A 288,358-nucleotide genomic window follows, 5' to 3' on the forward strand; every position below is an offset into this window, starting at 1 on the left:
TTTCAGCATAGGTGTCACTGCTGTGAGACACCACAGAGCTGAAGACACAGTTTAGCCAGAGACACAGTGAGTAACACTACCTGTGATTGTAGTTGCCATTTAAAGTCCCCACTACAGTTCTCAGATCAGCAGATGACCTGGATCAAGAGCACCTAAGTTGGCTGATCAGAACCCTCCCCAGCATTGCCACTCATCCCACCCCTCACCACCAGCACTACCACTTATCTCAACTCCCCGCCAGCACTGCCACCCATCCCATCCCCCCCCCCCCCCCCCACCAAGGAGTAAGAGAAGGAATAAAAATAGAGAATACATGGAAGGGAGAGGAAAAGAGGGGGAGGAACAAAGAATAAGGGAGAGAAAGAATAAGAGGAAGAACAAAAAAAAAAAAAACGGCTAGAGAGAAGAATGGGGAAAAAAACAAGAAATTAGGATAGAGAGAGATAAAAAGGAAAGAAAAGAGAACAAAGAGAAAGAGTAGTACATCCCAAAATGTACCATAAGGGGTTTTAATACAGTACGAGTGGAAGGAACACAAAGAGTGCTAAATGTCCATGGGTTAGGGGCGCACATTACTTGTCTTGCCTTGGGTGCTGACAACCCACGCTACGAAAATCATTTTACTGTTAGGGGTCCCCACAACTTGGGAAATTTTATCATGGGGTCATGGCACTAGAAAGGTTGAGAGCCACTGGTCTAGAGAATGGGTCATAATGGGTACAGAAGCTTTCAAATTACTGTTCTTGTGCAAAGAAAAATGCTAACCCTTAAGGCACGGTCAGAAAATCTGAAGATAAACTTCGTCCGATGAACGAACTGCCGATTTTCTGATCGTTAGTATGCTGCTTTTGACAGCCGATTACAAATTTTCAGGAGACAAAAACTGGATGTGCAGGCTTGAAAATTTTTGTCTGATGTGACCACAACGTCCAATTTTATTTTCATTAGTACTGTTTTCTGACAAAAACAAATCTGAAGAGCAAGACTAGGCATGCTCAGAAATGAAAGAACACATACAAAACAATTCAACACATTACGTCACTTCTGACGTTGAATTCTGTCGTCAGAAAATTTTCTGATGGTGAGAACGCTCTTCACTTTCGAATTGAGACTAGCATCAAACAAAAAACTTTTGTCCAATAATCTGACTGTGTGTGTACAAGGCTTAACAGTAACCTAAGGCCCCATACACACTATTAGATTTCCTGCAGATTTTTGTCTTCAGATTTACCAAAAACCATGTAGTGCAAGGGCCTGCCTGATTGCATACAAATTGAAACTCTTATGCCCCGTACACACGGTCGGCTTTTCCGATGGAAAATGTCCGATCGGAGAGTGTTGTCGGAAATTCGGACCGTGTGTGGGCTCCATCGGACATTTTCCATCGGATTTTCCAACACACAAAGTTTGAGAGCAGGCTATAAAATTTTCCGACAACAAAATCCGATCGCGTCAATTCCGACCGTGTGTGGCCTGTTCCGACGCACAAAGTGCCACGCATGCTCAGAAGAAATTCCGAGACGGAACAGCTCGGTCTGGTAAACTTAGCGTTCGCAATGGATACAGCACTTTCGTCACGGTGCAATGTAAAAAATGGTTTAATACAGCGCACTCTCTTCTTCTTTATAATGTGAGAAGAATTAAGTCGTTTTGCTGCTCATATTCACACAGACTTCTCACAAACGTATTTCTTTATTATTTATCGGGATTCCCTTAATATATTTTGATTTGTCACATCTGACAAAAATATGTTTGTGTTGTTTTTTTTGTTTTTTTGTTTTTAAAGGCAGATTTATTTTTTATTTTAGGTTTGTATTTTTTCAAAGGCTGATCTTTGTTGTATTTTAGTTTTAGTTTTACTCCAGAATATTTTTGTGTGTGTTTTGTGTGTCAAGTTACCACAACACCATTATTATCTTGTATTTAATCTCAAGGAGATTGTTTGGTGTTGGTGTCCCTTGTTAATTTCACATTGTATTTTTGAAATGTACCTGAATCCTCACAAACAAACTGTCCTTTTAGAAGGAAAACACACATAGGCAAGTATAATTGAAACCAAAAATCCTTTATTAAGGGATCAGAACCAAACAAAGAGGGAGGCAGCGCTGGATAAACAGGAGAAATTAGCGAAGCCTTGGACCCCCAGGGCAGACATCAATTCTTGAACATCAAAATTGGTGGCCTGAGGAGTCCATATGTAAGGGAGTGCAGTCTGGTCCAGAAGTCCCAGAGATCCGGAAAGCAGCAGATGAAATCTGTGTCCCCAGGCTGTGGTACCACAAGAGGCTGCATCTTCTGGCCGACCAGACTGAACCCAGGGCCATCACTTTCTGGTCTTCCTTCCACGCTTCCTTCCTGGCTGTGGCTCTGCTGTTGGAGATGTGGCAGGAGGAGGAGTAGGACCTGGAGGAGGAGGAGGACTAGTAGGACCTGGAGGAGAAGGAGGAGGAGAAGGAGGACCATGTGTGAGGTCACAAAGGTGGGTATCAGATGTTATTTGGGCCCTCAACCCCTTTTGAGAGCCTCCAAAATTAATGACTCACACATGAGTTGTTGGCCCTCCTCCATCCGCTGCATTTTACAGGCAATTATGCCAGCAAAGTCCTCCTCCACAGTGTGTGGTGCTCCCAGGGCCTCTGTAGCCTTCCAAAAGAGGCCTATGGCAGCCTCCTCTAGGGTACTCCTCCTCCTGCCACTTTCTCTTTGCAGGTGTAGGGGAGGGACCTGCATATCAGGCAGCCTGCTCGGCCCGGCCACCTCCTGGCTGAGACTTCCCTGTGTATGAAAAAGGGACATGGTTGTAATGTTTTGCATCATCACTCACAATCATAAATTAGGACTCCAAACTAACATCTAGTTAACATCATTGATTGGACAACCTGAAATATTTAGAGGAATGCTATACCTGGCTCAATCTGGGCTCCTCCACATGTTGTTGCCTGGAAGGCCCAGGTTGGGCGTCAGAAGCCTCAGCTGGAGGGGAAGGAAGCATGGAAGGAAGACTGGAGAGTGATGACCTGGGTTCACTCTGACCTGCAAGAAAATGCAGCCTGTCATAGTACCACATCCTGGGGACATAGATGTCATCTGCTGCTCCGGATCTCTGCGAATCCTGGACTTTCTGGCGCTCCCTTACATATGTGCTCCTCAGGCCACCAATTAGGATCTTCAAATATGTGATGTCTGCCGTGGGGATCACCTGCTTCACAACAATTTCCAACAATTGATCCAGCTCTGCCTTCCTCTTTGTTTGGTTCCTATAATGTGGGTGGTTGATCTCCCACAGACAAGGCAGCTCCCTGAACATGTCAATGAATATTGCCATGAAGTCTGTATCATTCAAGATATCCATTTTAACTGCAAGACACAACACAAGACAAACCCTAATGTCAGCCAAAACTCTCCTAATCTTGTTACAATATAGGCCTCAATATAGAAGCAGTATAGGCCCAAGTTTGTCTCTTACCTTCGTTATTACGATCGGCGCCTCCAATGCTCCTTCCTCCGCTCACAGATCGTACGTAATATGCACGCGTGTTACGCTTTATACACACTGCGCATGCGTGTAACTCCGCCCGATCCCCTGATGTTCTTTCTAGTCTATTCCCCGCCCCTTTTCGTTCGGCGCAGTGGGTGAAGAGCACATGGCGGAGTCAGAGCAGGTGCGTGCTGATTATAGCAACGAGGAGGAGGAAAGCCCGGATCCGGAAACGTCCCGATCCAGAAGGAGACAATTTAAGGCCACAAATATGTCCTTTGGGGAGATGTTGGAGATGGTCGACATCCTGAAGAAGGCCGACTATGACGGGAAATATGGACCTTACCCCAACCCCAATATCAGGAAGGCCAAGATCATGGCGAAAGTGGTCAAAAGTCTGCACCGGAATTTCGAGGTACGACGATCGAAAGATCAGCTCAGGAAGCGGTGGTTGGACCTGAAATTAAGAGAGCCCGAACAGTACAGAAAGATCCGGAGACTGCTGCAAAAAAGTAAGTAGTTGTGCTGTGTTCCTATTCTTTTTGTCTTTATTACGTTCGTGCTGCTCCATATGCTTTTCTTAAGTGTTGTACAGTTTAAAATGGCAACTTTAATGTTCATGGGCCCATTATTCGTTCGTATCAAACATTTTTCTTTCGGCCTATAAAACACCATTGTTTAGGCCATATGCATTTGCCAACATTTTTTAGGGCCTACTTGTATGAAAAATATTTGGTTGTGTAGATGGGTTTGTTACTAGAATGAAATGCAAACTAGATTCTGTGTAAGAAGAGGACACTCAGCAGCAGTTTAGACATCTGGACGCTGGAGCACTAGTGTGGGACACAAGAACACCCTTTTTATTAGGGGGCCCACACAGGTGCTCCAGTGTATACTATAGGAGGGTCTTCATCTGTGAAGCTTGTACAAAACAGGTAAAGTATTGAAGCTTGACAAAGGACAATAAAAATGCTACATCTTGGAACTCTGCCCAAATAGACAATTGTACCCCACTTCCAAGCAATGTTTCATCTTTAGATTTCGGCCATCAAATATCTGTGTGCTAATTATACCATTTTTGTTTTACATAGGGGAGAAAAGACTTGGAGGACACCCCTCATCCGAGGAGACCACAGACCCCCCACCTCTGGAAGAAGGGGAAATACCCCTAACCCAAGCTGAGCAGGAGGAGGAAGAAGACGTGGTGGAAATTGACACCACAACAGGTGAGTGTCTGCGACCACAGGCTCAGGTAAGAGATGGATGCCGGCAGATTTTTGATACCTGTTTTTGTTTGGTTTCTCTCTTTTTAGGTGATCGTGATGTTGTGGATCGAGATCCTTTCACATCAGAAAGTGCCCAGATCCTGATCGGGGAGATCATGGGGTGTAATTTAGAATTGGAAAACCTCAAGAAAAAAATCAATGATGTTATTCAAAAAAATAATAACATCATTGATGTTTTGGGGTGAATTTAAAACCCCTCAAAATCACTGTGCTACAATCTTAAAAATGTTTTAGCGATGTTTAGAAAAGCCAAATTTGGAGGATGCACACAGTGTGCCAACATGTGCTATCTGCCATCACGGGAGATCAATGGACGCGTTTTGGGGGTGCAACCCCTTCCTCAATAATAAAGTAGCTGTGAGGAAGGGGTTGCTCCCCCAAAACACATCCCTTGATCCCCCGTGATGGCAGCTAGCACATGTTGACATTCGTAAATTGGTGTGCATCTTCCAAATTTGGCTTTTCAAGGGGTGACTTCACCCCATCTGAACGCAATATCAAACACAGTTCCTAAATACTCATGTCTGATATTGCCTTCAAGTTTTACCATATGTGAACTTTGTAAGTTCAAGATTTTTGTCTTTCTTGTTGGTTTTACACATGCCTGTTTTATCTTAAATGGACATTTCTATTCTTGATAATGCCACCCCAAAAATTGTTATACAACAAACACATTGGTTTGTTTTAAAAACCTTTTCTAAATGCACATGTGATTGTGCAGGTATTAAAAAGATTGTTATCAAGAATGTGTGGATTATTGTCTCAACGCTCCAACACTTTTGTGGTGATGTAATTGCTGTTTTCTGTGAAAATGGGGGTTATTTCCTAAGGGCAAATCCTCTTTGCACTACAAGTGCAGTTTCAGTGCAGTTTCAAGTGCACTTGTAGTGCAAAGTGTCTACGCCTTTAGTAAATAACACCCAACAGTGCTTTGTATAAGGTTACACAATCACGCCATTTTCAGGACTCCCCACATTGCTGTCAGGGTCAGCTAAAACAAACACAAGCAGTAAATGTCACCAAAGATTAGCTTTTTTTTTTTTATTTGATAAAGGCTTCACAAATTGTCTGGCATATTGATGGCCCCCCTACCCGCAAAGAACTCAAGGTATCTTAACCGGACATTACGGGCACTCAGGGAGGGCAAGCCAGGACGGCCGCTTTCAAGCGCCGTCAGGGTTGTTTCATGTAGAATTCCGGCCTCAGGCCCAACTGAGCCAGCATAGTTGGCAGAATGTTGGCGTAAAAAGTTATGTAGAACACAGCATGCCAGGATTAGATGATTAAGTTTATACTCCGCCATATGGATGGGTGTCAGAAATAGGCGGAACCGGCTGGCCATGATTCCAAATGTGTTCTCCACCACTTTTCTGGCTCTGGCCAGCTGGTAATTAAAAACCCTCTGTTCCGGGGTGAGGGTCCTCATCGGGAATGGCCGCATAATATGGTCCCCCAGCGCAAATGCTTCATCCACAACGAAGACGAATGGGAGTCCTTCCACATTGTCTTCTGGAGGTGGCAAGTCCAAGCTGCCATTCTGGAGACGCCTTTAAAACTCCGTCTGGGCGATGACTCCACCATCGGACATCTAGCCATTCTTCCCCACGTCCACATACAGGAAGTCGTAATTAGCCGACACCACCGCCAACATCACAATACTATTGAACCCCTTGTAATTATAATAGTACGACCCCGAGTTGGGTGGTGGGACGATGTGGACGTGTTTCCCATCAATTGCCCCTCCGCAGTTAGGAAAGTCCCACCGCTGGGCAAAGTGGGAGGCCACAGTCTGCCATTCCTGTGGCATGGAAGGAAACTGTTGAGGAAAACAAAAAAAATTTGTATTTTTGCACATAAACATGGCAAGCAGATTAGACACAAACATTCTTGGCCAACCTCCAGATAACATTTATTAAGGGGAATTTTACAACACTAAAGTATAAGGTACACCTATCAGATTCCCCCTCCCCCCCCTCATGGGCCATTTCTAACATTATGGGGGGGGGGGGAATCTTGGACAGGTAACCCTCTCCACTTCATTGAGAGATGAATGCCTAAATACAGGGTATTACTTGGAACAGCCCCTCCTTAGTTACACTATTGGCAGCCCACTGGACAGGTAAGAAGTGTCATAATACAAAGATATAAATACACACTGTACACATTTGAGCACATTTGGACATTCTGCTATTACCTATCAAGATAATAATAGGATACAAAAACTTTAAACAGTACCATTTGAAAGTATACAGGCAGGCCCTTGCACTACATGCTTTGGATAATTCATCTATAAATCTGACCACAAAAGAGGTGGGTATAGTGTGTATGGGTTTGGCAAAGTCAGCAGATAGATGATTGAGGATAGATAGAGAATTGGGATCAGCTGACTTAGCAGTTGGGGGGAGGGAGGGTTAATAAAAATGATTTGGGGACAGCACAAAAAAAAGTCTCTGGCACTCTGCCTGAATTTAAAGCACAAATCACATTTCAAAACATTTTAGGGGGTGTTTGGGGTAAAGCACTACTATGGAGCTGACAAAATACATTGTTAAGTGACTACATGAGGTGAATATAGGGCAGGAGAGCATGCTGGGGAGGTAAGTGAAGGCAAATATGTATGAAGGACTAAAAAAATAATTACATAAAAATCCAGCATGCATTAGGACAAAGGGGACATTCACAGCATATTACAATCATGGTAATTTGGGAATGAGGAGAGAAATACAATATATTAGCAAACATTATATACAATAAAATGTGATATTGAAGGATAAAAATCTTACCTTAATATACTCCTTCTGCAGGACCAGTATGATGGCAGAAGAGGTCTCTGGGATAATGATCCCCAGAGCCTGGGGGGAGATGCCTGTCGAGAACTTCAAGTCCTGCAGACTTCTCCCTGTCGCCAAGTACCGCAGGGTAGCGATGAGCCTCTGCTCCGGAGTGATGGCTTGCCTTATGCAGGTATCCTGCCTGCTCATATAGGGGGTCAGCGAAGCCAACAAACGGTGAAATGCGGGGTCCGTCATCCTGAGAAAGTTCCTGAAATCTTCAGGATTATTCTCACGGATCTCACGGAGCAAAGGCATATGACAGAACTGGTCACGCTGAAGCAACCAATTCTTGGTCCATGAACTCCTCCCCACCCTGTTCATGGACTGGACTTGTGTCAAGGTCAGGACCCCAACACCAAGCCCCCGCACAGCACGAACTCTACAAGGAGTACGTATATGCAACATGGCTAGAAAACGGTCGGCAGCTCAGAACGAAGTAACAGAACGCACTGAAGAACAGCAAGGCCTGTGAAGAGCGACCTAAAAACAGTAACGAACGAACAAGAACACAATGACTAAGTCACGCGGAACTTGCTTGCACGCACTGAAGAGCAGATACAAACCCACAAGCACAAACTGAACCGCAGAAAACGATCTGAAAGCCACGAGTCTGAAAAAGCGCGAATCGTCTCTCACCAAACTTTTACTAACACGAGATTAGCAAAAGGAGCCCAAAGGGTGCCGCGCTTGGTTCTGAACTGGCCTTTTCTAGTCTCGTCATACGTGGTTGACGTCACCGCGTTGTTGGCGATCGGAAATTCCGACAACTTTGTGCGACCGTGTGTACGCAAAACAAGTTTGAGCCAACATCCGTCGGAAAAAATCCTAGGATTTTGTTGTCGGAATGTCCGATCAATGTCCGACCGTGTGTACGGGGCATTAAGGTTTGGCCTCCTATTATATGGTTTTGGTAAATCTGAAAACAAAAATCTGCAGAAAACCTAATAGTGTGTATGGGGTCTTACTCTAGCTCTAAACTTTATGCATACCTCCCAACTTTTTGAGATGGGAATGAGGGACACCTATCAGCAAAAGTATGCAGGCATAAGACACACCCCTTGCCACACCCCCTTAAAGGAGAATTGTACAAAAAAAATAGATTGGTTAAACCCGCAAGTGCTTTTTTTACCACTACTATTCCTTTATATTGGCTTTTGGAATTTACAAATGCAGCAATTAAGAAATCAGATGAAAAGTTTAGCACTGGAAAACCCTTTTTGATTGATAAAAAGTGCATTTTATATACATCTATATGGATCAGACCAAAATGAGGGACGAATGTGGAGGAATGAGGGACAGAGGGACATTGCTCCAAATCAGGGACAGTCCCTCGAAATCAGGGACAGTTGGGAGCTATGCGTATGGTAGGCCTAACCCTTTGTTTATAAGCAAAGCCATGTGATTGCTAAGTAAGCACTAACACATGGCATTGTTGATGAACAGTCCTATCATACAGCGCTGTGGTGTCACAGGTAGACCTACCTTGTTCCTAGCCTTAAAGGAGAAATGTTTTAACTAAGCTTGTTTAGCATTTTCATGTGACAAAATTAGAAGATTATTTTGATGACATTTGTGGTTAAAGGAAAAGTGCCGTATTTATGTCATGAGCAAAGTTCTAGGATCCTTATCCTGCATCTTCTGGAGAGTGATAGACACACAGATGAAACACGGCTAAGTCAGTCCGTCTATTTTTAAGCCCACAACAAGGGATTACCATTATCTGTGCGTCTCCATAGTTGACAGCAATTTAGCTAATTACAAGCGCGGTATGGTACAGTCACAAAACCTTGGTGAGTTATTTCACCTGATACATGATGTAATGTTTAATGACTCTCTTTGTGGAGTTTGTCTAATCTTCTGCCTTAAAATGTATGTGAAAAACAAGAAGATGATGCTGGGCACGGTCTACAGAGATAAGACAGGACATGTTCTGCCCTAGAATGGCGTCTGCTAAGGGTTTAAAGAGCCGTTTGGGGAAAGTTTTTTTCTGTTGTTCAGCGTGAGCGAGTAAAAAAATAATTTAAAGTAGATATACAGCCAATCACTCATATGTGAATGTCATTTAAAAAGTTATTTTCAAACTTTTTAAATCTGCAGATTTTATTAAGGGACGTTCACATAAGAACACAGTGTGGGGAAAGGTGCGTTCCATGCGCGTTTCCTGCACCACACTCAAAACACACTGCCTTTGCAATCTGCTGCGGGTGCCAATATACTGTATTCATAACATCACCCCAAATGCAGATCACAAATGCAGTGGGTTTGCGGTCACATGCAATTTGGTGCAGTACATTTTTAAAAGTAGTGCATGCACTACTTTTTGTGTGGTCCAGTGGGATTTGAAGCCTATTCAAATGAATGGACTGCAAAATCACACCGCAAAGGAATGTGCAGGATTCGCACAGGAATGCAGACTGTGTTCCTGTGTCATTTAGATGTGAACTGGCTCTAAAAGAAAACTTTAAGATAATGTCATGAGGATCCATGTTTAGGCACTTTGTTTTAGGCAAACCAATGTGGAGGGGGGGGGGGGGATGCAGGGTCAGCAAAACTGACAATTCATCATCATTTAAAGGGAACCAAGTGCAAAATTATAAACTTTGCAAGCAATCAGCCTATTTATAGCAATTTCTGCAATATTAGAAACCTACTGGCCTGCTCACACTGTGTGAACCAGAAAAGTGCAAGTGAACACGCAAAAATGTGCACAGGGTGCATCACTTCTCCCCTTCCAAAGCGGAAGGACCTCCCTTCCTCCTAGGGGTGGAAGACTCCTGATAGAGGCAAGGCCTGGTGGATCCCTCTCCTCATGGCCAGCTGAAGCAGTTCGCTGAGTTTTAGGTTAGAGACTCTTGTGAAGAGAGAATCCCAGAAAGAAACCTAAGGGTCTTACCTCCTCCCCATAGACTTCAGGGCAGGCCCAAAGACCCACATCCCACCATCCTGCTATGTGAAAAATGAACACATAAAAAAGGTGAAGTGACACACCTTAAGAGAAAAATTAAATAAGTGCTAATGTGCGATACAATGGTTAGGCCATGTGACCTGGTAGCAAAAATTGCCCCAGGCTCGGCCAAAAGGCACAGAAAAAAGTTGGTGGTGTCATGGCCTAGTACTCATTCTCAGTCCCAAACCAAAAGTGATACTAAAAGCACACCCTGGGTCACCACTCCCAGGGGATGCTTGACACTGGGGGCTCTCTGCCTTCCAAGCCCTCAGCCAGACCATTTAGCACCCCTCAAATCAGAAGGCACTGGGCCCCTCGGGTCCCTCCACACTAAGAAAGTTCTTGCGAACCCCACTTTACCCAGTGGGTGCTTAATTTGGATTCCTTCCCACGAGAAAGATCCCTCAGGACTAGGGATGAGCCGAACACCCCCTGTTCGGTTCGCACCAGAACATGCGAACAGGCAAAAAATTAGTTCAAACACCCGAACACCGTTAAAGTCTATGGGACACGAACATGAATAATCAAAAGTGCTAATTTTAAAGGCTTATATGCAAGTTATTGTCATAAAAAGTGTTTGGGGACCTGGGTCCTGCCCCAGGGGACATGGATCAATGCAAAAAACAGTTTTAAAAATGGCTGTTTTTTTGGGAGCAGTGATTTTAATAATGCTTAAAGTGAAACAATAAAAGTGTAATATCCCTTTAAATTTCGTACCTGGGGGGTGTCTATAGTATGCCTGTAAAGGGGCGCATGTTTCCCGTGTTTAGAACAGTCTGACAGCAAAATGACATTTCAAAGGAAAAAAAGTCATTTAAACTACTTGCGGCTATTAATGAATTGCCGGTCCAACAATACACATAGAAGTTCATTGATAAAAACGGCATGGGAATTTCCCACAAAATTAAAAAATAAAAATGACGTGGGGGGGTCCCCCTAAATTCCATACCAGGCCCTTCAGGTCTGGTATGGATATTAAGGGGAACCCCGGCCAAAATGAAAAAAAAAAAAATGGCATGGGGTCCCCCTCAAAATCCACACCAGACCCTTCAGGTCTGGTGTGGATTTTAAAATTTTAAAATTAAAAAAAAAAAATGGCGTGGGGTCCCCCCAAAAATCCATACCAGACCCTTATTCGAGCATGCAACCTGGTAGGCCGCAGGAAAAAAGGGGGGGATGAGAGAGCCCCCCAAAACACCTTGTCCCCATGTTGATGAGGACAAGGGCCTCATCCCCACAACCCTGGCCGGTGGTTGTGGGGGTCTGCGGGCGAGGGGCTTATCGGAATCTGGAAGCCCCCTTTAACAAGGGGACCCCCAGATCCCGGCCCTCCCCCCTGTGAAATGGTAAGGGGGTACCCCTACCATTTCACTAAAAAAACTGTCAAAAATGTTAAAAATGACAAGAGACAGTTTTTGACAATTCCTTTTCCAATTCCAATTTCTTCTATCTTCCTTCAGTTTCTTCCTCCATCTTCTTCTTCTGGTTCTTCTGGTTCTTCTGGTTCTTCCTCCGGGGTGTTCTTGTCCAGCATCTCCTCCGCGGCGTTGGTGTCTTCTTCCCTTCTTCTCCTCGGGCCGCTCCGCATCCATGATGGCATGGAGGGAGGCTCCCGCTCTTCTCTTTATCTTCTTCTCTTCATCTTCTTCTCTTCCTCTTCATCTTCTTTTCGGGCCGCTCCGCATCCATGATGGCATGGAGGGAGGCTCCCGCTGTGTGACGCTTCTCCTCTTCTGATGGTTCTTAAATAACGGGGGCGGGGCCACCCGGTGAACCCGCCCCCCTCTGACGCACGGTGACTTGACGGGACTTCCCTGTGGCATTCCCCGTGACGCCACAGGGAAGTCCCTTCAAGTCACCGTGCGTCAGAGGGGGCGGGGTCACCGAGTGGCCCCGCCCCAGTTATTTAAGAACTGTCAGAAGAGGAGAAGCATCACACAGCGGGAGCCTCCCTCCATGCCATCATGGATGTGGAGCGGCCCGAGGAGAAGAAGGGAAGAAGACGCTGACGAGGAGATGCCGGACGAGAAACAGAAGAACCAGAAGAACCAGAAGAAGAAGAAGATGGAGGAAGAAACCGAAGGACGATAGAAGATAGAAGAAAGAAGAAGCATTTAAATAAAGGAATTGTCTCATTTTTAACATTTTTGACAGTTTTTTAGTGAAATGGTAGGGGTAGTACCCCCTCCCATTTAACACAGGGGGAAGGGCTGGGATCTGGGGGTCCCCTTGTTAAAGGGGGCTTCCAGATTCCGATAAGCTACCCGCCCGCAGACCCCCACAACCACCGGCCAGGGTTGTGGGGATGAGGCCCTTGTCCTCATCAACATGGGGACAAGGTGTTTTGGGGGGCTACCCCAAAGCACCCTCCCAATGTTGAGGGCATGTGACCTGGTACGGTTCAGGAGGGGGGGCCACTCTCTCATCCCCCCTTCTTTTCCTGCGGCCTGTCAGGTTGTGTGCTTGGATAAGGGTCTGGTATGGATTTTTGGGGGGACCCCACGCCGTTTTTCTTTTAAATTTTGGCGCTGGGTTCCCCTTAAAATCCAAACCAGACCTGAAGGGTCTGGTATAGATTTTGAGGGGGACCCCGCGCCATTTTTTTTTTTTATTTTGGCCGGGGTTCCCCTTAATATCCATACCAGACCTGAAGGGCCTGGTATGGAATTTAGGGGGACTCCCACGTCATTTTTTTTTTACATTTTGGCCGGGGTTCCCCTGTGGGGAATTCCCATGCTGTTTTTATCAATGAACTTCTATGTGCAATTCATTAATTGCCGCGAGTAGTTTAAATGACTTTTTTTCCTTTGAAATGTCATTTTGCTGTCAGACTGTTCTAAACACGGGAAACATGCGCCCCTTTACAGGCATACTATAGACACCCCCCAGGTACGAAATTTAAAGGGATATTACACTTTTATTGTTTCACTTTAAGCATTATTAAAATCACTGCTCCCAAAAAAACAGCCATTTTTAAAACTGTTTTTTGCATTGATCCATGTCCCCTGGGGCAGGACCCAGGTCCCCAAACACTTTTTATGACAATACCATGAATATAAGCCTTTAAAATTAGCACTTTTGATTTCTCCCATAGACTTTTAAAGGGTGTTTTGCGGCATTCAAATTTGCCGCGAACACCCCAAATTGTTCGCTGTTCGGCGAACTTGCGAACAGCCGATGTTTGAGTCGAACATGAGTTCGGCTCGAACTCGAAGCTCATCCCTACTCAGGACCTCCTTCATACCAGCACTTATACTATTCAGCCAGCCATTCCAGCCAAAAGGCCAAAATGACAGCCAAGCAACCCTACTGAACACAGGGGCGGATCCAGGGGGGGGGCAATTGCCCCCTCCGAGAAATTTGTGACAGACCAGTCATCGGATGAGTGAGCAGGCGGGAGGCCGAGTGTGCCGGTTAACGAGCAGGCGGGCCAGGTGAGAGAGAGCCTGAGCGGACAGGTTGGCGGAGGAGTGAGGAGGGGTCGCCAGCTGAGTGTGCATATTAACGAGCAGGCAGGTCGGCGCTGGTGGACGAGTGAGGGGGGGGTCGCCAGTTGAGTGTGCGGGCGTGCAGGGCAGACATTGGGTGAGGGGGTGGGCCGGTCCACAGGTGAGCGGAGAGACTGGCCAGTCAGTGAGCCGGCGGGTGGGGAGCAGAGAGATGACATCATCTCTCACCGCCCGCCCTGCATCACTGCAGTTCCGCCCTCACTGTACAGCCGTGGGCAGCAGAGAGATTACATCATCTCTCTGCTGCCTGCCTTCGCTCTGACAATCTGCACCTTAGCAGGCCAACGACAATGAGCAACATGTGGCAGGTGACATGGCAAGTGTAATCCGCAATGTGTGGCAGGTGACGTGGCATAACAATCAGCAACATGTGGCAGGTGACGTGGCAAGTGTAATCCGCAATGTGTGGCAGGTGACGTGGCAAGTAACAATCAGCAACATGTGGCAGGTGACGTGGCAAGTAACAATCAGCAACATGTGGCAGGTGACGTGGCAAGTAACAATCAGCAACATGTGGCAGGTGACATGGCAAGTGTAATCCGCAATGTGTGGCAGGTGACGTGGCAAGTAACAATCAGCAACATGTGGCAGGTGATGTGGCAAGTGTAATCCGCAATGTGTGGCAGGTGACGTGGCAAGTAACAATCAGCAACATGTGTCAACATGTGCAACATGTGGCAGGTGGCGTGGCAATTAACAATTAGCAACATTAGCACACAGCTGGATTTTGCAAACCCAGATGGAAGACCGGGTGAAGATGGAAGCGCCTTCAGCGGAGGGCTTCATTCTAAGGTAAGTTTGACATAATGTGCTAGTATGCGATGCATACTAGCACATTGTGACATTGCTTTGCAGGTTTAAAAAAAAAAAGCTAGTGGTTTACTACCACTTTAAGATACACAGTGCTTTAACAAAATGTCTTATATTTAAGGATTGCATCCACTTTAAAGAGAAAAATCCAACTTTTCTGAACAGAAAAACAAAATAGTTTTTTAGATATATTTTTGACTTTTTCTTGTGTCTTTTTTTTTCCTAGTATGTGTTTATATTTCGATGTATTATATAACGTATTTTTACAAGGTCAAGTACATATTTGGGGGGCACACCCTACAATGCGTTTAAATTCAAGATGGTGCTGCTATAAGACCTACAAACAGTACAAAATATTTTACAGCGCACACATTGAAGAATTACATTTCCTGCAAGGCTAGTTAAAAACACCTGAACATATTCAAAAAATACGGGGGTTTGGTCACACTATATGGTCATATAGTGCTAAGCCCACTTACTGCGACAAAGTACCCCGAATTAGTGGGTCCTACTCTAGTAATAGAATGGAAGATCCTTTGTCTCAACCATGGGAGCTGAACTCCTCTATGTGGGAGAACTGAAGGGGATACATCCTATACACTGGTGGCCACTAAATAAGAGGTAATGAGGAGGGGGTGGGGTGCTCCAGCCCAAAAAAACCTGGTCAGGGTCTATTCCAATATACAAGTACATATTTGGGGGGCACACCCTACAATGCGTTTAAATTCAAGATTGTGCTGTATGTGTGCGCTGTAAAATATTTTGTACTGTTTGTAGGTCTTATAGCAGCACCATCTTGAATTTAAACGCATTGTAGGGTGTGCCCCCCAAATATGTACTTGTATATTGGAATAGACCCTGACCAGTTTTTTTTGGGCTGGAGCACCCCTCCCCCTCCTCATTACCTCTTATTTAGTGGCCACCAGTGTATAGGATGTATCCCCTTCAGTTCTCCCACATAGAGGAGTTTAGCTCCCATGGTTGAGACAAAGGATCTTCCAGGAAATGTCATTCTTGTATGTGTGCGTTGTAAAATATTTTGTACTTTTTACAAGGTCAGATGTGTAATTTTTATTCCTTACATGACCCTTTGTCTACAATACTCTTTTGAGTCTGGTTGGCTTAACATTCAAATATAGTTTTCAGTTGTGACCATGTACTTCTTTTTTCCTGAGGCTACAGAAAACTGCACTGTGCATAGCTAGAGTACACACTGAGATTAGCATAATCTCCAGGCATATTGCTGTGGACATACAGTAAAGCTTGCCGGATATCCCATAGCAGTGCATGCATATGACAGATACTTTTTTCTTATTCCCTTGTCTGGGGGGCAGTTACTGTGAAGCTTAGCAGTTCTTTGGCATCTGACACCCAATCCACACATTATACCAGTATACAGCACAGCTCAAACAAAAACTGGGAAAGGAAAGCGCCTGGTGCATTATGGGAGCCGAAATTTTCTTTCCTGCTTTAAACTTTCTCTTCAATTAAAAGCAGAAGTGACAGATTTTAGCCAGTATTTAGGTAACTCTCCATACCCCTAAGATTACTATCAATACTAGTTGGGCCTCTTCACATTTAACAAGACCTCTTTTACTTACATGTATGTAGATCAGGGGTCTCAACTGGTGGTCCTCCAGCTGTTGCGAAACTACAAGTCCCATCATGCCTCTGCCTGTGGGAGTCATGCTTGTAACTGTCATGCCGCGTACACACAAGCAGACTTTCCGGCAGACTTGGTCCGACGGTCTTTCCGCCGGATTTTCTGGCGGACTACCTGAACGGACGGACTGTGACGTTTTAGGGGGGCATGGTCAACAAAAAATTTTTTAAAAATGCAAAGCGCCACAAAAACGCGGTAAAAACGCTGCACTTGCGTTTTTGATGCTGGTCCATTGAATTCTATTACAAGCAAAATGCTGCATTTTGCATGAAAAAAAGTCCCTGACCCTTTCCAAAAGGCAGAGGTACAAAAATGCATTGATGTGAACATGTTCCATAGGAACCCATGTTAAAAAATGCCCATGCATTTCTGCAAAATGCAAAATGCATCAAAAAACATGCTAGTGTGAATGGAGCCTTAAGCAGGGTTAGGCTATAAAAAAATATTCCAACATCTCATGGAGCACTGTTCAATCCATCATCCAAAAATGAAAAGAGTATGGCACAACAGCAAACCTACCAAGACATGGCTGTCCACCTAAACTGACAGGACAGGCAAGGAGAGCATTAATTAGAGAAGCAGCCAAGAGGCCCATGGTAACTCTGGAGAAGCTGCAGAGATCCACAGCTCAGGTGGGAGAATCTGTCCACAGGACAACTATTAGTCGTGCACTCCACAAATCTGGTCTTTATGGAAGAGTGGCAAGAAGAAAGCCATTGTTGAAAGAAAGCCATAAGAAGTCCCGTTTGCAGTTTGCGAGAAGCCACGTTGGGGACACAGCAAACATGTGGAAGAAGATGCTCTGGTCAGATGAGACCAAAATGTAACTGTTTGGCCTAAAAGCAAAACGCTATGTGTGGCAGAAAACTAATGCCGCGTACACACGACTGGACATTCCGACAACAAATGTTCGATGCGAGCTTGTTGTCAGAAATTCTGACCGTGTGTATGCTCCATCGGACAATTTCTGTCTGAATTTCCAACAGCAAATGTTTGAGAGCAGGTTCTCGATTTTTCCCACAAAAAACTTTGTTGTCGGAAATTCTGATCGTGTGTACACAAGTCCGCGCACAAATTTCCACACATGCTCTGAATCAAGTACGAGACAGAATCGCTCAGTCTTGTAAAACTAGCGTTCGTAATGGAGATAGCACATTCGTCATGCTGCAAATTTTTAAATGTTTCAATGCAGCGCATTCTCTTCTTCTTTATAATGCTAGAATAATGAAGTTGCTTTGCTGCTGATATTCACACAGAGTTCTGACAAACAGATTTCTTATTATTTCTCGTGATCTCATGAATAATCTTTGTTTTTGTTTTTTTTCGCAAGATCTCCAGAATAATCTTTTTTTTTTTATAGTGATCTACTTTTTTTTTTTTTTCTGAATATCTCCTAAAAAACATTTTTTATTTTTTTATAGCGATCTCCATAATATTTTTTTTCGTTTTGTTCGTGTCAAGTTACCACAACACCATTATTATCTTGTATTTATTAACCTCAAAGAGGTTGGTTGGTGTTGGTGTCCCTTGTTAATTTGACATTGTATTTTTGAAATGTACCTGCCTACTCACAAACAAACTGTCGTTTTTTAAGTAAAACACATAGCCAAGTATTTGCCCAAACAAAAATTTAAAATTTATTAGGGGTCCGAACAAAATAAAGAGGAAGGCAACGCTGGAGAAACAGTTGGAATTGGTGAAGCTTTTGTATCCCAGGGCAGACATCAATTATTTGACCGACAAAATTGGTATTCTGAGGAGTCCATTTAATAGGGAGCACAATACGGTCCAGGACTCCGAGAGATCGGGAGCAGCAGCAGATGACATATATGTCCCTTTTGCCAGACCACACCAAACCCAGGCCATCACTCTCAACACTTCCTTGCACGCTTCCTTCCAGGCTGTGGCTGTGATGTTGGAGGTGCTGCTGGAGATGGTGGAGGAATCATATGGTCCAACTCACAGACGTGGCTTTTATTGGTGAGTTGACCCCTCACCCCCTTATTTAGGGCCTGATATATGACCTCCTCACAGATGAGGCGTTGGCCCTCCTCCATTACTTGCATTTTACTGGCCATCATACATGCAAAGGACTCCTGGACACTAGGGGTGGTTGTGAGGACCGCAGTAGCTTGCCAATTCAAATTAGTCGCTGACTCCTCCAGGTTCCTCGCCCTCCTAGTCCTTTTTGTTGGAAGGTGGAGGAGAGGAACCTGGGATTCGGTCAGGCTACTGGGCACGGCCACCTCCTGCCTGCCACTTTCCACGGCCACCTCCTGGCTGCCACTTTCCATGGCCACCTCCTGGCTGCCACTTTCCATGGCCTCCTCCTGGCTGGGACTTTCCTGTGTATGAAAATGAGACATAGTTTTAGATTTTTGGTCATCAATAACACACAATTTTGAGCTCAGGACTGCTGCAAATAGAATGATAACAAATAGAAAAGACTATCATTCTGACCCCAGCATTTTTCATTCTTGTCCCAATCATTTTTGGCTACTACTGTCTATTGATATGTAAACCACTTTGTTAAATCAGAAATTAGTGATTAATAATAACATCTAGTTATCATCATTCATTTTTTGAAAAAGAAATATGTTGAACAATGCTATACCTGGCTCAAGCTGGGCTCCTCCACATCTTCCTGGGTGGAAGGCCCAGGTTGTACGTCAGAAGCCTCATCTGAGGTGGAAGGAAGAGTGGAAGGAAGGGTTGAGAGTGATGGCCTGGGTTCACTCTGGTCTGACAAAAAACGCAGTCTGTCATAGGTACCAGAGCCTGGGGACATATATGTCATCTGCTGCTGCTCCGGATCTCATGGAATCCTGGACCTTTTTGCGCTCCCTATTAAATCTGCTCCTCAGGCTACCAATTTTGCAAATAGTTAATGTCTGCCACGGGAATCACCGGCTTCACCAATTCCAACAGTTGATTCAGCTTTGCCTTCCTCTTTAGTTTGTTGTTAGAAAATTGGTGTTTCACTTGCCATAGACAGGGCAGCTCCCTGTACTTATCAATAAAGTTTGGGAGGAAGTCATGGTCATTAAATTTATCCATTTTCTCTGCAAGACACAACACAAGACAAACCATAATGTCAGGCTAAACTCTCTTAATCTTGTCCAAATATAGGCCTCAATCTAAAGGCAGTATAGGCCACTAACCACTGATGCCCCAAGTTAAAATTGTACCTTTGTTTGCACGATCAGCGCTTACGCTACTCTGTCCTTCGCTCACAGATTGTACGTACAACGCATGCGTGTTATACTTTATCTACACTGCGCATGCGTGAAACTCCGCCCCTGACCTTCTTTCTAGTGTATTCCCCACCCCTTCTCTTTCGGTGCAGATGGAGAGCACATGGCGGACAGTAAACAGGTGCGTGATAATAGCAGCAACGACGATGAAAGCCCAGAGCCAGAAACATCCCCATTCAGGAGGAGATTTAAGGCCTCAAATATGTCCTTTGTGGAGATGGTGGACATCTTGAAGAGGGCCGACTATGATGGGAAGCATGGACTGTATAGCAACCCAAATGTGAGAAAGGCCAAGATCATGACTAAAGTTGTGAGAAGTCTGCAGAAGAATTTTGGGGTACAACGATCCAAGGAGCAATTGAGGAAACGTGGTCAAACCTCAAATTGAGGTAGCAGGATCAGTACAGAAGGATCAAGAGAGTGCTGCAAAAAAGTAAGTATTTTGTCGTGTGTTCCTATTATTATTATTACTTCCATGCTGGTGCATGTGCTTTTCTTTACTGTTGTACAGTTTAAAATGGCAAGTTTCAGGTTCGTGGGCACAATAATCGTTCGTATTAAACATCGTTCGTTCTACCACTAATACAATGTTTTTGGCAGATGCAAGTTAACTACATTTGTTCATGCCTATTTGTATTAACAAAGGTGCTCCAGTGGATACTAGGGGTCTCTCCATGTGTGAAACTTTAAAAAAAAGGTAAGTATTCCAGCTTTAAGAAAGGGAAAAAAATCATGTCTTCAGCTTGAAACTCTGCCAAAACAGACAATTGTAGGACACTTCCAAGCAATGTTTTATATTCCTATTTTTTGCCTCAAATATCTGTGTGCTAAGTATACCTTATTTTTTATTCACATAGGGGAGAAAGAATCTGGACATCTGAGGACACCAGGAACCCCACACCTCCTAAACAAGGGGAAATCCACACACACCCTGAAGAAGATGTGGAGGGAGGAGAGGTTCAGGAATTGGGCAAAATTTGCCCCAATCAGGCCATTTTAGGGACTCAAAGCAATTAATTCATGCAGCTGAAAAGGATGATTATTTTTATCATTAATGCATTACATACATTAACAACAAAAACAATGTGTGTGTGTAGCAGACCCACAACATAATAGTTAGCTGAAGAAGAGATTGTCACCTCATGTATCACATAAATTACATTTGCACTATTGAAGACAATGGCCTAAAATAAAAGGACATTGGAGAACCGAGGAGACAGCTAGAAGAAACACAAGCAGTAAATCAAATGAAATATGAGTTCAGTTTATAAAAAAAAAAAAAAAAATTAAAACATGTTTTAGACATTGTCTGGTACCCACAACATGGCTTGAAAACGAACTGCTGGTCAGAACGAACTGACAGAAAGCACTGAAAATCAGAAAGTACCTGAGAAGAAGGATCTGAAAATCAGAAACGAGCGGAAAAGAACACACTGGAAAACAGCATGCTAAACATGCTTTAATTCAGCAAGGACAGCAAAGCTGGTCAGAGTTGATGGGAAGATGGATGGAGCCAAATGCAGGGCAATCTTAGAAGAAAACCTGTTAGAGTCTGCAAAAAATGGCAGCATCATGTTGTGGGGATGTTTTTCTTCACCAGGGACAGGAAAGCTGGTCCAAGTTGATGTCAAGATGTATGGAGCCAAATACAGGGCAATCTTAGAAGATACAAATACAGGGCAATCTTAGAAGATACAAATACAGGGCAATCTTAGAAGAAAACCTGTTAGTCTGCAAAACACTGGGGCGGAGGTTCACCTTCCAGGAGGATAACGACCCTAAACATACAGCCAGAGCTACAATGGAATGGGTTACATCAAAGCATATTCATGTGTTAGAATGGCCCAGTCAAAGTCCAGACATAAATCCAATTGAGAATCTGTGGCAAGACTTGAAAATTGCTGTTGAGCCCCCTGCATATTTGTGCCCCCATCAGAGCCCCCCTGTATATTTGTGTCCCCATCAGAGCCCCCCTGCATATTTGTGTCCCCATGGGAGCCCCCCTGCATATTTATGTCCCCATTGAAGCCCCCCTGCATATTTGTTTCCCCATAAGAACCCCCTGCATATTTGTATCCCTATCGGAGCCCCCCCTGCATATTTGTGCCCCCAACAAAGCCCCCTGCATATTTGTGTCCCCATCGGAGCCCCCCTGCATATTTGTGCCCCCAACAGAGCCCCCCTGCATATTTGTGTCCCCAACAGACCCCCCCGTACACACTGTGTCCCCATCAGATCCCCACTGCACATTTGTGCCCCTATCAGCCCCCTTCCAAATTTATACCACCATCAGAGACCCCTGCACAATTGTGTCCCCCTTAGAGCCCCCTTTCACATTTATACCCCCATGAGAGACCCCTGCACAATTGTGTCCCCCTTAGAGCCCCCTTCCACATTTGTGTTCCTCAAAAGAGCACCGCACATTTGTGTCCCCATCACCACCAGCAGTCACATTTGTGTCCCTCTTATGTCTGTGTCCGTCTTCAGTGCTCTTCTGCTGCACCTCCCGGCTCCCGCTGGCTGTTACACAGACACATTGTAGCCAACAGCACAACTGTAAAGGACACTGATGCTAACAGAGGGGCGTGACCGGGGAGGTGCAGTAGATCCTAGCAATCAACAACTTGTGAGGTTCTGGGTTGGACAGGCTCCGTCGGGCTGTGGGACCTGAGCTGCATACTGTCAGGGATGATAATGCAGCGCAGTTCCTGCTACCTGACATAGCTTGAGCAGGAATCAAACATGCAGTGAGTCTAACGACTCAACCTGTGGGCTGGAAAAAACATCCCAGTGGGCCAGTTGTGGCCCGAGGGCCGTACTTTGGAGACCTCTGGTCTATCACATAAAATCCCAATAAAATACATTTAAGTTTTTGGTTGTAACATGACAAAATGTGGAAAATTTCAAGGGGTATAAATACTTTTTCAAGGCACTGTAGGTGTGAACCAGGCTTTTTTTACTTTTGTGAGATGCTACTTGTCTTGTATTGCACTGCTTTGTTGGATGCTTTATTACTATAAATAAAGAATTTGAAAAACAAAAAGCAAACATGGGTCTTTGGGTAGGTGGTTGAAATTCAGATTATACCAAATAACCATCTCTTCCAACTATGAACTGGACAAACCGTACATCAAAATGGTGTGCCAGTAGTAAGTTTCAAGAGGTGGTGGACAGTAGCTGGGACTCACAGAAGCTCGACTCTCTTTATATATCTGGTAGTATTTTAAATTTGGGCTCTGTAGGTTCTTGCAGTTCTGAGCATGTGCTCCTGGCTCAGTTCCCTTATTAAAACCACCAACAGAAAATGTGTTTTCCAGCATTTATTTTGATGGCAGTTGAGAATCGCCCATCCCATAAAAACCCTACACTGAGCTTTGTTAATTCCTATTCTAAGCCTCAGGGATCCTCATTATATGAAGCAGAAAATTACCCAGTATAGCCAGTTGTCAGCACATTATAAGCCAGAGCATTGTGCACAGGGCGAGGGGAGACACCCTATAACCTGAAGATATATTTACACCACAGCTGAGAAACACCGCAGACCGCCAACCTTACCGAGCAGATTATCACTATACTTAATGCAGTCTACAATGTACAGATAAAGGACTTCTATAAATGGACAAACAGAGCTCCAAAGGGTCCTTGATAACTGTGTACTATCTTGGTATATCAAGATCAAAAGTTTCCTATACCGTGAATTACTTGTTTTCAATAGGTTGGGGAATTATTTGAGTCCCTGGCAACTTTTTACTGCTATCTGGAGATCCTTCAGAGAAATTTCCCCTCACTTCCTATCACAGTGACAATTTACCAGACAGGCAGGCAACAGTTTGGCTTAACGTCTAACAGCAACTCAGAAATGAAACAGAAATTAAAACACTATACTTTGGTAGAGGAGAGCTGGAATCCATATCTGCTTTTTAATGCACCCTGTGTACCTGATGCAAATTTCCCCTCTCTGTCTGGTTAAACCTGTGTCATCAGGACAGTAATTGAGAGATTACCTCTTTAGTGCAGCCCGGGATTGCAGTAAAACCCAACAAGGGTTCTAGCCCTTCCTTAAAGTGTTACTAAACCCACAACAGTAAAATCAGTCTGTATATGCAGCAAAGCATGTTTGTTATACTCACTGTGGAACCTAAGAGGTTAATCCTCTGAATTGTGTAAAAAGGCTGTTTAATCCTGTCTTCTCCTATCCTCCCCTTCTTCCACTGTCCCCAATCCATCTCGCCTCGGGGGGAACTCTGCACATGCTCAGTTTAGTGTGAATTGCTAGAGCGTTTTTTTTTTCTTGGGAGGGTGCTTGTGATCAGCATAGGGCCAATCAGCACTGTCCAGACAGAGGGTCAGGAGTCCTGCAGCCTTATAGGACAGTCAGTGTAGAATGAAAATTCCTCCTACAAGCTTTAACCAGACACTCATAGAGGTCATAAGTCTGCTATATACTGCTGATGAGAAAATGTATTTAGCAGTTTATATTTACTAAAATGATTGCATTTCCATGTTTTGTGTATTGTGGGAGACCAGATATAGTGAATGCTTGGTCTTGGGTTTAGTAATACTTTAATCTATCAGAAAAAAAAAAACTATTTTGGACATAGACTATTACTTTAAAACTTCAGCCAGAACATTTTTATTTTTTCTAATTTTGAATACAGTGGGGCAGCCTTTTTTAACCAGGGTGCCTTCAGGTTTCTTCAGGGGTGCCTTGGCAAAATGCCTACAATTCCTCAAAAATTGTATACAAGCCAGTGGGTGGCTCAGGCCTGCCTTTTAGTTACATAAAGCCACTAGTTTTCATTTTGCACCATTACAACCTTTTAGCCCCTGGTGTCCTAACAACCAATAACATAATTGGTTGATAAGAAAAACATTGGGCGCCTGCACTGCACTTTCCTCCCCTGCCCCTTTCTGTCAACATTGGGTTCACATTAGCTGACTAAGGGAGGGAAACTGAGGGAGAAGAGAAACATTAGAACACTAATCAGTACCAGTGTGCAAAGGTGTATTTGCTTTGGAAGAATAAATCATCTCTAACGTGGGCTGTCCTACATGTGTGAATGTTCCTACATTATGTAAAACTATTAGTTTAGTTTTTTACATTTTAGGATGGGGTGCCCCAAGATTGTGCATAATTGTAAAGGGTGCCTTGATCGAAAAAAGGTTGGGAAACACTGGAGTATGGAAAGGTTGTGTTCTCAATCATTGTGTCCCCAAGAGGACACTTTGCCACACTTTTGAAAATAAACTTCTAATGCCGCGTACACACGACCGGTTTTGCTGTCGGAATAAACTCCGAAGGTTTCTCAGACGGAACTCCGACGGAATTTCATTCAAGCGGTCTTGCCTACACACGGTCCTACCAAAGTCTGACCTCCACAACGTGGTGACGTACAATACGTACAGTGGGACTAGAAAAAGGAAGTTCAATAGCCAGTAGCCAATAGCTTCCGTCTCATACTTGCTTCAGAGCCTGCATCGTTTTTGGTCCATCGAAACAGCATACAGACGATCGGTTTTCCCGATAGGAATTGGCTCCATCGGAAATATTTAGAACATGTTCCATTTCTAGGTCCGTCAGAATTTTTGAAAAAAAAAGTCCGGCCTACACAGGATCGGAATAGACGATGAAAAGCTTCCATCTGACTTTTTCTGTCGGACATTTCGCTCGTGTGTACGCGGCTTTAGAAGTCAGGAGAATTCTTACTACTAAGAATGCTGTTACAAGTATCCCCACTTAGAGGTTTCCATTCCACTCTTGTTCTGGTGACAACTGTAAAATGAATAATTTCCCTAATTTTCTGTTCCAGTGGGAACAGTTCACCAGCTTGAAATTTAGAGTTAAAGTATAACTAAAGGCAAGAGACAGAGATTATAATGGTTGTCAGATTGTATTGCTGTTTGTGCCCCCATTAAGGAGATTCACCCTCTCTATTTGTCCATTATTATTGAAGGTGGAAGTAAAAGAAAATCCCAAATCTTGGGTTGTCCCCAGAAAAATAATACAGTGGAAATCTTTTAATGGGGACAGTGGTTCTGGTGACCTGGGGGTCCCCAAGGAATTCCCTTAATTTGCAAGGGTTTCCTCTCATTTCCTGTTTGGCTATGGGACAGGAAATTAAGGGAATCTCCACAATGGGACAAAGATGGAGGAAAGAAATCTCACAGAGGTTATAACCCTCCCTTACTGTATCCGGAATGAAAAAAAAAAAGTTTTGCCTATGTTTTAGTTCGCCTACTTTAATCTTCCCAACAGGATCACAGACAGAAAGTATAACCCTAACATTAGCCCTAACTTTTCCCCATTCTGCCCAAAACTCAAAACAAATCAGTAAAAAACATGAGAGATTTTTGAGTGGCAAGAATATCACGTTTAGGATGATTCTATATTTTGATTTAGGCAAATTTCAAGTGGCACGGCTATGAACTATAGGCTCATTCTTAGTCATGGGACATTGGCTGTCTTGTTCCTATGCTAATTTTCCCTCATGTGTTAAAGTGCACACATGACTGCATTTAGCCTTTATTACGCAATGTAGATACAAACAGTATGCTGTATCTCCAGGGAAGAAATGTGTTACTACAACAATCAAAAGTGCCATAAAATCGAGAATACAAGCAATAAGGCCAAAAGTTTCACACCTACTCTACTGTTTATGGCCGAAAGGATATAGCCATCCCTCCAAATTGTTGATTTTGGCATAAATAGATAGTTTAGAAAATTGTGCACTTCCAAACTTGTGGCAACAGTTTTGAGGAAGGCCCTTTTCTGTTTCAGCTCTACAAAGACATGGTTTAACCGCTTGCCGACCGTATACTTCATATATACATATATGTGATATATATGTGATTGGATGCAGCGGGAGCCAATCAGCAGGATCCACAAATAGTTCGGGACACAGGCAGAATGGCAGTCTGCCTATGTAAACAAGGCAGATTGCCTTTCTGTGAGAAGGTAAGGTTGTGATCCTGTGTTCCTGCAAAGCAGGAACACAGATCTCTGCCTTCCCATAATACAAGCACCCTCACAGTTAGTAAGCACTCCCTAGGCACACATTTAACCCTTTGATCGCCCCTGATGTTAACCCCTTCCCTGTCAGTGTTATTAGTACAGCGACAGTGCATATTTTTAGCACTGATCACTGTATTAGTGTCACTGGTCCCCAAAAAGTGTCACTTATTGTCCAATTTGTCCGCCGCAGTGTTGCAGTCCCGCTATAAGTCGCTGATGGGCAGCCATTACTAGTAAAAAATAAATAAATGAATAATCCATAAATCTATCCCATAGTTTGTAGACTCTGCACTATAACCTTTGCGCAAACCAATCAATATATGCTTTTTGGGATTTTTTTTACCAAAAACATGTAGCAGATTACATATTGTCCTAAATTGGTGAAGAAGTTTGATTTCTTCAGTTTTTTTTATTGAATATGTTTTATAACAGAAAGTAAGAAATATTGTTTGTTTTTCCAAATTGTGTTGTTTAAAGGGCAAAAAATAAGACCCGCAGAGGTGATTAAATACCACCAAAAGAAAGCTCTATTTGTGGGAAAAAAGGACATACATTTTATTTAGGTACAGCGCTGCATGACGCAATTGTTAGTTAAATTAACGCAGTGCCGTATTGCAAAAAATGGCCTGGTCATGAAGGGGATAAACCTTCCAGAGGGCAAATGGTTGATGACCATAGTGTGGGAAAACTTGAGTGACTTGAGCACCGCACACGTTCATCTTCCCCCTGACATCCTGACTTGTGGGCAGTCCTTCTGCATTCTCACATACAACGTAAGGCTCTCACCTGTGCATCCCATCCAGCATCCTGCCCTGATGCCTGCAGCCTATCAAAGTCTATAGTAGCCTGCCGCAGGAAAGGACCTTACAGTGGGTGGTACTTGCATTTAGAGATCTATGTGTTCAGGGACGAATGCCCAGAGCACAGCTATTCTAGATGTTCTGTGTGCAAGGGGCCTTAAAGGACCACTCCAGTCCAACATAAATCAGTAAATCAATTGTGCACATTATTGAGTAGAAGAATTCTGGTAATAAGAACTTATTTAACACAAAAGTTGTACTTTAATGTTAAGTGCCGACCGCACTGTGAAAGTAATCAGCGGCTATACAGCCAACAGATCACTTTCACTTTAAGGCTTGGTTCACACCTAATGCTGATGTGGCTCCCAGCAGGGGTCCTGTGCGTCCTGGTTCACTGTTTCAGGTCTGAATTCACCCCGAATTTTGGGCTGAATTCGAACCTGAAAAGGACCAAAAGACGCATGTGAACAGGCTCCATAGAGAGCCAGTCACAATCTCCTGCTGTTGCGAGTTGGATGCAGAGATTCAGCATCCAATTTGCAATAGTGTGAGCCTGGCCTGAAGCCAGAAGAAACGGAGCACAAGCTGATGGATTGGCTGCTATTGCAACTATCAGTTAATGCTTAACCCTTCACTCTTATTCCCCGTACATCCATGGATTTTTTCTGACGGATGCTGGCTCAAACTTGTCTTGCATACACACGGTCACATAAATCTTGTCGGAAATTCCGAACGTGAAGAACGCGGTGACGTACAACGCGTACGACGAGCCGAGAACAAGTAAGTTCAATAGCCAGTGCGGCTCTTCTGCTTGATTCCGAGCATGCGTGGAACTTTGTGCGTCAGAATAGTGTACACACGTTCGGAATTTACGACAACGGATTTTGTTGTCGGAAAATTTGAGATCCAGATCTCAAATTTTGTGTGTGATGGAAATTCCGATGGAAAATGTCCGATGGAGCCTGTTGTCGGAATTCCCGACAACAAGCTCCCATCGAACATCATGTGTACGGGCATTTGAATGTACTACGTATGTCCAAAGAGCTGAACAAGTTGAGTAGGATAGACAGCCTCCATCATTAGTGAGGAGAGTGTAGCCAGCCAGGAACAGGAAATGTGTTATTTGCAGGATTTGCAGCTAAAAATAAAGGAAAGTAAGCCTGAAAATTTTAAACTAATGTGCAATTACAGCTAAGGACTGGTAAACTGCTTTTGGGGCTTAAATATACATTAAATTTGCTTGGGTTTAGGAATGGTTTAAATGTACACACATTTCTTTCTGTACGCATCTTTCCCTCTTAAAAACACAGTTTGTCATTGGCACTGTTTAAATCTGTTGAGAGAAACACATAAAAGTATACACACAGTAAATGGATTGTTGCCTGTTACTATACATAATAATAGCCCTGGAAACACATGCCAATGCTGGAAAAAGTTCAACAGAACCCTGGAACGCATTTCACAATATACATTGCTGTTGAGAACTTTCGGATTTCCCAGATTGTTGCAAGCTCCATGTGATGGAAAGGTGTTGTTTGTGGATGAACTCCACAGAGGGCCTTGTCTGAAATACAACAGAAAGTCCAAATACTGGTGTAGCAGTCACTCCCGGAAGTGGCCACTGGAAGTAACCCAGGTTACCTGTTGAGAGGCTGCCAGCACAGGTACCAATTCAACAGCACACTCACAAACTTGGGCTCAGTCTAGTGGCGACATTTGAAGATTTATTGCAGGACTTGAACATAAACAGGAAAGAGGGATTAGGGGCATGATATTCAAAAAAACACATACAGAACTCAAACCAAGGACAGATTCTCAAACCAAGTGTTTTTTCAGTAGTATTTGGCCCTTCGGTAGCAACCTCAAAGTAAATGCTGTTAACCTTGGACTCTATATGAGCAGTCACAGTCTTCGCAGCAACCTCTGGTGTCTAACCCTCAAAACACTTGCACACCTGGAGCTATAGGTGAAGGGTCCAGTGCCAGCTCCCACGCAACACCTCTGCAGCCCAACTTCTATAGGTGATATCTTCCAGTAGGTTTCCAGAAATCCAGCTTATAGGCAGGTTGGTTTGGTTTTTATTCAGGCTGTGCATACCTTCCCAAAGGAGAGAGTTCATTAGAGGTAGAGTCCTAGATCAGGAAGTATTTCCTAAGGTGCATTCCAGATGTTAGTAATAAAAAAGAAACTGGGTCTAGTTGGTGAGGAATTAACTATATTGAGTTGCTATACTGTATTGTTGAATGACAGGTTATTGAAAGGGGTACATGTAGGTACATGGCGTATCTAGACGAACAAGGCCTGTAAAGCACATATGTGGTGAAGAGGAAGAAACGGAAGGCCATTACTAAGGGTTAACTCAGCAGAGGAGTTGTCAAGAAGAGTAGTTGCTACAGGTAACCATGAACTGGTGGGAATTAAATAGCAGCCAGACAGAGAAGAGTGGTACCAGGCATGGGTAACAGGTCCTCCAATAGCAAGGGGGTGGCGCTTTGGCTTCCTTCCTAGTGGTTGGTTCCCCAAAAAGCAATCAGGACCAAATCTGTGGTATGGAAACCTCATGGACCTAGCCACATGGTACAGAAGGGGTGAAGGAGTTAAATTAAGTGCACGCATAAAGGTCAGAATTTAGTTCACGGTGGGACCCTATTCTGTCACTGGGAGTGAGGTGGCAGAGGAAAGCTGGACAGGACAATGTTAAATTCACATGAACGCAGTCCCGCCTGGTCCCAGGTATTAGTGAACATGTACCCTAAAGGGAGACGAGGCCCCATGTTCAGGGCGAGTAGGACCCACCCACAAACCTCCTTCAGGCCGTCAGCCATAGTACCTGCTGAGGCCTAACAGCAGTGGCTCTTCTGCATCACACACATGTTGCCTCCCAGGGAGGACCCCAGGATGGAATTGAGTGTGTTGGTGCAGAGGTGGAGAGTGGGGTTGTGCATATCAGTGCAGTGACAAAGAGTTATATTGTGCACATTGGTGCAGTGGCAGCAAGTGAATTTGTGCACATTGGTGCAGTGGTGGAGAGTGGGATTATGCACATCACTACAGTGGCAGACAGTGGGGTTTTCCATTAGTGCAGTGGCAAAGAGTGAGATTGTGCATGTAGATGCAGTGGCAGAGAGCAGGATTCTGCAAATCAGTAAAGCGGCAGAGAGGGAAGTTTTGCCAACCATGCAGTGGGGACGAAAGGCATTGTGCATGTTGATGCAATGGTGGAGAGTGGATTTTTGCCATCTCCACAGTGATGGACAGCAGGGGTGTGCATGTTGGTGCAGTGGTGCAGAGTAGGTTGCACATGTCAGTGCAGTGGCGGAGAGTGGGGTTGTGCATGTTGGTGCAGTGGTGCAGAGTAGGTTGCACATGTCAGTGCAGTGGCGGAGAGTGGGGTTGTGCATGTTGGTGCAGTGGCAGAGAGTGAGATTGTGCAAATTGGTGAAGTCCCAATTCTTTATCTCTTCACTCAAGAGGGCATCCCATATATTCCCTTACCCCATCCAAGTTTTATTACCCCAAAAAAAACAAAAAACTACGTACAAGGACTGCTTCTTGACTCCTGAGTGTCTGAAGATGCTGTGCCTGATTGCGCAGGGTGAGAGACAGAACACAACAACCAGCAGCCCCTACGGGGATACCGTTACACTTACAGTGGCAGAGAGTGGGGTTGTGCATGTCGGTGCTATGGTGAAGAGTGAGGTTGTAAATGTCAGTGCAATGGTAGAGAGTGGAGTTGTGCATGTCAGTGCAGTGTTAGAGAGTGGGGTTGTGCATTTCTGTGCAGTAGCAGACAGTGAGATGTTCATATTGGTGCAGTGGTGAAGAGTGGAGTTGTCCCATCCCTGCAGACTGCAGTGGTGGGCAGTGGGGTTGTGCATGTCGGTGCAGAGGCAAAAGTGGAGCTGTGCAGTCAGTACAGTTGTGGTGAGTGGGGTTGTGCACCTCAGTACATTGGTGGAGTGTGGGGTTGTGCACGTTAGTACATTGGTGGAGAGAGGGGTTGTGTATTTAGGTGAAGGGGCACAAAGCTAATGAATATTCAGTGTCCTGCTTTGATGGGGTTTAATTCTATTTTAATAGCTGATAATTAGGACGCTGTGTTAAGGGAGCTCTGGGGTTGATTTTATAAAGGCAAAATCCCCTTTGCACTGCAAGTGCACTTGGAAGTGCAGGCGCTGTAGATCTGAGGGGAAGATCTGAAATAAGGGGAAGTGCACTTGCAGTGCAAAGTGGATTTGCCTTTAGTAAATAAACCCCTATGTGTAATAAACTTAGTTTGTCAAAATTTAGCAACAAACATATTTTTGAAGAAGTGTAGCATTATACTAACAAATCACTGCAAAATAAAATCACAAAAAGAACAGCTACAAAACCAGCTTCATCACCAAATAAAATTGAAATCTTAGCATTATTAGGTTTCATTTCTTGCAATAGCTGGTGAGACAATCCTTACTTAGGCGTTGAAGTGGGATGCTGGCCAATGTCCAGCAAGTGATTCGATTTGCTGGACAGACAGCTGGATGGTTCATTTGCAAATCATCAAGTCATAGCGACATGCAAGCCAGTGTGGGAAGGAAAAGTGTTGTATGGCAAGTGTAAAGAGCCAGCATCAGCACTCAGGTGACAGGAGGTGCTGCAGACACAAAGCAGACCAGGACACTTCATGTTATGAGAATGTATGGAAGAACAGCTGTCTGTACTGCCCAATAGCAGCCAATCATATTTATCACTTAACTTGCACTAGAATGTTATACTGAGTTTTGTGTGCTGTATAATCCTTTGGGACTTTGTATAAAAGGCATCAAATCACTAGTCCTGGACATTATTTAAAGTGGACCTTTTCTTGGAAGGGGGCATTCATTCAATGCTAGCTCTCTGGCTGTTATGATGACCCTCTAGTTTCAAAACTTATGAAGTTACTGATCAGAAGCATGTATGCAGATCAAGAGATTTGGAGAAAGGTGAGGAGCCCTTACCTGTATGTGTGCTCCATGTAAGTGACCCAAAGTATTGAAGCCAGAGGGTCAGCCAGGCAAGGAGCATATACAGAGTGACAATTCAGCAATGGCAGACTCAATGCTTTTCTTAGCAAACATTTTCATTACAGGTATCCCAGTGACAGGTAATGTTTTAGATGGAGATAACAAAAAAAAGGACATTATTTTCCAAAGAAGGATGAATGTGAAATGTCATCATCTGGTGGTCCAGAGAGAAGAAAAATTCCAGACCTTGCCTGGCTAGTGGAAAAAACAATGGCATTCCCTCAAGGACCAACACAAAGTATACCACTATTCTTAGTGGACCTGTGTATAGAACAAAGCCAGTCCCTAGTGACCATTGGAAAGAAAAATGCAATTTCCCAATGGAATTATCGGCCAATGGAAAGTACGACACAGTCCCTAGTGGGTCAGTGAAAGAAACAATGCCATTCCATGATGGACCAATGGGAAGTACATTGCTAAACCCTAGTGAGCCAATGTAAAGAATAAGCCAATTACTGGCTGGCCAGTGGAAAGTACATTACCATACTCGCTTGGGCCAGTGGAAAGTACAAAAATGATTCTTGATTGCCTAGTTGAAAAGTACAATAATATTGTGCCAGGGGAAAAACAATGCATGACTTTGATTGGCCAGTGGAAAGAATAAAGCCGATCCCTGAGTGGCCAGTGGAAAGAATATTGTTATCCCATGAAGGGCCAGCAGAAAGTACACAGCTATTCCTAGTGGGCCTGTGTATGGAACAAAGCCAGTCCCTATGGGCCATTGGAAAGAAAATGCCATTTCCTGATGGACTGGTAAAAATATATTGGCAGTAGTTGGTGGGTCAATTGAAAAAACAACACAATCCTTAGTGGGCCAGTGAAAGAAACAATGCCATTCCCCGATGGACCAATGGGAAGTACAATGCTAATCCTTAGTGAGACTGTGTAAAAGAACAAAACCAGCTCCTGTCTGACCAGCAAAAAGTACTCTGACAGACTGTCTTTGGCCAGTGGAAAGTACAACAGTAGTCCTTGATTGTTTTGTTGAAAGTACAATGCCGTCCCCTGTTGGGCAAGTGAAAAAACAATGCATGACCCTGATCGGCCAAAGGAAAAAACAAAGCTGATCTCTGACTGGCCAGTGAAAACCACAATACCATTCTTTAATGGGCCAGTGAAAACCCTAATCCCTGCTGGGTCAATGAAGATCATAATGAAACTCACTAGTGAACAAGGAGAAAAGCAAAATTCAATGGCAATTGTAGGATAAACAACAATTCTTAGAAATCCAATGTTTTTACCACAAACAAACCAATAACAAATGCTGCATTACACTTTAGGTCAGGGAATTATGTTTTGTCACATTCATGTCTTGTCTTGTAAAGTGGAGGAAATAGACTCTCTAAAGAGCAGGCTATAAAATGCTTACCTCTATGAATGGCTTGGCTTGTTCTTGTCACTTTTTTTTTATCACAACTGAAATCATCGGAGCAACAAAGACAAACACAACTTTACAGTCCTGCAAACACTCATGGCATGGAGGCTTTGGGTTCAATAGAGGGCAGAACAGCAAGTGATTTCTGATTACACAGAAAAAAAAAAAATGCACAAACTTTTGAACGTGCAGTTTTTGCAAGATTTTTCACAATTTTGTTCAGATGATCAGTTGCTTCAGTAGAGAGGAGTGTAGGGTTCAAAAGATATTCCTGTATGCAACATGTAAGATTACATATATAAGCAACTTTGCACTATGTATCGCTCATACATACAGAAAATGTGAAAAAAAAAAAAATTTCTTCTACTATCCACAATGAGACGTTGAGTTGACATTTGTGGCCATCACTATGATGATGCGACTAAAAATCACCAAAGGAACAGTTCGTCCCGCCGGACCTTAATCCCTGAACACACAAGACCCTAACTGCGTGTACCTCTTGGTACAGCGATCAGCCCCTCCAGCCACCATAGACTGACAGGCTGCCTGCTGCAGTGCTGGATGCTGCACTTGTCCTTCCTGGATGCACCAAAGTGCAAGGAGGGAAGCTCTGTTTCTAGACAACCCTGTGTGCATTTTTCTTTGATTTGTTAGAAACATTCATCTAAATTCCTATTACGGAAAGTTGCCCTTACCGCCTGCCTTTTTAGACTCATTGTAAAAAAGAAAACTTTTCCATTCTCCTTTATATTCTGCAGTATTACTCAATACCACAACCTGCATTTTGTGGCTCATTGATAAAATGCAGGCCGCAGTATTGAGCCTGTGGTCCTTTAGAGAATTCCTCAGTGATTGGAGAAGAGCCTTTCATGTGACTTTGATAGATTACCTGATCAGGCTTTGGAGCGCAATGAACATTTATTAAGCATATTGCTATGCATTAATAATATATATATATTTTTTCTAAGCAATGGTATGGTTGCTGCATGGTCACTCCAAAATGTATCCATAACAGTTTTCCAAGAGATGCCTAACTGTTCCTCCATCCTGCCCGTTCAGTGAAATAGAAAGTATTAGGTATTTTCAGCAATCACATTTTGAGTTTTGAAAAAAAAAAATAAACACTTGCAATGCGGCTCCCCCCATGCTGCAAGGCTTAAATGCTTGTTTTTTTGCCTAGGGTACCAGTATTAGCACCCCAAAGCCTCTTTTCTTGAGAGCTCAGTCTGGCGGTCACAGCTGTGACATCATCAAGTATATAACCAAATAATTCTGCGCTGCTCGCAAAGTTAGCAGCTAACACACCACATTGAATAAATGGTATATAAACATAAAAACCTCAAAGTGTAGCGCTAAAAAGTGATGTGCCCAGGGCAGTGTATACAGTGAGTCTCGATAACACTGAATTCAAGAAATGCAATGAATAAATAAATCAAACAATATATGTGCAAAACAATCTAAATAAAGTCCGTATGAATAGTAGTGCAAAAGTGAACAATGAAAATATGTTCTTAGTCCATGGAGTTAAATGAATGAGATACACTCATTAAGGGCCTCAATGGAAGGAGAACTTGCAAATGATGAATTGATATACAGGGGGTCCCCTACTTACAAACATCCGACTTACAAACGACTCCTACTTACAAACGGAGGGAGACAACAGGAAGTGAGAGGAAATCTACCACTAGGAAGGGAAATTCACTCCTGTAAGAGTTAATATGGGTAAAAGGTGTCTCCACTGATGCTTTATCACCTATCCTTATTTCCCTATTAACCCCAAATTTTCAAAATCCAATTGTCATTGGGACAGAAAGTGAGGTGAAATCTTCTGAACAGGGGTACAGACAGCAAAACAAATGTTACAGGGGTGATAACCCTTCCCTATGCTATCTACAAAACTTAAAAATAGATTTTTTGGCTGGAGCTACACTTAAAAAATTTACCTGTTCCGACTTACAAACAGATTCAACTTAAGAACAAACCTACAGTCCCTATCTTGTTTGTAACCCGGGGACCCCCTGTAATGTGCAGAAAACCACCACCATATGAAGAGGAGGCTTACCGGATTGTTTGAACACGTCAGAGCATACGCTCAGCGTGTCAAACAGGCTTAGGTAAAAATGGATGGACTCTGGATCGGTGTCCTCAGGTGGGTATTCACAAATGACAGCCAGATGGAAACATGAGGGACGTAGTATCGCATGCAGGCCGAAACTCTGGGGTGAAGATGTCCTTGGAGATGAAACGCGTCGGAACGGTCCCCACTGCTGCCTAACAGATTTTATATCAGCGCTGTTTTACTTTCATTCATGTGAGTGTTTTTACTTCATAAAATTTTTCTTGATTTACGGAATTACACTATGTGGTCCCCTTTTGCTTTCTTCTTTGGCATCCTCTACATGCTTGTGGATTTCTGAGTTTCGGCCTGCACGTGATACTGCGTCCCTCATGTTTCCATCTGGCTGTCATTTGTGAATACCCACCTGAGGACACCGATCCAGAGTCCACCCATTTTTACCTAAGCCTGTTTGACACGCTGAGCGTATACTCTGACGTGTTCAAACAATCCCGTAAGCCTCCTCTTCATATGGTGGTGGTTTTCTGCACATTATATCAATTCATCATTTGCAAGTTCTCCTTCCATCAAGGCCCTTAATGAGTGTATCTCATTCATTTAACTCCATGGACTAAGAACATATTTTCATTGTTCACTTTTGCACTACTATTCATACGGACATTATTTCAATTGTTTTGCACATATATTGTTTGATTTATTTATTCATTGTATTTTTTGAATTCAGTGTTATTGAGACTCACTGTATACACTGCCCTGGGCACATCACTTTTTAGCGCTACACTTTGAGGTTTTTATGACATCATCAAGTACAATGCAGAACTAGCAGTTCTGCACTGAATGTGAGGACCACAACCCAAAGCATCAGGACAGGTAAATGCTGGCTGCTGGGGGAGCAAGGCATAAAACTAGTTTTACGAGCATACAAATACGAGCATTTAATTTTTGCAGCGGGGAGGAATCCCTACTGCAAGGATTTGTTTTTTTTTTGTATTCTTGGGGTGCAGCTTTAAAGCGGAGCTCCACTCAAAAGGGGAAGCTCCTCTTGTCTGCCTCCTCCCCACCTCCGCTGCCACATTTGGCTTTTTTTTTTTTTGGGGGGGGGGGGGGAGTGGAAAGCGGGTACCTGGTTCGGCCCCTCCCTCCTTCCCCTGCAGCCTTCTGCGACACTCCACAGGTCTCAGAAGACTGCGGCCCATTTACAAAGCACAGCGTGCTTCGCATATGTGCAGTAGAAAGACCGGCTGCAAAGCTACGAGGCTTCGCTGTCAGTTTCCCATAGTCAAGATGGCGGCGCCAGCACCTTATAGCGATTGAAAATCAGCTCGGGTGAGGACACCACTGGATGCCTGGACAGGTAAGTGCTTATTTGTATTTGTAGCTGTTGACTTTTCATTTTTTGGGGGGGAGCCTGTGGAGCTCCTCTTTAAAATAATAATTTTTAATGTAATTTTCACAGTTTTACCTGCTTGCAAATTCATAAATTTGCTGTAATATTACAGTGAATATTAGATTAGTAATTAGCGGCCATTATTAGATTAGCCAGTAGAGGCTGACAATTGTGCGGTCGGGCGACTCTGTACCCAGACAAAATGTATGTCCTTTTTTCCCGCAAATAGAGCTTTCTTTTGGAGGTATTTGATCACCTCTGCATTTTTTATTTTTTGAGCTATAAACAGAAAAAATATATATATTTTTTACTTTCTGCTATAAAACTTATTAAAAAAAAAATGTTAAAAAATCAAACTTCTTCATCACTTAAGGCTAATATGTATTCTGCTACATATATTTGGTTAAAAAAATCCCAATAAGCGTATATTGATTGGTTTGCGCAAAAGTTATAGCGTATTCAAATTATGGGATTATGGAATTTTTATTTATTTTTATTTTTTTACTAGTAAAGGCGGCGATCAGTGACTTATAGCGAGACTGCGATATTGATGAGGACAAATGAGACATCTAACTGACACTTTTCACATTTTTTTGGGAACCAGTGACACTAATACAGTGATCAGTGCTAAAAATATGCACTGTCACTGTACTAATGACACTGGCTGGGAAGGGGTTAACATCAGGGGCGATCAAAGGGTTCACTGTGTGCCTAAAATGTGTTTAACTGTGGGGGGGGGTGCTTTTACCAGTGGAAGGCATGGATCAGTGTTACTGCTTTACAGGAACACAGGATCCATGCCTTCTGTACTGACAGAATGGCAATCTGTCTTGTTTACATAGGCAGACTGCCGTTCTTCCTGTGTACAGAATGATCAGTGGGGGCCAGCAGACATTGGGTGTAGAATCACAGCGAGAGCGAGCTGCCACCGGCGTGCACCTATGCCCAATACCCAGAAGTGCAGGATCACGTATATTTATATGATCCTGCGCAGCGCAGCCACCCTGTACAAGTAAATGTGCTTTTGGGCGGTCGGCAAGTGGTTAAAGCGGATTTCTGCTGATTTTACTTTCTTTTAAATCAGCAGCTACAAATACTGCAGCTGCTGACTTTTAAAATATGGACACTCACCTGTCCAGGGTGCCCGCGTTCTCGGATGGAGGCGCCGCCATCTCCGGTAAGGGAATCAGGAAATTAAGCCTTGCAGCTTCACAGCCTGGTTCCCTACTGCGCATGCGCGAGTCGCGCTGCGCAATCCCACTGGTCCCTGCTGTCTTCTTGGACCTGTGTGTCTCCCAGAAGACAGCGGGGGGGGGGGGACGGAGGAGGCGCCGGACATGGCGTAGATATCCACGGATACTGCAGCTATCTATGCCCGGAAGTGGGAGCAAATACCTGGATTAGACAGGTATCTGCTCCCCCTTCCCCCCTGAAAGGTGCCAAATGGGACACTGGAGGGGGGGAGGATTCCGAAAAGCGGAAGTTCCATATTTGGGTGGAACTCCGCTTTAAACAAACTCTAAATTTTAAAAAACCACTAACACATAGAGTTTTAATAACAGAGGAGACTCTAGTCCCCTAGTGACCCTTCTGTTATAAATGCTTCTCCCTGCCTGTCAGCAGTAGTGTACACTGAGTCACGCATGCGCAACTCAGAGAACATTTACAGCACTGCTCTATGCTATTTGATATCATCGAGGACAAGCCATTCAAGTGGCCAAACAGAGCAAACCTAGAAGGAAGACCAGGCAAAGATGGAAGTGCCTGGGAACAGCTGGAGCGCTGACACTGCAGGACTGCTGGAGGACTTCATTTGATAGGTAAGTCTGCCATAATGTTATAATATGCATTATTACTTTATAGCATAAACCACCTGGGGGCTCAAAAAAAAAAAAAGCGGAGTTTAATACTGCTTTAACAACTTTTGAGAGAAGATATCAGCCACACAGGGAGTACATTGTTTTATGAGAGTCAGCCAACCCATAGACTTGCACTGTGAGAAGAAGCAATAAAGCAAAACCACTGTGTAGTGCTGCAGAATAGGGAGTGAAGCCTGTGTGTGTGATAGCTGAATACAGTTGCTCCAGTGTACATATATAATCACAAACTGTACAAAGGAACACAATTTTGAAAAGATATTGATAGGATCATTTATATCAATCTGTTCCATTTACCTATACCTCCTGCAGTGTCACCTCTGTTTTCTCGGCAGTTTGTCTGCGTCCCTGTGAACAGGATAACAAGAGGTGCTGAGACTGACACTCCCTGCCGCTCAGAAATAAATATATTTACCAAAGGCAGGGGCCTTGATTGTGGTATTTACAGGCTTCCAGATTTACTCTGTGGAGGCGAGGCAGAGTTGCAGAGTACCTGGTTTAGTTCAAAGTGGTTGTAAACCCCAGACATGAAATATGAACAAAGCATATCCCTTTATATTGTGTACTTGTCCAAATTAAGAACACTTGTCAAGGAATCAACAGCAGGAGAAGGGCTCTAGGACCCAGCATCTCTACCAGCACTTATGGCAGGAGAAGGACTTTAGGACCCAACATCTCTGGCAGGAGAAGGACTTTAGGACCCAGTATCTCTACCAGCAGGTCACATGGGCCTATATAAGGAAGTCTGCTGGTGTCTGCAATTGCTGGTTTGTCTTCGGCTCCCCCTGTGTTCCTGTGCCCTATATTATTTGCTGATCTGATCTCCTGTGTACCGACCCGGCTTGTTTTGACCTGCTCTTCCTGATCCTCTGGCTTGACCCTTTGGCTTGCACCTGACTTCCTCCTGCCTGCTCCCAGCATCTGACCCCGGCCTGGCTTTTGGACTCTGCTTATCTTGCTCCCTGTACTAAGATGTAGCTGATCTTAGGTCATTCTGATCCTGGACTGTCTCTCTGTGAATGACCCCGGCCTGGCTCCTGGCTCCGCTATTCAGTTATTCCACTGTACTCTGTCTCTGGACCTTTCAAGCACGCCTGTCCCCAGCAATCCGGCACCTTTGCTTCTGTGGGCACCACACCTGCTGTTCCACCTTCAGTGGTGTGCTGCGCTCGGCCGCAAGGGGAGCCCTCCCAGCATCTCGGCCTCCTACCAAGTTACTGACAGTACAAACCAGCCATGTCAGAGACCGATGGAGGTGTCTCCCCGCTGGAAGCCACAAGTCTACAGATCACGGCCCTCACTCAGGTCATCCAAAAACTCCAGGAAGGGTACTCTCAGTTAGAGGACCGCCTGAAGCACCTGTCTGCGACACCTACCGCCACAGATCAAGGGCTGTCTTCCGCCAACCCTCCGGTAGTTACTCCTACTGTGGTGATGCCCCCTCCGGAACCACGAGTACCAACACCAGAACGCTTCTCCGGTGATCGGAAGAAATTCAGATCCTTTAAGAACGCCTGTTACCTATACTTGGCACTGCAACCACGGACTTTTTCCACTGAAAGAGTGAAGGTGGGATTCATTATTTCTTTGTTGACTTATGAACCCCAAGTATGGGCTCATGGCTAATTGGAGCAGGAGTCCTCTCATCAACTCTGTGGACCAGTTCTTCGAAACCATGGGCCAATTATACGATGACCCCCTGCGGGTGGCCACTGCTGAAGCTGCTCTGCATACCCTACGGCAGGGTCAGCGCCCTGTGGAAGATTACACGGTGGAATTCTGTACCTGGTCCTCAGACTCAGGTTGGAACGAGGCAGCGTTAAGTTATTAGTATCTGCTGGGGCTGTCCGAATCCCTCAAGGATGAACTGTCCAGAATTGAGACCCCGTCAACACTAGAAGGTCTCATCCTACTGTCCATTCAAATCGATAGACGCTTACGGGAACGCCGGTCTGAACGTATCCAAACCCTTCGGCAGCCCGAAGTCCCGCCTACATCCAAGCCCATGCAGCTTGGCCTGGACCATCCAACATTAACTTCAGAGGAGTGACTTCATTGCCGACAGGCGAACCTTTGCTTCTACTGTGGGGGAACAGGACATTACATAACCTTTTGCCCTGTAAGACCCAGGAAATCAGTTCCCCGCACTCCGGTCAATTTCCAGGTATCCAGGTCTTCTCCAACCCATATCAGTCTTCCTATCATGTTACTGGTGGCAGGAGAGGAAGTTCATCTCCAAGCAATAGTGGATTCTGGGGCATGCAGCTGTTTCTTGGATCTGACCTTGTCAAAGAGACCCGCTATCCCTCTTCACCACAAAAGGCAAAGACTGACCGTCCATCTGCCGATGGCTCAATGCCTAGTTCCGGGCATGTCACCCAAGAAATGGCACCTATATTTACCTCCATCAATTCTAGTCACCAGGAATTTCTACGTTTTGATGTCCTGAGCTCCCCTATAAGTCCTGTGATCCTGGGAATTCCATGGCTACAGGCGCACAATCCTCAGATTGACTGGTCCAAGAGGGAAGTTCTCTTCACTTGCTCCTGAATCCAAGGACTTTTCTAGTTGTCTGTCTGTCCTACCCACACCCAGTGTGGATTCCAATATACCAGCGGCCTACCATGAATTCCAAGATGTTTTTGACAAGAAGAAGGCAGATACTCTACCCCCACACCGTCCCTATGATTGTCCCATTGACTTGCTACCGGGGGCTGAGATTCCTTTTGGTCGTATTTTTCCCCTTTCCGAGACTGAACTTGAAACTTTGAGGCATTATTTTGATGAAAACCTTGAAAAGGGATTTATCCGCCCTTCCCCCTCTCCCGCCGGTGCCGGCATTTTCTTTGTTGAGAAAAAAGATAAAACCTTGAGGCCATGTGTGGACTACAGGGACTTAAACAAAATTACTCTCAAAAATCGCTATCCGCTCCCCCTCATCCCCGAACTCTTCCAGAGGTTTCGTACAGCCCACATTTTCACCAAATTAGACCTACGTGGAGCTTACAATCTTGTCCGTATCCGAGAGGGGGGTGAGTGGAAAACAGCATTCAGAACAATATTCGGGCACTTTGAATACTTAGTAATGCCATTTGGACTATGGAGCGCCCCGGCCACATTCCAACATTTCATAAATGATATTTTTCGGCAGTACTTAGACCACTTCGTTATCGTCTACCTCGATGATATTCTCATATTCTCAGCTACTCTGGAGCTTCACAGAACGCATGTAAAAAAGGTACTGGGCATCCTCAGAACACATGGATTGTATGTAAAAACAGAGAAATGCGACTTTGAGAAGACAACAATCCAATTCCTCGGACTCATCATCACCATTAATGGGGTAGCTATGGATCCTCAAAAGGTGAAGGCTATCCTTGAGTGGCCGGCTCCATCTGATAAGAAGGGTGTTCAGAGGTTCATCGGCTTTGCAAATTTCTACAGGAGATTTATAAAGAACTTCTCTAGCATTGTAGTGCCTATCACCCAGATAACCCGCCAACATACCAGATTCCAGTGGTCAGTGACAGCAAAAAATTGCCTTCGATCAACTGAAGTTCCTCTTTACCTCCGCACCTATCTTACCAGGGGGGCAGTTCTTTCCCAATGTCAGGGGCCCAAAGCCCTACTTCATCCCATGGCCTTCTCTTCACGGAAGATGAGTCAGCCGGAGAAGAACTATGACGTGGGGGATCGGGAGCTCTTGGCGATTAAGACTGCTCTGGAGGAATGGAGATATCTCCTGGAGGGTGCTGTCCATCCTATCTTAATCTTTACAGACCATAAGAACCTAGAATATCTCCGCACGGCCAAGCAATTGAGACCCCGGCAGGCTCGATGGGCTCTATTCTTTTCTAGGTTTAAATTCCATATCACTTTCCACCCAGGGTCTAAAAATGGAAAAGCCGACGCCTTGTCCCGAATGTTCCCTGACACCCCGGAAGAGGTCACACCCAGTTCAATTCTGTCCCCTCAAAATTTCCTCTTGATCCAGCCTGATTTAAGGATTTCAATTGAGCAGGCATCCACCCAGTGCACGGAGGCAGAAATCTCCTCTCTAAGAAGCCAGGAGGGGCTCCTTTGGCATCAAAACAAGATTTTTGTCCCACATCAAGCCAGGCTTCAGGTTTTAAGAACTTTTCACGACCACCAATTGGCTGGCCACTTTGGGGTCCAAAAAATGACCAAACTGGTCCAACGGTCTTTATGGTGGCCCACTCTGAGATCCGATTGTAAGGAGTATGTCAATTCTTGCACAACATGTCAGCGGAATAAGGGGTCCAACGCTAAATCCTGGGGCCTGTTAAGACCTCTGCCAGTCCCGGAACAGCCCTGGAAAAACATTTCATTAGACTTTATCATGAATTTACCCCCTTCGGAAGAATTCACAACCATCTTGGTAGTAGTAGACCAGCTATCCAAGATGGCACACTTCTTGCCAATGATGGGCACACCTTCCGCCATGGACACAGCAAAAACTTTCATCAAAGAAATAGTCAGATTGCATGGTGTACCAGACAACCTTGTGTCAGATAGAAGTGTTCAATTCACCTCTGGGTTCTGGAGGAACCTTTGCAAATTGCTGTCAATTGAAACATGTTTTTCCACAGCCTACCATCCCCAGAGCAATGGTCAAACAGAAAGGACTAACCAAACGCTAGAACAGTATCTAAGATGTTTTTGTTCCTTTTCTCAGGATGATTGGATTTCATTATTGCCCTGTGCGGAATTCGCATACAATAACTCTGTGCATGCTGCTACCAACCAGTCACCCTTCTGGGCAAATTATGGCTACCATCCCTCATTTCTACCCAATATCATCCCCGAACCTTCAGTTCCGGCAGTTCAAGACAGAATGAATTTTAATTTAAACCAATTATCAAATTCTCCAGGACACAATGCAGAAAGCCCAAGAAGGGTATAAGAAACAATATGACAAGAAAAGAAGAGGAAACCCTGCCTTTAAAGTGGGGGACAAAGTTTGGCTCTCATCTGCAAACCTCAATCTGCCATGTCCATCCCGAAAGTTGGGGCCAAAGTTTGTTGGTCCTTTTGAAATTTAACGCAAAATAAATCCAGTAGCCTTCGAACTTGCCTTACCTGAATCTTATAAGATCCACCCTGTATTTCATGTTGTACTTCTTAAACATGCCATTTCTAGTTCTTTTCCAGGGAGAGAAGAAGTACCCCCACCTCCGGTCCTGGTAGGAGACGAGACTTTGAATTTGAAGTTGAATCCATCCTTGACTGTCGACGGAGAGGTAGGACAATTCAGTTCTTAATTAAATGTAAAGGGTATCCACCTGAGGAGAGCTCCTGGGAACCTGAGGCCAATATTCAAGCCCCTAGATTCGTCCGAGAGTTTTGGGCCAAATACCCTGAGAAAATGGCCCAAATGGGCATCCGGAGGCTGCCCGTCGGGGGGGGGCACTGTCAGGGAATCAACAGCAGGAGAAGGGCTCTAGGACTCAGCATCTCTACCAGCACTTATGGCAGGAGAAGGACTTTGGGACCCAACATCTCTGGCAGGAGAAGGACTTTAGGACCCAGTATCTCTACCAGCAGGTCACATGGGCCTATATAAGGAAGTCTGCTGGTGTCTGCAATTGCTGGTTTGTCTTCAGCTCCCCCTGTGTTCCTGTGCCCTGTATTATCTGCTAATCTGATCTCCTGTGTACCGACCCGGCTTGTTTTTACCTGCTCTTCCTGATCCTCTGGCTTGACCCTTTGGCTTGCACCTGACTTCCTCCTGCCTGCTCCCAGCATCTGACCCCGGCCTGGCTTTTGGACTCTGCTTATCTTGCTCCCTGTACTAAGACGCAGCTGATCTTAGGTGATTCTGATCCTGGACTGTCTCTCTGTGAATGACCCCTGGCCTGGCTCCTGGCTCCGCTATTCAGTTATTCCATTGGACTCTGTCTCTGGACCTTTCAAGCACGCCTGTCCCCAGCAACCCGGCACCCGTGCTTCTGTGGGCACCACACCTGCTGTTCCACCTTTAGTGGTGTGCTTCGCTCAGCTGCAAGGGGAGCCCTCCCAGCATCTCGGTCTTCTACTAAATTACTGACAACACTAAAGAGGTTGATTTACTAAAACTGCTAAATCTGGTGCAGCTGTGCATGTTAGCCAATCAGCTTCTAGGGGAAATAGGAAAGGGTACTGATACAGTAACCAAAGGTCGGACTTTAAAGGCATGAAAACAATGGAGAAGTAACAAAAATGATATACATAATATTTATTGAAAAAAGTTCATCGTATAAACACAGTGTACAAAAAAGGATAAAAGGATAAAAAAACATGAAATTGATACAATTTATACAATGAGCCTTTGTGCGTATACGCGTTTCGCAGTTAGGCTTCTTCAGGACTCGACCAAGGTTCAGAGACGTAACAGAAAAAGAAGAAAAGAGAGCGAATCTCACTGTCTTCAAGTGGTTAGGCCTCATGTACAAATTCCCAGTAGCCGGAGAATTTCCAAAAGTGTGGAATGCTTATAGCAAATGGTGTATATACTTCAGGTATTGCTACAACAGGGGCAGATGTGTGTCTTGTATCCAAGCAACTGAATGACCACCAGAACAGTAATACTGGAAGGTCCAAAACCCTAATACATTAAGCAGAGCTAGCGACGTGTAATACAGCCCAAACTAGCATGCAATGCACGAGACATCAGACACATGAGTATGCCCCTGGGAGACAGCCTGGTGCTGTACGCTATTTGTTACTCTATCAGTACCCTTTCCTATTTCCCCTTAATTATGGATGTGGCATTATGAGTGCTCCCCTCTTTTATTCTCCAATCTTCTAAATTCAGCTTGTTCAATTAAGTTTTGACAACAAAAAAAAACTGGAAGCTGATTGGTTTCTATGCAGAGCTGCACCAGATTTTATGCTCTCTAGTTTCAGTAAATCAACCCCTAAGTGCCATTTCTGTCTGCTGCTTTGTTCCTCTGCTATCAGCACAAATCACTTCTAAAACGTTTTCCTGACACCAAGAGAAAAATGGTGACAGGGGAGGGAGCTCCAGCTTATTGACAGCCTCAGATCTGTTCCTGTGTGCTGTGTGAAAGGAGGTGTGTTCCTTCCCTCCAATTGGCTCTCAGACCTCTCCTCACTGAGCTCTGCTGAGTGTGACTTCAGCTCTCCGCCCCCTTTTTTTCCAACCTCTTAAACAAGCTTTATAATTCTGTACTTTGAACAGACATAGAGAAGAGAAGACTGCAGATAAACAGGTACAACTTATAGAGGAGGATTTGTTTCATCTCAGTGTATCACCTGAGGCCAGTCACTTTATTTGGTAAATGTAATATTTTAATGCCACTTTTCGTTTTGATTTACAAATATAATCATATAAAAGCTAACCCCTTTTCTTTATTATTATTGAGACTGATGTCAAACTCACATGTAATCAAAACCCAAGATGCAGCCCTGACAGTACATTCCATATTAAATTAGCATTGTTGGTCCAAAAATTAATTCCAGGCAAACAGCTAAATACACCGATGAAATACATACTGTATATGAAAGTTGTTTGACCTGCAAGACATACAGTGCCTTGAAAAGGTATTCATACCCCTTGAAATTTTCCACATTTTGTCATGTAAATGTATTTTATTGGGATTTTATGTGATAGACCAACACAAAGTGGCACATAATTGTGAAGTGGAAGGAAAATTATCATTTTTTTTCAAATGCTTTTTCACATAAATAAGTGAAAAGTGTGGCGTGCATTTGTATTCAGCCCCCTGAGTCAATACTTTGTAGAACCACCTTTCACTGCAATTACAGCTGCAAGTCTTTTTGGGGATGTCTCTACCAGCTTTGCACATCTACAGAGTGACATTTTTCCCATTCTTCTTTGCAAAATAGCTCAAGCTCTGTCAGATTGGATGGAGAGTGTCTGTGAACAGCAATTTTCAAGTCTTGTCACAGATTCTCAATTGGATTTAGGTCTGGACTTTGACTGGGCCATTCTAACACATGAATATGCTTTGATCTAAACCATTCCATTGTAGCTCTGGCTGTATGTTTAGGGACGTTGTCCTGCTGGAAGGTGAACCTCCGCCCCAGTCTCAAGTGTTTTGCAGACTAACAGGTTTTCTTCTAAGATTGCCTTGTATTTGGCTCCATCCATCTTGACATCAACTCGGACCAGCTTCCCTGTCCCTGCTGAAGAAAATCATCCCCACAACATGATGCTGCCACCACCATGTTTTTTCTGCCACACACAGCGCTTTGCTTTTAGGCCAAAAAGTTCAATTTTGGTCTCACCTGACCAGAGCACCTTCTTCCACATGTTTTCTGATGTTTTCTGTGTCCCCCACATGGCTTCTCACAAACTGCAAATGGACTTCTTATGGCTTTCTTTCAACAATGGCTTTTTTCTTGCCACTCTTCCATAAAGGCCAGATTTGTGGAGTGAACAACTAATAGTTGCTCTGTGGACAGATTCTCCCACCTGAGCTGTGGATCTCTGCAGCTCCTCCAGAGTTACAATGGGCCTCTTGGCTGCTTCTCTGATTAATGCTCTCCTTGCCCGGCCTGTCAGTTTAGGTGGACGGCCATGTCTTGGTAGGTTTCAAGTTGTGCAATACTCTTTCCATTTTCGGATGATGGATTGAACAGTGCTCTGTGAGATGTTCAAAGCTTAGGATATTTTTTTATAACCTAACCCTGCTTTAAACTTCTCCACAACTTTATCCCTGACCTGTCTGGTGTGTTCCTTGGCCTTCATGATGCTGTTTGTTCACTAATGTTCTCTAACAAACCTCTGAGGACTTCACAGAACAGTTGTATTTATACTGAGATTAAACACAGGTGGACTCTATTTACTAATTAGGTGACTTCTGAAGGCATTTTTTTCCACTCAATTTTAGTTAGGGGTATCAGAGTAAGGGGGGGCTGAATATAAATGCACGCCACACTTTTCAGATATTTATTTGCAAAAACATTTAAAAAAACATTTATTTTTTTTTCTTTCCACTTCACAATTATGTGTCACTTTGTGTTGGTCACAAGAAATCCCAATAAAATACATTTACGTTTTGGGTTGTAACATGACAAAATGTAGAAAGTTTCAAGGGGCATGAATACTTTTTCAAGGCACTGTATCTATATCTGTCCATCCAGCCCTAAGATTTACACAGCTCTTTCTCACATGGCAGAAGACCTGTTTTTTTTCTCTTCTGCAGTTGCTCTTTAACAGGTCCTGTCCCTACCCAGACTATGGCTGGACAGTGAAAGGAAAAGCAGCAGACCGATGAGCTCATCTCTCTGTCACTCTGGTCTCTATTGCAATCAATACATTCCGTTTTAGCACTTGAACACTGCAGAACAACTGATTGGCTCTTTGTGCTGCTTCTCGCTTCTCCATGCTGAGCTCTGTTGTACATGGATTGCAAGAGGTAAAAAGTTAAGTTCAGGTACCAATATTTCATATCGTAAAGGCACTGTCCGGAATACAAGAATTCTGCTAGCAGCTCAATCTGAGTGTGAGTTATCAGTGCCGAGGTCAGGCAGGAGATGGGTCAGCCTCCACGTTGGCCTTATAGCCTGACACTGGTCTGACAGTTCTGTTCAGGCAGGGAGAGAATACAAATAAAGAACAGTAACCACACCTATCCTAGAAATGTGGCAATGTCTTGCAAAGCTGTAACATTTAAATGTCATTTTTAAAAGACACTTTCAACATTTTTAAAGCTTAGACTGACAGATTAGTAACTACTGTGTATCTTTAACCACTTCAGCCCTGGAAGGTTCACCCCCCTTCCTGACCAGGCCATTTTTTGATATACAGCACTGTGTTATTTTAACTGACAACTGCGTGGTCGTGCGATGCTGTACCCAAATAAAATGTATGTACTTTTTTTCCCACAAATAGAGCTTTCTTTTAGTGGTTTTTATTTTTTGCGCTATAAATATAAAAAGACCAACAATTTAAAAAAAAAAAAACAATATTTTTTACTTTCTGCTATAAAACATACCCAATAAAAAAGGTAAAAAAATCAAATTTCTTCATCAATTTAGGCCAATATATAAAAAAATAAATAAATCCCAATAAGCTTATATTGATTGGTTTGCGCAAAAGTTATAGCGTCTACAAGCCATGGGATATTTTTATGAAATTTTTATTTGTTAGCTTTTTTTATTTTTAGTGATGGCGGCGATAAGTGATTTTTAGCGGGACTACGACATTACGTCGGACAAATCGGACACCTAACTGACACATTTTGGGGACCATTGACAATATTACAGTGATCAGTGCTAAAATAAATACACTGTCACTGTACTAATGACACTGGCAGGGAAGGGGTTAACATCAGGGGAAATCAAAGGATTAAGTGTGCCCCTAGGGTGGTGCTTTCTAACCTGCATAGCAGAAACACAAGATCTCCATTTTCCCCTCTGGCAGAACAGCAACCTGCCTTGTTTACATAGGCAGACCGCCGTTCTGCTTCTCCTAAGAACGATAGGCGTCTTTGGCTCCCGCTGTGCCCCTAGACCCCGTGCACAGAATCATGCACAAGTAGGGCTGGGGAAAAATCGATTTAAATCTTGAATCAAGTTGAGAGGTCAAATCGATTCAAGATTTAAGCAAATCGATTTTTATCATTTTTTTTTTTTTCACCGCGCAGGTCCTGAGGAGCTGCAGGCAGGAGTTTTTAGGCGAGGCCGCGGCTTCGGCCTAGTCCGCTGCTTCGGCCTAGTCTGCGAGGCCAGACACCGTGGACTAGGCCGAAGCCGCGGCCTCGCCTAAAAACTCCTGCCTGCAGCTTCCCAGGACCAGCGCTGACACCGCACCGGTCCTGAGGAGCTGCGGGCAGGACTTTTTAGGTGAGGCTGTGGCTTCGGCCTAGTCCGCAAGGCCGAAAGCCGCAGACTAGGCCGAAGCCGCGGCCTCGCCTAAAGACTCCTGCCCGCAGCTCCTTAGGACCGGCGCGGTGAAAAAAAAAAAAAAAAACTTGATTCAAATCGTGAATCGAGTTTTTTTTAAGAAAATCTCCGATTTTTTTTTTTTTTTCAGAAAATCTCCTAGCCCTATGTACAAGTACGTAATTTTGCGCAGGAGGGCCGCCCTGCCACAGTATATCTGCGTGGGGCAGTCTTAAAGTGGTTAATACAGCTTCAGTAGTGAACATTACAGAAATTATGGTTTAGATTAGAAGAACTATGAGAAAAGAGAGAAAGTTGGAACAAATGACAGTAGTGGTTGGGTTGGATGCTTTGTTGTGCTGACTTATCAACTTTTGCTTATCCAGCATTTGAGTCACAAAAAAAAAAAAAAGCTGCATTGTTTTTGCATTTTACAAGTTTTCTGCAAATGGTATATCCATTATGTTTCTCCAAGTTCAGTGTAAGTTAAAGCATCTTATATTACAAACACCTCATTCAAATAAAAGTGTATTTTGCTATTTTATAACATTCACAAATTTTGATGCATTTTATGGACACAATTTAACCATTTCCTTCCACATTCACACAGACAGCTACTGTGCTCTCTATAAAGTGGAAATACACTGCATCTGAGTGCCAAAAACACTATTTAATTCATTTATTATTTTAAAAGCAAACATACTCATCCATCCATATCTCCATGCTTTGCTGTGAAATCACTTTGAAAAACACCCCAGCATTTCTGGATGGGGCCATCTAAATGATTCATGTGGCATATAGTTCCTGGAATCCAGTTAGGGTGGCCATACATAGATCGAAATTCAGCTGGTTATGGAGGGGCTGATCAACTTCTGTTCAACTGCCCTATTTGTATTTTTACGCTCGATCAGTGCTGCAGGTTATAGACTGAAGTCTCCCCACAGTCAGAATACAATGACACAACAGCATACCTCTCAACATTTTGCTCAACATTTTGAGATGGGAATGAGGGACATCTACTAACAAATGTATGTAGGCATAGGACACGCCCCCTGCCACACCCCCTTAACCCTTTCATGACTAAGCCTATTTTGGTGTTTACAAGTTAAAATCCATATTTTTTGCTAGAAAATTACTTAGAACCCCCAAACATTATATATATTTTTTAGCAGAGAATCTAGAGAATAAAATGGAGATTGTTGCAATATTTTATATCACACGGTATTTGTGCAGCGGTGTTTTAAACGCAAATTTTTGGAAAAGGGACACTTCCATGAATTTTAAAAAATCCAAACAGTAAAGTTACCCCAATTTTTTTGTATAATGTGAAAGATGATGTTACGCCGAGTAAATAGATTCCAAACATGTCACGCTTTATAATTGCACGCACTCGTGGAATGGCGACAAACTATGGTAGCTATGAATTTCCATAGGCGACGCTTTAAATTTTTTTTACGGTTACCAGGTTAGAGTTACAGAGGAGGTCTAGGGCTAGAATTATTGCTCTCGCTCTGACGATCACGGCGATACCTCACATGTGTGATGTGAACACCTTTTACATATGCGGGCGCGACTTCCGTATGCGTTTTCTTCGCTGCGCAAACTCGCGGAGACGGGGGCGCTTTAAAAAAAATTATTATTTTTTTTTATTTATTTTATTTATTTTTATACTAATAAATGGTGTTTTAAAAAAAAAATGTTTTTTTTTTTACTTTTATTGCTGTCACAAGGAATGTAAACATCCCTTGTGACAGTAATAGGTGGTGACAGGTACTCTTTATGGAGGGATGGGGGGTCTAAAAGACCCCCCATCCCTCCTTTACACTTAAAAGTATTCAGATCACCAAAAACGGCGAGTCTGAATACTGTGTATTTTTTTAAGTTCGGCGCCATTGGCAGCCGAGTAAACGGGAAGTGACGTCATAACGTCGCTTCCGCGTTTACATTGAGAAGGCTGGAACGAAGCCGCCCACAGCTTTGTTCCAGCCCGCCCCCAGCCGCCGAAGGTACCCGATTGGACACCGGGCCTCCCAATCGCACGGGAGGCCCGGTAAGAGCGGCGCACGGGAGGCCCGGTAAGAGCGGCGGGAGGGGGGGATGTCCCCTCCCGCTCCTCCGGAATAACAGCCGAGCGGCTTTTAGCCGCATCGGTTGTTATATACGGATAGCCGATCGCCCGCTCTAAACAACGGTACCGGGATGATGCCTGCAGCTGCGGGCATCATCCCGGTATAACCCCCGAAAGCCGAGTACGCACATATGCGTACGGTCGGCGGGAAGGGGTTAAAGGAGAATTAACCCAAAAAAAAGTTAATTAAATCCACAAGGACTTTTTTTTTACCACTACTATTCCTTTATATTGGCTTTTAAAATGTACAAATGCAGCATTTTAGAAATTAGATGAAAGGTTTAGCACTGGGAAACACTTTTTGAAACATAAAAAGTGCATTTTATATACAACTATATACAATCAGGTCCATAAATATTGGGACATCAACAAAATTCTAATATTTTTGGCTCTATACACCACCACAATGGAATGGGAATGAAACGAAAAAGATGTGCTTTAACTGCAGACTTTCAGCTTTAATTTGAGGGTATTTACATCCAAATAGAACATGAAATCGCTCTTCAAACAGGCATGTGGGAGGCGGCATACTACCTCCTGATTGCCTGCTAACCACGGGCCAGCTGCTGCTGACAAATCGATCCACCATGGATCACGAGTCACCAGCATTGTCCACGTGAAAATGGCCAACTATACTTTTGAATTCACTTGTCACTATGGTCAAGAAAATCTCCCAATTGGGACACAAAAGACAACAACAACAACCTCCTCCTCCTAGCAGCCAATCTGAACGGATCTTCTTTCGGCCAATCAGGTCCTTCCTGATTGGCTGGGAGGAGGATCAGTGGTTACAATAGCGAATATTCATTCGCTATGTCATACAACTGGGTGGGCTTCGGGCGCAGTGCTGTGCGCCTCGAGTGCACCCTTTTTTGAAGCCTATTAGAGCCTCTGCCTCTAATCACGTGCTTCAAAAAAACAAAAAACCCTGATTGGAATCCATGCGTCCGGTGCCCAGCATGTAGATCAGGGGGCCGGATGCTTGGATGGGGGGCGGCGCCCACTGGTTTACACCCATCCCTACTATATCTTAGCTACTTAAAATAACACAGTTGCCTCTAGATACACTTTAAAATGTACACTGTATGTACTATAAGCCCCAAATCTATTTTTCAGTATAGTTGGCATCATGTCTTACTGTATACAGTGTTTTACTGAAAATCATTTCGCTGTTTCGGCAGCCAAAAGCTGGATGTGTAGACTATAACATTTTTGTCAGATGTGAACTCAACGTCCGATTTTCGTTTCATCAGTATGGTTTTCGTCTGAAAAAAATTGTAAGAGCAAGACTACGCATGCTCAGAAAGGAAAGAATACATACAAAACTATTCAACATATTACGTCACTTCTGACATCGTATGAAAATTTTCGTATTGTAAGTAACCTCTTCACTGTCGACATGAGACTAACAAGCCACAAAAAACGGACGTTCGGTCGTCTGAAAATCTAAGCGTGTGTACGAGGCTATAGAGAGGCAGCACAACAACCAACTAAGAAGAGCACACAGCAGGCTGACAACTTATCTGATAACTTTAAAGCAGCGGCTTAGCGTTGACACCCTGCAACAGGAAGTGCTGTTACTGGTACGATGTCTAGGTATGTAAATTTTACAACAGATTCACAGAAAAGTGCATACAGTGAGGCACAATATCAAACATTCTGAAATATAGATTTTGGTATACTTATACTTTACAGAAAACAACTATGACCGGAGGACCTACGGCATAAGCACCGCTGTTACCGCATCGCTCATGAATGTGTGCATATCCTTATAAATGAGCTCCCTTGTCTCTTCATTTTGATCAATGAGGAAAAAATAACCATGTCTCATCTTTTAACATTCTTTGTGCTGAGCTATTCCTGGATTGGAGATGCCATATGGAAGAGATCAGAGCTGAAACAGGCCTCTTGAGTCAGAGGTGAGGATACAGTGCAGCATATATTCTGGTCTTCAGAGCCGCCTCACATACTTCTCACTGGAGTATCCGTGTAAATGTAAAGTCATCAGCATCGGTGACTTATGACTGGCCACTAATGAAATAACCACCGCCGCTCACTTCAATAGCCCCATTATACACAGAGGGTGAATCACTGTCTGTAGCAGCAGAGACCTGGTTTCCTCTGGACCATGTGAGACATTCTGATGCAGAAAAAAATAACTGGGAACCCCCATACCTTGAATTCAGAGATGCTAAGAGTATTCTTGTAGGACAAAGTCCTTTATAGGAATGAGCTTGGGTTTGATCCGAACTCATAAAATTAGTTGTCATTACTGGGCCAATGAGCTGTGGGTAGAAGATTCCCAGACCCACAGCTGTATATATACAAAGAGATGGGGATGCTTGTGACATCATTGACCTAATATGGCCACATGATGTCATGAGTATCCCCACCCCTTCGGATACATCACTGCAGTGCAGGGAATCTCCAGTCCACAGCTCATTGGTTCAGCAATGACAGCCAGCATCTGAGTTTGGACTGAACCAAAGCTCATCAAAAGTCATTTAGAACCCAAGGTGAAAAGGCAAAGTGCCCCCCTTGAGCTGTGAGCTATTTCAGTGGCATAGGTTGCAGGTCCTGCCTTTCGTGCCCCCCTCTTCTCCTGAGGCATCCATATTGACTGCGTCTTGTTTATACCCTTCAACATGATCCTATGATCTTTATGCCGCGTACACACAAGCGCACTTTCCGGCAGACTTGGTCCGGCGGACCGGACTCCGGCAGACAATTCGATCGTGTGGGGGCTCCAGCTGACTTTTTTCCCCCAAAAGTCCGACGGACCTAGAAATAAAACATGTTTCAAATCTTTCCGACGGACTCGAGTCCGGTCAAAATGTCTGCTCGTCTGTATGCTAGTCCGACGGACTAAAATCAACGCTAGGGCAGCTATTGGCTACTGGCTATCAACTTCCTTATTTTAGTCTGGTCGTACGTCATCACGTACGAATCCGTTGGACTTTGGTGTGATTGTGTGTAGGCATACCGTTCGTTAGGAAAGTCTGTCGGAAGTCCGCCGAAAGTCCGTCCGATAGACCGTCGGACCAGTCCGGTCGAAAAGTCTGCTTGTGTGTGTACGCGGCATAAGAGGTTGAGTTTTTTAGCAGAACAATTCTTTGCATTTCCAAAAAAAACCTTTCTTTGCACCTAGAATTGCTGTTTTTTCCTAGTGCAGGGGGTCTCCAAACTTTCTAAACAAGGGCCAGTTTACCATCCTTTAGGGTCGGTTTGCACCTGAATGCAGTGTGAGAAAGATGCATTTTGTGTACGTTTTCTGCATCGTGCTCAGAATGCACTGCCTTTACAATCCGCTGTGGGTACCAATGTAATGTTAACAGCACCCCAAATGCAGATCGCAAATGCAGATTTGGTGTGGTGAAGTTTTAAAAGTTTTGCATGCACTACTTTCTCTGCATTCTGCAAATTTGCACCTTGCAAGAACGCCCAGGAACGTGTGCCTCATTCCTGTGTGATCCCAGTATACATTAGTGATCAGTGGAAGTAAAAAAAAATGACAGCATCTGAGGTCAGTAGGAGGAGGAATAGTGCCCAATGATTAGTATTAGTGGGAAGAATAGTTTCCCATTGCTAGTATCATTGAAAGAATAGCGCTCCATCCTAGGTGTCACTGGAAAGAATTATGCCCGATAGTTGGTGTCAGTGTGAGGAATAGCCCCTTGTACCGGTTGGAGTAATAGTGCTCCAAGGGCTAGATTAAAAGAAGCAAAGGGCCGCATGCAACCCACAGGCTGCAGTTTGAAGACCACTGCTCTAATTCAACAACTGTGCAGTGAACTAATGTATACACTACTTGCACATTACGGCAAGTGCTATCTAACGTTGGCCATCCTACAGTTCTGCTTTAAATGCAACCTGCTAAATTTAGAGAACTCTAAAAACATTTAGGTAAAAAAAAAAATCTGATTTAAAATGTATTTAAAGCCCAACTTTCGACTCCGATTGCTCAGTGGGGATCACTCCGCTGATCCTCGCTGAGCAATCGGATGACAGATCCGTCTCCGCTCACTGTGCAGAGACGGACCTGTCAGAGTCCCGCTCTCCTCTATGGGGAGATAGAGATCGGATGTATATGTCCGCTGACATCCGCCTCCCCATAGAGGATAATGGGTGGCCTGATTGGGTCCGTTTTTAAGGTTTTTCCTCTACTTTTTTTCTTCTACTTTGGAGCGATCTCCTCTCACTACCTGTTGAGTCTCTGGGACAGGAAATGGAAGAAAATCTCCCCAATAGGACCCAGACAAAAAAAAAACTTGTTTTAACCCTTCTGTACTCCTTGAACCCTACTTTTTAAAAAATGGCTTTAGATGTACTTTAAAAACACAAATTTCACCTGTAAACCAACCATATCTGGACAAGGCTCATGTCACTTATATTTTTTAGTGTTGGGTGCAGTAAATAGTCATGCTCCTTATAAATGATAGCAGCACAGGGCACACCTAGGCTCATGCCATAGTCAGCATGATTTCCTGTTTCTTTTCCTATTTCTTAATGGGTGTGAAGGTGCTGGTTCAGGTCACAGCTTTGCCTACTTCCCCAATTATACTTCCCTCTTTATATAGTTGAACTTTACCTTGAGGAGCTGCTGATTTTCCTTCAGTAAGCAATTGCCAAACTTCAAAATTTACAGGAACAGATTGTTACTATTTGTAAAATGAAATTCACTGACTTTTTGGTCTTATAAAAATTGCATGGGTTTCTTCTTGCCCTCAGATGCCCCAACTGCCAGGCATGAGATGATGATGTATGATTGTATGGTATGCAAGAATAAAGAGTCACCCTAGAGAACAATAAAACCATTCGGTGACCTTACTGTTAATGAACTAATTGCAGACTTTGGGTGTGCTACACACACCCCAAAAAAATCATTATTGTACATGTACACAGAGCGTGTGTAGTACATCCAGTCTCTCTGCCCTGCTTTTGGGACCCCCCTCCAAGTATACCGTAATTTGTGATTAATTAAAAACTGGGATTACAGTATACTCAAAGAAGAAGAGCAGCCTGAATCAGTGTTTATTGTTCCACACTGTGCTTGTACAAAGTAACATATTGTTACATATGTGTCTTTCTGTTCATTCATCTGCAAATCAAAGGGATGGACTTAGATCTGCAGATGATGTCAGCAACTTGACAAGTAAAAAAAGGTGTTTTTTTTTTAATTTTTAAATAAAATGTTCCTCTGTAACTCCTTATTAACACTTAGTTTACTTTAATCAACCCTAATTACCTCCTTAGTCTCCTTCTCTCCACCGCTATTATTTTCCTGCTGATTTTTTGTGTTTGTTTCTATTTCATTAACTATTAGTATTTTTTTGTTTTTGTTTGTTAATATCTTTACATAGTTAACATATATTTACACATTTCCCATTTTAAAAAAGCGCAAAATTAAAAAACAAAAAACTTCCAGTTTTTATTATCAGTTTTTTATTTCTGAAAACTAGTTTTATGTATATATTTTTCTAATTTTACTTCACCAACTAATGCCGCGTACACACGATCGGACTTTCTGGCATACTTGGTCCGGCACACTTTCTGACGGACTTTGTCCGCCAGGTGCGCCGGACTTTAAAACGGACGGACTTGCCCACACACGACCGGACTTTCCGGCGGGCTAAGTCCGCCCGTCTTTCCGAAGGACTTTCGCCGGAGTTACGGCGGACTTTCAGAATGAACGGACTTGCCCACACATGGACAAGTCCGTTCATTTTGAACGTGACTCAGGTGCGACGGGACTAGAAAAGGAAGTCAATCTTGCCGCTTTTATCGGCGAGATTGACACCTTGCGAGCCCCATCACAGGTCATACCAGGCCCTTAGGTCTAGTATGGATTTTAAAGGGAAGCCCCCTATGCCGAAAAAACGGCGTGGGGTCCCCCCTGAAATCCATACCAAACCCCGATCCGAGCACGCAGCCTGGCCAGTCAGGAAAGGGGGTGGGGACAAGCGAGCGCCCCCCCTCCTGAACCGTACCAGGCCGCATGCCCTCAGCATGGGGGGGTGGGTGCTTTGGGGGAGGGGCGCCCTGCGGGGCCCCCCCACCCCAAAGCACCTTGTCCCCATGTTGATGAGGACAAGGGCCTCTTCCCGACAACCCTGGCCGTTGGTTGTTGGGGTCTGCGGGCGGGGGGCTTATCAGAATCTGGGAGCCCCCTATAATAAGAGGGCCCCCAGATCCTGGCCCCCCACCCTATGTGAATGAGTATGGGGTACATGGTACCCCTACCCATTCACCTAGGGAAAAAGTGTCAATAATAGAACACACTACACAGGTTTTTAAAATAATTTATTAAACAGCTCCGGGGGGAGGTCTTCCTCCGGCTTCGGGGGTCTTCTTCCAGCTTCGGGGGTCCCTCCGGTTCCTCTTCTCTGGGCATGCTGGGACTGTGACGTTTTAGGGGGCGTGGTCACCGGGTGATGTTGACCACGCCCCCAAAAACGTCACAGTCCCAGCATGCCCAGGGACTGTAACATCATAAGGGGGCAGGGTCTCCGCCTATATAAGTCACAACGGAGCCCTCAGAGAGCAGTCCAGCCGGAGAGAGCGTCGTGTCAACATCTGGAGAAGAGAAGAGGGAAGAAGACAAGGAGCCAAGAAGCCCAGAAGTCCGGACCTCCGCTGGCAAGAGAGCGGCCTGAAGACAGCGGAGGAGCCGGCCGAAGAACTGGAACACTGGGAGAAGAGGAACTGGAGGGACCCCCGAAGCCGGAGGAAGACCCCCCCAGAGCTCTTTAATAAATTATTTTAAAAACCTGTGTAGTGTGTTCTATTATTGACACTTTTTCCCTAGGTGATTGGGTAGGGGTACCATACCCCATATGGGGTACCCCATACTCATTCACATTGGGTGGGGGGCCGGGATCTGGGGGCCCTCTTATTATAGGGGGCTCCCGGATTCCGATAAGCCCCCCGCCCGCACCAACGGCCAGGGTTGTCGGGAAGAGGCCCTTGTCCTCATCAACATGGGGACAAGGTGCTTTGGGGTGGGGGGGCCCCGCAGGGCGCCCCCTCCCCCAAAGCACCCACCCCCCATGTTGAGGGCATGCAGCCTGGTACGGTTCAGGAGGGGGGGTGATCGCTCATCCCCACCCCCTTTCCTGACCGACCGGGCTGCATGCTCGGATCAGGGTCTGGTATGGATTCTAGGGGGGACCCCACGCCATTTTTTCGGCGTAGGGGCTTCCCTTTATAATCCATACCAGACCTAAGGGCCTGGTATGCCCCGCACTCGCCGCACTAGGAAAATTTGTTCTTCCTATTGCAGCAAGCGCGAAATGCAATACCCTGCCCTCGCGTTGTATCTGGTCCGTTGGACCAGCATACACACGAGCGGGCCTTCCGTCGGACCAGCACACAGACGAGCGGACTTTCCGCCAGAAACTGAGTCCGACAGAAAGATTTAAAACTTGTTTCAAATCTAGGTCTGGTGAGCTTTTGGGAAAAAGACCGGAGCCTACACATGGTCGGATTGTTCGGCGGACTCTGGTCCGCCGGACCAAGTATGCTGTAAAGTCCGACCGTGTGTACGCGGCATTAGACTATTGTGTTCTGATCCATCACATATAATTCAGATTTAAAAAACATTGAACTAAAGGTTGTAATGTAACAAAGTAGGTAAAAAGCCAAGGGGGGGGGGATACTTTTGCAAGGCACTGTACATGTAGAAGCTATTGGGAATTGAGTACAGGCTTATCATACTTCTATTGCATATTCACCCTTTCACAAGTACCTTTGGTGGAGACTACAAACAGCTGTGCCAACACAAATTGCTCAGGTATGACCCGCCACTGTCACCTTCAGGAAGCTGTTTAGCAGCAGTGATGTGCAGGCAGTGCAGGAGCAAGTGTATGTGTAGAGAAGAAGTGGCTGAAGGGATATCAGTAACACTGAAATATGAAAAATAAAAGGTGAAAGCAGTATGCTATAAAAAAAAAAAATTGGCAATAGGTTTTATATCTGCTACCAAGTTGGCTATCAGAGTTTTCAATTAAAATTTGTATGAAAATTCTTAGCACATTCAAGGCTTGATGAATGTTGTTTGAAAGTAATTCAAAGTTTCATTTGCTTTTAATATTTGATATTGGAGCAAATGGACTTTACTGAACAAAAACCATGCACAGATTTAGATTTACTAAAACTGGTGCACACAAAATCTGGCGCAGCTGTGCTTAGTAACAATCAGCTCAGCTTACTTCAGCTTGTTCAATTAAGGGTTGACAATAAGCCCTCATTCATACTAAACACGGCTTTGAAATAGTGTGAGTTCATCTGAACTCGCATGATTTCAAAGATGCATTTCAGTCTGACCTTGGGGGTGACTTGAAAGACATCTGTGTGGGTTCATACACAGATGTCTATTAAAATCGCCCCCGATGTCGCCAAAAGTAGTGCAGGCACTACTTTTGGCAATCGATGCGGCGCCGGGGACGCCCCTATTGCTGGCATTAGGCTCCGATTTGACATGCCATTTGACCTGTCAAATCGCCCTGATGTGAACAGGGGATGAGGCCGGGTTCACACAGGTACGACACGACAGTCGTACCACTTTGGATCCGACTTTGCCCTTGACTTTACCGACATTCATCCGACTTCAATAAACAGGGATCCGACTTTAATCCCCGACAATACCAGGCACTGTGTCTGGTATGAGTCTTTAGGGGAAACTCCATGCCAAATAAAAAAAAAAACAGCATGAGTTCCCCCTCCAAGAGCATACCAGGCCCTTCAGTCTGGTATATATTTTAAGGGGAACCCCATGCTAAAAAAACAGCGTGGGGGTCCCCCCGTAATACATACCAGACCCTTATCCGAGCACACAGCCCGGCAGGTCAGGACAGGGGGTGGGGACGAGCGAGCGCCCCCCCTCCTGAACCGTACCAGGTCGCATGCCCTCAACATTGGGGGGTGGGTGCTTTGAGGCAGGGGGGGCCCTGCGCCCCCCCACCCCAAAGCACCTTGTCCCCATGTTGATGAGGACAAGGGCCTCTTCCCGACAACCCTGGCCGTTGGTTGTCGGGGTCTGCGGGCAGGGAGATTATCGGAATCTGGAGGCCCCCTTTAACAAGGGGGCCCCCCAGATCCCAGCCCCCCACCCTATGTGAATGAGTATGGGGTACATAGTACCCCTACCCATTCACCTAAAAAAATGTCAAAAATAAAACACATTACACAGGTTTTTAAAGTAATTTATTAAGGCAGCTCTGTCGTCTCTTCTGATCTCTTCTCCCCTCTCCGGCTCTTCTGTGTCCTCCGCTGATGTCTTCTGCCTCTGTCAGTTCTTCTCCGCTCTCTCTCCGGTTTCCTGACCTGTAAGGCTGTGTGCTCGGATAAGGGTCTGGTATGGAATTTGGGGGGACCCCACTCCGTTTTTTCAGCATGGGGATCCCTCTTAAAATCCACACCAGACCGAAGGGCCTAGGGTTAAAAAAAATTTGTCGTGGAGTTCCCCTTCAAGATCATCAGAGCACAAGTCGCATGCCAGAGTCGGATCGGTCAAGACAGTGAACCGACTTTGATCCAACTTCAGTGATATTCAATGGGCTGAAGTAGGATCAAAGTCGGACCAAAGTAGTGCAGGGAGCATTTTTAAAGTCAGACCGTCTTGTGTCGGACCAGTTAAGACGGCTCTCTGTCATGGGACATGAGCTCCCAATGTCGAAGCGTTTGTCATACCAGTGTGAACCGGCCTAAAACATGGAAGCTGATTACTATGCACAACTGCACCAGATTAAAAATGAATGTCGATTTGACCTAACTAACAATTAGTGAATTAAACAAACATTCTTAAAACAAAAGATTTTGACATTTTGATTTTGCTAGTTTTTTGACAGCTCAAAAAAAAAAAAATGAACGGACTTCCCCATCCACACAGTTGAGGATGATAGAGGAATCCTCCCAGCAGCGCAATTGTATTCTGACAGCAGGGAGTCTGGCATGTAATCGTGCATGCAGCAGTCACATGTGTGTGATCATCCCTGGACGCAGACTGCCTGTGTCCTGGGCCTATCACTCACGTGTGATCACTGCATAGGACATTACATGCAAGTGGTTGCAATTAGGTGCAGGAGCCGGCAGCCTTCCATTGCTTTTAATGGGGCTGCCTCCTGCAGCTAATCATGGGAAACTCTGCTTGGCTTCTCGCATTTAATTGGAGTGTGGGTGCATTTGCAGTGTGTGAATGCACCCTAAGGCTAGCCATACATTACACAATTTTCTTGTACAGTTGTCCCTGGCCACCTCTTTTATTCATTCATTGGATTTCAGTTCTTTAATGCCGCGTACACATGATTGCGCATTCCGACAACAAAATCCATGTGTTTTTTCTAACGGATGTTGGCTCAAACTTGTCTTGCATACACACGGTCACACAAAGTTGGTCGGAAATTCCAAACAACGGATTATGTTGCCGGAAAATTTGAGATCCAGATCTCAAATTTTGTGTGACGGAAATTCCGATGGAAAATGTGTGATGGAGCCTACACACGGTCCGACAACAAGGTCCCATTGAACATTTTCTGTAGGAAAATCAGACCGTGTGTACGGGGCATTAGTCACAAAGGTTCAGGATCACATTTGGGTACCTGCATGCAACTGCTGTCTGCTTAGGAACGCCTACTCCTCCTGACTGACACCCGTGAAGGCATTTTAATTTTTAAATAACGTCTTAAAAGATTCTTCCCACCGCTTGCATCAAGACTGAGGCCCCATTCACACCTGAGCGTTTTGTAGCTTGAAGCCTGAAGCTGTAAAACACTGGAGGGAAAAAAATAAACTATTCTCTATGGAGATGGTTCACATCTCCACTCCAAAATGCCTGAAACTAGAAGCTCCAAAACGCCTGTAGCTCAAACAAGTTCTGGAACTTTTCTGGAACTTTTTTTTAGGCAGATTACAGGTGTTTTTCTGCTTTTTACATTGGTGACCTTTTGACCTGTACAAAATTGCGGCAAAAATGCATCAAAATCGCGGTAAAATCATGCTACTTTCTGCCTGAAAGCTCTACACTCAGATGTGAATGGGGCCTGAGGGCTCTTAAAGGGAGTACTGAGCTATGTCCAGCACCTTGCTGGCCCCTCTCACCAGCCACAATCTGCTGTATTGCATAGAGAAACACAAAAACCCAGTGATGATATTCCTTCCCGCCTTCCCCCAGCATCCTTTTAACTGGACTTTTTTTGCCCCGGGGTGGGAAGGTTTGCCTAACCATGTGAGTGGCTGTCACTGCAGTCACATGATCAGGAGCTGGTCCTGCCTGTTCACAATCATTAGTACAGACTGAAAGCTGTCTTTGACAGCTCAGTCTCTGTACTAGGAGTGCGCTCTTAACACAGAAACCTAAGATGCCTATAGTTCCATGTGTGCGGCATTTGGGCATGAAAGACAGCCCTCTTTGGCATCGCACATATGCATTATGTGGGCAGCAAGCAGCTAAAAATTAGTTTGTGTGTTGATCAGGAAGAAAGGAGGAACCAGGTAGGGCAAAATATAAGTAGATTAAAGTGTTTGTTACCACAGCATTTCATATTCCTGGTATGTGCCTGCTGTACCATATACTGGTATGAGAAAGTATCCTGCTCTCTTTGCATTGCTTCCTTTGTGTGAAATCCCTGGTCTTCCTGCCAGTCCCTCTGCTTTCCCATTAGAAACTGACCACACTAAACAGGAGAGCACAGTGTGGTCAGTTCTCTAGCTATGTTGGGAACTCTGTCTGCTCTCCTCCACCAATGATCAGATATGTCCTGACAACCCTCCCCCCCCCCCCAGGGCCGATCCTCGGGTCACAGACGCCTGGGTGCAGAAATATTTCTGCGCCCCCACGTGGGCATGGTCATCTTACCAACTCCTCCCCTTTACAAATGTTTCTATGGCAACGACAAACACAGAGATGTTCCCCTAAGAACTCTTCGTTACCCTGGGATCCTCCCATGATCTTTTAACAATAAAGAAAATACAGGAAGAGCGTACACTAATGAGACCTGGAGGGGAGTCTCTCTGATGCACACAGAGAGGGCTTCTGTTAGAGAATCTGTTAGAAAGAGCCCCCAGACATATTACAGGAGATGGTCAGAGACTGCAGACATGGTACAGGAGATGGTCAGAGACTGCAGACATAATACAGGAGATGGTCAGAGACTGCAGACATGGTACAGGAGATGGTCAGAGACTGCAGACATGGTACAGGAGATGGTCAGAGACTGCAGACATAATACAAGAGATGGTCAAAGACTGCAGACATGATACAAGAGATGGTCAGAGACTGCAGACATGATACAAGAGATGGTCAGAGACTGCAGACATACTACAGGAGATGGTCAGAGACTGCAGACATAATACAAGAGATGGTCAAACTGCAGACATGATACAAGAGATGGTCAAACTGCAGACATGTTCCAAGAGATGGTCAGAGACTGCGGACATATTACAGGAGATGGTCAGAGACTGGAAATATAATACAGGAGATGGTCAGAGACTGCAGACATAGTACAGGAGATGGTCAGAGACTGGAGATATAATATAGGAGACGGTCAGAGACTGCAGACATGCTACAGGAGACAGTCAGAGACAGCAGACATACTACAGGAGACGGTCAGAGACTGCAGACATGCTACAGGAGATAGTTAGAGACTGCAGGTATGATACAAGAGATGGTCAGAGACTACAGACATGATACAAGAGATGGTCAGAGAATGCAGACATAATACAAGAGATGGTTAGACTGCAGACATGATACAAGAGATGGTCAGAGACTGCAGACATGTTACAAGAGATGGTCAGAGACTGCAGACATGTTACAAGAGATGGTCAGAGACTACAGACATGTTACAAGAGATGGTCAGAGACTGCAGACATGTTACAAGAGATGGTCAGAGACTGCGGACATATTACAGGAGATGGTCAAAGACTGGAGATATAATACAGGAGATAGTCAGAGACTGCAGACATAGTACAGGAGATGGTCAGAGACTGGAGATATAATATAGGAGACGGTCAGAGACTGCAGACATGCTACAGGAGATGGTCAGAGACTGCAGACATACTACATGAGATGGTCAGAGACTGCAGACATAGTACAGAAGATGGTCAGAGACTGCAGACTACAGACATGATACAAGAGATGGTCAGAGAATGCAGACATAATACAAGAGATGGTCAGACTGCAGACATGATACAAGAGATGGTCAGAGACTGCAAACATGTTACAAGAGATGGTCAGAGACTGCAGACATGTTACAAGAGATGGTCAGAGACTGCAGACATGTTACAAGAGATGGTCAGAGACTGCAGGAATGTTACAAGAGATGGTCAGAGACTGCAGACATACTACAGGAGACGGTCAGAGACTGCAGACATAGTACAGAAGATGGTCAGAGACTGCAGACATACTACAGGAGATAGTCAGAGACTGCAGATATGATACAAGAGATGGTCAGAGACTACAGACATGATACAAGAGATGGTCAGAGAATGCAGACATGTTACAAGAGATGGTCTGAGAATGCAGACAAGTTACAAGAGATGGTCAGAGAATGCAGACATGTTACAAGAGATGGTCAGAGACTGCAGACATGTTACAAGAGATGGTCAGAGAATGCGGACATATTACAGGAGATGGTCAGAGAATGCGGACATATTACAGGAGATGGTCAGAGACTGGAAATATAATATAGGAGACGGTCAGAGACTGCAGACATGCTACAGAAGATGGTCAGAAACTGCAGACATACTACAGGAGACAGTCAGAGACTGCAGACATAGTACAGAAGATGGTCAGAGACTGCAGACATACTACAGGAGATAGTCAGAGACTGCAGACATGATACAAGAGATGGTCAGAGACTGCAGACATGATATAAGAGATGGTCAGAGACTGCAGACATATTACAAGAGATGGTCAGAGACTGCAGTTCCTATCAATGTTAGTAAATAATGGCCGATCGGCCCTCTCACCTGACCCAGCGATACAGCAACAACGGTTCCTCTGATCAGGAGTCAGCTCACTCTGAATTGCCCGTGGTGACTCCGCTGGGTAGAGCCCAGATCTATATTCTGGCAATGACTCCATTCCTTTCTCCACCAGGGATGGCGCCAGGCTGTGTGGCTTTCCCTCATGTGGCGCAGGGCAGCGGGGGTTCTATCTCTGGTGGTGTTCCCTCAGCACTGTCCTCTCCCTCTTGAGTCCTAGGTGTACTTCCCTGAAAGCTTTCCCGGGCTCCTGGCTCTCTCTCTCCCATTCAGATGAACATGCTGTGTGGGCTGCAGTTTCTGTGTGACAGTGGGGCTGCCAGTCCTTGGGACTACATGTCCCACAATCCTCTTCTTTGCTCCTTTTTTTTTTCTTCCCCGGCCGAGATGAAGGCGGGGGAAGAAACATAGTGCGCCGCTCACTAGTACAGCAGCGCGCACGAGGAGGAGAGGGAGAGGGGAAACAAGAGCCCGCGGCTGCAGTGGCGTCACTAGGGTTGGTGTCACCCGGTGCGGCAAAACATGGTATCACCCCCTCCACCAACTATAGTCACCCCTCAGTACAGACCCCCCTCCACTAAGTATAGACCCCCACCGTCAGTGCATACCCCCCACTAAGTATAAACACCTCCCTCAGTTTAGACCCCCCCAGGACAAAACACCCCCTTTATCAGAATAGACCCCCCTCAGGACAAACCACCCCCCTCTATTAGTACAGACCCCCCTCAGGAAAAGCCACCCCCCCTCCATTAGTACAGAACCACCCAGAACAAACCACCCCCCCCTCCATTAGTACAGAACCCCCAGAACAAACCACCTCCCTCCATTAGTACAGACTCCCCCAGGACAAACCGCCCCCTCCATTAGTACAGACCCCCCTCAGGACAAACTACCCCCCTCCATTAGTACAGACCCCCCAGGACAAACCACCCCCTATATTAGTACAGATCCCCCTCAGGACAAACCACCCCCCCACATTAGTACAGACCCCCCTCAGGACAAACCACCCCCTCCATTAGTACAGACCCCCCAGAACAAACCACCCCCCCTACAATAGTACAGACCCCCCAGAACAAACCCCCCCTCCATTAGTACAGACCCCCCCAGGACAAACCACCCCCCTCCATTAGTACAGACCCCGCGACAAACCACCTGCCCCCTTCCATTAGTACAGACCCCCCAGGCAAACCACACCCCCTACATTAGTACATACCCCCCAGGACAAATCACCCCTCTACATTAGTTTAGACCCCCCAGGACAAACCACCCCCCCTACATTAGTACAGCCTCCCCAGGGCAAATCACCCCCGCCCCTACATTAGTTTAGACCCCCCGGACAAATCACCCCCCCACATTAGTATAGACCTCCCCAGGATAAACCACCTCCTCTACATTAGTACAGACCCCCCAGGACAAATCACCCCCCTACATTAGTTTAGACCCCCCCAGGACAAACCACCTCCTCTACATTAGTACAGACCCGCCAGGACAAATCACCCCCCCTACATTAGTATAGACCCCCCAGGACAAACCACCCCCCCTACATTAGTACAGACCCCCAGGACAAATCACGCCCCCTACATTAGTACAGACCCCCAGGACAAATCACCCCCCCTACATTATTATAGACCCCCCAGGACAAACCACCCCACCTACATTAGTACAGACCCCCCAGGGCAAATCACCCTCCCGCTACATTAGTTTAGACCCCCGGACAAACCACCCCCCCTACATTAGTACAGACCCCCCCAGGACAAACCACCCACCCTACATTAGTACAGACCCCCAGGACAAATCACCCCCCCTACATTAGTACAGACCCCCCAGGACAAACCACCCCCCCTACATTAGTACAGACGCCCCCAGGACAAACCACCCCCACTACATTAGTACAGACCCCCCCAGGACAAACCACCCCCCCTACATTAGTACAGACCCCCCCCAGGACAAACCACCCCCCTCCACATTAGTACAGACCCCCCAGGACAAATTACCCCCCCATACATTAGGCTAATTAAACAGAACAGAGCTCAGGCTTGGGCAGCAGGTAGGACTCGGAGTTACACACAGGAGAAGTGGAAAACGTCGGGCTCAGGCGCCCCCCCCCTGACGTCACTGCGCGGCCGTGGCTGGTCTCTCTCTGAACACAGAGACGGCCTCTCCGGTCTCCGGCTGTCTCGCTCTCCTCCTCTGACAGGAGGAGAGAGGGGGGATGGTGGGCACAGCGGCGGCAGTGGCAGTGACCGGCGGAGAGAGCCGCCTACAGACAAGGAGAGGAGGAGGGAGGGGAGTACTCTGGTGCTTCAGCGACAGCGCCCCCATCTCTGTGGCGCCTGGGTGCACTGCACCCCGTGCACCCCGGCCAGGATCGGCCCTGCCCCCCCCACCGGCCACACAGCCATTCACTTGAAAGTTCAGTGTGCTGTTGCTTCTCTACCCTCAGCTCTTATTCAGCTGAGAACTGAGGGAATATATCACTTATGAAAATAGGGGAAAAAAGTACTTATAATGTTTCTTTTTATATATTTATACACAAAAAAAATTAATAATTGTGCCCCAAACTACTGAATGAATTGGCTTGCTTCTCCCCTTTTCCCCACGAACTGTAAAAAGTATTTTATTGAACCTCGTTCCAGTTCACTTCTTCATCATTTATTGGGTTTAAGTCCAAGAGTGCTGCCTCCCTTTCCTAGCAATAGTAATATAATGTAAGTGACTAATGAGAATGAAGGACTGCACTTACAAGCAAACTTTTAGCAAAAAAAAAAGAAAAAGTTAAAGGAATTTTTCCAAACGTGGTAGGTAGATCAGTCATATCATTCCAGTGAATTGTTGTTGCAGTTGATTTTCAGTTGTTCGATCATCTCTTCTCACCACAGCTTAGACATTGGGCCGGACGCTGTGACGCCACTTTCCATGACAGGGCAGGAATCCTATATTGTGTTTTGAATTAAAGCTCCATCCTTCTAGACTTCTGATGAAGTGTCAGAGAATCACTGTATACTGCTTACATCCCCCTGACAGCATCTACACTGCGAACCGAGCCGTCGCCATGGGGATTGTGTACAACACTGAAGATGGGGCAGATGATGTCTTCCAAATGTCCAGCAAGAGGATAACCCCCTCACTACCAGTCCAACTTATTAATGGAGCTTTTTTTTTAATCAGACTGACTTATGGCATACAATTTATGTTGCCCAGAGCAACAAAGCACATTTTCTTTTTCTTTTCCTATACAGTAGCTGAAAGAGAAAGAAAATGTGACCATCTATTTCCTCAGGACTTCTGAGGAAATTCTTTGTCTGCAAATGATACATACATTTCTGTGTTATAGAATTTCTATTCTATAATATAGAACAAAGTACTACAGTACATCCCTCCCTCCAATTAAAGGGCTTGTAAACCCACCAAAAAAACCTGTAAGACAAAGGCATAATGAGCTAGTATGTATCGCAAACTCATTATTAAACGAAGTTATTATTATTATTTCAGGTACTTATATACCGCCGTCAATTTACACAGCGCTTTACATATATATATGTAGCGCTGGCCCCGCGGGGTTGCTACGTGTTACAGCATCCACACATTTCACCCTGCTGCCAGACCTCCATTATGTCATGTACACACGACCGGACTTTTCGACCGAATTGGTCCGACGGAACGAATCGTCTGACGATTTGATCGTGTGTGGGCTTCATCGGACCTTTTCTGTTGAGAAATCTGTCGGACTTTAGAAATAGAACATGTTTCAAATCTTTCAGACGGACTCGAGTCCGAATGAAAAATCCGTTCGTCTGTATGCTAGTCCGACGGACAAAAAAGGACACAAGGGCAGCAATTGGCTACTAGCTATGAACTTCCTTATTCTAGCCCGGTCGTACGTCATCACGTTCAAAACGATCGGACTTTGGTGTGATCGTGTGTAGGCAAGTCCGTTTAGTTGGAACTCCGTTGGAACTCCATTGGAACTCTGTCAAAGATTCCTTCGGAGTTCAGTCCGACAAAAAGTCCGGTCGTGTGTACACGGCATGAGACACACTTCTCAGTCAATGAACAGTCTCTTCCTTGTTTTTTTTTTTTGTTGTTTTTATTAGGGGATTGAACTTGGTTGGGGAAAAAGGACATGGAATGCCCATATGATAAATTGTACTTTGTAGAATAAAAGTAACTGCGTCACACTTCTCAGCAGAACAAGATGGCTGCCCCTAAAGTTGACAGACTTTTACCTCAGAACACTTCCTCCAGTACACTACTTCTCTCTTCAATTTTAGTAATCCTGTCACACCATTAGAACATAACTAGGCCTCACTCTGAATAAGTCCCAGTGTCTTTAATTGATGGCCCTTTGAAGGCCGGGGCCTGCAGTACCCTTCTGTGGTAGCAACCGATTTACTTGAGAAGAATAAATGTAGATGGACTACTGATCCCAGTAAATCCGACTTGCAAATCCTGCCCGCCCTCCTGGCTGCAGCGACTTGACACAAACTCCCACAGTCTCTCCCTCTGGCTCTACATCCAGCTCCCCCTGGCATGCCTCTTCCAGAGCTTTCCATTGTGCTTTCCATTCACCGACACCTGCCCTAGATCCTTCCTGAATTACTTTACTCTGGACGTGCTGACCAATTGTTTCCTCCAGCTCCTGTTGCAGGACACCTCTCCATGACCAAGTAAGAAGAAGCTCCCTCCCAGGTCCCCGCCTCAGGTAACCCCCCCAGAAACGGGGTTCCCTCAGACACGACAGTCTAACACTCCATCATCCAGTTGACCCAGCCGACAACTCCTCCTCCAGCAGGCTGACCATGGGTATATGTAGGAGGCCTGCCGCCCTGCCAATCCTAGTTGGGGATTGGTCAGAGCTCCTCACATATGCCATGTCACTCCAGCTCTCTGCCCTGGACCTTTTCTAGAACATTCTCCCTGGAAACAGAGGAGGCACCCAAGAGCTGAAGTACATGTCAGTCACCTACTGCTATACGAAACCACTCCCCTGCCCCTAGACCAAAAACAAACAGGCCTAGCTCACAGCATAGGCCTGCTTAAATGTACCTGCGCTGGCAGCTTACACAAAAAAAACTATGCTAGCACCTACCTATCTAAGGTAGAGGGTGCTACATATATTATACATTCAAATCAGTCCCTACCCTCAAAGAGCTTACAATCTAAGGTCCTTAACTCACATTCATACATACAAATACTAGGGCCATTTTAGACAGGATCCAATTAACCTACCAGCATGTCTTTGGAGTGTGGGAGGAAAGCCACGCAGGCACAGGGAGAACATAAACTCCAAACTCCAGGCAGGTGGTGTCGTGGTTTGAATTTGAACCAACAAACCTTTTTACTGCTAGGCGAAAGTGCTAACCACTACACCACTGTGCATTATGAAGTACTTACCTTAGAACGAAGCTCTCTCAGCGATGTCCGCACACCACTGAGACGACTGAAATTATCCCCAGAGTTTCTTCCGGGTTCACAGGCTCCGGCGCTGTGTTTGCCTGGAGCCGCGATGACGTCACTCCCGCTGGTCATGGCACAGTGCTCTGAAGAAATGGTACCGGCGGCCATTTCTTCAGAATGCATGATGCACGATGACGTCGGGGTATATTGTAAATATCTCCTAAACAGTGCAAGTTTAGGACATATTTACAGTACTTACAGGTAAGACTTTACTTCCTCTTTAATTGCTCCAGTAGATTAAACTCTGAATTCCAGTCACAAAAATATGCTTCTCAACAGCCAGCGACAGTTGATATATATTCTTTCTGTAAGCACCAAACACCTTTGCAAACCAAGATATTACTATATCAAAGTAGCATTGACAACATCAATGTGCGGTACATAGCCTGTGCAGAGAGTAGAGCTGTGGGAGGGACTCAGTGGGCCCCACCGACTTATAGGCTACCTGCAAAAAATTACAGGATAGGGCAGGGACAAGACCAGTCAGTGCCTGTCTTTATTACAGGAATCTCCTGCACAAAGTTTTACACTGCATAGATCTGGAAGAAATGCACAAAGCACACCAAGATTCAAGTAAGAATACATATGCCTTCAATACTTTGACAATATTTGCTCATCGTGGTGCAAAAAACAAAAAACACAAATCGATATGCCTTAATATTTTCTGAATCTGTGGTCACATGACACCCCAGGAGGATCCCAGTCTTATCTCTTCGGGACTGCAGAGTTGGAGGATATATCTTCAGGTGCACACATTGCTATCTGGTGACACTTCCCATGAGCTTGAGATCCTCACAGAATCCTAAAGACACCAACAGAGTAAAGATGTCATCATGATGGGTAGCCAACAGGACCAGACAGTGGAGGGCCTGGATTGCAGTTGTGGATCACTGATCTTCACTCCTGGAAGAGGCACTAAGGAGGATCATGTGATGACAGCCAGGGCCGATCCCAGACGGGGTGCATGGGGTGCAGTGCACCCGGGCGCCAGAGAGGTGGGGGCGCTGAAGCGCCAGAGTGCTCCCCTCCCTCCTCCTCCTCTCTGTGTCCAGAGGCGGCTCCCTCCGCAGTTCACAGCCGCCGCTGTAGTTTTCGAGGCTCAAGCGGCAGCCCTGTCAGAGCAGGAGAGCAGCACCGGAGATCGTAGCGGCTGGTCTCTGTGTGGAGAGGAACCAGCCACTGCCACGCAGTAACATCGCTGGGGGGGGGGCGGTCCGTGCCTGACGTGTTCTCCTCCTCTGTCTTACCCTCCCGCCCAAGTCTGTCTCCATCTGCTCTCCACCCGGGCGGCGCAGCTGCACACTATCCTCTCCTCTCCAGCTGCCGCCTGGGTGTTTTTATGTATGCTAATGGAAGGGGGGGGTCTCTACTAATAGAGGGGGGTCTGTCCTAAGGGGGTCTGTACTAATGGAGGGGGAGTTTCCTGGGGGGGTGTACTAATGGAGGGGGGGTTTGTCTTGGGGGGGTCTATACTAATAGAGGGGGGATTTGTCCTGGGGGGGTGTACTAATGGAGGGGGGGTTTGTCTTGGGGGGGTCTATACTAATAGAGGGGGGATTTGTCCTGGGGGGGTCTGTACTAATGGAGAGGGGGGGCGGTTTGTCCTGGGGGACTGTACTAATAGAGGGGGTTTGTCCTGGGGGGGGTCTGTACTAATGGAGAGGGGGCGGTTTGTCCTGGGGGGTCTGTACTAATGGAGGGGGGGTTGTCCTGGGGGGGTCTGTACTAATGGAGGGGGTTTGTCCTGGGGGGGTCTGTAGTAATATAGAGGGGTTTGTCCTGGGGGTCTGTATTAATGGAGTGGGTTTGTCCTGGGGGGTCTGTACTAATGGAGGGGGTTTGTCCTGGGGGGTCTGTACTAATGGAGGGGGTTTGTCCTGGGGGGTCTGTACTAATGGAGGGGGGTTTTGTCCTGGGGGGGTCTGTACTAATGGAGGGAGGTTTTGTCCTGGGGGGGTCTGTACTAATGGAGGGGGGTTTGTCCTGGTGGGGGTCTGTACTAATGGAGGGGGGGTGGTTTGTCCTGGGGGGTCTACACCCAGGAAAGTACACCCAGGACTCCAGAGGGAGAGGGCAGTGCTGAGAGAACACCATCAGAGAGAGAACACCGCTGCCCTGCGCCAGCAGAGGGAAAGCCACACAGCCTAGCGCCATCCCTGGCGGAGAAAAGAATGGAGTCATTGCAGGAATACAGATCTGGGTGCTACCCAGCGGAGTCGCCACGGGCAATACAGAGTGAGCTGACTCCTGATCAGAGGAACCATTGCTGTATCGCTGGGTCAGGTGAGAGGTCATTATCTACTAAGGTCCATAGGAACTGCAGTCTCTGACCATTTCCTGTATTATATCTGCAGTCTCTGACCATCTCCCGTACCATGTCTGCAGTCTCTGACCATCTCCTGTACCATGTCTGCAGTCTCTGACCATCTCCTGTATTATGTCTGCAGTCTCTGACCATCTCCTGTACCATGATTGCAGTCTCTGACCGTCTCTTGTATCATCTTGTATCATGTCTGCATTCTCTGACCATCTCCTGTATTATGTCTGCAGTCTCTGACCATCTCCTGTATCATGTCTACAGTCTCTGACCATCTCTTGTATCATGTCTACAGTCTCTGACCTTCTCCTATATTATGTCTGCAGTCTCTGACCATCTCCTGTACCATGTCTGCAGTCTCTGACCATCTCCTGTACTATTATTGCAGTCTCTGACCATCTCCTGTACTATGATTGCAGTCTCTGACCATCTCCTGTATCATGTCTACAGTCTCTGACCATCTCCTTTACTATGATTGCAGTCTCTGACCATCTCTTATATCATGTCTGCATTCTCTGACCATCTCCTGTATTATGTCTGCAGTCTCTGATCATCTCCTGTATCATGTCTACAGTCTCTGACTGTCTCTTGTATCATGTCTACAGTCTCTGACCTTCTCCTATATTATGTCTGCAGTCTCTGACCGTCTCTTGTATCATGTCTGCATTCTCTGACCATCTCCATTATTGTCTGCAGTCTCTGACCATTTCCTGTATTATGTCTGCAGTCTCTGACTGTTTCTTGTATCATCTTGTATCATGTCTGCATTCTCTGATGATCTCCTGTATTATGTCTGCAGTCTCTGACCATCTCCTGTATCATGTCTACAGTCTCTGACCATCTCTTGTATCATGTCTACAGTCTCTGACCTTCTCCTATATTATGTCTGCAGTCTCTGACCATCTCCTGTACCATGTCTGCAGTCTCTGACCATCTCCTGTACTATTATTGCAGTCTCTGACCATCTCCTGTACTATGATTGCAGTCTCTGACCATCTCCTGTATCATGTCTACAGTCTCTGACCATCTCCTTTACTATGATTGCAGTCTCTGACCATCTCTTATATCATGTCTGCATTCTCTGACCATCTCCTGTATTATGTCTGCAGTCTCTGATCATCTCCTGTATCATGTCTACAGTCTCTGACTGTCTCTTGTATCATGTCTACAGTCTCTGACCTTCTCCTATATTATGTCTGCAGTCTCTGACCGTCTCTTGTATCATGTCTGCATTCTCTGACCATCTCCATTATTGTCTGCAGTCTCTGACCATTTCCTGTATTATGTCTGCAGTCTCTGACTGTCTCTTGTATCATGTCTACAGTCTCTGACCTTCTCCTATATTATGTCTGCAGTGTCTGACCATCTCCTGTATTATGTCTGCAGTCTCTGACCATCTCCTGTACTATGATTGCAGTCTCTGACCGTCTCTTGTATCATGTCTGCAGCCTCTGACCATCTCATGTATTATGTCTGCAGTCTCTGACCATCTCTTGTATCATGTCTGCAGTCTTTGACTGTATTATGTCTAGGGGCTTTTTCTAACAGACAGCCCTCTGTGTGTGCATCAGAGAGATTCCCCTCCAGGTCTCAGGAGTGTACTCTCTTTCTGTATTTTCTTTATTGTTAAGAGATCATGGGAGGATCCCAAGGTAATGAAGACTTCTAAGGGGAGCATCTCTGTGTTTGAGTCGTTGACGTAGAAACATTTGTAAAGGGGAGGAGTTGGTAAGATGACCACGCCCCTTTTGTGGGGGCGCCAGAAATATTTCTGCACCCAGGCGTCTGTGACCCTAGGATCGGCCCTGATGACAACATTGTCTACCAATTAATGTACAGTGAAATATGAAGGTATACTGAGATTAAGAAAGATGAACGAAAAGGTTGCTTGTCAAGATCTTGCTGTTTATGTGTGATTTTGGTCCCTGTATAAAGCTGGGAAGTGGAAACTGTTATTCACTGGACAAACCAGTGTTAAGCTGGCCATAGATATGTAGAATTTCCAATGAAAATTCTTAGGAGAATTAATGTTCTAGGTTCATTCATTTTTTGGTTCATTCATTTTTGACTGCATTGATGAGAAAATTCAAAAAAGCAGGGCAGAAAACTTTTTTCGAATGAACAAATTTCTACCAATGTAAGTGGTATTGGTTCATTAATGTCCATTCATTCCAAAATCAAATGTTAAAAGCGGGGTGGATAAAAATCGATGATTTAAAAAAAAAAATCTAAAAAATTAGATTTTTTTTATTTAAATCTGATTTTTTTTATTTTTATTCAATTTATTTTAATAAAATGCTTTTAGAGTAAAAATTTATAGAAAGATAATTTTCTATTTAAGATACATTAATAATTTAGTTTATTCAGCATGAAATGGAGCTTAGTTATGTAGCAGGAGCCTGTATAGTCTACAATATTTACATTTTTGGTAAACTCATTCAATGAATCCAAGCTCTGCAAGCTGAGATAACAAGCACTGCATTGATGCATTCACACAAGTTCACCGTAACTGTTAGATAAAACAAAGTTCAGGAATATTCCTTTATCCCATTGTTTTGAAAATCTATGTACACTACAAACTGTATGATTGAATTGGTTCTGATATCGCTGTTTTACTAACCTGACAGTGTATTACTCTAAATAGGAAACCTTCATGTGTTTGCAAATATTAAAGATTCTAACTACCAGCAAGAAGTCCTTACATTTAAAGAGCACCTGTCATTTCAGATCCATCATGGCAGCGCCTGTTAGCAGGCATCCACTCACCTGCTGCTGTCACGTCCCTCACCTTGTTGTGTCACTGCCGCATCACCAGCTAACCCAATTAAAGTGAATGAGACTGTGGGTGAGTAAACAGCAGGTCAGATCAGGAGCCACTGCAGGACAGAGATGACAGTTGTTCTTTAAAAATGATGTTTTAAATCAAGCCTTTTTACTAGTGATTTAAATCATGATTTAAATTGTGATTTCAATCGACTTGATCAAAATCAAATCCACCCTGGTTATAAGCAAACAAATACTTTCAAATGGCATTTAAATGTTCTGAGAATTTTTTTACACATTTTCCTAAGAATTTTCCTAGGAATTTTAGTTGGAAATACTATCCATCTGTGGCCAGTTGTACATCACTCATTGCCAAAATTTTTCATCCCATTCATAAAATGAAGGCCATGGTGTGGAGCCTGCAGTGTTTGGTACATTCATTCTTAAGGTTAGGTTCACACCAGGGGCGGCCCATCTATTAAGGGCGCACAGGCGCCACCTTCCCTGTCCATCGCCGCTACCACCCCCTATCCATGCATCCGGCCCCTTTCAGGACGCATGGATTCCAATGCGGGGGGGTGTTTTCTTGAAGCACCTGATTAGAGCCAAAGGCACTAATAGGCTTCAAAATAAGGTGGGCTCAGGGAGAAGAGCATTACACTACTAGCCCACCCAGGTCTGTGACACTAGCAAATGAATATTCGCTATTCTTCCTCATTCACCTCCCGGCCAGTCAGGAAGCCCCTATTGGCTGGGGAGTCTCAGGACACACTTCCTGTATCTATTTGGCCGGAGGGAGAATGTCTCCTGTGTGTTCGCTGGAGCGACCCGGCTCTTCTTTCTCCCTGCCTCCAGGTAAGGCAGCCTCTCGGATGACCGCCGCTGGGGGGGTTTACATGATCGCTGCCATCTGTGTCTCCCACGGTGGGGGGGGGTGGGTGTTGCTGTTTTGGATGACCTGCCATCCGTCTCCTACGGGGGGGTGTATTTACATGATCACCGCCGTCTGTGTCTCCTAAAAGGGTTGGTTGCTGTTTTGGATGACCCGCCGTCCGTTTCCCACAGGGGGGGAGTGTAAGTGAGTAAGCCGCCATTGGTTCACACTAGTGCAAATTGGATGTGGATTTCCCCCGCATCCAATTTGGATGACAGGAGAGTGTGAGAATGGAGCCGGTTCACACATCTCTGGGGCAGCCATGGAGCGGATTGCTCAGGGATCCTGTGCGTCTTTGGCTGTGTTTCAGGTCCAAATTCAGGCAAAAATTCAGACCTGATTCCTGCCTGAAATGGAGAACAGGAACGCACCGGACCCCTGCTGTTAGACTTGTTCACACTAAGAGCCCTTTCACACCGAGCCGCCCATAGCATCGGCGGTAAAACGCCGATATTTTTAGCGGCGTTTTACCGTCGGATTAGCGGCGCAATTCGGCCGCTAGCGAGAAAGGGTTAAAACCACCCGCAATGCACCGCAATAGCGGCGTTTTGCTGGCGGTATCCCAGCGCTGCCCCATTGATTTCAATGGGGAGCAGCGGTGGAGGAGCGGTAAACACACCGCTCCTTCACCGCTCCAAAGAAGCTGCTGACAGGACTTTTCCTGACGTCCTGCCAGCGCAGCGCTCCAGTGTGAAAGCCCTCGAGCTTCCACACTGGAGACAATGCTGCAGCTGTTTGAGGGCGGATTGCAGGCGCTATTTTTAACGCTATAGCGCCTGCAAAACGCCCTCGGTGTGAAAGGGGTCTTAGTGTGAACCCAGTCTAAAGCAGAGCTAAACCATCCTGTCCTTTATAGACAAGGAGGCTGCCATCTCAGGCTCTGTTTGATTTGCAGTTGCCATGGTGCTGCACATGTAATCAGTTATGACGCCAGCCACTTGATGGGTTGACAGTTTGGTTAACAACCAATCATCTGTCACAGTTATCATTCATGGAATACCTTGAATGTAAGAGCCGGTTCACACTGGAAGGACTTGTTAGCCGCCTGACAAGTCCCGTCCCTTTCTGTACAATGGAACTGTTCTAATAAGAGCGACAGAAGTCACTCCGACTTAGAAAAAGGTTCCTGTACGACTTTGGGGGCAACTTGAGGCGACTTGCATTGACTTCTATATAGAAGTCGTTTTGCAAGTCGCCGCTGCTGTCGTGTCCAGGTCGCCTGAGGCAGTCGCGCTGCAAGTCGTGCTGCCTCAGTGTGAACCGACTCTAATGCCGCGTACACACGGTCGGACTTTTCGTCTACAAAAGTCCGACAGCCTGTCCGACAGACTTCCGGCGGACTTTCGGCGGACTTGCAGCAGACTTTCTAACGAACGGACTTGCCTACACACGACCACACAAAAGTCCGACGGATTCGTACGTGATGACGTACACCGGACTAAAATAAGGAAGTTCATAGCCAGTAGCCAATAGCTGCCCTAGCATGGGTTTTTGTCCGTCGGACTAGCACACAGACGAGCGGATTTCGGGGTCCGTCGTAGTTACGAGGTAAAGATTTGAAGCATGTTTCAAATCTAAAGTCCGTCGGATTTGAGGCTGAAAAAGTCTGCTGAAAGTCCGGAGAAGCCCACACACGATCGGATTACCAGCCAGCTTTAGTCCGTCGGCGTCCGTTGGACTTTTGTAGATGAAAAGTCCGACCGTGTGTACGCGGCATAACTGTTTTGTGAAACAGTCAAAATGATGGGTTTAGTTTCACTTTAACACTGCAGAGAGAACTCTGAGTTTGGAGGAGGGGAAAGCCACATAATTTCCAATAACCGGGCTCTCCTACTCCTGACACTTTTTATGTTCCCTCTTATCAATGGTGCTCTGCTTGCTTAGAAGTCCCAAAACAAGCAGGACACAATGTACATATTTTTAAAGCACAGTGCTGCCCTCTATAAAGGAGCATTAAGGTGCAGTAAGAAATGGAGTATAGTATAGCTACAGCCAAAACATTTTTATTTTTTAGAAAATTCTAAATTTTGAGTTCTCACCAAAACAGTAGAGACATCTTCCATGTGTTAAAAAAAATAATAAAATATAAACAGTCCAGCACCCCCAAGTGCAATAAGTGACCGGCTTTCTTCACTTATACACCGCGACCTGTGCACCTCCACCAACCAAGTGAAAAACCTATTCACCTCAAGCAACCTCAAAACAAGCTCATCTGCATCATCCAAATGGCAATAATTCATTGTTCGTGCATTATAATTGTCCTTTGGACCTTGAGTTGACACTGCACTGTTGAATTGAGCAAATGTGCTTGTACCTGACTGCAGCAGTCTCTTTGTACCTGTTAAAACTTCAATAAAAAACCATTGAACAAGAAAGATTTTTATGGACTCCATTTGACCCAGGGCCGAATATCTAAACCATGCAGGAATCTAACGAAACAGTCATATGACCAAGTCATACACAACGTACTGACCAACATAATAATCATACTGATCGTCAGCAAGAGTCATTTCCTGCAGTGGTCCTATGAATCCCTATTCCACACAGGCAAACTGATGTGAAAGGCTTTTAGAGTTGTTGGAGGTTAGAGTTGTTGTGTTCCAAGAAGAGTACCATATTATTGTATGTCCTAATGCATCCACTTTTACTGCCCTAGGTTTACAAAGAAGTCCCAAATGACAGGAACAAAATATATGACTTATATCAAATCCTTCCTGATACTTTGCTTCTTCTACAGCCAAATAGCCATTAGAGGAGCACTCTCAATTCAGGTGCGTCATGGAAATTTTAAGCCTGCTGTTGGAAGAAGAAAAGTTTCAAGTTTAAAGTTTTTTTTCTTACACAAACAACAGATCTGTCCTGCAGCAATACGACTACAGCCTTAGCCACAGTAAAATCTGCAATGCCATGATAAAAGTTTCCCTCATCAATTTACGATTAACCCAGAACTGCTGATTTATTCTGTAATGCCGTGTAAACACGACCGGTTTCGCCATCGGAATAAACTCCGAAAGTTTCTCCGACGGAAGTCCGACAGAGGTCTTGCCTACACAAGGTCACACCAAAGTCCAACCGTCCAGAACGCGGTGATGTACAGCACATACGACGGGACTACAAAAAGGAAGTTCAATAGCCAGTAGCCAAAAGCTCCCGTCTCCTACTTGCTTCAGAGCATCATGTGTCATTTTTGGTCCGTCGGAACAGCATACGAGCAGTTTTCCCCATAGGAATTGGTTCAGTCGGAAATATATAGAACATGTTCCATTTCTAGGTCCGTCAGAATTTTCAAAAAAAAAAAAAGTCCGATGAGGCACACACACGATCGGAATAGACGATGAAAAGCTTCCATCTGACTTTTTCTGTCGGACATTCTGCTTGTGTGTACGCGGCTTTAGAAGGAACAAACTTCCTTGTAGAACAAATAGAATTTTTTTTTTTCTTTTAAATACTGCTTTTATTAAAACGGAGCCATAGGCAAGCACCTAAATATATACAACTGAGATATATCTATGTGAAACGTTTTACATGCCTAAGGATTTGTAAATTCTGTCTAGCTGGCCTTTTAATCTGGGAACCTCTTCTTGATACCAAAGCCAGGTACTGCTTTAAAGCAATTAAGGACCTTCCCCAGTTTGTAATTAGACAGAAGAGAAGTACACTGAGGTCATCTTTGTGTTTTACTCTCCAGTAAGCATGTTCTCAGTTTTAGACTGAAAGCAATAGGACCATTATTGGCTAACAGTACTGTCCTATCATTGAAAAAAGAGGAGGTAAAACTGCGCTATGGTGAAATACACAAACAATACCAGTACAGCTGCGATTCATCTATGCAACACAAACACAGTGAAATATTGAAAAAAGGGGGGGTTTGAATCGCGCTAAGAAAGATTAGCAATCATATACATCATTGCTAAACCAAATCAATGAGTAAGAGAATCCCCATTCGTGCAATGAACATAAAATTCAAAAACACATTAACACATTAATAATCACTCAAAAATAATAATAAACCAAAAAAATCATACAAGAGTCCATATGCTAAATATGAATCACCCAAGTGGTATAAATGGTATAAAGCTCAAAAGAGTTCCAAGAGACATGGATTCTTGCTGTGAGGAGAAAAACAGTGCTTGTTCCACCACCATAAAAAGAGACTGGCCGCTTACCAGAAACTCATGATCCCCCATTACAGAGGATCAGAGAAAGCTGTTTTCAATATTTGAATCGAACCACGACCAATGGACCAGAAGTTTTACACTGGGATAAAGCATCAGAGACCTGGGTATCTTACTGGGGATGTTCACACTGACAGGTACTCAGACATCAGCCCATAGCGTTATGGATGCGGCATGAAAGAAAAAAATGCTCCATATAGTGTAAAAACGTTGACTTTATTAAAATAAATAAAGGAATAACACTCACATGATAGTAGACAAAAGTAGGCGTATAGTGTAGTCTATAGCTCCGGCCGAGAGCTCACAGACAGCCCGTCCTACTGGAAGCAACAGTGGCAATGGGAGGTGATGAGAACACGTCGCTCTGCCCTACGCGGAGTTTCGTGATAGAGTCACGTCATCCAGGGGCATCAACATCAATACAGACTATTCATCAACATTCAGACTGTCCTATCATCGGCCAGTCTGAATGTTGATGTATAGGGTTTAAGCCCTCGTTCATACTGAACTAGGGTTGCCATCTGTTCGGGATTCACCCGGACAGTTCGGGTTTGGAATCATGCGTCCGGGTTTAAACTCTCTTTCACACTGCCCAAAGCCAGCAACAACCTAGAAACCCCCTCAAACACACACATACGGGAGAGAAGAGAGGGCTCGATCTGCACCTCTTTCTCCTGCCCCTACCCCTCTGTGTCTGCCCACACTCCAATCCCTGGCGCTGTGCCTCAGAAAAGGAACATGGTGGCCAGAAATTTGAAGTCCAGCAGCCTCAGGTACATCTAGATGAGAGGTGCTGACTGCCAAGGGGTGAGTGACCTCACCATCCATCCCGGTCTGTGATTGAAGTCTCCCCCCTTCTCTCTCCTGCCTCTGAGTAAGTACACTAAGGTAAATCAGGGTTCTCAGAGCACCCTTTACATCAGAGTTCCCCTTTACACCGGAGGCCACAGTGTTTCCCCTTACATCAGAGTCTTCTCCATACATCAGAGTTCTCAGTGTTCCTCCTTAAGTCAGGGTTCCCAGAGCATCCCTTATGTTAGAGTCCCCAGTATTCTCCTTTACATCAGAGTCTGCAGAGTCCCCCCCCCCCCCCCCCCTTACAGTGAAAGGCAACTCTGCTAGTTCAGATGTAAAAGGGGAACTCCGTGGACTCTGATGTAAAGGGGGACTCTTGTTATTAACTTCATATGATTAAAAATGTTATTTAATAGCAAAATATATGTATAGTTTATACTATATAAAAAAAAAATTGCTGTGTGCCGTTAAAGTGTTCGGGTTTGACTTAAAGAAAAGGTGGCAAACCTATACTGAACATGGCTTTGAAATCTCGCGAGTTCATCTGAAATTGCACGATTTCAAAGCAGCATTTCAGTCCGACTTTGGGGGGCAACTTGAAAGATATCTGTGCAGGTTCATGCACAAATGTCTATGGAAATCGCCTCCGAAGTCGCCAAAAGTAGTGCAGAAACTACGCTGCAAAGTCGGCGTTGCACGCATTGGGAAGCTCCTATTGCCGGCAATAGGCTCTGATTTGACATGCAATTTGACCAAATCACGCCGATGTGAATGGCGGCTTATTGGGGCTGATAGCAATCCTATATAATGACTCTCCCTTTCACACCTGTTCACTCCCTCTGGATCACAGCAATTTTTTACATCTCTGCTATGTACCTGTTTGTTTGCTTACTATGGGTAACAAGGCAATACATACTGTATATTATTTTGTTTTAAAGTAGAACCATGGGCAATTTTCTTTTCATTTTGGGTAGAGCAAGTGAGGGTTAAAATCTATTAGATTTTTTTTTTTTTGCCACCTGTGTCCCATTGTGGAGATTTCCCTTCACTTCCTGTCCCATAGCCAAACAGGAAATGAGAGGAAATCCCTCCAAATTAATTAAATTCCTTGGAGACCCCCAGGTTACCAGAACTAGTGTCCCCATTGGAAGAGTTCCTCTCTATTACTTTTGTGGGGACAACCCAAAATTTGGGATTTTCTTTTACATTCACTTTCAATGATAATGGTAAACAAGACAAACAGAGAGGGTGAATCTCTCTAACGGGGGCACAGACAGCAATAAAAACTGACAGGGGCTCTAATCCCTCTCCACTCTATTGAAAACTAAAAAAAAAAAATGTTTGCCTTTTATTTATGGTTAATTGGATCCTGTCTAAATTGTCCCTAGTATGTATGAATGTGAGTTAGGGACCTTAGATTGTAAGCTCCTTGAGGGTAGGGACTGATGTGAATGTACAATGTATATGTAAAGTGCTGCGTAAATTGACAGCGCTATATAAGTACCTGAAATAAATAAAATAAAAATAAATTTATAATTTAAAGTGATTGTAATGGCACTATGTCCCGTAGCTTTGTCCTGCTCCATTCCTGATAATTTTGACAATCTCCCTGAGACGGGAGCCTGAAGTGTGTGTCGAGGAGGTTGCTACTAATAGATTAGCGCACAGCTAAACTATTCACAGGCAACCTCTGCATGTGCGGGGAGGGGGTGTGTGCCTTTCCTCCAATCAGCTGTCTCACAGTGTCTACAATAATCCACTCCTACAGGGGAATCAGGAAAAGAAAAATCTAACAGGACTTGCACTTTCTAAACAGTATATAAAGGAGAAGACAGCAGATATACAGGTAAAACTTATGTAGGGAGATTTGTTTTATCTCTGTGTATCATCTGAGGCTGTTCACTTCACTGGTTATATGTGAGGGTTTTCATCCACTTTAATGCATTCTATGCATAAGGATAAAAAGCCTTCTGTGTGCAGCAGCTCCCCTCAGCCCCCTAATACTTACCTGAGCGCCATCTCTGTCCAGTGATGTCCACGAGTGCCTGGGCTGTCCCAGACTCTTCCTCCTGATTGGCTGAGACACAACAGCGGCACTATCAGCTCCCGCTGCTGTCAATCAAATTCAGTTAACCAATCAGGAGAGAGAGGGGCCGAACCGCAGCCTTGTGTATGGATACACGGAGCTGCAGCTCGGCTCGGATGCCCCCATAGCAAGCTCCATGGGAGCACTCAACAGGAGGGACAAGGAGCTCCAGCTAGGGACCCGAGAAGAGGAAGATCCGGGCTGCTCTGTGCAAAACCACTGCAATAGAGCAGGTAAGTATAACATGTTTATTATTATTATTATTATTAAAGAAACAAGACTTTACAATCACTTTAAGGACTTTTTATGATATTGTCTTGCAAAAATATTTTTTTTTCCCCGCAATGCTTAGACAATACAACACACTTTTTCTTTTCTTTTTTTGAGCAGTGTTAGTTTAAAAATAAATAGTGTTACTGCACATAAAAAGTACACATTTAATTCTGTAATTTGTCCCGTTCAAAATGACACTAACATTATGATTCTGGTACAAACTATTGCAAAGATATTTACAAATGAAATAGTGTTGAAATGAAAGTGTTTTTTTTTTTTTTTTCTGCTTTTTGGAAATGTGTAAATGTGTTAAAAGATTAACAAACAAAGCAAAAAAGTTTAAATATGACTAGTTAAAAAAATAGAAAAAAAAATTAGCAGGAAAATAATAGTAGTAGAGAGAAGAAGAGTAAGCAGTTAAAATAGAACTATAGGCAAAACATATTTTTTCATTTTGGATAGTGTAAGTGAGGGTTAAAACCCCTGTCAGATTATTTTTTTTCCCTCTGTGTCCTATTGTGGAGATTTACCTTCACTTCCTGTCCCATAGCCAAAACACAAAGTGACATATAATCCCCACAAATTAAGGGAATTCCTCACCAAAACTAGTGTCCCCATTGGAAGATTTCCCCTGTATTACATTTCTGGGGACAACCCAAAATTTCCGATTTTCTTTACTTCCGCTTTCAATGATAATAGTAAACAGGACAAATAGAGAGGGTGAATCTTCGTAATGGGGGGCACAGATTGCAATACAAAATGTATAGGTGTTCTAATCCCTCTCCACTATATCCAAAAAAAAAAAAGAGTTTTGCCTTTAGTTATACTTTAATTAGGACTGATTATAGTAAACTAAGGATTAATAAGGGGTTAAAAAGTGGAACATTTTATTAAAAAACAAAACCTTTTTTTTTTACTTGTCACACTGCTTTAATCTCTGCAGATCCAAATTCATCCCTTTGATCTGTAGACAAATGAACAGAAAGATACAAAAGTAGTAATATGTTACATTGCATCTTTGTATGCAGTCTGGAGCACTGTTGTTTATAAAGACTGATTCAGATTGCTTTTTTGACAGCTAAGCTCCCAACTTCTTCTCTGAGTATATTGCAAATGTAATATGTGTGTATGGGTGCCATTCATTGTTATTAGCACCCCAAATGCTTGGAGATTTTGCCATAATTGTCACATGTTAAATGCACGTGACAAAATCTTGCAAAGCTCGTCGCCCAATAGGTGCATGAGCTTCTTTTGCACGACATGCGGAAATGTGTATAAACCGAGCTAAAAAAGAGCAAACGGAAAGTGAATGGGGCTCAATCCTTGCCTGTGTTCCAGGTTAGGCTGCTGCCCCAGATTTCCTGTCTCAGGGTGGCTTCTTTCAGTGACTCGTGGCACAAAGCATTGCGCTACGAGCCCACCCAGATGTGTTAGAAAAGCGAATGAATATTCACTTTCCTTACACTTAACCGCCTCTCCGCCAATCAGGTGCGTGGGTCTGTTACCCGTCACCTGATTGGCTGAAAGGACAGGCACTGTGACTGGACGCCTATCAAGAAGAGGGGAGGAGACGCATGGAGGACACAGGAGTCACTGTCTGACCCGCTGCAAGGTCTCACAGCTTGCCGCCATCACCCGCATGCCTGACCCGCTACCGAGACAGGGTAAGTGGCGGGCAGCCGGCGAGCGGGCAGGGGAGCACAGTGTCAGCATTTGATGGGCACAGTGGCAGAATTTGATGAGGACAGTGGCACAATTTGATAGGCACAGTGGCAGCATTTGATGGGCACAGTGGCTGCATTTGATGGGGCACAGTGGCACTATTTGATGGGGCACAGTGGCACTATTTGATGGGGCACAGTGGCACTATTTGATGGGCACAGTGGCAGCATTTGACGGGCACAGTGGCAGCATTTGATGGGCACAGTGGCTGCATTTGATGGCACAGTGGCTGCGTTTGATGGGCAAAGTGGCTGTGTTTGATAGCACAGTGGCTGCGTTTGATGGCACAGTGGCTGCATTTGATGGGCACAGTGGCTGCAATTGATGGGCACAGTGGATGCCTTTGATGGGCACAGTGGCTGCATTTGATGGCACAGTGGCTGCGTTTGATGGGCACAGTGGCTGCATTTGATGGGCACAGTGGCTGCATTTGATGGGCACAGTGGCTGCGTTTGATGGCACAGTGGCTGTGTGTGATGAGCACAGTGAGTCTTTAATTGATGTTCTTTTTTCAGAATATTTCAGTTTGTTTGCGCCCCCTAAAAATTTTGAGCACCAGCTGCCACTGCTATGATGTCATCCTTGCATGCAATTCCCAGAGCTGTGTCTTACTATGCTGTGGGCATCAATAGAAACGCACATCCTCGTAGCCTGGGATGACAAGGCACTGCCCTGCTCCTTCCTCCTCCTCCCTACTCCAAGCAGGCAGATCAAGACTGCATCATCCACGGTAAAAGTGGTTAAAGTTGAGTTGTAAAGGCAGAAGGTTTTTTATCTTAATGCATTCTATGTATTAAGATAAAAAAACTTCTGTGTGTAGCACCCCCCCAGCACCCCCCAATTACCTACCTGAGCTCCTTCTCTCTCCAACGATGTCCATGATCCCCTCAACCATCTAGTACACTCCTCCTGATTGGCTGAGACAGAGCACTGATGCTATTGGCTCCCGTGGCTGTCAATCGAAGTCAGTCAGCCAATCAGGGGAGAGAGGGGACAGATCCAGGTCGGGGGTCTGTGTCTGAATGGATACACGGAGCTCTGATTGCTTGGGTGACCCCTTTAGCAAGCTGCTGGCTGAGGGCAGGAGCAGCAAAGAGGGACCCAGAGAAGAGGGGAAAACCATCTGTACAAAGGAGATAAGTATAACATGTTTGTTATTTTTTTTACATTTTTTTAAACAAGCCTTTACAATCACTTTAACCCACATTTCTTACTTTATCGAATCCTCCTTGTCTTCTGATGCCCCGTACACACACGAGCGGAATGTCCGACAGGGAGCTTTTCATCGTCTATTCCGATTGTGTGTATGCCTCATCTAACTTTTTACGTTGAAAATTCTGATGGACCTAGAAAGAGAACATGTTCTAATTGTTTCTGATGGAACCAATTCCTATCGGGAATCTGTATGCTGTTCCGACGTACCAAAAACGATGCATGCTCTGAAGCAAGTATGAGACGGAAGCTATTGGCTACTGGCTATTGAACTTCCTTTTTCTAGTCCACTCAAATGTGTTGTATGTCACCGCGTTCTTGACGGTCGGACTTTGGTGTGATCATGTGTACGCAAGACAGTTTCAGGGGAACTCCGTCAGAGTTTATTCCGACGGGAAAACCGGTCGTGTGTACAGGGCATAAGGATTTTTCCCCGTGTGTGTGTTTTATTAAAAAAAAAATGCTGTATATACCTTATTTCTTTTTTTATTTAATTGTATTTTTATTGAAAATTTTCCATAGAAATACAGAAATATATGGAAAAGATATAAAAAAGAGTATGATGTAACATTCAAGACATAAATCACATATGTGTTACAGTAAAAACAAAGTCATGAATAGCATAAAACCGGCAATCCATTAGAGCAAGCTTAAAAAGAAGAACGGAATTACCAACACAGGATGATAATGGTAGCTCCATGGATTGACAGCTAGTAAAGCTTCCCAGTGGGAAGGTTTGAAAAAACAAAGGGGATTTACCTCGGAGGGGGCATGTAACCTGAAATAAAAGGTGGATGAGAGGCACACCATGGGGGATGAGAATGGAAGAACCAGAAACATTTCAGTAAGACATGTAAAGGGGGGGGGGGGAGACAAAATTATTCAGACATTAGAGGTATTGAATCAGGGTTAAGTACAGAATTATCCTACAGCTCCCAAATTTTAGAAAATTGAGGTAGAGAGTCATGTATTACGGCGGTGAGATGGTCCATTCTGCTTATGTGAGCTAGGGCCTGTAATAGTTGGCTTAGTGTGGGCGGGGAATCGGACAACCATCCCAAGGGGATTACCCACTTCGCCACCAAAAGTACAAATGCAAGCAGTTTTCAGGCAGGTCTGGAGATGCCAGGGATAGGCAGGCCTAGGAGGTAGTGAATTGGGTCCATGGGATTAGAATAGTTATATGAAAGAGGTTTTGTAGGAAGGTTTGGACTGAGGACCAAAATGGTTGGATAATGGGGCATTCCCAGAAGATGTAGTAGTGGGAGCCTACGGCACCATGGCATCTCCAGCAGACCTGAGGGGTCTTAGAGTCATACCTGTGAAGGACCTCTGGAGTTCTATACTAGAAAAGCAGTAATCTGTTGTTGGATGAGTTGGGACCATTTTTGCATATAGAGATGATTTGAGTCAGTTAGCAAAGAAGCATCATGGATAAATTTATAAATAGATGATATATGATGAGGTTGGTAAGGGCCTTGGGCACATAGGAGTTCAAATGGGGTAGGTTTGTCTAAGGTTAGGGTCGTGGGTCAACCATATTACGAAGTTGGAAAATGCCAGCTTGTGACCAAGGGAACATTTGACTATAGGATAGGCTGTCGGGAATGTCTGGGTTAAATAGTACATTTAACAGAGGTGGGCATGGAGAAGTGAGGGAAAACCGTTGGGAGCATTTTTTCCATATACCAAGGGGGAACAGCATAGGATGTAAACATAAGCTTCTTAGTTGGGTAATAGACGTGCCTAGAGCTGACCATAACATGGCACATGGGTGTAGCTGCCAACCTGTGTGACCAAGACATGGCCACCCTGAGGTGAGTTGCATAATAGTATTTAAGGAGGTCTGGGGCACTCAGGCCTCCTCTAGAACGGGGAGCAAACACCACTGAGCTAGCAATGCAGTGGGCCTTGTTATGCCAGATAAAATTGAGGAGCCACTGCGTGGCCTTAAGTTGTTTCATTGGGATAGGGATTGGCAATGTTTTGAATAGGTATAGGAGTCTCGGTAAAATAGACATCTTAAGTACATTAATCCGCCACAAAAGAGAGAGGGGGTATGGATCCCACTGGTGCAAGAGACGATCAATATCCCTAAAGAGTGGGGGGGATAGGTAGCCTGATAAAGGGTATGGTATGTGGAAGTCAAATGGATCCCTAGGTATTTGAGAGAACGTGAACATATTGTACCAACTCATCAAATTTGGTTTCTAGTGTGTCAGTACTTTCCCCTTGATGGTCAATTTCCCCTCTCAGTTCTTGGGCAATCTTCCCCCACGTCTAGTGAAATGTTGTCGGTGATATTTTCAAGCAGGTTCAAAGAGTTCAATTTGGCATCCAGGACTTCTGCAGTTAGTGGGGTGAGTGACCTTGGTGGGTTGTGTGGTACATATAAAGGGTTACCTCCACCGGTGACAAGCGGGTCCGTGGGGTCCAGGGGGTCGTCCTGTGCACTTGAGGCTGGGGATGCAGGCCTAAGCATAGTGAGTGTAGGCAGCGGCTCGGGGAATGAAGAGTAGACGAGCTTTTGATCCCCAGTTTTCACCATGGAATGCACTGTGGTAGCGAGAATTCTGTCAGGTGGCTCATGGAGCTGTGGATTATGCAGCGGGAGTCCTGGAAGAACAGCATGGACCGGAGCCAAAGGCTCACATGTTCAGAAGATCGCTGATCGGCCCTCAGAATTAAGGTATATAAAGCATTTTTTTTACAAAACAAACATACAGGGGGACATATCCTCAGCAGCAGGAGAAAGGGGGGCCTGACACAGAAGCCGACAGGCAGAGATGGAGGGGGGAGAGGAGGACAGGAAAGCTGTGGATGACGGAGGCATGTAAACTGACCAGGGTGTCAGGGTCTAGCAGCCATGATATACCGAGGTCAGTTTACAGGGAGGAGGGCAGAAACTGGCAGGATCAGCCAGGTTTTTTAGGTTATACAGGGGGCCAAATGACACAGCACAACTACTGTGCTGTATAACATGCTTTAAGGAAACAGGATCTTTTTTTTTTTTTTAGGTTAACAAACACTTTAATCCCTTCATGTGAAGACTAGACGTTCAGGGAAACGGCAGTGACAGAGTCCGAGTCAGCAGCATTGAAAGTTGTAAACTGCAAGTGCTAAGGGTAAGGATTTTAAGAAATAGTTTAGTGGGAAAAGTTTATTTTATTGTGCTCAACGTGTTAAACTAAAAAACACTAAGGCTTAGTGCACACTAGCTGTGGCTGCGGCTCAAAGCAGGGGGTCCAGTGCCTCCCTTTACACCGATTCAGGTGCAAATCAGGTCCAAATTTTTGTAAGAATTCGCACCTGAAACTGAGCCAAAGACGCACAGGACCCTTTTCCAGTGCACTCCACGGCCACCCCAGAGGTTTGTGAACCAGCTCCACTGAGAGCCGGTCGCAGTCTCCTGTCATGTGAATTGGATGCGGTGAAACTAGAATCCAATTTGCATCATTGTGAACCCAGCCTAAGTGTTGAGGGCATGCGGCCTGGTATGGTTCAGGAGGGGGGTGGGCGCTCGCTTGTCCCCTCCCTTTCCTGACCTACCGGGCAGCATGTTCGGATAAGGGTCTGGTATGGATTTTGGGGGGGACCCCACGCCATTTAAAAAAAAAAATTTGGCATGGGGGGTCCCCTCCGAATCCATACCAGACCCGAAGGGAAACCCCATGCCGTTTTTTTTTGCATTCAGCTTTCAGCATGGAAGCCCGCTGACAGCTGATGACTCATCGGTTGTTAAGGATGCGGCGGCTGGCTTCCCAGCCCCCTCCTTAGCAACCATCTATATACAGTGTTTTAAACGGAAAAATAAAAACTGCAAAACATTAAAAATCGCATCACAAACACAACACTTGCGTTTCTGGTGTGATTCAACTAAAGTCTATTACACGTGGAAAAAAGTCCCTGACCCTTTCCAAAAATGCATCAGCCGCAAAACGCATAGATGTAAACCTGTACCATAGGAAACCATGTTAATTGGACTGTAGTGCATTTCTGCAAACTGCAAAATGCACTAAAAAATGCATAGGTGTGAACCTAGGGTAAGTCCACAGTCAGCTGATGTCACTCAGCCAGTCAAGGCTCTGAATCGATCCCGGGCAGCCACTTGGCACAGGACATAGAAGAGATCAGTGATCACTGTAGTATTCCAGGCAGCAAAATGGTGTAGTGGTTAGCACTTTCACCTAGCAGCGAAACGGTTACTGGTTCAAATCCGACCACAACACCATCTGCCACCATCTTGCATGTTGCCCCTGTGCCTGTGTGGGCTTCCTCTGGTTACTCTGCTTTTCTCCCACACTCTAAAGACATGCTGGTAAGTCAATTGGCTCCTGTCTAAATTGGCCCTAGTATATAGATGAATGTGTGTTAGGGACCTTAGGTTGTAAGCTCCTTGAGGGTAGGGACTGATGTCACTGTACAATGTACATGTAAAGCTCTGCATAAATTGATGGCGCTATATAAGTACCTGACATAGATAAATATTCTCCATTTCCACAGGGATCAGCCAGGTATGGAATATGTATGCTTAAACTGGAAACAATGTAAATATGCTATAAAGCTATACCAGCTTTAATGTTGGACCCTGTGATAAGCACATATTAACCACATACAAATCCTGTGTATTATCCCTTGAATCTTGGTGCAATTTGTGTATTTCTTCCAGATCTGTACAATAATCTGATACGACACTTTGACTTCCTCTATAAAGACCAGTCACTGCTGCTCTCTCTCCTTTTTCAGGATGACTGGTCTTTGTCTCCGCCCCCTCCTGTAGTTGTCTGCAGGCAGCCTGTAGTGGGTGGAGCCTGCTGGGTCCCTTCCACAGCTCTGCTCTCAGTACAGACTATGTACAGCACAGTGATGAGGTCACAGCTACCTTTAAAAGGTAATACCTGAGTTTGCAAAGGCATTTGGTGCACAAAAAGTGGATTTAAAGTGTTTTTTCAGTCTGACATAAAAAATGTAAAGTCAGCAGCTACAAATCCTGTAGCTGCTGACTTTTAATAACAGGACACTTACCTGTTCAGGGATCGCACGCGGTCCTCACCTGAGCCAGCTCTTCAGCAGTCTTTGAGTTCAGGCAACAGCATGTTTACTTTGTTAAGCCAGATGTGACTGCTTGTGGCCAAACAGCCATCTTCTAACTGCGCATGCATGAGCCGCACTGCGCTTTGTGAATGGTTCTGTAGCTTTCTGGGACCTGTGATGTATCCCAGAAGGCTGCTGGGCCAGGAGGGGGGTCGAACTGCTGATCACCGTGGTGATCCGACTGGAAGTGGGAGCGTGTAGCTGCCAAAACCAGGTACCTGCCCCCCCCCCAAAAAAAAAAAATTAAAGTGCCAAAAATAATGGGGTGGCAGACATGTGGAACTCCCACTTTTGGGTGAAGTTCCACTTTAAATCCTTTGTGGCTAAGTGTGGCGTGCATTTGTATTCAGCCCCCCTGAGTCAATGCTTTTTAGAACCACCTTTCACTGCAATTACAGCTGCAAGTCTTTTTGGGGATGTCTCTACCAGCTTTGCACATCTAGAGAGTGACATTTTTTCCCATTCTTTTTTGCAAAATAGCTCAAGCTCTATCAGATTGGATGGAAAGCGTCTGTGAACAGCAATTTTCAAGTCTTGCTACAGATTCTCAGTTGGATTTAGGTCTGGATGTTGACATTCTAACACATGAATATGCTTTGATCTAAACCATTCCATTGTAGCTCTGGCTGTATGTTTAGGGACTTTGTCCTGCTGGAAGGTGAACCTCCATCCCAATCTCAAGTCTTTTGCAGATTTTCTTCTGAGATTGCCCTGTATTTGGCTCCATCCATCTTCCCATCAACTCTGACCAGCTTCCCTGTCCCTGCTAAAGAAAAGCATCCTCACAACATAATGCTGCCACCACCATGTTTCACGGTGGGGATGGTGTGTTCAGGGTAATGTGCAGAGTTAGTTTTCCGCCACACATAGCGTTTTGCTTTTAGGCCAAAAAGTTAAATTTTGGTCTCATCTGACCAGAGCACCTTCTTCCACATGTTTGCTGTGTCCCCCTCATGGCTTCTCGCAAACTGCAAACAGGATTTCTTATGGCTGTCTTTCAACAATGGCTTTCTTCTTGCCACTCTTCCATAAAGGCCAGATTTGTGGAGTGCACAACTAATAGTTGTCCTGTGGACAGATTCTCCCACCTGAGCTGTGGATCTCTGCAGCTCCTCCAGAGTTACCATGGGTCTCTTGGCTGCTTCTCTGATTAATGCTCTCCTTGCACTGGCCTGTCAGTTTAGGTGGACGGCCATGTCTTGGTAGGTTTGCAGTTGTGCCATACTCTTCCCATTTTCGGATGATGGATTGAACAGTGCTCCGTGAGATGTTCAAAGCTTGGGATATTTTTTTTATAACCTAACCCTGCTTTAAACTCTCCAACTTTATCCCTGACCTGCCTGGTGTGTTCCGTGGCCTTCATGATGCTGTTTGTTCACTAAAATCCTCTAACAAACCTCTGAGGGCTTCACAAAACAGCTGTGTTTATACTGAGAATAAATTACACACAGGTGGACTCTATTTACTAATTAGGTGACTTCTGAAGGCAATTGGTTCCACTAGATTTTAGTTAGGGGTATCGGAGTAAAGGGGGCTGAATACAAATGCACATCACACTTTTCACATATTTATTTGAAAACCATTTATAATTTTCCTTCCACTTCACAATTATGTGCCACTTTGGTTGGTCTATCACATAAAATCCCAATAAAATATATTTATGTTTTTGGTTGTAACGTGACAAGGTGTGGAAAATTTCAGGGGTATGAATACTTTTTCAGGACACTGTAATACGTTTAGTGTTGAATGGTGCAAGCTATGGGTACCTGAAGCTCTTCTTTGGGGCTCTAATAAAATAAATTCAGACAGAATGACCCCTATCATTGGGATTTCCCTGGAGATAATTCTCACATGTCTGTATTAGGAGAAGAGCTCCTCCTGGGCAGGGACTGACATCATAGTTCTCAGCCTCCATACAATACTGCGGAAAGGAACACATGGACGTTTATTGGCTGCCAACCCAGCCTGCTGTGCGCACCGTCATCCTGACCCTCAATGAAATACTAAACCCCCCCAAGTGCGGCGCTCCATGTGCTCTGCGGTGCGGGCAGAGGAGGAGTTCCCCGGGTTCCATCCATGATGACGTCACCCCCCTCGGCAGACGCAGGTTTCCCTTTCTCCCGCACAGCTGAGCATGGCATGGTGGGCGCGGCCTGTGGAGCCGGGGGGCGTGGCTCGCGGCCGTCGGGAATGCGCGGAATAAATCCCCTCTGCAGCTCGAGCCTTTTCTTGTCCCCTCGGTCAGCGCGAGACGTCACACGGCCTCGGGAGCGCGCAGTGCCTGCTCTGGGTGTCTGGGGCCGCGCATGCGCGCTGTGGGAGGTTGGTCGCGGGATAGACGGGCGGTGCGTAGCGGCTGCAGCGGCGGCGGAGGGGAGAAGAGCTGCACCGGGGCGGACCTGGGAGCTGTATTGTGGTTATTGGCCGGTAAAAGGAAGATTGCTGCGGCCCGTACGGAGTGCCGGGGAGTCTCGGTATCGCGTTCGGATGCCACTCCCTGTCTGCGCACCGGGAACCGGGGAGAGGAGCGCCTCCATTCACTAGCAGCAGAGGGAGAGGAGAGCGGACACCATGAGGTGAGGAGAGAGGACGGGCTCTGCACTGCCCGGCATTGTCTGTGCCACTGCCCATTCATTTCTACTGACAGCTCGGCACCGGAGAGATCGGTGTCCCCCCTGACCGGCACCGGAGAGATCGGTGTCCCCCCTGACCGGCACCGGAGAGATCGGTGTCCCCCCTGTCCGGTACCGAGCCTCCATTATCTGTACACCGCTCATTGTTCACTACTCAGCCTGCAACCCTCCGATCGTCTGTGTGCATTCCCAGTATAGAGCCACCAACATAGCCTGCAACCCTCTGATCATCAGTCTACATTAACCATTCATAGCACTGAGCCTGAGACCCCCCGATCATTGCTTTATGTCCCTATTCACAGCACTGATGAGATACTAACCTATACCCTTCACCCCAACACCTACCTCATCCCCCAATATTTACCCTCCACCCCCCCCCCCCCCCCATCATCTGTCTACATTACTTGTACAGAGCCACCAACCTATACCCTGCAACCCATCACCTACCTCATCCCCCGATATTTACCCCCCCATCATCTGTCTACTTTCCCATTCATAGTATTGAGCCTGCAAACCCCCCCCCAATCATTGCTTTATGTCCCTATTCACAGCACTGAGCCACTAACCAATACCCTTCACCCCAACACCTACCTCACCCCTCAATATTTACCCTGCACCCCCCCCCCCAATCATCCGTCTACATTGTCTGTACAGAGCGACCAACCTATACCCTGCAACCCAACGCCTCCCCCGATCATCTGTCTACATGACCTGTACAGAGCCACCAAACTATACCCTGCAACCCAACACCTACCCCCATCCCCCAATATTTACCCTGCAACCCCCGTGATCATCTGTGTACAGAGCTTCCAACCTATATCCTGCACCCCAACACCTACCCCATAACCCAGCCCCCCAATAGTTACAATGCAACCCTCCGATTGTCTGTGTACATTCCTAGTACAGAACCACCAACCTATATCCTGCAACCCTCTGATCATCAGTGTACATTAACCATTCATAGCATTGAGCCTGCAACCCCCTGATCATTGCTTTACATCCCTATTCACAGCACTGAGCCACTAACCAATACCCTTCACCCTCAACACCTATCCCATCACCGGGCCCCCAATATTTACCCTGTACCCACCCCCCAAAGCTTGGTGACCATTCTCAGTGCTGAGCCTGCGGCCAATACACTGCGAACCAAGACCTACCCTATGCCCAGAACTTGCCCCCCCTAATTCACCTTGCAACTCTCAAATCATCGCTCTACATTCCCATCCCTTTCACTGAGCCACTGACCTGGCCCATGCTTAGTACTGAGCCTGAAACCCCTGTACATCTTGATTCACAGCACTGAGCCGCTAAACTATACTCTGCAGCCAAACACCTACTTATCCCCAGCACTGATCCCCCAAAATCCACCCTGCAACCCCCCGATCATTGGTGACCATTCCCAGTGTTGATAGGAATGTATACCAACATCGGGAGCTCAACAGCCTATACCTTGCACTCTCCCGATTGTTGGTGTACATGCCTATCAACAGCCTATACCCCGCACTCTCCTGATCATCAGTGTACATGCCCGTTTGCAGCACTGAGCCTAGAACTTATACCCTCCAACCTCCCAATCATCTGTGCAACCCCCCTGATCATAGTGTACAACCCTATCCACAGCTGTGAGCCAGGAACTCCTATACCACACAACCTAACACATGCACCATTCCTGGCACCTATATCCTACAACCCCCTGCTTGTCAATGTGCAGTCCCATCCTCTGTAATGAACCTGGAACCTATATCCTGCAACTCCCCAATCATCGGTGTACATCTCCATCTTCAGTACTGAATCTGGAATGTATACCCTGCAACTCTCAAACTATAACCTGCAACCCAACACTTACCCCATTCCCAGTACTGAGTCCCCAATAGTTATCCTGCACCCCCCTGATCATCCGTGTACCCTGGGGCTGAGCCTGCACCCTCCTAAATATCCATGTACAACTGCTACCCCAATTCCCATTATTGAGCCTGCAACCCAATGCCTACCCAATACTGAGCTCCAAACTTTTGCCCTGCTACCCCCTGATCATCAGGCTGCAACCCCTAACTGATTCCCAGCACTAAGCCTAAGCATTGAACCTCCCAACAACTTGCCCTACAACCCCAACCAATCAGTGTACAGCACCTACCTTCTTCCCAGCACTGAACCTGCAACCTCTACCCTAAACCCTCCCCTCCTTCTGATTATCAGTCTGTAATCCCTACCCCATTCTTAGCACCGAGCCTGGAGCCCATACCCTGCACCCTCCTGATCCTCAATGTACAGCACATACACCATTCTTAGCACTGAGCCTCTGACATTTAGCCTGCAACCCAATCATCAGTCTGCAACACCTTCCCTATTCCCAGCTTTCTAGTACCACTATTGTGCCTATTGCGAGACCTGAGCTTTTAGAACCCCTGTTGTCATGGGGCATCCCTCAACCCTATTGTCCCCTTTGTCAGTACTGAACTTAAAGTACATATAATGCAGCTACTGCCAGCACTGGGCCTATAGTGTACTTATTGCTTCTTTTGCAAGCATTGAGCTTCTATTTTCGCTTTTGATCCCATTCAACTTTCTTTACGCTTGTTGCCTCCATTGCCAGCATTAAGCTTTCAGCCCCTCATTTGCCCCCATTTCAAGCTTTCAGCTTCCTATATCTTTGTTCTCCTATTTGCCAGAACTTCCTGTACACCCATTACCCCTGTTGCAAGCATTGATTTGCCTTTAACCCTATTGCACCCATTGCCAGCATTGTTTCCTATGCCCTTGTTATGTACCCCTGTTACCAGCAGTCTGTTTCCAGTACTGCTGATGCGGGCATTGAGCTTCTAGTACACCACCTTGCCCAGCACTGAGCCTTCATTTTATTTACTGCACCCTCTTCCTGACACAGAGCTTTTTTAAATCCTAAATAAGCTAGTTAACATTTACCCTACAAACCCTGCATGCCCACTATTCTGTCTTCAGAACCTCTATTTCCATTCCTGTTTAACATTGAGCTCCTAGTACCCCATTGCACTCCCTGATCCGTTCTGCCAGGATTAGCCCCAAGAATTGTATATATTTTTGCTCTTCTTTTACAGTACCGTGCCTTATGTACTTATTCTGCATTCCTTGTATTCCTGTTTGTGTTACCTGTCTTCTGCTACTGCCTTCTGACCAGCTCTGACCTTCCACAATTCTTCCTGCACCAGAGACCGAGGTTAAGGATCCAGTTTGCCGCCTTAATAGTCACCCTTTGCCGAGCCCGTTCCCCAGTACTTAATTCCTTACTCAAATATTTCCACTCTTTCAGAGTCTCTGCCTTTCAGACTGCTCAGTGTGTACCTACTCTTCCTCTTTACGGCACAGTGCCTTGCAAAAGTATTCACCCCCTTGGCATTTTTCGTGTTTTGTTGCCTCACAACCTGGAATTAACACGGATTGTTTGAGGATTTGCTTCATTTAATTTACAGAACTTGCCCACAACTTTGAAGATTTTTTTTGTATTTTGAAGCAAACAAATAGGACAACATAACAGAAAAGTAAAATGTGCATAACTATTCAACCCCCTAAAGTCAATACTTTGTAGAGCCACCTTTTGCGGCTATCACAGCTCCAAGTCGCTTTGGATAAGTCTCTATGAGCTTGCCACTGGGATTTTTGCCCATTCCTCCTTGCAAAACTGCTCCAGCTCCTTCAAGTTGGATGGTTTGCGCTTGTGAACAGCAATCTTTAAGTTTGACCACAGATTTTCTATTGGATTGAGGTCTGGGCTTTGACTAGGCCATTCCAACACATTTACATGTTTCCCGTTAACCGATTCAGCCCTGGAAAATTTTACCCCCTTCCTGACCAGAGAAATTTTTGCGATTCGGCACTGCGCCGCTTTAACTGACAATTGCGTGGCTGTGTGACATTACACCAAAACAAAATTGACGTCCTTTTATCCCCCACAAATAGAGCTTTCTTTTGGTGGTATTTGATCACCTCTGTAATTTTTATTTTTTACGCTATGAACAAAAAAAGCGAAAATTAAAAAAAAAAAAAAGCAATATATTTAACTTTTTTTGCTATAATATCCCCAAAAATATATAAAAAAACATTTTTTTTTTCCACAGTTTAGGCCGATATGTATTCTTCTGTATATTTTTAGTAACAAAAATCGCAATAAGCGTATATTGATTGGTTTACGCAAAAGTTATAGCGTCTACAAAATAGGGGATAGATTTATGGCATTTTTATTATACATTTATTTTTATTAGTAATGGTGGAGATCTGTGATATTTATTGTGACTGCGACATTATGGTGGACACATCGGACACTTTTGACACTATTTTGGGACCATTGTCATTTATACAGCGATCAGTGCTATAAAAATGCACGGATTACTGTGTAAATGACACTGGCAGGGAAGGGGGTTAAACACTAGGGGGCGATCAAGGGGTTAAGTGTGTCCTAGGGAGTGATTCTAAATGGGGGGGGAGGGATGGGCTACCACTGACATGACAGCGATCACTGCTCCCGATGACAGGGAGTACATCTCTGTCATGTCACTAGGCAGAACGCTTTGTTCTGCGGCTCCATGACACGATCGCGGGCCCCTGGTGGACATCGAGTCCACGGGTGCCCACTAGCCCTGCCAGTTAAAGGGGACGTACAGGTACGCCCATTTGCCCACCGCTGCTATTGTGCCGACGTATATCGGCGTGCAGCGTTCGCCAAGTGGTTAAACCACTAAAGTGTTGCTTTAGCAGTGTGTTTGGGGTCATTGTCCTGCTGGAAGGTGAACCTCCGTCCTAGCCTCAAATCACACACAGAATGGTACAGGTTTTGCTCAAGAATATCCCTGTATTTAGAACCATCCATCTTTCCCTCAACTCTGACCGGTTTCCCAGTTCCGACTGCTGAAAAACATCCCCACAGCATGATGCTGCCACCACCATGTTTCACTGTTGGGATGGTGTTCTTTGGGTGATGTGATGTGTTGGGTTTGCTCCAGACATAGCGTTTTCTTTGATGGCCAAAAAGTTCAATTTTAGTCTCATCAGACCAGAGCACCTTCCTCCATACATTTTGGGAGTCTCCCACATGCCTTTACGCAAACTCAGAACGTGCCATTTTGTTTTTGATTAAAGTAATGTCTTTCTTCTGGCCACTCTGCCATAAAGCCCAACTCTATGGACGTACGGCTTATTGTCGTCCTATGTACAGATACTCCAGTCTCTGCTGCTCCTCCAGGGTTACCTTAGGTCTCTGTGCTGCCTCTCTGATTAATGCCCTCCTTGCCCGGTCCGTGAGTTTTGGTGTGTGGCCGTCTCTTGGCAGGTTTGCTGTTGTGCCATGTTCTTTCTAATTGGTTATGATGGATTTGATGGTGCTCCTAGGGATCATCAAAGATTTGGAATTTTTTTTTATAACCTAACCCTGACTTGTACTTCTCAACAACATTGTCCCTTACTTGTTTGGAGAGTTCCTTGGTCTTCATGGCAGTGTTTGGTTAGTGATGCCTCTTGCTTAGGTGTTGCAGCCTCTGGGACCTTTCAAAAAGGTGTGAATATGTAATAACAGATCATGTGACACTTAGATTGCACACAGGTGGACATCATTTCACTAATTATGTGACTTCTGAAGGTAATTGGTTGCACCAGAACTTTTTATGGGCTTCATAACAAAGGGGGTGAATACATACGCACATGCCAATTATCATTTTTTTATTTCTGAAAAATCGTTTCATGTATATATTTTTCTAGTTTTACTTCACCAACTTAGACTATTGTGTTCTTATCCATCACGTATAATTCAGATTAAAAAAACATTGAACTAAAGGCTATAATGTAACAAAATGGGTAAAAAGCCAAGGGGGGTGAATGGTTTTTCAAGGCACTGTATATAGTTTGCCTCTTTTTCAGCAATCCGCCTTCAGTATTTTTATTGCTATTTATAGCCAGCACTTCTGTACCCTAGCTCAGCACTGGTCCTATAGTATTTTTGCTTTACCTGCCCTATGATGAGTCTCCGGTACTTCTGCTGTACCCCAGCACTGCGTATTCCTGTATTCTTCTTGTCCAGCAGTGAGCCTCCAGAATTTCTACTGTGCCCTTGCCCAATACTGAACCCCCAGTACCCCTTCTGTTCCCTTTCCCAGTGCTTGGCCTCCAGCATCCCTTCTGTACCTCTGTCTAGCTCCTGAGCCTCTAGAAACTATACTGTTTTCTATGCCACTGTTGAGCTTCCAGAGACCCAACTCCACCCTTGCCCAGTGCTCAGCCTTTAGCTACTCAAATGTACCCATGTCCAGTGCTGAAGCCTCCATCACTGTTTCTAATGCACCCCTACTTTACCCTTCCCAATGCTGGGTTGCAGACCCTTTGCTGTACTCGGCACCAAGCCTTGAGTACTCCTATTGAACGCATTCCCTACACTGGGCCTCCAGCCTTACTGAACCCCTACTCTACATTGAGCCTCCAACTTCCCTGATTTGCTCCTGTCCCAAACTGAGATTCCTCCTTCCCTCTTCTATATCCTTGCCGTACATAGCTTCTTCAGTACCCCTGTCCAACACTGATCCTCCAGCATTTATCCTCCCCCTGCTGGTTGTCTCATAGTATTTTTCCCTCACCGGTGCTCATGGCTCTTCTGTGTATTTATCTCTGTTCTCAATATTTGCTTTTTAGTATTTTAGTTGCACTCTTTTCCCAACACTCCAGGGTTTTTCCAAGCTTTGGGTTCCTAATATCTCGGCCTCACCCACTTATTTTCAGCAGGCTAATGCCTAGTCTCCAATATGTCCTTTCACTTTTTGCCTGGTGCCCATGGACATTAAATTATTGTTGGCCAATTATGGTTAGAATGTAAAGCAAATCATATGTGTATCCTACGCTTACTGTATTTCTCCTATCACCTTTGCTGTGCAGTCTTCTCCAAGCATACCTATCTCAACGTCCACCAGTAGACAGTTGGCATCCAGAACCTACATGCTTCCTTGCCCAGGAATTATTTCTCCCTATACTTGCTGATCTCCCTGACTGTCAGGCCTTTTCTCTCTTCCAGCTCCATGCAAAGCCCTCGCTATCCTACCTACCCAGTGCCAGGCCTGCTAGTTGGCCTTTTCCAAGTGCCTGGCCTGTAGTTGGGTTGCACTTACTGCTTGGCCTAGTATTTGTCCCATGCACCAGGTCTGCTGCATTCTTTTGTCAACACTTGTGTCTTAGCATTCCCCATTATCCTTTTCTAGAGATGAACACTGTACCATTCCTGCTCTAGTTTCCCACATTCCTCAGCCTACCCTGTAGTGTGTTTTGGGGTCCCCATTGTGCCTTCACCAGTATGTTTTATGCAGATGATTCCCACACACCGATGATGGACTTTATCTTGGCTCGCCTAAATTAATGCTGAACAGTCCACAGTATCTGTAGTTTGTAGATATCTTCCCTGTAAAAGTTCTCCCCAACTCTACTCTTTTTTTTATACTCGTAGCAGGTGCTGACTTTATGAACAGTCTTTGTACAGCATCTAGCTCCCAAAGTACACACAATATATGCAAACACTTGGCCTGTTCCACTTCCTGCTGGTGACCAGGTCGCTCAAAAAAAAAGGAAAAGGCCATCCAATTCATTGTGCATTTTAACAAGGTGCTTTTTGTCCCAATCCTTCAAGATTACACATGGTGTTGAAACACTAAATGCAATTCATGTGCTGCCTTATTGTCTTTAACAATGAAGATGTGTATTGTCACACGGCCTATTCTAAGAGAAGGCAGGTACCTGGGGAATAATAGTTTTTTGTTATTCTCCCCACCCCCCTCCCCCCCTTTGAATGTTTGCATTTAGATGAAGCAGATTGGTTTTATGGTTGCATTTTATATAAAGTGAGGGCTAGGTGCTGAAACCATGTACAAATACAACATACCGTACTTACTTTCAGCCTAAAGGGGAGTCGGGCAGCATGATGTGTAGCTGAGAAGTGAGTGGGCTCCACATATGTTGGTGTTTTCTAAATGCAGGGTAATAATTGACTCACGCAGTGTGTGGAATTTGCTCTGAATGGGTGAAGCAGCTGTGCTGGTCTCAGTCTATCTCCAGCCTTACAGTGAGGAATGTGCTAGGAGATGGCTCTTGTATCCCATGTGTAGCTCTGCCTGATAAGGCCTTGTAGTAGTCTGGACCTTTCTTGTAGGGGACCGTAAAGCCCCTAAACCACTATTTTGAATAAGGAGATGGGAACAGAAACAACTGACAAATGTTTTGTTAGTGCTCAAGAACATGGATCAGAGATGCATTTTGTGAACTGGAACATTTAAAGTGTTAAACCCAGGACTCTGCATTCACTATATCTGGTCTCCCACTGTACACAGAAATGCATTATTTTAGTAAATCCGGTTTTGTCTTCAGCAGTATATAGCAGTCTTGTGACTAATATCAGTGTCTGGTTAAAGCTTGTAGGAGGAGTTTTCATTCTGCTCTGACTGTCCCATGAGGCTGCATGACCCCTGACCCTCTGTCTGGACAGTGCTGATTGGCCCTTTGCCAATCACATGCAACTTCCCAAGAAAAGAAAAAAACTCTAGCAATATTCACCAAACTGGGCATGTGCAGAGTAACTCCAAAGGCTCGGTCTTATAAGGAGATGAATTGGGGACAGTGGAAGAAGGGGAGGATCTGTGCATACAGGATCAAACAGCCTTTTTACATGTATAGATGGAACCAGCTTTTCAGGTGATTGTAAAGGCTCTTGTTTGTTATTTAAAAAAAAAAAAAAAAGTCTATACTTGCTCTGTGCAAGGGTTTTACATAGTGTGGCCCGATCCTCCTTTTCTGGGGTCCCCAGGCGGTGCTCCTGGCTCCTCGAGTGCCCCCACGGAGAGCCGAATTCCGTGGGGGCGCGCTCCCGAGTCCTGCTGTATCCATTGACACAGACAGAAAGACTGTGCCCTGCCCCCCAGCTTCTGTGTCACAGGATTTGGTTGACAGCAGCGGGAGCCAATGGCTCCTGCTGCTATGTCTATCCAGTGAGGACCAGAGACAGCGGCTGGAACTGCTCTGCTTGTCCCCGACGCTGGAAGAATTGGGCTCATGTAAGAAATGGGGGGAGGGGCAGATTTTTCACCTTAATGCATAGAATTCATTAAAAGAGCAGTATGGGTTTGACACCCCGCCCCCCCCCCCCCCCCAGCATGCTTGCTGAGGTGGATGCAGCATCTGTCGTCTCTGCACTGAGAACTGAGCGATCAAACATCGCCGATGGCTCGGTTCTCACAGCTCTGCCTGTCAATCAGCTGCTCTGCCCCTCCATGATCACTGGAGCGCTGAGCTGTGGAGGGGCGGGGAGCTGTTGTCTCTGCGGCTCGCTGAGAGGCTGAGACGGCTATCAGTCCGATCCAGACTCCGAGAGTCGGAATGACGCGGTACCTGGACTGATAGCCGTCTCAGCTTCTGTTTTTATGATTGGCTTGGATCTGCTCTGGAACGGGTGTGTAAGCCTCCATTACTAATACCTGGGCGCTGGAGCTGTTTTGGCTGCCATCCTGAAAGGAATCTTCCTGCCTGCCTGGGATGCTGGATAGGTTTTGCAAAAAAAAGAGCACATGATGACCAGTCTAACTAGGGGGTCACATTGTGTCCAGTGAGAGGTGTCATCTGGTTTTCTTATAGACTCTTACTACTGAGATTACTGAATTTGATGTTTTCTTATGTTTTTTCTGGACTGTGATAACTTCTCATATTTCAATGAGTGTTTTTGTATCCGGACACCGTGCACAGCGGCTGCATATTCTTATACATTGTTACCTTGGCGCACATTCATACTGAATTTTGTATCCTTCCAGTGAATATTCCTGGACCAAGAATGTAATTTATGTCCATTGAATATTCAAAGAATATCCATCAAATCTTCCAGAATTGTTCACCTGTGGCCTGCCATACACACATTTCAAACAGGCTTCCATAAAGATTCTGGTGCTGACAGTTTTCTGCTTTATCTTAAAGAGATATTCAACCCAAAAGCAAACATTTATTGTATTGCATTTTACTAACTCTTAGATGTGCCGGCTGCATTAGTCCCCCCCCCCCCCCAATTTTTTTTGTTACTTTTTCTTCCTTTCTTTCCTTCATTTTCACCTGGTAATCTGGCCAGTAAGTCTGTTGTTTTTCAACAGAACAAGCTGTCCTGCAGATATGCAGTTACAGGGTTGAGACCATCCATTTACTACTGACAGGGGTGCTTACAACGCTCAGCTTTTATTTTACATTATTTACTGAGTGGGAGCACTCTAATGCGGGAGGTGTGTTAGTATCGAATGATTGGTAATTCAGCGGGATCTTTTTTTTTTGGGGGGGGGGGGGTTAATTCCACTTAATATTAGAGCTGCTATTGTTTGATTTATGAAAATGCTAGTTGCCTGGTTGTTTGGTTTTGCAAGGACAAGCAAGCAGCAAAGGAAAGTCTGAGAAAAGCCAGCTGTTCTGGGCTGCCAGGCAACTAGAATTTTCAAGGGAAGTCGGCAATGGTTACCCACATGTCTTTTAATGGCAGTTGAACTCCAGGCAGATAAAAACATCACACATGAGAGGAATTGTGTATTTATTTAAAAATGAATTTTAAACACTGCTAGTATAAATACCTGTTTGGACCTTGTTTTCCCTGTACAGCATCACTCAGACTGGGATAGGGAAAGGCAGGTGTCTGGTGCTGCAAAGGAGCAGATAGGTGAATCGCTGCAACTCCACTGTCCGATCGCAGGTTGTGGGCAGGAACCTGACCTAGCGTTATTCCTTAACTCCAGCAGAGAAAATTCAGGTCACAGGCCTGGCTGTACAGTTGGGCAGGAGTAGATAGGCAGAAACAAAAATCCTTTGGCAAGTTAAACGAGCCTCCCTGTCTGTATCATATGTGTTTTTAGCATTCTTTTATTGCAGTTCAACATTAAGGCTGGGTTCACACTGCTGCGGTGCGGGAACGCAGCGAATTTACTGCGGGTTCCCGCATCGCACCAACTCGCACGGCAGTTCACACTGCCATATGCGAACTGCTGGGGAGTGTCATACAATGTTAATGACACCCCCAGTTCAGCCCGCATATCGCACTGCGAACTGACAATTCGGACATTTTCGGATTGCATAGGTGTGAACACCCATGCGATCCGATTCTGGTCCGAACAAAAAAAAGGGTCCTGTGCGAGTTTGGACCGAATGCGGTGCGATATCAGCCATGCTATCTGTATGGCTGATATCGCACAGCACAGACATCGCATGTGATGTGAACAGCAGTGCGCTGCGAATCACATACGATGTCTGCCACCGCAGCAGTGTGAACCCAGCCTAAAGTGGAATAAATTCTAACAATTTAAGTTTCAGAAAATCATTACATTCCCGGCATGTTCCAGGAATGTAACTGTCACATTGGTTGTGCTCTCAACCAAACTCAAACCATCCAATGACTGGAGTCATAACTGATCACATGTGCAGCATCATGGCAGTTGAGGATTAAACAGAGGCCAAGATGGCAGCTTCCTTGGCTGAAAACGATAGGAGGATTTACTTCCGCCTTAAACCCGGGTTCACACCGGTGCGCAATTTCAAAGCTGCACATTGGTGTGATTTTATACTGCCAATTTCATTGCGACTTCCTTTAAAGTGATCCTAAGACAGGCTTTTACAATGGAGACAATGGAGCAGCTGTTTGAGGGCGGATTGCAGGCGCTATTTTTAACGCTGTAGTGCCTGCAAAACGTCCTCGGTGTGAAAGGGGTTTAAAGGTTAGTTTTTTTTATTTGTTTAAAATAACAAACATGTCATACTTCCACTGTGCAGCTCGTTTTGCACAGAGTGGCCCCGAACATCCTCTTCTGGGGTCCCTCAGTGGTTCTCACGGCTCCTCCCTGCATCGTATAACCTCCTAGGAGAAGCGCTCTCCCAGGGTGTTACCTTGCGGGTGTGCTCCCCAAGTCCAGCATTTGCGTCCATAGACACGAATGCCAGACTCGGCCTGCCCCCCGAGGCCCGTGTCCCTGAATTTGATTGACAGCAGCGACAATGGCTCCGCTGCTATCAATCCATCCAATCAGGACCCGAGACACCGGCTTTTGCTGGTGTGCTCGTCCCCGGGACAAGATAGAGAGGGTACAGGTAAGTAAAATGGGGGCTCTATGCATTGAGGTTTTTCACCTCAATGCATAGATTGCTGATCATCACCTGGCCACACCTTGTCCTACCCACAGCTTTCTGGATGGACCGCAGTGGCTCTGTTGATGAAACGCCCCACTGTGAGCTGCAGTGTCTGGGATGGGGGAGCGTGTGAGACACAAATGAAGGAGGATCTAGCTTGGTCATGGAAGTTTTTTTATTTTTCCTTTATTACTATAAAATGCTTGTGTGCATCGCATAGTAGCTGGATTATTGTTTAGATTTTCATACTTCTCATACAGGAGCCTTTATTTGTACCTTAATTCAATCTGATGAGCACTCGCAATGTAGAAGTACATTTCTTGCAACTGGATACATTGTTGTAATATCTGCTGTAGCAAAAGTTATTTCATGTTTATTAAATAAGTTTATATGTAGCTTTGTAGAACTGAGGACTCCGTCAAAAGTCTCAAATATTAAATGCTTGCGGACCACCCACCATACATTTACTGGGGCAGGGTGGCCGCTCTGTACCAAATCACGTACCTAGTACTTGATCTGACACATTTGGGGCACGTGCGCCGACGGCAACCTGCAACCACTGAGATCACACACCGCGGGAGCCCAGAGGTAGGCACCCGCCAATTAGGCAGGACACAGGCAAAGTGACAATCTGCCTATGTAAACGCAAATTGTCGTTCTGTCAGAAGGGAAGGCATTGATGATCCTTTGTTTCTGCAAAGCAGGAACATGGATCTTTACCTTCCCCTAGTCAAAGTACCTCTTCCACAGTGAGTAAGCACAACCTAGGCACACAGTTAACCCTTTGATTGCCCCTGATAACCCAGACACAGCCAGTGTCATTAGTACAGTGACAGTGCATATTTTTTAGCACTGATCATTGTATTAGTGTCACTGATCCCCATAACTGTCAGGTGTCCAATTTTGTCTGCTGTAATATTGCAGTCCTGCTAGAGCTGCTCGATTTGTCAAGAATTGTTTTCGCAATTTTTTTTTTTTTTCCCGTTGTGATCTTGACAAGAGTGTTTCACGATTCTTGCTATGCAAAGAATTCTCTCTGCTCTTCTGAAGCCACAGATCTCAAAAGAAAAAAAAAGGGCAGTCTGCCAAGACTCACAACATTCTTTAGCAGTGGAACTAAGTCTAAACATTGTAACAATTTGTCAAAGGAATAGACTTTGTGTGTAAGTGAGGAAAGTTTAACCACTTAAACACTAAATCTTTTTCTGACATTTGTTGGTTTCAAGTTAAAGTGGTGTTCCACCCTAAAAATAAAAAAAAAAATTGGAATTTTTTTTTTTTAACTTACCTCTAAATGCCTGTTGCTAGGGGGTCCCTCGTAGTCTGCCTCTTTCAGTGCCTGGGCTGGTGACATCACTTCCCCTCGGCACAGGAAGGGCTCAGCTCTGCTCCCTCCCTCTTGTCAATCATCTGGGACCCATTACAGGTCCCAGATGACTGAGCGGCCAATCACGGCACATGCGCAGTGGGTGCCCGGCTGTGGAGCCACAGCCCGGCACCCACAGTTGCAATACTGGTGCCGGCGAACGGAGGGGGAGACGAGCGGGGCTTCGATCGATGGGACAGGTAAGTGTCCAATTAAAAGTCAGCAGCTTCAGTATTTGTAGCTGCTGACTTTTAATTTTTTTTTTTTATGGGAACTCCTCTTTAAAATCATTATTTTTTTGCTAGAAAATGACTTACTACCCCCAAACATTATATATATATATATATATATATATATATATATATATATATATATATATATATATATATATATATATATATATATATAATTTAGTAGAGACCCTAGAGAATAAAATGGTGGTTGCATATTTTATGTCACACTGTATTTGTGCAGCGGTCTTTCAGATGCAAAAAAACAGTAAAGTTAGCCCAATTTTTTTTTTTTTTTTTAATGTGAAAGATTTTACGACGCAAGAATCAATCGTGAGAGAATCGCAATCTTTTTTTTATTCTAAGCAAAAAAAATCATTCTCATTTTGGCCAAAATTGTGCTGTAAGTTTCTGATCGCCGCCATTACTAGTAAAAACAATAAAACAACCATATACCATGGTTTGTAGATGCTATAAATTTTGCGCAAACCACTCAATATACACTTTACAGGCAATCCCCGAATTACGAACGGGTTAGGGACTACCGGTTTGTTAGTAAGTCGGAAGTGCATGCGCAGAATGGCAAAGACGTCGTTTTCCGATGTTCTGTCATGTAGTCGCACATGCGCAGTCGTCGTTTTCTGATGTTTTCCGAGGTGCCCGCTGTCAAAAAGTGGCCATGCATTTTACCAAAAATATGTAGCAGAATACATATTTGCCTAAATTTGATGAAGAAATTTGATTATTTTTTTTTAACTACTCAATTGTCAGTTAAAGTATCGCAGTGCTGTATTGCAAAAAAATGGCCTGGCCATGAAGGGAGTAAATCTTCCAGAGGTCAAGCGATTTAAAGGTGATCTCTAGCTTTACTATTTACTTTAGTTTGTTTGAGCCAAGCTGGCCCAAACAAATGATTTCTAACACTACGTGCATCTGCTGAGTACGCTGTATAGACTGTATATAGCCTCAGCTACATACAGTATACAGCACTGAGTTCTGGGTGTGAGATGAGACTTTTCTGTCTCACACCCGAGACAAAATAACATCGGGCTGAGCCACACTCTGTCAGTGAATACAATACAAAGAAATAATTTAAAAAAAATAAAATTGTATAAAAATTAAAAACTACTGACACAGTCCACACGTCATCAGTCATCAGTACTGCACATTAGTGCCACTGTCAGATGACATTAAAAAAAGAATCGATATTGGCGAGTACTTGAAAAAAAGTATTAGTACTTGTACTTGGTCTTAAAGTGATCAGGAGAAGCCTAAGGCCCCTTTCACACTGGGGCGGTGGGGGCGTCGGCGGTAAAACAGCGCTATTTTTAGAGCTGTTTTACCGTCGTTTTTGCAGCTGTATTCGGCCGCTAGTGGTGCGGTTTTAACCCCCGCTGGCGGCCGAAAAAGGGTTAAAACCGCTCGTGCAGCGCAGCTATAGCCGCACTGTCCCATTGATTTCAATGGGCAGGAGCGGTTTAGGAGCAGTGAACACACCGCTCCAAAGATGCGGCTCGCAGGACTTTTTTTACCGTCCTGCCAGCGCACTGCTTCAGTGTGAAAGCCCTCGGGCTTTCACACTGAACAAACAGCGGAGGCTGTTTAGGGGCGGTTTGCAGGCGGTATTTTTAGCGCAATAACGCCTGCAAACCGCCCCAGTGTGAAAGGGGCCTAAGGGAACGTAAATCTGGAAATCAGCTTTAAAATAGAACTATAGGCAAAAACTTTTTTTTTTTTTTTTTTTTATCCCATTTTGGATAAAGGATGGGAGGGTTATAATCCCTGTCAGGTTTTTCTTTTTTCTTTTTCTTCGCCATGTGTCTCATACCGGAGATTTCACTTCCTGTCCCATAGCCAAACAGGAGGCGAAAGGAAATCTCTGCAAATTAAGGGAATTCCTTGGGGACCCCCAGGTCACCAGAACTAGTGTTCCCATTGGAAGATTTCCCCTCTATAACTTTGTGGGGATAAGCCAAAGTTTGGGATTTTCTTTTACTTTGACTTTCAATGGAGAGGGTGAACCTTCTTAACGAGAGCACAGACAGCAATACAGACTGTATGCAGGTGTTCTAATCCCTCTCCGCTCTATCCAAAACATAGAAAAAAAGTTTTGCCTTTTTAGCCTAGGTTCACATTGGAGCGATTTGGCAGGCGTTTTGACATGTCAAATCGCATGCCAAATCAGAAAATGTATATAAACTTTTTTTTTTTTTTTTGCAAACCTGCTGCTATGTCATTTATTCTTAATGGCATCCCCAAAGAACCTGCCTTTGCACATGTGGTAAATTGCACAAGCATTCATTTTGATGAGGTGCATGAAAAAGAAAAATTTTAAAAATTATAAAATGTTCTGTTGTGCAATAGGCAACCCCTAACACCGCGCACGATGCCGCAGCGCAAAGATCTAATTTTCTTACTATACTGTATACAATTGTAGCCTGGAAAGTACCCTGCGGGCCTCATATAGGAGGACATTCTATTGCCTATAACAAGTCAGATTCTTCTATTCTTTGTCTTTTATTCATCAGTATAATCATACAATTTTTAGGGAATTTTTAGTATTTTAAGAAATCGCTGCATCAGACTGAATTTGGCTCAATGCTAAACAAGGAAACCTCTGGCTGGTGATTGCGTAGTCCGCATTTTTTTTTTTTTTCTGTCGCTGAGACCAGCACCAATGAAGGCGAATGGGCACACTGATGGAGGTCCTGGACTGATATGTGTTGCATGAGTGCAGTGTAGTCCACAGAGAGGTCCAGGATCTGGTAAGATATGGCAAAGGTGCCTGGATCATAAGATTAGCTAAACAGAATTATAAATTCTTATGCAGATAAAACAGTAGTTTGTCTTTATAACTGAAACTGGGCATTTTTTTTATACAGGGTGTTGCAGTAGGCTCACCTAAAGTGGTAGTAAACTCTGTTCTACTTGTACCTACAGATAAGCTTATAATAGGGCTTGTGTTTAATTGTGAAATCTCTGCACTGGTCTAAATGATGAAACAGCTGCTACTCAAGACCAGGAATAAAGTAAAAAAAAAAAAAAGTAATAAATGTTTTATAATAGGGCTTGCCTGTAGGTACTGTGAATATCTTTCATTGTTTAGGAGCTGTTCAGAGTGCATGCACCCGGTGACGTCACCTACACATGCGCTCTGAAGGTCTAGCACACAGTGCCGGTGTCTTGCCGAAAAAGTTTCACCGCGGGTAAGGACCCCCCTGTATTATTATTATTATTATACAGGATTTATATAGCGCCAACAGTTTACGTAGCACTTTACAACTTGAGGGTAGAAACTTGAGGGTAGACAGTACAAATACAATACACTTTGATACAGTAGGAATCAGAGGGCCCTGCTCCTTAGAACTTACAATCTAAGAGGGAAGGTCAAAAGATACAAGAGGTAATAACTGGGTGATGTGCTGATTGAGAAGATAAATGTACAGTCTGAAGAGATGAGTTTTCAGGGATCGTCTGAAAGTGGATAAAGTAGGAGAAAATCGGACGGATTGGGGTAGAGCATTCCAGAGGATGGGGGAGGCTCTGGAGAAGTCCTGAAGGCGAGCATGGGATGAGGTGACAAGGGAGTTTGAGAGCAGGAGGTCTTGGAGGAGCGAAGAGAACGATTAGGTTGGTATTTTGTGACTAGGTTAGAGATGTAGCTGTACTGCGCATGTGCACTACTAGTGAAGCTTGTCGAAAAAGTTCCCCCGCAGCACTTGCGCAGTACAAAGCTTGTCGAAAAAGTTCCCCCGGTGGAGAGCCGCTGAAAATAGCCGAACATACACAGCTGAGAGTCAGCTGTACACTGCGCCTGCGCAGTGAACACCACATTCTAACAGACGCTCCTGATGCTGCCAGACAATGCCGCACGTTCCCGATGCTCGTGCAAACAGCTCTGCCCTTTAATTTAATATTCGACATCTTCTGTAGCATCCGCCCCTTACCACGATATGACAGTAATACACCCGCCCCTTGCAGAGTAGCACGAGCATCGGGAGCAAGCAGCAGCATCGGCCACAATGTCCTGCTCATTGCGCAGGCGCCATCTACAGCTGACTCACAGCTGTTCAGCTTCGGAGATTTTCGGCGGCTCCCTTGTTCGTACTGCGCAAGCGCTGCACCTGCGCAGTACGGGGGGGGGGTCATTATCCACCGAGGGGAACTTTCTTGGCAGAACACCGGACCCTCAGAACTGCATCTCCCACATCATCGTGCCCCCAGCCTCCCATGTAGCTGGATGCCATGAACCCAGAAGGAAGACCAGGGGGAAGATGGAAGCCCTCTCAGTGGTGACAGTGCTGGAGGGCTTTGTTTTGAGCCAAGTCTCTCATAATGGGCTAGTATGCATTGCCTTACAGGGGATTTTTTACTTTATTTTTCATCAACTGCATTTTATTACCGCTTTAAGTTCAGCCCTATCCAGCACCGTATACTTGCCTCCCCTGCTGCTCCATTCAGCTTCTGGGAGAATACCCCCAAAAACGGCTATGGGTCACTGTGATCATAGTTTACACATGAACTCCCCTGTTGGCCGAGTGCTGTCTCATCCTCATCCATACCTTGACGTTCTGGGTATTTCCTTCCACTTTTGGTGCTAAACGGAGCGACAGGAGAGTGAAGGAAATGTAAGAATATACTTGGGGGGGGGGGGGGGGGGGGGGGGTGGGGGGGATTGGATTAAAGCAAACCCATGCTTTACCCAGTTTGGACAAAGTACAGGTTTGCTTTAAGGGTCCATTCATCCTGTTGTGTTGGGATAACACTTGCATTACATACATTGACATGATGCAGTGTCAGTCATTCCAGTGCACCCTGCTGATGGACAGTCATTTGAACACACTATTGCAGTGCCCTACTAAAAATTGTACAAACACATTGATGCATTAGGCAGCCCATTCAAATAAACGCATGACATCACATGCATTAACACTGCAATGGTGTGAATGGGAGCTCAAGGTACCAGTGGGCATATTTGGTTGCAATGGAATTGTGCAGAGTGGGCCGAACCTCTTTTTCTGGGGTCCCCCTGCTGGTTCTCGTGGCTCCTCCTCTTTTGTGCCTGCCACAATAGCAAGTTGCTTGCTATGGGAGCAGAGGTGTGGGTTAGATCCTAAGCTGAGCTGTGTGCATCCATAGACACACACAGTATTGTTCGGCCCTGCCCTCCACTCTGTTTACAGAATTTGATTGACAGCAGAACCAGTGGCTTACACTGTTGCCTTTTTGTCCTCTGAATGCAGGGAGAGAGGAGAAAGCCACTAAAGATGGTCACAGTGGTGGATTGAGTGAGGACTCTGGTAAGTATTTAGTAAAGGGGGTAATACTGCTCCTGGGCCATTTTTCACCTTCATGTAGGGAATGCATTAAGGTAAAACATGTCTTGGCTTTAGACCCACTGTAGGTTTGTATAGGTTCACGTTAAATCTGTCACAAGGAGAAAATGCCTGTGTGACAAGCTGAACATAGAAGCTGCCTTTTCCTGGGAAATGAAGCCAAACCCATTCAGCTTCCCTCTTAATGATGTTGGTGCACCTGAGCTGGCAGACAACCTAGGATTCCAAGTAAGACTGCTTGCTTCCGATGCTTGCCATACTTTCCTCCACAATTACCTTTTAATACTGTGATGCAGGAGGAACAGGTACATGTAGCAAGAAATAACCTAGCAGAGGCCAGTGGCCTGTCCTTATTAAACAAAGGCTGCGTTCTGATTGGTCGTCGAGGACTAAAGCTCCTCTTTTTAGCACAGTGCTATGGTATGAAGCTGCGGACGTCTCGCTGGCCATGTTGCCAATCGGGTGGCAGATTCCCTGCTCTACCTTGTAAGCTCGTCATAATAGAGACTTAAGGGAAATCCCTGCTTCTCATTGTGTAGGAATGCAAAGTGCTATGGGCTTATGGCTGTTGTCAGCCAAATACGAATCCCTAATGCGGCGAGGGGTCCTCGGATAACGGCGAGCCTCCCCCTTGGCAAACCTCAGTTTAATGGCTTTTCTTGTAGTGTGATTGTGCTGCTGCAAGAATGAGCAGGGATCCCCCTTCTGCTGTTTTTTTTTTTTTTTTGTTTTTTTTTTTTGCGTTGCTGTCTGCAGCATGCACCTTCTTGTAGGCTATTCTCGCCACTGCTCCTCTGCGTTTTATTTATTGCTTGGAGATCTGTCCAGCCTGTCAGACGATGAAGCTGGAAAGGAAACATGTATTTGCCCTTAGAGAGATTGTCTGAGTTTTAATTTCCCAATTGTTTGTCAGGGCGACGTGCAGGGCAGTGTCCTTTCTTGCCTTATTTTGACCAAAGGGGGTGTCCAAGGTTTGAATACCCCCACGCTTCGTCCCTTTTGTTTGTTGCAATGCAGCAGATGCTAGGATCAATACTGTGTTTCCAGCATGTAAATCCTCTTGTCTGCCTGCTCGTTTTTTAAAGGTAATTTCATCAGGAGTGGAAGCTGTCTCATCAGGCAGCCAGATACATAATATATTTATTTATGTGTTTCTATGCTTCTGCTTTTTTTTTTTTTTTTTTTGGGGGGGGGGGTGTATTTTGGTGCATCACTTCGTGTGGCGTGAGACTTGAATGCTGATGTGTTCTAAATGAAATGCTATCTCCACCGCTTCTCCAGGCCTCATCCTAAAAGAGTGAAACAAAAGTGCTGCGTTTTGCCGGGAGAAGGGGGTCTTGCACGCAGTTGCTGCGCGGTTCCTGTATTAAAGATTAATGAGGAACAGTTGCTCCAGCCTTCCTAATGTAACCTTGGAGGATTCGCTGGAAATGAGACACCGCCGCTTTTAGATGAGGCAGAGATACTGTAAGAAAGGACAAAAGTGCTTTCATTTTTTTTTATTTTTTCCTTTAGCCAGCTTCCAGGCCTCATGGCTATTAAACTAGACCTAAAAAATAAATAAATAAATAAAAATGGAGATATAAATGTTGAAATGGCATACAGACACTTACGCGTTGTTTGCCATCATTGAGCGATCAATGTGAGGTTTTGATGTTACTTGCTGTCTTTTTTGGTGTGGGAAGAGAGGCCCCTTCTGTGTTTGCCCCATTGCCCTGGCTTGTAACTGACACATAATACCATGCACAGTGTTTGTGTCGCCAGCCCTGCTCATTGTGTACTTGTTGCTATGGCAGCGGTGTTGTCTAAGCATCACAGCTTCTTAGCAACATATATAGGGAAAGCCAATGGCCGGCTTAGGAAGAAAACAGGAGGGCCGAGGGATGCTGCAGGTCATCTGAGCAGCAGGGAAACCTCTCGATATTTCCACTCTGGTCCACCTGTATTGGCAAATCTGTGAAATGATGGCATCGTGTCAATGCCTAAAATAGGAAGTGTTGGGTGTACGCTTGGCGAGGGCAGGATGGAAAATACGCAGGTTTTTTTTTTTGTTTTTTTTTTTTAAGACAATAAGTCTTTTTGTCTTAGGCCTGGTTCACACCTATGTGTTTTTTTTTTTTTTTTTAGTGCGTTTTCAGTTTTGCAGAACCGCACTACAGTCCATTAAACATGGTTTCCTATGGATGTAGTTCACATCTGTGCGTTTTATGGACATGGATTTTTTCAGATTTTTGGTTCCAAAAACTTCAATGGATCAAAAATGTGTATTGAAAAACGCAAAATGCACCTGCATAAGTGTGAATCCAGCCTAAGGGCCAGTTCACACCATAGGAACGCAGTCCAGATGCGTTTTAGATGCTTTTCTGAATGCACATTTTTGATGCGGTCCAGTGCATTTCTTTTCCCACTCCTTTTTTTTTTTTTTTTTTTTTTTTTTTTTTAAACCTTAAATAAGGACCTGTGTGTTTTTGATACGTTTTGCTGCATTCCAGTACAGTCCAGTGCAAAAAAAATGCAGCATATACTTTTTTTTTTTTCTTCTGGAACTGGAATGCACTAGAACTGACCACACTGGTGTGAACTATGCCATTTAAAACCATATAACCTACTATCCATGTGTTTTTTGATGCAGAAAAAACAAACTGCACTGGACTGCATGTGTTGTGAACTGGCAGTAACCCCATACTTTGGGGGCAGAATAGATGGCCATGTTTAATGTTTGCATGAAGGCCCACGTTCAAGGGGACTTTCAAATTTGTCCAGTCCTCTCTGAATGTCTGTTTAAGAATTGTGGTTCCTGGAAGGCTTTTCAGTCACCCTAATAATGGTGGCCATACACTCTTCAATAAATGATCAGTTTTCTTTTCCAATCAATCTCTTTTGATAGGACGTATTGATCTATAGTTGACAACCTATACAATGATATGCCACATGCAGGATGTGGTAAATCAAGTGGATTCTGATTGATTAGGATACAATCGTAAGATGCTGATCGCATCTCTGTTTCCATCATGCAAGGGTCATCATCTCCTAAGCTGATCGATTTGAAATACGATCGTATAAACAAAGTATCTCATTGCTGCTGATCAGTGCAAAATGATGATTTTTCCATACTGGCCAATCGATTCAGATTGATCAGAAGGGTACTTAAAGTGGAGTTCCGCCCACATATATTTTTCTTTTCGGCATCCCCTTTGCTTGTATGCGATAATATACGTTAACGCTTCTGTATATTTCAGACCTGTTCCCAGTACATTTAAAAATAAATAAAATGTACTTGCCTCATTTTTGTCTTCCTGAGCGATTCCATCTTGGTTGTGGGCATGTGACGCCCACTAGGACTCTCTCTCTTCTGGGATAACGCTGGTTACCCAGCATGCACCTCCTGATCTCGCAAATGCGCATTGTAAGCAGGGCGTAGCGCTGGCAGTGTGATCCGCCTTGGATCACGTCTTTTCCTGTTTTAAAATAATGCAATGCTATTCTTCGGTGCTGCCCACTGACTCCTGGGGCTGACTCCTGGGGAATGATGACACGCCTCTCCCAGGAGCACAGGTGCCGCGGGATATGACTTTTTTTTTTTTTTTTTGCGATCAGCCATAGGACTGATCACAAAAAAAAAATGCCTCATCTAAAATGTAAAAAGTTGGTTTTGTATGCTCAAATATCTATCTGATGCAGTTTTTTTTTTGTCTTACGAGAGCAAATGTTTGCATTTATGCAGAAATATTGTTGGTTTCCTGTTTTAGGCAGTGATCGATAGATACTAATGTCACCGGAGGTTTAAAGTGCACGTTTTATCATAGCACTGAAACTGTGCTGATGGTACAATTCTTAGTGAAACTTTTTTTACCAAAAAAGGCTTGAAGGGGTTACTAAAGCTGACCATACGCTTAAGAGTTTTAAAAGGAAACAGTTTCGGGAATGTTTGATTTTTTTTTTTTTTTTAATAATTATTGGACTCAAATCAACAACTGTTTTTAATTGCAGTGATGAGAAATTTTGAAGGAGCAGAATTTTTTCCACGACAAATTTCATACAGTGTAGGTGGTTTTTGTCTCAAAGATTGCATTTGTTCCAAAATTGAATGTTAAAAGCATAAAGAATCTTTGAAGTGCTTTCAAATTGACATTTGCTAAGTTATTGAGGCTGGGTTCACACTATTGCAATTTAGGTTTCCCCGCATCCAATTCGCATGTCAGGAGATTGTGAGTGGCTCTCTATGGAGCTGGTTCACACATCCCCGCAGCGGCTCTGGTGAAAGTTGCTCAGGAGTCCTGTGTGTCTTCTGGTCTGTCTTCAGGTACGAATTCAGCCAAAAAGTCGGACCTGAAACTGTGAATGGTGACGCACCAGACCCCTGCTGTGACCCGCTCTGTGCTGCGTTGTGAACCCAGCCTGAATGTACCGATTCCAATCTTCAGACCGACAAATTCAAACATCTTCTAGTGCAGGGCTCGACAAACCCCAGGCACCTAGTCGTCGTTGGGACCAGAAGTTTCAACCTGGCACCTCGGCTGGCACCCAAATGCTGCACACACCCTGCGCCTCCGGCTATGTATCCTGGGATCCACTTGCCCATCTGCGGGCCCAGGACTGGCATAGCGGGAGCCGCTGGGTAGAGAATCGAGGAGGAGGGAAGAGTCCACTCTCTTCCTGTTGGTTGTTGACCCAGAAGTGACGCGTGATGTAATTTCTGGGTCCCCGCTGACAGTTTCCCTGGCCATCAAGGCTGGGAAAAAATGTCCCCCCCCCCCCCCAAAAAAAAATAAGGCCCCCACATACATTATATTACCAAAAGTATAGGGTTCAATATTGAGTTGGCCCACTCTTTGCAGCTATAACAGCTTTAACTCTTCTGGGAAGGCTGTCCACAAGGTTTAGGAGTGTGTCTATGGGAATGTTTGACCATTCTTCCAGAAGCAAATTCATGAGGTCATGAGGTCAGGCACTGATGTGGATATGAAGGCCTGGCTCACAGTCTCTCTAACTCATCACAAAGGTGTTCTATCGGGTTGAGGTCAGGACTCTGTACAGGCCAGTCAAGTTCCTCCACCCCAAACCCGCTCATCCATGTCTTTATGAACCTTGCTTTGTGCACTGGTCCAAATCATTTGATGGAGGGGGGATTATGGTGTGGGGGTTGTTTTTCAGGGGTTGGGCAGACCCTTAGTTCCAGTGAAGGGAACTCTTAAGGCGTCGGCATACCAAGACCTTTTGGACAATTTCACGCTCCCAACTTTTTGGGAACAGTTTGGGGATGGCCCCTTTCTGTTCCAACATGACTGCGCACTAAGCCTGGAACCGATCCGATCCCTCTGATGCCTGGGCAGGAAGTCGAGTGAGAGCAAGATAGCACCCCACTTAGCTCTTTACCCTTGGAGGACCAGAGTGACGTCTGACATCACTTCCGCCTCTCGGGCATAAAGAGATTTTTTATTTTTTGTTAAAGTGTCTTTTTGTTTTTTTTTTTTTCCAGATCTCTTAATAAAGAGGACCTGTCATGCTTATTTCTATTACAAGGGATGTTTACATTCCTTGTAATAGGAATAAAAGTGATAAATAAAAATAAAGGAACCGTGTAAAAAAAAAAAGAAAATGAAAGCACCACGTCCCTTCGTGCTCACGTGCAGAAGTGAACACATACGTAAGTTGCGCCCGCATATGTAAGCGGTGTTCAAACCACACGTGTGGTATCCTCGATCGTTGGAGCAAGAGCAATAATCCTAGCACTAGACCACCTCTGTAACTCTAAACAGGTAACCTGTAAAAAATGTTTAAAGCTTCACCTATGGAGATTTTTCAGCACTGTAGTTTGTCCTCATTCCACAAACGTGCACAATTTTACAGCGTGACATGTTTGGTATCTATTTACTCGGCGTGACTTCTTTCACATTTTACAAAAAAAAATGGGCTAACTTTAGTGTTGTGTGTGTGTGTGTGTGTGTGTGTGTGTGTGTTTTTTTGTTTTCTTTTGTGTTTTTTGTTTTGTTTTTGTTTTGTTTTTATTCATTTAAAGGGTATTTTTCCAAAAAAATTGCATTAGTAAAGACCGCTGCGCAAATACAGTGTGACATAAAATATTGCAATGATCGGCATTTTATTCTCTAGGGTCTTTGTTAAATTTTTTTTTTTTTTCCTAAATGTTGTGTTTGGGGGTTCTAAGTAGTTTTCTAGCAAAAAATACCAATTTCAACTTGTAAATAAAGTTCCAGAAAAGGCCCGGTCAGCAAGTTGTTAATTGGGTCTGTTCCTCAGTAAAAAGTCTAATCATGGGTAGTCTTCATTGCGGGCTGCTTGTGAAGAAAGTCTGCCCTCAGGATGGCTATGTTATATCAATTAAAGTCACACTGACAAAGTACTGAAACAATGAAATGTGAAAGGCTGTGTGTAATAGGTATTTTCTGTACTGTGTAAGTTGCCTTTATTGGCCAGTTTATTTGCTTGAAAGTTTTAAGAAGTTTAAGCTCCATCCGATTTACAGCTACCAGCTAATGACTAGTTTGATTCATTTTCAGTCTGGTTTGTATGACAGCAGCATTTTATGTAAAAGTGTCAGCAGAGGTATAGTAAAATAAAATTAATAATCAACTGTAGAGATTTTCCTGCAAGCAGCCTTTTGGATAGCTCCAATACTGAAATGGCTGGTTCCATAAAACGGGATTCATAGGACTCTGTAAAAAATCTTGAAGTATGGCCAAAGCTCTTTTTAGCCCTACTTTTCCTGTGGGTCACAGGACTGCACTTATTTCTGTATTCTTGTGATCCAGATTCAGCCAACAGAGGGATAAAGTCCACGCCTATATTCGGGGTGTAACATGTTACAAGACACTGAGTCTCCATTTTGACAGCGAGCGGGGAATCTTCTCCCTGCGCTCGGTGTCGCAATCTAAACAAAAAGGGTGAGTGAGAAAATTACAAGACCTGACAGCATTTGAGGCTGTTGGCTTGTGGTTCTCAAAGAACTACCGGGGCATTGATTGCTCTTGGTAGTTCAGAGTGTAACTGTCTGCTTGTATCGGAGGTACAGGCAGACAGCTACACAGACAGTTTGCAGGACCGTGGCATTTTTTGTGGAAAAGTTAACTTATCCTTTAGAATTAGCACCGCTCATCACAACCCTGTCCAGCCCGTCTTCCATCGCAGCAGATGGACTTGTAGTTTGAATGAACTGCAGGTGCACTGATCAGCACACTTGGAGTTCATTCACACTGCTGCCTACAGCTCAGGAACTGTCTGCCAGAGGTAGAGGCAGAGAGCTTGAAGTGCAGGAACCTGACCTTGCACCTGCGATCCATTTATCGCAAGTGGAATGCTCTGCAGGCTTCAAAGAAAGAGGGGGAGGGGGGGGAAAGCATTTTTTTTCCCCTGCAAACATATCGGTTTTTTATTTTTTTTGAAAGGTAAATTTAGACTTTAAGTGTCAACATTCTCAAGATTTCTTCCTTTAGATAAAGTTTTATATATACACAGTTGTAATTGCTATAACTGGTTCTTCTGCAACAGGGCAAATGTAGTTTAACATTTGCTTATTTTCAAAGTAAATTCCTGTTTTCCAGACAGGGTATAGGAGAGGAATGCAGAAGAGTACAGCTGCGGGTAGTATGTGCGGGAGAGGACTGTGGAGGGTATAACAGCGGGTAGTATGTGCGGGAGGGGACTGTGGAGGGTATGACAGCGGGTAGTATGTGGAGGGTATGACAGCGGGTAGTATGTGGAGGGTATGACAGCGGGTAGTATGTGGAGGGTATTACAGCGGGTAGTGTGTGCAGGAGAGAACTGTGGACGGTATGACAGCGGGTAGTATGTGCAGGAGAGGACTGTGGAGGGTATGACAGCGGGTAGTATGTGCAGGAGAGGACTGGAGGGTATGACAGCAGGTAGTATGTGCAGGAGAGGACTGTGGAGGGTATGACAGCGAGTAGTTTGTGCAGGAGGGGACTGTGGAGGGTATGACAGCGGGTAGTATGTGCAGGAGAGGACTGTGGAGGGTATGACAGTGGGTAGTATGTGGAGGGTATGACAGTGGGTAGTATGTGGAGGGTATGACAGCGGGTAGTATGTGGAGGGTATGACAGCGGGCAGTATGTGGAGGGTATGACAGCGGGCAGTATGTGGAGGGTATGACAGCGGGCAGTATGTGGAGGGTATGACAGCGGGCAGTATGTGCAGAAAAGGAATGTAAAGAGTATTGCCAGTGGGCAGCAGAGCAGTGTTTTAGGGTATGACCCTGGGTGATTATGTGCAGCAGAGGAATGTGGGTGGTATGACAGTGGACAGAAGAGGAGTGCACAGGGTATATCTGCAGGAAGTGTATTTGAGAGTGAGCAGTATGTGCAGGAGGACCATACACAGGGTATGACAGTGGGCATCATGCAGGGGAGTGGGGAGGTTGAGGTTGAAAGGGTGCTATTCATTCCTGGTGGCAGAATCATCAAACGATATTAAAGGAAAGTTGTGACTTCTCTATTTATTTTTTGCTTTTTTGCTCGTTGTGTTGTGAGCAGCTGATCACCAAGATTTGGCTTTTGCATGGTCACTAAAACACTGGTAGAAGATCAGATCTATCTGTTTCTAATTTTTTCTCTCTGGCCATACACACCTAATTAATTCCAAACCATATCACCGCACTTTGATCATTTACATAATAGTCGGACTGGTTGCTAAGACCCAGAAAACCTCTGAAAATTTCAAATTCAAAAATATGCAATGTACAGGCTTGACCTTAAAACAGTATGTAACAGCTTGGAGCCACATTGTTAAAATTCTTAAACTGAGCTTGTAAGTACTGAAGTATGGGCGCCATCATTGCTCTCGGACTGTCACACTGAATTCTGCCTTCAGTACCTGCGAGTCACTGACCTGGAACAGGCACCCCGGGTAGAAGTTCACATTTCTCAAACATAACATATTTTTTATTTTTTCCTCCATGCAGCTAAAATTTTCCCCATTACTGACTGACCATGCGTTGTTCTCTGCTTTGTCTGTTTGGAGGTGACTATCTTGGAAGATGAGCAGGGCTTTGCTTTCTCATGTTGGAGCTTCTCTAATTACTGGTGTATTAATGATCAAGGAGCAGCAGGAAAGTTGGAAGTGGAGGGGGCACAGATCCACATAATGGATGAGGCAGAAGCAGAGAAATCCTTGCACTGCAGGTCCTCAGGTACAGCTCCCTCTCCAGCAAGCAGACCAACTAGTAAGTAGCCCAGTATAACATTACAAAAGTGGTGAGACTAGCAGTCAAAGACAGCAGTTCCTTAGATGATCTCACACCACAGACATGTAGCTCTGATGCTCAGGCAGCACATTTTTTTTCCTAGGAGTTCAAGGCAAAGGTTATTGTTGGTTAGGCAGTTAACTTTACTGGATGTTTTCTCTAACAAATCCCTTTTCTTTTTTTTTTTTTTTCTTTTGTTATTTTTTTGAGTTCAAGTCAACTTGAATGATCTGGAGTATGAACGAATACTTTTGTGTTAGCAAAAACTGGATTGACAGGGTATGCTCATCCCACGTGCGATGTCAGCACTGTGAAGGAAACCGATGTCTCACCAAAGGCAGCCAACAAAAGGAGGGCTAAGGCCGACAGCTGCCTCTGATGGATGAACATACCGATTATGACATCTTAATGTCATTCACTTTTTCAAACCGTCTCTGCTCTCAGTGCAGCTGTTACTGTCTACTGCCGCTGCAAATGTGGACAGGTGTGGTTGGATTTCTGATCTCCTTGCTTTTGTTTCTGTTGATACCTTACTGGTTGTAAGGAAATGCATGGTATGTTACTGCTGAACCCCGTTTGAAAATAAGATACCTGGCTATCTTCATAGTAAGCTGGCTTCAGTGACCTGGAACAAGCGTGTAGCAAGGCCAAACTCTCGATTTGCATATGTTTTTTATGGGTCAGTTGCTTAATAAGTAGCTAACTGCATGCCTTCATTCCTTGCAGCAAGAGATCAATTTGTATGCAGACTACTGTCTGATGCCTTGTCCACTGCACCATGCTAACCGCACAGCTTGTATAGAACAGAATATGGAAATTTTGTTAGGCCTTGTACACATAGACTTCAGGTTGTGTAAGAGCAGTGTGTAAAGCTTTTGGTAGGCTTCAAGTAGTTTTACTGAAGCCTTTTAAACCATCCTTAGCTTCAGGTTGGAGATGTGTGAGACCTTGCCCTGGCTATTGAAGATTTAAGATCCGCATTCCCCTGCAGTAGAACATAGAATATGCTCACCCCCATGCCACTTGCAGTGACCTAGGGGTCAGAGAAAGGAACTAGCCCTTATCAGAGGATATAGGCATCTGACACTCCAAGTGTCGAATGTTGAGTCTTTCCCTGGCTTCAGCACTGGAACAAAAAATGTAGGAGAAATGGGTTGTAGGAGAGATGATTACACAACCCCTTCTATAGCAGGGGCATGCTGGTTTTAAGTCTGTAGTAACAATTGGAGGTGCACCAAATGGAAATTTGGGTGCCGAAACCGAAAATGCAGGATGCACTTGGCCGAAAATGATATTTTAAAATACTACTACAATATACTGTACTGCGGCAACATGGCTCGGGGGGCGCGTGCGTGCTGCCGGGGGAGCGCGCTCGCCCATGGAGCCGATGCGAATGCCTGGCTCCCGTGATCGCTCGGGGCACACTGAGGACCGGGATCTGTGTGTGTAAACACCGTTTCCGTTTCTCTAAGGGGAGAACAGACAGATTGTCTGTTCATACAGAGTATAAACAGCGATCTGTCCTCTCCCCTGCACAGTCCCCTCCCCCCTTCAGTTAGAACACACAATAGGGAACACATTAACCCCTTGATCACCCCCTAGTGGTTAATCCCTTCACTGCCAGTGACATTTTTACAGTAATCGATGCATTTTTATTGCACTGATCGCTGTAAAAATGCCAATGGTCCCAAAACTGTGTCAAAGTTGTCCGATGTGTCCGCCATAATGTCACAATCCCAATAAAAATTGCAGATCGCCACCATTAATAGTAAAAAAGAAAAAAAAAAAAAAAAAAATAAAAATGCCATAAACTATCCCCTAGTTTGTAGATGCTATAACTTTTGCGCAAACCAGTCAATATACGTTTATTGCGATTACATTTTTTTTTTCTTTTTACCAAAAAATATTTTGAAGAATACATATCGGCCTAAACTGAGGAAAAAAAATGTTTTTTTTTTATATATTTTTGGGGGATATTTTATTATAGCAAAAAGTAAAAAATATTGCTTTTTTTTTTTTCCTTCAAAATTGTCGCTCTATTTTTTGTTTTATAGCGCAAAAAATAAAAACCGCAGAAGTGATCAAATACCACCAAAAGAAAGCTTTATTTGTGGGGAAAAAAAGGACATCAATTTTTGTTTGGGTGCAACATTGCACGACCGCGCAATTGTCAGTTAAAGCGACGCAGTGCTGAATCGCAAAAAGTGCTCTGGTCACGAAGGGGATACAATCTTACAGGGCTGAAGCGGTTAAACATCTTGCTTGCTGCATTTTTGGTCAGTTAAAAAAAAAAACGCACCTCCCCATTGAAATACATTGAAAACTCAGCAAGAGCGCATCAATAACGCACCTGTGTTAGGTTTTGTTGTGGTTTTTGAGTCACGTGACCTTTAAAAAACAAACCATAAGCACAGCAAAACCACGCACGTTCTCAGCGCCATTATCGGCACCCTTTTTCTTTATCGCTAAATGCAGGAAACGCCATTTTCGAACAACATGCAGCCAAAATGTCAGTGCATCTCTAGTAACAAAGGCCTCTTTAAACACCAATATTTTTTTTTTTTGGGATGTTGTCGCTCTAGATGCTAGCAGACTTCACAACATTTTTGACAAACTATTACAACCAAAACTTTTGTTTTTTATATTGGGTAGAGTAGGGAAGGGTCACAACCCCTGTCATGTTTTATTTACGTCTGTGTCCTCATCATTGAGATTTTCCTGTGCTTTGAGACATGAATGTAAAGCACTGCGTAAACTGTCGGCGCTATATAAATCCTGTATAATAATAATAATGAAGGAAAATTGATGGTTGTCGCCAGAGGCAGTTTCCTTTTTCTGCTCAGGTGACATCTGTAAATTTATGAATTCCCACCGTCACGTTCCCTCTGGGTGACCATGTTCACCAGGACAAAAGATTGTGGGGGAAAACCTGAGGAGTTCTTCAATACTTCATCTAGAAAAACATTAGGCATGTTGGGAACAAATAAAACAGAACTTAAGCCAAAGTCTTTCAGTCACTGGGTGTTTTTTTTTTTTTGTTAGGTGGGCAGTTTAGGGGTGGATATTGCTTAGTGGAGTAGTTCTTCTTTAAGAGAAGAGAACACTGTTTTTAAATGATTAGGCTGTCAGCCAGCAGTGGTGTGAGAACAGAGACAAGTCACACTGATAAACGCCCTATCTTGTGGCCTGTAGCATGTGCCCGTCACTTGGAAGATGGCGACACCCTTCCAAAAGTGAGATCTGGGATGTAGTCAGCACTGCGTGACCTGTATAACCCGAAATATCACTATCGTTTCAACCCCAATTTGAGGATATACAGTACCTCTGCCAGGATTTTTTTGCTCATGTCATAAAGCACACATTGTGTATCAACTATTTTGCACAAGCACTTTGATACTATTGTGTCATAGACCTCACAATAACAAATGTGCTTTATTAAAAGGATCCGGTTGTAGCAACTGGGAGAAACAGAAAGAAAGGTATGCAGCAATGTAAATTTTATTCACAGATCACTGTCAGCAGAGAATTTTTTGTATGCAGATAAAGACGATGCCTCGAATGTTGGGAGACAACTGCCGGTTCAAAAAAAAAAAAAACAAAAAACGTCTGACATTCGACCCATGTGTATGTCGGTCTGTCTGACCAACATCCTGAAAAGCATTGCCCCAGCGATCAGCAGAACTACAGGGCTGTGTGTAGTTTTAGTTCATTTATTCACAGGACTGCAGTCTTTTTTTTTTTTTTTCAAAAAGTGACAGCTTCTCCCCGCAGTGCTGTCACAGCGAGCGCTCAGATCGCTGAGCCACTGCAGGACGCGAACATGTTACATATTCCACCCTAAAAACGGGTGGCACATGTAACCTGTTCCCAAAGCTGAACTTCAACTTTAAAATGTATTTTCACGTCGTATTTTATTTCTAGTCTACTACTATTCACTATGCCCTGTGAATAAGAGCAGTTTGTGTGTCAGAATTCAGAAGCTGCCTCCTGAACTTTTGGAGGCACAGAACTCTCCACATCTTCACTTCTTGCAGGCGGCAAGGTACCATGGGATATGTAGTCTTTAGAAATGGAAAGTAAACCACCGAGGGGAAGTTGCAAAGCATTCAGGGAATGCAGGCAGTTGGACAAAGAGCTGGCCACAGACAGGCAGCACTTACAACCTGTAAAGAGATCCTTCCATTAACCACTTAAGGGCGAGCCTGTTTGACACTTGTTTACAAGTTTAGTTTTTTTTTTTTTTTGCTAGAAAATTACTTAGAACCCCTAAACATAATAAATATATATATATATATATATATATATATATATATATATATATATATATATATATATATATATATATATATATATATATATAATTTTAATTTTTTTTTTCCAGACACCCTAGAGAATAAAATGGCAGTCATTGCAATACTTTGTCGCACCGTATTTGCGAAGCCGTCTTACGAGCGCAATTTTTGGGGTTAAAAAATAACACACCAGTGAAGTTAGCACATTTTTTTCCTATATTGCGAAAGATAATGTTATGACGAGTAAATTGATACCCGGCATGTCGTGCTTTAAAATGGCGCCCGCTCGTGGAATGGTGAGGAACTTTGGCACTTAAAAATCTCCATTGACGACATTTGCATTCGCTTCTGCACACGAGCTCAGCGGGACGGGGCGCTTTAAAAAAAAAAAATTTTTTTATTTTTACACTGTCCTTTTAAAAAAAATAAAAACATTTGGGTCACTTTTTGTAAACATCCCTTGTAATAGAAAAAAAAGCATGACAGGACCTCTTAGATGTGAGATCTGGGGTAAAATTTACACTAAAATGCAATAAAAAAATGTCCCCTTTTAAGAGCAATGGGCGGAAGCAACATTTCCAATGCTATGGAGCCAAGCGGGAGGCCATCTTTCCCTCACTCGGCATCCAGGCAGTGAGAGGACAGGAACTGATCGGCTCCGCTGCTACCGACGGCTCCAGTAGGTGGCGGAGACGACCGGAGCGCGGCGGAGAGGGGGCTCTCTCCTGTCACTGATAAAAGTGATCTTGCTGCGAATCTGCCACAAAGACCACTTGTCTTAAAGAGAAATGCACGCCGTTCCTGGAAATACTGGAATTATACCAGCTAACTCCTGCCATAACAACGGTATTTAGTGCCAAAGTACCGACGTACGGGTACGGCGATTTGCGTGAAGTGGTTAAGCTTATATAGGGTTGTCAAAAATATCTATTTGTATTGGTATTGCAATGCTGCTGATATAAAATTAAAGTGTATACTGTGACAACAGATCTCTTTTAACGTACATTTCCTGCTAGATAATTGGATCCACTGCTCTCTCACTTGCATTTTGTAATCCAAGATCTGTGCTGCCACAGTCCCGATCTGCTCTCATGCTCTCACTTTTGTCATGGACTGAAAGTCCTCCATCTGGTAATCACAGCCAGCAGAAACAAAGCACAAATGGTGCAAACCAAAGGATGACAGTATGCACAGATCCCTTGTCCCAGCTTGCAGTCTATGTGGTTGATCCAATTTATTATCTAGTGGGAATTTCCATTTAACTTTGGTGCAGAGAACACCTTAAGCTGGATACACACCATACAATTTTTTGTTTTTAGATTTTTTTTTTTCCTTTTAGATTTACCAAAACCATATAATATGAGGTCAAACCTAAACGCTTTCAATTTGTATGCAATCAGACAGGCCCTTGAATTACATAGTTGAAGTTAAATCTAAAGGAAATCTAACAACAAAAGTTGTATAGTGTATATCCAGCTTTACACCTTAGGTGTAAGAGACCATGTGTTTACCTGCATAAAGAGGGTTGTCTGTGGATAGAGGTCTGTGATTGAAATCTACATTTGATGTGGCCTTTACTTCTACTATACACTTTTAATACAGCACACGTTTGTTGGGGCTCATTCACATGTGTTAATACCCTGTGTTTTTAAGCAGCATTTAAACAGTGTTTTAAAAGCTTCTTAACCACCATTCAATGCCTGTCATGAATATTACAGTGAGCAACACACAATGCACACAGGTGCAGTAGCGTTGTGTTAAAAATTAAGCAGAATGTTGCTTTCAGGAGGCATTTCCACTTTTCCGCCTCCTCCATTCATTTCAATGATAACGTGCCCTATCTGCTTCTTAAAAGAGAAGTATGGGAATAATTTTTTCATCACACTGGCCTAGGTGGATGCTGTATCGGTCCCCCGCCGGTTCTAACACTGAGAACCGAGGGATCGAACACCGCCAATCACTCGATTCTCACAGCTCCCTGAGCAGAGAGCTGCTGACTGTCAGTCAGCAGCTCTCTGCTCTGCCCCCCTCACTCACTGGAGCCTCTCAGGATGGCTGAGACGGGTGCCATTCCAGGCATGTGGGCGGATCCCAACCATATGGTCGCAATCATGCCTATGCCTGAGCCTGAACCGGCTCTGTGATGTCGGCCAACGGCGGGCTTCAGCCCGCTGTCTGCTAAAAACTGGTCATAGTAGTGCAGAACGAACTGCACTCCTGAGATCTACAGGAGAAGTATAGCCACAGCATTTACTGTGTGTTAGTGATGCATTTATAAAGTGTTAGCTGGGTGCTGGGGGAGAGGCAATGGTGGGGGTTTTGGTGCCAGCAAATGATCTTGACAATCTTTTCATGATCATCTTGAGCTTGACCAAGCCAAGAGATCAAAGTATATGAATCCACCTTGCAGAGAAATCGCAAAAATGCCTTCTATCACACCACATCGCATCTTAAAGTGGTTAATTTCCTCTACATAATTTTCACTTTAGGCAATTACCCCTAAAAAAAACACTTTCATGCGTGCTTGACAATCTTTCTTGATGCTTTTTTTAATGCTTCAGAAAGTTGTACACAAAAATTTTACCCACTGGAGTGTTTGGGCAGTATTGCCTCTGAACGCGACCCATTCAAGTGAACGGGCCTTGGTCACAACCTCAAACCATGCGTTTGGCTCCCAGTTACAGCATGGTATTCCATAGTTACATAGTCGGTAAGGTTGAAGTTTTTTTTTTTTTTCCCCCCTAAATTTTTTAATTCAAAAACCCTATTCGGCCGTCAAAAAAAACATTGAAGTTGTCTTGAGAGCAAGGGTGAAGGTAAGTCCTCCAGTGGGGGCAAATATGCTAGCGACAACTGAGATTGGAATTCCTCTCACTTCCCTTTGCATGTCCAACTCAGGAACTCCAACTAGCAATAACTAAAATTATTAAAAAAAAAAATTGGCTCCACATGTACGTTTAACAGGGGGGTCTAACCCTTAACTATTCCATCCAAAACTAAATAAAAAGCATTCACTATAGATGTCTTAAAACTTGATCTGTTCCCCTCTGTATCCTTAGTGGGGAAAAAGTATGTCCACAGCAGCAGGCAATAAATATTTGCTTTGTCACCACAGTAACTACCATAAATTAAAATGTAGTCATGTTATTAGTTGTTGGTGTCTTGCACCACCTTGTCAAACAAGAATGACAGTCAAATCTGCTGTAGCCTTACGTAACCCTTGATTATGCTAATTCAGTATTTCTTAGTTTTTTCTTGTTGGTTTCAGAAGTTCCTTTACTAAACTTCAGAAGTATTTTTATCCCTCCCATGCCACTGCTGTTTTAAGGCTACCAACACTTAAGCCTTGTACACATTTTGTATTTTTTTTTTTTTTGTTCAACCCAGCACGGCTGAACGAAAAAAAAAAAAAACCTGACAACTCATCAGGAGCCGCTGTACTAACTATGCGATCTCTCCTGCTGTGCTATTGCGTTTTGACAGGGGGGCGGCCCCCCAATCAGAACACTCTGGTCAATGGCTGAGAGCGATGATCGGGGAGCCGATTGGCAGATCTTTTTCGGTTATGCCAATTCGACAGAAGCCAGCCTGACTCCAGTATACAAGGACCGAATGTTAACCGGTTCCCATTGAACGGGCTGATGCCATCTGACACTCGGCCCATGTGTACTAGGCTTTAGAATGTTCTTACTTTATCAAGAGATTGTAAGAAGAAGACCAAATCGCTTTTTGCTAGACAGGATTACGTCAATCTTCCATTTTAGACCCAAGCTGGCTATTGTTTTTCAGTTTAGGGTTCCATTACCCCTAACCTAGTTTAGGTACCCTGACTTTAGGTCATCTTCTATGTTCTGAAACCGTTAGAGCTTTGTCTAGTAGCAGTTCGTCATATTCAGATGGACTTGTTCTGTAATGTTGAAGATGTTTTCTTAGTTCTGATTGAAATTTTCATAGAAACATCAGAGCTGTGCTAATTCTGCAGGGCCTACATTTAAGTTTGCTTGGTTGTTTGTTTGGTTCTTGGTATTGTCATCTTCTCTTCCTTTTTTTTTTTTTTTTTTTTTTTTTTTTTCTCTGTTCTCTTGAGGTATTGCACCTCCATTGCCTAGATTCTATCTCTGTGCTTGGCTGATAAGCCTTGACGCATTGTTTTTGTAAAGAAGAAATGAAGGATGAGAAATTGCTACCTTGGAAATTTTAAAGGATAAAATTACTGTTTGTATGGTGGAACATGTAACATGTTCTTTATCCTGCAGCCGATCCCTGCACTCCCCTGTAACAGCAAGCCGGGGATCTTTTCCCTCTACCTGCTGTCACTATTTGAAAAGAGCGCAGCCGTGCGGTGCTCCGTCCAAACTGTCACGTCATTCATTCAAAGATTTCTGTGAATGAATGAACTACAAGTAACCTCAGTCTTTGCGGCTGTCGACATGTAGATCTTGATGAACTACCAGGGTTCTGTTGAGCGCTCTGGTAGTTCATTGATTCTTCCTGTCTTTTTGAAACGGCCTGCCTGTACAATGTATGGGCATACAGCTTACACTGACAGTCTGTAGGAGTCCTGCATGGAACCCATGATCTGCTGATCGCGGGTGCAGTGCTTTCCAGGCTCCTACAAAAAAATTTTGTCGGAGTCCATGCACTGATTAGGGCTGCGTTCACACCATCGTCACATCCGGCTCACAGCAGGGGTCCGGTGCATCCTAGTTCAGTTTCAGGTCTGATTTCAGCCCAACTTTTGGGCTGAATTTGGACCTGAAACAGTGCAAAAGACTTGCAGTGTTTTTGTGCAAAATGCACTGGACCTGCTGCGGAAGATATGTGAACCCACTCCATAGAGATCCTGTCAAAATCTGCTATTGCAAATTGGATGCAGGTAACCCGCATCCAATTCACATCGGTGTTAACCCAGCCTCAAATTCGCCCGGTCTACCAGTGACAGGATGGTAACCTGGCAAAATTCTGAACTTGTATACCAGACTGCTCATTAGCAACTTGCTTAGGGGTTGTGTTTTATTCCCCTTGTGAAAACATTCATTGATAGTGCAAGGGCTGACAGTGAAAGCTGTGGTTTCTTTGTGCTGTTGTGGAAAAGATGGATGTGGACGGGCCAGGCAACCTATCAGTTGTCAGATAATGAGATTTCAGCCAGCTTGTTCATTGGTGACTCCATTATGTTTTGACTGCATGGAGCTGCAACACCAGTGTTGTGTTAAATCCCAAAAGTGCCGCCACACATAGGCCTAGTTATGTTTGTCTCCACCTGTCCTCCTTTAAAACCTAAACGCAAGAACGCAGTACAGTAAATCCTTCCTTCTTAAAACAGAAGGTATTCGCATATCTTTAAAAGTGAGAGCATTATTCTTCATTTTAGGACAATGGGCAGAGCCATGCAAATAAGTTATGTCCCAACAGCCAAATGCACATCCAGAACCGCTGGTGTATAGTTCAAATGTAGCCTACTATTCGGGAGCTGTATATTTCAAACTGCATGCAGCTGTTTCATGCTTTTGGCCATCATCAGTGCAGTGCATGGAAACCTTGGCCTCAATGGAGTTACTTAGTAGGCGAGGTTGAAAAAAGACACAAGTCCAACCTATGTGTGTGATTATATGTCAGTAATACATTGTATATCCCTGTATGTTGCAGTCGTTCAGGTGCTTATCTAATAGTTTTTTTAAACTATTGGTGCTCCCCGCTGAAACCACCGCCTGTGGAAGGGAATTCCACATCCTTGCCGCTCTTACAGTAAAGAAGATTACATGCGGCTTATAGCAGGTGTCCGGTGCGTCCCTGTCCTCCGTTTAAGGGACAAATCGGGCCTGAATTTTTGCCTGAATTCGGACATGAAACAGAGCCAAAGACGCACAGGACTCCTGTGCAATATGCTCCGCAGCCGCCGCGGAGATGTGTAAGCTGGCTCCATTGAGAGCCGGTCACAATCTCCTGTCATGCAAATTGGATGTGGAGAAACCCGCATCCAATTCGCACTAGTGTGATTGTGAACCAATCCTAGGGTTCACTTAAACCTTTTTTTTTTTTTTTTTTTTCACAGTTCTGGTCCACCCGGTTTAGTCCACATTATTTGTCTCTTGCAGAGTGACAGTGCTGTCCACCTGAAAATGACACCTGTAGCACGTGCCAATGACACAAAGGGATCCAGTGATCAGCTGTGCATTAAGAATTGATGTCTTGCACATGTTAAATGTTCTGTTAACAAACAAGTTGACTTCAATATCACCTGTATGAGCATCTCCGATATCCTGCTGTACTTACACACAAGTTCACCATATTGCTGTATTCGAATGCTGTCTGAAGGTCTCACAATCTGCTGTGATGTATGTATGGTGGATAGCAATACTTACAGGTTTTGGATAGGCTATAATGATACAAAATCTTGTTGCTCATTTTTGAAGCCCAATTGAACCTTCAGTTTAAATAAGTTAAATGCATTCAATATGCGTCAAACAAAAGGTTTGCATGCTCTTAAAGCAGAGCTCCACTCAAAAAGGGAAGCGCCATTTGTGTGCTTCCTCCTCCCCCCTCCGCCGCCACATTTGACACCTTTTCGGGTAGGAGTGGATACCTGTTTTTGACAGGTAACCGCTCACACTTCCAGGAGACTTTACTGCGGCGATTTGCCCAGGAAGCATCGCACAGACATCGCATGTGATTTGCACAGCATTGCGGTGCGAATCACATTTGATATCTGACATTGCACCAATGTGAACCCAGCCTCAGTGTTTTAATAAGGATAGTTGAAAGTGATTGCTTCTTAGGGGAGTATCTTGCCAAAAATGTAATTCTTGTTGCAGTGGATGACTAAACTTTGACTTCTATCATAGTGCAGGGAATTACATTTCTGGGGAAATGCTGTACACCAGAGATGTACAGATTATCTCCATATTTAATTTACTGTTTTAGAATATATATTATTTCATTATAAATGCTAATGAAACTGGCATTTTTCTTTGTGGAGCCAGTCCCCTTCGGGGTGTGTGTGTGTATATAATTATGAAATGACTTTTAGTGCCGGTTCACACTAGAATCGCACGTGTTTCTCTGTGGTTCAATGCGATGCAATTTTTCAGCCCATTCATTTGTATAGGCTGAAATCTCACTGGATAACCCAAAAAGTAGTGCATGTGTTACTTTTAAAAGCGCACTTTAACCAGATCACATGGTACAAGCGCACTGCGTTTGCAATCTGCATTTGGTGGAGTGTTAGAATTACATTGTCACCTGCAACAGATTGCATATCCAGTGTTTTGAACAGGGTGCGGGAAATGTGCACGGAATGCCGGTTTCCCGCACCAAATTCAGGCTTAAGGCCGGCCATGCACAGAGCAAATTTTCTTTCTTGCAACCACGGAGGAAACCACTTGCAGGAAAGAAATTCACTTTCAGACAGTGTTGATGTGGGAATCCCTCCTGCCGGTTTGCATATACTGTATGTATTTAGCTGTTTGGCTGGAAGTGGTGTTACAGGAGGTGCAAGTCAGCCCCTGGTTATCGGAACTGTCATTTATCTCCATCCTTTTCCTCTCCATGATCTAATTTTGGGCATGTCTGCGTTCTTTTCTGGTGGTCAGTTGCTCCTTCCCAGGCTCTAGCTGTTTGCACAGCCCATCCTTGCTGGGAGAACTTATTACAAGAGGTGTGAAGCCGCTGCCATCTTCTCAGCTGTTTACTCACTGTGGACTGATAAAAATGCTTTGAATGGCTTTCTCCGCAACTGCTTTTCTGAAGGACGTTTTGTGTGGTTAGTGCGATGCCCGCCTGCTGCATTCTTCTCCAACACTGTGACATCCTTCAGTGTCAGGGCTGCCTTGTGTGCTTCACATCTGTGTGCTTCTTAAAGGGACCTAATCTTGCTTGTGCGGACCTAGCATCTAATATATTTTTCATGGTAAAGCTGAAACTTAATCTGCTGGTGGGCATTCAAAGGCAGAGACCCTAGGTAACGCCCACATGTGATCTCCAAACAGCAACTTTTTTTTCCCAGCATCATACCAGCTAGCCTGCAAAAAACCAAAAAACAAAATTGACCCTGTCTAGCAACACAGTTTAACAATGTAGGGTTTAGTTGCACACATTTGCAAATCTTTTGTGGAAGCCGCAGTGCCTCGCTAAGACCTCCTGCATAGTGCGCTCCTGACTCTCTTATATTGAGAGTCTCCCAGTTGGAGCATATATAGCAGTGAATAAATTGAGGGAGGGTATGCCTGGAGCAAGCCCACTCCTCCTTAAAGGAGCAGGGACACATTGGTAGCCCAGCAAAAGCACAGTGGCAGCTAAAAGTGATACTAAAGCTTAATTTTTTAAAAAATTATTATTATTTTTTAATAACAAACGTGTTATACTTACCTGCTCTGTGCAGTGGTTTTGCACAGAGCAGCCCCGATCCTCCTCTTTTCAGGTCCCCCGCCGGTGCTCCTGGCTCCTCCCCCTCAAGCAGTGCCTCTAGAGAAAGCTGCTTGCCCTGTATGCTTGCTCCAGAGCCGCGGATTGCCCCCCCTCCTCATTGGCTCACTGGCTGTGATTGACAGTAGTGGGAGCCAATGGGCTCCCACTGCTGTCTCTGCCAATGAGGAGGGAGAATCCACATATAACCAAGGCAGTCGTGAACATTCTGGATTGGGGTAGGGGCTGCAGCCTTAGGATGCATGAAGGTAAAATCAGCCTTTAGGTCCACTTGAAGGCATCCAATGTATCCCCACACCATATCCAGTAACAAGGTATACAAAAATTGTAACCACCCCAATCCATAACTAGACTTTGCGTTAAGGTGCTCATGGAAGAGTTTTGCACATTCCAGGCAAACACATTTCCCAGCACACTTACCAGCTAAGCTGCACCCACATATGATGCTGAACCTCAGTGAGTGAAAGAACTGAAATCCAAAATAATGAATGGGGTGGGCCAAGGACAGTAAGCCTGGAGAGGAAAGTGCTAGATGATGGATATCCTCCAGCCAAGAAGGCTCTATCTGGTTTGGTGAGAAGCTCACAGTGTGCAGTGAGATTGGAGTAAGCAAATTCAGTATTTCAGGAGAGGAGCCTGTACAACTGCACAGGACTGAAGGGAAGGCTGGAGTTCAGCTCTAAGTTATGTGTAAGGCCTCATTCAGTTAAGCGCTGAGGCCCACACACCATGAATATGCTGTTTGTTTATGCGGCTGTCAGCCCTTGTAAGCGTATATGAATGCAGCGGCTTCTCCTAATACATTTTTACATGGACTGCCTGCACACGAGACGAAGCCACATTTATGGTTTATTGGCCTATGTGCATGAGACCCAAGTGTGACTTCCAGGTATTTATTACAACTAACAGAGATCACAGTACTCCCCCTCACCATGTCTGTCTAAAAGAATGGTTCCATCTTTGTTCAGCCATCCAGAGTCACCATTCTCTTCCTGGACTGAGTGGCAGACTGAGAAAAAATACAGTTTGTGTATACGTTATCCTGCTGCCTATGCAGTTCTGGGCTTCATTCACAAATATCTGACACAGATCAGCCCTTGATTGGCTACCAGGTTAGTGTTGTAGTCTGATAACGGGGGGAGAGGAGAAAGTGCTTCCTCCTGCCTGTGGCAGACTAATGGCATCATCTCTGCCTGGGCAAAGTCACAGGACTGGAGCTCAGGGATGGCTTTTTAGGACTCGTGCACACAGGGCCTTTGCTTTGCTCCTCTGATTGCCAGAACTCCTGGCAGGAGAAAGGCTGCTTGAAAAAATACAGAAGGCTTGAAGGATGGAGTAAGAGCCCAGAGAAATTCCAACCTTGGAGAAATGTTACAGTCCTTTTGCACCTTCCCACAATAGCGCCCTCTGCTCCAGCAGCCAATTGGTAGGGATTCGACAGTGGGGGCGTGGGAAGGTAAGGACAAGATTCTTACTGTGGCTTCTGTAAAGTGGACCTGTTGCATGTCTACTATACACAAAGTAGAGCGGGGGTCGGCAACCTATGGACCGCCGCTAAATGTCTGTCCTGTCAGTGCACCCAGCCCAGGGACATTTTAAGCCCTTCCGGCGGTCGGCTTTCTTTGAATAACAACTGATGCGGCTAAGAAGCTGCTCAGCTGTTATCCCATGCAGCGGGAGGCTGGCCAGAGACCCAAACAAAAACGGAATCCGCTTCAATCGGGTCCCAAATCTAGTAAGCTGGAAGCGACATCACTTCCGCTTTACAGAACACCTAAAGGTGCCAAATTTAAAAAAAATGGCAGTATTCAAAACAGCCAAACTTGCCATTTTGAATGCTTTTAAGTGCAAAGGAGGGATTTGGGGTTTTGTAGACCTCAGATCTCTCCATAAAGAGTACCTGTCACTGCCTATTGCTGTCACAAGGGATGTTTACATTCCTTCTGACCGTAATAAAAGTAATTAGAATTTTTTTTTTTCTTAAAGGGACAGTATAAAAAAATAAAAGAAATTGAATGCACCCCATATCTCTGTGCTTGCGCGCAGAAACGCGCGCATACGTAAGTCGCGACTGCAAATGTAAACCGTGTTCGAACCACACATGTGAGGTATTGCTACGATCGTTGGAGTGAGACCAATAATTCTAGCAAGAGTCCTCTCTAACATTCTAAACTGGTAACCTGTAGACATTTTAAAGCTTCACCTATGGAGATTTTTAAATACCGTAGTTTGTCGCCATTCCATTCTGGGTGGGGGAGCTTTGTGATGTAAAGGGGTCCAGAGGTGTGGGGCTGTGTAATGTTAAAAGGGGTCCAGATTATTCTCCATTTATTAGCAGGTGAATGCGGTCATCCATGCTTTTCATATACATTGAATCTGGCCGTTAAGTGGAAAAAGGTTGCTGACCCTTGAAGTAGAGGTTCTCGTGGTGCTTTTCTGTGGCCTTTATGGTGGGTCCTCTGTCCCTTCTGTCTTTTTCAATTACTTCCTATTGTGATGCATACGTAGTGGAACCTGTCCTCTTAGACAAAATAAGGTAGTCGGTTATAGTATTTTGGAGCATGCCCAGCATCAGAGGAGATAAGGCGAGTTCTGAATTTTCTAGGCCTATGACATGCTTTGCTTGAAGGCCAAATTTGTCACTTTTAGTCCACTAGATGACTATAGGCTGCCATTGGTAAGGAACAAGCCAGGACATTTTGCTTGCTTGCCCCATCTGGCACCTCACAGTGAAGATCTCCAGAATGGGTCTGAAATTAAGTATTCACCATTCCAGCTTTACTGAGGGGAGTGTGAGGTCAACTAAAGTAAAAAAAAAATCACCAATAGTGAAGTTGTCCTTTTTTAGTGACAATAATCTTAAAGCATTATCCAAATGTAAATCATCTGTCATGTTGGTTATGTGCTGTGTGTCTAGCTGTTGCTTGTTATAGCAGTTTGCAGCCCTTTGCACCATTATTGAAGGTCCCCTGTGCTTTGAAGCTTTGCAAACCGCTTTCCTGGTTCTCTGATTCAATCAGTTTGACGTCCTGTTCCTGATTTATATTCAGTCTTGTGACTGGGAACGCTGACAGGCCAGTTTGGACATTGTGCTATGCTTCTAAACCTGTTACAGAACAACTCTGCACTAAACAAAACCTTTTTTGTAGTTTCCACTGTCGGAGCCGCTCAATCGCTAAATATTACCTGTTAACAATTCCGTCTGTTGCCAAAGCTGGGAGGACTGATGCCTGATAATATGCCTATGGTGTCTTTCTCTGTCCTAAGATAGACACCCGGACTAACTTACCCACCCTACTTTAAACCTGGATTGAGAGGATCAGTGGACTGTCATTGTTGACCTTGATCTCAAAGCATGTTAGTTTACTGGCCGTCACACCTGCAATCTTCTTTAGGGCCTGGTTCACATCTATGCAGGTTGTAGTTTGCATATTGCAGGTGCATTTTGTGTTTTTCAACACTTTTTTGATCCATTGAAGACTATGGAACCAAATACCAGAAAAAAGTCCCTGGCCCTTTTCATAAAATGCAGATGTGAACACGACCCTTGGAAACCATGTTAAATGGACTGTAGTGTTTTTCTGCAAAACTGAAAGCACACAAAAAATGCATAGGTGTGAGCCAGGTCTAAGGGGTCATTGATGTTGAACAGGTTTGCAAAGTTAGGGAAGCCATAGATTCTTTGATTTTCGAGAAATTTACTTGATTCCCCATCAACACAGTTAGTGTTTTGCTGGCTGGGGGAATAGGGGACAGGCAGGGGCATGTGGAGCAGCTATAGCCATTGGCATTATTCGTATGCCAAAAATCTGACAGGCTGATTGTCCTGAGTCGATCATTGGACAACCAGCTTGCCCATACATGGATCGGATCCCTGCTGAACCAGCCAAAATTAGGTCCCTCTATGGCCAGCTTTAGAGAACTGATAGTTTTTTATTTGCATGCTTTTTCTTGTTCAGTAATCCACGGTTATGCAAGAGGATCAGTATGACAGACCAGCATTTCCAGACAGAGAGGTTGACAATAGTTTGTACCTGTCTCCACCATTCCAGAAGTGTGACTGACATGTGAAAGCACAACTCCACCCAAAGCATGTTTTTGACTATAGTAGTGTTGAGAGGGTAAAAACTGATTTCATTTATTTTTTTCCACTTGTTTGGCTAACATCATCCTACTTCAATTCGACCTGTGTCCGAACAGAAAGTGAACGGAGATTCCCCTATCAAGGACTTGACAATGAAAATGCATAATCTTGTCCAATAATACGGGTTTTACTACTGTCACCCCCCCCCCCCCCCCAATTTTGAGGATTTTTTTCACTTCCTGTCCAGGTGACAGGTGTCAGACAGAACAGGAACTGAGGGAAAATCTGCAAATTGGAACTTGTCAATAAAAACACATTCATTGTTGAGCCCAGACCTTCTGTAACCACTGCTACTTATTGAATAAGGCAGTGGCAGTCTGCATTTCTATGTCAAAACATATACATGTGCCTTTTGGAAATCTTTGATTAGTCGGCATCTCCCCATATTCACACATATCATTAGATCAGTATAGAAATAGAGCTTTAAGTGGTTAAACTTCCCTCATTTACAGACCGAAGTTCATTACTTTGATCTAAGACCCCTTTCACTAAGGTAGTTTTCAGGAGTTTTAGCGCTAGAAATAGCACCTGCAAAGTGCTTGAAAACTGTCTCCCATGCCACCTGAATGTGAAAGCCTGAGTGCTCTCACGCTGGGGTGGTGCGCTTGCAGGATGTTAGGAAAAAGTCCTGCAAGCAGCACCGCTCCCAAAACGCCCCTGCACATTAAAATGAATGGGCAACGATTCGTAAACTCCGCAAAGCGTGTTTTTTTTACCCCTTCTTCGCCCGTTAGCGGGGTTAAAAGCGCCCCACTAGTGGCCGAAAAACGCTACTTAAACAGAGCTAAAGCGCAGCTAAAGTAAATAGTGCTTTAGCGCTAACGCACAGGTGTGTGAAAGAAGTCTTAAGGACAAAAGATTACAATGTTTATAGTTCGCTCAGCTGCTGAGAAATGTTGTGAAACTTGGCAGATTGCCTGTGTGTTTTTGTTTTTTTACATAGCTGTCGGCTTGAGCGGAGAACTCTGCCTAGAATCGGGAAAATGCTTTAAATTCGCAAGGGGAAAGAATCGCGATCTCGATTTATTAACGAATAATCGCACAGCTCTAAGAAATAGTCTTCAATTATCAACAGTGCCAACCATTTTCTGTGAAGGTGCTCCCCAGTTCCACAAAACATATGACATACACGCCTCCCAGAGGTCAAAAGAGCTTTTCCATAATAGGCACATCATTCCAATCTTCCTTCGGCTTTAGCTCCTACAACCATATAAAAAGGTAGAAACCAGAATTACACTTGTAAACACTCCCGCTTACTGCTCTCCTTTTAAATGTGCAATGTGAGGGCCTCATCGGCGGGTAACACCCCTATACGCGTTACACCCCCAAATGGAGCTTCCTCAATAGGTAGATACTGCAGCAACAGCTGACTCAGAATGGCCACACCCACTTCCGTGAGAGGAGGGGCATTGTAGATTGATCAGTTCTACTCAGTCTGTTAAGTATGCAAGCAAAGCTAGACTTCCTTTTTAGAAAGTAAGCTTTCTTTACAAATGCGGATAATACCCTGTGTTATAAGTTCATTTGTAAAGTAAAGATTTTATTTTTTCAACAAATAGTTGAAGGAAATGATATATCATAACTTCACAAAATAACATAATGCTGATCAAAACTATGATCTTTTTCCTTTTTATAAATCACCATTTAGCTGTTAAATTCTTGGTCACTTTTTCCGCCTGTTACCGGGGACGCTTTTTTTATCCCTTCTCTTGCTACGTGTTCATGTCTTTTTAATACCCAGATTCTCCCAATGTCAAGTTTTAAAATACCTGTCTATTTTGGATGTCACAGGATCTTTATGGAACAGCAGTTTTATAAGTTGCATGGTTTTGGATGGAGAACCCTGGCCGGCGGGTAAAATTTCAGCCTTTGGTTTATTTTGGGGATTGGGCGCATTCCTTCAGTGGTGGTTACAGTACGTGAAATGAGAGCTTTCTGTTTAAACAAGGTCCTGTTCAGCTTCTGCTAACACATTGCCTTAAAGGAGACGTACACAGCAGAGTAGAATCTACTATGGTGCAGAAAGGGCGTGTTCTGCATTGTACTCATAGCGTTCACTTTTTTTAAGATGAGCCTAAAAAATTTTTTTACATATACAGTACACTACATTACCAAAAGTATTGTGACACCTGCCTTTACACGCACATGAACTTTAATGGCGTCTTAGTCCGTAGGGTTCAATATTGAGTTGGCCCACCCTTTGCTGCTATAACAGCTTCAACTCTTCTGGGAAGGCTGTCCACAAGGTTTCTGTGCAGGCCAGTCAAGTTCCTCCACCTCAAACTCGCTCATCCATGTCTTTATGGTAAAAGAAGGGGAGGAGCAGAGAAGACAGGATCAAACTGCCTTTTTATACAATGTAGATGATTAACCCCTTGGGTTCCACAAGGAGTATAACCAGCATGCTTTACTGCGTACTGTTGTGTGTTTAGTAACCCTTTCATTGAGTAAAAATTAAAAAAAGGTAAATTGTTAAAGCGTACTTCCACCCAAAAGTGGAACTTTCAGTTTAAGGCCTCCTCCCCGACTCCTGTTTGTGAAACGGGGCTTTTGGGGAGGAGGGTGGAGCAGGTATCCGATTTTGAAATGGCCCTCAAAGCGCAGCTGCCGAAGCGCTTTGCAGGCGCTTTGCATTCTTGGGCAGCGGTGCCCATTGTTTTCAATAGCAGGGGTGGTTTAGGAGTGTTGTATACACCGCCCCAAAGACTCTGCTTGCAGGACTTTTTTTTTTTTTCGGTCCTGCAAGCACACTGCCCCACTGTGAAAGCATTCAGGCTTTCACACCGGGGAGGCTTGAGAGGCACTTTAAGGGCGCTATTTTTAAAATGCCTGAAAAGTGCTTTCAGTGTGAAAGGGGTCTAAGTGTTTAGCCTGTGTCTGTCCAATCCCAGTGTTTTAGTGTGCCTGGGGGAGATGGGTGCAGTGTCCAACCCCGATGCTGTTGCCTGTCAGTCTGTGGCAGACTGTAGCTGGATGCTGTATCAAGTTGTACTCGTGCTCAGGGATGTTTGCCTGGAATGCAGGTATTCTGTACTTGGGGTAAAGTACCCTAACGCAAGTATCACTTGGTACAACCACAGCACCCCATAGACTTTGACAGGCTGCAAGCAGTGGTGCTGGACGCTGCACCTGTACCACCTAGACAAACAAAGCCACCAAGATTTGATGCAAACAAACTAAAGTATCCCAGCAGTTAACAATTTATCTTTTTCCAATCAATTAGGCTTAATGTACATGGGACGTTTTTACAACCTCTCCTGAACGATGGTAACCCATGTTTAAAACTGAAAAAATATTAAATGCGACTGTAAACAAAACGCGGGTAAACGCGAGTTACCGCGATTAGCCTTATTAAGCGTTTGGCGCTTGAAATGCTTCCAAACTCAGCGTCTGAATTAATTTTTTTGCTTTCCAAAAAAGGCCTCTAAATTCAACTGCCTAGAAATGACTATAAACGACCCTGTGTGCATGTACTGATAGAATAACATAGAGGAGAGTTCAGGAGCAGTTAAAAAATGCCCAACTGCTCCTAAACGTTCGTTTAGCAGCAGCAGTGTACATGAGGCCTTAAGGTTCATCTGAGTTTAAATTGAAATATGCATATCTATTGCGACAGAATCAAGCGGCGCTTTCACCACACCACTGGAAAAGCCTGAGGCCTCTTGCCATTGACTATCTGCAACTTTCCTCCTTCAGATGCACACAACTCTGCACACGATGCATCACAGGGGGAAGGAAGTAGTTATTAACAATCTTCTTTGTAAATGGTTGAGATCCTCACTACGGCCCTCCATGTGTTGCAGAACTACACCTCCCATGAGGCATTGTAAAACCCCGACATTCACAGACATGTCTAGGCATGATGGGAATTCTAGTTCCTAAACAACTGGAGGGCAATAATTTGGAGACCCCTGCTCTAGACTGTAGAGGGACCCAGATGGGAGGATTCAGGAACCTCTGGCCAGCAGATTCAGCCGGTTGGCAGACCTCTTTTGGTAATGCCGAACGCCGGCTTCTGTCGTACTGACTCTAGTACTCACGGGCCGAATGTCAGCCAGTTTCTATTGGACTGGCCAATGCCGCCCGACGTTTGGCCTGTGTACTAGGCTTTAGACTAGCAGATTCCTGCATTTACACAAACAAGGTGGATGGAGGAATACCGCCCACCAGGACATTTTATTCTGGCAGCGGGATGCGCCAATGTCAAAATACACTAATCAGCGGCGGCAGCCAGTGATTGCTAAAAGCCCTCCAACATGTGCTTTTAACAGAAGTCAATCAAAGAATCGACTTCTGTTGAGCGGAGATGGCCACGCACTAATCAGAATCTGGACACTCCCTGCTGAACCGGCCAAATTTAAATTCCTGCATAGCCAGCTTTAAAGTGACAAAATAACACTAAAACCGTAATCGATCGGAGAATTGCTGTACAGAGTTTGCCTTCACAGCTTTAAAAAGACCTAATAATATAATACACGTAAAGCCTTGGCTGGATAGCAATGAATCACTTGATTCATCATGGCTTTTCTGTCTCATTTCCCCTATTTGCTGTCTAATAATCGTCTGATAAGTGTGAGAGTTTCCAGGCGGGTGGAGATACCAGTATAGACAGGTTAGATGTCGCATGGCTGTACTGTCATTGCTCTTGCAGGTACATGCAGCCTTGTAGGAAATGATTGTGCCCTCAGGTGAGCAAGCTGGGGCTGGCGGTAGTAATGAACATGCGGATATTTGTATATACCTCATTGTCTGGAGACTGTGTACTGTCACGTTGTATCACTTTGTTCTTTATACCTCCTATTCTCCTTTGTAACATTCAGCTCTCTGTACCTGTGTTTGGGTTATAACAAGGAAATAAGCATGGAGGGAAATAAGTTATTTTTCTTGTTTACTTTTCTTGTTCTCAAGGTTACCTTGACTCTACCATAAACTAAAAGTCACTGAAATAGACCAGTGGTCTCTAAACTGTGCCCCGAGGGCCTAATGGTGCTCTTTATATACCTTTTTATCTGGACCTTGGCGCCCCATTCCTCCCACTGATACAAGGCACTCGTCCTCCCACTGACCCCAACGGTGGGGCACTATTCCTCCCACTGACCATCCCCCCCCCCCCCCCCCAACCCCCCAACGATTGGGCACTATTCCTATTATTCCTCCCACTGACCCCCCCCAACGATTGGGCACTATTCCTATTTTTCCTCCCACTGACCCCCCCCCAAAGATTGGGCACTATTCCTATTATTACTCCCACTGATGTTCTACTTCCACTGGCTCCCCCTAAAGTCTGAAGCACCATAAACTGGGCCTTTGTTTAGAAAGTTTGGAAACCCCTGTAATAGACAACGGTGTTAAATAGGGCTTCTAGTTTGGATAATTTTCCATGAAACCTGATTTCACGTTTACCTATAACATCATATCAGCTGAATGTCAAAGATGAAGTATGACCAAAAAATTTTTGTGTACATTTGCAAAGTAAAAATATGTAGCCTCCAGTGAAGTGCGCCCCATCTCTGGCTGCGCCAGCGTTTAAAGTGTAAAAGGGGGAAGTTCTGCTTTAAGCACTCCCTACCAAAGACCCCCTCTAGAAGCTGGAAATGACTGTGGTAGATGCCACTACTCCAGTGATCTCCACTAGCTTCTGGGTTTTGTGCCAGACAGTTGCATTCTGAAAACAGGAGGTAGTCTGCTGGGCATGGGTGCCATTCAGAGATTGCTTTGCGTTTTTCTCAGTGAATGCAAAGCATTCTCAGACTGGATGGAGTGGAGAGGAAAGACGCGAGATTACAATCTTTCACAGGACCCGAAAGATCTGACTGTAGTAGTGCCAACTGCTACAATGATTGTTGGCTCCCCCAATGGCCTTTCAGGTATGAGAGATGCATACTTACGTTATGCCAAGCTGGACCTATGTACTGTAATAAGTATGCAATAAAGATCATTTCTTGAGTTCAACTTTAAAGTGGTTGTAAAGGCTGAAAGGTTTTTATTTTTTATTCTGTGGTGTGCAGCTACCCCACAACCCCCCCCTAATCTTCCTTCAGCTTTATAAACCGCCCGTGCAGAGGTACAAGCAGAAAGCAGGGCGACGTGTCTACGGGAAAAACTATAAATAACAAAAACACAATTTTTAACCTTCCATAATGTGTTTATCAAATTTTAGTAAGGCTAGGTTCGCACTTGTGCGGGTGACTGCTAGTGGTTGTTACTGTAGCACTGCACCTGTTCCTGCACCCACAATCACTCGAGGCAAAAAGGCACTGCAGTTTAGGAGATGTGTGTGGTGGTGGGGGGGGGGGTGTGCTATTAATCCTAATGGCACCCCCCATGCACCAGAAACTGCAGAGCGGTCTCCCTGCATTGGGTACCACACTGCGTTGCAGTTTCCAGGTTCCTTTTCCCTGTGTTTTTCATGAGGCACACATGAATGGGCTGCCATGCTCACTCACAGAGCTGCACAAGTGTGAACCAGGCCTTAAAGGTGCTTATAAGATGAGCCTTGTGGCCTGAAAATGTGAATTTATTCTGGTGAAAGTTAAATTCTGAAAGTCCCCTTTTTTTTTTTTTTTTTGCCATCTCTGTTTGGATTCTTCTGAGGCCTGCATTGGGCATGCACGGCATGTTTGAGCTGCTTTCTGTGCGTTTTGGAAAGCGTGCATAGCAGAGTGTTATTAATAACCGTGTATTAAACATAGATCTCAGTCTGCATTGACATTTCTGTGGGCGAGTCCCTGATTCTCTCCAATGTACACTGGTTTTGTGACTCATAATGCTACAGGTGGCTTTCCCTTCCAAAACAAAGGCTGGAAGGGTTAAAGGGGGACTCCAGCTCAGAGATTAAATCATTTACCCTACATACATTGTAAGGATTTCAGATGTGGTGTTTTCTTGGCAGTGCCCTTGCTGAAAATGACTGCTAAATTGGAGGGTTTGCTTTCGCTGTAATCATGTGATCTGAGTGTTCTAATACAGAATGTTGCACCCTGGCATCCAACATCGATGAAAAACACACTGATGGCAGGGGGGGCTCCCTGCTCTGTGTAATAAGCTGCCTGTAATCCCACCTTAGAGGTTGGTGAAGACTTTGGAGAAGAGCTGAAAGACTGATTACAGCAGGGGAATGGGGAATCCTGAGCAGACTACGGGTTGGATACTGTTACCATGGGTGCAAAGAAAAAGCCTTGTTTTGTGATAAAATTTAGATTTAAAAGGGAGACCTGTCAATAAAAGCTGAACTCTAAACTGGCCAAAATGTTTCCCATCCTCCCATAAGGATGGGCACAGCATAATGCTTATTTTCTCAACTTGTCGCCATCGGGTACAATGTAGTACCAGCGGTGGCTGCAAGCTGAGGGTTTGTTGGCACCACCGGAGGAGGAGATGTTTGGAGGAACTGGATGTCACTGGCAGAACCAGCGTGTAGGAAGCCTGTAGGTCCATGCATTCCTTACTATTGGACGACTCCTTTCCCAAGAAGACAAAACAAGCTTTATATTATGGGGGGGGGGGGGGATATGAATTGTATTTTTTGACCAGCCTGCCATTAAAGGAGAAGTACAGCAAAAGCTCGTTTGGCTGTACTTTTCCTTTGGATCACAGGAGTGCAGTTCAGAGCAGCAGAATAAAGCCTACTGTCAGCTGACGTCACAGAGCGGTCGGTCTTGGCTGGGAAAATATCACGACCCTATGGTCGGGATCCGCTCAGGAGCCTGGACCGGCACCAGCCCTTCCTGCCCCCTCCGCAGCCCAGCGCGCCAGTGAGCGCAAGGGGGTGGGGTGGGCACAGAGCACTGAGAACTGAGCGATCAGCGATGTTTGATTGCTCAGTTCTCAGTCTTGGAGCTGATTGGGAACAGATGCAGCCTCACACCGATGCTGCATGCGCCTAGGTAAGTATGACTTCTAAAAAAAAAAACATACTTTTAATGTCCCACCATTTGCTTGTTTACCCCCACTGTCATTGATGGTCTTCTGAGCAGACAAGCAATTGGCAGCCAATCAGCACAGTTCCTGATTATGCGATCGCTATGACAGCCAATCCTAGTGAGCGCATTGGTTTGTTGACAACAGCCCACCAGCTGAGCTATCATCTTGGCATGGCACATCAACAACAACCGGTTAAAGTGAAAAGAGAAAAAAAAATACATTAGAAAAAGCTATAAGCTATTACTTGTTAATGCATCTTTTTTAAAATGTCTTATTTAACTGCGTATAATAAAAAGAACTAAAGTAATATATTAAAATACCAGTAAATAAAGTACCAGTTCTTGTAGATCCTTGAAAAATAATATGAACATTATTTAGGGAGACAAATCAGTCATTGTTATGGTCCAGTTAATCAGTACATGCTGCCACTGCTAAAATTGGCCTTGGCTTTAGTGACCGCCTGTGACATAAGGGTTAAGAGGATCACCATGGTACAGTCAGGAAGCAAAGCTGGCGCATGTATTGAGGAAATAAGTACATATATAATTAGATCTATGAAGAAAATATATCTATTTGTATATCCCAACTTCCTCTTTAGTACTGATTATGAGGCTGCTTGGTGCATGCACCTGTGGTTGTGGTTAATAGATCCATTTGTGACATGACACATTTGTGGTATGGTGGTGTCCTGTTGCTTCACGAGTGGGAAGCCACAAGGTTTTGTCACTTTAAAACAAGCTGAAATGTCAGATTTGTCACCTCCTTAGTGCTGACATCTGGTGGAGCAGTGTTTTTAATAAAGATTAAGCAGATATGTAATACACCCTTTAGTAGACCTATACTCTTTCTTAAGACTGAGTTTTACTGATTGAGTCTTGTATGGTATTCACCTTTTTAATTTCTTAAAGGGTGAATTAACCTACTAAAGTAAACTGCCTTGTGGCTGTGTCGTGGAGGTGGACTATTGTGAGGCATGTCCAGTGTTGTGGTCTTTAATAGTGTGTGGAATGGGGTAGTGGGCGTGCTTTGTCACAAAACCTACAGAATTATTTTCTGCAAAGTTGTTTTTTTTGTTTGTTTTTTTCATACATCTTGTCCCATAATGCTCAAGAGCTCATAGGTCTTTTACTAGTCATGAGAAAAGTAAGTGGGCAGCCATTGCCAGAGGGCAGTATGATGCGTTGTTCCAGCACCTTGGTATTTTTTTTTATTTTATTTTTTTTTTCAATTTTTAAAGAGAAATACAAAAAAGGAAACCTATGCAGAGGTCATAACTTAAGCGCAGACTGCTTGGCAACTGCCGCATGTCCTGCCAGTACACAAAAACAAAAGGTAACAGTATAAAACACGTATCATACCTGTGTGGGTGTGGCTCAACCTTAAAGTGGAGTTCCACCCAAAAGTGGAACTTCCGCTCATTTGCCCGCCCCCCCCATGCCACATTTGGCACCTTTCGGGGGGGGGGGTTTTAGATACTTCCGGGAGACTGGGCCACGGCGAATTACGCAAGCAGCTCGGCTCCCTCGTCCTTCCCCCCACCGCCGAGCCATCATCCTTCCGGAGACCGTATGGATGATGCAGACTAATGACTCCCAATATTGTGTAATGACCGGGCATGACCAGAAGATGTGAGTGAAATCTCCCATAGAGTGAGAACCTCTCCAGCAGTCTGGTGGGGTGTTCAGGTCCACCTTATGAACTCTGTGTGAGGTGACACTCAGGGTGAAATAGGCTCTGTGCACTATTTTATTAAATTGGATGAGTCTGTCATTGAAGGAGACAAGTTGGTTAAAGGGGGTTCAAAGCTACACTTTATTCAAGCTTTTTGCGATGGCATCCAACACACTACAGCAATCTGAATTTTCGCACACTGACCAGTTCACATAGAAAACCTCTATCAACTAAGCCCTAAGGTGTAAAACACTTCACAGTTGCTGTCGGTTTTTTTGGAATAAAGCAAAGTATGTTGTGACATCATTTGGCGTGCAGTTGTCTGTTTCTTATGCGTTTTCATATCTGTATAGATTTACAGGCTGTAGAACACTTGACCACTTGTTGGGACCTTGTGTCTGCTCTGATCGTTGATGAGCATCACATGATCATCACATCACATTAAATATGAAAATGTAAATGAAAAGAAACTACATCGTGTGTAATATTTTACAGTAAAAATGATTTCTAGTGTTAGAAAAAGTGACAGTGTGTGAGTACAGCTCCTTTTTACAATAACCATGGCCTCTTCTTGTGTCCTTGCAGTGAACAGAGCATCTGCCAGGCCCGGGCTGCTGTTATGGTGTATGACGATGCCAACAAGAAATGGATACCAGCTGGTGGCTCTACAGGATTTAGCAGAGTCCATATTTATCACCATACAGGAAATAATACGTTTCGGGTGGTAGGCAGGAAGATCCAGGATCACCAGGTGAGTGGTAACTGCAGGACCTTCATGCCTTATGCCCAAAAATAGGTGCGTCTAGAATCAAAATTTTGACTGGAGTGGGGAATGGTTCAAACTCTCCTTGCAACGTGTGTACCCATTATAGAGATGACCTCCCTGTTTTCTTTCACAAAGATTTATTAGCATTTAATCCAACATATCAGGTCAGCATTCAGCTGGTTACATAGTGAAATAAACAGAAGACAAAACAAAAAAGGAACATGTATATAGAAAATGAGAAGGGACATGACCAGTAGGAATATGCTGGCGCTAACCGTAGTGCTCCATGGGGTGAGCAGGGGAAAACAAATTGTAAGTCCAGAAGAAGTTTTCTGAGCTGTCCCAGGGAGTATAAGACATCTGTAAACAAAATTGTCCACATATAGAACCCAGCATATCAAAGAAAAATTTTGATCAAGAATCTCTATCGATGTGGATGCAACTTGGAGATTAGAACTAAATTTAAAAAACAAATATTGAAAATTCAATGTTATGAAATTATAACCTATCCGATCAAGACTATCCCTGGTGGCCTGACAGGAATATGGGGTTAATGTATAAAGCATAATGAACTGAAGAGAAGGCAGCAACCAATATGAGGAGCGACGCTGGAAAAGAACAAGAAAGGAGAGGAAGAGAGTCCACGGGGTGTGTGCCAAGGAAGCCTTAAATCGAAAGGAGCGTACTGTGAAACCGGGAAGACTGAGTATGTGTAATCCATGGCTGCCAAACTCTAAGAAATTTGTCATGCGTGTCTAACAAAATGGCCGTCAATTTCTCACTCACCATGACCTCGTTCATACGATTCTTGACCACCTCAAAACTGAGCATGGGCATTTTCCATGCCTTAGCAATAGTCCATTTAGTTGCAGTAAAAGGATGTTGTGCCAGCTGCCGTTCCAGACGTAGCAATTCGGCAATAGGTTTGCCTAGAAGGGCTTCAGCCTTTTAAGGTTAACATGAAATAAATTACGAATAATGGTGTAGACCCTGACCCATAGCCTGCACGCCCTCTGGTATGACCACCAAACATGCCATTGAGCCTTCTTGTGAACATCTGTGAAAACGGAAGGGAGAGTAAGTTGGGATAAAGCGGGCCAATCTAGCCGGTGTGTAATACCACCTATACGAAACTTCATAGGCATTCTCCAATATAAGAACATTTTTTGAACATGTTGGAATGACTATGGTCATAATCTGCCAGTCCTCTGGGTCAAGCTGCCATCCCAATTCACTTTCCCATTGGAGATGATAGGGTATAAGCGGGGGTTTCTTGCAGAAATTATACATGAGTATATCAGAAATATCAGGCCTGGAGAATGGGGTCTAGCTCTACATATACTTTCAAAGGATAAATGGGGTAGGGCGGGATTTAATGAGTTGTTGGAGAAAATGCCTAAGCTGTAGGTAGCTATAGTGTTCCCGCAAAGGGATATCATGAGAAGAGCGTAAGGCTTTGAACGTCAATATCCTAGTAGGGGTGAACAGGGAGTGGATGCCCATGAACCCATTTGTGGTCCACCATGAAAATTGGGCCGGATTTTCACAACCTGGAGGAAACAATGGGCAATGGAGAAGTCGTAAAAGTGGGAGATGAGGGGAAATCAAACCCGCAGAATATTTGATAGAGTCCCATAATCATAGAGAATGGGCTAGACACGATCCTATTACAGCTGGGCGATGAACGGGAGGGAACCAGGGTAAAGAAGAAACTGGTATGGGGTCGGAATCAACAAGGTCAATTGTGGCCCATAGCGGCGGAGCTATGCTTGCTGCAGCATAGCAGGCCTGCAAGTTAGGGACCAATAAGTAGAATATGTAAAGTGACTAAAACAGGCAAGACTTGAAAGAAGTAAAACAGTTTTGGGAGAAAAAACATGCGACTTGCAGTTATCCTACCAAACCAAGACCATGGTAAATGGGACAAGGAGGATAGCGTGTCAGACAATCTTTTAAATAAGGATAGGAAATTGGCCTGGTACAATCCTGCATATGTTGAGGTAAAGCGGATTCCCAGGTAAGGCAAAGAAGAATACCGCTGAAAAGGGAAGGCTGTTTTCAAATCAGTCAATACTGGAGAAGAGAGGTTGACCGAGAGAGCTTTAGATTTGGAGGGGTTGACATGAAGACCCGAAAGAGAGCCAAAAGTGTCTAGAAGGGATAGTAAGTTTGGTAGAGAGATTCTAGGGGAACTTAAAGTTAACAAGATATCGTCTGCAAATAAGGATATTTTATGAGAAGAGCCTGCTACATCAATGCCCTTTTATATCTGGATGGGAACGAACTGCCACCGCCAATGGCTCTAGAGCCAAAATAAAGAGAAATAAATAAAAAGTAAGCTCCGCTCTTAAAGTGACATTAATCAAAAGATAAATAAATTAAAAAAATCATATTAGAAAATAAGTCGCAAACAGTGAGTTGTGTATCTTATGTAAAGTCCTCCAGTAAACATTGAAAGTTCCTCCAATGGAAAATTTACAAACTGCAAAGGTTTAGTAAAAATCTTGTGACTTTATGAATCGAACAGAGTGAACGCTTACCAGCTGCACAAGTTTAGACACTTGTGGCTAATACCCAGCCAAGGCCTTTTCCTCCAAGGATTTCAGGTGTCTGGTCCAGCCATATATGACGCAGTAAGCCGTTAATCCGGAAGGTGGTTAGAGGCACAGCTTGCAGGCCCACACACTATGTAAGAGGCGATGTCAGCTCAGAAAAAGGTTGTTTATTAATAAAAAAGCAGTATCTTACAAACTGTATTTCCAATTAAGTTCCAATAAGAAATGAGGCTGGCCAGCAACAATACAAATGCCCATACAATCGGGATGTTAACAGCACAGTGACATCAGCAAATCGCTCCTCCTGATGCGTTTCGTCACTAATCTGATGTCGTCCTGGGGCACGAGCAGCGTACTGTCGCACCGCTTTATGTAATGGACACACACAACCAAGCCTCGCTCTGAATCTCAGGCGCCATTTTGATTATGGGCAAAACCAAGAATGAAAATCCTACAGGTAATAGAAAGTGGTGGGACAAATAGCGAGCGCAGCAATAAAAACACCCACTATTGGACCAAAACACCTACCAAAAAACCTACCAAAAATAAACCACTCAAATGTTGACAAACACATTCAGTACACATAGATAATAATAAAATAAATATATAATTTTAGACAACGAAATTTACAAACGTCATTACACACATAGCATGAGTATATTATAAACCGCCATCCACACTCGTGGCTAAATCATAACCACCATGGAAAGGAAACTACTTTCATGCCCATACTGAAGACTACACGTGAGGAAGAAACAACCAATTATATCAAAATTGGTCAATCACCTCTACTGTGGATAAAAAAGGGAATGTTATTACAAGGGTTAGTTGCCCATAATGGCATTCCCAAGGAAGAATTTTCCCTTAGGAGCTACAGCAAAAACTGTGTGAATCATATGACACCTCACATTGAAGGTGTTATACCCCTGAGGGGACAGTATACCCCATATGAACAAATCGTCCGATATCAAAATCAATCGAAAATCTCCACTATGAGTACTCGTACTAATAAAAATTATATACTTAAAAATTTAATGTACTATATCAAAAAATACAAGGACCAAGATAAAAAGAGGAGGAACAAAATTAGACCTATCCATTAACAACTCACCATAGGGGGGATATTGTACCCTTATCAGAGCAATATACATAACAGTAATAAAACTGAAATGGCCTATCTAATGGAAAAACCCACGTATAGATCTATACTAACAAGTTAATGGGCATATCATAGTTCAACCCCAATGGTAGTATCACCATTGAGATCAACCAGAGAAAAAAATTTAAAAAAAATAGCCACCCAAGATTCAGATAGAATTTACACTGTAAACTATAGCAATAAACAGTCAAACACCCAGAATTCAATGTACATTGCCATAATATAAAATAGAGGAATGTTAATCAAGCGTTCTCTATAAAAGCATTAACATCCACATCTACGTGTAAACCATAGGGGACATAGGTCTTTAATTTATGGACCCACGACATCTCAAGTTTAGAGATACTCCTAATTAGGGAGCTGCTCCTCCAATGGGGACTGAATTTGTCTATCCCTAGAAATATAGTCTTGGAGGGATCCCTATTGTGGGCAGTTAGATAGTGCTTGGTAAACCCCTCCCTAGTATTGATATTCTCATTTTAAGCGAACTTTAAGGGGACGTTTCGTCCTGCCCACATACTGCAGTCCACAAGGGCACTGCAGTAAGACTACCCCCTCAGTGAAACACGTGATGAAGGGCTCTATCTTACGTTCCTTAGACGTACAGCCAGAAAGAAAACTTGTCGTTCCCTTGGTTCTACATCCATTTAGAGAACACACTTGGCATTTTCTGCATTGGTAGTAGCCCGTGAGCTCGCTGAAAAAATTAGGTTTATTACTGGCGGGATTTAAAACACTGGGAGCCAATTTATCCCTCACGGAAGGAACACCCCTAAAGACTACCCGAGGCCTGACTGGCAAGATGGTGTTCAATATTCTGTCGTTACCCAGAATGTGCCAATGTTTGTTAATAATAAGTTTATTGATCCGGTGTTGGTTTGAAAAACTTGTGATAAATGGATTTTTAAATCATTGTCTCTACTCTGTTCAGAAGATCTTTCTTTCAATAGATCTGCCCTGTCTAACAACATAACTTGATTGAGGGTATTGGACAAAGACTCCTTGAGTACCCTTTATCCAAAAATCTATGTGAGGGTCCCAGCTTGTACCAAAAATTCCTCTAGTTCAGTGCAATTGCGCGTCAGCCTCATATACTGGCTCTTAGGTACTGACCTGAGCCAAGAGGCATGGTGGCAACTGTCCACTGGAATGTGAGAATTTCTGTCAGTTGATTTAAAAAATGTAGAGGTAATAAACAAGTCACCCCGATCAAAAATTTTGAGATCCAAAAAATTATTTTCCCTAGTTTGCCTCATATAAGAGGTGTATCCCCCTATTGAGTTGAGTAAATTCAGATAGGGCAGCCTCACTCCATCCCATAGGAGGATATAGTCACGCCCCTAGGACCACCTCTGGTCTCCCCTGAGCATAGACGCCATCCTCCTCCCACTGAGCCATGAATATGTTCGCCAGGCTTGGGGCATATTTAGCCCCCATAGCGACACCCCTATCCTGGTGCAAATATTGACCATCGACCCAAAAAAAGTTATGGGTAGCAGCGAACTCAAGAAGTTCCATAATAAAGGTGTGTTTTGGTGATCCAAAAAATATTTACCAGCACCCAAGCCCAACTCATGAAGGATGATCATGTACAGCGAGGTGACGTCAGCTGTCACCGACCACATCCCTTCATGCGGTTTCAATTTTGATAAGAGATTGATCACGCCGTGTATCTTTAGAGCATAGTGCATACCAAAGGTTGTAAAAAGAAGTCTATGTACTTGCCCACCCGGGACGTAACAGAGTCAAAGATACTGACTAATGGGCGACCCGGGGGTAAGTAAGACTCTTATGGATCATTGGTAGATAGTATATAATAGGTACCCTTGGTGCCTTAGGAACCAGGAATGCCCTCTCATTATTTAGAATGTTTTGATCGAAACCTTTCTGAACAATACGCTCAAGTTCCTCCTAGGAATCTCCTACTAGGATTGGAGGACAAATGGGTATATGTATCCACATCCCCTACTATCCTATTTTTCTTTCATGTAATCTTTTTTTTATCAAGGATAATGATTCCTCCACGCTTGTCCGCTGGTCGTATAACCAATTCCTTATTAGCACATAATGAATCGATACCTCTCTCTAGGTCTTTCTTCCATCTTAACATGTTTTAACTTCATATTGTCCAAATCCCTTAACACTCACGTCTCTGAAGACTTTCAATGAGGGGGCAAGAGACCCCAGGGAGTTCAACAGTGACTAGTTAGAGAGGCCAGAATGTTGATTTTTCAATGGACGTTGCCCTATTACCTTTTGATGGGATTAGTTATCAGATACCTTTTGGGTGTTTAGTTTACGCATATATTTATAGACATCCATGTAGGTCTGAAATTTACTCAAACTTTTAGGTGGAGCAAACTTCAGACCCTAGTCCAATACTTTACTTCGGAGTCAGTCAGCACCTGGGAACTGAGATTAAAAATCCGTTTCCTTTAGGTCCTTTTCCTTTTTTGACTAAACATGCTTCCCCCTCTACTTCCTCACTTAGCTCTACAGCTCTTTTGATGCCTTGGATGGACCAGGGGAAAACCCCATGTCTGATGATCCTGGTTGTCAATGGCACATCTATCCTGATGTTCCACATAGTTGGGACCGTATGAACCATTTTGATGTCCCCCACTGCCACCATAGTTGGTTCTAGGATGGCTGGGCCCGTCTATTGGGCCCCCCATATCCCTCAAGGGTAAGAAATTATTCTGAACTGGAATGTTATAATCATACTCATTTTTATCATACTCCCCGTTATAGTGAACGACAGATTCATATCGGCCACCATTATGTCCATATGTCTGATTAGGGCCATATCCCCGCTGATTGGTCTGGGCAGGGGCTCGATAAAGTGCAGGCCCCTGTCTCTGGCCATTAATATGACCACGACCTCGGGCTGGTGGTGGACCCTGAACCCAACCTTGACTCAGAGCATGGGGAGGGCCATGATTCTAATTTTGATATTGGCCACGATCATATGTCGAAGGAGGGGGGACTCTTCCCTGGTTGTTACCCCTATTATCCCCCTGACTTCTGTGAGGGGACTGGTATGATGAATGTCTCCCTCCTCTAGGTAATCTAGGGGTAGTAGGTCCCCCATAGGGGCATCTAGTATTGTCATTGGTTTGGTTGCCCTGATTGGACGGGGTCCTAGACTGTCCTTCCACTGACTGGCTGTTAATCTTTGGGGAGGTGTCCATCGATTTTTGACGATATCAGCCGATTTGTCCGTATGGGGTATACTGTCACCTCAGGGGTATAACACCTTCAATGTGAGGTGTCATATGATTCACACAGTTTTTGCTGTAGCTCCTAAGGGAAAATTCTTCCTTGGGGATGCTATTATGGGGAACTAGCCCTTGAAATAACATTCCCTATATTATCCAAGGTGGAGATGATGGACCGATTTTGATATATAATTGGTTGTTTCTTCCTCACCTGTGGTCTTCGGTATGGACATCGTTTCCTATCCACGGTGGTTATGATTTAGCCACAAGCGTGGATGGTGTTTTATGACATACTCATGCTATGTGTGTAATGATGTTTGTAAATTTAGTTGTCCAAAATGATATATTTTATTATCTATGCGTACTGAATGTGTTCGTCAACATTTGAGTCCATTTGGGTGGTTTATTTTTGGTAGGTGTGTTGGTCCAATAGTGGGTGTTTTGATTATTGCGCTCGCTATTTGTCCCACCACCTTCTGTTACCTGTAGGATTTTCAGTCTGGGTTTTGCCCATAATCAAAATGGCGTTTGCAGCATCAGCCGCCTGAGATTTAGACCGAGGCTTGGTTGTGTGTCTCCATTATATAAAGCGGTGCATCAGTACGCTGCCCATGCCACAGGACGATGGCAGATTAGTGAGGAAACGCGTCGGGAGTAGTGACGTGCTGACGCCACCGAGATGTTAACGGCCCGATTGTACGGGTGTTTGTATTCTTGCTGGCCGGCCTCATTTTGTACTCCTTTTTTTTTCTCTAAATTTCTTTATAAGCGAAACTGCTTTTTTATTTAATAACCATCTGGTTTTACCTATGGCGATTTTCGCTGCTTTTTTCTGAGCTAACATCGCCTCTTACATTGTGTGTGGGCCTGCAAGCTGTGCCTCTAACCACCTTCTAGATTAATGGCTTACTGCGTCATATGGCTGGACCAGACACCTGAAATCCTTGGAGGAAAAGGCCCTGGCTGGGTATTAGCCACAAGTGTCTAAAATTGTGCAGCTGGTAAGCGTGCACTCTGTGTGGTGGTGGATTCACTCTGTTTCATAAAGTCACAAGAATTTCACTAAACCTTTGCTGTTTGTCCATTTTCCATTGAAGGAACTTTCAAGGTTTCAATATTCACTGGAGGACTTTACATGAGTTACACGACTCGCTGTTTGTGACTTTTCTAATATGCTTTTTTTCATTTATTGATCTTTTTTTTGTTTGTATATTTGGTTAATATGTCACTTTAAGAGCGCAGGTTACTTTTTATTTATCTTCATTTGTGTGTATTTCACTTTGAGTTGCTGCTAGAGTTTTTAAGTTTGCATCCAGCGCAGTTTCCGTTTTATATACAAAATAAAGAGAAGTGGTAAGCGTGGGCACCCTTGACGAGTACTCCTCCCAATATTGGGTAGGGGTGACTCAAATCCATAGTACTTAATTTTAGCCCGAGGGAGTCATATAGGACTGTCATCCAATGCAGAAATGAGGCACCACATCCATAATGGCAAAGTACGGACGTTAGATAAGGTCATGACAAAGTGTCAAAAACCTTATTCACATTCAGAGACAAAAGCATTGATTCCAACGAACGGCTGTGGGCTATATATTGTAGTTGCAATATTCGCCGAATAGCGTCCCCAGCCTGCCTCTGCTGTACAAAACCAACTTGATCCTTTTTAATTAAGCAGGGAAGAAAAGAGTTTAAACGGTTAAATAGAATTTTGGTCAGAATTTTCATGTCTAAATTAATAAGAGAAATGGGCCTAAAATTAGCCCAAGAGGAGTGATTGCGATCAGCTTTGGGGATCATCACGATATTGGCAGTCAAAAGATCCGATGTAAAAGATTGGCCATCTTTGACTAAATTATACAAAGCTGTCAGATGTGGAGCTATAACGTCAGCTAACTTCCTATAATAAAGTACTGTGTAGCTGTCAGGTCTTTAATACATTGGAGGACTTCCAAAACCTGGATGTCCCTGTCCATAAGGGCCATATGAGCCTCAGTCAGCATGGGGAGCGAGAGGCTATTAAGGAAACGATCAGTGTCCTGACTACCCAACTGATCAGGAGCCGAGTACAGTTTGGTAAGACGGTAAAGGAATTCCTCCAAGACCTTCACTGGGTTACCAGTGAGTACGTTATGTCGAGTGCACAGTGTGGTAGGGGTGAATTTAGGAGTAAAAGTGCGAAGTCTGTTGGCCAGGATTTGGTTCGGGTTGTTTGCTTTAGCGTGCCACTTCTGGTGAGACCAACGCAAGACCCGCTCAGTGCTATCAGTGAGACAGAGGTCCAACTCTGAGCGGGCTTGATCCAAGAGTTTACGATTAGCAGATGTGGGGGATAGTTTAAACGTGGTTGAAAGTACTTCCAGACGCGTCTCTAAGTCTCGCTGCTTTAAACAGCATTCCTTTTTACGTTTCTAAGCCAACTGTATAACGTGTCCCCTAAGCGCCTTGTATGCCTCCCAGAGAGTTACAGGAGATGAAACTGAGCCTGCATTAATGTGGAAATGGTCCGCAGGGGCCTTCAGAATTTCAGCCTGAACCTCTTTGAGGGGTAAAAGCGAATCATTCATCACGCAGGGAAGTGTTGAGGTTTATCAAGAATGGAGCGACAAACCACCAAAACGGGATCATGATCTGACCATGGGGTGGCAAGGATAGATGTAGAAACCACTAAGGGGAGATGTTTTCTGGGCATAAACACATGATCTATTCTAGAGTGAGAATGATGGGGATGCAAATAATGTGTGTAATCTTTACCCAGGGGATGAAACTCTCCAGAGGTCGACCAGATCATGAGTTTGTAGAGACCAAACAAATTTCTTGGCGTCAGGGGAGGGGGCTGCGCATTCTGAGGGATTTTTGTCCAGATTAGAATCTCCCGCAAGAAGGAGAGTACCCTTTTGATGGGATGCCAGCAGGCAACAGATATGGATCAAAAAAGGTCCCGGGGCAGAGTTCGAAGCATAATAAGTCATAATAGTAATTTCCGTATCTTGGATATTACCTTGTAATAACAGATACCTACTGTCTGGATCTGCTATTTGTTTAGTGCAACTAAAAGGAACTGAATAGCGAAAGGCAACGGCCACCCCCTTTTGCTTGGTCGGAGCATTGGTCAAGAAAACTGAGGGTATTGAGCATCAAATTATTTAGGAGAAGAGGCCGTTGAAAATGGGTTTCTTGCACGCATGCTATATCGATCTGCTGCCTCTTGAGATACTTTTCACTCTTTTTTTTGAGGAGAGTTCAGAGGAGGAGAGGAGAGTCCAGTTTAGTGTCATGTTAAATATAAGGAAAATGTTGAATTGGCTCCTTCGAGCACAAACCCTGCAGACTCAGAAAAGAGAAGAAAGATTGAAAAGAAAAAGATAAAGCTTGAGATAAGAAAAGGGGATCATGTAGAAAACATAAGGAAACTGAGTAATGCTCGGAGCAAAAAATATCCATACAACATAGTTGCGTACAGTAGAGGGACAAAGGGCCCACTGGGTTGGGGGGGGGGGGTTGAGTCAGAGATTGGTCAGGGCTGTTGTGTAGACCAAGTTTCGGCACAATTATGGGATTAGTGGCCCAACGGAACCACTTGGCATTTTTCTATAGTAGAATCATCATCAGTACATAAAAGGAAATTGGGCACATAACACATTAAAAGAACATTTCAAGGCCCAACCGAAAAGAGGAAAAACAACCTCACAGCCAACATATAACTGTTTTGTTTTACTGAAGCCGGCCACCAACACCCAGGGGCACCCACGTACAAGTGGGGGGAACCGAGGCGGGAAACCAACAAACAGCAAATAAACCTGCATTGATGACCAGATTAGATATAGATAATCGTATCACACGGAGAAATACTGTGAGTCAAATGCAGCATTGAACTCTGAGTCCCGGGTCTGTCGAACCTCAACTTAAATGTAGAGGGTCGCAGCCTGCAGCCCACTATGGTCGAGGATTCCCCAAAAACCAGATGGGGATAGCCCGTCCATCATAAGAAGCCCCCCCCCCCCCCCCAATTGAGCATCAGAATGCTCTTATCAGTGAAAAGGTTTAAGGAGTATACACAATAAAAAAAAAAAAAAAAAAAAAAAGGGGGGGGTGGGTGAAGGTCATAATGCTCCAAAAGTCTAATATCACAATTAGTTTTTCAGATCCCAGCGCTCCCATCACTCGATTGGGGCAGCACAGGGCTAAGGACCTTCAGGGGATAAATTAACCTAAAACAGGGAGGGGGGGTAACTGGATCTAGTGGGTGACAGAGTACATGAGAGGCACAAACTGAAGTGCCTAAGTCATCTGGGCCCCAGCTAAATGAGATCAGTAACATAATGTGGATCAGAATCTACAATGGACTGTAAGAGTCATCAGGCTGATTGGAGTATCAGGCTCAAGGTGGAGGGAGCAGCAAGGTCATCTAGGACATCCCAGGCGAACCTTGTCAACTCTGTCAGCCGTTGGGCACATCCTAAAAGCGTTGAGCTTGGAGGGAGCAAAGGGCTTGAGAGCCTAGTTGAGACATCTGAGAAGGCCTGCAAAGTGGCTGAGAAGATCTTGGACGAGCAGATGAAGATGGCGTCTTCTTTTGAGAGGGTGGAGATCAAAAGTGGCTGGAGGTCCCGAAAGTGCTGCCACAGGTCAGGTAGGGAGGAAGCATGGAATTGGCCTTTAAAAGAGAACAAGAGCTTAAAGGGGAACCACCATCTGTACCGGATCCCCTGGGTTTGCAGGATTTGCAGATAAGGCTTTAGATTCTTCCGCTCGGCAATAGTAACTGGGGAGTGGTCTGCAAAGAGTTGGATGGGGGTTACCCTGAAAAGAGAGGTCTTGGCAGTCCCTTTGCGGCTTGCAAGAGCCTCTCTAGCGGTATAAGTGGAACTTGATGTGGACGTCCCTAGGAGGGCCCTAAGTTGATTTAAGGGCCAGGGACCTGTGTATACGGTCAAATTCCAGGCGCTCATGGGGGATATCAGGTGCAAGCTCCTGAAAAAAAGCAGTGGCGGCTCCTTGTAGATCAATGGTGGTCTCAGGGATTCCACGGATGCAAAGGTTATCTCTGCAGGCTCTGTTCTCTGTGTCCTCTAGCTTATCCTGCAGACTCTCAAGTTCAGAATTCAATTTATCAGCCTCCTCCTCATGCCCCTCCAGTACTGTTATAGCCAGGTCCATGCGTTGCTCCAATTGATTAGTGCGGTGGCCTAGCTCTTTAAGACCCTTAACTAGGTCAGCAGAGAGCTTTCGGGAGGCTGTGGTGATTTCATCTTGCCCTATGGAGCGGAATTTATGAAGCATTGCCTCAGAGTCTATGGTCAGGGGGCTGACTAGATCAGAGGGGAACTGGTGCAGGCTGTCCTCCTGAGAGCCGCGTCGAGTCATCTGGCTTCGGAGGCTTGGGCGCCATCTTCCCCTTACCTTTCCCCTTTCCTAGAGTGGGGGATGCTTTCTGATGGGAGCGGTAGCGCTGCCGGTTCCGGGGCATGCATTGCATACCCACCGGGACCCTGGTGGTATCCGCCGTCTCAGGAGCTGTTTCAGCTGTGTCGGAGAGCGGGCTGTGCCTTATCAGCTGAGGAGAGATGTTCCGTCATCACAGAGCGAGGAGACTAAAGTGACCATCTTCCTCGATCATGTGCCCCCAAACTCCTGTTTTCTTTACCAGTGATTGCCTCATGCCTTATAGGTTTGTTTGCCTTCCTTTGGATTAACTGTGGGTATATGATTCTGTAAACTGAGGTTTTTGTTTTTTTTTTTCCTACTGGTTTAAGCAGATAGACTTGTGTTATTTTAACCTATGTACCTATGATCAGTCTCTCTGGTACAGGACCAAGTGAGGGTTTATCCCTTCAGCGTCCACCGAACACAAAAATATAAAGTTATGAGTAGACTACACTTGAGCTTTAAAGAATCAATCTGATTATGTTTGCTCTTCCTGGTTCCTCCTTTCCCCCTCATCAGCATGCTACATTAAATAAATCCTAGTCTGGAAGAGTGGGTGTTCTAGGCAGGCTCCATTTGCATGCAGACCACCACAGGTCTTGGCCACATGTTCAGCTGAGCCTCTATGATTTCAAGTACTGAAATACATTTAATTGAAGGGGCGGCCAAGGGATAGCCAGGTTGGGGAGAAAAGTACTAGATTCTGGATGTACTCCAGCTAGAAAATTAGGTGGGCTCTATCTGACTTGCTTCAGCTTCTAACACATATTGTGAGCTTCTCATAATGTGCAGTTAAATCGGAGTAAGCAATTTCGGTGCAGGAGAAGCGGCTGTACAACTCTGCAAGACTTAAAGGAAGACTGGAGTTTAGCTTTTTATTAGTTTTGTCTCCTTTCTCTAAAGAGGGGGTGGCTGAAAATATAAAAATATGTGATCATGTGTACCTTAAACTCAGAATAATTTCTTTGATAGCCAGTTGAGAGGCTGTTTTGTGTCTTTGCCCACCCACTGCAGCGACAGCTGTAACATAAGGCACGGCCATACATAGATCCAGATTTTTTTTTTCTTTTTACTTATTCCATTTTAAAGGATAAGTTCACCTTTTGTAAAAAAAAAATAAACAAATTAAATAAATTAACGTTTTTGCAGGTAAAAATATGTGTATGTATTTTTTTTTCTTTTTATTGCTGCCTTTAAACCATTGCAATCATCAGATTTTTGGTGCAATGTGTGGATCCTGCAAAAGCTCATCAAGCTGTCTGCTCGTAACTCCAAGGCAGGCAGGCAGGTACTGAATGGAAGGAAGAATCAATGTACCACGAGGATGCTCATCTGTGCCTTTTGCAGTTCACTGAGCACTACAAGCCATCAGCCACAAAGGCCGTTGGTACTTGTAGTTTATTCATTCACAGGAAACATTCATCACAGGAATGAATGATGCAGCCATGTGGACGAAACCCTGCACTGTCACACGGTTTTCAAATTGTAACAGCGGGTGTGGTGAGAAGATCCGGAGGTGGGTCACTAGGAGCATGTTGCACCCTGAATATGGGTAACATGCTCCTAACGGTGAACTTGGCCTTTAATCTTCTATATGGGTAGTGTTAAAGGAAATGCTCCTGTAGTAGTAAGTTGTTTTGTTTCTTGTGTTCGTTTTTTTTTTTTTTTGGTTTTGTTTTTTTTAAATTTTTTTTATTCTCAGCCTCCTCAAAGTTGCATTGTTTTTTTTATGTCTCAACTATCCGTGTAAATGGTGCTTAGATATTTTCTTTGACATAGAGGTCACAATAAGTGTTCATATTCTTTGAGATCCTCATAGTACCAGCAGGAATTAAAGTGAACTCTGCAGCACCGAGGGAAATGCACGAGGATAATTTTGTAGAGATTAATTGCCACTCTGCAATGCAAGCTCCTGTGGCTTCTTGCAGAAGACTCCAATATTTATTGTATGTGCCAGCAGGAGTTGCATTGTACAGTCAGGAAGCCAGCGGAGTGGTCTGTGCCCCCTCTATTGTGTGAGAACAACAATGGAACATAGGACTTGCTCTGTTGCTGTGTTTTATAGGTGGGCTTCCAGAGTCCGGGGGAAGTGTGCAACTATTCCATCGTGTGTCTGTTTTGTTATAGGCCAGCTCCACCCAAAAGAATGTAATACTTTTCAAGCTGCTGGTGAGCTGAATAGGATTGTTACTACTTGTCTTTCTGGGGGGCCTTTGTGACCAGACCTCTTTGCCAGGTGTTGTACTTCCCCCATAGGTTCTACATAATGTACAAGGACTTAAAGTATATGTAAACCCAAAATCTATTTTCCAGCTTGTTTTGCATCATGTCTCACTGTATGCGCTTTTAGGGCCAGTTCACACCACATGCAGTCCAGAACGTTTTTTTCTGCATCAAAAACGCATGGAAAAAATGTGATATGGTTTCCAATGGCATAGTTCACACCAGTGTGGTCAGTTACAGGGCATTCCAGACAAAGTAGAACATGCTGCATATTTCTTGCCCTGGATTGTACTGGAACACGGTAAAAAGCATCAAAAACACACCGGAATGCACTGAAACGCAAAAAAATGCATCAAACGCACTGGACCCAATTACAGTGGAAAAAAAAAAAAAAAACAGGAAAAAAGCGCCTGGGATGCATCCAGAAATGCATCAAATGCGCATGCAGAAACGCATGAAGTTTCTCGCCATTTCACTGTTGCCTTGCCATGTTGAGTATCTATTTACTTGACACAACATCATCTTTTGTATTTCTACCAAAATATTGGGTAGTATATTTGTGTTTGTGTCCATTAAAAATAATTTTAATCTATTTTTTACCAAAAATATATAGGTTTGATAAACTGTTAAGCTAGCGCTGCATGATTCGGACTAAAATGAGAATCGCAATTATTTTGCTTAGAATAAAGATCACGATTCTCTCATGATTCTTGTGGCGTAACAAAAAAATAATTGGGATAACTTTATTGTTTTTAATTTCTTTTTTATTCATTAAAGTATTTTATGTGTGTGTGTAAAAAAAAATTTCTAGCAAAAAAAAATAGATTTTAACTTGTAAACAACAAATGTCAGAAAAAGGTTTAGTCTTTTTAAGTCGTTAAACTGACTTTATTTACAAACCGAAGTCCGTTCCTTTGATCTAAGAACAAAATGTTTACAATGTTTCTCTTTGCCTAGGTTCACACTGACAGCAGGAATACTCGCACGAGTTTATTCCCGCATGTCAGTCCCGACTTTGGGGGCGATTTCAGAGACATCTGTGCGGGTTTCTGCATGGATGTCTATTGAAATCGCACCCCAAGGTACAGAGACTACTTTTGGGTATCAGTGCGGTGTCGCACCGATTTGGACTGTGCCATTGCTAGCAATAGCCGCCGATTTGCCATGCAGTTTGACATGTCAAATTGCTGCAATGTGAACCAGGGCTTTATCTCCAATGTTGAGATAAACTTGGCAGGCTGTCAAAAGTGAGCAGAGAACTCTCTTCACTTGGTACATAGAATCGGGAAATTCTGTTTTAAGAGGGGAGTAGAATTGCAGTTTCGATTCTTTAGCGATTGATCGTGCAGCTCTGTTACGCCAATGTCATGTGTCATAGAAAAATTGCAACTACAACCATTTATTTTTCCAGGGCCTCTGCTGTCAGAAAATATATACTGTTTGAGGGTATTAACTAATCTTCAGGCCTTAAATGTGCATTTTAATGTGAAAAAAGTGAAACATGGCTCCAGGACTGAAGTTAAGGACATGCCCATCCCAGCCTTGCTCTAGAGCAGGAATAAGCAACCTGGGGCCCTCCAGCTGTTGTGGAACTACATTTCCCACGAGGCATTGCAAGGCTGGCAGTTACAATTACTCCCAGAAGCATGATGGGACTTGTAGTTCTGCAGCAGCTGGAGGGTCCCAGGTTGCCTACCCCTGCTCTAGAGCTTACATTTTCACAATTCTAATAGCAACTGTGTCCCTGCCTGCTTTATGCATTGTGTTAGACTTGTGATTCATTGATTTGCTATTTGAATTAATAAACAGTTGTGTCTTTTAAAAAAACTTGACATACCCAAGTCAAAAAATGTATTTTGACTTAGGTTTGTATCTGTTTTCTGAAATTATCAGTCCTTTTGCTGCATTAATGTGTTTGGGGTTTTTATCCCCTCTATTTTTGGGAAGCTGTAATGGAACACATTTGAATAAAGGCCCGCGTTCCTCCTTATACTGCGGCAGGTGAGCCCCTTTGTTCTCCACGAACACCTGGGCTCACTTGTGCTGCCTGTCAGTGTGTTTTATCAGATCAGCGTGAAGGAGTTTCAGAAGCGCGGCCTACTGAAAAATGTAGGAATGCCGCCTTCAAGCTGCCTTTTGTTATCGGTGGCGGGAGGCGGCTGTTTGTAATGTGTAGATACTGGCAGGCATGTGTTTTGTCAGCTGCGTGAATAACGTGGTCAAGGTAAGTTCAAGGTTGGAAAGTGCGGAGGAGAGCTGGAGCAGTTACTAAAGCGAGCTGGAAGTATAAACTGCTGAAGGGATTCTATTCCTTTTATGATGGTCCTTGTCTGGCACAGCTGAAGGCTCCCATCCAGTGATGGCCCTGCCATAGAACTGTAAAGGTGTGATGGGTCCCAGATGTAGCACCACAAACGTACTGCAGCTCTGATGGATAAAAGCTACTTTACCAGGTGCCCAAGTCCAATGTAATAAAAAGCATCCAAGAGACGCTGGGACTTTGATGTGAGCTCATACAAAGTCCTGAACGGACCAAACCATTCAGAGATCATTGGCTCAGGTTAGGCTGCTCACAACAGATGGGGCTACCCTCCTATGGGTACCCCAGCAGGTTACTAGAAAAATCAGTTTGGACTGGTGATCCTTGCATTGGTGCATGTTTTTTGGTGGCCCTGTTTTGAAGACCTCTCTGATTATGCCAAGTTGTGTGCTAGAACAGGCTTGCTGTACCGTGTTGTGTAGATCCAGCAATCCCTTGCACATTGGACAATCAAGGTGAAGCATGATACTGGAGTTAGTTATCTTTATAATGTTGACTGTGCTTGACTTGACAGCACTGGTCATTGCAGTAGAGCCCCCGATTGGCTAAAAATGATTGCAGTAAGCTGGTTTTTAAAGACATATTCAAGTGAATCTAATGCCAAAATGACTGAAAATCCAGAATTTTGAGCTGTTGTCAGAACCGTAATAGAGGGGGATTGAAACACATAAGTTACTTATGTAATTGCCAGGGAAAGGAAATCTACATGAGCAAAAAAGTAACTGTTGCAAAAAATCATAAAACAATGTAACCACAGAGTACATATATATATAGATCTATCATAAAACTGAGGACACCTGCTTGCTCACCAAAGCAGTAAAGGAAACCCCTGTATCCACAGAAGAATAAACAGTATCTAGAGCAGTGGTTCTCAACCTGGGGGTCGAATGATGATTTGCCAGGGGTCACTGAAGCCTGCACTGCTCTCCCAGCCTTTTTGCGGCCGTACCAGCTTGGCTGTTCCTGGAGCCCGTGGCTGCCCACTCAGCCTCTTCGATGCCGCCCATTCAGTTTACGGCATGGCTGGGGGACAGAGACTAGAGGTCAGCTGACTGGTGAGGAATGTGAAGTGGGAGGGGCTGGAGGAGACCCTATCTTCTGATTTCGGCATAGGTGTCACTGTTACGAGACACCACAAAGTCGGAGACAGTGAGTAACGCTACCTGTGATTATAGTTGCCATTAGAAGTCCCCACAACAGTTCTCAGATCAGCAGATGAGCTTGATCAAGAGCACCTAAGTTGGCTGATCGGAACTGCCTGTTTGTTTGCTGGATTTACACAGACACACAGAGGCACACCACCAGCTCTGGAGCTCTCATTGGCCCTCTGACTCATCTCCCCTGCCTTCCTGGCAAACTCACACAAAATGAGAGAGCTAGCTGTGCATGATGTCATAAGCCTAGGCTTTTTACCAGATAAGAAACAGGAAGTGGGCTGTATAAGGTAGTTACTGGCAGAGAAAAAAATGTTTTACTATCCAAAGATGAAACAACAAGAGCAGAAGATTTAATAGATGGAAAGATGAAAAAATGACTGAAGTTCCACTTTAACCACTTACCGACCGCCGCACGACGATGTACATCCAAACTTTGGTGGCGGATATCGTTGTTATGGCAGCAGCTAGCTGCCATAACCCAGGTATCCCCGTTTTCGTGCGGCGGCCGGCTTTCAGATAAAATTGGTCCCTGCAGCGGATTCGCCGCGAGATCACTTTTATCGGTGGCGAGAGAGGGCCCCGCCCCCCTGCCACGATCCGGTGCCCTCCGACGCTTACCGGAGCCGTCGGTAGACGCGGAGGCGATCGCATCCGTCTCCGTCCTGTGTCTGGAGACGAGTGAGGCTAAGATGGTGCCCACTCGTCTCCATGACACTGCTGGGCGCCTCCGTCCACGCCTCTTAAAGGCACATTTTTTCAAATGTCATTTTTTTTTTTATTGCATTTTAGTGTAAATATGAGATCTGAGGTCTCTTTGACCCCAGATCTCATATTTAAGAGGTCCTGACATGCTTTTTTTTCTATTACAAGGGATGTTTACATTCCTTGTAATAGGAATAAAAGTGACATCTCTTTTTTTTTTTTTTTTTTTTTTTAAACAGTGTAAAAATAAATAAAATATTGTAAAATAAATAATTAAAAATGAAACCCCAAACAACACCCCCCCACCACGTCCCGATGAGCTCGCGTGCAGAAGCGAACGCATACGCGAGTAGCGCCCGCATATGAAAACGGTGGTCAAACCACACATGTGAGGTATCGAAGGGACCGGTAGAGCAAGAGCAATAATTCTAGCCCTAGACCTCATCTATACCGCAAAATATGCAACCTGTAGAATTTTTTAAACGTCGCCTATGGAGATTTTTGAGGGTAAAAGTTTGACGCCATTCCACGAGCGGGCACAATTTTCAAGCGTGACATGTTGGGTATCAATTTACTTGGTGTAACATTATATTTTTTACAATATAAAAAAAAAAAATGGGCTAACTTTACTGTTGTCTTATTTTTTTATTCAAAAAAAGTTAATTATTTCCAAAAAAAAGTGCGCTTTTAAGACCGCTGCGCAAATACGGTGCAAAAAAAGTATTGCAACGACCGCCATTTTATTCTCTAGGGTATTAGAAGAAAAACCATATATAATGTTTGGGGGTTCTAAGTAATTTTCTAGAAAAAAAACCTGTTTTATACATGTAAACACCTAAAATTGAAAATGAGGCTGGTCCTTAAGTGGTTAAGCTGTAATGTTGTAGTTAGTAATCCAGTTTAGAGCAGGTAGCAGAGTAAAGTCCACGTGAGGTGTTGCCAGGACGCCACTTGTGGCCAGCAAGGTTTGGAGGGGTCCTGCAAATATCCTACAAGAAGACCCAAGCCTTGTCAGTCAAAGCGTTTCAGAGAAGTGCCACTCTCCATTTGAATTAGAGAAGAAATCCTCAAATGGGGACATCCGTTCTGGTGACAACTGTCTCAGTTCATATTGTCCCTGGAGTGAGGCTTTAATACTTTCCTTGTACTCCCCTGCCATACTGATTTGTAACATGTGATTCTACCCCCTGCTTGCTTTGGTGAAGTGCTTACTGTCTGAAGGGCAAACTAAATCAATGAACCGTTTTACTGTCTGTTGGGTAAATGGGAATTGAGGAGGAACCCAACAGATGACAAAACATATTGTGAGGGAGGGGTTTAGAATCTCTGTTTATTTTTATTGCATGTCATGTCTTCATCTCTGTCTCTGGGAACCCTATTTTCAGTCTTGTTTTGTAATGCAAAAAAGCCATTCAAAGACACAACACCTGAATATCAGTATTTCTGTGTGAGCAACTGCAATGAGCCCATAGGTGTCTATATTCCGCCTCTGATCAGATTGGCGTTTTGTTCTAGAATAGTGGTCTCCAAACTGTGTCCCTTTGCTTAACTTTATCCAGCCCCTGGGACACTTCTGTTCTCCGTTTGAGGCACTAATCCTCCCACTGACACCACTCCTCCCAGTGGTGGGGCGCTATTATTCCCACTGATACCATATGGGGCACTCTTTATCTTCCTACTGACTGCAGGTTTTTTTTTTTTGTTTTTTTTTTTTTTGTTTTTTTTTTACTCCCACTGACCACCAATCCTGAAAGATTGTTTACTTCCACTGTTGGGCCCCCTAAGTATGAACTGGCCCCTTGTTTAAAAGAGAAGTACAGTGAGGAAAAAAACAATGTGATCCCCTGCTGATTTTGTACGTTTGCCCATTGACAAAGAAATGATCAGTCTATAATTTTAATGGTAGGTTTATTTTAATGCAAGATCTCACCTCATGTAGTTTCAATGATCATGAGTACGGTGAGGAATCGGTCCAGAACTACATGGGAGAATCTTGTCAATGATCTTAAGGCAGCTGGGACCATAGTCACCAAGAAAACAATTGGTAACACACTACGCCCTAAAGGACTGAAATCCCGCAGCGCTCACAAGGTTCCCCTACTCAAGAAAGCACATGTACATACATGAAGTTTGCTAATGAACATCTGAATGATTCAGAGGAGAACTGGGTGAAAGTGTTGTGGTCAGATGAAACCAAAATTGAGCTGTTTGGCCTCAACTCACCGTATTTGGAGAAGGAGGATTGCTGCCTATGACCCCAAGAACACCATCCCCACCGTCAAACATGGAGGTGGAAACATTATGCTTTGGTGGTGTTTTTCTGCTAAGGGGACAGGACAACTTCACCGCATCAAAGGGAAGATTAATGGGGCCATTCACCATCAAATCTTGGGTGAGAACCACCTTCCCTCAGCCTGGGCTTTGAAAATTGGTCATGGATGGGTATTCCAGCATAATAATGACCCAAAACACACGTCCAAGGCAACAAGAAGCACATTAAGGTCCTGGAGTGGCCTAGCCAGTCTCCATACCTTAATCCCATAGAAAATATGTGGAGGGAGCTGAAGGTTCGAGTTACCAAACGTCAGCCTCAAAACCTTAATGACTTGGAGAAGATCTGCAGAGGAGTGGGACAAAATCCCTCCTGAGCTGTGTGCAAACCTGGTGGCCAACTACAAGAAATGTCTGCCTTCTGTGATTGCCAACAAGGGTTTTGCCACCAAATACTAAGTCATGTTTTGTGAAGGGGTCAAATACTTATTTCACTCATTAGAATGCAAATCAATTTATAACTTTTTTGTAATGTGTCTGGATATTTTTTGTTGTTCTGTCTCTCACTGTTAAAATAAACCTACCATTAAAATTATAGACTGATCATTTTTGTCAGTGGGCACATGTACAAAATCAGGGGATCGAATACTTTTTTTTTTTTTTTTACCCTTTCTGTAGGCCATGCTCCTTGAATTCATTTTCAAAGCTTATATTTTTGGTTTTGACTGGTGTGTACTGTAAACTTCTGAAATGTTCATTAGTGATGTTTTTCTTGGTGACTCGGGAGAACGTTTTGTTAATGTTTAGGGAATTCTGCTGAATAATGGTCACGTTAGAAGGCTTATATTTAAACCATCTTATTAAAGCTGAACTCCAGGCAGATGTAAAAAAAAAATGCTAAAACATTCAGTCAAGTTAACATTTGTTTTTTTTCTTTTCTTTTTTTTTTTATGTCATGATATCAGATACCCCTGCATTTTAGACTTTTAGAGGGATGGGCAGCCATTAGGGGCAAGTGGAATGCTTTGAATACACATACTGGCAGGAGGAGAGAGCAGAGAGATGAGCTCATCAGTGAGCTGCTATTTCCTGTCCAATCACAGGCTGGGGGCAGGGAGGTGACCAAAGCTGAATTGTTTACCTGCAGTAGAGAAAAGTCATGTCACCAGGCTGGATGACAGAAATGTAAATTGTTCAGCAACTGCTTTTATTTGCCTTTTCTTTTGCTCCCACTCCACTGCTGGAAGTGAGTAGAAAAAGCGCAGTGTAAACTCTATCTGTCAAAGTTTACACAGAGATGAGGACTGTCTCCCTGCCCCCACAAAAGTTGAAGTTTTTTTTTGTGGGGGGGAAGTTTACCAACTGTATCAAATATAATATTTTTTTTTTGGGACTTTGTCCCCATTTTGTGGGGGATTTCATCTAACTTCCTGTCCTAGTGATGCAACAGGGGAACGAATCTCCCTGAATTAAAGGTGTTCTTCCTCTTTTAGCAACTGTCATTTCCTTTTATTGGTGACTATTTTAAGCATCTGGATTTCCCTACACTTTCTATCCTGACAAATCTTACCAGGAAGTGAGGGGAAATCTACCCAAGTGGCAGCATTAATGGTCTGACAGGGGTTTTATTTTCTAGTAAATCCAAAAACGAAACCATTTTGGCTGGGCTTTAATTGTGATTTTTAGAATCTTGTGTCAAAGGGGTCTCTAACTGAAATCCAGGATCTACTTTTTGAATGAAGGGATATGGAAATCTATATCTGCATTTGTTTTTTGCAGGCCGTTGAGCGGATTACATGTGGCCTAGTTGCTTGACTGCCTCACAAATTCAGCAGTGCAGTTTGCTTAGGAACGAAGGTCATTTGTAGACTTTAGAGAATAATCAAATGCAATGGAAACAATCCATCTGTTTCTGATCTCTGTATGATGCACTATAAGCATGCAAGGTTAGATCTGCTCAGGGATGAAGAGAGAGGGTAGGGCATGGGTGCTCAACCTGTGGCCCTCCAGCTGTTGCAAAACAAGTAATGAGGCATTGCAACCTGCTGACAGTTACAAGCATGATTCCCAAAGGCAGAGGCATGAGGGGACTTGTAGTTCCGCCACAGCTGGAGGGCCACAAGTTGAGCACCCATGGTAGGGGGAATGAAGTAAGTGGCATAGGCTTTTACCTGGCTCTAATTAATGTTTGTGTGCAGGCCTTCTTTAAAGCCTACGTCATTGCATTAAAAAAAAGTTCATTACATCTCTGCAATAGATATACATTTCCCAAGTTTTTTTTTCTTTTTAAAAAACCTGCTAATAGTGACGTTTGTTTTTTTGACCTGCTGGAAATCCAGTGAGTTCCTAACTTCCTGTAGTGAGCTGACAACATGGCCACTAACGCACTGAAAATCCAAAGTGGTTTCTAGCCTAGCCCAGTTCAACTGTAGAACCCCTTCCTTTATGTTATAGAAACGAAGAAGTCGAGCAAAGTAGAATCGGGCAGAAGTGACCATGCTGCTTGGATATCCAGTTCATCAGAGGCGTACTGTATTGTCAGCTTACTACAGAAAGTTTTACAGAACACTCCTGACTTCTCGTAGCATCCACAAGTACAGAACATTTTTGCATACAGGTTTTCCTTAAAGACTATCTTCAGTCTTAACAAAAGAAATAAAAAAATAGTGAACAGCTGCAAATACTGTAACTGCTGACTTTAAAAAAAAAAAAAAAACTCACCTGTCCAGGGATCTAGCACTGTCCTCGCCTGGGCCTGTTTTTCTCTGGTCTTCAGATCCCCAGCACCAGCATGTTTATCAAGGGGAGCCGGCTTGTGACTCCTTGCAGCTTCTCAGCTGGCTCCCCGCTGCGCACATGTGAGCCACGCTGCACTGTATGGATGGTCCCTGAACTTCCTGTGATGTGTCCCAGAAGGTTGCGGGTAGGGAGTGGCTGGCAGAACTTCTGCTAGCGATTGCCTAGGCAGTCAAAGCAGAAGTGGGAGCAGGTACCTACTAAAACTAGGTACCCACTCCCCCCCAAAAAAAAAAAAAAAAACTCAAAGTGGGAGAGTAGGGGGAAGGAGTTGTTAAATTGGAACTTCGCTTTTAGGGTGAACTTCTGCTTTAAGAAAACATCTTTGACATGTAAGGAATTCTCACTGACATTGTTTTATGTGTTCTTTGCCAAAGGTGGTGATCAACTGTGCCATTCCTAAGGGGCTGAAGTACAACCAGGCCACTCAGACCTTCCACCAGTGGCGAGATGCACGACAAGTTTATGGGCTCAATTTCGGGAGCAAAGAAGATGCCAATGTTTTTGCAAGTGCCATGATGCATGCCCTGGAGGTGCTGAACTCCCTGGATTCTGGTGAGTGTGAAACTCTGCTTGTGTTCTCTTAGTCGATAAAATCTAAAGTAGGCTTTAATGGGAAGTATAAGCTGTTCTGCAGCTTCATAAAATAAAGCAAATTTTAGACTTGGGTAAATAAAAAACACTGCCTTTGTTCCTTTGAGGCTGAAGTTTAATCTCTATATACTTTGTCCTTTGTTTATGCCCCCAACCTCATCAGCATGATATATGGGGATCGGTGGCTTGGTCCCCAACCAAGCCTACCTTAGAGGACAAGGGCAATTGGACTATCGTTACAAATTAAACAAAAATAAATTCAAATGTATGAACAAATATATAGAAAAATATATAAAGATTTATTAATACATAATTAATAAAACGTGGCAAATAACCAAATACAGATTAAAAGCTTAGTAACAAACCTTGTGTATCACCAAAATAATGGTCCCCAAACGGGGAAGATCACAGTAGGCTAGTTGGAAACGGATTACATCTCTAGTTTAGCAGTCTAATGCTGCTTCGTCAGGAGGATATCTGTAATTTGACAAATGATCGATAACAATACAATTGACCAAAGTAACAACATTTCATACAATAGTGTCAATAACAAAGTATATATGGGGGAAGAGCAGAGTGCTTACCTATAACCCTGGCAGACACAGGACGTCACCAAAGGGTCCCCCGCAACAACTAGGGGGGACATACAAATCAATGGACTGGTAGAAACAGATGGGGTGAAACAGTTGAAATGGGTGGACTATGCACTTGAAGGAGCTGTGGGTGGAGGAATGTGACTGTGGTGAAAGTGCGGGGAGAGGGAGGGAAATGGTGGGGAATCGTATGAGAGTGAGGAAGTGAAGAGGCAAAGGGGGAGAAAGAGGAGCAAGGGCTAGGGGAAAGGGATTAGGTGAAGATGGGGAGATGTGGCGACAGTAGGTAAGTGGGGGGAGTTTGGAAAGGGAGAGAGAAGAGGAGAAAGTGGAAGGGAGAAGGGAAAGGAGGGGAATGGGGTCAAGGGAGGGAAAAGGGGAGGACACAGACGCAAGAGGGAAAGAGGGTAGAAAAAAAATAAAAAATTAATAAGGAATCAACATAATTAAACCTTTCTATATTAGACTTGAAGTCATCAGTGGACCTCTCCATACAATGCAGGCAAATCATGGCTGGTGGGAGGGTAAGGCAGGGTCCGATGCATGGTCTCCTGAAAACCTCACAGCACCCTGCTCAGTACTCCTTTTAAGAGCCCCCATCTCTGGTGCAAGCAGTGGGCTAGCTCTTGGGAGAGGTGTGACGGGTGGCTGTCAGTCTGGAGAAGTGGGTGTTCTAGGCAGACTTCATTTGTATGCAGACCGCCCTAAGTAACCCCTACATGTGATGCTGAGCCTTCATTAATGAAAGAACTGGAATTCAATATTAAATTAAAGCAGTGGGACAGGGAAGGCAAGGCTGCAGAGGAAAGAGCTGGTTAATGATGTCCTTCAGCAAGGATATAACGTGGACTCTGATTTGATGCAGGTTCTAATGCACACCGAGAAGTTTACAGTGTGCGGTGAAATCAGAGTAAGTACTTTCAGTACAGGAGAGAAGTTTGTACAACTCTGCAAGCCTGATAGGAAGGCTGAAAGTCAGCTTGTTTTGTCAGTGTTGACAAGTGGCAAGTTGTTTCTAGGTTTAAAGATCAACTCCATGGCCAAGCTTTAGCCATACCATCGAGGATTGTCTGGTTTGTGGGTGCATGAGAGACCCCTTGCTCATAAATTTAAAGAAAATGCATTCAGCTGTCTAGCTACTGCAAGGAACTAAAGCTGGAAACAGGTAAGGGTTACACAGAGGATGGCAGAGTTGGGTGGAGAAAGGGGATGATATCCTGATTTAGGAATACTTAGTACAATAGTTTCTTACAAAGTGTTTGGCAAAGAGTTTGTGCCTGCCCGTTAAACCACAATCATATGCCTGTGGCTAGCTTTGGCTTAGAAAGCCACATTAAACACGCAGGTCTGCCTGCTGTAGCTGTGATTCCTTCTCTGTTGCAGCCTTGTGTATTCTGCTGCGGGATTGCCAGCACCAAGGGAGAGCTGGAAGCTCCGAGGCCCTATGCCAGAGGAATGCATATTTACAAGGCCTCTGCCTTCTCCCAAATGCACGCTTGAATGGAGATGGGCCGTGGACCGGAGCCAACAGGCTCTTTGTTCCCTCCATCCATGCCTGTTTCCAGCAATCAAACACGCTTTTAAAGAGTACCTGTCCCAGGCCCTAGTGGTTGTATAACAATTTTATACACGGCCTGTCCTGCTCTTATTTAGTAGGGATACCAGTTTCTAAACTTGCACGCTTTGTGTGTCCCAGAACCTGCTGCAACATGTCAGTTGGCCACAATTTGAAAGGAGCTTCTTAGGACTGGTTTGGCTTGGATGGGTTATACGTGTTTTTTTCCCCCTGTGTAGTGAGCAGTCTATAACTGGACCTCTGAATACATGGTTGAATGGCCTTCTTGCAGGGTGGATTTAATTTAAATCAAGTCATTTTAAATCGTGATTTAAATTACTAGTAAAAAGGCTTGATCAACCTGATTTTTAAATCAATTTTTAAAGAGCAACTGTAATCACTGTCCCACAGTGGCTCCTCCTCTGACCCGCTGTTGACTCACCGACGGTCCCATTCACTTTAATGGGACGGCTGGTGATGCGGAAGTGACACTACAAGGTGAGGGACGTGGTGGCAGCAGGTGAGTGGATGCCCGCTAACAGGCGCTGCCATGATGGATCTGAAATGACAGGTGCTCTTTAAATGTAAGAACTCATTCTTGCTGGTAGTTAGGAGACCTTCATTTTGTTTGCAAATATTAAAGATTCTATTTAGAATAATAAGCCGTCAGGTTAATAAAAAAAAGCAATATCAGAACTGATTTTTGGTTAATTGCACGTAGTTGGAGAACTACTCAAATTCTTTAATTTAATTGAAATAACATTGCCAGTGCATGTTATCTCAGTGTGCAGAGCTTGGATTGCGGTTTTCCTTGCATCCAATTCGCATGTCAGGAGACTGATCGGCTCTCAATGGATCCGGTTCACACAGCTCCAGGACGGCTGCGCATCGAATTGCACATGTCCTCTGCATCTTCAGGTCCGTTACGGTTCTGAATTCAGCCAAAAATTTGCACCGAAATTGGACCTGAAACGGTGAACAGAGCGATACTGGACCCCTGCTGCAATCTCCTCTGCACGGCAGTGTGAACCCAGCCTGAATGAGTTTACCAAAAATGTAAATATTGCAGAAAACAGCCTCATGCTACATAACTAAGCTCCATTTCCTGCTGAATAAACTCAATTATTAATGCATCTTAAATAGAAAACTATCTTTAGATAGATTTTTACTTCAAAAGCATTTTATTAAAATACATTTGATAAAAATAAAAAAAATCTGATTTAAATAAAAAAAAAAAAAAAAAAAATCGAATTTAACTGCTTGCCGACCAGCCGCCATCATTATACTGCGGCAGGTTGGCGCCACTGCGCGGATTGCTGTAGGTGTATGTCGGCCGCTTCAAGAGCTATAGGGGGCACGCCCAGAGCCGATGCGCATGGCCGCAATGTCCGCCGGTGACCCGCGATCACTCCCCAGAGCCAGAACAGGGATCTGTCTGTAAACAGACAGATCCCCATTCTGTCAGGGAAGTAGAGAGAGATCTGCTGTTCCCAGTGATTAGGAACAGCAATCTCTCTCTACTCCCAGTCAGTCCAATCCCCCTACAATTAGAAACCCCTCCCTAGGCAACACTTAACCCCTCGATTACTCCCTAGTGTTAACCCCTTCCCTGCCAGTGACCTTTTATACTGTAATCAGTGGCTATTTTTTAGCTCTGATCACTCTAAGTGGCCGATCTGTCTGCTGCAATGTTGCAGTCCCGATTAAAAATCACTAATCACCGCCATTTACTAGTGTAAAAAAAAAAAAAAAAATGCCATCAATATATCCAATATTTTGTAAACACTATAACTTTTGCGCAAACCAATCAATATACGCTTATTGCGATTTATTTTTTTTAACCAAAAATATGTAGAATACATATTGGCCTAAACTGATGAAGACATTTTTTTTTTTTTTTTCTTATTTTGTTTATAGCGCAAAAAATAAAAACCTCAGAGGTGATCAAATTCCACCAAAAGAAAGCTCTATTTGTGGGATACCTGTCCTTGACAGGTATCCTGTTCTCACTTCTGAAAGTCCGCACCACAGCCCATGACGTCACCGCAGGGCTCCCTCCTCCTCTCCCTGTCGCCGGGCCAGTAGGAGAGATGAGCGGGGCCTCATGCATGGGTAGTAGGGTTCCCGGCGTGAAGCCGTAAGGCTACACTGCTGGGTTCCCTTAGCCGCAATGGCGGCGGCAGCAGCTGACAGTTGATGGAAACATCAGCTGCGGTGTTGACATCGTTGGACTCCAGGACAGGTAAGTGTCCCATTGTTAAAAGCCAGCAGCTGCAGTATGTGTAGCTGCTGGCTTTTTTTTTTTTCTTTGGCGGACCTCCGCTTTAAAGCGTACTGTAACTAAAACAAAAATGACTTCTATTGTATCTTTCTTTCATCGGATGTAGTGGCTGCATTCGTTTTCCTTTTTCAGGCTTATTTTATTTTCACCTGCTTAGGGTTGCTACATTCACTTGTCCATTGTATTTTCGGAGAAACACAGCCACCCTTGGACAGCAGCATTGTCAATCGGTGGAGAGGGTAGTTTTTGGGTGGACTAACAATTTAAAGCCCAGCTTTAGCTGATACTTAGAGTAAATTTTTTTCTTTTCTTTTTGAGACAATAGTTTTACTTAAAAGAATAAAAGCTGATCTTTTGTAAGCACCCCTGTCAACAGTAAATGGTTTGTCTCAACCCTTTGCTGAACAACTTGGTCTGGTAAAGGAAGTTGGAAAAAAAAAAAAAACATTACTTGCCAGGTCACCAGGTAATATTACAGGGGGAACTCAGAAAAACTAGTGTTTAAGTGATTTGAAAGGCTCAAGGTTGTGTGATGTGCATGAGAGCTGAGCTTCTCCCAGGTCTCTCATTCCTCATTGGCTAAGAAAACAGTGGGAGCTATTGGCTCCTGCTACTATCAATTACAGCCAGTGAGCCAATGAGGAGAGAGCATGGGGCGAGGCAAAGCTGCGGCTCTGTGTCTTATGGACATGTAGAGCAGGACTTGGGAGCGAGCACGCACCAGTGCCCCCACAGCAAACGGCTTGTTGTTTGGGGCACCGACTAAAGAGGAGGAGCCAGGAGCATCTCCGGGGGGGACCTGATGAGGAAGATCTGGGCCGCTCTGTGCAATTCTATTGCACAGAGCAGGAAGTATGATTTGTTTATTTAAAAAAGGAATGCCTTTAATGTTTCGGACAGACTGGATCATATGTCATTTTTTAATTTTGGCCCTGGTGTCACTTTTTAAATGTAAATCTGTGATGGTCATTGAATTGTAAGCTTTTGTGGCAGCAGTGGATGTGTCTGCTGTATAAAGTTCTGCATGCTCTTCTGACAGTCCATAAAGATGTAAATAATTTTCACAAACCAAATTGAATGAGCTCTGCAACAGCAGTGTAAAATCTCACTTGGCATGTGAAATTTAAACTCTGAGAATCATTACAGAAGTAGATGGTGTTCTCCAGCTTATGCAGTGAGGGGATTTAAGGACGAGATGAAAGAGGGAGAAACACCCAACAGTAGTAGGTTCATAATTGCATCCAGTTTTGTGAAACAAACCTAAAAGGGCCATTTCCTAGTCTCATACTGCCCTCTAGTGGCTATTTGCAGGACTGACTGCTGTTGTGTTATCTAGTTCTTTAATTACAACTGCTAAACAAAAATATTTCTTGGTAGTTGGTTAAAAATGAAGAAGATAAAATTATCTTATTATATAGTAATATCGTAACTGTTGCCATTTGTATAGAAAACATACGGGGGGGGGGGGGGGGGTGCAGTTTTATGTATTTTGAGGTAGACTTGAAGAAACAGGATTTAAAGTGTAACCTCGGATTTTATTTTTTATTTTTATTTTTCGTTTAGCTTTTTTTTTTTTTTTTTTTTTTTTTAGTTTTTGTTTTATTAATGACTTGCACAGATTTACAGTCAAAAATACTGGAAAGTGTAAAATAGTATACATGAATGTATACAAACTAAACAGACTTCGATACCCCCTGGTGACACTAAGAATAGCATATATACTTACAGTTAAAGCTAGCACAATCAAGCATTTGTTCCCTGCTTAATAGAAAAAATAAAGTAAAATATAACAAAATGGAATGTTTTCTCCCCATCTTTCGGAAGGTTTATAATGGAATTGGATAAATACATTTGTAATATTTTTTTATCAGAGCAAATGCACACCCCCAATACAATGTAAGCCCAAACTTGCATGATCTTACAAACACATGTCTGCTTTTTCCCGCCAGGGATCCCATATTTTTTTGTACTTATTAGGACAACCCTTATGAACATATATTGATTTCTTAAGATGATGGGTGTTATTGATATCAGTTATCCATTCTTCCAGAGTGGGAGGTTGTGCTTGTATCCAATGATGAACCACCAGCTTCAGGTGGTGGTTCTTTATGTTGGAATAGGCAATGACCTCTGTGAACACACAGCACAATGGACCTTCTGCTAAAGCAGCTGAAGACCAGGTTGAGTTCCTGTCCAGCTAAGATCAGGAAATGATTCTACAGAGAACATCTGCTTACCAAAACTCAATAACTGACGTCTGAAAAGACTTAGTGTTTGTTACACTAAAAAAAAAAATCCTGTTCCTTTAAAGCATGAATAACAGCACAGTGCTTGTTCTGTGTCATTTGGCCCTTTTTATCACCTGAAATACCTGGCTGATCCTGCCTGGTTCTGCCCTCCCCCCTGTAAACTGACCACGGTTTATCATGGCTGCTGAGCCCTGACACTATGGTCAGTTTACGTGCCTCTGTCATCCACAGCTCGTCTCTCTGTTCTCCCCCTGTCCCCCCCGCCTGTCAGATCGTACCAGTGTCTGCCCCTCCCCTCCTGCTGAAATAACTGTAATTTTCAGGAAATCCCCTGCTGTCTTCCATAATGCTTTGTGCCCCAGTGTATGTGCTTTATTAAAAAAAAAAAAATGTTGTTCTGTACTATATTTTAGAGCGCTGCTCGGTGCTCACGAGACCGGCCACCTCTCTCCTCCCGTCCTCCTGGCTGACTTCAGCGGGGGGAGTTCTCGCCCCCCTTCCACTGTAGCTGTCAGATTGAGAGGCGGCCAGTCACATGAGCGGTGCTATAAAATAAGATATAGAATGGTATTTATTTAATAAGGCATATACACTGGGGCACACAGCATTATGGAAGACAGGAGATTGATTGATTTTTTTTTTTTTTTTCTAATCTCATTGAAAATGCTTGTCACTTTTCTTAAGCATAAGTACAATTATCTTATTCTAGTGTCGTAGCTTTGCAATTTGAGCCTATTGTCTGGTCCGGTGAATTGAAATTTCTGCAGCAGCTTGCAGCTGGCAAGGTTACAATTTTCTGTACACAGTCTGATTACATGGATCTGTCCTGTCTTGTACCAACGGTGCAGAGTGGTGATGGTGTGGAGACTCTCTCCTTTGTGCACATCAGGCACCTTAATACCAACTGAGGATTATTACTTAGCCATATGCACACTTTTAGGGGCATTGGATAGATGTTGCAATATGTACAGGGCAGCCATCGTTGTTCATTACACATGCCGGCATTGTCTCCTGCTTAGTAGTGTTGCATAGTGCGTGGTTGTGCTTTGCTGATCTTCTTGCCTCACTACCAAACAGGGTCTCTCTGTTTGAATAATAGAATATGGCTGGTTTACTAAAGCAAATTCATGTTTATACTTTCAGTTACTTCATCTGATTGTTTTCAAAGTGAACAATAGTTACTCTGGCCAAACATCGATCAAAGATGGAATTTTCGATCCATGTATGGGCAGGCTGATTGCACACAAGTCAGTCTATCAATTTACTTGTGTGCGACTAGCTTGTTAAAAAAAATTTCTTCGATCGGTGCTGCCAGCTATAGCTGGCGGTGCTGATGAGTGTACACTGATGGCAGGAAAATCTCCCCGCTGTCAGAAAACAATAGTTCAGCGGAAGGGATTCACACATTCGATGTGGATGGGGTTGAGCGAAAGAAAATGACTAGTGTATGGCAGACCTTAGTTTTTGACTTCTGGATAGCTGATAGCTTGTTGCACAGTTTAGTAATTCTGCCTTATTGTGATTTAGTAACATAAGTGTAATGCTGGAGCTCTGCCTTGCTTGACAGAGCTCCTTCCATGTGTTTTCCAGATGATCGGCGGGTGCCGCGGACGTTCAGTGGTTGGCACCCTCGGATCGGTTTCTGCTGTGACAAATCGCAGCACAAGATGCGTGGCGCGCGCATGCCCACCCAACTTCCCCACCTGGACGTGCAGAATCACGTGTATATATACGTAATTCTGCACAGCACAGTCACCCTGTAGCAGTATCTGCTATAGGTCGGTCAGCAACTGGATAAAGGACAAAAGCCAGCCAGGAAAATCAATATAATCACAAAGGGAGCCATCCACGATCCTCTCAATAAGGCATGTATTACATATGGAAAATTAACGGACGGGAAGACCCTCCAATAGTGGTAAAATCAGTACATATTAGAGACTAATAGTGAAAAATCACCTGATAAACTTTATTTAAAATCGCTTTGCGCCAAAGTAATTGTAGTCAAATAATGGGACCAGGATCCCGTTGTATAAACTGGCCAGTATGCAAGATGACGTATGCTTGTCCTAGCTCCACTAGACACGTTTCGTCATAGGTGATGATTATTTGGCATACCAAATGTACTTACAGAATTAAAACTTGTGTAGTAGACATACAGGCATAGGTGCCTGGAAATCACCTCTTGTGGCCACCGATATTATAGCCAGGCCAGGAAGGAGCATCAAGTATGCCTCATGGCTTTGCTTCCTCCCATCGTGTTCTTTTAAAGGAACCTCTCTTGTTTTCTCACTCTGTTTGAGTCGTTTCTAGCTGCCCTACAACTGAAGTTTTGGCTCCCCCATACCCTTTCTATTTTTTAAATTTACAATTGCGTCACACAGTGGCAGCACAGTTTGGCTTGATGGGAGCAGTGTTAATTTTGGCATTGGATTTTCATTTAGTTCAAGTTTTCAAGTTAGTCTTTTGACTAAAATGCCATTTTAGTTTTAATCATCTGCAGTTGTTTTAGTCATAGTCTTTAGTTTTAATCCCATTTTAGTCATCGTATTTTAGTCGACTAAAATCACCAGTACATTTTAGTCAACGAAAATCTAATGTGTTTAGTTAAATTGTAATGCATTATTTAAGCATTTATATAGAGATTTCAAACTCATTATATATTCCTGGAGTAAAAAAAAAATTGATTATGGTATTTAAGGTTTGAACAAACTCACGGATACAGATTTAGCCACTCTGGATGGTCTGAGAAGGCCTGAAATGCTGCAGAGTGCTCTGGACAGTGGTCTGAGGAGGCTTGTAATGCTGCAGAGTGCTGGATGGGGGTCTCAGGTCAGAGGGATGGCCTGTAATGCACAATGCTCTGGTGGACGGATCTAAGTGTGTTTTTGTTAAGAAATGCCAAATTTCCATGCAAAATAAGTGTACCGCTTTCAGCACCTAAAATCCGAAATAATCATACCGCCAGGGAGGTTAATGTACTATAGAGATGGATGTTGAGCATTTAAGCAGAGCTCCACTGAAAAGGGAAAGCTCCACTTGTTTTGCCCCCTCCTCCTTCCCTTGCCGCTGGACCATTCACAAAGCACAGCGCATTTCGTGCATGCGCAGTAGGGAACCGGCTGTGAAGCCACAGTTTCCCTTAGCCGAGATGGCAGCACCTGAGAGCTCGGTTTTAAAACTCCCTTAAATATTCCCCTCCTTCCTTTATAGTTACATAGTTAGTAAGGGTGAATAAAGACACCAGTCCATCCAGTTCAACCTGAGTGAGTGGCTACAATTGTCCCTATCCATTGTGTCTCATTAAGATGCTCATAAATTATATTATTTATTTAAGGTACCCATATAGCACCATCAATTTACGCAACACTCCACACATACATCACACTTACATCGGTCCCTACCCTCAAGGAGCCCACAACCCAAGGCCCCCATCTCACATTCATATACTAGGGCCAATTTTTGGACAGAAGCCAATTAACCTAGCAGCATGTCTTTGGAGTGTGGGAGGAAACCGGAGTACCCAGAGGAAATCCACGCAGGCACAGAGAGAACATGCAAACTCCAGGCAGGTAGTGTCATGGTTGAGATTCGAACCAGCGACCCCTTTTCCTGCTAGGTGAGAGTGCTACCCACTACACCACTGTGCCGCCAAATTTATAAAAAAAAAACTGCCCACCATAATAATGCACATCACCTGTACCTGGGTACTTTTGTCAGAATGTGTTTTGACAACATTCCCCTTTATCAGCCTAACAGCATGGGCTGGATAGTAATTTAGTCTACCTGGTTCTCCTTATGATTGGCGGATCATCTCATTCATATTGTAGCTAGTATGTTTGTTTGATATCATCTTATAGACAAAATACCTAACTTATGAATGCTGCATTGATCAAACCTGTCTTCTTACTGATACTTTGTTGTCTTCCCTTATGTCTGGATATTTAGGCCCCTTTCACACTGGGGCGGTGGGGGCGTCGGCGGTACAACATCGCTATTTTTAGCGCTGCTGTACCGTCGTTCTTGTAGCGGTATTCGGCCGCGCTGTCCCATTGATTTCAATGGGCAGGAGCGGTTTAGGAGCGGTGAATACACCGCTCCTTCCCCGCTCCAAAGAAGCGGCTCGCAGGACTTTTTTTACCGTCCTGCGAGCGCACCGCTTCAGTGTGAAAGCCCTCGGGCTTTCACACTGAACAAACAGCGGAGGCTGTTTAGGGGCGGTTTTCAGGCGGTATTTTTAGCGCAATACCGCCTGAAAACCGCTCCAGTGTGAAAGGGGCCTTATACTAATGGACTAGCAACATAAATGCAGATTTGACTTTTTAAAGCAGACTTTCCTCCTTGTATGAAACCACCACCATAAATTTAGATACTATAGCCAAACTCGTTTCTTGCCTTACTTGTGTCCACAATCCCATGTGCTAATGCTCTTCCTCCTACTCATTTAAACTCCTGACACCATGTTAATCAGAAAAATATAAGGGAGGATTCTTTTAACCCATATAAGATATATATATATATATATATATATATATATATATATATATATATATATATATATATATATATATTACAATTTAGTTTTTGCCATTTGTATCTTGTTGGGGAGATTTATCTTTCCTTCCTGTCTCATAGCCAAAACAGGAAGTGAGAGGAAATTCCTGCAAATTAGAAGAATCCCTTTAGGGCCCCCCAGGTCACCAGAACTGGTGTCCCCGTTGGTAGATTACTTTTGCGGGGACAGCCCAAAATTTGGGAATTTTCTTTTACTTCACTTCCAATGATAATGGTGAACAGGACAAATAGAGAGGATGAAACTCCCCTAATGGGTACACAAACAGCAATAACAACCTAATAGGTGTTCTTATCCATCACCACTTTGTCCAAAACTAAAAAGAAATGTTGCTTTTAGTTACTTTAACCCCTTGGTGATGCATGGTAAAACAAATGTTAACGCCTGAACACAATTTTGCAACTTTGAGGTGTATTAATAAAACTGTACATATCGTGACTACTTTCTCTATGTAAGTCGATTATATCTTGTTTTTTCTGGAAACTTGGGCGTCCTTTTGGTGGTAAATGATGAGGGATATCTCCTGACCCTTTTTCTATTCTCAAAAGAAAACAAAATAGAAAAAAATGTAAAACATTTTATTAAATTAAAGCTGAGTTCCACCCAAAAGTGGAACTTCTGCGTATACGCTTCCTCCCGGTGCCATATTTGACACCTTTAAGGGGGGTTCGGGGACCCGTTTTTGAACGGACCCCTTCCCTACTTCCTGGAGACGGGCCGTGGCATGATCTCCCGGAAGTTTGGCCCCCTTCTCCCCCTGCCAGGCCAATTAGCGCATTGCGTTTCACACATGCGCAGTAGGGAACCCGCTGTGAAGCTGAAAGCCTGCACTGCCTTGTTCCCTTATCAGGTATGGTGGCGGCAACACCCGGAAGTCGATCCGAAGATCAGCCGGGGTGCCGACATGGGCTCCCAGGACAGGTAAGTGTCCTAACGTTAAAAGTCAGCAGCTGCAGTATTTTTGCAGCTTTTTTTTTTTTTTGTTTTGTTTTACCCAGGCTGGACCTCCTCTGTAAGCTGTGTGTTTCTTGCTATTACCATAATTTGCCACCAAAAAACAACCCAAAATTCTCCTGCTTCTCCCGATGCCGGCAATACCACATATGTGTACATTTATTATTTTATTTTTATTTTATTATGATGACTACAGCACGGGCTTATTTTACTTTTACCGGGAGGACGTCCTCCCGTGATTGTGCTGCCCCCCGCACCCTGTGATCACCGAGTCCTTCAGACTTAGCTGATCACAGATGTAAACAGAAGCTGGTTATCAGCACTCCTTTCCTCAAGCTATGAATAAGGACTTCATGTAATTGTGAAACGCGTCAGCTGCTGTTCTGTACCACCCACAGTGGTGCCCTATGTACCGCATGATCCTGCTTTACGAATAAAAGACGAATATAATTTATTCCGGTGTGCGGCTTTCCAGATCTCTTCATCCATCCTTTCCTCATGTTGTCAGCGATAACCGGCTCCTGTTAAAGGGACATCTACACTGATAATCAGGACACACTAATTATCAGTATCCTGATTATCAGTACAGTCCCAACAGTGCCCATAAGTGCAGCCTGGTCAGCGCACATCAGTGAAGGATGAAAATTACCCGGTGGCTAAATTTTATAACAAACGGGGGGAAAAAAAAAATTCTCTTCAAAGTTTTTGGTGTTTTTTCGTTTAATACCGACTAAATACCACCAAAAGAATATATGGGTACATTAGTGTTGCAGGACTGCGCAATAGTTATTAAAAGTGTGACAGTGCTGAAAATTGGCCTGGGCAGGAAGGGGGTATCTCAGTAGGCAAGTGGTTAAAAAAAAAAAAAAATTCCCAAAATATACTAACCCTGACCTTTTGACCCTTACCTTGACCCGAACACTAACCCTGGCACTGACTTAGATCAAACCTTAAACTATTCATTCTTTTACATCCTTTCAGAGGCTGTCACATCAATTAACTGGGAGTCCTAGATCCCGATTGTTAGAATGAGAGCCAGACCTCTTTTCTAGGAGTGCGCTTTTAGCATAAACACAGGTACACATATAACAACCTCATGGATAAAGACCCACTGCCGTGAAGCCACATATATGTAAAGTCAGCGGGAAGGGTTAAGATTAGTCTTTGTCCCCAAGGAGTAGGTTTCCCCTCATTTCTTGCCTTGATCATGCTGAAAGCAAAATAAAATCCCTATCTTAGGAGAACCAGGCAGCAGGAGAAACGTTTGAGATGTAAACTTTCCCCACTCGGCTTTGGTTGGAGTTCGACTAATGCCTTTTATGCACATGCACAGCCATTTAAAGAATGCATTTCTCTCATTTCCTCTGTTAAATAAATCCACATAGACAACTCTTTTATCCCAGTGCATAAATGCTTCTTATTTTAAGAACTTCTGTTATTGATTTTGCTTTGCTTAAATGGATGTTAGCAAATTCTATTTTGCCCCATCCCGTCACTGTTCGGACCTAGGCCTCTGCTGACTGTACCGTTAAGCGCTCTCCCTTTAATGGATCTGTCTGAAGGACACTGCCGTCCCTCTCAGCTGGAGGTTAATGAATCAATAATTGCCAACTCCGTGTAATGCTTGGTAATATGCTGAAATGCCTTCCTGTTCGGTAAGGCCAATATTTACATTAGCCTCTCTTAGACGGCAGAGAGATAGAAGTCTTATGGATATAGAAGCATCAATAATTCATGAGATTCGGGGAAAGTGCAGACCGCAATCTCACTTCAGTCTCAACATAGCGTAAACAGAAAGAAGAAGCACCGGAGAAGTCGCTGGCTTACCTAGCACAGCCGGCATCATGCTCCAGTCTTGAGCGTTTTAAGAAAGCATAACTGGAAGGATGGTCCTGTTCCTGCAGTCCGAGGCCAGCCGCGAGATGGCCCCGCAGCCACCCCAGGATGGCATGTGGAAGTATTTGTGTTGTCACAAAAGGGATACCGCACGAATATTTGCTTGTGAGTATTTATATTTCTGGATTTATTTAGCACCAATAGTTTGCAGAACACTTTACCATATAAATGAAGACCGCATAGTTACAATACAATTCAAGATGAGGGTTAGGAGGGCCTTGCTCAAGAGAGCTTACAATCTAAAAAAGATAATAGCTTTGTGGGGACAAATTCATGTTGAACTCCGCTGCGTCCTAAATGGGTTATATAAAACATGTGGCACCTAAAACCTGGGCAACCACATTCCAATAAGATCGTAATCTCTCCAATGAGATGAGGCTTACGGTGTTGGTCTGTATCGAATTGTAACCAATGTAACTCGTAATGGATGACACACATAATACAACCATACGATCTCCACTGTCACCTTTTTTGCTCAGATTTGACCACATATGTTGATGTTCTTGATCAGAAGTAATCGGTTCCTGTTTGGGTAATGCATTGTAGTTAAATGTCTATGTGATAAGATGGTGAAATGGAAAGTGATTGCTATGAACCAGCCTGAAATTTGGAAGCAAAATTAAAAATTCGAGCTTCACTGAACTCCCGAGTGATGGTGAGCCAAGTGTTGGAAGTGCCTTTTTGTTTTGACTTTCCTAACATATTTAGGAATTCTCCTTTTTTCCAAAGAGAAGTGTCTTTTTGCTTTGTCCACCAGCAGCCATGCTGGAGAGAATAATCTGATTCTAAGGGTGTTGAAATGGGAGCGAGCACAGGGATAAGGTTCACCCACTGAGGGACATACCTGTGTGATCTGAAAGGGAAGGGAGGACAAAGTTTTTAAAGTTGAAATTTAACGTGCTTATATTTGTCTTCTCTGGTTCCTTCAGCCACCCCATTTAACATGCTAATGACATTTTTTAATTAAAACCTTTCCGTTTTTCTTTTTTTGCATTCTTTATACTGTTTTCAATACAAAAGCCAAGAAAACCGGGGAACAAAAGAAGTTATTAGAAAGTCAATTGATCAAAGAGAACAATATCCTCCGTGCAGCACAATTAGAGTCCGACAAGGTATCATCTGCAAAACCAGGCTATAAAGACCTCATATAACCGTGTATATATAGTTCATAGAACACTATGAAGATAAGTAGGCGGACAGACCAGTGTTGATCAAGAGTTAAAGCTGTTTATGAAAGTTAGGTTATGGCGGTTGGCGACGTGGTTTATGTATTGTAAATCTCTTCTTACGAAGACCTTTCCATTTTCATTACATTACTGAATCTTGGTGCTTCTCTAATGCAAGCAGATCATGGTTGATGGGAAGGGCTGGCAGGGTGCTGTACATAGCCTGCTGAAGACATCACAGCACACTCCCTCACAGAGCCTTGAGGCACATAGTGGGCTGGCTCTTGGGAGGAGTTGTCAGTATCAAAATATCTTAATGAATAGATGTTTGGAGAAGTGGGCATTCCTAGGCAGACAGCATTTACATAAAGACCACCCTAGATAAATCCCACTTGTGATGCTACGACCCATAATTGAAGGAACTGAAATCCAGTGTTTGAAAGGGTCGGACCTGGGACAGTACTGCTGGGAAGGAAAGGGCTCCATAATGCTGGACATCCTGCACCCAGGAAATGCGGCCTTACTTACTTGAGGCTTCTAATGCATAATATGAGAAGCTCACAGTATGCAGTGAAAGAGTTAGCAATCTCAGTACAGGAGATGAGCTTGCACAACTGTGCAAAGCTGAAGGGGAAGGCTGGAGGTCAGTTTTAAATCCGAAGATTGCTGGGTACAGTGCTGACATAAAGCTGGTGTGATGGAATCTGGCCTGACTTTCTTTCCATAGTTTCATGGAGGTTTTCTAAACCCTATGAGGTTTGATTCTGTTTTCTCATGTCTCGGCCGTTACTGGATCACTTTAATGGGCTATGAATTTGTAGCATTTGTCATCTTTGTGGCTCTTATAGTAATGGCCATTTTAGTGTTTTGAGAATGACCTAGCATCAGGAACTGGTGGAATTTTGATCCATCTGTGGGCAGGCTGATTGTACTGACGTTGGATCTATTGATAAACTTCAGTACAACCAGCCTGTCCTCTTCTTTTTCTTTTTTTTTTTAAATCCTATCACTGCCAACAGTAATCATTGTATTCTGCCAGCTGGGAAACCTCCCACTATCAGAACACAATAGCACTGCAGGAGGGACTTGTTGATGGGCAATACCTATGGTTGAAAAAACGAAAATAGCATAATCTTTGGCCAGCTTAAGGCCAGCCATACACGGTGCGATTTTTCTTTCTCGCAACCACGGGTTGCAGGAAAGAAATTTGCAAGATTCCCCCATCAACACAGTGCTAACGGGAATCCTGCCAAGCCATTGTCTGCTCCCCACCGGGTGAAGACCGTGATTATTGCTAGCCGCTACAGCAGCCACTAGCGATAATCATAGGAAAATCAAGCAGGCTGGTTGTACCCAAGTTAATTGATCGATCAACTTGGTACATTCAGCCTGCCCATTAACGGTTCGAATCTCGAACAGTTCTTGCTGAACTGGCCGAGATTTGAACAGTGTAAAGCCGGCCTTAGAGGGGAATTCCCATCACTTCGGGAGATTTCCTCTAACCTCTTGTGTTTCTGAAACGAGATGAAAGAAAATGTCTCCTACGCTATAGAAAACTAAAAATAAAGTATGTGCTATACATACTTATCCTAGAGCTGGATCACTTTACATTACAAATTCTAGTTACTTTGATGCCGGAAAGTACAGCTAGCGATATTCCTTTAGCACTTATCTCCTAGTGTTTCTAGCCTCGGAATATAGCCCTGTCGAAGTCCTATAGAGCCTGTAATGCCCAGGCTCGGTCAGGACAGTACTGGATGTAAAAAAACTGTAGGACTGCGTTAGTATGCATCTATGGAGGGGAAGGGTGGGTTCGTTTGGGTAAGGGGAAGGGAGTAAAATGCTTTTTATACCACTGCCATTTATAAACAGCTGGCCATTTAAACAGCGCCATTTATAAACAGCTGGTAGATAGGGATTTTAAATACAGTTTGTAGAGCGGGCAATGGGCTTTCATGTGAATGTACATCACTTCCAAAGCCCACTGATCCCACCTAATAAACAAATCGTTAAAGTGCACCTAAGGTGGTGTATTATTTTTTTACCTGCTTGCTAAATTTAAATTTTCTATTTGTGAGGGTGAAGGGAGAATACAAAATTTTATGTCATCCCTGGAACAGGTGCAGGTGAAAATTTCCAACAGACATATACACCATCAGCTATAACTTTTATGACCACCCACTTAACATTGCCGACAAAACAGCCCTGACCTGTCAAGGCATTTGCACCACTAGACATCTGACACCAAGCCATCGGTAGCAGATACCTTAAGTCCTGTGAGTTGAGAGGTGAGGCCTCCATGGATCAGACTTGTTTTTCCAGCACATCCCACAGATGCTTGATTTAGATTAAGATCTGGAGAATTTAGAAAGTAAGTCAACACCCCAAACTCGTTGTAGTGTTCCTCAAACTATTCTTGAGCCATTTTTGCAGTGTGGCAGGGCGCATTATCCTGCTGAAAGAGGCCACTACCATCAGGGCTTACCGCTTCCTTGATAGCATGTAGTTGGTAAGCAACAATGTTTAGGTGGTACATGTCAAAGTAACCTCCACATGAATGGCAGGATCTAAGGTTTCCCAGCAGAATGTTGCCTAAAGTATCACACTGCCTCTGCTGGCTTGCCTTCCTCCCATAGTACATCCTGGTGCCATCCCTTCCCCAAATAAGCGATGCACACCGAACCCGGCCATCCACATGATGTAAAAGGAAACATGATTCATCAGACCAGGCCACCTTCTTCCATTGATCTGTGGTCCAGTTCTGATGCTCATGTGCCCCTTGTAGGAGCTTTTTGGTGTGGACACGGGTCAGAATGGGCAACCTGACTGGTCTGTGACTATGGAGCCCCATACACAACAAATGGTGATGCCTATTTTTTCTGCTTTTAACTTCAGGGACAACATGTTTACTTGCTGCCTAATATATCCCACAAACTTTTGGATGCAATCGTAACTAGATAATAAATGTTGTTCACTTAATCTGTCAGTGGGTGTAAAGTAATAATTGTTCTCTATTTTTGCTGGATTAGCCTGCAGCTTGGTTCGTCTACCTCCTGATTTTTTTCTCTTCCTTTCCATCCCCAGTGTTTTTTTTTAGGTGAGTGACCTTGCTGTTGTCTTCCAGCTGGTTTGTTTTGCCCCCCCCCCCCAAACTTATGTCCAGTCGTCGTGAGTGGGTCCTGTTGCCCCGTAACTGTTTAGGATGAGTCCACCTGTCTGCTTTTCAGCTTCATTGTATGTTCTTTCCTTAACCATGCCACATGTACTTTTTAGGATTTAATATTTGCGAGTTGTGACTGTTGTGAATCATTCATGATTGTTGCCCAATTTTACCCTTGCTGTTATCTTTTTTTTTTTTAGGTCCAACGTTGTCTCGTCAGAATTCCCACATACCGCAGCAAGTGCAGAATGGCCCCTCGCAAGAAGAGCTGGATATACAGAGAAGGTAGGGAGCTTATAATATGGCTTCAAACACTGTGTTCAACTCAAGTTACAACGTTGACTCAAATGGGGAAAGAAATATGTATATTTCTGCAGTGCATGCACATTTCCTGCATTTTGTCTCTTAAAATTTCTGCAAGTACAGAAAAATACCCCTTTATCCTGCCAGAAATCCAGTGAGCTCCTAACAACTCTAGATGCCTCCTTTTACTGGAATTTCAGTTTATTGTTTGAAGTCTAGTGACCACATACAGACAGACCTAAAACTTTTGGTCCATTTATTCTACATTAAAGACTGAATCAGGAGGTAGATGTTACATGATACAGAGATGGCTGGGAATTTTAACCTCTGCTTTTCTCTCTACTAATAAAGGAAAAGCCAGCCCCTTTTTACCTACCTATTTGGGAGGTCCGGTCTTATTGATGTGCATAAAAAAAGTGGTGGTCAACCTTTGTGCTTAAAACTCCAAGTGTCGAAATATGGTCTCCTGGCACCCAAATGTCATTTTCCTGTTTTTATAACCTTAAGAGCCAACTGACACCAGAAGCTCACAGGGCCGCGCTCTGTAGAACTCTTCAATTCCTGTGTGATGTTATCTTCAGCCCATTCATCATCAAATCGCACCAAAAGGAGTGCATGCACTTCTTTTTACAGACTCACTGTAACCAAATCGCATGGCATCACAGTATCTGGTGCAGGCAAGCTCGCTGCGCGTGCGACCTGCTTTTGGGATGTTAATAGGAATCTACCACCGCAGCAGATTGTACACCCAGTGGATTTAGAACGCAGTGTGCACTGAAGGCGTTGTGGTGTGGGAGTCCTTAATGTTTTTTTTTTGTTTTGTTTCTTTATATATATTTTAAGTGACTTTATCAACTGTTTTATAAGTGGAAAAAACAAACAGCAGATACAGTGGAAGGATCGCTACAGGGGAATTCAGTGAAACTCTAACAACCATTTTCTGGTGGTAGTTCACATTAGAACTGCCTCCGCTAAATTCAGGCAGGCGTTTGTGCCAGTTCCAGCAAGATTATTGCTTCATGTGTCAAATTCGGGTAGTTCCGACTCCTGCCACTTTAAGAACCTGTTGTTATGGCAGCAAGAGAATCTTAAAGAATTGCCGCCAGTTCCCAGATTGGGCAACAGGTGGTATTGAAGACCAGTTCTAAGCTGGCTTTCGAAAGTAAGCCAGTACTCAGAGTGAGGCATGATGGTGCTGGGAAGCTGTCGTGTATGTGACCGCTTAGTGCACAGTGCTGTATCCCTGGCCCCATTCAGGTTTTGACTGGGAGATTCCGCACTCTAAGGCCCCATTCACACGTGAGTGTAGCGTTTTCAAGCAGAAATTCGGGTGATTTTGCCGTGATTTTGTAACAGGTCCAAAGGTCACCAATGTAAAAAGCAGAAAAACGCCCAAATCTGCCTAAAAAAAGTTGCAGAACTTGTTTGAGCTTCAGGCGCTTTGGAGCTTCTGGTTTCAGGCGTTTTGGAGTGCAGATGTGAACCATCTTCATAGAGAATAATTGATTTTTTTCCTCTCCAGCGTTTTGTAGCTTGAGGCTTCAAGCTACAAAACACTCAGGTGTGAATGGGGCCTAAAGCTAAATGCCAACGAAGGGCCAGCTGCTCTGAGGAAGCAAAGCTTTGCATTTACCAAAGATAGCCAACTCAACACAGAGACCCAGTGCAGAACAGGACATAATAAAATGACACTAAATAATATCCTTATTCTCCAAAGATAATCCATACATATTCATTACCTAATGGCCTTGTCATTTTATTTTTATTGTCCAAAACCCCTGCAGATTTGATCCCCAAGCAGTAGAAATTAGTTGGTCACGTGCACTGCTCTAGGCACACTACAAATCCCCATAGTCTTATTTCCGAATGAGCAAGAGGGGGTGGCTACATTCTTACATACAGTGGGACCATGGAGAGCAAACGTAGCCAAGAAAAAAAATGGAAAATGTGAGATTCGGAGGAGGCTAAGAGCAATAGAATTATTTATGAGTTCTACATACTTGCATTTTTTTTAGTCCATAAAGGGTAAAAGATCAGATGATTTAGGATCACAGGCAATACTAGTGACTAGACCTTGGTCCTTTTGATTTTCTTTATTTTTAGGCACAACTTTTCAGCCTTGAGGCCTTTTTTTTTTTTTTTTTTGGTCAGTCTTTGCAAATGTCAGATGTACACAGCACTTGGTATAAACCCTATTCCTGATTTTGGCCTGGGAAGAGGAAGTATAATCATTATTTTGTAGAGTTTTGTTTATGCATACAGGGTGACTCTAGATCTCAGGAGTCTTGGAGCGACTGTTGGTTTTAGATATTCTTTGAAAGTTGACCATACAGTGGGGAAAATAAATATTTGGTCCCCTGCAGATTTTCCAAGTTTGCCCACTTTACAAATAAATGATAAATTATCATAAGTATATTTTAAATACACATGATAGAAATGTTATAAATTGAGTTGCAGTTCATTGAGCAAAATAAGTATTCGATCTCCTACCAACAAATTCTGGCTCCTTCAGACTGACTACAGTATGTGCTCATGTTGTACACAGATTAGTCTTATCAATTTAAGAAGGCCAATCGTTATGTGTATAAAGGACGCCTGTCCACAGAATCTTTCTTCCATTCAAATATGGGCAAGACCGAAGAGCTGTCAAAGGACAGCAGGGACACACAACTGTGGACCTGCACAAAGCTGGAATGTGCTATAAGACCATGATCAAAAAACTTGGTGAGAAGGAGACAACTGTTGGAGTTATTCACAAATGGAAGAAATACAAAATAACCATCAATTGCCCTCAGTCTGGAGCTTCATGCAGATTTTGCCTCATGGAGAAAGGATGATCGTGGGAAAAGAGGGATCAGCCCAAAACTACATGGGAGGAGCTTGTGAATGATCTCAAGGCAGTTGAGAATGCAGCCACTAAACAAACCATTGGTAACACAATACGCCATCATAGATTGAAATCCTGCAGTGTCGCAAGGGTCCCCCTCCTCAAGAAGGCACATGTATGTCTGAAGTTTGCCAATGAATATCCTAAATGATTCAGCAAAGGATTGGGGCTTAGTGCTGTGGTCAGATGAGACCAAAATTGAGATCTTTGGCATTAACTCGACTCGCCGTGTTTGAAGGAAGAAAAATGCTGACTAAGATCCTAAGAATAACATCCTTACAGTCAAGCATGGAGGTGGAAACAACATTCTTTGGTGCTGTTTCTCTGCTAGGTACAGGACGATTTTGCTGCATTGAGGGGCCATGGATTGCAAAATCTTGGCTGAGAACCATCATACTTCAGCCAGCACACTGAAGATGGGTCTTCCAGCATGATCATGACCCAAAACATATCGCCAAGGCAACAAAGGAGTGGCTCAAGAAGAAGCACATTAAGGTCATGGAGTGGCCTAGCCAGTCTCCAGACCTTAACCCAATAGAAAATTTATGAAGGAAGCTGAAACTTCGAATTGCCAAGCGACTGCTAAAAAACAGTAAGGATTTAACCACTTCCGGACCAGCCACCGCAGTTGTACTGTGGCAGGTTGGCTCCCCTGCGCAAGTCGTCGTAGCCGTAAGTCTGCTCTTTAAGACACTTTAGAAGGTGCGCCCGCAGCATGTCCCCGGAGCCGATGGGCGTGCCCGGTGGGCATGATGACCACCAGGCACTCGCGACAGAGCTAGAACCGGGATCAAATCTTGGTTCTCTCAGGGGAGTAGAGACCGATCGTGTGCTCCTACTGAGTTGGAACACCGATTGGTCTCCTCCTCCCCTAGTCAGTCCCACCAATCCACCCCCCCCCCCACAGTTAGAACACGCCTAGGGAACACAGTTAACCGCTTGATTGCCCCCTAGTGTTAACCCCTTCCCTGCCAGTGACATTTATACAGTAATCGCTGATCACTGCCATTACTAGTAAAAAAAAAATAATAAAATAAAATAAAAATGCCATAAATCTATCCCCTATTTTGTAGACGCTATAACTTTTACCAAAAATATGTAGAATACATATCGGCTTAAACTGAGGAAAAAATTGTGTTTTGTTTTTTTTTGTTTTGTTTTTTTTATTATTTGAATAGCAAAAAGTACAAAATATATATATATTTTTTTTTCCCAAAATTGTTGCTCTTTTTTTTTTTTTTTTTTGTTTATAGAGCAAAAAATTAAAACCACAGAGGTAGTCAAATACCACCAAAAAGCTCTATTTGTGGGGGGAAAAAAGGACATAATTTGTTTGGGTACAACATCACACAACGGCGCAATTGTCAGTTAAAGCGACCCAGTGCCATATCACAAAAAATGGCCTGGTCAGGAAGGGGGTAAATTCTGGGGATGAAGTGGTTAAAGAAGATCTGTAAAGAAGAGTGGACCAAAAATCCTTCCTGAGATGTGTGCAAACCTGGTCACCAACTACACGAAACGTCTTACCTCTGTGCTTGCCAACAAGGGTTTCTCTACAAAGTACTAAGTCATGTTTTTCTTGGGGATCTAATACTTTATTTTATTCACTGAGCTGCAACTCCGTTAACATTTGTATCATGTATTTTTTCTGGATTTTTGGTTAATATTCTGTCTCTATCATTTAAAATACACCTATGATAAAAATTATAGCCCCTCATTTCTTTGCAAGTGGGCACACGTACAAAACCTGTAGGGGATCAAATAATTGTCCCCACTGTATGTTGATTCTGGGGTTTTAGTTCTACTGCCAGTGACCTAACTGCTTTGGGGCAAAATTAGGCATTTCATTGTGTAGCGGCAGCCTGGAATTTACTGCCCCTCTTTCCCAAACCGGGGGTGACACGTTGTTCCAGAGAACAGAGTGCTGTAGCTGTCCTGTACTCTGGAGACTAGTACGGTACAGAATAGTTTCCCCATAGAATCCTGTTGATACACTTTAATGCAATCTAGGGATCCCCAAAATTTGCTCTTGGACCTTTTACATGCCACACGTCCTGGATTTTAAACCATAAGCTGAGTTTTGTCTGGTAGGTCACACTGGTAGTTATTGACCTAACGTGCCCATGCCTACCGTCCACCTCTGTCTTTGTCTGGTTGATGTCTGCAAGTTTTTGCCATTTCTCATTTTTTCTTTATCAGGCATACTGTCAGAGCTCAGCCTCTGTGAAGAATGTCTTTGAAGCTTCACATGTGTGTTTTTGAAGCAGATCTGTGTGTAGGTGATGGTATTTATAGAGCGCATTCACTCATAGATATTTATAGCATTTCTGTGGCAATCTCCTGGCAGCCTTCAGGCTTTCTCTGGCATTCCCCACGGTGCAACGCTTAATCCTTGTGGAGATTTTTTCCAAACTGGATTTTGTGTTCTTGATGTAATTCACTCAGATTAAGCAATAGGGATGGGTAGGACGTGCGTGTTTACACAACAAACCTAGTCCACCATCAGCCGCTTCAAGAGCCAGCGGTGTTGAACTTGACATAGGCAATAGAAAAACCCACTATATATTTCCAATTGCTGAAGTAATTTTTTTGAAAGGGAAGGTTCTAATTGTTGATTTGGGGCATTGCATGTGCTTAGTTTATTACCTTAGCAGAACTGGAATAAGAAAGAAAAGTAGGTTCTGTAATCCATAGGAACCTGCTATAGGAAAACCATACTTTGTGGATAAAAAGAATACCATGAATAAGATCTCATTATTTTTTTTTTTATTCTGCTCTGAAGCTTTAACATATTGTGTTTCTGAGAAGCTATATTGATCATCAACAATTTCTCTATATTCAGGCAAAGCCCAGCCTGTGTATACTCTTGTGGCCTCCTGATAGTGTCCTAATTGAAGTGGTATTCTTGTTGCCCATAGTAAGTATCTAGTTCTTCCATGCTGCACTAGCCTGGCACAGCGAAAAATAGTTCCTTCTTTTTTGGTTTTGAGCATGAGGCCTAATCTACTGGCAGCTAGGGTGGGGTTAAGTCATATCTAAAGTACTAGAGACAATAAATGTGTAGATGTGGCCCATGTCGTCTCCCGTTTTTGTGTTCTCATTCAGGTCATGTGCTCTAGGAGCATGTAAGGCCTAGCATTTTGTATTAAGACTTGTGTTTACTATTAGTATAAGTAATGAGTAGGGTTAACTGAGGTGTTGACAAGACCTCCAGCTGTGAAGCATATGCAGAGTGCCCCTAAACTAAAGAATGTGTGATTGAGTCCTCCCTTATCTTATTTCTTGGATACCTGGACAGTGCACTATCCCTGCCATCTAGACTCTCTTCCTGTCCACTTGGGATCTTTAAAGAGATATTAAGTGTTTTTTTTTTGTTTTCTAAAATAACAAACATGTGGTTTTGCTGGAGCTCCTGGCCCCTCCCACCTGCCGGTTGCCCCACAGCAAGCAGCTTGCTCCCAAGCCATGGCTCTGTGTGTCCAGTCACACATGGAGCCGTGGCTCAGGCCCACCACCTCCATCTCCTGATTTGGCTCAATGGCTGTGATTGACCTCCAGCTGCTGCCAAAAGCCAATCAGGAGTGCGAGTCCCCGGAGAGCCAAGGCTCTCATGGATGTCGCTGAATCGAGATAGGGCTCAGGTAAGCATTAGGGGGGCTGGGGGGATGCTGCACACAGATGGGTTTTTTTTTTACCTTCATGCATAAAGGTAGTAAACCTTGTGCTTTTACAACCACTTTAAGTCGTCGTCGTTCTCCCCCCATCCCTATATGCAGTGGCTAGATTCTTGCATAGCCAGAGGCTCTAATAGGCTTCAAAATAGGATGGACTCGGGATACAGAGCATTGCGTCTGGAGCCCACCCATTGAATAACAATTCACTGCTGCTCCTCCAATCGGGAAGCAGGTATGAAACCTGTTTCCTGGGAGGAGCCGAGAGGAGACACGGCAGAAGCTGCTCCAGGAGAGGACACCAAAGCAGCTTTCCCCAAGCCCACATCCAACCGCTGCTCTCACATCTGGAATAGGTTCACAAATGGAGTCCCTGAGAAACAAGAGATTGCCAGGGGGGTTTTATACATCAGCATCTTCCAAACACTGAAATATATTTCTGTGGACTAACACTTTACATCCCTGCCCATGAACAGACAGAATATTGCAAAATATCTGACGCAGGCTATATGGTATAGCTGTACAAGTTTTGCATTGTTCGTCAACATAAAGCCCAATATAATTGTTTCTTAAAGCATAGTCCACCTTTTGGGAAAACCAATAATAACCTTTTTTTTTTTTTTGTCCAAATTGGGCCCAAAGTGTCAATATTTTGTGTGGCCACCATTATTTTCCAGCACTGCCTTAACCCTCTTGGGCATGGCGTTCACCAGAGCTTCACAGGTTGCCACCTGAGTCCTCTTCCACTCCTCCATGACGACATCACGGAGCTGATGGAGGTTAGAGACCTTGTGCTACTCCACCTTCCATTTGAGGATGCTCAATAGGGTTTAGGTCTGGAGAAATGCTTGGCCAGTCCATAACTTTTACCCTCAGCCTCTTTAGCATGGCAGTGGTCATCTTGAAGGTGTGTTTGGGGTCGTTATCATGTTGGAATACTGCCCTGCGGCCCAGTCTCCGAAGGGAGGGGATCATGCTCTGCTTCAGTATGTCGCCATACATGTTGGCATTCATGGTTCCCTCAAACTGTAGCTCCCCAGACCATGACTCTCACACCACCATGCTTGACTGTAGGCAAGACACACTTGTCTTTGTACTCCTCACCTGGTTGCCGCCACACACGCTTGACACTATCTAAACCAAATAAGTTTATCTTGGTCTCATCAGGCCACAGGACATGGTTCCAGTAATCCATGTCCTTAGTCTGCTTGTCTTCAACAAACTGCGGGCTTTCTTGTGCATCATCTTTAGAAGAGGTTTCCTTCTGGGACGACATCCATGCAAACCAATTTGATGGTCTGAGCACTGACAGCCCCCCCCTTTTCAACCTCTGCAGCAATGCTGGCAGCAGTCATACGTCTATTTCCCAAAGACAATCTCTGGATATGACGCTGAGCACGTGCATTTACCGTCTTTGGTCAACCATGGCAAGGCCTGTTCTTAGTGGAACCTGTCCTGTTAAACTGCTGTATGATCTTGGCCACTATGCTGCAGCTCAGTTTCAGGGTCTTGGCAATCTTCTTATAGCCTAGGTCATCTTTATGTAGAGCAACAATTCTTTTCTTTTTTTCAGATCCTCAGTTCTTTGCCATGAGGTGCCATGTTGAACTTCCAGTGACCAGTATGAGAGAGATGACACCAAATTTAACATGCTCCCCATTCACACCTGAGACCTTGTAACACTAACGAGTAACATGACACCGGGGAGGGAAAATGGCTAATTGGGCTCAATTTGGACATATTCACTTAGGGGTGTACTCACTTTTGTTGCCAGTGGTTTAGATATTAATGGCTGAGCTGTGTGAGTTATTTTGAGGGGACAGCAAATACACTCACTACTTTACATTGTAGCAAAGTTTCATTTCTTCAGTATTGTCACATAAAAAGATATAATACAAATATGTATAAAAATGTGAGGGGTTTACTCACTTTTGTGAGATACTGTATATCCACTTAAGGACTAGCCTCGTTTTGAGATTTTGGTGTTTACAAGTTTAAAACAGTTGTTTTTTTTTTTTGCTAGAAAATTACTTAGAACCCCCAAACATTATATATTTTTGTTTCCAACACCCTAGAGAATAAAATGGCGGTCATTGCAATACTTTTTTTCACACCGTATTTGCGCAGCGGTCTTACAAGTGCACTTTTTTTGGAAAAAATTCACTTTTTTGAATAAAAAAATAAGACAACAGTAAAGTTAGCTTTTTTTTTTTTTTTTTTTTTTTTTTTTTTTTTTTTTTTATATATTGTGAAAGATAATGTTACACTGAGTAAATTGATACCCAACATGTCGCGCTTCACAATTGTGCCCGCTCGTGGAATGGCGTCCAACTTTTACCCTTAAAAATCTCCATAGGCGACGTTTAAAAGATTCTACAGGTTGCATGTTTTGAGTTAGAGGTCTAGGGCTTGAATTATTGCTCTCACTCTAATGATCGCTGCAATACCTCATGTGTGGTTTGACCACCGTTTTCATATGCGGGCGCTACTTACGTACGCGTTCGCTTCTACGTGTGAGCTCGTGGGGACGGGGCACTTTGAAAAAAAAAATTTTCTTATTTATTTTACTTGATTTTATTTATTTTTTCACTGTTTAAAAAAAAAAAAAAAGTCACTTTTTTTCCTATTACAAGGAATGTAAACATCCCTTATAATAGAAAAAAAAGCATGGCAGGACCTCTTAAATATGAGATCTGGGGTCAAAAAGACCTCAGATCTCATATTTTGACTTAAATGCAATTAAAAAAAAAAAAAAAAAATTGTCATTTGAAAAAATGACAACTTAAAAATGTGCCTTTAAGACGTATGGGCGGAAGTGAGGTTTTGACATCACTTCCGCCCTGCTATGGTATGGAGACGGATGGGTGCCATCTTCCCCTCACTCGTCTCCATACACAGCCACGGACAGGTCCCGATCGCCTCCGCCGCTGCCGATGGCTCCGGTGGAGGGTGCGGGAGGGGGGTGGCACCTCTCCCGCCGCCGATAACGGTGATCTCGTGGCGAAACTGCCGCAGAGACCACCATTATTATAAACGGAATCGCCGGCTCTAAACATGGATACCTCAGTTGTGGCAGCAGGAGCTGCTGTTATTACCGAGACATCCATCTTCAAACTGCCGGTGGATATAAAAAAAAATTATATAAATTCTACTTGAAGTTACCTGGCATTCACATCAATTCTTGATCTGACTGAATGCAAATATTGAGGGCCATTTCTAACAAGATGGAGAGCAAAATGTTAACCAACGTGGAGTGGCCAATCATGCTACACTTATGTGGTTTGGCCTGAACCTGTAGCTGCCACTTTTGCTGGATAACTTGGTCTGTTACAGGAAGTGGAAAGAGAGAGCATTGCTGTGTTAGGCTTTGTTCTTCAGAGAGTTGTATCTCTACCTCACCGCCTGTTTTAACACCTAAATGTTGGACTATGCATGCATTGTGCATGGTTGCAGCGTGGCCCAACTCACTTAAATGAGTTGTAGGTGGTAGTGCCCACTGAATGCAACAGGGTATAATTCCTGCTGTGAAGCATGGTGCCGCAGTATGTTTACACCCCTGGTTGCTCTCTTTCCTGCTATAAGCGGAGAGGTTGAGGCAGTAAAAATGCAGCTCAACCATGGGGTTTTAGTTCCCCCAATCAATAGTGTAAAGGAGCCCTAATATTACTGACAGACAGCATTGTATTGTCATTTTTATTTTACTCATAGTTTTGAATTGAACACAAATGCCAATAACCACTGCCATTCAGATGTCTCCATTACCACAATTGCCAGGAAACTTTGTCATTCAAATCTCCATCTATTGACATCTCATGTGATGGAATGTGTTTACAGTTGAGACTATATATTCGATGTTGTCCTATTCTATTCTATTGGTAACTTTGTCTACATGACTTCATCCCACCACAAGCCAATCAGTGTGCGCTGTGTAATCGGCATTACAGCTGGCTGTGAACAGAAGCACATACTAAGAATGGCATGAAGATGACTCAGACGCAGAGCGGGTCTCACGGTGTCAGTAAGGCTTGCATACGCTATTAATAGTTAGGAAGTCACTTGGAAGCCTAGCACCGCTTATAAAGAGAAAGCGAGCACTACGAAGCAAGATTTCCTGGGAGTCTCCAAAAAATGAAGCCCTACGGATGTTACATTGTACTCCAGCAGGGAAATGGACCAAAAGTAGATCGGCTTTTGCTGTAAGTACACCTAGACTAGCAGGATTCTAGATTAATTGTTGCTGTTTTCAGCAAATTACAGTCAGAACTGGGAATGATCCTACATCTGATCTTATTCTGTAGTGGAATCGATATTCTGGTATGGATTTTTTTTTTTTTTCCAGTCCATCAATACTAATCACCTTACGGTCTTTTTAGAAGGGATAAACACACAGGCTTGGCTAGATTGATGGTACATGTTTTTACCATGATCGTCCTACAAAATGATCATGCGGTTGTCAGACTTTTCATCCACAGCCTTCCGTTTATGGGCGCCTCAATGGATGTGATATATTTAGGAGCTGTGAATAAAGGTCAGGGCTGACCTTAGAAGACCCATGTTGTTTTTCACAACCAGAGTTCTATAGTGGATCTAAAAAGCTCTAGAGCAGCCTTTCTTAACCTTTTTAATGCAGAGGAACCCTTGAAATAACTTTCCGATCTTGGGGAACCCCTCCTAAAAATGAATATATATATATATATATATATATATATATATATATATATATATATATATATATATATATATATACATATACATATACATACACTCATGATACATTAGTCTGATGGTCAAGAATGTCCCTTACATTTGTTAACTTGGAAAGAATTACTCCCATTACAGATTGCTGAAAAGATCAATGGCATCAGTGCTAGCTTATCTGAGAGGCAGAAATTTCTAATTGCTCAAAGAGCCCCTAGCAACCTCTGGAGGAACCCTGGTTGAGAAAGGCTTCTCTAGAGTATTATGATAAATTAAGCAAAGTAGTACAAAGCATCCATCATGGCTGTGCACCAGTGCACAAAGCAAGGTCCATAAAGACATGGATGAGCGATTTTGGGGGTGGAGAAACTTGACTGGCCTGCACAGATGACCTCAACCCGATAGAACACCTTTGGGATTTATTAGAGCGGAAACTATGAGCCAGGCCTTCTCGTCCACATCAGTGCCTGACCACAAATGCGCTTCTGGAAGAAACCCTGTGGACAGCGTTCACAGAAGAGTTAAAGCTGTTATAGATGCAAAGGGTGGGCCAACTCAATATTGAACCCTACAAACCAAGACTGGGATGCCATTAAAGTTCATGTGCGTGTAAAGGCAGGTATCCCAATACTTTTGGTAATATAGTGTATATTGAAATTCAGCTGGTTTCTGCTGAACCGGACAATTTTTTGATCCATGTCTTAAGACAGCACCTGACCACCAGGTGAAAATGAAGGGAAAAAACAGCCAACAGATGTATAAATAATGCATCCACCTCATTTAAGGATTGTCAAACTGCAATACAGTATAGTCTTTGTTTTGTGGTTTAATAGCGTTTTAAATTGAGGGTGATTCACTCAGTATCTGCAGCTATAGAGGTCAGTGGGAATGTGTATTAAGCTCATTTACTGCTTCTTAAATATTCGTTAATGTTGGCTACACGTATTCTTTTAATTCCTAGTATAAAATATCTACCTTGTCTTGAGTGACCACTACCCTCCGATTCCACAGCCGATGGTCATATGACCAAATTGTTTAGGGTGGTTATCGCCTAGTCTGGTGATTATGTCACAGCAGTGGCGTCGCTAGGGGGTGGCTTTTGGGGCTATAGCCCCGAGTCTCTGTAGGGGTCTCCAAGCGGAGGGGAGGCTCTCTGGGGACCCTGATGCGTGGGGGGCTCTCTGGGGACCCTGATGCGTGGGGGAGGCTCTCTGGGGACCCTGATGCAAGGGGGAGGCTCTCTGGGGACCCTGATGCAAGGGGGAGGCTCTCTGGGGATATATATACATACACACATATATTATATACAAGTGTATAAGTGTGTTACTTTCTTTACTATGGTGCTATGGGCTCTAGCCCCAGATCTTTTGTGGACCTAGCAACACCACTGCATCACAGAGAATAATCTTTTTCTCACAACAGGAACAAAGTTACAAAAAAATATGTGCTGGAACCTGATTTAGAGGGGGAGAAGGTGGTTTGGTAGATAAACCTGGGTGAACATACACTTTATCTCAGCCATCTACAGAGTGGAATATTGCTGAAATATGCTAAATTAGTTTTCACCCGTTTTGTCTCTGTAATCTGAAAATGTTAACACCTTTTAATACCGACAAGCTTATAACCATTCTGCCTGTGCAGCTTGAGCACAGCCTCTTGTTCACTGCTACAAAAATAACTGATTAGTTGTCTGCTAAAATATTAATGGAGGTTGAGCTGAGCATTTAACTGGTAACCATAGAGACTTTTCTTACCAACACTTCTACGCCTCGACTTTTTTTTTAATTTATTTTTTTTTACAGGCAGCTGCAGGAGCAGCAGCGGCAGAAGGAGCTTGAACGTGAGCGTCAGGAACGTGAACGTATGGAACGAGAGCGCCTGGACCGCGAGAGGCTCGAGAGGGAGCGGCTGGAGCGAGAGCGGCTCGAGAGGGAGCGACTGGAGCGAGAGCGGCTCGAGAGGGAGCGACTGGAGCGTGAACGGCTCGAACGCGAGCGCTTAGAACAAGAGCAACTGGAACGGGAAATAGAGCACGAGAGACAGGAGAGAGAGCGGCAGGAGCAGCTGGAGCAGGAGCTGCAAGAACAAGAGAGGCTGGAGCACGAGAGGCAGGAGAGAGAGCTGCAGGAACAGCTGGAGAAGGAACAGCTGCAATGGGAACATGAGAGGAGGGTGTCCAATGCTGGTAAGAGACTGTATGCACACATCTAGACACGCACAAGAGATATACACCACTCAGTACACCCATTGCCTCCACTCATAACATCTTGAACATCAGTCTTGCACACAACTCATTACCTTTTACAGGAGATCAGCAAATTCAGGAATGTTAAAGGGACTGAGTCTACCTAAAACTGATATTTCAAGTTTTTTAGTAGACTGGACATTTCTAGTGGTTTCTTATCTCTCAGGGCCTCTGGTGGTGAAAAGTGCTCTTTAGTAATTGGGTTTCTCCTTGTGGCATCCCTACAGATCAACAGAAATACAGCCCACACCATCCCTCTTCTGACTATGACCAGTCCCAACTAGAGAAAGCAATGGAGATGGATCCCACGTGGTGGATTTATGTAACAAAGTTGACAGCTCCCCTCCTTTTTATATAAAGAATTTAAAAAGTATAAATTTTAGTGGGGAACTTGAATTAAATCCATGTAGCAGAAGTCTGTTTAGGTCACATACACACCAGTGCCAAAATGTAAGTTTCATGCAAATCACTGCAACTTTTAGGTGGTCAATATTGCCAGGGCGTGTGATGTAGCGTTATGTCTAGTGACACTATTGCTGACCTTATGAGGGGAAAGTCACTTGTATGTCTCAACTCAACAATAAAAATTGAATTGAATCTATTAGTCTACCCATTATTTTAGATGCAGTGGCTGCATACCTATTGGTCCTGCCAGAAATCGAGTGTTCTCATAATCTCCTTGGAACTGTAGTTAAATCTCAAATGATGTCTCAGTTCTCTCCTGTGAACTACAATACTTTTCCACCCTACGTAATAGAGAGGGGAGGAATTCCATAGTCATAATATGCTTCCTGTCTCCTAGAGTGATAAGGCTCTCTTTCCATAGATAGAGTAAAGTGAGTGAGCATTGCCACCATAGGTCAGAAAGTGTGTTAATAGCAGGATCACCATGAATTAAAAAAAACCCGAGACTGATGATTTTGCCCAAAAAAAATAAATATACATACATACATAGAGAACAGCTTCAGCTATTCTGGGAAGGCTGTCCACAAGGTTTAAGAGCGTGTCTATGGGAATGTTTGACCATTCTTCCAGAAGTGCATTTGTGAGGTCAGGCACTGATTTTGGACGAGAAGGCTCGAGGTCAGGACTCTGTGCAGGACCATGCTTTGTGCACTGCTGCGCAGTCATGTTTGAACAGGAAGAGGCCATCTCCAAACTGTTCCCACAAAGTTAGGAGCATAAAATTGTCCAAAATGTCTAGGTATGACACCTTAAGACTTCCCTTCACTGGAACTAAGGGACCAAGCCCAACCCCTGAAAAAAACAACCCCTCACCATAAAGACATGGATGAGTGAGTTGAGGGTGGAGGAACTTGACTGGCCTGCACTGAATCCTGACCTCAACCTGATAAAACACCTTTGGGATGAATTGGAACAGAGACTGCCTTCTCATCCAACATCAGTGCCTGACCCCACAAATGTGCATCTGGAAGAATGGTCAAACATTCCTTCAGGTATTATCACCTATACTGTAGAGCAGTCTGAAATTGAAGGAGTTCTAATATGCTCTAAATTTTGCTTGGGCCCCACACTCTTCTAATTCTAATTATTGGTCAGTGATGCTGTCTATCATAATGATGGACTGGAAATGATGCGCTTTGGAGGAGCATGACTGATTCTGTCTACAACAAAGTTTTATTATCCATTTATCCTACCAGTAGGTCTGATTTTTTTTTTTTTTTTTTTTTTTTTTTTTTTTTTTTTTTTTTTTTATTGCCCATAATAACTCTAGAAGGTGCAGATGTGTGACCATAATGTTTGGGTGCCATCACAGCACACATTTTACAGGAGCCAGCATGCTGGATTAATTCACTCTTTAGTAGTACTTTATAAATGGGTGGTTCCTTGAAGATGATGATGATGGGGGGGGGGGGGGGGGGGGGTGTACAACTCGCTCTATGCCTTCCATTTATTTTATTTTTTGTAATAGCACAGACTCCATAGGCTTGCTGTGCACATGGGAATAAGCAGATTCATGGGTTTGCTTTTTTGAGTTTTATTTAGAAAGTCAAGTGACATACACCTCCCAAAGTCATTTCCTTACACGACTCCATCAGTTATTAGAAGGTGTGTTGTATGTTAGAGATGCCACAATTACAAAACCCATCAAGCTCAACAGTGTGCTTTAAGTCATCCAAGCACAAGGCCTGGACATCACACACTGCATCTCTCAGGGCGTTGGAATCCAAGGGCTGCAGTTTCTAAAGTCGTGCTCAGAAGTTTATTCATCCCTAGCAGAATTTGTAAGATGTGAGTTTTTAAAGAAACATTAGTAATCAGACCAAACACCATTTTGTTTCACTTTTTTAATGTGATTCAAATTGAACTATTAGGCATCCCAGAATAGAAAACTCATTAAGCAGTAGCAATAAATAAATATAGAATCATTTTTCAAAAGTTTGCAGACCTTTAGTTCTTATGCCGCGTACACACGTTTGGACTTTTCAGCTACAAAAGTCCGACAGCCCGTCCGACATACTTTTGGCAGACTTTCAACAGACTTTCTAACGACCGGACTTGCCTACACAGGATCACACCAAAGTCTGACGGATTCGTACGTGATGACGTACACCAGACTAAAATAAGGAAGTTGATAGCCAGTAGCCAATAGCTGCCCTAGCGTGGGTTTTTGTCCGTCGGACTACCATACAGGCGAGCGGATTTCTGGGTCCGGCGGAGTTACGACGTAAAGATTTGAAGCATGTTCCAAATCTAAAGTCTGTCAGATTTGCGACTGGAAAAGTCCGCTGAAGGTCCGGTGAAGCCCACACACGATCGGATTGCGTCCGTCGGCCAAGTCCGGTCCGACCCTGTGTACGTGGCATAAGTCTATCTATACCTCAATTATTATTTTTGACCCTTAACAGGTTTTACTGCCTTTAGGGACTTCATTAGGCTCCATTTACATCTGTGTGTTCCAAGAATGGGCATTTCTGCGCTTTGCACTTACGGTGTCATTCAACCCAAATGCAGAAAGGAGATACAGGTTTTGTCGCACAGAAAAAGCAGATGTGGTGAAACATGTAAACTGGAACATGACAAAAAGTGCCATAAGCTACTTTACCCTTACACTTAGGGCAGCCCATTGAATTTGGTAGGCTGCCCCGTGCCTGTTGCGCAGAAAGATATGCGTTTCAAAAAAGCTAGGTGTGATTGGGACCTTCTATTCCTGTCCTGAGGACATCGTTTTCCCTGGACCCTTTTTTTTTTTCACATAAACACTTTTTTTTAAATGTTTGCATATAGTATACAGAAAAAAAGATTCCATGAATCCTCCAAACTTACATTTAACACAATAACCATATAAGCCAGACCCGGAGGAAACAAGGAACAGTTAAGTGAACAAAAGAGCAAACAAGCACATGCAATCTGTATGTGGATCCTTCTCAGATCCTCTCAGTCAAGAACATTAAATCAAAAGGTGATTCACCATAACGTATTGGCTAATAGAGCCATAACTGTTAAGAAGCTAGAAAATCTCCTGTTTCACCTTCTCGGGGTATCAAAAAAAAAAAAGGGGGGGGGAGGGAGGCGGCGGGATTAAATAGAGCTGGGGAATGGCCCATCAGGGGATGGGCGTATGAGAGCAGGGAAGAGGGGGAAGTTCTAAAGGATGTCCATGCTTCCCATGTAGCAGTAACTGGACCCTTATTTTAATTTTTGTTCTTATTGTGACTCGTTTCCCTGTTGAAGATTAAAAATGGCTGCCCCAAACAGAAAATCTCTCCAAAGAGGAAAAAAATGATAATCTCTCTAACATAATAGCAGGGGACCGGACGGTATCCAAAACTAAAAACCATAGGTTTGGCTGCTGTTGCACTTTATGTGTTGCCCGCTTTGCATCATTGAGGACTTGCAGTCTTTTGTGATGATTGTGAATAAGTTACAGGTACTGTAAATTGGTTGTCTAGCATGAACTGCATGTTTTTAAATATCCCATAAGTGACTCTCCCAAAAGAGCAGCTCTCTATGCTTCATAGCAGGAATTGCGTGGTTTTCTTCATAGGCCTTGTTGATTCCACTTTAAACTTAGCATTTACGGTTGTGACTATAAAGTCCAATTTTGGTCTCATCTCATCACTCCAAATGATTTTATGTTCCAAGAGTTTTGAGGCTTTTCTAAGTGCTGCTTAGCATATTGTAGACAGGCTGTGTTGTGGCGTTGGTGCAATAAAAATGGCTAACCTTTTACAAATTCTGCCAGGCACATGTAAACTTACGAGCACAACTGTTTATTAGAAGCTCTGAGTCAGAGTACCAAAAAAGAACCAATATGCAATCAAGGGATGTGAACAGCCCCTTTACTGTGGTCTGTATATTGATGATCATGTAGATATGAGTTGTTCTCTATTTGTACTGTTGAATTGGGGGGGTTGGTGGCAAACTCGTTCAAAGCAATAACGTCTTCTTTATCTAATCTTATACTAACCGTAGTTCTCATTTAATCTTTTCCTTTGAATGCTGGTTTGGTTGCTTCATTAGCTCCTTTTTTCTCTTTTTTTTTTTTTCTTCTTCTTCTTTATTTGTCTTGTCTGTTGCTGCTATGTGCACCAAATCCACACCAGACTCATCTTTCGACAACTCATATAACACTGCACATCTTGATTACTCTAGCTCCCAGTCTCATTCCGCATCCCCCATTTCTTACGCTAAAGCCATCTCTGTCCCAGTGTCGTCTATTTGCACAGACTCCATTGCTGACTATGTCATTGTCACTTCTCAATCCATCAGCTCTACACCACCCACCCCTCCCCTGCGTCACTCTGCCTCACGATTCGCCACATCGCTGGGCTCTGCCTTCCATCCTGTCCTTCCACATTACGCCACCGTTCCTCGGCCTATAACTAAAATTTCACGGCCGCCATCCCCTGTGAACCAAGCACCTCCTCCACCACCACCACCTCCACCCCCAGTGAAGCCCATAACGTGGTCTGCTTCTAACTTTGCTCCACTTCCGCCCTCTCCGCCAGTTATGATCAGCAGTCCACCTGGCAAGGCCACAGGCCCTAGGGCTGTACATCTGGTGTCTGCAGCGCAGCTGGCGCTCTTGTCCTCCACACCAAATGGGCACTCGGATGCTCCTTCCTATGATACGTCATGTACTCCTGCCCCTCCACCACCACCACCACCACCTCCATCATTTACTCCATTCTCACTGTCCTCATCTCAAGCTGTCACATGTTCTCCGAGCGCTTCTGTTGTCTCAGCATGCCAGCCAAGTGTTCTCCCTTCTCCCTCTGCAGCTTCCCCTGCCTCTGTCGAGAACTCTTTACTCTCTGTGCTGGGAGACACCTGTGCTTCTCAGCCAGACTTGACCACCTCCTCTCAACCGACTGACCCTGCGGCCCATCCGGGTAAGGCTTACTGTCACTGCCATTAACTGACTAACCTGAACATGCCATCCTTAAACTTGTGTTAGGAAAGGGTTGGTCTGACCATAACCTGGATGTGTATTCCTTCAGTACAGACAGGAACATTTTGCAGTTTTGTTTTTTTATATTTTTAATTCCTTGATGTGATTTACAGCAGTTATGGCGCAACCTTTATTTTAAATTGGTGGCCCAAGTGTCAGGTTTTTTTTTTTGTTTTTTTTTTTTGTCTGCCATATTTTTTGGGCCCCGCCATCTGAATGTGCCTACTACTTTTTCTAAATTAATGGTGCACATCGTGTAGATCAGCCTTGGTCCGCCTTAAAGTGCAATGAAACCAAGCGTTAAAAAGATTTTTAAAATGTGTCCCCTCAGCTTTATGCCATAATGTACCAGTTTGCACAACATATTGGCACATTATGGCAAATTTACCTGACAAATCCAGCCCTGCAGTGTCAGTGTTTTTGAGCTCCTTCTTCTCCTGGTCTTCCCTTCAAGTTCAGATTTTTGGTTTATGATGAGATCACTCCCACGCATGGGAGTTGCATCATCATGACAGAGCAATGCTGTAAATGTACGCGAAACTGTGCATGTACTTTAACACTGACGGGAAAGAAAGTTCATTAGAGTCTCTTCTGTCATACAAATCCTACTTGTCATAATTTTTTTTTTTTTTTTTAAGAGTTAGAGCTTAACTACACTTTAAATCAAGTCTAGAATATTGCACTTGGGTATCTAAAACAGATATCCAGCGATCTAAAAACAGGTATGCGTTGGCCATTGAGCAGTTGTTGACATTGTCCCAGACAGTGGTGTAGTTAGATTTGGCTGGTGCAGTAAGAGTTGGGTGGTCCTGAATAAGGTGTATTAATGGTCCAACATATGGGGTCTTTTTGGTACCTGCTTAAACAACATTGCTCAACACCGTTTTAGGCCACAAAAAAGTAAGAAACAAGGTTTACAAAGTTTTTTTGTTTTGTTTTTTGACTTGCTTTAAAGTGGAACTAAACCCTCCTGTGGGCCAAGTACGGTGGCACCTTAGCTTCTATTTAGATCTGCAATTGCTGTTGTGTTTCACGTGTGATCAGCTGTAACGCCAGACATTTAAAGGCTAAAAAGTTTGATACAAGCACACTGGCAACTGTGACCACATGCTTTGTATGTAGAGTATGCCCTAGTGCCCTAACATTGCAAAAAGGCAACACTGGTATGTTTAGTATTAAAAAACATTTTTTGAACATTTGATACACTTAAAGCTAGCTAAAGACATAAGTGGTTGTCATTAATGCAGGAGCATGCCTGTTCACTTAGCTTAAGTAAGCTGTGGATAGCATTTTCAGACACCTGCTGTGCCATGAATATCTTTAGGAAAGAGGTGAGGGGTGTAGTGTTGACTAGTAGTGACTGTAGAACAAGTAGCTGGGGGTTGCCCTGGTACCCATAGCTGTACCATAATATGATCTTAATTTTGTGGGTACCTTATCAGTACCTGTCATATCCTGACAATTTTGCTGTAGTAAATTAACAGGACTTCAAAAAGCTTTATTTGCTGCAACAAAACTTCTGGTGTTTTTCTAGCTACTTCTCCCATTTTTCACCACTCTTTGGGTGAGCAGGCCCATTATGGTTGCTTGTAAAGTTTAATTTTAATTTTTATTATGATTGCATTTGTTATACTACTGCTTTCCCTTTTTCTAACGTCTACTAACATCCTGTGTTTTGTTTGCTTCGTGAGATTTTTTTTTCACTTTCCTAATATAAGAATAATGAAAACCTGTGGTGTCTTTAGTAGTGATGATTTCCCACACTTTCTCCTTTTTGTAGGTGTTGTACCAGGACCACCAGCGCCTCCGCCCCCACCTCCTCTGCCAACTGGTTCAAGTTTGTCTCAAGTGGGCATGCCCCCGCCTCCCCCTGCCCCACCACTTCCCCCTTCAGCTTTTGCCCCACCTCCTCCTCCTGGTCCCCCTCCTCCACCTTGTCCTCCCCCTGCACCTATGGCAGCTCCTCCTCCACCAGCTCCCCCACCACCTCCTGCACCTCCACTTCCCTTTTCTGCGGCTTCGGTGACCTCAGAAGATAACCGTCCACTATCAGGCCTTGCTGCTGCTTTAGCTGGAGCCAAGCTTCGAAAAGTGTCTCGGGTAACTATATTTTAATTGGTTTTTATTTGACTTATTTGGAGAGCTTTACTTTTTCAGGCAGATTAAATTGACTTAGTGTTTTCAGACAAATTTACTATACAATCTTTTTTACAGCTTCTTTTTGCAAGAGGTGGTCACAATTAGCACTTTAGTATTTTAACACCTGCATCTGTTCATGCAAAAGATATTGCTGCAACCCCTTAAGCAGCCCTAGCAGTCTCTGTTCTAATCCCCTATAACATTTTTTATGATGGTGGTCCTTTAGGGCTTTTCATACCATATTCTTGTTAAAGGAGACTTTGCAGCTGAACAAGGGCTTGTTTGCACTACAATCTTTCCTGGCAGTTTTTGGGCACTTGGCAGCTGGTTCTGACTCCTGTGCAGCACCCTGCATATATGGAATCTGTAAGTGTATAATGAGGCAAAAAGCTAAAAAGCTACTGAGTGTTTTCTGTAGCTTCTCACCTACCCCAAAAAAGATCCAAGCTTGGCTTGCACACTGCTAATAAAGACACTGATGAATGTTCTTTTGCATCCCGAACAGTGTGAATGAGGGTTTATGGTAAGTTGAAGGGGTAGGGCACTGATCTTAAATTTATTTATTTTTTTTATGAAATGCATAAGCAGAGTACCTAAGGTAAAAACCTCATGTCAGACCTTTTTTTTTTTTTTTTTTTTTTTAAAGATTCATACATACCTGGTTGGCTGCAGTATTGGTCCGATGCTGTATCTGTTGTCCCCCAGTGCCTCTAACGCTGAGAACCGAGCAAACACCACCGATCACTCGATTCTCAGGGCTGAGGAAGGTGCTGGGAAAACCCCAATGTCTGCAGGAACTTCAGCTGCCTGTGTCTCTGGACTTGTTTTGTTTTTGAGTGTTCAGCTGATTATGTATGTTTTTATAGTTTGATTTGAACTGCCCAAGTTTGACATGTATTCTTTTTAAACTGAACCTTGGGCAAACACCTACAGATGGAATACATACATGTATGTGAGAACTGTTGTACCTGCCAAAGAATTTGAATTTTTGTCTGACCAGCTCTGAAATTTACAAAGCTCTGCCAATACAGCACAGCCCTCTCTGACACTTTAACACTAAGGGCTCTTTCACATGGGGCGGATCAGTGATGATCCGCCCCGTGAACACCCGCTTGCTCAGCGGGGATAGCTCCGCCGATCCCCACTGAGCAGAAAGATGACAGGTCCATCGCTGCACACTGTGCAGCTACAGACCTGTCAGAGCGCCGCTCTCCCCTATGGGGGATCGGATGATGACGGACCGTAGTGTCTGTCGTCATCCGATCCGAAAACGGATGGAAAAGTATGGTTTTCCTCCGTTACACTTTTCGGATCGGAGCGGGTCAGATGTCAGCGGACATGTCACCGCTGACATCCGTCGTTCCATAGGGATACATGTATGTCCGTTTTTCATCCGAAATCGGAAGGATGAAAAACGGACATACGGATCCCTCGTGTGAAAGAGGCCTTACAGGTTTTGTCCCTCCCCCAGCCTGTCATTGGACTATGAAAGGAGAAGCAGCAGGCTGATGAGCTAACCCTTTTATCTTCAAGTTGTTTTTGCACTGCAGCACAGCTAATTGGCAATGTGTGCTGCTTCTCCTTCTCCCACTATGAGGCCTGTTGTTCAGGGACTGTAAGAGGCTGATACCAAGTCATATTCATGTACTTGCACAATGTTTTATTGAAAGCAGGATTCCGGTCAGCTAATTTTTTTTTTTTTTTTTTAAGTCAGCAGCTACAAACACTGTAGCTGCTGACTTTAAATAAGTAGACTTACCTGTCCTGGGTGCCCGCGATGTCGGCTGCCCGAGGCCGACCCGTCCCTCAGGGTCCCGGCACCACCATCCTAAGTAAGGGAAACAGGAAGTGGAGCCTTGTGGCTTCACTGCCACTTTCCTACTGCGCATGCGCGAGCCTTTGTGAATGGGATGCGATGTGTTGCGGGACACACTTAGTTCCCATAACACACCGTGCCCCATTCCCCAGAAGACAACTCGGGGAGCAGAAGACTGAAGATCACCGCGGTGTAGGAAGAGACAGATTAGGAAGACTGCCTAGCAACAGCCATTTCACGTAAGTAAAAAAAATTTTTTTTTTTTTCCTCCATTTTTTTAGGTATTTCTTTTGTGCAATTTTTTTTTTCAGGGTGGACCTCCACTTGAATATGGAGCTGCATTAATTTGTGGTGTTTACATTTGTCTGGCGTGCAAGGACCTTTAGCCCAGGTTCATACACTGAACCACATATGAATCACACAGGAATCGCAATGCATTCCTGTGCAAATCACATGCGATTCTGTGTGATGCGATTTGAGTTCATTAATTCTGGTGGATGGCTGAAATCGTACCGCATTCTCATCAAAAAGGTACAGGCAGCTTTTTTTTTTTTTTTTTTTATTCGCACTTGAACAGGATCACATGGATCACATGGGTGTCCGGTTCAGGCAAATGCACTATGTTTGCGACCTGCTTTTGAGGTGTCGTTAACTTTCCATTGACACCCGCAGAAGATCGCAGAACACAGTGCAATTTCTATGTGGTGTGGGAAATGCACAGGAATTGCTGGTTTTCCCGCACTGCATCAGTGTGAACCAGGGCTTAACCCTACTTGAATATTGTGCTCGTTTTACCATGCCACTGCTACGTTAAAGAGCTGCACATGCTACAGACTAAAGAGGAGTCGGCTCTGGCATGGTCACACTGACATTAGTGTTCTAAAAAGCTTTGCATCACTTTCTCTCCCCTGCTCTCTGTCTGTTTGTTGCTCCATCGTGCTTCTGGGTGTGAAAACTTTGCCTGCCCCAACTGGACAACTCAGGAGCCAGTTACTTCAAACTAGGATGCAGAATGCTACCTCTGAAGCCTGAGAACAAGCTGTCAGTTAGCGCAGTATTATTTAGTCATATGGCATTTTGTTGCCATTCAGAAAATGAAAATGAACCATTAGGAAATGTTACAAGCCACTGAAAAGCCTGCAGCATTTAATGTTGTCTTATCTTCATTTCATAGACTGAAGAGGCCTCCGGTCAGGGGAGTGCAGGTTTGGTTGGAACCAGTTCAGGATCCTCTAAAGCAGAATCGAGTCGTGGAAATGGCCCTCTGCCGATGGTGGGCGGTGGACTAATGGAGGAAATGAGTGCACTACTAGCCAGGAGGTGAGCCAAAGGAAAAGTCCCAACACTGCTGTCCCTAAAGCCGCTGGGATCAACGAAAAAAAAAAAACCTTTCAGTTCAAGTCGGAGCCACTGTACAGCAATCTTCCCGCTGAGCTGTTGTGTTCTGACAGAGTGACGGACCCCCGCCAAAACTCTCTAATCAGCGCTGATTGGGAGCCGGTTGGCTGCTGGTTTTCCAGCATGCTCGCCCGACAGAAGCCGGCCAAACTGTAGGAAAAGTTTCCTTAACATTTAAATGCCAGTAGACATGGACTCCTGGTGATCACAGCGGCCGGCTTCTGTCGGACCCCCTGGCATACACACGGGCCAAATGTCGGCCGGCTTTTGCCCCATGTGTACAGCGCTTAAACCTTTGATTTCTGAGATCAGTTTACTGTAGTATTCTCATTTGTAACGGCCACCCTTCTCCTGTGGCATGTTAGTCTTTGATTCCACCTTTTAGCTCTAACATTAAAGTGACTTTGTTGCTAGTTAAAAAAATGTAAAAAGTGCTACCTGTAGACAGAAGGGTTCATTCTTATCTGTCCCACCACCAGCTCAGTCTGACTTGACTCTGTTGCAGACCTATATTGGCTGAAAGTTGGCTTCTGCATGCCATGGTTTCATCCTCCATCAGTAGTGATCCAGGGGCTGGAGGATCAAACCACAGCACTCCGCATGGGACCAGGCCTCCAAAAAAGTGGAAATGTGTTGGATGAAGAATTTTTAGCCAGTGTAGCTGTCCTCGCCTGTATTAAAATATTTACTCTTATCAGTGCAAACTTTGAGCTTCTCATAATGTGTATTAGACATTGCAGGAGGTCAAAGCCCACCTAATTTCCTGGCTGAAGGACCGGTTTACTCAGTCCTTTCCACCCTAGCCTGACTGTCCCTGGCCTGACTCTTTCAATCATGAATTACATTTCTTTAAAGTAGCTGTAAACCCTTGCATATACCCAGTGAAGTTAGTGGCCTAAGGTGCTACACAAAGATTAAACAAATCCTCCTACATAAGTTGTACCTGTCTATCTGCTGTCTTCTTTTCTATACAGCTGTTCAAAGTCCAGAACCGCCCCAGTGTGAACGTACCCTTAATGCTCTTAATTGAGACAAGTACACGCTATAGAGGGATATGCTTTGTTCATATTTCATGTCTGAGGTTTACTTCCATTTTAAATTAATGAGGCTCTGCATCATGTGTGAAAGTTGCCTAAGGGAATCTGCGTGTAAATGCAGGCTGCCTAGGAATGCCCACGCCTCCAGACTTGCACCCACCCTTCAAGGGATTAGAAAATTAGCTTCACTCCTCCCAAAACCCAGTCCAATGGCTTGCGTCAAAATTGGGGACTTTTAAGAGTACTAGGGCGGGGTGCTGTGATGTTTAACAATCTCCAACATTCTGCTAGCTCCTCCAGATTCATGATCTTGCATAGAGAAGCACAAAGACCTAGTGACATAACTAGGCCTAAAATTAGATCTGTAATGAAAATGTTAACGTTTCTTTTGATGAGAAAGGGGTGGAGGTAACCAGGGTGGTCAAAATACAAGCTGATTAACGTTCAGGTCTGAAGAAAAAAAATGGCACTAGAATAAATACTACAAACTGGTGTCGGGGTGTTTTTGCAGTACCCACAAGGTGCTGATACATACCACAGAGTTATGCAAATTCTTCCTTTGTGCACCTTGAATAGCATCACGATGTACCCACTTTGCTGCAAACTGAAACATGCACCCCCACACCCAGTAATGCAAAGCTTGCATCTCTTGGTACTTTACTAAGGCATCTGCATTGGAAATGAATGCTGCCCATTTCCTGACAGAGCTCAAATTTGATCATTTGCATATGACCTGTACTGCAGAAATAATTCATCCTAATTAAGTGTGACTTTTCATCCATTCCTGGTACAGGAGACGGATTACAGAGAAAGTACCGACAGACTCTGACTCAAAAGAAGACAAAACGGTAAGAGTGAGCCTACAGTTGCATAATTCATGGTTGGCCACAGTGGTGGAGAGAACTATTATCCAGTCACTGGAGTTATTAAACATTGAGGGAAATAATGGATCATAGGGGAGCTGACTTTTCAGAGGCATCCCTAAGGACCACAGGGCCTTGGTGCGGGTTTTAAACTGGGTGCTGGTTCATAGCTCAGCTGTGTTCCTCCCTTAAACAGATGTATAGCTCTCAAAATGTTCACCTTTTCAGTCTGTAAATGTCTAATAGAGCTTTAAAAGCAGATGACATGGGTACTTGAAGAATAAATGTTATGTTCCTATGGGTTCATAGCTATATAAATTAAAAGTTGCAGCCATGTTTTTAGGCCCCCTGAAATCATAGCAAAGCAAGTAGCTATACCCTAGCCACTTTTATACAGTATCTGTATGTATGCCTTTGATTGCATTTTTCTATCTTTGTGTCTTGCAGGACGACGCTGAGCAAGTACCTACAAAAGTGCCCTCTGCTGGCACACCTGGTAAGAATGCTGTGCAACATATGACAACATGACATGGTAGGAAGCGGTTATTAAGCGATTTAAAGTGGTTTTTGTTGGGTTTTTTTACCCTAATGCACTCTATGCATAAAGGCAAAAGGCTTCTGTGTAACAGAATCCCCCCCCCCGCTCCCCCTTATACTTACCTGGGCCCATTCTAGACTCTGCACTGTGCAAGAAAGCAGAGGCTCTCCCTCTCTGGGCAGATTTATAGCCGCAGGAGCCATTGGCTCCCACTGCTGTCAGTCAGATCCTTTGACGGGGGCCAGGGCTGAGCCATCCTGTCTGTGGCTTCCTATGAAGGCACTCACTGAAGAGTAGCATTGGCGGGGGACCCAAGAAGGAGGATCAATGCTGCTCTGTGCAAAAACATGTTTATCGTGTTTCCCCAAAAATAAGGCTTACCCCAAAAAATAAGCCCTACTGTGATTTTCGGGGAGGGATGCAATATAAGCCCTAGTTTAAAGTGGTTGCAAAATCCTAAAATGCACTGTATTATATAATTTAAAGTGTGTTTGTTTCTTAATCTGTTTGTGATAAATACCTTAGCTGATCTCCTCTTCTGCCAGCGGGGGATCTCGGGGGGGCCCCCCTCTGCAGTGCTCGGAGCGGGTAAGATCTCAGGCGGGCCATGGAAGTGCAGAGCGGCACTCGGCTGATTCCCCACTGCTCTCCTCTTCTGTCAGCGGGGGATCTCATGCCCCCCCCTCCTTCTGCAGTGCTTGGAGCAGGGAAGGCCAATTGGTCGGGCCGTGGAAGCACCAAGCGCCACTCAGCTGATCCCCCGCTGTCCTCCTCTTCTGCCAGCTGTCAGCGGGGCATCTCGGGCCCCCTTCCCTCTGCAGTGCTCAGAGCAGGGAAGACCAATCAGGCGGGTCACGGAAGGTATTTATCACAAATTGATTACAGAAACGTGCACAGATTACATTACATAATGCTGTAATACAGTGCATTTTAGGATTTTACAAGCACTGTTAGTTCCACTGGGTATTCCTGACAGGCAGGGAGGGTGAGGGGGAGAGAGAGGACAACACATGACAAGCCCTACTAGGTCTTTTGTTACCAAAATTAATATAAGACCGGGCTTATTTTTGGGAAAGCACTGTATTTTATTTAAAAATGAAAAGCTTTAAAACACTTTAATGACACAATTGGACACAGATCAAGTTGCCTTACATTTTGCAAAGTCTGTGAGACAAGTTTTTGTTTTTTTGTTTTTTTCATCACACTATGGAGTGCTGATGCATTGTTGATCCAGAAAAAAAAATTGTAATTGCCTTTCCCTTCTATATTTCCCTAGAACCCACAAGAAAGCCTTGGGAAAGAACAAACACAATAAATGGTAGCAAATCTCCTATTATCTCCAGGTAAATAGTCTCTATTTTGTCTAAAACTTGCTTTGATGTTGCAAATTTGTGATTGGCTTTTGATGTCGTCTTGGCGATTGATCTTTATTGGGATTGTGCAACCAGGGCTTCTGTAGCTGGGAAGTGACCACAAGTCTGAGCCTAGCCATCCATGGCTGGAGAGTTGAGGGTGTCCCATAACAACTGTTTTCTTTTGTTTCAGACCAAAATCTACACCAACGGGGCAGCCAAGTGCCAATGGGGTACAATCAGAATCATTGGACTATGACAGATTGAAACAGGTACTGCAATGGATGGTCCCCAAGCCAGGATTTTTGCCTCTTTATTCTTTAATGTATAAGGGCCCATTCACATTAGAAACTGCATGTGAATCGCACAGGAAAGCTATGTGGCTCTTGAGTGATTCACATTCATTTCTGTTTAATGCGATTTCAGCCGCATTCATTTTGAATGGACTGAAATTGCAACACACTGCACCTAAAGTAGTGCATGCACCACTTTTTGAAAAGCACGGCAATCGCATTGCATGGTACTTTTGTACCATACGATCCGCTGCAGGCAAATGCACTGCGTTTGGGTTGTCGTTAACTTTGCACTGACCCCTGCAGCAGATCGTAAAGGCCAGCACAATGGAATGCAGTGCGGGAAGCCACACGGGAGTGCGGCTATCCAGCACTGCATTCTAGTGTGAACAGACCTACGTTTTTGTTAATTATATTTATATGTATGTAGCTTTCTCACTAGTGGGGGAGATTCAGGAGCATATTCTATATTTAATCCAATAACAAATAAGAAGAGATAGTGTTTAACCACTTAACCTTGCTGTTTAGCACTGTGCTACTTTAACTGGCAATTGCCAGTTTTTGTATTTTTTTTAATTTTTTTTTAGATTATGCCCAGACATACATTTTAACCTTTTAGATCAGATGTACTACAGGTCTGTATCCTAAATAACTTCAGGAACCTGAAATTCTTTAAGCCATCCTACTGAATGTCACCTGATCTCTGCGTCTACTAACCTCTTTCTTTTACCCTCAGGATATTTTAGAAGAAATGAGGAAAGAATTAACAAAACTTAAAGAGGAACTTATTGATGGTTAGTATAGTTTAATTTGGACATTTTATTATTTGTTCTTGGTAGTGGACCTGTTCTCTTTAGTGTCAACACCGTTCATTCTGCAGTGCAGTAAATAATGCCCCATCTTTGGTGTCAGTGAGAGGAATTGTGCCCCTCATTGGCTCCCATTGTTGGTGTCATTAGCAAGAATTGTAACAGAGAAAAGATATACCTGTGCTCAAATTCCAATAGCGTGTACATGCATATAATCTATCAGGCGCTAAATGGTTGTCACTACAACACTTCAAATTCTAGATGAGCCCTCTGCACACTGCTATATAACGTTTCTACCAAACTTTGCAATCAAAAACAGGGATTCACACATATTGCAATACATGTTTAAGCTGGCCAACTGCATCGAAGCAATCCCTCTTGTATTGCAATAGGTGTGAACTAAAAATCCCTGTTTTTTTCATTGCAAAGTTTGCTAGAAAGGTTATTTAGCAGTGTGCAGAAGGTTGATCCAGAATTTATTAGGAGGAATTGTGCCCCTTTGTTGGTGTCAGTGAATGAAATGGTGCCCCAGGGTCGGATAAAAGCAACCAAAGGACTGCAGTTTGGAGACCACTGCCTTAAAGTGGTTGTAAACCCTGGTAAAAAAAAAAAAAACCCTGCAAGACAAAGGCATAATGAGCTAGTATGCATAGCATACTAGCTCATTATGAATTACTTACCCGAGAACGAAGCCACCGCAGCCATCCTCATCTCCCTCTCCGGCCGGCGACATCTCTCCCGGGGGTTACTTCCGGGTACCGTGGCTCTGGCGCTGTGATTGGCCGGAGCCGCGATGATGTCACTCCCGGTAACGGCACACAGACTGTAGCAACGGCACATACGTGCCATTGCTTCAGTTTGCCCCAGTGCGCATGTACCGATGTCATCGGCACATGCAGGGGACATCTCCTAAACCGTGCAGGTTTAGGAGATATCCTGGGTAGCTACAGGTAAGCCTTATTATAGGCTTAGCTGTAGCATAAAGTTATGGGTATACAACCACTTTTAAATTATACTAACGTTTGAGCACAAAAGGTGGGCAAAAGGCCTGCTTTTTTTAATTTTCTTTTTATTATTGTTATAGTGGGCCTTCAAAAGTGCTTTGAATGTATATGGTTGCACTGCTTATTTCATGTTCTGCTTTTAATTTTTTTTTTTTTTTTTCTTTAGCCATCAGGCAAGAGCTGGGCAAGTCAAACAGCGCATAGAGAACGCCAAGCGCCTGCTCAACTGGCCTGATTAGAAAAGGACTTTTTTTTTTTCTAAGCTGTTTTAAAGGAAGTCTGAACTCCTGCAACCGGGGAACAGCATATAAAGACCTTTCAGAGACTTCTTCACTTTGGATGTATACGAATTCTCTCCTGGATTTCTGCTTTATTTTTTTTTCCCTCCTTTCTCTACGCTTCGAAAGCGATGGGGATAAATGGTCTTAAAGTTGCTAACCAATTATGCAGAAATTATTTTTCATGTTTTTTTTTTTTCCCTTCCTGTCCAACGAGCTTGCAGTGCATATCAAAAAAAAAAAACAACCATGTCAAAAAGAAAGAAAGCAATCATTGCACACATTTCAGATTTTTTAGAACAATCCACAGGTGGAGAGATGGCTGGTCTAAAGAGGGTTCTACAGTTAGGTGTACTGCAAGTGTTAAACTCAGGTTTGTCTTCCTATAATATTTGATATTTCATTTTAAAAAGGCAAAAACAGAGAGAGAACGTCCGGTTCCAGGAACAGTGTAGTCACATGGGTGAATTTTAAATGAGCAAAGGAGTATTTAAACCCCAATTTTTTCTATAACTTGTTTTGGTACTTTGACAGGGTTGTCTCCTTTTTTTTTTTTTTTTTTTTTTTTTTTGAAGATTTGAATGTCTTCTCAGATTGTTACAATGCTTTACCAAATTCCCTCACCCCAAAAAACAATTGTAAACAGAATCTGCATCAAGCCAGCACTATGTTTTCTTAATTTTTGCATGAGGAGAAAATTGCCAACTTGACATGGTCTAATGACTATGTTTCATTATAGATGCTGTGCATGCCACATTAGTATAAACTTCCAGATAAGCCTTCAGTTTTATCCAGTGCTTTTCTCAAATCTTGCAATTTGAGTCCCCATCCTAAAATTCTTAGGCATGTTAGGACCTTGTCATCGTGACCAATCTAGGCATATCTCAAACCAGCTGTTTTTGTTGATCTTGCTTTGATAAGGAGTTTAATAAGGGAGTGACTGAAGGTTGCCCTGCCAGGTTAGGAGTTATACAGGTTTAAAATATCCTTTTCACAGGCCCCTAGCTTATAAGAAGTTTGGTTTGACCTGCACTGTGAAACTCTTGTGCTGGAAAGGTTCACAGTCCTCCAGTTAATAAAAGGGTGACTTGTTTTGACATACAAAATTCAGGAGAGACCTTTAAGGTGTAAACTGCGCAGTGGAGTCGTTTTGGACTTTTTGGATCAGAATTGTGCCATATTGCCATTGAACCCCACCGAGAAGGAACAGACTGCAACTCAAATAACACAACTTCATCACCCCCCCCATACCAGGAAGTGCTGGTCACCACAGTATCATGCATTTTTAGGAAGCTTTGAGCAACAATCATCCTCTTTGTTGGTCTGCTGTTCGTTAGGTACAGGGACCTGGACTCTGCAGATGGATTAATAACATCCAAAACGTGCAAGCAGCCTTTTTATACCCACTCTTGTGCATGGTAGGAAGTAAAGGCGTTGTTGACTGACGCATCAAGCTTGTCAAGAACATCATCAAAGCAATCATCCTTTCCAGTCACCATTATACTTCTGTTTACTGCAGTCATTTCAACTATTAGAGAGTTCAGCCATGTATGTGACACTAGAGCGTGTTCCCCCCCCCCCCAATTTACAAATTTCAAACTTAAAGCCACCTTATTATGCTATATGATCATGAGCAGTCCAAAGTAAGACAGCTTGATAGGTCTCCCTTGTTATTGAATGGAAACCGGTTTATGCACTACGCGTTTTGTGCCTTGGTGAAAAAAAAGCATATTTTTCAGTTGTTGAGTGATCCAGTGTCTTCGTTATGTCTTCACATCTTGTCTTGCATATTTACTCATATTTCTTTCGTTTTCTTGTACCACCCGTACATATTTTTTTTCTCTCTAAAATCTTGGATATACAAAGAAATAACCTTTCAGTGGTTAAAATTTTATTTCCTTTTTTTTTCTTTTGTAGGCTCTCAATTTTGAAAACAATATTTTTGGGAAGTGAGTTGACTTGTTGGGCACATTGTCTTAACTTTAGAACAGTTTAAGACATCTTATCTTATTTTTCTTCTTTTTTTTTTTTTAATCCAGCCCCCCCCCCCCCCCCCCAAAAGGAAAATAGATATTTTTTTTTCTTTTCTCTTTTGCAACACTGTGACCTAAGCTGTGATAAAATGATACCCAAGAGGTTAAACAAAAATCAATCACAATGAAACTGAATGTATAAATCGTGAGTGCTGGTGCTGAAGTCTCTATTCACACTCATCCTGGTTTTGACGCTTTTCCACGCTCATCTTGTGTGTCTCATCTGAAGCTGAAGTTGGAACAATTGTAAGTGGAGCTGTCATGCCTGCGCAGTGGAGGAAAATGACACTAAGCCAATCAGCTCACAAGGAACTTTTGACATTGTAACTGCCTGCGGCATGCAAAGCCTCACGCTGTTTTGACATTAGTAGCTCCTGGTGAATTAATAGGCTTGTCAATTCTGGTACGTTGGCCCAAGAACAAAATGCCTCCTGCTGTGTTCAAGGTGACAGGTGCACTTTAATTGAATGTCACTTGTCCATGTTATCAATTTTCACACTTTTAGCTTTTTACCCATATCCTTCCAAGTCATCTCTGCTATTTTTTTTACCATTTGTTTATTTGTTTTAAATTTACTACATGCTAACTTTTTGTTTTGTTTGAGCGATTGAAATAAAATTGCAATATAAGTGTTGCCCGCCATCGTTCTGTTGAAACCTTCTAATCTTTGGACTGCTATAAGAGTTTCCTGCCAGGATTATTGAATGTGATTTTAAAAATATGCTGAATACCCTATAGAGGTTAAAAAAAAAATGGTACTTGCTATTTGGAGGTTTACATAATGCTATCATTATTTTTCTAATTTTGAAGAGGCATTTTACCAGAATTGAATACGCTCCAATAATGTAAGACTCTATGTAGTATGTATAAATGAAGACTGTACATAAACACATTTTGTGTGGATTTATCTTGACTGTGGGGGAGTAGGGGTTAAGCGGGGTCTGGATAAGGTCTGATAAAGGTACACTAAATGAGCAAAAGTTTGATTATATTGGCTGGACAATTTAATTCTTAAACCTTGGGCACTAATATGATGTTGCTCCCCCATTTGCTGCTGGAATAGCCTTTACTATTCTCAGGGGCCTTTCCACAAGATTTTGGAGTTTGTCTGTCAGAATTTCTGCTCATTCAGGAAAAATACATTTGTGTAGACCACTTGAGTTCCTCAATACCAGGGATCTCCAAACTTTATAAGCAAAGGGCTGATTGACTGTCCTGTAGACGTTAGGGTGGCCAGACTGTGGCCAGTGGGGATAGAAAATGTGTCAGTGGGCGTAAACAATGCCTCAGGCTTGGTGGTCAATGGGAGTAAAGAAAATTACATGGCACCTGTGATCAGTAGGAGGAGGATTAGTGCCCCATCATTGGTATTGGTGGGAGAAATCGTGCCCTACAGGTATCGGTGGAATGAATAGTGCACTATTGTTTGTGTCAGTGGAAGTAATAGTGCCCCATTGTTGGTGTCTATGACTTATGCCCCACTATTTGGGGTGAGAGGAAGGTTTGGTGCCAGCTGGAGAAACAGTGGAAGGAATAGTGCTCCAAGGGCTTGACAAAGGTAAGTGAAGGGCCACAGTTTGGAGACCACTGCTCTACACCAAACTCGTCAAACCATGTCTTCATAGAGCTGGCTTTGTACATAGCTGCACAGTTATGCTGTAACAAAAAGGGCCTACCTAAAACTGTTGCTACAGGGGTGGAAGTGCAAATTTTCTAAAATATATTTTCTGCTGTAACATTAACCGTGTCCACTGGAAATACCTGAACCCAATAATTAGGAGCAGTGTTCATATACTATACCAAACATAGGGGTTAGGGCATAGATGTTCTTCCCCTACTGGAGTTAGCATGAGCAATGCAGTATATCTAAAATGACCAGATTATTGGAAAATTGATCAAAAACACAAAAAAAAAAATAGAACCTCCACCTTCCAACATTAACCACTTCCCGCCCATAGGCCGTCATATGGTGTCCTGGACTTTGAGTGGGGATATCTGAATGATGCCTGCAGCTACAGGCATCATCCAGATATATTTTTCAGCCAGCGATTCTGTGCACCGTAAGAACAATCATAGCTGTAGTTCAGCCGCTTGATCTTTCTTACAGGCAGCAGGAGTGGACGCCACCCTCCAGTGCTTCTCCCGGCTCGCCCCTGCGATCGGCGAGCCTCAGAACGAATCGGTCCCCACAGCTGGCGGAAGTTCAGCATAGAGATTTCCGGTGACCAGATGTCTCCAGTCATCTCTATGACCCTCGGAGGCCCGGGCGTAACGTTATGACGGCACGTACGGGCTGGTGGATGTAAACAAAACCAAGGACATGGCTGGAAAGGTAGATTTTTTTTTTTTATTATTTTTTTTTCATTTGATCTCAGCCTTTCCAGCCTGGTGGAGAGGTGTGGGGTCTTATTGACCCCACATCTCTCAATAAAGAGGACCTGGCACTCACTATTCCTATTTCAAGGGATGTTTACATTCCTTGTAATAGGAATAACATTTTTTTTAACCACTTCAGCCCCGGAAGGTTTTACCCCCTTCCTGACCAGAGCACTTTTTACAATTCGGCACTGCGTCGCTTTAACTGCTAATTGCGCGGTCATGCAATGCTGTACCCAAACGAAATTTGCGTCCTTTTCTTCCCACAAATAGAGCTTTCTTTTGATAGTATTTGATCACCTCTGCCGTTTTTATTTTTTGCGCTATACACGGAAAAAGACCGAAAATTTTGAAAAAAAATGATATTTTCTACTTTTTGTTCTAAAAAAAGTCCAATAAACTCAATTTTAGTCATACATTTAGGCCAAAATGTATTCGGCCACATGTCTTTGGTAAAAAAAATGTCAATAAGTGTATATTTATTGGTTTGCGCAAAAGTTATAGCGTCTACAAACTAGGGTACATTTTCTGGAATTTACACAGCCTTTAATTTATGACTGCCTATGTCGTTTCTTGAGGTGCTAAAATGGCAGGGCAGTACAAAACCCCCACAAATGACCCCATTTTGGAAAGTAGACACCCCAAGCTATTTGCTGAGAGGCATGTTGAGTCCATGGAATGTTTTATATTTTGACACAAGTTGCGGGAAAGTGACAAATTTTTTTTTTTTTTTTTTTTTTTTGCACAAAGTTGTCACTAAATGATATATTGCTCACACAGGCCATGGGCATATGTGGAATTGCACCCCAAAATACATTTAGCTGCTTCTCCTGAGTATGGGGATACCACATGTGTGGGACTTTTTGGGAGCCTAGCCGCGTACGGGGCCCCGAAAACCAAGCACTGCCTTCAGGATTTCTAAGGGCGTACATTTTTGATTTTACTCCTCACTGCCTATCACAGTTTCGGAGGCCATGGAATGCCCAGGTGGCACAAACCCCCCCCCAAATGACCCCATTTTGGAAAGTAGACACCCCAAGCTATTTGCTGAGAGGCATGGTGAGTATTTTGCAGCTCTCATTTGTTTTTGAAAATAAAGAAAGACGAGAAAAAAAATTTTTTTTTTTTCTTTTTTCAATTTTCAAAACTTTGTGACAAAAAGTGAGGTCTGCAAAATACTCACTATACCTCTCATCAAATAGCTTGGGGTGTCTACTTTCCAAAATGGGGTCATTTGGGGGGTTTTTTTGCCACCTGGGCATTCCATGGCCTCCGAAACTGTGATAGGCAGTGAAGAGTGAAATCAAAAATTTACGGCCTTAGAAAGCCTGAAGGCGGTGCTTGGTTTTCGGGGTCCCGTACGCGGCTAGGCTCCCAAAAAGTCTCACACATGTGGTATCCCCATACTCAGGAGAAGCAGCAGAATGTATTTTGGGGTGTAATTTCACATATTCCCATGGCATGTTTGAGCAATATATCATTTAGTGACAACTTTGCGCAAAAAAAAATAAAAAAAATAAAAAATTGTCTCTTTCCCGCAACTTGTGTCACAATATAAATTATTCCATGGACTCAACATGACTCTCAGCAAATAGCTTGGGGTGTCTACTTTCCAAAATGGGGTCATTTGGGGGGGTTTTGAACTGTCCTGGCATTTTATGCACAACATCTAGAAGCTTATGTCACACATCACCCACACTTCTAACCACTTGAAGACAAAGCCCTTTCTGACACTTATTGTTTACATAAAAAAATAATTTTTATTTGCAAGAAAATTACTTTGAACCCCCAAACATTATATATTTTATTTAAAGCAAATGCCCTACAGATTAAAATGGTGGGTGTTTCATTTTTTTTTTTCACACAGTATTTGCGCAGCGATTTTTCAAACGCATTTTTTGGGGAAAAAACACACTTTTTTACATTTTAATGCACTAAAACACACTATATTGCCCAAATGTTTGATGAAATAAAAAAGATGATCTTAGGCCGAGTACATGGATACCAAACATGACATGCTTTAAAATTGCGCACAAACGTGCAGTGGCGACAAACTAAATACATTTTTTAAAGCCTTTAAAAGCCTTTACAGGTTACCACTTTAGATTTACAGAGGAGGTCTACTGCTAAACTTACTGCCCTCGATCTGACCTTCGCGGCGATACCTCACATGCATGGTGCAATTGCTGTTTACATTTGACGCCAGACCGACGCTTGCGTTCGCCTTAGCGCGAGAGCAGGGGGGACAGGGGTGCTTTTTTTTTTTTTTTTTTTTTCTTTATTATTATTATTTTTTTATCTTATTTTTAAACTGTTCCTTTCATTTTTTTTTTTTAATCATTTTTATTGTTATCTCAGGGAATGTAAATATCCCCTATCATAGCAATAGGTAGTGACAGGTACTCTTTTTTGCAAAAATTGGGGTCTATTAGACCCTAGATTTCTCCTCTGCCCTCAAAGCATCTGACCACACCAAGATCGGTGTGATAAAATGCTTTCCCAATTTCCCAATGGCGCTGTTTACATCCGGCGAAATCTAAGTCATAAAATGCTCGTAGCTTCCGGTTTCTTAGGCCATAGAGATGTTTGGAGCCACTCTGGTCTCTGATCAGCTCTATGGTCAGCTGGCTGAATCACCGGCTGCATTTTCAGGTTCCCTGTTGAGACAGGAGAGCCAGAGAAAAACACGGAAGACGTTGGGGGGGAGGGGCATTCCCTCCCACTGCTTGTAAAAGCAGTCTAGAGGCTAATTAGCCGCTAGGATTGCTTTTACATGAAAGCCGACCGCTGGCTGAAAAGAATGATACCAAGATGATACCTAAACCTGCAGGCGTCATTCTGGTATAACCACTCAAAGTCGTGAATGGCGTACCTGAAGACAAAAAAATGGTTAACAATAAAGCACAGTAAACGGTAAGGTATAAAAAATTGCATACCTGAAAAGCAAACATGATAAAACATAATAACAATAAAACATTGCAGAATAGAATACAGTAAAAAAGAGCAGAACAATAGAGAGAGAATAGAGAGAGAGAACAATAAAACGACAACTATTTTTTTTTATTTTATATTTTTGTATGTGTTTTTTTTTTTTTTTTTTTTTTTTTTTTACACTTTTTTTTGTAACTAACTTTTATAACTGTAACCGGTTCCAGGTTCGGGTCTCTCAAAATGCGATGGCATCTTGGGAGACCCTGTGAAAGTGTGCCTAGTCTGTGCAATGCTGTACCCTACGCTAATACTCAACTAGTGAATGGTAGCGTTCAAAACATTCACCAATGCAAAGACCAGGATTGTCAGGACAGGAGGGACAATAATAGCGGGTGTCACGCCTATATCCGCGCTTGCTGCAGACACGACATCTTTTTTGGGGGTTCGTTGGGTAGGGGTACTCGGGAGGACATAAAGAAAATGCCTCTCATGCAGCCGACTGCATTTGGTTGGGGATGTGAATGGGGGAAGTACGGGCGCTGCAGAAGCGGTGGGTTCCCAATTAGGATTGGCGAATGCAGCAGGAAGGGCACTATGGGCACGACGGGCCTGTGTTTGTCTTCTTGGTGGCAGCGGGACACTACTTGTGCTTGCCACCTCACCAGCTTGAACTGCACTTATGGGACTCGCCACGTCACCAAGTGTTACTGCAGTGCTGGTTTGACTACGACCGGGGTGTACTAGGCCGCTGGTGCTTGCCAGTTCACCAAAACGCTACCAAAAAAACTGTTAGCGATCGCAGGGATCAGGCCTGACTCTGCGAACGCTGCAGTTATGCATTTAGTGTTTTGTAAGTGTCAGTGATCGATCGATACTGCACTTGGGTGGGCTGGGCTGGGCCGGGCGGAGGGGCAAAACGCAGGTGCTAGCAGGTATCTGGGCTGATCCCGCTAACACTGCGTTTGTGGGAACCCTAAACTGCTGGGGACGCTAGTATAGATCTGATCGGATCAGATATTGATCCGATCAGATACTATACCACTAAGGGAGGCGTATGCTGCGTGCGTGGGTGTTAGCGGTACTGGCGCTAACCTGACACTGCTTGGGGCTGGTGCTTGCCAGTTCACCAAAACGCTACCAAAAAAACTGTTAGCGATCGCAGGGATCAGGCCTGACTCTGCGAACGCTGCAGTTATGCGTTTAGTGTTTTGTAAGTGACAGTGATCGATCGATACTGCACTTGGGTGGGCCGGGCAGAGGGGCAAAACGCAGGTGCTAGCGGGTATCTGGGCTGATCCCGCTAACACTGCGTTTTTGGGAACCCTAAACTGCTGGGGACGCTAGTATAGATCTGATCGGATCAGATATTGATCCGTACAGATACTATACCACTAAGGGAGGCGTATGCTGCGTGCGTGGGTGTTAGCGGTACTGGCGCTAATCTGACGCTGCCTGGGGCGACGCATATCACCGCCGGGCGATCAGGGGGCTAAACTTTTATTCGGTAATAAACGGCGGGTGCCCTGACACTATAAAAAATAAACGAACTAACCAGCGTCACCCGTAACAGTTATACGGTGATCAGTGGTGAAAGGGTTAACTAGGGGGCAATCAAGGGGTTAAAACATTTATTAGGTAGTATATGGGGGTCCCTGTCGCTATAAAACGCTGACGGCAAACCTAAATATTTACCTCACTAACTAGCGTCACCAGCGACACTAATACAGCGATCAGAAAAATGATCGCTTAGTGACACTGGTGACGGGGTGATCAAGGGGTTAAAACTTTATTAGGGGGGGTTAGGGGGGTATCCTAGACCTAAAGGGGGCCTAACACTCACTGCCCTAACACTGTAACTGTCACAAACTGACACTATGCAGTAATCAGAAAAAAAAAAAAATACTGCTAATGTCAGTTTGTGACGGGGGGGGGGGATCGGGGGGCGATCGGGGGGGGGGGTCGGGGGTGTAAGGTATGCCTGGCATGTTCTACTGTGTGTGTTTGTGTTGTGTGCACTTACATGTCTTCTCTCCTCGGCGCTGGACGGAAACTGCCAGACCGAGGAGAGATGACATCACATCCTCTGCCTGTGTGAAACTACACACAGGCAGAGGAGGATTCCCATTGGCTGGGAGCGATCGCGAGGGGGGGGCCACGATCGGATGGTCTCCCCCTCGCCTCCCGACGCTCCCAGTCAGATGCCGACCGCTGCTGGCACCGGGGGGGGGTCCGATCGGACCCCCCGCCCGCGGGAGGCAGATCACGTATATATACGTGATTCTGCCTGCCCGTGCCACTCTGCCGACGTATATCTACGTTAGGCGGTCGGCAAGTGGTTAAAGAGTGTAAAATAAAAATTTACATTTTTTTAAAGTGTGTTCGCGCACATAAGCAAACGCATACGTAAGTCACACCCACATATGTAAACTGCGTTCAAATCACACATGTGAGGTGTCGCAGCGTGCGTTAGAGCAATAATTCTAGCCCAAGATCTCCTCTGTTTTTAACTACCAAAGTTTGGTGCCATTCCACGAGTGTACGCTATTTTAAAGCGTAACATGTTAAGTATCTATTTACTCAGCGTAACATCATCTTACACATTATACAAAAAAATTGCGCTAACTTTACGGCTTTGTTTGTTTAATGAAAAAAACATTTCCAAAAAAAAAGCATTTGAAAAATCTCTGCCCAGATACAGTGTGACATAAAAAGTGGCAAAGGTCGCTATTTTATTCCCTAGGGTCAAAAAACATGCATAATGGGTTCTGAGTAATTATCTAGAATAAAAAAAATGATTTTTTTATATGTAGAAGCGAAGTGTCAGAATTGGCCCGGATGGGAAGTGGTTAATAATGACAACATTTTTTATTTTTTTTATTTTTTTTTTTTTTATAACATAGTGTCTGATCTAAGCCACATACGTACAGCCATAATCACACCAGCATGAACTGTCATTAAGATGACACCATCCAGCCCAACAGAGCTTTCAATGTTTCAGCCCAGCTGCACCTAATGGGAGTACCAATAAATAGCAATTCTTTTTTTTTTTTTTTTTTTACAACACTTTCCCCAACTGGGGATTAGATTTCCACAACTGTCGGTATGCAGGGATAATTCAGTAACAGCAGCTCTGTGGGCAAAGATGTAACCTAGTATGCCATGTATGCAAGCTTAATTAATTTTAAGTTTCCCCTGGGATATATATACTATATCTTTTCATTAGTTGACATGCCCAGATTGGCCGAAAGCAAGCAGTATAGGTGTATAAAACAGTGTCTTATATGGTATACTACAACCCCTGGCAAAAATTATGGAATCACCAGTCCCTGACGATGTTCCTTCAGTTGTTTATTGTTGTAGAAAAAAAGCAGATCACAGACATGGCCAAAAACTAAAGGCATTTCAAATGGCAACTTTCTGGCTTTAAGAAACACTAAAACAAATCAAGAAAAATAATTGTGGTAGCCAGTAAATAGTTAGATTTATAGAACAAGCACAGGGAATAAATTATGGAATCACTCAATTCTGAGGAAAAAATTATGGAATCATGAAAAACAAACAAAATAACACTCCAACACATCACTAGTACTTTGTTGCACCACCTCTGGCTTTTATAACTGCTTGCAGTCTCTGAGGCATTGACTTAATGAGTGATAAACAGTACTCTTCATCAATCTGGCTCCGGCCTTCTCTGATTGCTGTTGCCAAATCATCTTTTCAGGTTGGAGCCTTGTCATGGACCATTTTCTTTAACTTCCACCACAAATTTTTAATTGGATTGAGATCCGGACTGTTTGCAGGCCATGAAATTGACCTTATGTGTCTTTGTTCAAGGAATTTTTTCACAGTTTTTGCTCTATGGCAAGATGCATTATCATCAAAATTTCAATGTAAACCTGTGCATTTATTGAAGATTTAATGACAGCCATCTCCCCAGTGCCTTTACCTGACATGCAGCCCCATATCATAATTGACTGTGGAAATTTGCATGTTTTCTTCAGACAGTCGTCTGCATAAATCTCATTGGAACGGCACCAAACAAAAGTTCCAGCATCATCGCCTTGCCCAATGCAGATTCGAGATTCATCACTGAATATGACTTTCATCCAATCATCCACAGTCCACGATTGCCTTTCCTTAGCCCATTGTAACCTTGTTTTTTTATGTTTAGGTGTTAGAGATGGCTTTCTTTTAGCTTTTCTGTATGTACATCCCATTTCCTTTAGGCGGTTTCTTACAGTTTGGTCACAGATGTTGACTCCAGTTTCCTCCCATTTGTTCCTCATTTGTTTTGTTGTACATTTTCTGTTTTCAAGGCATAATGCTTTAAGTTTTCGGTCTTGACGCTTTGATGTCTTCCTTGGTCTACCAGTATGCTTGCCTTTAATCACCTTCCCATGTTTGTATTTGGTCCATGTTTTAGACACAGCCGACTGTGAACAACCAACATCTTGTGCATTACTGCGTGATGATTTACCCTCTTTACCTACATACTAACAAGCAGATTTAATCTGATGCAGGTGTTAGTGTTTGTAATGAAAAGTTACAGGGTGATTCCATAATTTTTTCCTCAGAATTAAGTGATTCCATAATTTATTCCCTGTGCTTGTTCTATAAATCTAACTGTTACTGGCCACCACAATTATTTTTCTTGATTTCTTTTCTTTTAGTGTTTCTTAAAGCCAGAAAGTTGCCATTTGAAATGCCTTTAGTTTTTGGCCATGTCTGTGATCTGCTTTTTTTCTACAACAATAAACAACTGAAGGAACATCCTCAGGGACTGGTGATTCCATAATTTTTGCCAGGGGTTGTAGGTTACATTTATGCTCAAAGAGCTGGTGGGCATAGATGTAACCTAGTGATGGTTTATGGCTGGTATATATGACTTAGTCCAGATGTTATGACAATATTGTCATGTTTAATGTGTTTGGTATGCTTGGTATTTTTGACTTTTTTGAAAGCTGGTTATTTTAAATATTATAGTAGCTCTCAGTAACTCCTGTAGAGGAAGGATGTCTATGACCCTAACCCCCATGTTTGGTATAATATTGAGGTCTTGTGTTTGAGGACCACACCCAGTTATTTAAGGGTGAGTCTGTGACTTGTGATCAGAATCCTATTTGGATAAAGGTGAACTACTGCATGGGTTTATGGGCAAATGTTTTGACCCCTTCTATCATGTAGTTAGTTTCCTAGTTTTAATTGGTTGGTTGGCAGTGTTCATATACTTATGGTCTTCTAATCTGATTAGTCATAATGTCTGAATATAAAATATAGCAATTTCTCAGCACTCAACTTTATTAGCCAGTAAAGAGAATCTGTTTTTAATTGCACTAAAAATAGTCTTAAAGTGCATATATTTACAAATGTGGAAGTTGAATGTTGCATCAAGGCACTTCTCTGATGAATGACGCACCAGTGTTGATGTGCTAATCGGTGTTATCTTGTGTCCTGGAATGCACACCAAGAAAGGAACTAAATGCAGGCTTGCCTTGCGGTTACTCTGTAATTCCCTGGGATAGAATATCAGGAGACCTCAAGACTCTCACAGGGCACCTGAAAACTCCTCATGTATGCTCTTTAATGCAGGAAAAAGGTAAGCCAGAACAATTCGCATTCATTGTACTTAGATTCTATGAAGATAATCGGACATTACAAACCACAAGTGAAACTATTCATACCCCTTTAAATTTTTCACATTTTGTCATGTTACAACCAAAAACGTAAATGTATTTTATTGGGATTTTATGTGATAGACCAACAAAAAGGAGTGTGAAGTGGAAGGACAATGATAAATGGTTTAAATGTTTTTATTTTTTATTTTTTTTGCAAATATCTGAAAGTGTGGTGTGCATTTGTATTCAGTGCCATTTACTCTGATACCCCTAACTAAAATCTAGTAGAACCAATTTCCTTCAGAAGTCACCTAGAGTCCACCTGTGTGTAATTTAATCTCAGTTGAACAAACAGCATAATGAAGTCCAAGGAACACACCAGACAGGTCGGGGATAAAGATGTGGACAAGTTTTAAAGCAGGGTTAGGTTTTAAAACAATATCAAGTTTTGAACATTTCACGGAGCACTGTTCAACCCATCATTCAAAAAATGGAAAGCGTAATGCACAAATGCAAACACCAAGACATGGCTGCCCACCTAACCTGACAGGCTAGGTAAGGAGAGCATTAATCAGAGAAGCAGCAAAGAGGAACTGCAGAAATCCACAGTTAAGGTCGGAGAATCTGTCCACGGGTCAAATATTGTGCACTCCACAAATCTGGCCATTATGGAAGAGTAGCAAGAAGAAAAACATAAGAATTGCCATTTTCAGTGTGTGAGAAGCCATGTAGGGGACACAGCAAACATATGGAAGAAAATGCTCTGGTCAGATGAGACCAAAATAGCATTTTGATTTCAGGCCAAAAAGTTCAATGTGTGGTGGAAAGCTAACACTGCACATCACCCTGAACACACCATCCCCACTGTGAAACATGGTGGTAGCATCATGTTGTGGAGATGCTTTTCTTCAGCAGGGACAGGGAAACTGGTCAGAGTTGATGGGAAGATGGATGGAGCCAAATACAGGGCAATCTTAGAAGAAAACCTGCAAAAGACTTGAGACTGGGGTGGAGGTTCACCGTCCAGCAGGACAACGACCCTAAACATACAGCCAGAGCTACATTGGAATAGTTTAGATTAAAGCATATTCATGTGTTATAATGGTCCAGTCAAAGTCCAGACCTAAATTCAATTTAGGCCACTTTTCCACTAGTGCAACTTGTCATGCAACTTGGGACTGCAAAGTCGCATGACAAGTTATACCCCATGATTTCCAATGAGTATCGTTCATATCTGCGACTTCAAAGTAGTCCCTGCACTAATTTGGTCCCACTTTGATGTGACTTGAGGTTGATTGACCCCAAGAATACACAGGCATTGCTTCACGTTTTATTAAAATCATGGTAAAATCATGCGACTTTCAGGTCGCAATAGTGGAAACCAAGGCTTAGAATCTGGGGCAAGACTTGAAAATTGCTGTTCAGAGACGCTTACCATCCAATCTAACGGAGCTTGAGCTATTTTCCAAAGAAGAGTGGGCAAAAAAAAAAAATCACTCTCTAGATGTGAAAAGCTGGTAGAGACATACCCAAAAAGACTTGCAGCTGTAATTGCAGTGATAGGTGGTTCTACAAAGTATTGAATTGGGGGCTGAATACAAATGCATACCACACTTTTCAGATATTTATTTGTAAAAAAATAAAAATTTCCTTCCACTTCACAATTATGTGCCACTTTGTGTTGGTTTATCACATAAAATCCCAATAAAATACATTTACATTTTTGGTTGTAATATGACAAAATCTGGAAAATTTGAAGGTGTGAATACTTTTTCACTGTGGGATGGTCTTTCTCCGGGTTTATAATGAAAATAAATAATTAAAAAAAAAATGTTAGGCTGGGGTCCAGGAAACCCTAACCCCACCATAGTTGATGCTCCTATCAACAATCTGGAACTCAGAGCCATAAGACCGACTCTCCTACACTGGACCCCTCTCACAACACAATTACCTAGTCCCTATGCAGTGGGATACCACCATGCCTGTGACCTACATAAACCACTGATAGTACTAGAAGTTTGGCAGTCCTGAAGGTAGAAAACCCTGATTCTCTCCTGATTCCAACTCTTTATCTGCTGACTAAACATTGGGAGTTGCAAATTGGCAAGTAGACTGCCCAAGTCTCTTACACCTGGAGTTGCGAGTGTTTTTTTACATCTAGAGATCTTCCTGAACTTCTGTCAGGAATGGGGAATGCCAGATGTGGACATTATGTGGATTCAACAAAAAAAAAACTAGGTAGGTTTGTGGCCAAATCCAGGGATCCCCCAGATCTCATGGTGGATGTCCTAGGGACACCAGCACTCAAACCTATTTGTTAACCCTATAACTACCATCAGCCTCTCTAACCAACAAATAAAACCTGTTTACCAGCATATAACCCCATTAACCAACAAAGAGGAACTGTTCACTAGCACTTGACCCCACTAGGCAATGAAAAGGCTATTCAACCTGTATCTAATCTACAATAAAATGTGGTCTTTGTTGCATTATATTTGCAAATATATAAGGAGATTGCAGGCCATATTATGGTATCAGTACTAATCTAAAATACTGTATGCTAGTGTGGCTGCCGCATACAACCAGGCCAATAAATCCTGGGGGGAGCAATTGTTGAAGGTTTTGTGCAGTACAGTGTGCCGCATGTATGCAACAGCTCCAGGATGGATACCGTTGCTACAGATGTGAGCGGGTTGCCCTTCTGGAAGCTAGCATTAGAGATCTGGAAGAGCAAATTTCAACACTGGGCAGAACTGACAACCTTAAAAGGGGTCGTAGGGTTAATGGGGAAGGTGGAGTGGTAAGTCAGGATTATCAGGTAGGAAGATGGGTTAATGCAGTTTGTGGGAGTGATAGGGGCTTACAGAAAAGGAAGGCCAGCCCTGGGTTTGAGCACCTTAACAGATTTGCCAAGTTGGGTAAAAATATGGGAGTGGGAAGCTCAGAGGTGGCAGCCCTAGATGTCACTAACAGCCGGGAGAGCAGCCCATCTAGTAGGGGTGGTAAGGGTAGTGTAGGTAGGCTTAGACAGTTGGTGGTAATGGGGAATACTATAATCAGAAGGACTAATAGAATAATTTGTCGCCAAGATCGCCTCAACCAAATGGTTTGCTGTCTCCCTGGTGCCAGGGTTTGGCATGTGGTGGACTGGGTTGATGAATTACCTGGGGGGCTGGGCTGGGCTGGGCATGACTCAGCTACCTTAGTCCACGTTGGAATCAATGACAATATATGGAAGGTGGAGGCTCCTTAAGAACCAGTTTAACCACTTCCGGACTAGCCGCCGCAGTTATACTGCGGCAGGTTGGCTCCCTTGCGCAAAACCGCGTAGCTGTACGTTGGCTTGCGGGGTCCAGATAACAGGCATGCAAAAAACGCTCTGGTCAGGAAGGGGGTAAATTCTTCCGGGGCTGAAGTGGTTAAAGAACTAGGCTGCAAGTTGAAAATTTGAAGGATGGGACCTCCAAGGTGGTTTTCTCTGAAATGTTGCCTGTGTCATGCACAACACAGGAAAGACATGGGCAGATTGGAGAACTGAATGCATGGCTAAAGACCTGGTGTAAGAAAGGGGGATTTGGGTTTTTAGAGCACTGGCCTGACTTTTCATTGGGAAACAAACTTTATGCTAAAGATGGTTTGCACCTAAATGGAAGAGGGTCTGCTGTGCTCAGGGAGAGGTTTATGGGAGGGCTGGAGAAGTATTTAAACTAGGATTGAGGGGGAGGGTGAATTAGATTATAATGGGGCAGACAGGGGTCAGCTCCTATTGGTGGGTGGAATGGTGAATGATGGGGGGAGGGCTATGGCAGGTGATATGAGGGTTCCCATGTTACAAAAAAACATTGGAAATGGTCCTATTTGTACTAAAATAAAAAATATGCAACATAAGTGTGCAAAATGTGACAATGAATTAGTGTTTGTTCACCAATGCCAGAAGTCTGCCAAGCAAAATAGGTGTGTTGGAAGCTCTGGTGCATGAGGAGCACTATGATTTAATTGCTATTGCTGAATCTTGGCTTCATTCTTCACGACTGGGCTCTCATTTGAAAAGACAGGGTGAAACGGAGGGGTGGTGGTGTCTGTCTCTGTGAGAAATGATCTCAAAGCAAGTATGAAAGAGGACCTAGTTGATGGAGAGTGTGATAAGGCTGAAGCATTATGGGTGGAACTGTACATGGGTGTGTGTACTACAAAGGTTATCATTGTTATAGACCTCCCAGTGTTAAAGCGGGAGCCCGGCGACCAATTTTTTTTTTTTTCTTTTTTTTTTTAGGTCATTGAGACACTTTGCTAACCCCAAAATAATACTCACAGTTTGAGTGTAATATTTCCGCCTCTGTTTTCGTACTGAAAAATAACTTAAAAAATGTGGTGTTGGCTGTTTTCATCTTGCTTGTGGGCATGTGAAGTCCACAAGCATTGATTTCCTGGATGCGGTGAATGCTGTTCATTCACAGCTTATTCACACGCATGATCATGGTTTCCGCACTGAATCTTGGGTAGCCTGACACTAAGCTCTCAGGAGACAGTGCGGCGCCAGGGAAAGGCAATAAACACGCCTACTCCCATGGGAGGAGAGACAGGAAGTGCCACAATAAAATACAATATAAAGGTAATTACAGCGATTAAAAAAATTTTTCGTGCGGCATTTGAAAATCTATGCAATTAACTGTAGGGGGTAAGATTAAGTTAAAAATTTGAGTGGAACCCCGCTTTAATAAGGGGATGGAGACTCCACTCCTTGTACAGATAGAAAGGGCTGGGACAGTGATGATAATGGTGGATTTTAACTACCCAGAAATTGACTGGAGTAATGGCACTGCTGAAACAGTTAAATGGCAAAAATGTATAAACAATGTTACAAGACAATTTGATGGTCCAGTTTGAGGGCCCGACTTGGAATGATGCTCTGCTGAACCTGGTAATCTCAAACCGTGCAGAGCTTATCAATATTCATATTAAATAACATCTGGGGGGGGTGGCTACCGCACTGTTAGATGGACATCTAAACAAGTAGCTCCTCCACGACATCGGGGAGAAACCGAGATTAGAGGCGATCCACAAAGCTGCAAACACCGCTGACAGCTTCCTTAAACTCCCCTGCACCCGCGGGGATGATTAGGAGAAACAAAGCTGCTTCTAATTCAAAGAAGCTGCCACATTTCTTCCTCCCCTCGGACCGGCTGCATGCACAAGATGGTGCCGGCAATGGATCTCCAGCCTCCAACAGTGGCTCCTCATGCTCTGCACAGAGCCCTTCACAACCATGATCTCCAGCAGTGTCTACTCCTATGACACAGTGCCCTGCAAAAAGTAAACCACGGTTGTCGGCTGGTGCATTCCCCATAGAGGTGAGCTGTAACTCCACAAACGCCACAAGAGAATAGCTGACACCTTCAGCTCCATCACTGCCACAAACCAGCCTGTCTCAGAGGAAACCCTCAAAGACATGCTAGTAACCCCGAGAGCCTCCCTGCATGCTGACTTTATGGAGTGTGTGACAAACTTCAAGTCAGAAGTAGAGGAACTAGGAGGGAGAGTGGACCATATTGAACAAAAAATGGGAGAATTTGCGAATACCCATAACAGTCTCTTAGATGCACACAATGATCAGGATGATGCGATAGAACAGCTTAGGCCAAAGTCGCAGATATTGAAGACCACTCCAGGCAGAATAATATCAAGCTCAGAGGTGTTCCTGAATCCATCCTAAATGCCCAACTGAACCAATATGCTTCAGACTTAATCTGAGCTGTCCTACCAAATTCTGAATTAATTATTGACAGGATTCAACTCCTACCCAAACCCTCCCTGAAAACATACCTAGAGGCTTCATCATGAGTACACTTCTACCACGTAAAGGACCAGCTTATGTCCAACTTGTGTAAATCCTCACAGCTACCCAAGTAATTCACCTGCCTCCAACTTTATGCAGACCTTTCCCAATACACACTACAAAGGAAAAAAAAAAAAACGCTCTTGTTGATCACCAAAGCATTACGCAATCACAACATCACATATAGCTGGGGTTACCCTATGAAGCTCACCATCACCTACGATGATGCCACCTCAGTAATCACACGCCTAGATGAGGGCCTTGCACTACTCTGTTCATGGGACATCCTCCCAGATCAAGACCCTCATCACTCGTCGCCCACTGGGGTGAACACTCAAAATGATTGGCACGTTGTATCCCACAAGCGCAAGCCAAAGAGCCACATGTCATGATCGCTTCTAGTAACCTTTCCATGTTACTCCCTCCACAAGTAATGTGCAGTATTGCTGCAATCAGATTCTTGCTGGAATCGCTCATTCTTTTTATTGAATGTTCTCTGTTCTCTTTCTACATTTTCTTTTTGTTTCTACTCCATCTCCCCTCACTTCTTGTCGGTACCAGGTCTGGCAGCTGATACTATCCTCCCCAAGATACATGCCTGAGGCTTCATCAAACAGCTCCTGCGATCATCCACATATGGTCTCCCTAGCTCATCAACCTCTCACCATCTCTGCACCAACCAAAGGTAATAAAGCTACAAATAACTTTTTCTAATGGTATTTAAAATAACTTCCTTCAATGTACGGGGTCTCAACCACCCTGCTAAAGGAGCATCCCTGTGGAAGGAATCTCTCAAGTTGGGATCTTATCTGATATGTGTGCAGGAAACACATTTTCAAGCTTCAGCTCCACCTCACCTTAGCCACAAGCTGTTCCCTCGCATCTTTGCCGCTTCTGCACCACAAAAAAGGAGTCCTTATCGCAGTCAAAAGCACAGTGGCCTTCACTTTGCATAAATCCATTTGTGATCCCGAAGGCAGATATCTGATACACTTGTGCGATATTAATAACAGACCTTTCACTGTAGTGAACACCTATGCCCCTAACTCACACCAGATCCGCTTTATTCATAAACTCTTTTGCAGAATCTCAAAAATCAAACGTGGCTCTCTGGTGCTATGCGGAGACTTTAATCAACTAATGTGACAATAAAGTAATTGAACTAATATAATGCATACAACTTGCAAAATATAAAGTCCATCAACAAAAATAAAATGGTAAAACATCCGTGCTGTAATCAATAACAAAAATTATGAATGCATGAGCATTCAATAGCTTCCAATAAATATGCAATACAAGATAGTCCACTGGGAAATTGAAATCCTTGAAGTGAAAATTAAGATACCCATGTGAAAGCACAATAGAAAAATACTCACTGCAATCCACCGCCATAGAGTAAAATGTGCACACTTACTAGAAAGTGTGGACTCAGATACTGGAGTGTAATGAGTCAAACAAGCATGTGTGAGGTAATACAGTATCTCACAAAAGTGAGTACACCCCTCATATTTTTGTAAATATTTTATTATATATTTTCATGTGACAACACTGAAGAAATGACACTTTGCTACAATGTAAAGTAGCGAGTGTACAGCTTGTCTAAACCCCTGGCAACAAAAGTGAGTACACCCCTAAGTGAAATGTCCAAATTGGGCCCAATTAGCCATTTTCCCTCCCCGGTGTCATGTGACTGGTTAGTGTTACAAGGTCTCAGGTGTGAATAGGGAGCAGGTGTGTTAAATTTGGTGTTATCGCTCTCATTGTCTCATACTGGTCACTGGAAGTTCAACATGTCACCTCATGGCAAAGAACTCCCTGAATTGTTGCGCTACATAAAGATGGCCTAGGCTATAAGAAGATTCCCAAGACCCTGAAACTGAGCTGCAGCATGGTGGCCAAGACCATACAGCGGTTTAACAGGACAATTTACACTTAAAATAGGCCTCGCCATGGTCCACCAAAGTTGAGTGCATGAGCTCAGCGTCATATCCAGAGGTTGTCTTTAGGAAATAGACGTATGAGTGCTGCCAGCATTGCTGCAGAGGTTGAAGGGGTGGGGGGTCAGCCTGTCAGTGCTCAGACCATACGCCGCACACTGCATCAAATTGGTCTGTATGGCTGTCATCCCAGATGAAAGCCTCTTCTAAAGATGATGCACAAGAAAGCCTGAAAACAGTTTGCTGAAGACATACAGACTAAGGACATGGCTAACTGGCACCATGTCCTGTGGTCTGATGATACCAAGATAAACTTATTTGGTTCAGATGGTGTCAAGCATGTGTGGCGGCAACCAGGTGAGGAGTACAAGACAAGTGTGTCTTGCCTACAGTCAAGCATGGTGGTGGGAGTGTCATGGTCTGGGGCTGCATGGGTGCTGCCGGCACTGGGGAGCTACAGTTCATTGAGGGAACCATGAATGCCAATGTGTTCTGTGACATACTGAAGCAGAGCATGATCCCCTCCGTTCGGAGACTGGGCCGCAGGGCAGTATTCCAACATGATAATGGCCCCAAACACAGCTCCAAGACGACCACTGTCTTGCTAAAGGAGCTGAGGGTAAAGGTGATGGACTGGTCAAGCATATCTCCAGACCAAAGCCCTATTGAGCATCTGTGGGGCATCCTCAAACGGAAGGTGGAGGAGCGCAAGGTCTCTAACCTCCACCAGCTCCTTGATATCGTCATGGAGGAGTGGAAGAGGACTCCAGTGGCAACCTGTGACGCTCTGGTGAACTCCATGCACAAGAGGGTTAAGGCAGTGCTGGAGAAGAATGGTGGCCACACAAAATATTGACACTTTGGGCTCAATTTGGACATTTTCACTTAGGGGTGTACTCACTTTTGTTGCCAGCGGTTTAGACATTAATGGCTGTGCATTATTTTGAGGGGACAGCAAATTTACACTGTCATACAAGCTGTACACTCACTACTTTACATTGTAGCAAAGTGTCATTTCTTCAGTGTTGTCAGATGAAAAGATATAATATATTTACAAAAATGAGGGGTGTACTCACTTTTGTGAGATGCTGTAGATACAAACAAAAATGATTTGGGTGCCAAAGGCATTGGGGCGCCAATCTAGTGGGATGATACAAATAAAATTTACATAAGAATAGATAATTCTAAATGGAATATATTGAAAAACTAATGGGTTTATCATAAGTGGCTGAAATGAATAAATGAAAAACTATAAATGAATGAACATTAGATTAAAAATGTTAAATAATGACATTTAAAAGAAACCTCATATACAAAAAAAAATAAAGAAACAGTATGTGTATACAGTTTCCACAAGGTATACCTATATTGATACCTCAATGTAGATCCAATATTAAAATAAAATAAAGCCAAAAATAAAATGAACACCAAAATAAAATGAACAATAATCCCCTGTGTTAAGGATAAGAGCTCTAGATATTATTCTAATGACTCCTCTATTTGAAAGTATAGTGAACACAGAGTGGGCACATGAAGCTCTATTGATAAACGCATTGATGTCCTACTTCATGTTCATACCATGAAGATAATACGATTTGAGCTCATAGATCCAGTTGGTTTCCAATTGTAAAACCCCTCTTTTAGCTGAACTGCCTCTCCACAGTGGAATGTATTTGTATATCACCAAAAATTGAGTTCCTCTAGAATCCTTATTATGGAATTAGGCATAGTGTTTAGGGATGCTATGATTGCTTTTACCCTTTTTGATGTTAGAAACGTGTTCATTGACATTGATAGAGAGATTACGGATGTTCATTCCTACATAATGTTTTTCACAAGGACAAGTAATTAGGTAAACTGCGTTTTAAGTGGCACAAGTAACAAACTGGTTAATTGGATAAGAACGATGAGTGATGTTAGATCTGAATGATTCCGTTTTCCTTCTCCCATGTGTGTTATGAAGACACACATTTTTACATGGATAACAACCTGTAAGGTTATGAAAAACTGACATTGAGAGCAACTCTCATCTGTAATGACAGAGCAACTCTATAAATAACACCAGCTCTTTCAGGTAACAATGGGCCTATAATTCAATAATATATAATAATAATATTATAATATATGTCATTCCTCAAAACTTCCCAATATTTGTTACAGATGTTTTTTAGTTGCAGTGTGGAATAGAGAAAGATGTTAAATGACCATTTAGGGTCAATGGAATTGCAATTCCGGGGATTGGGTTGGAATAGTTCATGTCTGTCTTCTGTTTAATTGGACAAGACAAAACAGCCAAATGGCTACTCACAAAAGTAGCTAATATATAAGCGTATAAGTGGGGGATACTGTACTGGTATTCGTCCTGGGTCCACGATTAATAAAAGCAATAAAAATTGATAAAATGATAATTACTGTATTTATCACCGTATAACACGCACCCCAAGTTTAGGAGGGAATTTTAACCACTTGACCACTGGGCACTTAAACCCCCTTAATAACCAGGCCAATTTTCAGCTTTTGGTGCTCTCACATTTTGAATGACAATTACTCAGTCATGCAACACTGTATCTATATGAAATTTTTGTCCTTTTTTTCACACAAATAGAGCTTTCTTTTGGTGGTATTTAATCACCGCTGGGTTCTTTATTTTTTGCGCCATAAAAGAAAAAAGACCGAAAAATCTGTAAAAAAAATAAATTTTTCTTCATTTCTGTTATAAAATTTTGCAAATTAGTAATTTTTCTTCATATATTTTGGCCAAAATTTATACAGCTACATATCTTTGGTAAAAATAACCCAACTCGGTGGATATTATTTGGTCTTTGTGAAAGTTGTAGAGTCCAAAAGCTATGGTGCGAATATCTGAAAATTGATCACACCTGAAGTACTGACGGCCTATCTAATTTCTTGAGACCCTAACATACCAGAAAAGTACAAATACCCCCCAAATGACCCCTTTTTGGAAAGAAGACATTCCAAGGTATTTAGAAAGATACATGGTGAGTTTTTTAAAGTTGTCATTTTTTCCCACAATTCTTTGCAAAATCAAGTTTGGTTTTTTTTCCTTTTTTTTTTCACAAAATTGTCATATTAGCAGGTTATTTCTCACACACCGCATATGCATACCACAAATTACACCCCAAAACACATTCTGCTATTACTCCCGAGTATGGCGATACCACATGTGTGAGACTTTTACACAGCGTGGCCACATACAGAGGCCCAACATGCAGGGGAGCACCTTCAGGCGTTCTGGAGTGCCCAGGCCAATTCTGACATTTCTCTCCTACATGTAAAAATCATCATTTATTAGCTAGAAAATTTACATAGAACCCCAAAACATTATATATGTTTTTTTTAGCAAAGACCCTAGAGAATACAATGGTGGTCATTGCAACTTTTTATCTCGCATGGTATTTGCGCAGCAATTTTTTTAACGCTTTTTTTGGAAAAAAAACAGTTTTGTGCTTTAAAAAAAACAAAACAGTAAAGTTAGCCCAATGTTTTTGCTTAATGTGAAAGATGAAGTTACGTGGAGTAAATAGATACCCAACATGTCACCGTTCAAAATTGCATGCGCTTGTGGAATGGTGCCAAACTTTGCTACTCAAAAATCCCCATAGGCGACGATTTAAAATTTTTTTACTGGTTACATGTTTTGAGTTACAGAGAAGGTCTAGGGCCAAAATCACTCTACCGATCGCAGCAATACCTCACATGTGTGGTTTGAACACGTTTTCATATGTGGGCGGGACTTACGTATGCGTTCGCTTCTGCATGCGAGCACACAGGGACAGGGGCGCTTTAAACATTTTTTTTTTTTTTTTTTTTATTGTTCATTTTACTTTATTTTAGTTTGATGCTTTTTTCCAAAAAAAACAATTTTTTGACCACTTTTATTCCTATTACAAGGAATGTAAACATCCCTTGTAATAGGAATATGGCATGACAGGTCCTCTTTACAGTGAGATATGGGGTTAATAAGACGACACATCTCACCTCTAGGCTGGGAAGCCTGAAATAAAAAAAAAAAAGAAGATCCTGCTTTGATCGTAGCGGTGAGTCGGTAGAAGCACCGGCGGGAGGGGGGGACATCCCCTCTCGCCTCCCGTAAGAACAATCAAGCAGTGGAACAGCTGCTATGATTGTTCTTATGGTGTAGGGAATCGCTGGCTGAAAAAGCTGATATCTGAATGATGCCTGTAGCTGCAGTCGATGAATGAAAGAGAAAATGGGGTTTTTGTACTCACCGTGAAATCCATTTCTCGGAGTTCATTGATGGACACAGCACTCACCCCTCTATGGAGTTTTTGATACTTCTATTACTGCTTGCTACTAAACTGAATACCTAGAACAGGGAGGGGGTTATATACTGAGGACAGCCCATGGGCATAGCCAGGTGTTTTTTGTTCTGCCTAGTCCTACTCCTGCAGAGGCGATACAACCCAATGGTCAAGATTAAGGAGGCGCTGTGTCCATCGATGAACGAAAGAGAAATGGATTTTACGGTGAGTACAAAAATCCCATTTTTTCTTTATCTAAAATTGAGTCTGTAAAACCTTTGTCAATGATTTTAACTAAATCTTTTTTATATTTGGCCAAAGGGTTATGCAGTAATGCTGTATAAGTGTCCTGATCACTCAATATTTTGAGCATTTCTTCTTCATAATTGCATTTGTTGAAAACTACAATGCCCCCCTCGGATTCGTGAGTATATACCTTTGAATATTTTCTTTACGGATGAATTTATGCACATAATAAAAAAAAAAAATGTGGATCATGATGTGTTACGTGGCGGCAATGACTTCCGCCCATACCTGCCCTCACTTGACTCTCTATTGGCTAAGCCGTCACTCGTGACCTATGACACTCTACACAACACGCAGTGCTTAGTGCACATGTGCGGGCGGCGTGCTGGCCGCTATTTAAGGAAGAAGTTATCTTTCTCTTATTTGCTGCCACCTTATTGGCTGCAAACAGGATTGCTTGTGCTGCTTGGTCCTTCTAAGGTAAATACAGCCACTATACTATATACTGGTTTCTTACATCTCTGGGATGCAATGTTGCATCCCAAGCAAAATTGGCTCTAATTGCCTATGCTGCTTGGTCCTTGTAAAATCTGTATAGTTATTTTACCTGTCTGCCCTCTTTAGCTTTGGGATGCAATGTTGCATCCCAAGGAAAATTAGCACACATCTTTATATTCTATGCCCTTTCACTCTGAGGGGTTTTCAACCTTTTAAATAATCAGAGGACTATTACATATAATATTTAATGTTATTAATCCTGATCTCAATCTAAATAGGCATGGTGCCTGTATTGATTATTAACATTTAATGTTTTTCTGTGTGAATACTGTATTGGCTTATTAGACGGTCATATATTTGCAGGCATGATACTCATGAAATATATTTGTTTCTTTTTAGGGCCTTAGCTCTCCCCTAGGGGCATCGGTTGATTCCACTACTATACAGTAGTACCGTTTGGGTCTTCAGTGTGAGTGCCACAGATGTTTTTCCGCTTATCATCTCCTCAAAGTGTCTCCTCCTTTTCTTTTGGAGGACTAACAATCCTTTTTAAGTTTTGCACCCACTCTGACCTGTCTGTAGCAATCATGTTTGTTTCCACTTTGGCCACACTCCTTGTGGCAGGCTTTCTTTGCTTTTTTTTCACTTGACTGGTACGTATGTTTTTACTTGGCTTCAACAATGCTCACCCCCTGTAAACCTTGAATATGAATCTCATCTCATGTGTGAATTTGTCTCATTATAGAATATCAATATTACCTCATACAAAATGCCCTTGTAGAAAGGACTCGCGTTGGGCGCAACACTGAAGGATTTGCATTTTTATATTTGTCATATGATTTGCCATATATGTAATTCTTTGTTGGTGTTGTTTGCACCACATATTTTATTATAATAAATTTCTATGTCTTTTTTCATATATTGTTGATTTGTTACCTATAAAGTCCCTAGTATCTCTTGGGGAGGGGGGGTACTTCTTTTATAATATTATAAAATACATTCAAAATATGCATATTAGAAGGAAGGTCTAATGCGTTAGCCACTGGGTTAATCCTGCGAAGAATATGGAAAGGCCCAATAAATCGAGGTGCGAACTTCAGAGAGAGAACACGAAGTCGGATGTTGAGAGATGACAGCCAGACCCTGTACCCAACCTGGTAGGAAGGTGCAGGTAGGCGTCTGCGGTCAGCATAGAGTCTGTACCTATCATTAGCATGTCGCAAAGCCTCCTGGACTTGTGCACAAGTGGAACAAAGACCACAGAGATGCTCCTCTAACACAGGAATACTCTGCGGAACAAACGAGTCAGCAACATGGAAGGTTGGAAACCATAGTTCGCCATAAACGGGGATAATTGTGAAGCAGGATTCAAGGCACTATTGTGAGCAAACTCAGCCCACGGTAAGAGGTCTGACCAGTTGCTATAATGGTCAGAAATATAGCAATGTAGAAATTGCTCCAAGGACTGATTGGCTCGTTCTGCGACCCATTAGACTGCGGGTGATATGCAGAGGAGAAAGAAAGCTGAATTCCCAACTGTGCACAAAAGGCTCACCAGAACCGGGACACAAACTGACTACCCCTGTCCGAGACAATCACCTTGGGTAGCCCATGTAAGCGAAAGATCTCCCGAGCGAAAATGGAAGCCAGTTCCTTAGAAGTGGGCAACTTCTTAAGTGGAATACAATGGACATTTTCGAGAACTGGTCAACCACCATAAGGATAACTGTGTTGCCCTGGGAGTTGGGTAACTCCACAATGAAATCCAAAGACAGGTGGGTCCAGGGCCTTTCTCCATTGGGTATGGGTTGTAGGAGGCCCACTTGAAGGTGTCGTGGAGTCTTACTCTGAGCACACATGGAACAGGCAGCTACAAAGGCGGTTACGTCAACACGTAGCCTAGGCCACTAGAATTGTTGGGAAATGCCCCAAAAGAGTTGATTCTTACCAGGGTGGCCAGCAGCCTTGGGAGAATGGTAAGTCTGGAGCATGGCAGTACGGAGACTCTCTGGGACAAAGCAGCGGTCACAAGGTTTCTCAGGAAGAACATTGACCTGAGTGGCAAGAGTTTTGTCACCCAAAGGAGAAATGAGACTTGTGCAAACCATAGCCAGAATACGATCAGGAGGAATCACAGTAACCGGTACCAACTCCATCTTGGAAGTGGAGAAAAATTGTTGTGACAAAGCGTCAGCCCTTACATTCTTAGTACCGGGTAAGAATGAGACAATGTAATTAAAACTAGACAAGAAAAGAGTCCATTGCGCCCTTCCGGGAGAGAGGCGTTTAGCCTCAGACAAGAATGTGAGATTCTTTTGGTCAGTAAGAATGAGAACCGACACAGTGGTACCTTCGGGGAGATGTCTCCATTCTTTCAGGGCTAAAATGATCGCTAACAGCTCTCTGTCACCAATCTCGTAATTGCACTCCACAGGTGACAATTTCTTGGAAAAGTAGCCACAAGCATGCATAGCGCTCTCAGAGGTAGGACGTTGAGACAGAAAGGCACCAACTCCAGTCTCAGAAGCATCAACCTCAAGGATAAAAGGTAACATAGGATCAGGATGTGCCAACACAGGAGCAGAAACAAAGGCAGCTTAAGACTATCAAAGGCCTTAATGGACTTCAGAGACCAACTCTGTGGGTTACCATCCTTTCTGGTGATATCAGTCAGGGGCTTAACCAGAGATGAGAAGTTACGAATAAACTTTTGATAATAGTTGGCAAAGCCAAGAAAACGCTGCAGAGGACGTAAACCCACGGTTTGGGGCCACTGTAGGACTGCTGAAAGTTTCTCTGTCCATCGAAAAACCAGCAGTGGAAATGACATAGCCCAGGAATTTAACCTGTTCACGATGGAATTCACACTTCTCCAATTTACAATAGAAATTGTTCTCTCTTAGTTTCTGAAACACACGACAGACATCTGTGTGGTGGCTCTCCAGGGACTTGGAAAATATGAGGAGATCATCGCGATAAACCACTACACATAACTGCAACAAATCTCGAAGGACATCGTTAATAAATTCCTGGGCGTTACAAAGGCCAAAAGACATTACGGGGTACTCATAATGGCCTGTTCTGATATTAAACACAGTTTTCCACTCGTCGCCCTCCTTAATCCTCACAAGATTGTATGCCCCTCTCAAATCAAGCTTTGTGAAAACCGTTGCTCCCTTGAGGCAGTCAAATAACTCCATAATCAACGGAATCGGATAGGCATTCTTAATCGTGAAACGATTGAGACCCCTATAATCAATACAAGGTCTCAGTTCACCCCTCTTCTTCATCACAAAGAAGAAACCAGCATTCCTCCATGGCCCTATCCTCCAAGACTGACAAAGGGTAAACCCGGCCATGAGGGGGTTTGGCACCAGGTTGAAGGTCAATTGCGCAATCATACGACCAGTGTGGAGGCAAGCTACCGGATTTACCTTTGTCAAAGACATCGCTGAAATTGTGGCACTCCTCCGGCAGGGAGGAGAGTGAAGAGGTGCACAGGACCTTGGCTACCTTCTGGAAGCATGACTTACTACATTGTGGTGACCAGGAGAGAACCTCAGCACGAAGCCAATCAAAAGACGGGTTGTGCCTCTATAACCAAGGATAACCAATAACCAGCGGAAACTTAGGTGTGGAAATAACTTGGAATTGGATTGTCTCATGGTGAAGAGCCCATATGGCCATGGATGACAGAACGGTCTCATGAGTCTGTAGGCTGTAGAGGTCTCCCGTTGAGCCTCAATGGCAAGTGGAGTGTCACGCAGCTGCAGCGGAATCGAGTGCTTCGATACAAAGGCAACATCAATGAACAGGCCTGCAGCCCCAGAGTCAATTAGAGCCTGTATCTCGACGGACGACTCAGCTCAAGAAAGGCTAACCGAAACCAGGGGCTTATCCTTTTGGATAACTGGGGATGAAACAATGCCACCTAAGGTCTGTCCATGACAGGACCTCAAGGTTCGGGCGTTCCCTGGACGGGTAGGACAAGACTTTAAAAAGTGAGCTGCCTGGCCACAATAAAGGCACAATCTCTCCCTCCTCCTAAGGATTCTCTCATCCGCAGAGAGACGCGTGAAACCCGAGTGCATGGGTTCATCTTCACAGACCGACTCGGTACCAGGAGGCATGGGAGGTGAGCGAGGCAAGGGTGGGACTGCAAAGTAGTTCAGAGGCAAATGTACATGAGGCTTCCGCAAGTTCTCCTTAAAAGGAAGTCTTTCTCTGAGTCTGGAGTCAATGAGGATGGCAAACATGATCAACTTCTCCAGCTCAGTGGGCATATCTCGGGCTGCTATCTCATCCTTGATGGTATCTGAGAGACCATGAGAAAAATCAGCCACGAGGGCCTTATTGTTCCAAGCAACCTGAGTATGGAATTCAATAGCGTAATCGGCAACAGTCCTCATACTCTGATGGACATGAGGCACTTGGCAGCAGAATTGGAGCATGCGGGAACGTCAAATACTCTTTTAAAAGAAGACACAAACTCTGGGTAACTCAAGACAACAGGTTTTTGCTTCTCCCATAGAGGGTTCGCCCAGGCCAAGGCTCTCTCAGAAAGCAAAGATATCACAAAACCTACTTTGGGAGTGGGAGATTTCAGGTGAGCCATGTGACTCAGAAGTGTTTTTAACGCCATGGAAAACTGATCCATGTGGTGCTCATCCATCATCATCATCATCATCATCATCTGGAGAAAATATTACCAACAAGTGGATTGACTGATAAAAAAAAGGTAAACACAGTTTCCGGTGAATGAATACCTACAAGTACCATCCTCCATTGTGGCTGACAGCTTGTAATTTTCAATGAGCTGCGAAGGCGCTGGTGAGTGTCCTCATAGTTCATTGATTCTCCCTGCTGTCAGGTATCTGCCTATACAAGGTATGGTCAGACAGCTATGCTGATAAGCTGCAGGTGTTGGACATTGCACCTCGATCTGCTGATCGTGGGTGAAATGCTCTGCAGGCTCCTTAGGAACAAGATAATAAATGCACATTTTTTTTTTATCTGCAAAAACATGTGCATTTATCTTTCAATTTTTTTTTTTTTTTTTTTTATAAAGGTGAGCCTATCCTTTAAGATTTTTAGGGCATCCATGTCATGAGGTACCTGGATGACCTGCTGCTGAAAGTATCCTCAGCATTGTTTTGTTTTCCACCATTCAAAAGACAATTTAGTTTCTTCAATCTTTCAGTTGGGTGATAGGTTTCAAGAAATCTACCTTCCCCTGAACTTAAGTGTTTGGGGCTGATTTTAGACGTGGCCCAGGCAAAAAAATTTTCCTTTCCCAGGAAAAGATTGCTTCTCTGGCATCCCAACTGTCAGGCTTTTAGATCAGCCAGGCTTCCCATGACTTGCTTCTGCATGAAAGTTCTGGGCCTCAGAGTAGCCTCCTTCCAGGTGATCCCTTTTGCTCAAGCCCACTCGACTTGAAGATCAACATTCTCAGGATGTGGGACATGCAGATCCTTTCTCTGGATCACCCACTACTGCTGTCCAGCTAGGAACAAATCTCTTTGGTATGGTAGATTTCCAACTCAGCTCTTCTTTCCTTCCCTTCCCCTGGAATGTGGTAATGACAGACACAAGCTTAACAGGCTTGATTCCCCTGCAGGAGTCCATAAACATTCTGGAACTGGGAGCCATAAGACTGACTCTCCTACACTGGCTCCCTCTCCTAACATGGTCACTCCATCGGAGTGCAGTGGGCTGTAGCTTACATAAAACACCAAATGGGTACCAAAAGTCAAGCAGCCTAGAAGGAAACAAGCCTACACATTCCTACTCTCTCTGCTATGTACATACTGGGAATAGCAAAGTGCCAAGTGGACTTCCTGAGTCTCCAACACTTGAACCTAGGGGAGTGGGTCGTCTATCAACAGATCTTTCTGATCCTCTGTCAGAAGTGGGGGACACCCGATTTGGACATCAGGGTCCTGGTGATTTTCTGGGTCCACATTCAGACTGGTGTATGCTTCCAAATGGACCTCATCGCCTCAAATTAGCCTAGGAGAACTTGGTACACAGACTCCTGGTGACTGAAACCTGTCCTCTTCCAAACAGGCCAGAGCTCTATCACAGGGCTCTCTGTTCCATTCTGCTTCTCAAATGCTGGGTTTATTAGCATGACTGTTTGAAACCCAGGTCCTAAAAAAGAGGGGCATTTCTGACTGTAAATCCCACCTTACTCAAGGCGAGAAAACAAACTCTTGTAGGATCTACCATTGCACCTGGAAGGCTTACTTTGGCTTGTAAGTAAAAGAAGGCATCTCAACCACTGTGAATATTCTATCTCTCACATTCTAGCCTTCCTCCAGTCTGGCCTGGACCAGCATATGGTTTTTAGAACTCTAAAAGGACAGGTCTCTGCCTTTTCCATTCCATTCTAGATATCTTTGGCTTTATACTCTTGACAAATTGATTTTACAGGGAGCTGCTCATGTCAAATCACCACTTTGATATCCCATGTCTCCCTGGGAAATGCATCTGGATTTCCGGTTCTACAAACACCTTCCTTTTACCTAATTTGGGATATCCTGTTAGGGGGTCTCACCAGTAAGTTAGTCATTACCCATGTCAGACATGTCTCTGAGTTGGGAGCTCTTTTTTGTAAGAAACATATTCTTACATAGAGACAAAGTGGTCCTGAGACCTAGACTCGCCTTTCTCCGCATGGTGGTATCTTCTTTTGATATCTATGAGGATAATATCCTTCCTTCCCTATGTTCCTCCCTGAAGCATGCAAAGAAGATTTCACTCCACTGCCTGGATGTGGTTCGAGCAGTGGGGTCTACCTAGCTGCAACATCTTCCTTCAGAAAGGTCCCTCTTTGTCCTCCCTGAGGGTCCCAAGAATGGATATCCTGCTTCTCTTCCAGTTTATTTCCAGAGCTTATAGTCTCAAGGAAATGGTTCCTATCTTCCCTATCAGGGCTCATTCCACCAGCTCTATCTGTGTTTTTTGGGTTTTTCAGCATCAATCATTCATTTTGCAGGTTTGCAACGTCTGTCATCTGGTCTTCTGTTTATACCTTCTCACAGTTTTTCCAGGTCAATCTCCAGGCCTCCGCCAAGGGGAGATTCGGCCGCAACGGGGTTCAAGCTGTCATCTAAATGTTTAGGGTCTGTTAAACCTTATTTTCCTTGTGCATGTCTCCTGCTCTCAAGAGTCCCATTTATCCTTAAAATGATTGTAAAGTCTTGTTTTTTTCCTATAAAAAAATGTTCCTATTAAAATATTATACTTGCCTGCTCTCTTGCAGTGGATTTGCACAGAGCAGACCGGATCCTCCTCCTTCTCGGGTCCCTCGTCTGTGATTCTGGCCCCTCCCTCCTGTTGAGTGCCCCTACAGCAAGCAGCTTGCTATTGGGGCACCCAAGCCGAGTCACAGCTCTGAGTCCATTCTGACCCGGCCCTGCCCCCTCTTTCCCCTGATTGGCTAGCTGACTTTTGTTGAGCCAATAACGCTGCTGCTGTGTCTCGGCCAATCAGGAAGGAGAATCTTGGTGGGCCAGGAGGAGAAGTAATGGCCCTGGCAGCAACAACCTCTTCCAGGAGCCTGGATGCAGTAGTCCTCCACCACCTTGTCCTCCCCGCACCTCTACCTCAGTATAAAGCAAGGCCACAGATCGCAAGATGGAGGGGGCTGACGGTATTGCGAGTGGATCTCTGTCTATCGAGAGTCATGGGGGGGGTTTAGTGCAAGTGAGGGGGCCAAGTCTGTTTGCTGCCCCCCCCCCCCCCAAAAAAAAATCTTGGCCACCAGCCGCCACTGACCTCAGGTAAGTGTTAGGGGGGCTGAGGGGGGCTGCTGCACACAGAAGGGTTTTTTATCTTAATGCATAGAATGCATTAAAGTGGAGTTTCCACTTTTTTTTTTTTTTTTTTTTTAAGTCAGCAGCTAAAAATACTGCAGCTGCTGACTTTTAAAATATGGACACTTACCTGTCCAGGGCGCCCGCGATGTCGGCACCTGAAGCCCATTTGTCCCTCGGCTCTCGGGGTCCTGCCACCGCCATCTTCGGTAAGGCTTCACTTCCTGGTTCCCTACTGCGCAGCATGTGCGACTCATGCTGCGCGCTCCCACTGGTCCCTGCTGTCTCCTTGGACCCATGTGTCTCCCAGAAGACAGCAGGGGGGGAGTGGCGTAGATACCCGCGGGTATCCTGTATTAGGCAGGTATCTGCTCCCCCCCTGAAATGTGCCAAATGTGACACCGGAGGGGGGGAGGATTCCGAAAAGCGAAAGTTCCATTTTTGTGTGGAACTCCGCTTTAAGATAAAAAAACCTTCTGCCTTTACAACCACTTTAATAGTTATAAACCACAGGGAAAAAAAGGACCTCACAAAGAGCAATATTAAATTTGACCACTAGATGGTACTTTCCCCCTTCGAACTGAGAAGAATGTGCCAAACATAGGCAAAGGAACATTTTTTCAGATCTATCATTTTATTACATTACAAAAGCAAAAAAATAAATAAAAAAAATAAACTTGTTACGACAAAGGTCATTCACATGGAATCATTTTAAAATGTTCAGAAATTATAATATCTCCAGTGAATTAAATATATGTGGAAGTATGGATATATTTTATCAATATACACTTCACATGCAATCTCAAAGGATTCTCAAAGTATTATGGGTTATCTAAATAGAGCTAATAGAGCTTTGCAGCTCTCCTTTCTTGCTCTAATTGAAACCTTGGCTATCTGATTCAGCTATGATGACTATGTTCTGTAAACAATAGGGTTCTTAGCCTTCCTTTTAAAGAGGCTCTTCAGTCCCCCCGAAAAAACGAAGTCAGCAGCTACAAATACTGTAGCTGTTGATATTTAATAAAAGGGCACTTACCTGTCCAGCAGTGGCAGCTGGTGCTCGACATTTTTTTTTGGGGGGGGGGGGGGGGGCGCAAACAAACTGAAAAATTCTGGAAAAAAAAAAATCATTTGCAGCCACTGTGCCATCAAACGCAGCCTTTGTGACCATCAAACACAACCACTGTGCCATCAAACGCAGCCTTTGTGACCATCAAACACAACCACTGTGCCATCAAATGCAGCCTTTGTGACCATCAAACACAACCACTGTGCCATCAAACACTGCCACTGTGCCATCAAACACTGCCACTGTGCCATCAAACACTGCCACTGTGCCCATCGAAAACTGCCACTGTGCTACCAAATGCAGCCGCTGTGCCCCACCAAATGCAGCCAGTGTGCCCCACCAAATGTAGTCACTGTGCCCCACCAAATGCTGCCACTCTCCCCATCAAATGCTGCCACTGTGCGATTGAATGCCACCACTGTGATGTTCCCCCGCCTGCCCGCTCGCCGTCTGCCCGGTAATTACCCTGTCTCAGTGAGGCAGCAGGTGACGGCGAGCGGTGTCCTCCATGCGTCCTCTCCTCCTGTCCTCTCTTCCTGATAGGCTTCCAGTCACAGCGCCTGTTGTTTTAGCCAATCAGGTGATGGGTAACAGACCCGAGCACCTGATTGGCGGAGAGGCAGTTCAGTGTTAGGAAAGCGTATATTCAAAAACAAACTTCAAACTTCAAAAACACCCCTGCCGCTGTAATTCAGGGTGGCAGTTATCCATGAATCTATCCATTGGTCATAGAGGGGGTGGCTGGAAAGAGGGGGCGGCACCCGTGCGCCCTTATGGACGCACCGCCACTGCTGTCCAGGGATCCAGCGCTGTCCTCAACTGGGCCGATTCTTCACTGGTCTTCGAGCCCCTGGTGCTGGCACGTTTATTAAGGGAGGCCAGCTGCGACTCCTCGCTGTTTCACTGCTGGCTTCCCAGTGCGTATGCACAAGCCACGTTGCACTTTGTGAATGGTCCAGCAGTCTTCTGGGACCTGTGACATGTCCCAGAAGGCTGTGGACAAAGAAGGAAGGGACCAACTTACGCTCGAATGGCCTATGCGATCTGAGCAGAAGTGGGAGTAGGTACCTGCCAAATTGATGACCCACTGTGTTTACTATGGAGAAGGGCAGCTGCTCAGCACGGGACTTGGGAAGCCAGCAAAGATCACTGTAGTAGCATTAGCTACTACAGGTATTCTCTCCTTCCACAGGATCTGCCTAGACATTGATAATGTTTTCTAAAATTGGTCTGAGCTGGGCCAATGTAACTGCAAAAAAATCCATGATTGAAGTTAAGCTTGAGCCTTGCCCTCACCTTTCTACCTCCTGCACATTCCTATTGGGAAGTATGGCTGCCTATTATAGTGATTGGCCAAAGGAAATGTGTAGGACTGGGATGAAAATGCTGCCACTGTATGAAGGGTCACCACCTAATTTCTGGAATGAAATGCTGGCCCAGAAATGATACAATCATGTAAATGCTGGTGCCTGCACAGTTCTTGGCTGTGTTACAAATGCCTCTCACACTGAGACTTGCTACAAAATTACAATGTTTCAGTCTGATCACTAGGGGAGAAGAAGAAAATGCTTCCTTCTGCTTGCAGCAGACTGATGATAAAGTCACTGCATTGGAGTTCAGGGATCTTATTTAAAGTGGATGTAAACCCTCTTCTATAACCAGTGAAGTGAACAGCCTCAGATGATACACAGAGGTGAAACAAACCTCCCTACCACAGGCGCCGCTCCCTCTATTCACGCCACCCCTATATGGTTAATAGAATCTATCTATCCATGGCCACCGCGGCCACCCCCTATTCATGCATCCGGTCCCTTTCAAGACGCCAGGAGCATGAATTACAGCGGCGGGGGTGGTTTTTTTGAAGCACCTGATTAGAGCCATAGGCTCTAACAGGCTTCAAAATAGGGTGGACTCGGAACGCAGAGCATTGCGCTCTGAGCCCACCCAGGTGTATTAGCAAAGCAAATGAATATTCGCTTTTCTAACACTGAATCGCCTCTCTGCCAATCAGGAAGCGGGGTCTGATACCTGTTTCCTGACTGACTGAAAGGCCGGGCGATCCTATTGGATGCCTAGGAGGAGGAGGGGGATGCATGGTGATCCACACCACAGGAGGAGGAAGAAAGCTGCCGGACACGCTGCCCGCTTTCTAGATGGGGTAAGTGTGGGGCTTTGATTTCCCGGCTGTCCTCCCTGGGGGAGTTTCCAGCGCTGATGCTGACCGGGGGGCTGTTTGCCGCCCCCCCTAAAAGAAAAAAACACCAGCTGCCACTGCTCCCTACATAAGTTTTACATGTATATCTTCTGTCTTCAGTTTCCTACATCCTTTAGAAAGTGCAGATCCTATTAGAAATATTTCTTCCTGTTTCAGCAGTGGGTGTGGGGTCTGGGCTTACACTGTGTGAGAGCTGATTGGAGGAAAGGCACATCCCCCCCCCCCTCCACATAGGCAGAGGAACAAAGAAACTTGCAGAGCTGTGCTGTGAATAGACCAGCTCTCTGCTTATCTGTCTCTAAGTTCCCTTCCTCACACAAATTTCCAGCTGCTTTTATCTCCCGTGTCGGAGAGCTTGTCAGAGGTTATAATGCTGATAACAGAGGAATGGAGCAGCAGAAAGACACGGCACTTAGAGGTTTGGAGAGACCTGTAAACACTACAGATATGTGCCCAGGTCAGATTTCATGAATGGGGCTTACAACCACTTAAGGCTGGGTTCACACTTGAGAACGCAGCAGCTCACAGCAGGCATCCGGTGCATATCCATTCACCATTTCAGGTCCAATTTTCAGCCTGAATTTTGGACTGAATTCGGACCTGAAACCGACCAAAAGACGCACAGGGCTCCTGTGCAATTCGCACCTGAGTCGCTGCAGAGATGTGCGCACGAGCTCCAGAGAGAGCCGGTCACAACCTCCTGCTATGCTAATTGGATGCACGGAAATCCGCATCCAACTCGCATAGGTTTGAACCCAGCCTTAATGATAAAATGTGGAGCTTTCTACAAAAAAATAATAATAATAATTATACTGTTGCTGTATTATGTTACATGTCAAGAATGTATTCAAGCAGACATTTAAAGTAACCCAAAGATCCACTTTGATATTATATAATTGCATAGGAAGGGTATCATGCAGCATTTCAGATTATTAGGGTGGGAGGTGTCTGAATATTTCACTGTCCTGTGGAATAAATTACATTCTACAATTTTAGATTCCATTGAAAATGTTAGTCCATTCCAATCTTTAGAAAAATCAGTGAAGGGCAGCTTTGGTTCCTGTGCTATTAACTTAGGAACACTTCCTCCCATTTCATACTGCAGGATGCTGGCTCGAGGTGATAATGAAACACTTGTTTCCTGGACTTAGCTAGTAGGATGGATGTAAAGGAAATCTATTAAAAAGATTTTTTTAGTATATAAAAGCTTAATGTGTGTTACTATATCAACTCATTTTAAATCTTTAAATGAATCTGGTAGTGCAACTCTGGGCTGAATTTATCTTTTTTTGTCCCCCTTGAAGGATTAAACAGAGCTGCTCGGATTGCAATTTTCACTTGAAGCTTGAGCTGCTATACCTGCTATACCTCATCTTCACCACAAGATGTCCTCAGTCTTCTGGGTTTAATAACACCCAGCTTCACTCAACCAAAAAAACTGAGGAAAGACTGTTAGTGCAGTGCATGACCTCCCCCCTTTGAGCATGGCACCCTGCACTCACAATGTATTTATGTAGAGAGCTGTGCTGTTGTCATCAGGCCAGAAATGCCTTACTCTAGAAGATGAGGACCCAGTGCATAATATGACCAGTCATAAGACCTCAGTAAGAAGCAAGTAAAAAAAGTATAACAAATAGCTTGTAGAGGCTTCATTGGAGGGAGGAATCTGGGAATGAAGGGGGGAGCACTCATCCCAGAGTTGGGCTTTAGGGTATATGTCTAGCCATTACTAATATGTACACCTAAACCTCATTTCCCCCCTGTAAATCTTGTCATTGCATTCTATTCTTCATTTCAGCCAACAGGTGGAGCTATATGCAACTTTTCACAATTTTCAGTATCTCCTTTTTTTTCTTTTGTAAAATTCTCTTGTTTACAGGACTCAGTAGCTCCAGCTGAAATCTTCACTCCAGGTGAATAAGAAAAAGTGATATCTCTTACTTTGTGCTCTTATCTCCAAAAGCCCATTTGAGCTTTCAATCAGAGACAGTCCAGAGCACCTGCTGACATTGTTCTGCACCCCAGTTCCTATGTTTTTGTGCATAGTTGAGTCACTTAGCCTTGTTTCCTTGTCCTATGCATGAAAACATTGGAACTGGAGTGCAGAAAAATGGCAGAAGGTGCTCTGGACTGATGAGTCAAAATTTGAAACATTTGGCTGTAGCAGGAGGCAGTTTATCCACGAAGGACTGGAGAGCGGTACAATAATGAGTGTCTGCAGGCCTGAAAGTTTGGGGCTGCATTTCTGCAAATTGATTTTGAGATTTGATCAGGATGAATGGTGTCCTCAATGCTGAGAAATACAGGCAAATACGTATCCATCATTAAATACCATCAGGGAGGTGTGTGATTAACCCCAAATGTATTCTACAGCAGGACAATGATCCCTAACATACAGCCAATGTCATTAAGAACTATCTTCAGTGTAAATAAGAACAAGGAGTCCTGGAAGTGATGATTTGGCCCCCACAGAGCCCTGATCTGAACAGCATTGAGTCTTTCTGGGATTACATGAAGAGACAGAAGGATGTAAGGCAGCCTACATCCATAGAAGGTTGTGGTTAGTTCTCCAAGATGTTTGGAACAACCTACCTGCCAAGTTCCTTCTAAAACGGTGTGCAAATGTACCTAGAAGAATTGATGCTGTTTAGAACAGTGGTTCTCAAACCCTGTTCTCAAGTACCCCCAACAGGTCATGTTTGCAGGGGTTTTTTTATCTTGCACAGGTGCTTTAAATCCGAGTCAATGGCTTGGTATTTTGGACAGCTATTTTATCTAACAGAAATTCCCAAAACATGGCCTGATATGGGGGTACTTGAGGACAGGGTTGAGAACCACTGGTTTAGAAGACAAAGGGAGGTCACACCAAATATTGATTTGATTTGTATTTCTCTTCTGTTCGTTTACTTTCCATTTTGTTAGTTGATAAAAATAAACTATTAACTCTTCTATTTCTGAAAGCATTGTTAATTTACAGCCCCAAACTTTCGCACTGTACTAAGTAAATATATATATTAAAGTTGCTATTGTAGCATGAACCTCCCATCCCCTGATGGCTTTCAATCTGGAAACCAAGCGAGGGTGTAGTCTTCCTTGAATGCTGGAATAACGACAGGTTCGAGCTTTCAGTTCCTCCACCCAGAAAGTACTCTGGATGTTCACTGATTATTATAGTCTGAGAGTAAAGATACAAGAGGAGGGCATTTTTATTATGCCTGTACACAACGCTAAACTGAATGAAACCACCACACATAGGATGCTGTAAAGATCATGAGATGTGAGCTTTTTTTCAAAGAAAATTTAGTTCTTTTCTTTTCTTTTTTTCTTTACTACGATCAGAACTAAAAGATTTTTAATAAATACTTTTTAATAAATATCAAACCGTTATCTAAGTTAAGGTTTTTTTTTTATTTGCAGTCTGTGTCCCTTTGGGGAGATTTTCTTTCACTTCTGCCTCCAACTGGCAACAAGAGGAAATCTCTCCAAAGAAAGGAACATTTTTATTTTATTTATTTGGGGTCCTTATATAGGGCTGTCAATTTATGCAGTGCTTTACATATATGTACAGTACATTTCCATCAGTCCCTGCCCTCAAGGAGCTTACAATCTAAGTTCACCAACTTACATTCATATATACACCGGCCAATTTAGACAAGAGCAAATTTACCTACCAGCATGTCTTTGGAGTGTTGGAGGAAAATTCTCTTAGACAGTTGTCACCAGAAATACTGTAAGTAACCCCAATTTCCCCTCTAGTCCTGTTCCAGTGACACATCAAAATATTAGATTTCTTTGACAATCATCACCAGGACAAGCCATGAGGGTGCATTTCCCCAGCAGGGACAGAGCAGTAAAAACCCAACAATTGTTTAACCCTTCACCACCAAAATTTAAAAAATGTGACTTTAGATACATAACTATACACAACTTGAATTTTGTCTGAATTAGCCAAAATGGAACCCGTGGATTGTTGACCAAACAGTAAAAGCATTCTATCGTATGCAAACACTGTTCAGGAATTCAGGCAGCCTTGGGTGTCATGACTGTCTAAATACAATAGCTGGCAGCGGAGATTCCTCCATCCACGCTGTTTAGTTTGGATGGGAGAATTCTACTCATGTATGGCTAGCTTTACACTAATGTCGCGTACACACGATCGGAAATTCCACCAGCAAAAGTCTGATGTGAGCGTTTGGTCGGAAATTCCGACCGTGTGTATGCTCCATCGGACTTTTGCTGGTGGAATTTCCGCCAGCAAAAGATTGAGAGCAGGTTCTCTATTTTTACTTAGGAAAAAATTCCTATCGGAAATTCCAATCATCTGTAGCAATTCCGACACGAAAAATTCCTACACATGCTCTGAAACAATTTGACGCATGCTCGGAAGCATTGAACTTCATTTTCTCGGCTTGTTGTAGTGTTGTACGTCAACACGTTCTTGACGGTCGATAGTTTAGAGAATTTTTGTGTGACCGTGTGTATGCAAGGCAAGCTTGAGCGGAATTCCGTCGGAAAAACCTTGGATGGTTTCTGATCGTGTGTACGCGGCATTAGGCTGGGTTCACACTTGCGCAAACACAGACACTACATATGATTCGCACCTCATTGCTGTGCAGATCACATGCGATGTCTGTGCAATGCGCATTCAGCCATACAGTTTGTATGGCTGAATGCGCATCGCATTCGGCTCAAAATGGTACAGGACAGCCTTATGGATTCACACATATGCGATGCGGGAAGCAGTGCGATTCCGGTGCGGGTTCCCGCATCGCAGCTAACTCGCAGGAAGGTCACACTGCAATTGAATGTTATTAAAAATGACCTTTCCTTTTCAAACTGCAGCACTGTAATGTTCTGTAAAATGCCATATGTCTACATGGAGATGTTCTGTACACGCAGTGGTTCTCAACCCTGTCCTCAAGTACCCCCAACAGGAAGTTTTGGGAGCTTCTCTTCGATAAAATAGCTGTCCAAATTACCAAGCCATTGACTCTGATTTAAAGCACCTGTGCAAGATAAAGGAAAACCTGCAAACATGGCCTGTTGGGGGCAGTGCTGTCTCTTGGCCTAGGCCAACAAGGCCCAGGCCTAGGGCGGCACTTTGCGGGGGGCGGCAGAATAGCCGCCCCCCCACACGAAAAAGTCCCCCCACCCGTCGTCCCGAGTCTCGCACGGCCGCCTCCCGCACATATACAATCCCCGGCAGCCGGCGACTTGCTGTACTGCGGCACTTATGTGCAGTACAAGTGAATGGAGCGTACTTGGCCAGGTAAGGGGGGAGGGACTAGTACCCCCATAGAGCGTCCGGTGACTGGCCATGCAACTGGCGGAGGCGGAGCTTAATGCTCCGCCCACTCTCCTTCACTGTCATCTTTACTTATTGCGGGGCGGGTCTGTGTCCAGGGGAGGAGAGCGAGGAGGATGTAGGGAACCCCCAGGCAGGGGGAGGCGGAACGCACCCAATGACACCCTCCAGGAAGCGGTGACTGCGGCTAAAGGTACTGACACTGTGACAAGGAAGAGGCAGGCTGTCAGACAATTCCCCCGCTCATCCCCCTCCTCTCATCCCCCTCCTCTCATCCCCCTCCTCTCATCCCCCTCCTCTTTTTCTGTCAGCTGTGCAGGATAAGAGAGGAGGGGGCTCTTTTCAGATTTGCCACCCAGCTTCCTGCTAGTTTTTTCCCCTCCCCATTGGCCACAGCAGAGGCCAATCAAAAGCCTAGGGGAGCATCATGGGAAATGTAGTCCCAGAAGATTAAACCATTTACTTTCCCTTTCATTACACCCCATCTCCTCTTGCATTAAAAACAGGATTGGTGTATATGCTTGTTATTGAATAAACTATTCAAGAGAGAGTGCCACACTGCCCAGCACCACCAGAGAGAGCGCCATGCTGCCCAGCACCACCAGAGAGAGCGCCACGCTGCCCAGCACCACCAGAGAGAGTGCCACGCTGCCCAGCACCACCAGAGAGAGTGCCATGCTGCCCAGCACCACCAGAGAGAGTGCCACGCTGCCCAGCGTCACCAGATAGAGTGCCACGCTGCCCAGCACCACCAGAGAGAGCGTGCCACGCTGCCCAGCACCACCAGAGAGAGCGTGCCACGCTGCCCAGCACCACCAGAGAGAGCGTGCCACGCTGCCCAGCACCACAGAGAGAGCGCCACGCTGCCCAGCACCACCAGAGAGAGCGCCACGCTGCCCAGCACCACCAGAGAGAGCGCCACGCTGCCGAGCACCACCAGAGAGAGCGCCACGCTGCCGAGCACCACCAGAGAGAGCGCCACGCTGCCCAGCACCACCAGAGAGAGCGCCATGCTGCCCAGCACCACCAGAGAGAGCGTGCCACGCTGCCCAGCACCACCAAAGAGAGCGTGCCACGCTGCCCAGCACCACCAGAGAGAGCGCTACACAACACAGGGTGAGGGAACATCCAGCCAGAGGGATCGCTGCTGCTGTTTCGCTGGGTCTGGTAAGATGGCCTGTCGGCCATTATGCATTACTGATCCCAGGGACTGAGGGGGGGTCGGCACCATGTTTTACCGCACCAGTTAATATCCGATCTCCCCATAGAGGAGAGCGGAGCTCTGACAGGTCTGTCTCCGCACAGTGAGCGGAGACGGACCTGTCATCCGCCTGCTCAGCGGCGATCAATGGAGCGATCCCCCACTAAGTTAACGGTGTCTGTCAAAACAGATCGACCCATGTGAAAGGGGCTTTACAGTGTCGCCTCATGAGATAATTTATGAGAGTGTGTTTAGGGGCAGGGGAGGGGTTGGGTGGTAAAAGTGGTAGTGAGTAACTATTAGGCTGCTTTCACACTGGGGCGTCGGCGGTAAAGCACCTTCGTTTTTGCAGAGGTTTTCGGCCACTAGCGGGGCGCTTTTAACCCCCACTAGCGGCCCAAAAGGGCTAAAACAAATCGCAAAGTGCCACTGCAGCGGCACTTTGCCAGCGATTCAGGGGCGCTTTAGGAGCAGTGTATACACCGTTTCAAAGATGCTGCTTGCAGGAGTTTTTTTAATGTCCTGCCAGCGCATCGCCTCAGTGTGAAAGCACTCCGGCTTTCACACTGAGACTGCAGGGGAGCCGTTTTTCAGGCGCTGAAAAATGCCTTAGTGTGAAATGGGTCTTAAGGCCTGGCTAATGGCTCATGACTTGAAATTTTGAGGCCTGCATTCTACATTCACATCGGTCCCTGCCCTCAAGTAGCTTACAAGTAGGCACTTGGTATCCACTTTTAATGTACAGAGAGGAAGAGGTGGATCCTAAAGAGGAAGGGGTGTGGTTTACAGATGACTGGGTGGGTCTTAAACAGAAAGGGGTGTGGCCTTGACAGGAAGGGGCGGGGTATATTTAAATTAGGGGGTGCACGAGTTTAGTCAGGCCTAGGGCAGCACAAAACCTAAATACACCACTGGTTGGGGGTACTTGAGGACAGGGTGGGGTGTACAGAACGCCTCCCAGATATGTTATTTCCTGAAGAGAAGAAAAGATTGATCGCACACTTGAATCCAAAAGATGCTGTAGAATTTTCTTTATTGTCATGAGCCAGACAAAATCGCAGGGATGATCAGTTGATGCGTTTCACATGAAAAGAACCGTGCTTGAACAACCGTGCTTGAACAATTTTGTCTGGCTCAGGACAGTAAGAAAATTCTGCAGCAACTTTTGGATTCAAGTGTGCGATCAATCTTTTCTTCTCTTCTTGATATTGCCTACGGTGATGAGCCGGGATCAGCACCTTGGATCAGGTGTGTCCATTTTTTGCTTGAAGCGGTGTGTGCACCCTTGTTATGTTATATCCTGCTTATGTGATTGGCTTACTAATTTTCCCAGAAGCCTGCATTAAGATACAAATTTGATTTTGAGCATCCCCTGCAACGAAAATGGCATTTTTGGTGAGATACTCCCAAAGGAAATCAAATCTAAAGGGATTCAGATTCTGCAAATTTCCTCAGAGCCCTGCAGGTGCAGCAGCTGATTGATAATTACAAATCCACTCCCATAGAGATTCACTTTGCAACAGTAGGGCCCCCCCTAATACATGCGCCCGGCCCCTAATCCACATGAAGGGCACCAGACGCATGGATTTCGATTTTTTTTTTTTTAAGCACATGATTAGAGCCTGAGACTCTAACTGGCTTAAAAAAAGGGTGGGCTTGGGGTGCTCTGAGCCCACCCAGTTGTGTGACAATAGCAAATTAATATTCGCTATTGTCTTCCTGATTCTCCTCCCGGCCAATCAGTCCTGAGACCCAATTGGCCAGGGAGTCTTAGGACTCCCTGGCCAATCAGGTCTCAGGCCCGCTTCCTGTTCGGCCAAGAGGAGAAGCAACAGCCCCGGAGCGAGGAGTAGCTGGAGCAAAGAGCAGCAGCCCTAACCCGGATCCTTATTATCTGCCTCCTAAGGTAAGGAGGCCCCTGATCGCTGCCTTCCCATCTGTCTCCCGCATGGGGTGGGTGTGGGGGGTGATTACGGAGGGGGATGGGTGGCGTTGGTTTGCACTTCCGGGATTGGGGCGCGCATGTGAGCCATTGGCGACCCGCTCCTGCTGTGATTAGACACAGCGGGAGCCAATCGGCGGGTCCGGCGGACTTGATGTCCGCCGGGACCCACCAATCGTTCCTGAAAGAAGCAGAACAGTGGTCTGCTGATGTAAAAAAGGCAGATAGCCATTCTGTCAGTAGGGAAGGTGGTGATTCTGTGTTTATGCTAAGCAGGAACATAGATCCCTGCCTTCCCACAGTACAAGCACCCCACACAGTTAGCAAGAACTCCCTAGGAACACATTTAACCCTTTAAAACACCCCTGATATTAACCCCTTCCCTGCCAGTGTGATTAGTACAGTGACAGTACATATTTTTAGCACTGATCACTGTAGTATTGTCACTGGTCCCCAAAAAAGTGTCAAAAGTGTCACTTAATGTCCGATTTTTCTGCCACAATGTCGCAGTCTTGTTATAAGTCGCTAATCGTCGCCATTACTAGTAAACAAAATATAATAAATAAAAATTCCATAAATATATCCCATAGTTTGTAGACGCTATGACTGTTACGCAAACCAATCGATGTATGCTTATTGGGATTTTTTTAACAAAAATATTTAGCAGAATACATATTGGCCTAAATTGATGAAGAAATTTGATTTTTTAAATTTTTTTTTATTGGATGTGTTTTATAGCAGAAAGTAAAAAATATTGTTTTTTTTTTTCAAATTATAACGGACAATTGCACCTTCTGAAGTTGTCCTTTGATTACCATCGCACCCTCCTGAGTGCAACTTACCAAGTATAATTCTTTTCTCCATCACATATGTGCCAGGGCTTCATTACTCCTATAGGCAGCTGTGTTCATGGTGTCCTGGAGCAGGGTATAGCTAACACATAGCAATATATGGAACTGCAGCACACACATGCAGTATGAATAGGAGCTGGCCTGCACCTTGTCTGAGGAAAGATTGCTAGATCAGGTAGGTAGGTATTATCCAAAGTGATAGAGTCTGGAACCAAAAAATCTTAAAATGAAAGGAATCACTTTATTCCTCCCTCAATAAAAATGAATCAATTCCTTGTAAGAGATTGACGCGTTTCAGCCCCTTGTAGAGGCCTTAGTCTAATGCCGCGTACACACGTCGGAATTTTCGACAACAAATGTTCGATGTGAGGTTGTTGTCGGAAATTCTGACCGTGTGTAAGCTCCATCAGACATTTGATGTCGGAATTTCCGACAACAAAAATTTGAGAGCTGGATCTCAAATTTTCCACCAACAAAATCTGTTGTCGGAAATTCCGATCGTGTGTACACAATTCCGATGCACAAAATTCCACGCATGCTCAGAATCAAGCAGAAGAGCCGCAATGGCTATTAAACTTCATTTTTCTCGGCTCGTATGTGTTGTACGTCACCGCGTTCTTGGCGATTGGAATCAGATAACATTTGTGCGACCTTGTGTATGCAAGACAAATTTGAACCAACATCCATCTGAAATAAATCCAGGATTTTGTTGTCGGAATGTCCGATCGTCTGTATGCGGCATAAGACTTACTCCATTACTGAATTCACAGATGGTAAGTACCACGTGAGTCCGGGCACAGGTATCTGGATCTCATCCTATCTATATGAAATTTTGAGGCGCTAGCGCCATTACTTTTTGTTTGGATAATATCCAATGTGGGCCGCCCTCAGGGAGGTCAAGGGAATAACTAGGTGAAGTTGTCATTTAGGCTCTATGCGCACTGTAAGCTAAAGAATGCCAGAAAAACGCTGGATGAAAAACGCTCATAATAGCGTTTTTGTGCCAGCTTTTAGCAGCAGTTAGGAGCTTTTGGCTTTTTTTCTGCTGGTAAATCGCTCCCAAAAACGCAAAAAAAAAAATGTTTCTGTTTCTAGAAGCTGAAGCTTCAAAACGCTTCTAGACTAAAAAAGTGTGCATGGACACATAGGATAACACTATTTGCTTCTAGAAGCAGAAAAAAAAATGCTAAAGAAGCGTTTTGTTTGTTTTTTGTTTTGTTTTTTAAGCTAGTGTGCATGAAGGTCAAAGTGACTTTGTTTCTAAAATCTAAGTGACAAAAAAAGTTGCCCATGCAAACAAATGCTATAATGTGAGATTGAGTTTCATACATGGTCTATTTGCAATAATTAGATCACATCCACATAAATAAAACAAGTTTACAAACAAAATATACTTTTTTTTTTAAACACAGCTTTTCGCCAAATGACCTGTCCTCTTGCAGCAGACTGTTCTAATACTGCAGAGGAAATGGGCCTGGTTAGTCTGGCATGTGGTTGGATTTATTGCTCTGACCTTGTGCCAGATGTGTGATCGGGATTTGTGCACCAGCCTCAGGAGCTGCACCTGACTCCCTTGTGCTATTCCTCATAAGCGTGAGCTATTTCACTTATGCAGCAAACTGCCTGTAATGCATTTTTTGGTGCCCTGCCATCAAGTTGACACAAGCCGGGGGCACTAGAAAGTCAGCTGTTTCTTTGTTTTTGTTTTGTTTTTTGTTATGTTTTGTTTAATTTCTGCTAAAAACATAGCAGAAATCCATAAGGGGAATAAGCCACTTGCTATGGGGACACTCATGTGGGCTTGCTAAATTGACACACACATTGTGGTTTGGCCCTGCCCCCTGCTCTTTGCTCACTGACTGTGATTAACAGCAGCAGGAGCCAATGGCTTCTGCTGCTGTGTCTGAGCCAATGAGGTCAGAGAAAAAGAGCAGCGTTCCTGCTCTCATGCACAGCACTGGATCATTGGACTCAGTAAGTATAAGGGGACTGGGTGGGGAGCTGCACACAGAAGGCATACAATGCAAGGTTAAAAAAAAAAAATTAGAACCACTTTAATGATGATTCTGTCCGTTTTGGTTCATATGAATATTTCTATGTAGATCATGCTGATCTGTGGTGTGTACAAATTAGAAATCTGTACAATCATGATTTAAAGGAGAAGTACAACCAAAACTCATTTGGATTGGCTGTACTTCTTCTGTAGATCACAGGAGTGCAGTTCCTTCTGCACTCCTGTGACCTGTTTTCAGCAGACAATGGGCTGTCAGTCTTAGAGCCGGCGGGGGACAGATGCAACATCAGACCGATACTGCATCCACTTACGTAAGTATGATCCTTGAAAAAAAAAGCTGAACTTCTCTTTTAACAATTGCATTAATCTTTGTAGACTGGAGCCACCTGCAAACATTGAATGTCAGTTTGCTGACCATTATAGTTTTTGAACACATTCACTCATCAGTAACGGCCAGGGTGGCCTACAGACAGAGCATTTGCATGGCAACCTAGGCAGGTGGAAGTCCTGGGGCCCAGCTACAACCTTCTCCTTCTGTAAACCAGGTGGGTAGCATAACTGGTCTAAGCTGTGCACCTATCTCTTCACAAGGAAGAATCACATTGTCTATGCCTGTACATGGGTCTGTGCTGCTACAGACAATGCAAGAGGAGCAAATTTTCCATTCTTAGTGCAATTATATCAAGGTCAACATAAGGGGCCGAGGGCCAAAGCTGCTACCTTGCCTGTGGTATTGTTCTGCCTTAAAGTCCTTCTAAAGCCTTGTACACACTCGTTTTTTTTCGTTCAATGCGCTGACAGCTCAGGTCCAAGCCGCTGTACAGTGATTTCCCTTGTGCTTTTGTGTTCTGACAGGGGGACGGCCCCCCACCAAAACAATCCAGTCAGCTGATCAGGAGCCGGTCGGCAGACCTTTCTTGGCCATGAGCGGAGAAACCTTTCTCGGTCATGGCTCCTGTCAGACTGGCTGCCATACACTCGGGCCGAATGCCACCCAACATTCGGCCCATGTGTACTAGACCTTAAGCAGTGGGAGCCAATTCAATCAAATGCTGTGACACAGGAGCGGGGTCGAGTCCCACTGTCTGTGTCAATGGACACAGCAGTGGGGTTCGGGAGCGAGCACGCACCAGTGCCCCCACAGAAAGAGGGTCTCTGTGGGGGCACCTGCCAAAGAGGAGGGGCCTGGAGTGCCAACAGGGGACCCCAGAAGAAGAGGATCGGGGCGGCTCTGTGCAAAAGCATTGCATAGACGTTTGTTATTTTAATTAAAAAAAAAAAAAACGGAAGGTTTAATATCACTTTAAAGTGTATGTCCATTTTTTTTCATAGTTTTCGATAGAATAGATAAAGGTTAGAATCCCTGTAAGGTTTTTACTGTTATACCGGCCTCTGTTGGAGATTTTTACCTTCATGGTCTGCTCACAATGTTTTACCAGATAGGAAGTGAGGGGAAATCTCCAACAGCAATATAGAAAAAAACGTCACTATGCTCTGCACCCTTTATCTCTTTGATGGTAACGTTGGTTGTTCAAACTGTGATGGAGCTCATATCCTTGGGTGCCATTAAGCAGTTAATCAATTTGAGCACTTCTGACCGATTATAGCTTAATGATCCACATCATTTGGTAAGAGGCCTTTTTAATTGTGGTGCATGGTGGTGGAGACACTGGTTTACACCTTCGGAACAAAGTGTGGATTTTTATACATCAAGTCAACATATGAACAGTGTGTGTAATTTATTCAAATAACTCAGTGGTATTGCAATTGGGAGCATTTGGATTTTATATGCGATTTTGGGGAGAACTGACATTTTAATTAAATTTATTCTGCCTCCCCATGACAATCGGTTCCGCGGGAATCTATTCAACTCGGCCCCAATCTCATTAAGGAGGGTCATGTAGTTGTCTTGGAACAGTGTCTCTTTAGCTGCTGGTATTTTGACTCCTAGGTAGTTGAGTTCTTTTATCCCCCATTTAAAAGGTAGGTACTTTTGGTAGGCCTTGTCCCTGTCTTTATCCTCAACAACTTCCAATATTTCCGACTTGGTTGCATTTACTCGGAAGTTGGATAATCTACCATAATTTCCAACCATCTCGAGTAGGTTGGGGAGGGTGATCCTCGGACGAGTAACATACACTAGGACGTCGTCAGCAAAGGCGGCTAGTTTGAATTCTTCTTCCCCAATTTTGACCCCGCTAATATCTGGGCTGCGTCTTATCCTAGCCAACAATGGCTCCACTGTCATCACAAAAAGCAGCGGCGAAAGCGGACATCCCTGCCTGGTACCATTTTGCAACGCAATGGGATCAGACAGGGTACCATTTATTTTGACTCTGGCGGTGGGGGAGGTATACAGGGCCTTTATCCTTCCGATCATTTTATTGCCTATGCCAAATTCTTCCAGGGTATTTTTTAAGGTTTATATGGAGGGGGAAGAAACCACGAATCAAGTATGCACAATTAGTGAATGTTAAGAAGAGGGGGGGTTGGGGGGCACCAGATATTAAAAAATATTACACTGCAATAGTTCTATCACGTATACCACACTGGGTGAATAATAATAAAGATAAGCAATGGGTGAAAATAGAGAACATAACGAGTGGGGTTGATTTAGGTAAAAATGTATGGATACCACCACAATACAGAAAACTGAGCACGACAACAATGGGCATCACCAAACACGCCCTAAACACATGGGATAAAATACACACTAGGGAGAAGTGGGGATACAATTCACCACTAGTCCCGTTAAAGGACACAGATTACTTCCCGCCAGGGAGGGAAGAATTGTCTGGGAGATGGATTTTATCTGAAGAGGCCCAACTCAAAGATATTACTAGTCAGGGGACACTGTGCACCTATCAGGAACTAAAAGCTAAAGACAATAGGTTTATTATGGATAACTGGAAATACAGGCAGATGAAACACTTTGTTGAATCCCTCCCGCAGCCAATTAGGTCGATGGAAGACCTTCGCCCCCTGGAAAAAGTATGTATCAAGAAAAGTAGGAGGGGAGGAATGTCTCGGATTTATAGAATATTGATTAGAATGGGAGAGGAGGAGCGTCCAGGATTTCTCAGGAAATGGGAGGAGGCTCAGTGATAAGGAGGTCGGGAGGGTCCTGAGCAGGGTGAACGCTACATCAGTAAACTACAGGATTGCTGAAATGAATTTTAGAATTTTGGCTAGAACGTATGTAACTCCGGATGTAGCGCATAAAATCCAGGAAGAAACTTTGCAGTATTGCTGGAGGGGGTGTAAGGAGATTGGGACAATGGCGCATATATGGTGGACGTGCCCGGTAATGGAAAAATTCTAGGGGGAGATAAGGGGGAATATACACGCGATCACCAATAAGAAGATCCCGGACGATTCCTGGGTATGTTTGCACCACGGAAGCGATATGCCCTCCAGGATCTATTTGAAAACGCTGTTACCACACCTTCTTAATGCAGCTAAAAGTCTTATCCCCAAATACCGGCTGGACAGTAGGAGACCTTCAATGCGGGAGTGGTTCAACAAGGTAGAGGAAATTTACTGCCTGGGATATTTAAAATACAGTGAGGGGTTGGAGATGGAGGAGTATGAAGAAACGTGGAGAGACTGGGCAAGGTATAAGTTCTCCAACCAGGCGGCCGAGGCATGGGATGGGGAATCAGATAACTCACTTTAAACAAAAAATAATCATAAAATCGAGCTAAATACCCAAACAGGCACCATGAGCAGGTGGAGGATAGGGAAGGGCAAGGGTAGGACTCTCTTGGGGTGGGGGGGGGTTGGTGGGGGGGCAAGGGGGGGGTACAGTTCCCTGGCATAGGGATTTTGTAATGATTAGGTACAAATATAATTATATATTATTTAGTTGAACAAAATGACTATGTGCAAAAAGAAAATGCCACAATGATGTGAAAGTATCTAGGGACAAGTTTGACTTGAAAGTTGAAATAACACCCTTTAATGAACAGTACTTGGCTGATGTGGCAAAAAAAATAAATAAAATAAAATAAAAAAAAGTCAACATATGAATTGCCTTTTTCTCCTAGCATGGATTATTTATTTAAAGTGGTTCTAAAGCCTCAAGGTTTTTTAACTTTCGGGGGCCGCTCAGAGCACATAAGCATAGATTTGTTTGCTATTTTAAAAAAAATAACTCCTTCACAACCACTTTAATTTTTAAAATAGAAAAAAATTTAAATATTTTATTTAGTACAGTAGTTAGCAAGACCCCTGTCACATTTTTATCTGTCTGTATCACTGATGCAGAATTTTCTTAATTTCCTATTTAATTAAACTCTTGTCATCAAGACAGGAAGTGAGGGGAAATCTCTCTAAGAGAGCTTCAGATAACCGCTGATAGGCTTACAGGCAGTACTCCCATCGCCTGTGCCCCATTGAGTCAGTAGTAGAACCCAGGCCCAGCAGTGGATAATGTGGTTTGAAATAAAGTCACATTTGAACATGTTATGTGATGGGGTTAAACAGGGGGCGACTCGGTCAAAACTGTTCAAGAGTTCTAATCTTTTCCCACTCTATCCAAAACGAAATTCACATACTTTAACTGCTTCAGGTCCACCCTATAGCAGTTTTACTGCTACAGGGCGGCACCTGTGTGCTGGATCACGTGTATATATACGTGATCTGACACTTTCAGGTAGGGGGCACGCACCGGTGGCCCACTTCTGCTGTGATTACACACAGCGGGCACCGATCGGCAGGTGCACGGTACCCAATGTCCACTGGCACCTGTCAATCGTTAGGCAGAGAGCCAGATCGTCGTTCTGACAGGAGGGAAGGGATATGGTATTTGTGTCCGTGCCAATGTGGGAATAAATTCCATCTCCTCCCCTAGTAAAAGCAACTCCCACAGTTCAGTAAAACACTGGCTAGGCACACAGTTAATCTTTAATCGCCCCTGATGTTAACCCCTTCGCAGCCAATGTCATTAGTATACTGACTGTCGGGGGGGCTAGGTATAAAAACCAGCCCTGGAAAAAATTTCATACCAGCCCCATAGCATTATTATACCAGCCCAACAGCATAATGTCATTATTTTCTTGTTCAAAAAAGGGAAAACCATGCATTTTAAAGCACATTTGAAGAATGTATTATTCTCACCAGTGTCCATTAACGCAGCCTCATCTGTGCCCATGAGCACAGCCCCATCAGTGCCCATCAGTGTAGCCTCATCAATGCCCATCAGTGCAGCCTTGGCAGTGCCCATCAGTGCAGCCTTGCCAGTGCCCATCAGTGCAGCCTTGCCAGTGCCCATCAATGCAGCCTGATCAGTGCCAATCAATGCAGCCTCCCCAGTGCCCATCCAATGCAGCCTCCCCAGTGCCCATCCAATGCAGCCTCCCCAGTGCCCATCCAATGCAGCCTCCCCAGTGCCCATCCAATGCAGCCTCCCCAGTGCCCATCCAATGCAGCCTCACCAGTGCCCATCCAATGCAGCCTCACCAGTGCCCATCCAATGCAGCCTCACCAGTGCCCATCCAATGCAGCCTCACCAGTGCCCATCCAATGCAGCCTCACCGGTGCCCATCCAATACAGCCTCACCGGTGCCCATCCAATACAGCCTCACCGGTGCCCATCCAATGCAGCCTCACCAATGCTCATCAATGCAGCCTCATCAGTGCCCATCAACGCAGCCTCGCCAGTGCCAATCCAATGAACCCTCACCAGTGCTCAGAATGTCTGCCACAATATCGCAGTCCCGCTACATCGCCACCATTACTAGTAAAAATAAAAAAATAAAAATGAGAAAAAAATATCCCATAGTTGGAGACGCTATAACTTTTGTGCAAACCAATCAATATACGCTTATTGGGATTTTTTTATGTAGCAGAATACATATTGTCCTAAATTTATGAAGAAATTTTTTTTTTCAATTTTTTTATTGGATATGTTTTATAGCAGAAAGTAAAAAATATTGGGGTTTGTTTCAAAATTGTCAGTCTTTTTTTGTTTATAGCGCAAAAAATAAAAAACGCAGTGGTGATCAAATACCCCAAAAGAAATCTCTATTTTTGGGAAAAAAGGACATAAACTTTATTTGGGTATAGCATTGCGTGATCGTGCAATTGTCAAAGTGACATAGTGCCGTATCACAAAAAATGGCCTGGTCATGAAGGGGGGGGGGGTAAATCTTCCGGAGGTCAAGTGGTTAAACTGACTCTACAGCAGAAATGTCTGTTGTTTTCTGAATTCTAAACTACCCTATTAAACAGAGACATGAAGATATTTTGTTTCTGCGTGCTGTGGAACCTGTTTTTCCCATATTCCAGCCTCCTCCATACAATGCTAAAGTATAATTTTTGGGGGGAGAACAGTATGTTGTTGTTATGTGGACTAGCCAGAGGGAACATGACTGAAATGCCTTTCTTGTGTGGAAGGATGAACTCTAATCACTTAAGTTCCTCAAAGTCTCTGCAGATGGATGAATCTCGGCAGACATCCTGTACAGAGAGAAGTGAAACAGGTTTTTCAAAAACAATTGGAGCCTTTGAAATTACTTAGGTCAATTATTGTAGTGAATAGAGTGAAAACATTGCCCTGTTAACACATGTTCTGGCTGTGATCACATTTTTCTTTTGTCTGAATATTTATTTAGGTTTTCAAATAGCAGAAGACAAAGAAAGCATTAACATCTCAAAAAGAATATGCACATGCTTGACTGAAAAATAGACATACGAACTTACGAAGCATCACGTAAGCACAAAACAAATAAAGATCAGGAGATCAATGTTTAAGAGGAAAAATAGAAGATGACGCCTTCTTTTGTATGACATCATATACAGTATCATACAAAACTGAGTACACCCCTCACATTTTTGTAAATATTTTATTCTATCTTTTCATGTGATAACACTGAAGAAATTACACTTTGCTACAATATAAAGTAGTGAGTGTACAGCTTGTATAGCAGTGTCAATTTGCTGTCCCCTCAAAATAACTCAACACACAGCCATTAATGTATAAACCGCGGGCAACAAAAGTGAGTACATCCCTAAGTGAAAATGTCCAAATTGGGCCCAAAGTGTCAATATTTTGTGTGGCCACCATTATTTTGCAGCACTGCCTTAACCCTTTTGGACATGGAATTCACCAGAGCTTCACAGGTTGCCACTGGAGTCCTCTTCCACTCCTCCATGATGACTTCACGGAGCTGGTGGATGTTAGAGACCTTGCGCTCCTCCACCTTCCGTTTGCGGATACCTCACAGATACTCAATAGGGTTTTGGTCTGAAGATATGCTTGGCCAGTCCATCACCTTTACCCTCAGCTTCTTTAGCAAGGCAGTGGTCGTCTTGGAGGTGTGTTTGGGAGTCATTATCATGTTGGAATACTTCCCTGCGGCCCAGTCTCCGAAGGGAGGGGATCATGCTCTGCTTCAGTATGTCACATTACATGTTGGCATTCATGGTTCCCTCAATGAACTGTAACTCCCCAGTGCTGGCAGCACTCATGCAGCCCCAGACCATGACACTCCCACCGCCATGCTTGATTGTAGGTAAGACACACTTGTCTTTGTACTCCTCACCTGGTTGCTGCGACACATGGCAAGACATCATCTGAACCAAATAAGTTTTTTTTTTTTTTTTATAAAATTCTGTTTATTGTTTTTCCTTTTTTTTAAAATATAACATACAAAAATGGACCCGTCCAGAGGACCGTGCCCATAAAGGTCAACATGACCTTATTGTCTATCTAACAAAGCCCAACTATCTAACATTCGTTCCCCCCACCCCCACCCCTTGAACCACAGCCCGACATGCTATCCTTAATTTATATAGCAATTTTCATGGTATGTACGTAATTTTTCCCTGTAACAAGAATTACAACATTCAGTGTCTATAATTTTCAATTGTAATAATCTGACAGTATGTGACTAGGACCTTCTGGCATTAACTTTCAGACAGAGGGTATCTCTTTGTTTTAATTATTCACCTATTAACCCACTGTGCTATTGGACTTAAACCACGCTTGCCACACCCTATCGAATTTTTTCATACAACCTCTGGCCTCGTATGTGGCTTTGTAATACGGAAGCATAGAATTTACCAGGCCTTTCCATGCAGCTAAACTCGGGGCTTTAGGATTTTTCCACTCCAAAAGAATGGCTTTCTTGCCGTAAAAAAACAAGACATTTAGCATTGTTCGCATGGCCCTTGAGGGTACAACTTCATCTACCAATCCTAGCAAACACACCTTAACATTCATTGGGATCGGTACTGATATCACTTCAGTAATACATGCCGTGACGTTAGTCCAAAATTTTTGAATGTGTGGGCAGCTCCAAAAAATGTGATCAGCATCAGCAGGCGAATAAAGCATCTCCAACATTCCGCCGACCCTGTGGGAAAAATCTTATTCAGTCTAGCAGGCGTATAGTAACTTCTATGAAGGAATTTAAACTTGATCAACCTATCTCTCGCCGATACCAGATGTTTAAATGGCTGTGTCCATAGATCATCCCAGTCCTCCCCCTGTACCTCTGGGACCTCCCCCTCCCATTTTTCTCTGCGTCTGGCGATCGCCAATGGCGTTACCTTAAAGAATTCCTTGTACGTATTTGAGAGAGGCTTGACCAAATCCACGTCCGACAACATCGTTTCAAGAGACGAGGGCAAGGATTCCACCCTCATCTCGCGAAACTGCATCTGATATGCGTGACGAATTTGTAAAAACCTAAATAGATAAGAGTTTGGAAGGTCATGCCTTGATTGTAATTGTGGAAAGGTCAAAAGTTCACCAAATATTGTAATATCTCCCAGCGTCTTAATACCTTTAATTGCCCAGATCATGGGATCCAGTAAATTATAGAATTGTGGTAACCTTGGGTTCATCCATATGGGGGTCGATGGCGACACTCCCCCGTAGATAGGACATGCTAATTTAACTGCTGTTTCCCAGGCCTTAATAGTGGCTTTCATTGTCAATGTTAAAGGTAACTCAGACCTAGATCCCCTAAACAGAGCAAACTTGAGACTTTCATATGACCCCAAATGTGCCGCTTCCAGTACTGTAGCTGCATCCCCATCCTCAGTTGTCAGACACCTATGAGCAAAAGCCATCTGTCCCGCTATGTAGTATTTTTGCCAATCTGGCAATGCCAGGCCTCCCTGATCTCCCGGTTCCTGCAACACCTTATACCCAATTCTTGGAGGCTTAGGAGCCCAAAGGAAGGATGAAATGATACTGTCCAGCTTCCGAAAATACGATCTCGGAATCCAGACAGGTGCATGTCTCAGGAAATATAGTACCACCGGGAGAAACTTCATTTTCAATAAGCTGATGCGGCCTATTAGTGACAGCGGGAGTTTTGTCCATGTTTGTACTTTCTGTTTTAACAATGTTATTAGAGGTAACATATTAAGAGATATGTATTCCTGAATGTTCGCTGTGATCTGTATTCCAAGGTACCTAATGGAGGAAACCCACTCTAACTGCAAGTTGGGGTCTGCATCTGCTCTGGCCCCCGGGTCTATCGGTAGGACTGATGACTTATTCCAGTTCACCTTTAAACCTGAAAACGTTGCGAAGTGATTAATAATTCCTAGTGCTGCTCTTAAGGAGTCTCTGGGGTCATCTAAAAATAGCAGCATGTCTGCATAAAGTGCCAAGGTTTCCTCTATGGTGCCCACCCGAATGGATTTTATTGCACTGGCTGATCTCAATGCAATTGCCAGAGGTTCCAGTGCAATGGCAAACAGAAAAGGGGATAATGGGCAACCCTGCCGTGTCCCCCTACCCACTTCAAAAAAAATCCGAAGTGGAGGTTCCCAGTCTGATTGCTACTTTTGGGTGATTATAAGGCATGGCCACCCACCTCCTAAAGTATGGCCCAAACCCCATAATCTCCAGGACTTTAAACATGAAAGCCCAATCAACTGAATCAAAGGCCTTTTCAAAGTCAATAGATACTACTATTCTAGCACTGGGGGCCTCTGGATGAATTTGCAAATGGGTAAATAATCTCCTTAAGTTAGTGTCTGTCGACTTCCCAGGCATAAAGCCGGTTTGATCTATGTTGATGATCGAGGGAATTACTGTAGCTAACCTCATGGCCAGTACTTTAGTCAGAATTTTAAGGTCTGTATTTAATAATGCTATAGGTCTGTATGAGGCACAGTCCTGTGGATCTTTCCCTGGCTTCAACAAGAGGACCATATAAGCCTCCAACATAGAATCAGGCAGAGCGTTATGTTCATGACAGTATGCCAGTAGTGTGTTAATTCTCGGGGCCAGAGCCTCTACGTTTGCCTTATAGGAGTCTGTTGGGAACCTGTCTGGGCCAGGAGCTTTGTTTGGGGGAAATGTAAAAATTGCCTGTTCTATTTCCTTCTTGGTGATTTTGGCTTCTAAAGTATTCCTGTCTTCGTCGGTGAGTTTTGGTATTGGCAGGCCCTCAAGTAGTGAGTCTAAATTTGTCGGGTCGTAAGCGGGGATTGGAGAGTAGAGAGAGGAGTAAAACCGGACGAACTCCTGCATAATCTGCCCTGGTTCACTAAGCATATTTCCCCCCTGAGTTTTAATGAGCGGGACATTAGTAATCTGTCGAATCAGCGACTAACATGGCCAACAGTTTCCCGTTTTTGTCTCCCTCTGCAAAGACCGTCTGAGCCCCCTTAACCATTTCTACCCGGGCCTGTCCTGTAAAATGTATTGAAATGGAGTGTCTTGCTTCCAACAGAGTGTCATAAGATGTTCTCGTAGGGGATCTCGCATGTACCTCTGCAGCTTCTCTTTCTTTGTTTTCCAGTATTTCTAACTCTTCTCTATCCTGCTTGCGGGTTATTTTAATGGCAGAGATAAATTCCCCCCTTGTCACTGCCTTGAAGGCGTCCCATACAACATGAGGTTCCGCTGAGTCAGCATTGGAGGACCAATACATGTCCATGGCCTTAGCTACCTGAGCGGAGACTTGCTCATTTTGTATCCAGCCAGATGAAAGCCTCCATCCTCCTCCCCGTGTGCCCGAACCAAGGGTCAGAGTAACAGCCAGGGGGTTGTGATCAGTCAGACCGCCAGCTAGATACTCTGTGTCTTTCACATATGGCAGCAAGAGATTGTTCCCGAAAGCAAGATCAATCCTAGCTGCAGATCTGTGAGCCGTTGACACATGTGAAAAACATCTATCCGTTGGATGTTTCCAACGCCATAGCTCCGTGAGTTCAGCCACAGATCTCCATCCATTCAGGTCACTGGAGCTTCCCCTAGACGGGTTGGAGCTATCCAATGCTGCATCAAGAACCGCATTGAAATCCCCCAATACCATCACAGGAAGGTGAGCATAGGGTACTATTTTAGCCAAGAGATCATATAACATTTTGACCTGAAATGGAGGAGGCACATAGATATTTATTATCATGATAGTTCTATGACTTATATCTAGGACTAACGCTGCATAGCGACCATTTGGATCTGTGAATACCTGATGGATCGTACAAGAGAGATTTTTGCATATCAAGATGGATACTCCCCTAGCAAACGTGGAATAGGTTGAATGTATTGTCCTTTGAATCCATGGTTTGCGCAAGGAGAGGATTCTGCTGCCATCAAGATGTGTTTCCTGTAGCAGTATTATATGTGGCCGAATCTGTTTAATGTGTTGGAATATGGAGGCCCTCTTAAGTTTGTCATTCAGGCCCCTAACATTCCAAGACACAATCCTAACATCCGCCATCCAGGGGCGGATCCAGAGTCTAGTCTCGGGAGGGGCGCTGCCAGAAAATATATTTTTTTGGGGTACATTTATCGGGGAAATGGCTGGTGTTGGCGCTTCAATCATCACGGCACCATGGTTGTTATGGTGTCAGGATGATTGAAGCACATTATTACTATAATTACATTGTTATAAAAAATTAAATAGTTTAACTCACCATAATGCAGAATCAGTGGGAGCCCCGAGTGTGTCACTTGCCACGTCGCCTGTCACCAGATGCAGATTGTCACTTGCCACGTCGCCTGCCACGTTGCAGATTGTCATTTGCCATGTCACTTGCCACGTCGCCTGCCACGTTGCGGATTGTCACTTGCCATGTCACTTGCCACGTCGCCTGCCACGTTGCGGATTGTCACTTGCCACGTCGCCTGTCACCAGATGCAGATTGTCACTTGCCACGTCGCCTGCCACGTTGCGGATTGTCACTTGCCATGTCACTTGCCACGTCACCTGTCACCAGATGCAGATTGTCACTTGCCACGTCGCCTGTCACCAGATGCAGATTGTCACTTGCCACATGTTGCGGATTGTCACTTGCCACGTCGCCTGTCACTTGCCACCTGCTAAGGTGGTCTCTTGTGTCCCAGAGACAGGCAGCAGAGAGATGATGTAATCTCTCTGCTGCCGCAGCTGCCTGCATGGAGGGGGGGGAGTTGAACTGCAGGGATGCAGGGCGGGCGCCGAGTGGTGAGAGATGATGTCATCTCTCTGCTCCCCCGCCCGGCTCCCTGATTGGCCAGCAGGCAGCAGCCCGCCCACAAACACATTGAGCGGCGGCTCTCTCTCGCCACCCAGCGGCTCCCTCAGTCACCGAGCCGCCCAGCAGCTCCCTCGGTCACGGAGCCGCCCAGCGGCTCCCTCAGTCACGGAGCCGCCCAGCGGCTCCCTCAGTCACCGAGCCACCCAGCGGCTCCCTCAGTCACCGAGCCGCCCAGCAGCTCCCTCAGTCACCGAGCCGCCCAGCGGCTCCCTCAGTCACCGAGCCGCCCAGCGGCTCTCTCAGTCACGGAGCCGCCCGGCTCCTCTTTCACTCACGGAGTCGCCCGGCGGCTCTCTCACACACCCTGCTCTCACAGTCATCTGCATTTCTCGGAGGGGGCAATTGCCCCGTTGCCCCCCCCCTGGATCCGCCCCTGCCGCCATCATTATATCTACCACCATCTATCATCAACCGGAGATTTATCCATATAGGGGAATCTCCCCAACATACCTTTTCTTTCACTTCTGTAATAAAAACTAAAATAAAATATGTATCCCTATGTCGAGCTGTGGTTACAAAACTTCCCTCCCATGCTTTTATACCAGAGACAAAACACCCCAATCCAGTATATAGCTTATTCCCTAAACAAAACAGCAACCCCAAAAAAACACTTGCGGTGACCTCCCGCCGCAGCAATCGAAAGTTCGGCAGTACTTTAACTGGTCCTGTAGCACCTCCACTCACTCCAACTGTAGTGATTAGAGTCCATTCAGTATTTTCATAAGGATTACTTGAATACCTAACCCACAGTACATGTGAGCTACGCAGGATAAACTGGTAGGGGAAAAAAAATATATATATATAAAAGAAAAAATTTCCCCCCCCTCACAAAATGGCAGTCCCCGGATATAGATACAAAGGTGCCCCATTTATCCTCACAAGGGGTGTAAGTCTTGCGCGTCAAACATATTAGTTATGATCAGCAGTACCATAAAGCGACTCCACCTGTACTGTATGCCTCTTGTCTTAAAATTATAAGGTGAGGGCGTCCTTGTGAGTTGCTTCTTGGAAGGAGTTTCTTGAAGGGAAAGTATGAGCCCCCCGTGCCATGCGATTTTGGTATGAATCCCAGCCGTTCTACGCTTCCTCATCATTTCGCATAGGCATGGGCTCCATGGATTATAAAAAAAAAAAAAAAAAAAAGCAAAAATGTAGAAAAAAGGCAGCCGTGCAGTAAGAGAAAAATATATTATAAAAATATATTATAAGAAAAAGAAGGAGAGGAGAAACAATAGTTGTTTCCACTAGGCCTCACCTAGCTGTATCCATATCAGGAGTATGATAGCATTGTATATTCACCGTATTAAAATTCTTTGTCCATCCAATCACAGGCCTCTTCTGGGTTCTCAAAGAATTTCACCGACCCCTTATGCTGGATCCTGAGTTTGCTAGGATATAACATACTGTATTTGACTTCTTTTTCTCTCAGGCGTCTTCTGACCTAATTGAAAGATCTGCGTTTTTGCTGTGTCGCAGCTGAGAAGTCTGGAAACAACATAATACGTGCGTTGTCATGTTTCAGCTCCTGTGTCTTTCTGGCTTGCATCAGGATCATGTCACGATCACGAAAATTCAAGAACCGGACCAGGAACGGTCTGGGGAAAGCCCCTGGGGGTCTGTTGCCCAGCGGGACCCTGTACGCTCTCTCGACCACATATGTAGGTGGCATGTCTGGCATGGCTAGCAATTGTTTAAAGAAATGTTCAGCAAACTGTGCAGGCCTGTCCCCTTCAGCTCCCTCAGGGAGACCCACCACTCTTATGTTATTCCTCCTTTGGCGGTCTTCTGCATCTATGGCTTTATGTTGAAGGGATCTGACCTGATCTCTGAGCTCAGCGATTTGCGCTCCATAGTCATGAGAGGTGTCTTCTATGTCAGAGACACGTGTCTCCACGGTGGTTAGTCGGCCTCGGATCTTATCCAGATCATGTCTGATTAAATTGCACTCTGAGGAGAGGTGATCAATGCACCCCATGAGCTCCGCTTTGCTAGCGTTAATTGCCTCTAGGATCGGCCTTGTGATTGCTTCAGTATCTACTGCAGGGTTCAATTCACCTACTCCCTCCGTCCCCCCTGCTGTCTCTGTGTGTGCCATCTTACCAGGATGTGTCTTGGCGCGCTGCTCTTTCGGTGAGGAAGACAAGATGGCGGGGGCGGGGCCAGGTGCTGTGTCCTTAATGGAGCGTGTCTGCTGCTGGTCATACGGTGCCTTGCCGGTCTTTTTTGATGTGGAAGAAGGCATCGCCGAATCCAGCGTTCTCTCCCCCACCAGTTCTGAAAGCTATGGGTCAGAATATTCACTCCAAAGCTACGGATGACAATCAGGAGAACGGAGCTGTGGAGAGATGCGCACTGCCTCGATCACATCCGGCCGGAAGTATTGAACCAAATAAGTTTATCTTGCTCTCATTAAACCACAGGATGTGGTTCCAGTAAGCCACATCCTTAGTCTGCTTGTCTTCAGCAAACTGTTTGCGGGCTTTCTTGTGCATCATCTTTAGAACAGGCTTCCTTCTCGGATGACAGCCATGCAGACCAATTTGATGCAGTGTGCGGCGTATGGTCAGAGCACTGACAGGCTGACCCCCCACCCCTTTAACCTCTGCAGCAATGCTGGCAGCACTTATACATCTATTTCCCAAAGACAACCTCTGTATATGATGCTGAGCACGTGCACTCAACATCTTTGGTCGTCCATGGCGAGGCCTGTTCTGAGTGGAACCTGTCCTGTTAAACCTCTGTATGGCCACCGTGCTGAAGCTCAGTTTCAGGGTCTTGGAAATCTTCTTATAGCCTAGGCCATCTTTATGTAGA

General features: G+C 44.1%; 1 protein-coding gene across 2 annotated transcripts; it reads left to right on the forward strand.

Moving 5' to 3' along the window:
- The first annotated feature begins 95,304 nt into the window (after nt 1-95,304).
- Nucleotides 95,305-227,558, forward strand: ENAH (ENAH actin regulator). 2 transcript variants are annotated; one of them, XM_073628320.1, is made up of 14 exons: nt 95,305-95,732; nt 151,113-151,278; nt 175,496-175,673; nt 194,337-194,421; nt 207,498-207,880; nt 212,509-213,297; nt 215,137-215,456; nt 218,486-218,631; nt 220,540-220,594; nt 221,057-221,105; nt 222,424-222,490; nt 222,693-222,771; nt 223,529-223,586; nt 224,772-227,558. In XM_073628320.1, exons 1-14 carry the CDS (start codon nt 95,728-95,730, stop codon nt 224,807-224,809), a joined length of 2,418 nt encoding a protein of 805 aa, XP_073484421.1. In that variant the 5' UTR covers nt 95,305-95,727; the 3' UTR covers nt 224,810-227,558. The 2 variants fall into 2 exon arrangements, with proteins under 2 accessions (XP_073484421.1, XP_073484422.1); XM_073628321.1 differs by lacking the exon at nt 212,509-213,297 and having other exon boundaries at nt 95,311-95,732.
- Nucleotides 227,559-288,358: the final 60,800 nt, after the last annotated feature.

The sequence above is a fragment of the Aquarana catesbeiana genome, linkage group LG04 (genome assembly GCF_042186555.1).
Source record: "Aquarana catesbeiana isolate 2022-GZ linkage group LG04, ASM4218655v1, whole genome shotgun sequence".
NCBI lineage: Eukaryota > Metazoa > Chordata > Amphibia > Anura > Ranidae > Aquarana > Aquarana catesbeiana.

Bases quoted from the DNA above. Each gene is read 5' to 3' on its own strand.
- ENAH (XM_073628320.1), top strand. The intron at 221,106-222,423 runs GTAAGAATGCTG...ATATTTCCCTAG, and splicing joins GCCCTCTGCTGGCACACCTG to AACCCACAAGAAAGCCTTGG. The intron at 223,587-224,771 runs GTTAGTATAGTT...TTTTTTCTTTAG, and splicing joins TAAAGAGGAACTTATTGATG to CCATCAGGCAAGAGCTGGGC.